Consider the following 243779-nt stretch of genomic DNA (forward strand, 5'->3'; position numbering starts at 1 on the left):
ACAGTGTTTTATGAAGCAGATCTAATGTGCAGGTTTTGTGACCTGCAGTGACTTTAACTTCTCAGTAAATCAAAAAGCTTAACAAATATTAAGATGGCAAAGATTACCTGTGTGTGCCAGATTTCATCTTTTATCCCTTATCATTTAGGAAATGAAAAGCTTGAGTCGGAAATCAGACAGGCAGACATGTGACACAGGCGGTCTGGCAGCCCCACAAGACAAGAACCTGCAGGAGACACAGAAACTACACATTCGCTGATTAGTTTTTAGTCCTTAAGAAATGGCTCTTTTCATTGTTATTATTATTAGTGACCAATGAGCTTTAGAATCAGAGCAATTCCTATCTAAATTCCAAGGCAATGAGAATTCATTATTGCAGGCTGGAGGAAGCAGCTGGGTGTGTAGCTCAGGCTTAGGGGCAGCTCCATACACAAGTGAGCTTTGGAGGTGTTGAGATTTGGTGGACAGCACCCATTTGACAACACAGAGTACAAAGAGTTCTTTTTCAGCCTTGACCCAAGTGGTAGGGAACTGGCTGCCAGATGAGATCTTGGATGAGCCACAGGTTAGAGATCTACAGCATGTAGGGAGACCCACTGCAGTTCAAGTAGAGCATGCCCTCTGTTTGGTAAGACTGTCTTACAGTTCCTTCCTGGGATGCAGGAGGTAGCTGTGTCTTTCCCAGCAGAAAGGCCTGCTCTTCATGTCTACAGCCCTCCAAATATGCCATGGGCCTTCACAGTGAAACAGATACTTGTATTCTGCTACAGCTCTAACATATTCCAAACTAAGGGCTGAGGCAGTCAACTTGAGATTGATATTTAATGCTTAAGTAGAGTCAGACTTTTACAAACATTTGCTGATGTATGAAATTAGCATCAGCTCTACTGATGGGATACTGAGGTGGAATGGATAAGGTCTGCTTCAAGGCCATAGAGTAACATAGAGACTGAATCACAACAAGAAACTGAGCCTAAGATCCAGCCACAAACCCAAACCAAATAACTCTGTTAGCCTGTCACACACACATGCAATACTTCTTTCTTCTCCATACAGAAATGAAGACAATCCCAAAGGCTAGGCAACCTCCATAACAAAATCAGACCTGTAACAACAGCATTATGGCCATCCTTTACTCTTCCATCTGACAGCTGTAGATGAATATAAGTTAAGCATATATTGAAGTGCAAGGAGAAAGAGAATGGAAATGGAAAGAGTTTCATAAAATGGAGGTTCCATTTTTTCCTCAGAATGGAGGATCTCAATTTAAAAATGGCATCACTTCAATTCTGAATTGATGCTATAGCTGTTTAATAAGCTGGAGGTAGATCTAAAGCACATAAAATAACAACCCAGTTCTCCTTTCATCTGATACAAAAAAAGAGGAAGAAAAGCATTCAGTGTTAGAATACAGAACTGGGTTTAAACTGTTATTTACTATACAACTGTCCCTCTGTCACAGCCTTTTAGACCAGAAGCTGACAAAGTCAAGCACACCATCACTTCTTGGTGTGCACTGATCATTAAAAAGCAACCATTCTGCTGGGAAGAGTCAGCTTCACTACAACAGCATAAGCAGTTCCCCACCAAGCAGTATTTGGCCCAGAATAACACCACATATCCAAATAAATTATGAAATTGATTGCAGGTAAATCAACAGGGAAGTTTATATATTATATATATATAATATATGTTATAGTCTAAATATAAAGTCTAAGTATTTATTAGTCCTCCATTCCATTAGATCCATGCTAAAACTCCAGTGGAAACAGCATTAATGATTAATAATTGTCCTGAAAGGAAGGCCATCTCCTGTGGAAAAGATGGAAATACAAGTCTCCAGGGTGTGCAGACAGACATTTCTATTATACCCTTGCATAGTGTATCATATAATAGACATATTTGATGTAAATAATAAATAAAATATTTATGGCAGCCTTGCCTTCTATTTTTAGACTTCTGGATTTATCATTAAAGGAAGTTGTGAGCTGGTGGCCCTGTACTGGAGTGTGAACAGAGCAAACTCTGTCAATGACTAGCAAAGGGCTCAAAGGTAGCTGTACAATCTGCTCTGAGGAAGGGATGCTGTGTACCTCTGTTCTGCTAAAAGCATATTGCAACTCAGTAAGTCCATCTTCTGCCATGCACTCTGTGACGTTGGGAAGTTATTTCAGTATGTCTCATGGCATGCAGGCACCCCTGCCACACACCCAGCCTGAGCCTCTGGCCAATGAAAGGTGTATGGGATGAGGGCAGCTTACTTTCTATGTCCTACTCAGTTCTGCATCACTCCTACACTCACTGCTCTGGGGTAAACCCTTGCTCTTCACACCAAAAACAGGGCCTCTTGCAACAAACAGTCTGAGCAAAGGAATTAACTGGCACCTCTCTGTCTTCACTTACCAGCCCTGGATTCCAAAGGAAAGGTATTGACAAAACCACACACACAGAGCCTCAAAACCAATGAAAACGCAACCTTACAGTGTATGGTTTCACCACCATGCTTGCCCACCTTACTCCAAGGCCTGAAATGACATGTAAAGACAGACTTACTGTTAAGACACAAGTGTTAGTGTGTGAAGAGAGCAGGATGGGGTGAAATTCTCTGTTTCACCAGAGTGTGGGACAGTATTCCTTAAAGAAGCACAGCTGGTTGCACTAGTACACATATCTGAGCCCTTATTTTCACAATCATTGTTTAAACTCATCTAAGAAAAGACACCACCATATTGCTCTCTGCTCCTACCCATTACCAGAACTGGTTTTAAATGGTGTCTGCACACCCACCACTTACGTCATAAAAGCTCATAAAGAAAGCATTGCTGAGCAGAATCAGAAGCTGTGGCACAAAAGCAGAGAACCTGCAGAAACAGAGGAGAAGAAAAGAAACTGTGTTGACAGATAAAAGTAGGAAGCTTCCATCTTCTATGTAGACAAGTCTGAGTAAGGAGTATGGCACGTCCATGAAGACTTTTACACAAACCACATGCAGTGGCACTGTGTTCTTGCTAGCTGCAGGGTGAGTCACTTTAATTATGGAAGTTCTGCTATTAAATGGGCTTTAATAAGTAAATGCACTGCTATTTCTTTAGCTCTTATTACGATTTAATTTACCTATTCATTTTTCTGTTCTTTGAGTTCTTACTAAAATGAATAGCTGGCATCTCCTAGGCCCGTTCCCTTTTGTATTCTTGCCAATAGAATAACATAACAACATTTTGTAGTAATGCTCTTTGGGCTGCTGAAGATAGAAAATGTCAAGTACCTTTTATATGCAATTCTAATATTTGCTTTACTCTCCATTGTTTCTAATATCCCCTGAGATCCTTGAAAGTAACATTATTTCCTTAACAAGTTTGGCCTTTCTTCCTTCTACTGAGCAAATCATTTTCTTGGGGCCTTATTACTTGCTAGTCTAGACTGCAAGCAACTGCCTCAAAACACTGCTGCTCATATATGTCTGGACTAGAGAAAACAGTCTAGAAACAAATAAGCATATCTCTTGTTTTTCCTCATTTGTTGGCACTCTGCAAAGAACAATGGAGAACATTTCCTCAGATCCTGAGCTGACTGCATCTCAGTTAAACTTCTATTACACTTGAACAACCCCTTAATACTTCTATTCTCCAGCTATAAAAACAGGCCTATGATGATAATCCTGTACTACCTTGTTATTTAAAATGAGAGGAGCAATAATACTTGTTGGAAAGTATTGTGGACACCTCTTTAACTTCTGAGAAATGCCCACACTTGGGAGCCCAACGTGCATGACAGCGTACTACAGAGAAGTCACAATAGCTACTTAGTTCTGAAACTCCCCTAGGTGTTTATGTATTAATTCATGGTCTAACGTAGTATCAAGCTGAGGCAAATCAAGATTAACATATTCTATTAGTCCCAATTGTCACAAGAATTTCATAGAATCATTCAGGTTGTAAAAGACCTTTAAGATCATTGAGTCCAACTGTTAACCTAACACTGCCAAATCTACCACTAAACCACATCCTGAAGTGCCATTTCTATATGTCTTTTCAGTAACTCCAGGGATAGTGACTCACCACTGCCTTGAACAGCCTGTTCCAGTGCTTGACAAACTTTTTGGTGGAGAAATTTTTCCTAATAACCAATCTAAACCTCTCCTGGTGCAACTTGAAGCAGTTTCCTCTCTGCCTATTGCTTGATACTTGGGAGCAGAGCCCAGCCCCTCCTGGCTCCATCCTCCTGTCAGGCAGCTGTAGGGAGCCATTCCCATCGTGAATGGGAAATGCTGTAAGAAGCCCATGTTGAGCAGCTACGGTAAACACATCACAAGATAACAAGATGAAAGAAACTAACTCTTAGCCACAACCACCAACATGAAACTCACCCTCTTGAGGTTCCCCTTCACCATAGCCCTGCTGCTGCAAGTGGCACGTCCTGCTCCCCCACCATTGTACCTACGGTTCCCTAACAGAGCCATACTGACCCAGGAGCACCCCACACAGCACCACCCTTTGCTGTCACACCAGGGCCACTTATATTCTTCATGACTTGGTTTTCTCCCTCTATATGACAGGGAAAAACCTGCAGTCTTGGCAGAGATCCGTGAACCTTAATTCACTAATGTCTCTAAACCCCTCTGAGGTTCTTATTTGGAAGGCACTGTAAAAACACAAAGTATTATCACTGATTCAAACTGACCTTCCCCTTGAAATATCACCATTTGAGCTATAATTCCAAATCCTGACTCTAACCAAGTGCTACGCTGTGGGATTAACCACATTAATGCTTAAAGCTGTTGCTCTTTTTTTTCCACCCCCAGTGTTCACAAGCTAATGCTTGTAGGGGTCTAATCTTGGACAATTCCTTAATGATACAGATTTTCAGCTGAAAATTACTGCTACATTTTCCTGACTTCTAACAGATTTTAGCCTCACAGCTCATACAAATGTTGGAAAGTCATTTAATTATAAATCTAACATTTTCTGGATAGTCCTTCCTAATTTGAGCGTCTCTATCTGTTGTCTGCACACAAACTGTAAATCATTGTATTAAGAGTGATTACACACCCACTGACACAGAAAATTCGTGATCGGGTTGTGAGACATAAGAGGTTTACCAGATTGAATGTGGCATGGCCACATATCCTACAGAATTTATTGTTATTTCTAATCAACCCTCCTCCCCTAAACCACGATCCCTTGGCTGTAGGACTGTTGCTATACTTAAGAAGGACATTTCAGATGGAGGTATTTTACAAGTACACTTACACAGCTGCAAGCAGGGATGCTGCGGTCACATTTTCAAACACAAGGTTGTAGGTAGAGAGCCCTAGGTAGGTAACCTACCTAACCTATAGGTAGGTTATAGAACCCTATCTGCCATAGGGCTCTACCCAGTGCTTCTGCTGTGGTCATTCAGGCTGCCTTCAGTGAGGGGACTCAAGCTCATGCAATTTAACACCTTTCCTCTCCCTTGCAATGCCAGGCTGCTGTGATTTTATTGGGCACCCATAAATTAGCATGGGGGATTATCATTATTACTATTAAAGCAATAAATAGTCTTCAATCTTATTAACCTGTGCATATCAATAAATAAGAATTCCAGACACCTGTGGCAAAGGACAAAATGCTGATTTTATCAATGGTGAATGTGGCCAAAGCACTATTTGTTGACCAGCCCCTGCTCTTGCAGGAGCCAGCAACGTACTTGCAAAAAGCAGGTATGCCAGTGCCATTATGTTAGCTCTAGTGTAGAAAAGGTCAGTCCTGGGGAGGGGGCAGGCCCAGGCAACAACACTCCCTCTTTGGGATGGGCAGCCATGTGGAGGGCAGGTCTATGTCCATCCCTACATCCTAGTGAATCTGTGGTGTGAAGTACTGTCTGCTCACCAGCTGTGAGTGATCAAGGATTGACTTCTAAGGGTCCTCAGGGATCCCTGTAGTGCACTACAGTGCTGCTGTGTGCAGCTCAGTGCAAGCCCATCCTACCTGAGATGTGGTTCAACATTTAGGGAATAGAAGGCAAAAAGGCCCCAGCAGCACAAGCAGTAAGGCAATCTCTACAGTGCACTGCATTATGCTTTGGGGCATGTCGTCAGGTTGCTCCAGAAATACCACATGAAGCAGAGTCTTCCCTTATGAGAAATAACTAAAGAGGATTGTTTTGTCACTCAGCCATTAAGCTCATTGGTTTTAGAGTGCCCAGAAACTTGGCATTTCAAGGAATATCCGAAGGACAAAGACATCTACATATTTTGTCCCAGAATCCTGGACTACAAAAGTCCAACAAAGGGACAGACAGAGGATGAGTGAGATTAATAGGCCAAGTAGGTCAGGACCAGTGGGATTCTCAGGCCAGTACAACACAGCACATTGAGAAAGCTTCCAAGAAGCGTAAACAGGAATGGATGTTTGAGACAATGAATGCCCTAATTGGATGCCCATTCTCACCGCTTCCCTCAATTAAGGAGAATCATAGCTAATTCTGCCAACATATTGATGGACAATGTAAGCATTGGCTTGAAAACTCTTGCAATTTAATGAACCAAACCCTACCCAATTGTGAATTACAAGCTAACCAAAAATGAATCCAGCAGAAAACAGTCCAGTGATGGTTAGGTCAAAAAGTTACAAAATTATTAATAACTGAATCTTAAGAACTTCTCATCAGAGGTACTGCAGTACACAGCTTTTGATATCATGTGTTGGCTTCATCAAGGTTTCTCAAAGCTTGGAAGACTGGTTATGTTCCAGATGATAGAATACTGCCTTATCCCTTTAAAATAAGAAAAAGAAGAGCCAACATTCACTCAGACTGGCGAAGTAATTCCACTGACAGTGTCACAAAATGGCTTACAACAGAAAGAGCCAACTGTAATCACATCTCAGCTCTGAAGTCAGAGGTAAATAATACAGCCTCTGGACCGACCAATCCACAGAGATAGTGCATACACATCAGGAAATAGCTGAAGGTCTATTGAAAGAACAGTATGAGATTAACATGGAAATGGACAAGTCGTAGATGTTTCAGTCTTTTCATCAAGAGACTCAGCTTGGTGAGGAAAACTTTGAAGCCAGATTTACTCATTGCCCAGGCAGTTTTAATCTGGAGTGCATTGAGAGATGCTCTTCCACTGGCATTACTCAGTATTACACATTCTAAGACCAAATTAAAAGGGAAAAAAAACTGTTTAAAGTACAAATATTCATGCTTAGAACTCAAACATGTGGACAAGAGGGAGGAGAAATTAGAGAGCTTCCAGTGTCAAAATTAACAGCACACTCTTAGTCAAAACCTTACTGCTCAGATTTCACTGCAGACCAGGCAGTATTTGGCTGTTCCCAATACAGAATGGTTTTATGATAGTTGAGAGTAGTCAAACCCCTTGCTTCATAAAAGAGAGGGGAAGATTGGCTCAGCAGCATCATTAAAACTTGCCCTCACACATTTACAGCTAGACCTTAAAAAAAAGGACATATAAACACATGACCTTGTATAATCCCATTCCTTTGGCTTCTCTGCACACAGGCTCACACATTTCATTTAACTCTATTCTACTAAATACATTTTTGCAAAGGTTCTTTTCAGTCTATTGCAGCCTTTCACTTGTGAAACTTGGTGCACAGGGCATCACTGTGAAGTCAAAATGGCAAGCAGCCGAAGAGAGGGTTTGAGTTTCCAGCAATCAACAGTAGCTCTCCAACACCTGGTACTCTCACTTACACTGTTGTTTTGTCTGATGTGCACATAGAAGCATTAAAAAATACTGGAAATTCACGACTGCTCTGGCTCCTGGGAAACCTGACTAATCATTGGATAGGATTGCAGACTGCTGACAGCAGCAATGAGAGATGTATTTTACTGAGTATGGGGTAAGCAGACCTATACAGTTAGAATAACTGACCAGAAATGTGGAAAGAAGACACAGCTGATGACCTAAGAAGTACTTGTCTAAACAAGAACATCCAGAGAGCACTAATTAATGAGTAAGAAGGAGCAAGCAAGAGAGGCTCTTGAAGGTGTGACATTGGTATCCACTACACATATGGTTTATATCTAGTTTGTTCCTGAGCTTTGTCCTGGCACTAAAGAAATTAGTTGCACCAAACCCTGGTACTGTGCTTGTATTATGCTTGTGGACTTCCTGCTGCAAGAGGAGATGGGATTTGCAGGCAATGCCAAGGCCTGGTCTGATTTTGTAAGGATGTCTTTCAAAGGACAGATCATAGTCATAGAGATGGGTTGGAAGGGACCTTAAAGGTCATCTAGTTCACCCCTGCTTTGACCCTTTCAACCAAAGCTGTATTCTCTGGGCAATATTTACTATATATCTGCTGCTCCTTCCCAACTACAATGGATTCTGTTGAATATTAACAACCTAATCCTACAACCCTTCTTCCGTGGGCAGATCTCCTTCAGCAGCACAGCAGTCAGAACAAATCGGAGAAGACAAAGACTCCCCAGGAAACCCAGCTCAGGCAGCTGGTCCAAGATCTAGGTCCATCTTTGCCCTGTGTGATGGAAAGAAGGAGATATCCCACTGAAAGCATCAGTGCTGGAGCAGGCACAGACTGCATAGTCTGTAAACAAAGAGGAGGACAAGACAAGGTGAGCAGCTTCACAAAAAGATGCTATGAGTTACCAAAAAAACCCAAAGAATGATAATGGGTTTGTACCTCTGATGCCATCAGCCTTGGTGTAAGCATAGTCTTTTGAAATGAAGGGCTATATTATTAATGTTTGAACTTTACTCATATATGAAAGACTTGAAATGTCTGTTATTGCTTACTATAGCCACATATTTAGACAGAATTGAACACCATCAAGCATTTTAAATCATAAAAAAACACCCATGTGGCTGTATGATTTAAAGAACCTGAAAGTGCTCAGAAACTAAGCCACTTCTGGAGTCACTTCACCCATATTTAACTCTGCTTGCCAGCACACTCCAGTGTTCATGGATTGGGAAGGGTAAAGTGTTGCAGATTTGGCTAATAGTTCATGCAAACTATTTCTTCCTGCCCGCAGTGCACTCAGCTAACTTTCCATACCCCATTGCTCATAGTGCATAAGGGTGTCCTAAAGCAGATGATGTCATTACTGTCCCAGATTGGATGATGTCCAACCCCACAAGACCAAATTCAGTCCGGTTCTTAAGCCCATGTCTAAACTAACCAAGTGAATAGCCCCTTGAGCCAAAGACTCACTTATTAGACAAATTACTAATAGGCTATGCAAAGATCTCTGAAGAAAATGCTAATGCAAAATTACCAATGTAAAGCAAAATACTTCAATTTATTCATATAAAGTGTTCACAAGTGACTGAGTGCAAGTATTTGTGTGTGCACATGTACACAGAGTCATCATTGTGATTGCTTTTTAAAAGGAAAAAAATGGTCTGGAAAAGGTTTCTAGACAACAAAAATGATTACAGGCAACAAAGGATATAGTCACATTTTTAATTCAAATTCCTCCTATCTATGCTTGCCTTGCCTAACTCTGATCCTGAGTGTCCTTATCGTATAATCACAGACATGTTCTTGTTACCCAACATTGCTTTAAATTGCTAGGTTTAGAGAGGGGTGGTTTTGGGTTTGTTTTAAGTCTTACAAATGTTACAAGGCTGCATACACTTTGCAGGGCTCCGTTTTCACACGTGTCTCTCTCCCATAAAAGCTGCTCACTTCTTTTAAATATAGCTCCAAGCCAAGAGAAAATGATCACAAAGAGCACTATCATTAGTTTAGCATCATCAAGACAATGTTTATAGGAGTTTATACTACAGAGGAGCTCATATTCAAATAACTCATGCGCATTGTCCTCAGACAAGGAAAAAAGTCCAACCAACCATGTAAGCCAAGTCACGAAATTTAATTAGGAAGATAAGAGATGGGGTTTTATTTCTTTGGGAGTTTTTTTTAGGTGACAAAAAAGATAATTTTAGGCAGAGAATTAGCATCTTCTAATAATCTTAGACAAAAATGGTTTTGTTTTGCTTTGCTTTGTAAATTAGCTCATGATTAAAGTGTCTCTCTAGTTGAGCTTCATTGTCTTTTTGCACCTATTTTCTGAATGCAACCCTGACCTAAATACTCTCCTAGCTCAAGTACAAGATTTGAAAGCATGAGAGGAACAATTATTATAAAGTGAAGTACTAACAGTTTTACTGCAAAATCAATGAACTTTCAAGTGATTTTTATCATATTTTGCAGCTGTTCTGTTTGCTTTGAATGATATTTATCACATCAAAAACTGTAGTACTTTTAAAGGATGCTTTCTCTAGAAACTTCCTCCACTTTAATTTCCTTGCAGAATCCAGGGTTGTAAATACTGCTTCCCAAGGGTATTTTTATCTCCTGATTTTCCCATGCTTCAGAAATCCTCTCTCAACACTTAGGCCAGTGATTTTGCTCAGTCACTGCCCTGTTTTCTCTCATGGATTCTTAAATAAGGAAAACCTTAAAGTTCCCAACTTCATCCACAGTTTTGCAGCAGTTCAGTTATATGTCACCATTCAAGGCTACTTTCTGACACTATTATTATCTAAAGGAACAGCCCAAGTGATCTAGGTGTGTAGGAGCTCAGACCATTTGCCAGGAACCATATGGTAAGAAGCAGTGAAGTGGCACTCCTCCCATGGGACCTGATCCATAAGATCATCCATGGATATTAGAGGTAAATATTCCACTGACTTCAGTGGTATAGGGTTTGAAGAACAGCTCATCTTACTCTCAGATACGTTTCCAAATCAATCCCCTACCTCAAGCAGAGCTGTCTCCTTCCCCAGATGGGATTGCAAAAGTTAGGACCTTTATGAAAAGACCTGCTTGGTTACCTTTCCCTACTTTGACCCTCTCAGCCAAAGCTGTATGCTCTGGGCAATAATTACTATATATCCACTGCTCCTTCCCAAATGCTGTGGATTCTGTTGAGTATTAACAACCTAATCCTACAAACTTTCCTCCCTGAGCAGGGCTCCTTTAGCAGTCCCTTGGGCTCCAACACAACTGATGTCATTATTCATAGCAAAACAGACAGGTTTGGGTGGGAAAGTGATACAGGGGTAACCAATGTACAGGGGGGTAATAGAGAGAAATTGTACAAGGGGGTTAAAGGAATTTCCTTTGCTTAAACAAAAGTATTGTCTGTCCTAAGTACCTGCCATTGCCACCTTGCCAAGGCATTGATTACTGCTGCAGGGGGAGAAGCAGATGCTAGTCCTACTGACAAAAGCAGATGATTGGTCCTGCTGATAAGCCAGGGAGAGGCAGACTGGGCGACCAAGCCCTAAGACCATGACAAAAGCACAGGAGTTTGGTCCTACTGAGAAGTGGGGGAGAAGCAGACTGGGCACTGACCAAACCCTAAGGCTGTATCAACCACTACACACACACTCACTGAACGGATGGCCTCTTACCTCAGGTAATTTACAGTCCTGGGTACAACCAGATGCAACAGGAGCAAATCAAACAAGAGGGGAGAGGAAAGTCACAAGAGAATGCAGTGACAATAAAAGGCAAACAAAATAAAGCCCAAATATATATCAACTGGCAAAGTCTTGTGGGCACTGCAGTGGAAGAGAGTTTATCCATGGTGCTATACCCAAAAGCATAGTATAATAAAATTATGTTTCGTACATTTACCAGTACATAAAATTAATGCAGCTATGTAATTCCTATTATACTTCCTTATGACATTCATATCACTCCCATCTCTTTTCTGTTTAAATCAATAGAAATTTAATTTTACTGAAATGCTTACTGATCACCAGCAAAGCCCTGAATTATTTGTTTTATCAGAGCTAATACAAAGAGGTACTTAGGCTGGTTCACAGCTCCAGTGACTGGCAGTCACACCTACTTTTAAATCACATTCACTGACCTTCTAGACAACATCCTCAGACTCTTCTGACCGAAGCACACATCATGGAAGTTTTACAATGCACTATTCCACTGCTCAAGTTAGCAGTAAATGTGCCTTAGTGTTGCTGCTCTGTGGTACCTGACCAGAAAGGTATCTCTGCTATGGTAAACAAGGTAAAAGCATATCAACTAAACCAAAGTAATCACAGCCCATCTAAAACATGGTAAACTGATCATACATGTGAGCCCAAAGAGAAGAATAGAGGGAGACTTTACATACAAACAAGTATGAAACCCCCATAAGTCACATAAATACTTCAAAGATGAAGCCCAGAGGAAATACTGCTTTGAGGATGTCTGTTGGCAGTTACACCAATACAGGGGTGTTTCATTTAATAGAGCAGAGCCTGGAATACTTAAACCATCTATTGGTTGTCTTCTGACCATCAAAATGATAACTGTCCCCTTAAGCCCCTCCCCTGGAGCTCTCTAGTTCACCTTTACTTAAAATCACCTGATTCTAGATGTGCAGTCCCAGTTTCCAGCCTTTGTCCTCTTTCATCCAGCATTTCATCATTCCTCTTCTCTTTTCCTCTTTTTCAAAACTGCTTTTAATTAAATTTAACAGCTGACAAACCTAAACAAGAATAAAAGTGGGGTTCTGTCTACAGTACAAGTGATTTCAAGCAGGACACAAAGATGTTTCAATCCTTGGAATGCAGATCTCACCATTCCAAATGCAAAGAAGTCACACTTAGAGCTGTTCCAAATTGTACTATTACATAGGTACTCCTAAAGATATACCCATCTTGATGCAAAAAGAACAAATATGTGGATTTTGGTGAAGATTTTATCCAACAAAAGAAGGCACAATAAAAATCTATTTGGGAATAGTTACATTTAGGAATTGCTTAATTTCAGAATTGTATTTTGAATTCTTTTTATGTTACCTTAAACTATTGGTGTTTTCTCCAGCATGTCTATCTTTATAGTGAGTATCAAATACAAATATACTGACATACAAATATATACACACATACTATATACAAATAAATATACATACATATGATATACAAATAAATATACATAAAAGTATATTACACATACAAATATTCTATATTTGTATGTGTAATATATTTGGTGGGCTTTGTACTTTGCTGTATAAAGATTGAGACATTTGCTACTTAAACCTCCTGGAATTAAATCCTCTCTCCAGTTTCAGTGCCTTGAAACTATTTGGCACTAAAACAGGTCAGCTCTTAAGTAACACAACTTCTTGAAAGAGAATTATTACAGATTATTAAAGACTTAAGAAAAACAAAATAAACCACGTAAAGATATAATAATAAAGGAAATTTTGTTTCTGACAATAATGTTAAAAGAAAAAATATATATTGTGCAAATCAGATCTGATAAAATCCATTGTTTTTAACAGTAGACAAGCACCAGTGTTATCACTTTCATCTCCTTCATACTATCTGAATCTCTATTATCTCCCATTTTGAATCCAAAAGCCATGATTAAACTGAAGCACATCTTGCAGCACAACATGCAATATTTTCCAGTGACAGAGAAACCACTTCAGTCCTTCAATTATTCCAGCAGTTCATTATCCTCTCTGATCAAAATGTACCTTGTATCCAGTTTGAATCAGTCAAGATTTGCCTTCCAGTTCTGGACTTCTATAACCTTTTGCTCGTGTTACTGCTTGTATTTCCCCCCCCACCCCGGAGACATTTTTATCACTGTTTAACCTTCTATTTGATGAACAGAATGCACGAGGATCCTTGACTCTCGCATTCCAAACCAGGTTTCCATTCAGGTAATTCATTATGTCACTCTTCCCTGAACTCTAACCTTTTTAACATCGTTGTGAAGTGTGGCCCCTTGGAGCAGATGCAGTAGCAGATGCTTCCCCTCAAAGCTTTTCCCCATTTCCAAGAACAGGGATTTGTTCTTCTGGCCACATTCAGCTATTTGCCTACCTGTAATCCTGAATATCTGTGCTGGGGCTTCAGCACATTCCCAGTATCAAGTAACGTGATTTTGGCTGCTAGAGGAGCCAGGTAAAAAGAAACAGAAGGAAAGGTGGAAAGAAAGGCAAGTCTGTGCATTTGATTTCTTCCCACTGCTGTCCAGAACTCAGCTGTGCAGTTTATAAGCAGTTTCTGCATCTTTGGGGCTTATTTCATTTGTATTGCTAATGTTACAGTGGAAGGAGCCACAGCAGACCTGCAAGCACCAAAACCTGAACATATGCAGCATCTCCTTTGGTAACCCCCCACCTCAATTGTTCCCCATTACTTTTTTGGATAAAAAGTATAAAAGAACCAAACCTGGAAGCAAATGTTCAATGTAGATAGTGTACAGAGCACTAAGTTTGGGAAACCTGTTATCTGGCACAAATTCTAGAGCAGAGTGCTTATTTGAGCTGGGTGCAGCAAGAAGCTTTAAAGAACATTAAGGAGGAAAATGACACTAAAACCAGTTCTGTCTGCAGCATTACCTGCTCTCAGCTGAGCTAATACCCTCTGTGGTTTTGCAAAGCATTAGTGAAAAAGGAAACAACAAACCAACATTAAAACAAAACTCTAACAGCAAGTAAAGAGCCCTGAGGGCCTGGGCCAGAAACTGAGACTAAACTAGCACCCGTAGTGACTGTCGGCCTCTCTACAGAAGCTTTCAGGAAACAGAAGTGGCCAAGATGCTTACAGTTTTTAATGGATTGTTTATCTTCCCTAAGAAAGAACTTGCAGGGATGAAAGCAAGCTGGAGTCGTAGGTCTTCCTGAGTGCTCTGTGTGCTGTCCCCATAGACTCCCTCGTTAGCTTGTGTGCAAATGCAGAACTGAACCAAAGCCTTTGTGCGGTGCCAGGGGATGCTGCAACACAATCTTCTGGAGGAGTTTTAAAGATTCACATGCCTTTCGAGCCATCTGTGTGTATTACACGATCATTGAGTCTTTTTTACAGAGATGTCCTTGTATTGATCAATGCTGTCATTCACAAACTTTCAGGTATCTGGATTTCGGCTCCCTAAAATCATTGGACTGCCTTAACATGCTCCTACGCTTGATATAGTTGATGCTGAAGTAATGTATTTGATGGACTTTCTATTTAGATGGTAAATACTCAGGTTCTGTAGGGTATCTTTAAAAAGTGTAGCTTGTAAGCCTGAACTGTTCTGAGTCATAGAAAGCACATATAAATGAGTGGGGTCTCCCCTATTCTGTGTAGCAGAGGGCAGTGGGCTACCTGGTGCATGCTTGAAACATTAGGGAAGACAGACTCTAGATGAGTAATAAATTGCTGTATGTATTGCCTTAGGAGCAGGTTAGAACTTTCCCTTGTTCACCAGCATTTAACACTCCCTCCAAAGGACAATGCTTCCAAAAGCTCAAAGTTTAACACAGTGATAAAAACACATCTTAAAAGCTCAACCCCCTGTTTTTCAGTGCTTTAAAAAGGTGGCAGCTTGGCAGACCTGGAGACTGACAGCAGCAGTGTCAGCTTTCCTCACACTGCTCTGCCAAAGCACCTCAACCTTGACCTGAGGAGAAAACCACAAAGGGTTTGAGTGGGATTTCATGCCCATTCACTCTGGCATCTCTGCTGAGATTGCCAACACGGGGGCCAATTAGTGTTTGCTTCTGAGGAGCAGTTTTCCCACCACATGGAAGTGACACCTGTCCACTGAAGCAAGGCAGAGACCCACCAATGCCCTGGGTGCCAGTGTTTGTGCAGCCACTGCAAGGGTTACTGCTCCTGGTGACACCCCTTGCACCGGGCATGCAGCAGCTCTGAGCTGTTGTCCAAGTGGGACCAAACCCACTTTTCTTTCCCAACAAGTAGTCCTTTCTGATTTAAAATAGCAGCCTTGTGTTAAAGATTGAGTTGTTGGAACAAGTCCAGAGGAGGCCACGAGGATGCTCAGGGGCTGCAGCACCTCCTGTATGAAGACAGGCTGAGAACATTGGGGCTGTTCAGCCTGGAGAAGAGAAGCTGTGTGGAGACCTCAGAGCAGCTTCCAGTGTCTGAAGGGGGCTACAAGGATGCTGGAGAGGGACTCTGCATCAGGGGCTGCAGCTACAGGACAAGGGGTGATGGGTTCAGAGTGAAACAGGGCAAGTTCAGGTTAGATCTAAGGCAGAAGCTGTTCCCTGTGAGGGTGCTGAGGCACTGGCACAGGGTGCCCAGAGAAGTGGTGAATGCTCCATCCCTTGTAGTGTTCAAGGCCAAGCTGTACAGAGCCTTGGGCAACGTGGTCTAGTGCGATGTGTCAGGGGATTGGAACTCAATGATCTTAAGGCCCTTTCCAACCAGACCCATTCTGTGATTCTATGTATTTTAAAAGTGATTCTTACTATTCAAGGTCCTGGGGCCTCACTGAAGATCAAAAGGCCAGTTTTGCCATTCAACCAAGTACAATCCCATCAAGGAATTACAGATGAAGAGAGAAGTCTTCAGCCCTTTTTGGTAAACAGAGAAAATGCAACTTTCCTGCTGGGCTCTCTCCCTCCTCACAAGACCTAATTGGTAATTTCTGGGGGGTGTTTGCATCCTGAAGAGATCAATTGGTCTGGTGGCCGAGAAGGGAGTAGCTGCCACTGTAACATGAGTAGACATAGGTCTCTTTAACTTAGCCACTATAAAACTCATCACACTTTAATTAATGTCCTTGCAACACAGTTTGAATAGGAGCCCATTTGCAGTGTAAACTGTGGAAATATTACTTAGTGGAAGAGGAAAATTCTTTGTGGATTAAACCAAATTTTATAAGAATATCTTTCATAAATTCCAGTTCATTCATCTTCATTTTGTCAAAGTGAAAAAGTCTTTCAAATCAGACATCACCCTCCAGTTCATCTGTCACCAGCATCATCTTACTAACCCCTCTAAGGATATCATCTGACTAGAGCTTTCTATCACTCTGTAATTCCAAGTGCACTTCTTGACAATTGTTTAGATCCCTATCCAGAGTCTCCTCCAGGAATCTAGAAGGACCATGAAGATTGCATCAAGGACTTGATTCAACAACAGATAAAATGCTTATCCAGCATCCTAACCTCATTTGCAAGCTTTCACACTGCATGATGGACAGCTGATGCCCCAAGCAAAACTGCTGTTTATAGAGTCCTTTTCAGTCCAGCCACATTAGTCTCTCCGCATAGCAGAAGTCAGTACACTGCTAGCAAAACCAAGTCTGTGACTGATAATATTGAACTCTTCACTACCCCAAGTGTTGCTGCAAGTAATACCATGGGTTTGGACACCACCATTCAATGATGGCTTATTATTATCAAGATTCAGCTTATGGCATGATGAGAACAAACAGCTTTGCAGCCAAGGTAAAAGATGTGAATTGCAAATAGGTCTAGGTTATGATAGAGACAGTGCCCTATTTTTATGAAGGAACTGGTACCCTGGCATATTCATGGAATATGCTGGATCCTTTATATTCAAACAAAACTGATGTGTTGTTAGCAGAAAATATAAACCAGGGAAGGAAGAGTTCCTGTCCATTGATGTAGAGAAGGATTATTCTGTTGTTTAAGCCTGATATTTCAAATACTTTCAAGAGGTTCAAATCTCAGCAAAGACTTTTTAATTGTTTATAGTTTCTTGAACTACATAGAACACCACAGACAAATTGTGTCTGGCATTACAGCTCATGTGATTTATAAGAATAGACACTTGTCCTGGCCTCCTCTCCTGCATTTACTTTCTCTCCCTCTTCACTCCAGAGGTGGCTGCATGCAGTGCTGGCTGTTCAGAACTGGCTACACACCAGAATCTCTCAGCAAGAGAGCTACTAATCTCTCCCTGGGAACAGCACCCAGTTTGCTCTGCCCGAAGTCACAACATATCCTTCTGGTTCTTTTGTCCACTCTGTATTTCAGCCTAATTAACCAACAGTTTCTAATGATAAAAATAATGAAAGAAAGAAATTACTTCCCAGAACGATGAATACATCGATTCACATGTGCTGGGCAGTTGCTCTGCCAGCTTTGCTGCAAGAGGAAAAAGAAATAATGGAAAAGACTTTCATTTGACTGAGTTCCTTATTGCACTAGTGTGCTGTGTGAGTCAAACTAAACAAGAACATCACTGGATCTGCTGATGGGTTGTTCCTTGAAAACCTGGGGATGGTAAGGGTGCTTGAGCATCTAAGATGGACTATGGCAGTGGTCCATATTTAAAAAACATGCTCAAATCCTGCAGGACCTCTAAAATGCAGCAGACATAAAGGGCTCCAGGAATACATATGCCATGCCCCCATCCCTCTCAGATTATGCCCTCTATTTATTACCTCCAAAAGCAGCCCATTTTCACCTGTTTTAGGCATATCTAGGGTCCCTCTTAGGCATATCTAGGGTGAAAACACCCCAACTACATGGAACATGTATACCATCCCCAAAAAGTAAAAGTATCAGGATGCTCCTAGAGTTAAGTGGGGACCCCAAGACAACACCTTAACACTGTGGTCAAACAGGGAACTGAACTATCCCATCAAGGCTGTAGCTTTGCAGAGCTGTAAGGAACAGGTCTTAGCTGTTATGCTAATGACAGCTGAAATACTGATGGCTAACAGATAGCTGAACTGATAGGGAACTCAGAACAAGAAGAGAGGAGGATGAACCAGTGCTTTGCCTCGCCTTGCTAAGAAACAATTCTAAAGGCCAGCCCACCTATCATTCATTCATAAAAGGAGAGAAAATCAGTTTCCAGGAGGCAGGAAAAAGAAATCACTTATTTTTAGGGAAAGGTAAACTCTTGCATGGGAGTACATAAATATCAAGTCAGAATTCAAGTACATGAATAACAAGTCAACCCCTCTCCAGCAAGAAAATCCCACTGACTGCAGACATCTGTCTGAGAAAGAAATTAAGACATGAAACTGAAATCTTGATTTTTCAGAGTTTATCTATGAAAATGAAGCCTCTTCATGCTCAAGAAGGAAGAAAAAGTTGTGCTGAGAGTTTTCCAGCCATCTTTTGAAAGATTAAATCCCTGGAATATTTTCTTTTCTACCTCATCAACCATTTCCCCATTACAGAACTGCAAAAAAAATGTCATTCTCCCTGACTGCCTCCCCCGGCAAAGTTCCTGATCTCATGTAAGACATTCAGGACAGGATGAGCATCACCCCTTAGCTGCTGAAATTTGATGTGGTACCTTTAATTACCTCTAATATTAGGCACTAATATGCTTAGTGTGGCAGATGAAGGATGGACACACATTTGCAGTGAGTTATGAGACAGGCATGGGGCTGAAGAATGAGTGCTGTAACATTTAACCTGGTGCAACAGATCGAGTCATGTTCAAAGTCAGCAGTCATTTAAAACTGATTGGTTTTCCTTTTATTTACCCTGACTAACATACAACTCCAGGTGAGTACAGAGGCTGGCCTACCAAGATGACTCTTTTGCTGTAAATTCTCTAAGCCAGAGGAGACCAAGAAGGAGAGAAGCATTCCTGTCAGGTTCTCAGTACAAACCAAGAGCTGTTTCCCCAACCTGATTCAGCGCAGCTTTTCAAGTCTTCAACAACCACTAAGTCACTATATGTTTGATCATCTCACACTGTCCTGCTTAGAGCTCTCTGATCTGATAGAAAATGTTAGAAGACATGGCATGTCCACTCCTGAAATGTCAGCTTCTCATTCATGTACATAGTTCACTTCCCTGCCAGCACAGGTAGTATCTGCTCAACCATAACACATGCCATTCATGCAGTTCAAGACACCTGAGACAGTTCCCATCATCAGCCTTCCCACAGCATCATATGTGCCAGTTAATGTGCATGTATATCTGAAGAGGGGAGTCATATTCAGCAGCAACATCTGAAGAGGGACTCAGAAGAAACTTTTTGTTACTCCAGCAGCATGGTTTTGCCGCCTATAATGTCATTCTCAGCTCAGCCTTTGGTCTTTCCAAACAACAAGCCTATTCATGGCCAGCATTAATCCCTGCTCACCACTGGCAAAGGCTTAACACAGCCATGCGTCAAGAAGCAGAGCAAGCTGAATTGTACTTGCTGACACATCAGCTGGATCAGAGTAGTGATTCCTGCCCCAGGATACCTGCCTGTCCCTCATCCCAGTGTTACACAATCTATGAGAATAATAACTTCGGAGGAGAGAAGAATCAGCTCTTGAACTGCTGCAATTTGCAGGGCAATCTATGAAAGAAAACTAGAGCCAATGCCAGTTTACTGTACTATGTTGGGCTATAAATGGTAACAGTTCAAGTGCTGCTGGGCCATGCCTGCTCTGGAGCCAGCAATCGCAGGAGAAGGAAGTGTAGGGGAGGGTGGGTGACACTTCAACCATACCAGTTTAATCTCAAGCCATAAGTGAGCCAACACCTCTGCTAAAGTGATGTGCCTCACCAAAGATTGCACAGCCTTTCCCTCAGAGAGGTCACTAGAGAGAAGGTGAAGATAAAACAGAGAAGACAGGCATTTGAAATAAGAGTCTCACAGTCCTTACACATACAGGCCATTCCCTGAAGAGCAGAATGCCACCTGAGAGAGGACAACATGCATAATAAGAGAGACAAAGATATTTAAGGCCCTGTACTCATTCTGATAAACTCAGGCAGCTAATAGAGTTAAATGACTACACTGCATTGCCCATGGCCTTCCCTCAGTTTTGCAGTTGATAAAACAGGGACACTGTTTTAGAGATGCAGTTGGGAATCCCTTGGTGCTATTCAGGGAAGGTTTTTGGAGTCTAAAACACCAGGTGCCTTTCAAACTATCATTTACCATGACAAAACCAGTGAGCAGCAAAAAACACGGGACCTCACAAAATAACCAGAGCTGCTTCTGTGCAAAGGCAAGGCAGGCAATTGTCTGTGGCAGCAGACTGCCAGGGTCAGTGAAACAGGCAAACAAGGGTAGCACAGACTTGGCTACATCAGATCTCCAGGAAGCCAGACCAGCTCTTTGTGTCCCCAAGGGGAATATCTCAGTGCCCAGGGAATTTGCTCCTGCTGAGGGGAGGAAGAGGGTTCCCCCAGGCAGAGCCAAAACTCCTCCCAAACCTGCTGTGAAGAGCTCCATGGCTGGAATCAACCCTGCATGGCTTTCTCCTGCCTCTCTCCCTCTGGGGACAAGGGTGGCCTCTCCTGGCTGCTCACACCATGGGCATTCAAATTCAGTGATGCCTATGCTGCTGGTGATCCTTGACCCAAGTCTGCATTTCCTATGTGAACATTACTCAGATAAGCCACTCATGAAACAAAATACTGTGATTTATGTGACAAAGAACTACTACCTTGAGTTAAGCTTTACAGAATCAGGCTCACACATCATCCATGATGGCCTAAGCAGCATTTATATGGTATCAGAAATAGACCTGAGAAGAATGCACAGTTTAGGGCCTCTATCCAACAATCCATGCTGGCAGGCCTGTGAAGGGGTTTGGACATCGTACAATGAGTGATAACAGCAAACAATGGGAGAGGAGCGAGTGGGGGTCATAGCTGCAAGACCATCTGGTTGTTTCCATTTGCTGTGTACACATCTTGCTGGTCCTGCCGCTAGAAAGTCAGAGAGGGTTGTTGGAGTACTGAGTTACTAATGAATAGTTGCCTTTGTGTCTTATACACCATTATTGACACCAGTGGTTGCGGCAGTGTTTCAGACACTGGTTTCTGAGGAAGGCCAAAATCTCATCATTTCTGACTGGTAATATATCAATATGCAAAATAATTTGATAAATGTGACAATTTCATGACAATTTTTAAGCATTATTTCATGCTTTTCCTTATCCTCTAAGGTTTTCAGTAAGAATTCTTAATTCCCTTGCTGGGATCATTAGCACTTGGATGGTCAAGCCCATAACTGGCATTCTAGATACCTGGACTAAAGCAAAAACTACAGTAAAATGAGGGATACTGTATGCTCTTTGGTAGGACACATGAAGGAGACTCGCTTATTTGCAATTAGTCAATATGGGTCAATATTGGATTTATCTTTACTGAATCTCCACTAAGCTTCCAAATCAATGAAAAAGAAACAGATCAGGCAGATGCATCTTGCTCTGTGCTCTACCTGAAACCAGATGTGGGCTTTACTAAACCACATGTGGGAGCGAAAACAGAGCCAAGGGCCCTTCTCAGAGAATCACCTGCCACTTGACCATATGGTTTCAACCTTGGAGTCGGGTAGCAAGGGCATTCCAGCCTTTTGCAGTCTGCGAGTTGACCGAGTGGGAGACATGCTCAGAGATACTGTGAGCTATCTAGGAGGGGCAGAACCAGGGCTGGAAGTAGAGAATGGCACCACTCTCTGCTGAAGAGGAAATCTTAGATTTGAGCATCTCCTCACTTAAATTAGTTCAGTTTGGCAAGAGCTCCATACAGGTCAAGAGTGTAAAACTGCAGGAAAATACAAGGTTCAAGCCAGAGGTTTGTTTGAACATCCTCCATTTGAATTCTGACTTCGCTATTCCCCAGCTTATATACCCAGAAAACTTCTTCTAATCCATAAAAAGAAGTGAGGGCAAACTTGGAGCTGCTCAGCAGATAAATCTCATTTTCCATACTACTATTTTAGCAGATAAGAGGATGTAAAGCAGACTGCCAGGGAGCTCAAGGGGCTTTCTTTCCTGCCGCTCATTTTTCATCACCAATCCTGAACAGACCCCAAAACTCAGACTAATTAAAGACAAATAATTAAGCACATTCAGACTGGGAAGGTTGGCAGACTCCCACTGTATTGTAAGACCACCTTGGCACTTAAATGGTTAGGGACTATATCCCACAACATCATGCTCATCTCATTGTGGTAGAGAGCTCTTGAGAATGTTATTAGCTGGGTGTTCGCCTTGCCGTTTTTCCACATGAGGCAGATGGGTAATTACGAAGCTAATAGTCTGATTGAGAGAAATCAGATGCAGTGGTTTGCCCAATTAGATGATACATTAGCTTCCTTCTTTGTAAGCAGCTAATGTGTGAAGCAAAGTGGTATTTTTGAGGGTCAGAATCCTTAAACAAGTGCCGAGTTGCAGATTATTGTGTCTCTCTTTTTTTTCTAATGGAGGAAAAGTGCTAAGTCTTCATTACTAAAAGCATAGAAAATGCAAATCAGGCTCTGAAACAAAAGAGTGAAGGGACAGGCGAGAATATTTGGTGTCCAATGTGTCAACCTACAACATCAATTACATTGAAATGCAATGCATGGGAGCCTAATCAAGGATAGTATAATTGTAATAATTGCATGCTTTTGTTGGAGAGCTGCTGCCATTGTTATTGTCAACCATTTGTTTTTCTCTATTGTTTAAGGGGAGAGCATTTAAAATATATATATGTGTGTGTGTGCATATATAACTGTGCATAAATGATTGAAGAGCAGCATAGGTAGAAGGTTGTGTTACTGCACATAGAATGTATTAAGTCTTTCTTATTTCTGTCCTTCAGATGGTGGAAAACCAAGAGCCTGAACTCTGTGAAGGCAGGTAATGCCAAGCACTGAGAAATGGACACTGACTTACAATCTGTGCCAAACAATGAGAGATACTTTTCCTTTTGCTGACGCATTCCATGGTCTGGGAAGGTGAGCAACTCCCGATGACTGGCAAGTCATGAAGTGAGCCAGTAGTAAATCATCCAAACAATCCCCAAGGCACCTCCAGTCTGCCTTCTTACTTTGGAATAAAAAGGAAAGAGGTCAAAATAAACAGCTTCTCTCTTGTTATATTTCCTCCAGAGCTGCAATCTGTTTCAGCCATTGAAAAAGGGGTTTTTAAATCTACAATCTTGACAAAGGCATTCAAGATAAATGAACACAAAGGAGAGCACTGCATGGAAGAAAATATGACAGCATGAGTTTACTCAAGATCTTATTAAGGGAAAGAGGGAGTAAGAGCCTCCTGTAAATAAACCAGTCATATTTCCTGTATCCTGAAGTTGGGCTGGAGTTCTTCTTACATAGCAAAGTGCTCAACATTCAGATCAAATGAGAGGTTTATTTTCTCTCTTCACTTGGGCTTGCCAATAGGTTGAAAGGAAGGCACAATAGAAATGGGCTAAAACATTTAACATAGCTGTTAAATCTCATTCTCCACAGCTAAAAAAGAACAATGCCGCACCGTCTTTACTGAGAATACACTCTCCTGCCATAGGAGGCTTTTCATGTATCTCTAACAATCCTGTACATACTCCAAAACTCACACTAATTAAAAGCAAATAATCAAATACATTCAATTTGAAAAGTTGGCAAACTCGCTTGTATTATTGTGTTAGCACCTTGGCATCAGAGCGATCACATCGTGCTAATCTCATTGTGCAGGAGAGCTCTTGAGCATGTTATTCAGTGGGTCTGCTCTGCTCCCTGCCCCCCACCTCCCAGACCCACTCCATCCTCCTCTACCACCAGCACTTTCTTTCTTTCTTTACCTAGATACAGAAATGAAAACATAAGCAAAGATAAGCAAACCCAATATAGTATTTTCATCACATTTCACTTAGAGACAAACAGAACTTCTGCTACCTTTTAGAGAGATTTCCTTTCATCCTGGTTTCAGTTCATTGCCACAGATACCTGTGGTAAACCTCAGAGATGCTTTAAAATAAGCTAAGCAGACTGCATTTGTTTCTCACTAGCTCTCAGGTAACATTATATTACTGTACAGAGTACTTGGCTACCATAGCAGTGTGAACACTATAAATGCAATAAATAAAAGCCTACAAAGTTAGCAGCTTATGACTGACTAGATGAAGAAACTAAGAAGAAAGCATCTTAGGATTTCTTCTCTTTATTTTAAAGGTAAAACTTCTTTCCATTTGCTGTGCAGTAAAAGCAAAGCTGGTTTTGCTAATACCAACATAATGCAAAGGAAAAAAAACAATGTTTTTTTATACTTCTTATGCAGAAGAAGGCTTCATTTTCTTGACAGGCTTAATTTGTACAGAGGAAAGCCTCTCTGCAGTGACACTTGCAAAAACAGGCTAGCCCTCTTGGTAAGAGGCCACCACTTTCTGAAGGACATGATATATTGTAAGCTTCAAACAGATAATATTACAGAAAGGCCACTAGTTCTATGGCTGAAAACAGGTTGTACATGACACCTTATACATATGGCATTATTGAAGCATTAGGTCTCTCTGGAGACTATGTTTTAAGATTTTGAAGCCTTTCACATGCCTGTGGCCTGTGCATCCACCTGAAGCTAAAACCGGACAACATAGAGATGCCCATTTGTGCGCTATGGAGAAGTATCAGTGTCATTTTCTGCCACTGTCTAGGAGGAATTTTCCCCAAACAGTCCAACAAATCCAGATCAAACAAATGGTCATGAATAAAAATGCTTCATTCCAGTGTTTCTAGCCATTGGATTTCTTACAACCCCGATGCACACCACAGGGGGTATGACCAAGGGCTGGGTACTACTGTTAGTAGGTACAACCATTCAGCACTAAATTTCTGCCTTGATGGAAAAGCAGGCCAAAATCTACATGTTTCTCCCAGCATTGTCCTGTTCTGGGCTAAGGACAGCACTAGCCTTCCCCATAAAATTTCTGACTGAGATGCTCTGTCTGTGCATAGGTATGTATTTGGTTATCAAAAATATGATCCCTATGGGTCCCTTGCCTTCTGTGATATGGCCTGGATCCTCCATCCAGCATTTGCAGTGCAGGCAGTGTGGTTTTGCTTGGGTTTCAGAACCTCTTCTGAGAAAGTGCTGCTTCTAAAGGACAGTACATTAGATGTTTGTGTGAGAAGAAATACATATTTTCTTCACTTCTTAGTATTTATTGGATAAAACCATATTAAAATCATGCAAAAAAAAGATGAAAAGGGGTCACCTTTCTGACAGGCCTGAAAGGGAACTGTTCAGCTTTTAGCACAAAGACACCCACAGGAGAAGATAACATGCTGATATACTCTGGGATGCTAACATAGTTTTTATATGGGGAGGGTGCTACATAAGAGTCCAGTTAATTTGTGACCTTTAAGAAAGCTCCTAATGGTCCATTTGCACTTCATGACCAAATAGTACAGGAAGTCCACATGGTTATAAAACTAAAACAAACACAAGAGTTGTTGGAGAGTCAGTCCCACTCAGTAGTCCCTGAACTTCATAGAGGTGAACAAATTGTCCCAAGGCAGAATGTGAAGAAACACAGCTTCCATATACACTGCTTTTCTAACTAGAGGCTTTAGGTAACTACAAACCTGACTTAAAGCACACATTAATCTGTTGACTTCAGCAGGTTTAAACAAGGTAAACAAGGTACCATGCTCAAGCAGGCCAAAAGACACATATTGATGTTATTTACATCGATTACTATTACATAAGTACAATGTTTTGTTCATAAAGTCTGCAGTTTAATCTTGCCAAAAGGAAAACTGTGATTCCCAACAAACAGTCATTTTACTAAGCAAGTTTTCCTTAGAATTGTTCCTGAGTTCCTGTCTGCCATGAGGAAAAGTTGATCAGCCAACACAAGAACTATCAACAGCACTGCCCAGGCTTGGAAAGCCTTCATACTCCACAGGGAGGGCTCCCATTGATACTACCAGGAGAAATGCTTGCAGACATCAGGATAGCATATGGCCTCTGAAATCAATATTGGTTTGCAGCTTGACATATGGATGGATAGATACCACAGCGAGATTGAAATAAATATGACAAACTAAGTCATACAAAGAAAAACATGTATACACAATCACACTCGAACAGATGCTTTGGCTGAAATAGGTGATTTTAGAGGAACATATTCTAGATTTGAGAAATGGGAAAATTAGTCTAAAACTTGCAGTAGCATAATGCACTTTTGCAAGCAAATCTGAAGGAGGATTCCGAGAAACTCCTCAGGGACAATGCTGAGAGAAGATACTGGTGAAGAAGCTGTTGATGAGCCTGCTGTAGATTTAACAGCAAATCTAACAGAACACCTCCCTCCCATCAATTGGAACTGAGAGATTTCAAAAGACAAACAGCTCTACAGCATGAAAGAGAAGGTGGATTTCTCCTAGGCATTAAGACAGGCTGGATGCAAACACCTCAGTCTTGTCTGTGGTTTAATGCATTACCCCAGAGATCTGACTGTGAAATCTGGACTTCAGGAAGAAAATCCTCATTTAGCAAAGAAAGCACTGCATTAGCTATGTGTGAAAGTTCTCCCAGCACTGTTTTCTGCTTGCCATATGGCCAACTTCACCCACATTAACAGCAAGTACTGAGCAAAGCCTCAGCATTTTTAAAGAGAGAAAAATGCAGAATTCTCATCAGCAAGCATGGCCTGAGGAACACCCAGTTACCTGTTTACACATTGTCTGATGTATTTGTATTTACTTACCTATTTATCTTTGTCTGATGCTGGTAAGTAATTTATATACTTCAGTGGTGCTGTAGCCACGCACTTGGTTTCAAACCATTTAAACTATTCTGATGTCTGTTGCTGAAGATCTAGTGACTGTTACAAGTCATAAGGTCTTTTTATGGATTCTAAGTTTCAGGAGCTAGCAGAAATGCTGTATTTCAGTTGCATATATATATATATATACATACAGACAGACACACCCCCATACATACATATATATACATACATACAGACACACCCCCATAGGGAAGAGAATTACCCCAAGCCTTCCATCCCATAAAATCACTCCTCACCTATGCTTAGCCCTGAAATACAAATGAAGAGAAGGTGTGTTGCTGCTTTCAGGGGAAATAGATATGTAGCATTTACTTAGAATGCTATGAACATACCCCAGTGGGAAAGAATATTGTACGTTCCTTGTTCCCAGAGATTCAGGGAACTGTTTGCTGTCAGCTAGGCCAGAAAACAGGTTACTGCATCCCTCTAAAATCCAAACGTTGTGTTTGCAATAGGTGATGCCATTTATCTGAAACAGGCTGCCTCACACTTTCCCCCACAGACTTCAGTAACACAGCACTTGGAGACCAGCCTTGGGCAACACAGGGAGGAGTGTGATCAGCACCCACAGCTGCATGGGCAAGGAGCTGCCCTGCTGCAGATTAAAGCCCCCAAACCTGTTGGTATCTGCTCAGCAGCACCTGAGACTAGCCAGGCTCTTATGTCCTGTTTACCTTACACACCCTTTTCTAGCTGGAAGACTCCTTGGCCAGAGCTTTCAAAGACTCAATTTTCACACTGCAACAAGCCCTGAAACAGAGAGAGTAAAAGACCTCACATATGATCTATTGTTTCATATGGCTTTCTCTTTATTGTTTACTAGTTACTGAAGCTGCTAATACTTGAGTATGTACTTTCTTCCTTTCAACTTCCTTCTCTCATTTAGATCTCACAGTGAGAGCCAGAGTCCTGCCCATGCCGCAGTGTAGCCTGTTGGCAAAGAGACACCTTGAACATCACAGCCAGAAAGCACTGGAATTTCATTGACACATCAGTAGGAAGAAGGGGCCTGCATCAGTTAATAAACAGCTTTATACTGTTTATAAATGAATGCTGTACTCATAAATGAACTCAGACCAAAGAAAATCAAAACCTGATTTAACCAGAGGATAGGTACTCCAGGAACAAAGTAATCATGTCTGAAATAGCCCTGCAGAAACACACCTGAGTCCTGAGCTACAAGAACCAACTTTAATACCTCTATATCTGAGATTTCCCTAAAAATTTCCCATTGCTCTTACTGCTGACAGGAGCTCTAGTGTGGACAAAACCTTCATCACTGCCAGCAGTTTTATGATCATGTCTTCCAGTCTTTCTGTTTTCCAGGTTGGATGACATTGCTTTGCTTATTCATCACTTTTATTTCTGGGAGCTGTGCTTGGGCTTATTTAGTAACAGCAGGAAATTTTAATGTAGAAAAAGGCTGCTCTGCTGCACTATCTGCTTAGCCCTTGGCCTCTCTGGTGAGAGCATCATCAAAGACAGCAGCTAAAGTAATGTGCAGATTAAAAATTGAACAGAGACTACCCATTCATTTGCCTGCCTCAATGAATAACCTTCATACACTAACATATTTCAGGCTTACAAGAAGACTAAACCAGCTGCAGTTCTAGAATCCATCCCTAATTATCCAGGTCCTGAGAAAAGTAAATAGAAGTTCTTTGCATAGGTGTGACTATTCCCTTTAAGAATGAAGCAGAAATAGTAAGCTCGTGTGTGAAAACCAACGAGAACCAGCACTGGTGCCATTCACATCCAGATTGTAGTTATACTTTGTGTGATATTTGGAGAACTTTTCAGTATTAAGCCAGGCAAATAAAAAAGTCAGATTACCAAGGTAAAGAACAGCACTGAACCCTGGTAAATATTCAGTTCTTAATGGCATCCACTTCTATTTTGTTCACTGAATTATTGGGCTGACCTTAAATTAGAGATCTGGATGGAGCTGAACTGCATATTGTGAAGATGAGTGTAATTACCTTGCTTCCCTTTATTCCAATTCATTTTTACTTTTTTTAATTCTTCATCTGTGTGACAAACTGAATGTCAGAGTGCTTGTGCATTTATACTCACAGTAACAGAGAGCAGAACTGATAGGCCACATAATGGCACAAAGAAAGACATATCTGCATCGCTATCAAGGGTGGAACTGCATGAAAGAATCATCGAATCACAGAGTAGTTTGGGTTGGAAAGGACCTTAAGATCATCTAGTTCCAACCCCTCCTGCCATGGGCACAGACACCTCACACTAAACCATGTCACCCAAGGCTCTGTTTAACCTGGCCTGAACACCATAGTGTTCAAGAGCTGTAGTTGTGTATATACTGTCCAGGCTTCAGCAGATGCCAAACAAGACTGCCAGGGTTCCAGCATTTGCAAATGAGGCTCCTGTCTTCCCAGCACTTTCATCCAAATCAGCTACACCGAAGTCTAACTCAAGTGTATCTGTCCACCTTAATCCACAGCACAGGCATGGCCTCTGGCTGCTTTTGGGCCAAGGTCCGTTCACTGTAGTGGTAACCCTTGCAAGCAAACATAGAGCCAACCCAGCCTACACCAGTTATAAGGATGAAACCACCTCTGCAGGAGTCATACCACAGGCCACCTTTAGTATACTACCAGTGTGGTAGCCCTGCCTTATGACTAATGGATCTAGAGATTTGGACAAACAAATCTGTATGAGACTCAAGTGTTCTCATCACCTTGTCCTTGTGCCTCAGTTTCACCACTCACAGTCATTATCTCTTTGGACCTTCTAATCTGCTTCCAAAACTTTCTAAGGTATTTTTCAGGTATATATTTAAACCTTCAACTATTTCCTGAGCACCTCTTACAATTAGTGCTCTTACAATTGGAGTCTATATATATATACATATATAGCTGCTAACACCTTCTCTCACAAATACCTCTCTTCAGCCCACCTCATTTTGTGGAAAGACAACTAGATATTCTCTGGTCAGTCATCATGTAACAATAGCCTTCTCTAGGTAGTTAGGGAAGCTCAGAGTCACAAGCATGTATGCAGATGCCTAGCAGAAGTAGATGTAGAAACAGAGACTCCAACTGGTTAATGAAAATCCATACAGCAGGCAAAAAGAAAGAAGGCCACCAGGAGGTCTTGATAGCCCTAAGAAAATGTGCAATGTCCCTAGCTGTATTTGATGGTAAATGTCACATCTCATGTCAGAGCCTGCCTGGATAAATTACCCCTGAAGACCATATTGCCTCAGAATTTAAGTATTAGCAGCTGCATGCATGTCATTAACCCCTCACCTGCCACACAACTTTGTACTTGCCCAAAGCCAAATACTTGAAAGATGGGTTGACTGATTTCAGGATGTGGGGGTAAGAAAGCTTCAGGACATGCAATGTACAGCAAAGAGAGCCCACGTACATGTGCCCTTTTGTAGGACATTTGGGATGACTGCACTGAGTATTCCAGCAGTTTCAGCTGATTTGAAGGATAACACTCCTATTGAGCTGTTCAGCTGAATAACAGATTGTATTCCATGTTCTCCCAACTATTTTGTAATTATATTTAAGTACATTGTTTTATGACAATACTTCAGGTTAGATCTAAGGCAGAAACTTCTCTGTGAGGGTGCTGAGGCGCTGGCACAGGGTGCCCAGAGAAGCTGTGGCTGCCCTATCCCTGGCAGTGTTCAAGGCCAGGTTGGATGGGAATTGGAGCAAGCTGCTCTAGTTTGAGGTGTCCCTGCCTATGGCAGGGGGTAGGAACTGAATGATCTTAAGGTCTCTTCCAGCCCAAACCAGTCTGGGATTCTATAATGATATGGGAAGATTTGTCTAAATTGTTTTAATGGTCCTTGGCTGAATATACATTATCTTTTATTAATTAAGTAGATTTGAGAAGCATACCTTGACCCCTAATGATGAAGTGTACAGTGTCAGTAGGAAGGCCCAAATACAAAACAAAGAGCAAGTCTGCAAAACAGTTGTGCTGTCCACAAAGAGCCGTTTGGAAAACAAAGGACTTCAGCATCCTAACCCTCAGCATGGACCCTGATTCAGTCCACAGACAGCAAATTCAATAGTGAAAGCAGCCTGGAGAAGGGCATTAGGCTTATAATGACTAATGTAAAACTGTAGAAACATCCATATGAACTCCAACAGGAGGAAATGGTCTCATATTTTAATGCCAGCATCATAGACTATGTCCAGGATTTTCTATTGTAGCCTCCCCATGATGTCTAAGACTTTACAATCCTATTTCTAAAAGCACAATATCCCCTGCTATTCTACAGAAACTTCTTAAAAATCGGCTAACTAGGGGCCATGGCCATAAACTTTGATCCACAAAGGAATTCACCATAAATGTGAAACAGTACGGGAGGGATTTATACTGTTTAACTTCAAAATCTAGCTTCAGGTGCTCACAATCAGACTCTATATAATCAAGAGAGAGGAATGAAACAGGTTCTTCTAGAAGACCATTCAAAGGAGTGAACTCCAATGTTCCACAATTACCTCTAATTCCTGTCGTTATTTTTCAATTTTGGTTCTAGTTTTCCTTTTGCAATTTTCAAATTGCATTTAAAAATCAAAAGTAAAGAAAATTTAAAACTATTAAAATTTACACTTTAAGTTTAAATTAAAATTTAAATTCCAATTAAGTCAAAGGAAAATAACCACAAATTCTGCCTAGTAATTAAATATATTTTCCTACGAGAAATGTTGGTATTCAGTAAATATATAAATACATATATAGAGAGATATGCATATGGCTGAAACTTTATTACTGCTTCAGGTAACACAGAAGACCAAGGAATTGATTGAAATACAGTGAAGTTCTAGTAACCACATGAAACAATGAGAACAACTGGTCTCATACCCCAACATGTAGAACTGCTAATTAAAAGCAGTGAAATAAGACAGAATTTTCAGACATGTTAAACAGAAGAATAATGGGAATTCAAGAATTCTGTAGTCATGGAATACTGAAAAGACAGTAAGGAAAAGCTCAATAAAGCTACGCAACAAAGCAGAAGTTATACACAACAGTGATTCCATGGTACCCGATTTCAGAAGTCATGCAAAAGCCACTTCTTCCACAAATCCTACTGAGGTTTCTAGATGTGAATGCAATGGCCCCATTACATGTTCTCCTGTATGTACCATCTAATAGATACCAAACCTTATGGGTAAGATTTGGATTGATACTTCAGAGTTCATGTTTTTAGAGCAGCATTCTTGGACTCCCTGGTTCACACTTGTACTTTTCTCTCATATTATCTCATACAAAGTCCGTGTCTACTTTCCCAAGTTAAATGACCTGTCATGGAACTGTTTTGGTGTAGTGAGACAGCATCATTAGATAAGGATGAATTCAGTGTGTTAATTTGTTTTATCTTTTCCTAATACTCTGCTTAAATAAAACCACTGCCTGATCTGAACAAGGGGATGTAAGTACTAGATGCAGAATAAATTCTACTGTCAGAGGAGAAAGAGAAAATAAGTGGACCTTCATTGACCTCAGAATACCCAAGACAATAGGAAGCTTCAGGACATTGTTGCAGACAGGAGATGGAGGAACTGTTTGCATAAACTCTAAGCATACTGTTGGTCCCTACTGCTACAGTCGACCACAAATCACCAAATCACACTGTCATTGCCCACAGTAGAAACAAACCTGCTGGCATAATGTCTAGAGAATATACTGTGTAAGATAGTACAGACAGCACAGACTGAGCTATGGAGGGAGGACAGCAGAGAAGAATGAAGAGAACTGGGAGGTAGTATTTTATCTAAGCCAGTCTTGTTTTGAAAACCCTTTACATACACAGCCCACAGAAACGTTATTAACAAAACCAGAGATCTGTATTCACATACAGTGCAGATATTGCCTCTCTAGGGACAGAGTCATGTATCTCCTGGACAAGGAGAGTTAGGGGTGTACTCTCACACAAGCTACCCACACTGCTTGTCTCTGCATGGAAACTAGGGCTGTGAGGAAGAGATGATGCTCCACTGTCTAGTCCCAAGGTAGGATCAGGATGTAGTCCAAGCTGCACATCATGATGAAAGTAGCTCCATGACCATTAAGAGAAATCTTGGCTACCACACTATATCCTACAACATAGCACACATTATCCTTCACTAAGCAGCTCCCTCCTTTGTTCCAGTGTTTTTAGCTTTGGAAGGATCCACCAGTGCCAACACACTTGTTGCACTTGTAACTCATCCAGGACATATGTACTTAGTAGAGTCTGACTGAAAGATTAAGATCCACATTTTTAATATCCTTCCTAGCTTAGCACAGAAAGAGGCACAGAGATGCTGCCTTACTCTATTCCCTTTCAAAGAAATAGCTGGGATCTGGAAAGTCTCCTTGGGTTAAAGCTCTGTTGCTTGGATCTTACAGAGGGTTCATGGAGGAGAAGGATCAAAGCAGACTTAAGTGATGCAGCAGTAAATGCTCAAAACCTGTGTGAGAATGTCAGAAGCAAATACAACTCAAAGAACACGCACAAATATTATGCATAAAACCGTGTCATTTTCCACCATTATTTCCCTTAAAATCTACTTCAAGCTTCTGAAATATAAGATTACTCCATTTAATATAATAAAACTGCTCCGTGCTCAAATCTATTAATGAATCTGAACATGCTCAGCTGTGTCAGATCTCTAAGCACTCGGTGGAGAAACACCCATTTCCAGCAAACCCCACAAACAAGAATATAGTGTCAGATCTAATTCTTCCAACTCAAAGAAGCAATTGCACAGTTCACTGCCTTTTCCCATGCCCATTTAGAAATTAATGGAGAGGCTTTTAATAGATTCTTTTGGGCTTTTTCTAGAGCAAAACAGGAAATGACTAATAAATTGGGATTTATTAACAAAAACATACAGGGAAATGTTAGAAGAGACGTATTTCATGTTCTTCATCCTCCTTGAATGGCAGACCTGGGTATGAGCAGCAGAACAACCCCTTTCCAGATGAACAGCATTTAATAAAACTAAGAAAATTATTATCTACTGTTTGACCACAAGATGACCTGCAAGTTTGCAGTCTTGTAGTGTTCAGGATCTCAAGGATCTACCTCAAGCACCCACACTAAAATGCATGTTCCATAATGCCAGATCCTATTTGAACACAGCATCTAGATCTTACGGAGAAAAATTCATTGGCTGACATTTGCACAGGGCTGAAGATGCAATCTGGGCTGAAAGGTCTTCCTTTCGAGTCCAAGACACAGCAGCTCTCTGCAGGATAGTGTGCTATTCATCTGAGCCCAGCACGTCTGGTCCATCAGTAGCTTCAACTAAAGATTTTTAGGAGCAGTTTTCTGTACTTGTGGGTTTAAATTACAAAACCCTGCATTCTCAATCACCAAGTCAGATTTATAAGGAACAGTAAGCAGAAACTGTAATTAAGCTTGTTCTGTAAGTCCCTATGAAAACGCAATCACAAATGCTTCAGTGTATGTATTGTTGCCCCCACAGTTTTCTGTGTTGCTAGTAAACTCAGGAAAGAGGAGATGATTGATTCTTCAAAGGATTTATGGCTTAGATCTACAGTGCCAACCATCAGTTTGTCTTACTAGCTTCAGGATTTCCCCCTGAGTATGACTAAGGCTTTATATTACCAAGCAGCAATCTTGTAAAAATAGCTATTAATATCTACTTTGCCAACAGATTTTAATCCCAATCACTAAAAGATGGTCAACTGCTGAGCAAATTGGGCAACCTAGAATGTATTTCTAATACTCCAGTACATACACCCATTCAGACCTCCATCACACACCTGAAGCCTGAGTTGTAACCATCCAAGCTATACTGTAGCCCCTGGAACATCCCAATACAGACAGTTTCAACAAGACCAGACCTATGATTGGCACTATGAAATTTGGGCATTTGCAAAGCTGGCTACAACCTTTATTTCCTCCTCTGCTATTCCAAGCCTCATTGAACATAAAGGAAGACAAGCTGAAGATTTGTAAGTAAAACTCACATTTGTCAGTGGGACAAGCTTTCTGCTGCAGCTACAGATTAAGGGGCATATTTTTGACTTCTTAAAACACAGCATGATAGAGTGAAATGCCTGTAAAGAACCTGCTATGGTCTAGTAGATTCACACAGTGACCTGAATTATTTTCAGCATTAACCTGTGTTATCACAGTGGAGTTATTGGGGTGAGAATGAGTTCACACTCCTGGTTGCCTTTGTTTCCAATGGTCATTGATATGAAAAGCCATCCTTCATCTGCTGTGAAAATAAATAGTGTGATGATTGTATTTGGCATTTTAAAGGTATCTAAATAGGTATTTTTCCTAATAGACAGGATCAAAGTCTAAATTCTAGACACTCCATTTCACTGACTTGGTCAAATAGCAAGTTTGGTGTGTCTGAAACCTTATCTATTATTTTTTATTGTATCAGCTCATCTAAGACAAATCTCCCTACAGATCTCTCAGTTCTCTCTAACATATTTAGACTATCACAGACACAACTCTATACTTCTTGTCTTTTCAACTAATATACTCCTCTCATTTAAAATAAACCTAAATAAATAATTGAAAAGAATCTCCTCTTGTTATGCTAATAGACCACATTCTGAGTTTGTCAACAACTTGGTATAAACTGAATTACAGAAAAGGTATGTCAAAGAGGGGTATCAAGTGTTCTAAACCAAGCTTGAGCCAGCAAAGCCAGTAAATGATGAAAACCTTATTAACAGCAAGGGTAGGTGAAAGGGTGGGCTTTAACTTCCTCATGTTAACTGGGAGATGTCTTTCATGTTTAGTGATGGCAACTCACACCATTAAAGTGATGGCAAGTAATGCATTAGATACCTTACCAGAGTCCATTGCTGTAGAGGGTAGGAAGCTGAGATTGACAAGCACATGTGTTATGTGAAAGCCAGGTATTTACATTAATGGATTTGCACTATCATAGATTTTCAAGTTTGGGAGTTACTTTTCCTACAGATATTCATTTGGCTTTTAATGCAGCCAGACATATTCTGCTTCTCTAATTTCCTAATCTGCATCCCATCATAAGAACCACAGCAAAACCTGGCTCTAAATAGAGATATTTAAGACATCATTGAATCTCTACTTCTGCTCAAAAAATGTCACTGAGTCTTCAGATGTTTGTTTCTGCAGCAAGTGGACATGGTTATACAAGGCAGAGCTCCCAAGTTCTCTCAATCACATCTATCTCCTTCTACATCAGATTATTTCTGCCAAGCTGGTTATATTTTTTCCCAAGCAAACCCTAACTATCAGGGAAGTCTAACACACTGCTCCTTCACCATCAGCTTTGTTTTCAGACATACAATGGTTTGGCATGACTCCAGTCACCACCAGGTGATTTTTGGCCCTTGCCCTTTTTATTATCTGGTATCTCTTAGGGAACCACAGATGAAACCAATAGAAAAGGAGAGAAAAAGAAAAAGCAGGAAAAAAGAGCAAGCTTCTCCTTCACTTTCCTGGTAAAGTGACATCCTGCCCTCTTGCATTGTATATTTTTGTCCAGCTGATGCTTTGTCCTACTGGAATCGCGGTTCTAGTATTAGCTCCAAATGGTAGGCAGGCATTTTCATTAAAAACAATTACTATTTCCAAACAGGAGCTGGTTCCTCAGTTCCAGCCATTCTTGCTGTAAAATGTTCAGCTGAGAGGAGCAGATTGTTCCTGCTGAAAATGAATGGAATCTGGCAGGAAAACCTCATGTTTTTCCAATCCTAGTTTTTTACAAAGAAAACACTGGGATCTTGTTGAAAAATTGCAATTGTTTTGGTGGGCACATTATTTTTCTCAGTTGAGCTCTTTCCAGCTACAGGAGACAACTTTTGTGTATACATATGTGTGCGTGTGAATATAGATCTATATGTCTACACATACACACAAGCTTTGGTATATAATTGCTATGCAGAAAAATTATTAATAAGTCAAGGAAGAGTAAACACATTTTTGTTATTAAAAAGCATTTATGCAAATTGATTTTTCGAAGCAGCTTCCACATTATGAACCTTCAAAAGAAAGTCAATGAGTAAAATACTATATCATAATACCAGCTAGCCTCACTTTTAATAGTAGGAGAAGAAAGAGGCCAAGGTGACTGAACTGTTTATCCTTTGGTTGTTCTCACTAACTTAAAAACATTGTCAGACTGAATTACCCTGATAAAAATATCAAAGGAGAGAAAACAGAAGATACTATTACACTCATGAAAGGAACAAGCTGCAGAGGTCCCCATATTGATCACCCATATGGATGCTGCCATTTGGTAATACGTGATTTTGCTTACCTCAGACAGAAATAGATAATAGGTCAGGCTGACCTTGCATCCATAGGGGATGGAACACCTCCTTCCACTAGTTCCTTTTTTCTCTTCCATATGAACCATTCATCCCAGATGGCAATTGAGGTGGGAGGCTGGTGTGTCTTGGACATGCTGCACCTTGAGACTTTAAGGGCACTCCCAAGGCATAGCTCAGCCCCCATGTTAGCAACAATGCCCTGCAGCCTTCAAGTCCACCTCCTCTGACCCTCTGCTCCAACAAACAAGCAGGATCCAGACACTTTAGCTGTGGCGTATCCACCCAACCTTCAAGACAACTCAACTGCCTTGACCTGCACCTAACAATCAAATTGGGCAGGAAGGAGACAGTAATAAAGCTTTCTTTACCAAAAACATGCAGCAACCTGGTATAGTAGCATAGACCAGCCCAAAAACTGATCACCTCAGAAGATGGGCTGCCCATCCCTCTGATGCATTTTGATCACAGCTGCACAACTGTAACAAGTAATGCAAGACAACCCCCTTGAATTACTCAAGAATTAGAAGCTGAGTCCCTAGTGAAGCCATCTGTAAGTCTCCTATTTTCACTAGCCTTTTGGGTCACCTTTTGACCCAGCAGCAATAGGGGAGAAAGGAAACTATAATGGAAAGGATGACAGTGTTACAGCAACTGCTCATTTTCAGAGTGATCACCTGACAGAAAAAGGAAAAATGGGAAGCATTTCCCTTTTCTGTTATTGCCCAGCTAATAGAATTTCTCATCTCCCTTTCAGTTGTTCTTGCCCTGAATTTCACCATTATAATAACAAAATTAGGTAAGTTTACAGCCAAAAGAACCTTAAGAGATCTGCTGGGCCAGCTGCTTGCAGCTAGGCAGGATCAACTACACCTAGATCTTCTCTGATGGTTAGCCATTCAACTTGGACTTAAAAACCATCGCTGAAGAGTCCAAAACATCCCTTGTGAGTTTGCTCTTTCAATTGTTTGTCTGGGAAATTAGCCTGCAGATCTACCCACTTTGCACAAAAGCTACAACAAAACAAAGTGTAGCATCACTCCTGCCCCTTCTGCCACCTTCTGGCCTCAGCAAATTGCTCTGTTGAAGCCCTAAGACTTTCCTGGGTACACAGGGGTCAGCAGCTTCACACTGTAGGACTATGGCACACTCACCATCATCCCAGCCCTAAGATTCCAGCTGCCTTGAATTGTACAAGGGCTGCAGTTTCATTGCTCTCATAGGATATGGGACTTCACAGTTGGAATCTGAATGGCACAAAGTAAGTTGAACAACTTGACTCTTCATTTCTAAACATAATTTAAAATCAGACCCTAAATATACTTAATAAGGTGTCAGCAGGCTTCCCACGAGGATCTAGCTGTTAAGTCTTTATTGTTGTGTCTGCTTTGAAGTCAAGAGGAAAAAAATTCTTGTTTGCCAACTTATAATTCAAAAAATGCCAGAAGAACCTTCTTGCAAACAAACAAGATGCAAAAGAAACGCTGGCACCAAAGTGGTGCAGTCTGTGAATTATGGAGCTATGGAATAATTTCAAAAGTAAACTGTAGGATACATAATTCTTTCTGTAAATAAGGTTAGAATTCTTCCATAGACAAGGAGACACAGATCAGAGGTACCCAATGGTGTTTATGGTCAGCAATCTAGGACTGTTCACTTTGTACATAGGTACGTGGCACACACCAAAAGATGCCATTCAAATGTGGAAGCACTATATAATAAAAACAAAGGGGAACTTTCTCTTGTTGTAAAACACAGCTGAGCACAAAGTCCTGCAGCTCATGCTGTATAACAAAACCACTTCCATCACTTGAAAATCAAGAAGCCTGCCTTTGTCATCCATTTGCACATGTAAGAGATGCAGAGCGTGTATTGCCCAAATGAGTCAGTTTCTTATGAAATAAATTAAAGCTCTGATCCCTGCTGAAGGAGTCCTTTGGTGTTATTCCAGCATCTTCTTTATACTTTCTGTTTCTTTTGGTTTTGTTTGATTTATACCATTCTCCAATGATTTAACCTAGCAGCATCCATTTTAGAGAAAAACAAAGTATGGCATTGACACTAAAATGGCAGACAGCAGATACCCACCTATCAGTTCAGTTAGAATCACCACCAGAGCATTCACCAGCACTGAAAGCCATACCTAAACCCAGCTATGCCCACTAGAGCCTTGCATGTACTTGTGGAAAACACCTCACCAACCACATTTTTCTGCAAGCATCTTGTAATTCTGAGGGTGGCTTTTAAATGTAAATGTGGAAAGCCTGCATCAAAGGTCTGAAATGTCATTTTGGAGCACTACCAAAACCAAGCAGACCATAAAAGCTACATTAAGATTAAAAGAGTGTGATATGGCCTTTGCTTGTGAGGTACCTCACATCCTCTGAAGGTGAACTAAGCCTAAGCACAAGAACATATCACTGCCTGACAACCCATCCCACAAGCAGACCTCAGTGCAACAGCCTGACAACCTCAGCCTGTGGCAGCGGTTCTGTGGGAACACCAGGACCATCAGAGAAGGAACACAAAGAGAAGCTTTTCCAACATGAATGTAAGACCCAGAGATCAAAGTTCTTCACTTATCCTTAGGAATAAGGCTTGGCTCAGGCAAGATGTTGCACCCCATATAGCACTTTCTCCTTTTGAGATTCTTCCTGAGAATAGGTCATTGTACCTTCACTTCATGGGCACACAGCTAAGGAAAGTAGTGCCCTTCAGCCACATCAAGCATATGAAGGAGCCACACTTCTAATGACCTAAACTATATGCACATGGCCTTTTCCTGACCCACAGTTTAACACTCACAACCAACTGTTTACCTCCTGCTTTTTGCTTTACCCTGATGAGAGCTACATAGCATCTGTGAGCACTCCCCAGTTCACTCCAGGTCAAGTATCCCATCTGAAAGCATAATTTCTAGTTGTATAAACTAACCTGGCTAATTTTCCCTTGATCAATTTAAAGAGTCAAGAAGAAGTAACCTTTGAAAAGAAGGGCAGTAATTTCTTCTATTGGCACATCTAGATTCAAAGGCAAATAAACCCTCTTAGGCCATAAAGGTGAAAAATCTGTGGCCATAAAGGAGAAAGATCTGCAGCCCATGGAGCTTTTCCATCCCGAGTGGAAGCCTATTTTTACTGCATATCTCCAATCCAGAGCTTGAATGGAAAACAGACATCACCAGTCCTGACCCCACAGAAGTCAAAGGCAGCTTTGTCATTGACTTTGATGAAACTAGGATTCACCCCAGGGTAAGGGGCATTGTGTTTTTCAGCAGCCACCCATGTGGAAAGTTTGCTTAAATGACTGCCTGCCTGGAAGGTAGCAGTGTTAGACCACAGAATACCAGAAACATTTGTGTTAACCCACATGCTCCAGCATTTGAAAGATATGGGAGTACACCCTTGTCCTCTAGAAGGTGTGTGTTCCTATACCCTTGGCTTCTTTACTCCACCTGACATTGGTGATGCACCTGATGTACCTAGCCTGTTGTTCAGCTGTGCTACTGGCTCTGACTGTTTATCAGGAAACATCAGAGAGGATTTTATGTTCTCACATTGTAAATAATGTGACAGACCTTGAAAATATAATATGTCTTTTTATAGCTACTGTACGCATTGTGAATGAAAACAGTTCCTGAAAATAGAGTTGAAAATAGGCTATTACATTCATGTTTCATGTTCACTCAAATTCTGATAAGAAAATCCAGTTACAATGTATGTTTCAGAGCATAGGGAAATGGATAAAAATACAGGAAGCAGGAATCTAAAAATGAATCCAAAAGCATATGTAGGAAATTCCTAAACTTATTTCAGGAATGTATCTGGTACTTACTGCAGCACAATAAAGCTTGGGCTTAGCAGGGCTGGATTTCCCTGCTTAATTAGAGAGGGCCTCAGCAAACAAAAACTGAGATACAGAAGCAAAGCATCAGAAAACTGAGAAGGGTTGTGGAAAAGCAGGAAAAACAGACAAATTTCAGGCTTTGCATCTTGGGCTTCTTTCTAGTTCAGAAGCATCCATGAGAACTTGAACTTGAAAGAAGTGTTGCTTCTTTCAGCTTCTTCAGTCTAGAAATTAGAGCAGGTATCTATCCACAAGAAAAAAGGTGCCTTATAAGATGTCCACCATTTTCTGCTTCTCCCATTTGCAGTGGGTTCCTCCAAAGCTCTCCTGTGCTTCCACTTTTGGGCCAAGCCACAATAAGGCAGCTCAGCCATCTGAAGAATTAAATCTATTGTAGCAGCTAGAGGTGAGCAGCCCACTCAACATAAGATGCTAAATTCTATGGTTCTGAAGTGAGCCAAAAAAAGAGTTTGGGGGTAGGAAATGAGTCAACCTCGTTTGCTGCATCTGCCTGCAGGCACTGATCTGAAGGGCTGAACTTATGGCTGTGGTTGCCCCTGTGCAAAGGAAGATAAACTTTCCTCAGCTATGCACAGACCATTCACAGGCTTACCCACTAGCACTATCACTGACACCAAGTATTCCAGCACCTTGCCCTCCTCCAGCATCATCCATCAGGGAGTCTCAGCGAAGGGATGGAGAACAACTTGATGCCTTTTCAAACAGCAAAATGTTATTCTCATTTTACAGATGGGAGGCTGAGGCTAAAGGAACCTGAGTGACTTTGGCCCACACAATAGGGCAGAAGTAACCTCAGGTTTCCTGAACACTATTCCTAAAGCACAGGAAGAGCCACTTGGCTCCTTCAACTTTCCTCACTCCCACAAAGAATTCTACTATCACTATGCAAATCAGGGAATCTATTCCCATAGATCCCTATGCCCACTTACAAACTGCCTCTCTTCGAGGTATTTCTTAATTCCATCCTCCTTCTTTAGCTGCCAAAAAGCTTTCTAGCTCAGTATTAGTGCCTTAAAGAGCAACCACAAAATCCTGCAGTACAGCAGAGCAGAGGTTATATAGCCAAGACAACTGCTATTTTCATCAATTCTTCAGCAAACCAGCTGATCATAAAAGCTATTCTTGACTAGCCTGCCTTTGTAACACCAGTCGCCAGGAGAACACAGCACATACTATTGGCTGTGGCCCTCACTAAAAATACACTGTGCTCTTGCACAACAACAAAAACTCCCACCAGGGCCAATGGACAGCAGACTAAAAACAGTAACCAAAGGCTTTAAATTGCACAAATTACAAAGGTAGAAGAACTGAAAGCAGCATGCCGCTAAAAGCCATCTGCCATCTTGGCCCGCCCATGTGTCCCTTCTCCCCAGCAGTGTTTTATATTAGTAATGATGTCTCTGTATTATGTATGACAGAGTCTCTGCTGCTTTGAGCAAGCAGTAATAGAGATGCTCCTTCAGTCTGGTGCTGTGCATATACACCCTAGCTGAGGGAGCAGAAGATCTGCCTTCTAGCCTCTCTTGCTGGATATAGTTCAGTTGGAAGGCAATATTCACATGCATATATTCTCCAAATCATGCTGCATTATCAGGGCTCCTGTGCACATCAATAATACACAAAAATACACAGAAATAAATACAGATTCAGTCGTGGTGTGGACTAGATAAGAGTGGGCAACATAGAAATACAGGAAGAAAATCAGTAGTTAGTCTGATTATGGGCTTGTTTCCAGGATATAAAACATGGTTTCATTTTTTATTGATCAATTTTATTAGTAGGTTAATGACTTTACCTGTCACTGAAACTGTCACTTATAAGGGTCTTTGAAGTGAAGTTTCAAAAGGCTATGGAAGGAGGAAGAGGAGGACAACTATTTGGATAGTTCTGTACAGATAACAGAGTAATACCTGAGAGAACTCTGTGATGAAGCACAGGGACAGGAAACAGTCTTCCCAGGTTAGCACACCCTGTGAAGAGTAAAAGGGAGAGAATTTGTTGGCCCAGGAAAGGCAACATCTCCATCCATGACATGTTCAAGGCCAGGTTGAACAGGGCTGAAAGGTGTCCCTGCCCATGGCAGGGGTTGGAACTGGATGACCTTAAGGTCTTTTCCAACTCTAACCATTCTATGATTCTCCCTGTAAAAACTGCTTTCACTACTTGAACTACCAGGCTAACTCAGGTGTCTTCATGCAGCTCTGCAAATAATACCCAAGCCAACAACCTGTCCTGAGAAAAGGCAGTGACCAGGGACCAGAGAAAAGACAGGGGAAAAGGTGAGAGCTACACATGTGAATAGGCAGACTGTATTATGAATCAGAAAAAACAGCTTATCAGGAGCAAGTTCAAGTGAAATGACTACTTTTGCAGCTAACCTAGGAAACCACTGGAGGGAAATGAAATGGGTTGTTGGAAAGGTGGTGGAAAAGTTTATTTGCTAATCATACAAGTTCATTTATTCAGAACATTCTGCAGAATACCCTGCATAACTCATTTTCAGCTGATGCACATCGAAAGTATGCAAACACAACATGTTTAACTAGGGTTCAGTGAGTGCTCTCACCATTTACAGTGTTTGCAGCACCCCATTACCGCATGAGTACAGAAGTTAGTTTGTTGACCCCCACCTATCTGCTCATAGAGATCTCCCCCTGCTCCAGTTACTTCCTAAGCTTTCCCAAGGGCATTTGAAGAGACCCTGTCAGGCATTTAAGTAACTGGGAGGCTGTGTAAAGGATGTCCCATCACCACAGTTCAGCCCTGCTCAGGAGACAGGTTGAAGGCACAGGATATAAGAGAGGATACCCAGGGTGAAGTCAGGAGGGACTGGAGAGGTGCATAGCACATAGAAGAGGTGGAAAAGTATAAAAGCAAAGGGAGGAGGAGACAGGGAAACCATGCAGAGAGGAAGATGGAGAGAGGGGAACTAGCAGAGAAGGAGAAAAACAGAAAACCAAAGACTGACAGGTAAGTTAGATGTAACTGTGGGTAATCAGCAGGTTATGGAAGAACAAAGCCTACAGATAACAAGAGGAAGAAATGGCCCCATGGAATCGTGGAGCCCATGAGGAACAGGAGAGTAGAATGAGCTGCTCATGTTCAGAAAGACAACAGCAAAGGATATGTAGTAAATGTCTTTTTCTTTCTCCCTGTTAGAGCCTTTGTCACTGTTAGAGCAGGCAGATGATAACACACAAGAATTGTTCCACAGCTGAGTCAGAGATCCCAAGCCAGTGCAATCTGTATTTCAGAGCAGGACATTATATCTCGGCATACATTCTGATTTCCAGAGGTCCTGAGATCCCAATCATAATCCTCACAGCTGTCAAAGGCACCTGCTTTCCATGGAAAAGTTGTCCTGCATCACTGTGTCTGAAAGAATAACTTACAGACTGGATTTTACTCATTAATTGGATGCATTAGGCCTCAGCTTGAAGGACTGCTAGACAAGAACAGCTCTTTGGCTAGCATACAGTATGGGAATAAGGAGCAGTGTATCTGTTCTTGGAGGTAATGTGCTTCAGGTATTTTCCCAAGCAAGATGCTCAACTTTGTGGTACCTCATACATGTGAGATGAGAACATCTAATTCCATAATTCTCAGGAATATTGGCCTGGGTGTATAAAGTGCCATGAGATCCTCAGAAGAAAGGACTGATTTTAAGTCCAGAGAGTTGACATTTACTTGTTTTTCCCCAATCTGCTGTTTCTTAGAACTCCAAATCTAAAGGGATGGGATGGTGCAGGCAACTGGCGATATCATTGTCATAACAGCGACATCATGGCACAGGCAGCCCCAGCTCATAAGGCAGTAGGAAGCACACGAGTTGGTATATAAAAAAGGACTGGCAGCACAATGCAGTGTGTGGATGCCAGATTCATTGCTCACTGAAAGCTGCATTTTCAAATCCAGCATTTGCCTCATGTCTGAGTTTAAGCTGGCTGTTACATGGGCAAAAAAATACTGCAAACTGAATTCTAAACCTGAGACTTTGTGTTGTTCTTGATTCTTGCAGCACAAGGAGGAAAGCAAGGTTTCCGCACTGAAATACCACTGGAGTGTTTGTCTCTTGGCATACTGGCTGCTCCTGCCTTTGTAAAAACTATTAGGCAAGGGGTTGTTGCTTTGTGAGAGATTTGATGAAGCTGCAGACATCCATGTTAGCCAAAGTGATTTCATCTGTTTTTCCTCCAAGGCTGCCCAGCTGAAGAGTTACCATCAGGGTTTTTCTCATTGCAATTGCTAATGTCACTGGTTGGTACCAACCTGTTATTCACTTCTTCCAGCACCTCCCCCAATTTGCAATCATCAAATGGTTTAGACATTGATCTGAAATAGTGTTATAACTAAAATCTAGTACAGAAAATAAAAACCCGAGCTACTCTTTAGAGATCTGAAGACATTCTGCATCACACTGATGCTATTTAAAAGAGAACCTGCATGCTACTTACTGACTTCTGGGGATGCTAAGATTCAGATTCATGGTTTGGCTTCATTTTCAGCTAGGATAGCACAACTACAGGACAGAAGAAGAATTGCCTAAGGATCCAGTTACAGGACTGAGAGCCAGGAAAGCATGAACATCAATACTATCACCAGAATTTTCCCTTGTAAATCACTTAATTTCAATGCCTCCTCATTCCTCTGTCTGTATGAAGACAGGCAGACTTGTGTAATCCTCAATAATTCCCAGAGTAATCCTTAGGCCAAAGTGCAAATTTGATTCTTGAGCACTCGTCAGGAATTCAGTATGTAAAGTACTGACATTAGAAAGAGGAATTTCAGGCAAAAAGAGATCTGTTCTCAGGCTCTGAAGATGTTTCACACTATTCTGGACAAGCTCAAGCTTGATCTTGTAGGCAGGGAAGCCCTTCTCTTGCTAGCTTGAGATTTTTGTTCTTGCGTGTATCACTGGACCAAAACTGGAAACATCTCCTTTCTGCCATTTGGATGTGCAAGAATAGTTTAATGGAAAATTGTTCACTCAACTGTCAAAACATTCTTTTGGCACTGAGAAATATAGGAAATGTTTAGTGGAAAAGTCTTAAGAAATTGAAATATTTCAGTTCTTTACATAGGGCTTTATTCCTAATCAGAAATACTAAACAAGGCTCAATGTCGGACAATACATGCTTATTCTTTAACTCTCGTGGGGTATGACAAGGAGTTAAAGCATGGCCTGTGACATTACAAGCTGTGCAAGCTTAATTTCAGATCAAAAGCTTGCAGAATAAAACAAAACCAAAGAAAAAGATCAATAAAAAAGCAAGCTTGTCAACCACTGTGTATTTTTACCTTGGAAAGACTGGCTGAAGAGATGTGAACTTTATCTGACATAGAGAACATCTGAACTGGTAATCAACGTACATAAAAAAGTAGTGGGTATCTATAGCACTTCATAATAACACTACATTATTTGGCAAGATTCATCACTCTTTTAAGGATATGTTACGAAGTGCTTTTGCTTGATGGAAGGTACAGTTATAGCAGATACTTGAACAATGTAAAGATGGACTGTCAATCCACCAGCATCAGACACATCATGACTTAAACCAGTTGCACTGCCAAAAGTTGTGCCTTCAAAACTCAGAATGATTAGGTGCTGTCCATATGTAAGAGGAGCAGCCAGCTGCATTTTCATTAAGATCCCTAAATGAAGCAGGAAGATCAAGATTATGAGCTAGAAATTGTGTACAGCTGATTTAAATCCTCATAGCATTTGCTCTAGGAGTGAAAATAACTGTAGAAGCCAATATGAAAGTAATGGAGAGTTTGCTTCAAAAATTGATGCTAAATATGCAAAGATACAGTCCAAGCATGAAATACTAGTGGGGTGTAAAAATACCCCTTGCACATCTTCCATCAATGCAGTGTATACAAATACAAAACACGTAACAGTGCAGACCTCTTGCTTATTTAAATGGGCTGCCTTAGAAATCACAGAGAGGTAGGTAGTAATTTTGCAAAGACAGCGTAGAGAAGCAATAGAATTAAACTCCAAAACAAGATGCACTCCCCACTTATTGGAGAAACGTTTGCTGAAAACAAGAGGCTGCTTTCTCCAGCAGTGTTGGAAAAACACACGGGCATTAAAATAAAAAGCAATACTCAACGTGATGAAAAATGTAAGCAAAAAGCAAGAGATTATGTTCTCGCCTGAGATGAAGTGTTCAGATAACAGACAAAATAGCACTTTGTGATACGCGTAATTGCTCCCAAAAAGCACAAGCAGAGTGTGAGGTTATGAAATCCCCCAGGAAATATGGAAAGGCTAACAGGAGACGTTGCTAAGCATAATAAAGTATTTGCAATAATCACTACTCTTAAAGCATAGATGTCTAGTAAAGGTCTAAAACATTCCCAACGTACCTCTTGTTTTCTAGGCCTGCAGAAGACCATCAGTAGCTGCTACTCAGCCAGACTCATGTGAAATGATTAAAGAAAGTCAAAAATTATTAAACTCAAAGTAAGTTGAAACGTCTTTAAAATACATCAATAAATTAATAGTAACCGGTCACTGTGTTTGGAAAATACATATTCAAGAGCTCTAAAACAAAGACATTACCGAGTTACTGATGGAGGCCTGTAACCAAGTCCTCAATTCTGTCTCAGTATCTTGAGAAAGAAAAAGTGGAAAATGGATGGAAACACTGGTTTTTCCTAAGGGCTCCATAGAAAACTGAGGGAATGGTGGCTCAGTAAACCTGATTCCTGTAACAGATAAGTTCCCAGAAACCAAAATAAAGAGTAAAATCGGAATACACATATAAATATGTTAAGCTGTGGAAGGATCCAACAGTTTCTGCAAAAGGTAGCCATGTGTCATAGATTTAAGGTATTCAGTGAGCATATAGCCTAGGACACTACTTAGTTAATACAGTGTGAGCATCCCTGCTTACAATGAAGCTATGCCTTCCCAGAATAAGAAGAAATTAATAGCAGGAAATAAAATGCACAATTAGTTTTCCCAGTGAAAAAAAGGCTTCAAATATGTTGTTCACCATCTTCATAACCAACCTGGGTAAGCAGGATGGGTGAGGGGACAAAGTTAGCTGATGATAAAGAATTGCTCTGAACAGTTAAAGCTGAAACGAATTGTGAAGAGCTGCAGAAGGATGTCGTGAACCAAGATGAAACTCAGTGGTAGTGAATGCCAACTAACGCATGTGGGGGAAAATAACACTAACTATATAAACACAATGATCAGCACTGCTCAGGAGAGAAATCTTGGAGTCACTTTGAATAATTAGGAAAGGTCACCTCAGTGTTCAGCTGCTGTCAGAAATACCCAGAGGGGCTTTTAGGAACTGCTAGGAAAGAAGATGAGAGACAAACAGAATGGGAAAAACCCTACCATCTTGCTGGATAAATCTACAATGCATCTGCACCTTGAACACTTCTCATCCCTTTCTCAGAGCACAGAATGCATAGAAAGATTATAAAGATGGGTGGAAAAAGCTGACCATAGACACAGAAGAGCTCTTTTGCAGTGAGGAACATGCCTGTAACTTGTCAAACTGGGAAAAGAAAACAGCAAAAGATGTGAGAGCATTTACAAAAGCAGGAATGCTGTTAAGAAGGTGAATGGGGAATGACTGTAATACAGAGTTGGAGGCACTCAATGAAAATATCGGGTGGCAAAATTAAAGTGAACAAAAGGAAATTCTTCCTCAGTTCTATCAAGCAGTGATACTTGTTGTCACATGATGGTGTGACATCCAGAGGTATAAAGGGGTTCAAAAAGGAATTAGGTAAATTAATGGAGAAATAAGGTTATTGAGGACTATTAAATACAATGCAGCTGGCAGTTCAGAAAGTTTCTAAAGTCCTGATTGTTGAAAGCCTGGAAGGTAAAACTTTGGGGTGCCTCTTTGGGATTTCAAAGGTGTTGCTGTTATTGCTTTCTATTATGGTTGCCCCTCAAAGGTCATAAGTAAATGCAGAGTATCTCTTATTCTAAGCATGTACTCATATAACAAAGAGTATATATTCTGCCCTGAAAAATGTATGCTCTCTGTGCTAATTACTGGGTCCAAAGCTCTAGAAGCTGGGATACTCAACCCCAACTTGCTGCTGAATCTGAGAAAGCATAACTTTGGATTTGCATCCACTTAGCACCTTGAATTTCTCCATTTACACTGAGGGAATTACAATGACTGAACACAAACCCCAAATTACTTGGAAGTTTAAAATGAACAGAGGCTAAAAAGGGAAGGGGCTTGTATTTTTAGCAACACTTTTTAAGGTCTGCTTTGAAAATATAAATAAAGCAGTACTCAGTGGGAACTTCTCATGCTAAGTCTTAACACCATCAGCCTTAACTCTAAATGGCAGGATCCGAGCAGATTAGCTTCCAGCAGGAACACTTCTACCCACCATTACCTGACACTGGCCTGGCTTCACTGAGCACAGGGGTTTTCTCTCACTGCCTTCACCTGAGTGAAAGTGCTGCTAAGGCTAGGAGCAGGCACTCTTTTCCTGAAGGGATACTGGAGCCAAGCTTGAGCATACCCCCAGGCTGTAGGACTGCAGGTGCTTGCTGACACAGTGCTGCAGGCATGATTTGATGCAAGGTGAATGGGGAAGCAGCATGACATTGGGACCACTCTTATTCACAGACTGCCATGGGAGGCAGGGCACTCACACAAGGTAATAGAATGACAATGTTAACTTTTCACTCAGCATTCACAGGTACAGTTGCTGTACATCCTGAGGGATGCCCTGTTCCCTGCTCCCAGGGAGGATTTCCTGGTTTTGTAGCCAGGAGTAAGACTATCAGCATGTTTCAAACAGACCACAGGTGATGCATGGAGAAATAAGCAACTTAGGAACTGATGCAAAAGGAATCTAAACAGTGTAAACTACCTAGTGACAGATGGGGAAGTAAAAGAAGGAGCCTCCTGCTTTATGTCACATCTTGTCACCTCTTGCCCTCTCCTATTAATCATTTCCCATGCACATCATCCTCTTACTTCCTTGCTCAGTATCTGATATCACTTCTTCCTTACTGACAGGTAAACATTCACCACCTTAGATTCCCCAGGGTGGATTCCAACTAATGACCTGGAGAAAAAGGTTTCTAAGCCTGTTAAAAACACCCTAAGCTACTTTGCCCTTCCTCTATTTAGTCTGTCTGCATTGCAAGGCAATGCTCTATTTCCAAACATGGGAATCATTAAAGTCAGCAAACAAATAAATCATATTAGGAAACCATGGAGAAATTAGAATGTTTTTTGAATCCCAGGACCCTTTACATTTGCAAGAGAAACTTGGGTTCTCACGGATAGAAGCAATGTATTGAGATAAACTGCATCTGAAACAGCATGATCAGTGAGCAGGAGAACTTGCATTGCCACGCTGCCTTTCATCCCCTGTCAGCAGGGACTGTCTCATAAACAAAATAAGTAAATAAATATGTAAATAAATGAAATATCAGTTTCTCTTCAACTGATGTGTTGCTGCTTCTGGGGCTGACCACCTGTGGGTCTCACATTTGCCTGCAACAGCACAGGAGAATGGTTTTAGTTCAAGACAAGAGAAGCATCCATTCAGCTCAAATTGCAACTGCCCTTCATTAACTTGGTCCAAAACATACCTGACATCTGTCAAAAATGCCACAGGGTGTGTAACAACTACCAATAGCACCTTGAGTCTTATTGAAAAAAGAGCCCCAGGTGTGTGGTGAGTAGGGAAACCAAAGAAGATGAGTTTCCTACATGGAAGGAATCTGTGTCCTGCATTACCTCCCACTCCATGATTTAGCCTAACAACCCCTGTACCTGCCCAACAGCTCCCTCTTTCACTCTGCTTCCTCATTTACCTCAAATCCCACATACCAGAGACCCCCTTTCCAACTCTCTCAATCATGGGTGAATGGAGAGTACATGTACATCTTTCTTGTGCTTAAACAGAGCATGCAAAAAATATTCATACAGGACCAATCTAAGAATATTCACAGTATAGATTTGAAGTATGGGCATAGGTATTATCATGCATTTTTCAAAAGCTTAATCTGGACAATCATTGCAAGCACCTGAAGGTTTTGGTTGGCAACTGCAGAGCTGTATAGTAGCATTTTGGAAGCATAAGCCAGATCACAGACACAGAACAACACAGCGACTGAATCCCAGCTGCAGCAGAAGAGCAAGTAGAGATGGATGAGAGAATACTTCTTACTACACACAGGGATGGTGTCCCCAAGCGAGCTGCCATAAATATTTCCACTGTAAGATTCTGACCCTTGTATTTTTGCACCTTTCAGGGTCAGCATCCCACAAAATGCATTGAAAAAAAAATGTCATTTTGGCAAAGAAAACAGAAGAAAGTCAGATTTAGAGTGTTGCTGTTCAAAATCACGCTTCATATCAGGATAGATCTGCTCTAATTAGGGAAAAGGAACCCATTTTAGAGAGAAAAGTTCACAAGCCATGCCAGTACCTGTGGCAGAGGAAAAGAAAAAGGCCTATTTTCAAGTTCAAAACACCACAGAAAAGCAAGGTCATGTTTCCAGCAGTTTTGTTGGGATTGGGTTACATCCAGTTCCAGCAATACTGTACAAGGCATATCAGACATTAAAATAATACCTCACTTGATCTTACTCAACAGAAAAGGCAAACCACATAAAACAGGTGCTAGACAGCGACGCAGCCTCCCCATAGTTATCTGGTTTACAAACAGCAAACTCTTTACCCCTATTATTGCTTTTCTCATTTGCCACATTCTAGCTCCAAAAGGCACTCTAGCTCTCTAAATTGTTAGCAGCTTTTATAGCCAAAGATAAGTATCCATCACTTTTAATTTTCATCGTTGCATCTGTTTTGTCATTTAGCTGCAGCAGGTTGTATTACAATGATTAATGAGGAAATGGATACAAACATTTTTATTTCAAATAGCAGCTCTCGGACAAGATCTGGAAAACAGAAGCAAGCCATATGATCGTAAAAAAAGTACATAAATACACGCACACCCCAACCTAAACAAGTGGGCATTCGGCCACTATCTGTGAACACCCAAGAAATACAAATATCCCTAGCAAGGAACAAAAAGGTACTTTCCACATTGCCTATGGGATGGTGTGATGCTGTGCTGCTGGGGTTTTGTTGTTGCAGGAGGGTGGAGGAGTGCTTTGTTTTGGTTTCAAATGAATTCATCCCTTTTTATTTCACATCAACGTCCAGCCCAAGTGTGGCACATCAACAAACAGGTTCATTGCACTTTCAGGGAAAAGCCAAGCAGTGCATTGCTATTCAGAAAAGGCAGCATATATAAAATGCACTGCTAGTAACAGAGGCCTTTAGAATGGAAAATAATCATTTTTTCTTGCTCTTTCTTTAGGACATCTGCTATAAACATGCTTCATCTGCAATTGCATCCAAAAAGGAGCAGTATTTAGTATTATAGTTACCTACAAACCTAGATGACCAAAAGAATATTTTACAGTTCCTGCTGGACAGGGAAAAGAGTGTGAGCTCTTCTTGCAGAAAGCAGAAAAGTCTTTTAGATTAACCCCCCTTCAGAACAACCCTTCCCTTCACAAAAATTAATGTCTTTAATACTGGTATTATATTCATTCAGTGATTTTTCCAGGAAAATTTATAAAGATATAAAGAATATTTATAAAAGCCCAGTCACACGAGACAACTGTTCATCTACCGAACAGCATGTGAAAATCACAGATGAAGACTATAATATTAGACTGAGATAAATAATCTAGCTGGAGACCTATTGGATTGCACACTTTCATGTCAATGAAGCATTTGGCCTACCGATGTAGTTTTGCCTCCTCTGCCAGGCAGGGCTCAGGCTCTGCAGGAGAATACAGCCGTGGATCTCTGCAGGAAGAGAAGACCTTTTTTTTCCAAGTAAAATGTTCCCTAACTCTGCAAGGGAGGTTGGCAGTAGATCTCAAACTCTGGCCTGTCTTTTTAATACCCCTACAATAGCTCAGTTGGATTGAGACCAGCTGTTGGTGCATTACCATTTGTAAATGCTTAAAGCAACTACTCCTTGTTTTCTTGGCAACATGTACTATGAAGGGGAAGGGGGGGGAAGCAAGCACTTTCATTCAGACATTAAGAATTGCTGGATGCCAGCTTTGGCTTGCACAAGCCATTGTTTGCACAGCTCTCTTCAACAAGTTTCCCCCCCCCAAAAAAAATCCTGTAGGGATAAACTGAGCCCCTAAAATTCTGATTTACACCATCCACTCGGCCTGCATTGGAAACAAGATTCCTTTTTTAATCCAACTATTTCAGGTCACAGGTCCTTCTGGGTTTCAGTTTCCACAACACCCCCACAGAATCACCCAGATTGTCTTAGGAAAGACAATTATAACTTACTCACTGTTTAAAAATAACAGTGATTTAGGGTTTTTTTTACCTGCTAATATAAGCATAAGAAAGAGACCTGAACTTCCATTACCATGTTCAAAAATCAGAGCTTCAGCATCAAATCTTGGGGGTGCAGGGAGGGAGTAATGAACAGGAAAACAAAATGAATTAGGATTTTATTTCAACGGTTGGGAAATACTAAGAGTCTTAAAATACCAGAAAGATCCTCAGTTGTCACACCGAAAAAATAAAGCTTGGTCATAATAGAAAACATACACCAACATTCTTTATCATTATTATTCTTCAGCTGAAAACAGCTCCAGTGACCTTTCACTGCCTCATCCTTTCCAATCACCCCTACTAGAGCTTGGTGTACTGGAAGTGTCTAAGCATGAATGCTAGCATCTTGGTGGTTGCAGCTGCTAGTACAATAGGATTAATTTGCCATCTACCAACTCTAATGCCCTTCTGTTTCATCTTCTTTCCCCACCAGGGGCAGTGGTGACAGCATCTGTTCCACTGTTATTTTAGTGGCGCCTTTCGTGCTGTTATAGTTAAGGGTCTGTCAGCATTTCCATTCCACACACAGACACACATATCTTGAGGGAAGGGACAGCTAAAGTCAACCTCCAGGAGAAAAAGAAAATAAAAGAGAATTCATTCATTGGGCCTGAAAATGGTATAAGAGACTTAGAAGAAAGCATTTCTATGTAACTTTATGGTATTATTTGAGAAAATGAAAAATAAGATACAAGCTGTTCCAAGTAACCTATTTTGCATTTCTTAATGGAAAGTAACAGTGAACATTGATTCAGATTGTTCTATGACCTTAGAAAATGCAACCATGCCAAAAAACCCCAAACAGGTAAACTAAGAAAACAGGGGAAAAAACTATACCAGGTAATTGTTCCCTACCAAACACCTTCTTTTATTAGTTTCTAGGTAACTAATTAAGATGCTAGGATATTGCTTTAAAAGCATCCCAGGTGAGATTTGATGAACAAGCTATTGATCGTGGGTGAGCAACTCTAAATACATAAGAGGAGCAATAGCAAGAAAAGGAACATGGTTTTCTGCAGGCAGTCAAACATGTTAAGAGGTAAAGAGCTTCTCTGCTGCCAGAAGTGGTTTGGGAGCCTATGGGTGCATGCTCCCAGCCCTGCTAACATGTGTGGGATACAACAAGTAACACCTGCTGCAGTCTGCATGACATAGGTGCATGCCACTGTTGCTCCGTGGGAGATGCTGCTCATGAGTACATCCGAGCATCATGTCCACAAAAGCAGATAACAAAAAAGCAAGTGCTGGAGCAACTAGAGAACAGGTCCACTTACTTCAGCAGTGAAAACCCTCTGGAAGATGACAGGTATCAGGCTGACCAACACTCGTCTGCTTCACAGACCCCACAGGGGATTTGTATCTTTAAGTTATTTCAGCCTTTCCACATTAACTTATTTTGCATGTGCAGGCTTCCACCTAGTCCAAGGGAACTTTGGGCTAGCATAACTCATCTGAATTCTCAAAGTACTCCCCTCTTGCTTGGTGTGCTTCACTACTGCAGGGAGGGATGACTTCTGCAACAGAAGGAAGGAATTACATTTTTCCAGCAATCTCTTCTTACAGAGAGAAATTCACAGACAATTTAGAGGGCCAAAACTCACATAGGGCCATAGGACTGACATAATCTGCAATACCAGATGTGAGCCTTATATGGGTGAATTCAAATTTGTCTCCAGTCCTACCAACACACTACCATGTACAGCACGATCTGTAAATCTCTTCAACATGCTGAAATAACAGCAATGTTTGTCTTCTTGAAAAATAGGCAGACAAAAGAGATTCAGAGGTAAATGGGGAATTTCAAACTCACAGCATACTAGAATAAAGAAATAAATAAAGGAATAAACCCACACAAAAAAGTTAAGCAAAAAGTTTGGAGGCAAGGCTCCAAAGCCACGCAAACTTCTTCAGTCCCATTGATGGTAAGCACATCAGTCCAGTCCAGTCATTGTGATGAGAAATGGATTAATAACACGCTGCTTCTTTTTCAAGTTACATGATCAAATACCTAGGTGTCCTTTGTCACATCACTTAACTGCTCTGCATTTCAGCATCCTCATCTGTGAAATGGAATAGGTAATTAAACACTCATGAATGCTTTGGGACTCTTTGGTGGAAAGAATTATTATGGTGTCTTATTACTATGAGACAACATGCAATTGTCTCAGGTCTCTGTAACAGCTGAGCCTAAACACTAAAGGAGAAAAATCTAAAAGCTCAAGTGAGATCTTCTGCCCTGTCCTCTGCAAGATGCAGCTCCTACTTCAGCCCATTTTCCATGCTGGAGGAGCTGTTCTGAGCCTGTATCACACAGCAAAATTGCTATCGTATTACAGTTCTCTCAAAACTAGTCTGGGTTAGAAATGAGGAAGGGAAAGGAGAAAAGACGAAACATATCTCCCAGAAATATTACATTCATGAACTGTAGGAATTATTGAAGAGACGACTGAAAAGAGGGAATTCAAAAGAAGAACACAGAACACAAAGCCTTCTCCTCACAAAAAAACCCACCCTAAAAGCAGCAGAAACCTGCCCCCAGCCCCCTCCCCAGCGCAGACACTCTCCCAAAAACCCATGGCAGTGGAAAACATTTTCTATTGCCCCACAACTTGCCAGCAGAGAGATCGAGGTGGCTGCTGCCCACCTCACAGCACTGAAAAAGCACGTGCCCAGTGGGTATCATTCTCCATTATCTCTCAAACCTTTGCCACCAGCGTACGGATAGAAGCGACGGAAAAATGAAAAGTGTGTATATTGTAAGCGTTGGTTAAACAACCCCACAGTAATTCTTATTTGCTGGAGGTTTTAGAGAGCAGATGTAGGATTGGCAGGGGCTGGGAGCTGGCTATATTGTTCTAGCATATTGAGAGCCAACACGGAAAGAACACGGAAAGCTGCATTTTTGTGTGTGTGTGCATGTGAATGTGTGTGTGTACGTGCGTGTGTGTTTGCCTTTTGCCATCGACTCAGCAAAGGTTTCTTGGATTCACGCTGACACATAACAAAAAAACCAACAACCCAAAACCACTAGGTTGGTTCTCTTCCAAAAGAAATATGACTTATATCAGCTGCTGCATGAGAGTCTCTCAATTGCCACTACTAAGCTGCCTATTTTGCAGTAGCAAGTGGCCATGTGCTGTAACACACTGATTGCCTGCTTTGGTGGTATCGGTTGCTAGAATAAGGGCAAACAAATGGGGAACCAAATATAAAAAGCAGCCAGCAGCACTGAAGAAGCATTACAGCTGCCAGGCAATAACTTAGATAGTTACAGCTGCCATCACCTAGTTCACGCAAGCTTTTTAATATCTTTTGGCAGCGCTTGGTGTCACAGCACAAAAGGAAAGTTGGCACTTCCTAGCATACTTTGTTTGACATAACTGTAGGCAGAACCCAGCTGATACCTTCATCAATGTGTATGTGTTTGCTCTTAAGGTACGTTTTAGCAGATCAAACATTGTTTTTCCCTTTCTGGTGCACACACCACTGTTAAATCACAGGTTGGGAATCACACCAGATAAATGGGAAAGAGCTCAGTGGGCTGGAGCACACGGCCAGTCCCAGCAGCACCTCAGATAAGGAACACACACAAAAAATATCCTTAAAAACAAAAAGAAAAAGATAGTACAGCAGGAGGGGCTGCAGAGGGAGGCTTAAAAAAATAAATATACTGCTTTGCCAAACTGTTCTCCTGCCTCGCCAGTAGCAGCAGCAGCCTCAGAGCCAGGCCAGATTCTCTTCTCCATTTACCGTCCTTATAAAAAACCCACAAGCACAAACACATAGACCATCACATACACATAATTAAAGCATCGACATCCCTTACTGTGATTTACAATCCACACCACCAGAAGTACACAGGCGCTCCCAGGATTTCATCAATGTCTCATCTGGTGCTCTTGGCAAACCCAAGCTCTTCCTTAGACACAGCGCATGCTGCACCTCGTTCTCTCAGAAATGGGGACGCAGAGCTCTTCCCCTTACGTGAACTGGGGAAGACGAGCACTAAATGTGTCAGCGCTGGGTGATTTGCTGCCCTGGGACCTCATTTTGCAGGAGATTAATAAAAGACTAGCCTGAAGCATCGACTCCTGAGACCGCTTTCTATCATCTCGAGCCTTCTATGCTGCCCACGGATTTGGGTTACAGTATTGTACAAGGAACTGGACAGCCTCTGCATAATGATATAATCGTACAGCTCTTAAAAGCAAATGTACAGAGAGAGAAGACTCTGCCCCCAGGAGCTTGCATTGGCTATGAACAAAGCAAGCCCATAAACCTCTACCTGAAGTCAGAGATGGTTCTAATAATGTACTGAGTTAGTTTATTTGCAAGTCATCCCATAAAATGAATGCACTTCTCTCTTAGGCCTCTAGCACTTTAACGGGCGTCAAAAAGTTATAGTATTGAGGTGAACACCTTTACGAGGTTTCTCAGGTGTAACAACACCAGGAAGAGCAGCAATTAAGCTAACAGAAAGCAAAAAGCAGACAGCAAATATCATTATCTGCATTTGGAAAATAGGAATCACGGGCATGTGGCGGTGAGGTGGCTGCTCCAAGCTTGACCCAGACAATGGGGACAGGGCCAGAAGTGAACGTCTGTCATCCTGGGTTCACATTCAACACCTCACTTCACAGGCCGATTGTACCCTTGACCCACGGGGTGCAGTGGGCTCCCCTGCAGGGAGCAGAAATGACTTTGTGACTCAACCTGCCTGCAGCTCCACAGGAGCCAAGGGCTTGAGCTGAACACAATGGGTTAAAATCCAACTCCAGAAGCACCAAAGGGACAATAGGGAGGTGCTTGCATGTTCTCCTGACACACAGTATCTATAATGAACATTCTTTAGGTACATCAGACATTGACAAATAAATGCAAAACATGTCAAGAGCCACATGAATCTGAATTATTTACTTGAAGCTGATCTGGGAGCAAACAGTTTTTAATGGCAGCATACAGTACAAGGGAACTGACTTCGGCATTATCTAGTCCCATGCATATATTGGGCCTAGATAAAAGATTCCACATGGGAAGGACAAGAAGATTTTGCTTTGGGACCCCAGGTGAGCCTTTTATGGTGGCAGAAAAGGAAAGCTCATCCACAAAATGCACATGTGTTGCCCCAGGATGGTCCAGGCTATGAATACATTTTGGAAGCTCCTAATACACTGTATAAAGAAACAGTCATTCATGTACATGCACACTAAAGGACAGCCCCAGATTTACAGCCACCCACCAAGGTAAAGCAGGTGGCTCTAACATAGTAAAAATGCATTGCAAGGAACTTGTAATGAATTTTAAAAACAAAGATGCCTACAGACATAATAAAATTGATGTGATATTCACTTATAAAAAGCTTTCCCTGTCTTAAAATGACAATGCAAGGGAATTCAAGGAAAGAGGCTGTCCCCATCATCACTCACACAATAAAGTGGTTCATTCAGTTTGGGCAAGTAATGTCATTGAGCTTGACAAACAATGGCACAGCTTACACCTGCCATGCAGGTAAGACGTCAGGACCAAAGACACACAACAAAATCATGCCCAGACAATTGCTGTAAAAAAGAAATGCTTCAAGGTCCTGGCAGAGAAAGCCAAGTGTTTTCCTTCCTCTAGCACGGGATATGACATTCCTTGATTATTTTAGACATTTCAGGGGAGCCAATTCCAACTGTTAGCCAAGAATTGCTTCCTCTTTCCTTCGTTATGTTTTTAGTGGCAGCATACAGATTTGGAAATACTAGAAATTCAAGTCACCTTTCAGTAATATGAACAGAATAAACTGACAGGCTCCTCTGCTAGCCCCCAGAACTAGAGGGAAAAGAAACAAAATCCAGATTTAAGCTTTGCAGGTGAGATATATCCATGTCTATTAAGATGTGGATCAGCAAGTTAACCAGTCTGACAGCAGTTTACTTTGTCTTTTAACTGGGAGGGAGAAAAAAGCTCAGGTTCAGTGGGATAGAAAATAGAAAGAACTGGGATAAAGAATGAAACAAGGATACAAGGATAAATAGTCAATTATGATAAACTGGTTTCCTTGGTAACTATATTTATAACTGTAATGACGTTGCTATTCTTTTAATGATGAACAGAAAGGTTTGATGCAAAGTTATATCATTCTGGTGTACAAACCAGCATCTGTTCTGTTGGTAAAGCTGAATCCATGTCGTAATGAAAGATGACAAGCCTCAGAAGACTTGTAAATGCTTTTAAACAGCTTCTAAATGGCTGTAAAGCTATTCCTAAGGACAGGTGAGCTCATAGCACTGCGTTTCTACCCTCCACATCTCTGCTTGGCTGTATGTAGTTGCCTCATAATCTCTGTGCCTGGAGTAACACTCCAGATTGGAGAGAGGATGGACACAGGAGCAAAGGAGAGGAGAAGACCAAATCAGAAAATCTTGGGGGTGATATTTGAGTTGTTGAGTGTATAAATGCATGTGACCTTTACCAAATGCATGTGCACAGCTGCCATAATTGCAGGTTGCATCCTGACTGCTTCCAAAAATCACGCTGGTTAACAGCCCCTTCTTTTTGAAAATTCACTTGAATTTCCACTACTAACACCTGAAAATGAGGACTACTGATACCTCTCTGCCATTGTAACTGGTCTGGGGAGCCCATTGATATCTACGTATAAGTTAGTTACACTCCACTGTATAAAAGGTCTCCAAGGGAATCACTCTGAAGAAGCAAGTGGGGGCAGCACCTGAATGAAAGGTGTGTACACTGTTGTCATGGATCTCTGATCCTAAAAGCAGGCCATGTACAAGACCTAGCTTCCTCTCGCCCCATGTTCCCAGTTTTTCCCCCAGTGAATACCAGGACTTGGGGATAAGGGAGGCAAAGAAACCCTCCAGGTTTCATCCAGACTTGCCATCAAGGTGCTGCTGGGCAACATCCATCAATTCCACAGTTTGGACACATTCACTAGCACCAGAGCTGGTCCTCAGCAGTGATGGTCCCTGCAGGAGCTCAGGAGGGTGACAGAGCTGCTTCAGCATCACTTCCCCACACCCCTTTAGTCTGTGTTTGTCACATATTCCTACACTGCAACACCCTTAATCAGGTTCTTGGGCAGTCAGTGTTATTGCTGCCCTCCATTCACATGAAAGGGGAATGGAAATGGAAACAGCAAAGCAAACCAAACCCCCGGCAAAACACAGTCAATGCTCAGTTTGCATTTGGAAGGAAATAATCCTCCTGATGAACTACGCTGAGATAGGGGCTGCCTCTGTGTGTGTGTGAAATACAAGCCTTCCTTGCATGACTGAAGCAGGCTTTTCAGTTAGATGCTCAGTGTTGATTAATGGAAGTACTACAGCTACAGCACTATAATACTCACAGATTTTACCCTCTGCTGTCTCTTTAGGCCATTGCCCCAACGGCTTTCATGTTCCTAAAGCTGTCATTTAAAACATTTGTGAATCAGGATGTGTGGACAATGGAAGAAGCTGGTAGAGCCAGGGAGTGCAGATGTGAAATAATTTAATCAACAGCAATTTTTCCATTTACTTCAATGGGCTTTGGATCACCCGCCTCATGAGTGGAACATGCATTGAGGAGGAAGCAACCCGAGCCAGATAAAGAGCCAAGATACCAAAGTAACAGAGTTCCACTGAACAAGAGGGTCCACAGCAGCTGCAGCTTGAGATGCATGATGTAAACACAGACCTAGACTCAGCTCACACACTGGGAAAAGGATGCAAGAGAAAACTGAATATAAACAAGGATTTAGCCATCAAAAGACAGTGCCACATGGGTTACTACTCAGAAGAATTTCTGTGGGAGGAAACATGTTAAAGTACTGATAATATTCAAAGAGGTTTGCAGAAGTTACCCAAGGAGGAAATGAAGGAGCAAAGAACACAGAATTTTTGGCTAAATGAGAGAAAAAAAAACCCTGAATGCTTTTTATTCCCTATATGGCTGAAGTATTAGGCTATGATGCTCACTGTAGTAGTTATATCACACTATGGTGTTGAGATCATTGTGTGGGAGTTGACAACAGTTGCCCTAATTGGTGTCATTAATATAATGATAATTGTTCCTCAACCCATTGGCGCTTCGGAAAAGGCCATTCCCAAGCACAAGCAGTGGTGTGTCCCTGGAGCACAGTTCAGTGCTGAAATGGTTAACACCATATATTACATGTCAGTAATGAAAACTAGCACTCGAGCAAGGAAATTCAAAGCTACGGCTGACACACCATCGTTAACGCAGCCCTTTGTGCTTAGCTACCACGGGAGTCTTGGAGCAGCACATGGTGTTGTACCCCATACAATATGTGCTACTACAATACCGCATTCACAACACAATGAATCAAGGTCAAGTGAGTGACCCTAAAAAGAGCTTTCTTTTAATTCTTTAAAGAAACACCCCATGATACGTAGGAGCCCATTAAACAAAGCTGCAAGAAGATACAGTAAACTTTAATTAGCAGTGAAGGCAATAACCTCACTTTATACTTCATAATTTCTCCCACCATGTTTTATTACATGGAACAGTCGTTTTAGTACCTTTGTACCTAAGGCAGCATCCATGTGGTGTGGAAAGGGATGTGTTGTTGGATATTTATTGTAATAGGGCTTCATGTGGTTGGAGGTCAAAGTGTAGGACTTTCATTTGTACATCACTGCTGTACTATCTGCTCATGTCTCTGGGTAACCTGATGTTTAAACCTTTTGTAAGGCAATTGCTGAGGAGGTTGTTCTTATTGTTAGGAGAACTTGGAGAAAGGATGCTGGGCCCTGGCTTCGGCACAAGCCTACTGTGTGACATAGGGTACTCCGCCAAAATCTTTCTCACACTGATCTCACATGCTTCCATTTTTAGGGGACTCAGGTGCAGCTCCTAGGGTCTGGTCTTAGAAAGCCTGGGAATGCTGGGAGCAGCCCCCATGGGCTTCTCAGGACCTCTCGGAACCAAGTTTGGAAAATTACAGCTTTGCCTTCCCACAAATTACCTGTGATTTTGAAAAGTTGCCCTTTTGCCTCTCTGCCCTTCAAAACATCCCCCATCGAGTTGGAATGGGATTTACCCACCAGCTTGCAGACTGAAAGGGACACCGTTAACTTTGTCCTTTTTATGCTAGATATTTATTTGACAATGGGGCTTAACACTTGAACTCCTTGTGAAGATAAGGACACTATCTGCATTTTACTGGTGGAAAACACCAATGCACAGAGGTTCTGGACCAGACCCACAGCAGGGCTTGGGCAGCTATAGCCAGCCTGCATGGAAATGATATAATCCTCAGAACACCCAGGAGTCTTCTGGCACATCAATCGTTTGCATTACATTTCCCCAGCGTCCTGGTTTCAGCTGGGATAGAGTTATTTTTCTTCCTAGTAGCTGGTGCAGTGCTGTGTTTTGGCTTTAGTCTGAGAATAATGTTGATAACACACTGATGTTTTAGTTGTTGCTAAGGAGCGCTTACTCTAAATCAAAGACTTCAGTTGCCCATGTTCTGCCAGTGAGCAAGTGCACAAGGAGCTGGGAAGGAACAGAGCCAGGACAGCTGACCCAAACCAGCCAAAGGGATATTCCATACCATAGACTGTCATACTTAGTATAGAAACTGGCTGAGAGCTGCTGACTGCTGTTCAGGGACAGGCTGAGCATTGGTCAGCAGGCAGTGAGCAACTGTATTGTGCATCACATGTGTTTCTTGGGGTTTATTCCTTCCTTTTTCCTATTATTAGTATTACTACTTTACTTTATTTCAATTATTAAACTGTTCTTATCTCAATCTGCAGACCTTACCTCTTCTGATTCTTCTCCCATCCCACCAGGTGGGAAGGGAGGAGGCAGTGAGTGCACAGCTACATAGTACTTAGTTAGAACATGCCTACTGGAAGGGGCTCCCTGCAAAACCATTATTGCTTTCCATTTCCTATATACCATGGCTCCAGGAGGAAGACATAGTTAACAGTAATAGCAGCATTCGATTTATACTTCCTGCTTCACAGTCTTTGCCACACAACCTTCCTTTTCCAAATGGGTGTGCTAACTACTGTGCTCCAGAGTCAGGCTATTCTTAAATCCCTTTTCTGTCCCCACTAATCCTGAATTTTACAAGTACTGTTATAAGAAGCATGAAGAGTAAGGGTCTTTTCCCCTCATCCTGCCTACAATTATCTAACAGTTTGATGTGTAGGATCTAATCCTGCCAAAAAAGAGATGCAGGAATCAAGGTAGGGGAAAAGGATAGTGAACTCAGATGTCCTGGATGAATGTGCTAAGCAGTAAAGTATCAGATAAAGTACTGCTGTCTTCTATTTGGCTCGTGAGAGAAAAGGCAGACATTGAGGTTCAAGGGAGTCTTTCAGGCTGCAAACCACAAGTACAGAGAGGCAAAAATAGTGCCTGGAGGGAAGCAGCTTGCAATGGTGTCTTGCTGGCCAGCTTCTGAACTTCGTATAGATTTTATGTATTTATGTACCTACCCCCTCGGGCTGCTAATTTCACTGCAGGCACTAGGCCACTGAAGATAGGTGTTGTGATGCTTTGGTGTTGTGGCACTCAGTGGTGTTGCATCAAAACAACAACTTTTTGTTGTTTTGTTGACAAAAGTAGTACAGAAAATGTTCTCAAGAGATGAGGGATCTGAACCTGAATTTCCCAGTGCATGGCTGAGACTTAAACACTGGATCAACCTTTCCTTCCTGGGATTTATTCCCTTTTCTTGTACACACAAATGCAAATTAAAGGTTGCTTACAAGTGTGTGAAGTAACTAACTCATTCTTCTCCAAATATGTGTCTACTTTATGCATTTGATGGACTAGCTCCTGGTCCACCTAATGCTTTCTCATTACAGAACTATATTTTCTGGGTTCTTTTCACACCACATGGAAAAGAAGATTACATAAAGACAAGAGGAGTTGGCAACCACAATACCCAAAAGTTACTGGAAGGCCTAAGAAGCAGGTCCAGGAACTGAATCCGGTTGAGTTCATTGATACTGACCAGATTTCAAGCTGATAGTGTCATTTGGCATTCATTTCTGGTTTTAAGAAAACTAAGACCACATTTAAGCACAAAATGTCAGCATTATTTCTGATTCTTCAAAATATACGTTTCATGTACCCTGTAGTAAAAGGTCTCCCCATTCCTTTAAGCCTGTCTGAAAATGTCTGAGAACAGCAACATATGAAGTATCAATGTCAAATAATATAGCATAAGGCCTGATTCCCTTCCCCAACCTTCATCCATGCTGTTTAGTACTTTAATCCCAGAGGATAACCTCAAAAAAAGAGTCATTTTCTGAGGGACTAAGAACCTCAAATATAGACAGCTACTTACCAATCCTCATTTGAGTTTGCTGAAGTTTTGCTCCTTGTCCTGTCCAGGTCCATAGCAGTCAGGCACAGCACCTCTTGTGAATCCAAGTCTACATTCACAGTCCTTTAGGAGGAGTTCAGAAGAGCATATGCCTCATGAAGTAACAGGAGATGGATCTACCTGTGTACCCTGTGCCATCCAGGATCATCTCTCCCAGTAGCTGTATTTACACCATCTGAAGGCCAGACTTTTCAGAGCTCAAGCATGAACATGTGCTTCCATACAGGAACAGGTCAGGAGCTTCAGACACACACACAGAGCCTGCAGAATATCCAGAGCTATGATGTAGATGGTTGGGAGCATGACACAGAGGCTTCTGGATTTAGAGCCCCTCTAAAGACTGTTTGCTCTTAGCAGGGCTGACACAATTACTGAACCCACTTGCAGGTCCACCCTGGTATAGAATTTTGAATGTTATCTTTCAGTCTCACACATATGCATGAGTTCAAAATAACATTTTTTGGACACTATTATGATGTGTAAGAAAATCAGAAAGGCACTTTTAACAATGTGCTGTCCATCACTCCGATTGGTGTTACTTAGCACAAATACAGAAACATACCTCAAACTGCAATATCTTCCCACCAGCCCTGCACTGAGAAGAAGAATGCCCCCCAGAGCATGACGATGAATTAAATGAAAGGTGCAAACCTTTCTGCTGCAAGTCATGCAAGAGTTAAAAGCAGTAAAGGGGAAAAGTATGGACATGCATATGATGCTCTTTTGCCTTTTTTCTTTCCTACTGACAAAATGTAGTTGAAATGCTCATTAATAACAATAGGTGAAATATTATCAGTCTCTCTTTTCAGCTCAGGCAATGTTAGGGCTGTGATGCTGTTTGGCTGCACTTGACAGAAACCTTACAAGCAACACCTAGCATAAAGCTGGAAGATTTAACCACAGACCTTCAAGATGAGAGATATTCTCACCTCCCTTTGACTTAGAAAAGCCAAACTCCTGAGCATCTGGAAGGCTACATACCTCAACTAGCACGTCAACAGCATGTAGGGCTGCATTAACAGCAAGTGCAGAACTCAGGTGCAGCATGCTCTCAGCAGCATGCCCTCAGTGAACGCTGGGCAGTATGCTCTGCTCCAGCACAGGTTTCTGAATTGCCTTTCAAAGTAGCTCTTGTTTGAGCATGTTACAGCAACCCAGCTACATGGTGACAAAAACATGGATAATTGTCACAGCTTTGTGTTAGAGGAAAGGGCAAAATCGAGACAGCTCAACAGAGGCACAAACAGGCGTGTTGATATGGAAGCAAATGAGAAAATTCAGCAGAATTAGCACCAGATGCATTAGCACTTCTTCCTTCATAGGTTAGGCAAAAAGGGGAGTAATGATTAATGCTAGTTTTATGTATACAATTTATTTTTTCCCACTTATGAAAGGCACTGCAGTGACTTGGCACAGTGACTAGGTGCCAAGCAAGAGCCCTGTCGTGAGAGTCTGTTTTGTGCCTTAATCTTTGCTGCAAACCCAGCAGGTCAAGTACCCAGAGAGCACTGTTACCCCCTGTACAAAAAGTATTTGTGGAACTTTGCAAGAGTTCCTCTAGAAGACAAGCTCATCTATAACTCCCTTTTACACACCACCTTAATGCCTAGAAATGATTAAAATATACTCATTTAGATGATATCAAATTTGGCTGTGGCAAGTTTATATCAGGAGTGATTTTGACTCTAGGAAATTTAGGAAATTTCTTTCCAAGAAAAATTACTCTTTGCAATTGAGGCTTAAATCCACCAAGAGGAGAAACAACCAATCAGCTTCAGAATACCAGGGATGCCTTCATCTCTGTGTTTTCCCTGTGGTTTTAGAGTATATTGTTGCATATGAGTTACAAATGTGTGAAAACATTAAAGTTGAGCCAACTACAGAATAAGCTAATATCTTGTGTTTTCTGAAAAATGCAAGCCTAATTAGAGTTTAGGTAATTAAAGCTTTCACAGTTATAAAAAATACAATACATTCATTTATGCAAATCTGACACTGAGTGCGATTTCAGTAAAATACCATGTAATGTGCATAACGTCACAATTTTGCTTACAATTGAAACGTCTGCAAAGCAAGTTCTCTTCCTAAATTTCAGGCCCATGCACTGTAATTCTCTTGCATTATGGATTTAAAACTCAGATTGCTTTGTCTTCAGTTAAAAATGATTAGCAGTTTACATCGGATTTATGTGCTGGCATAGCCTTTGTATCACTGAACAACTACAAGCTGATTTACAAAAGCCCCGATACACTATGTGTATATCTATGTAACTACAAAGTAATATGTGATGGCAGGCATAACCAGCACACATAATTTATAATTAAGTGATTAGCAATATAAGCCACTATTATTAATTAATGTGTAATGCTGACATTGTGCTTGGGGCTGTATAAACTACAAGCACAAGGCAATCTCTGCCTCGGAGTGGCAAGAGGCTACAATGACAGGCACCATCTCCCAGTCCCACAGCTTCTGTGCAGCCAGGGGGGAGAAAGCGCCCAGCAGGAGTCCTGAAGCTGGCTTGGCACAGCCAGGCACAGGCCACTGAAGGCTGCCACAGACACCAACACCTCTGAAACAACAGCAGTGGCAAAAGCAACGACTCCTTTTCTCTAGTCAGAAAGCAGCAGAGCAATATCAAATACACAAAGGTTCTCCAGCCTCTGTAACACTGAGCAAATCTTAATACAGAACAAGGAAGGCCTGGCTCCTCTGTCCCTGCCCACTGAGGAACAAGTGGGGACAAGTCTCTTTGGGGGCTGCATAGATGCTTTTGCTCCTCTGTTACTCTGCAGAGTTAAGACCAGCTTTTGGGAGCACAAACCCTGTGTTTCTGAAGGGAACAAGAGGGATTCACAGGATATGAGGTCCCCCAATACCACGACAGCCAGTTCTCATGAAAGAGCACCCAAAGCACATTCAGACAGAGAAACAGGAGTGAGTAAGGTGATTCCAGAAATGAGATGCCACAACCAGAGTAGTTAAATATCCAGGTTATGTAGATCACAAGAACAGCCAACTAAATGTTTGAGAGGAAGGGGACTTCCCAGAGAGAGCACACATTTAAGTTTGGTCATTTCTTTCTAACATAGACTGAGATTTTAACAGAACCAGCATATAAAGAGCTGGTTTTAGCTGATAGCACTCAGCATTGCTCTGTCAGTAGTCATGTTTCCTTGTGTACATAGAAGGACAAGAGGTATGAGACTTCCTGCCATGAAACCAGTATAGCTCCACCAATGGTTAACACCCAACAAGGGATAAATACCCACTTCCACCTAAAGAGGGTTAGGGAGAGTTTTTAATACCTTCCCTCTGAATTAGTCAGGAGATGTCTGCAGAAACTAAAACTGGGTTTTAAACTTCTGGGGGGGAATTAGACATTGAAAACCAGCTCTAACAGATACAGTCATTAGTTTTGAAAATCCTCTGCTTCTTTCACACTCAGCAGTGTAAATGGGAAAAAATCCAACCTGGAAGTGTCCTTCATTATTATTTACATAGAGCCTTACCTGCTCTTCTGTTGATAAATCGAAAAGCTGTATTTGCAGCAAAATAATGATAATATCCAGCTGCATGGGCAGATTACGAAAAGCAAAGCAACCAGACAATTATTTACTGGGCTGCTAGAAGACAGGTACTAACTTTCCTTACATCAACAAGTTTTAAAACTGTCACGCAGCTTTTAATTGCCATTAATAAGGTAGAGATAAAGCCCTCTGGGTCTTAATCCCATCATCATGGTGTTGCAAGTTAATGATATGTTAGCCAGTGCCTTATATCACTAGCTTACAGAAGGGTCAGAAGGAACATTTCATCCTAGGCCATCAAGGCTGTATTCCATGGGTAACCTCTAACCTGGTGGGACTGTCAATCAATGAGCAGCACGCATGAGCACCGTGCTCCTGGTATATCTCCTTTAACACCTATGAATTTTGTCAGTCATCATCCATTATTAACAGTTCTTTCAGTTGCTACAACCAGACTGAGTTGTAAGATCTTTTCAGGATAGTGGAGGGGGATTTGCTATTGATCTTGTCTTGGAGAATTAGGGATCTACTCATGGGTTTGGCTGCTGATGGCACCCTGAAAGGCAGAAGACTGTTTGGCTTGCTTTGAAGGACCTCAGAAGATTACATGAATACAAGAACTGTAAGAAACCTGCAAAATATTAAAGGGGTTATCAAGGAAACAGCTTCAGATGGATTTAGCTAAGAGATGAACCAGGATCATGAAAGTCAGGTCATGGGAAATAGCTGGGCCCCAGTAATGAGCAGGACCTCTGAGAGGTATTGTCATACAGATAATAGAGATCTGCATCCAACCTACCGCAAGATTCATTGGCACTTTGATCGGATCTATGTCTCCTGTATAGATAAGGGCAAAGAAAGAATCCAAAGGAAAAGCCATTTTCTCTAGCTTGCTATTGAAGTATTCTTACAGGAAAATACTCTGGAGACCAGGGGCTCTACTGAATAGTTTTACATAGGAAATAGGGCTGGAAGAGTCCTCCCAGGTCATCCCCTGCTACTTTTTGACACATCATATCTCGTTGATATCAGAGCATCACAATCTTATTGATAAATTCCTCAAGTTTTTTCTTGAAACCAGGTAGTTTTCTTGCCCCTGTGACTCCTATTGGAAAGCTGCTCCAAAACTTCACGATATTAAAAACCTTCAGCCCTTTTCCAAAGAACATTTTTCAGTTGGCTCCCGTCAATTGTTCATAAGGCATTCAGTTCACCCCTAATTTAATCAGTTCTCTCTCACCACTTACCCTGATGATATATTTATAGAGAGCAATATTCCCCTACTCAGTTTTAGTTTTGCTAAGCTTAAGACAGTCTTTTATTCCCCATTTCATATCTCAATGTAATATCCCTGTTTCTGGACTCTGTCTTTTTCTGGATCTCCCCAGTGCCTTGTACAAAAGTACTCAGGAATCCCATGTGCTTCCTGGATATGCTTCCCCTGATGCAACATCCAGGGGAACATCTCAGGGAATGCTTCCCTTCCCTGCTGTCGCTGAGCTCCAGCAGTTGTCAGTCATTGTGAGACTCAGCAAAACACTTCTGTGTTTCTTCCAGCTGATGAGCCTCCTGCTCAGAGCACAAAAAACATCTGCATGACCTTGTGGTTTATTAGTACTTAATTTTATCCATTTTCCATTCCTCCTCTTGTCAGGGTCAGTCCTTCTCTCAATTGTCAAGGCCTCACAGCTTTCTATCTCTTACAGACTTTGCATTTGCACACATTTTCTGCTGTGGCCACAAATAAAACTGTTCAGATGGGTCACAAGACTGATCATTAATATACTCTGCTCATTACTGTTCTTTTCCCTTGACAGTCCTTTCAGCTCAGTTCTCAGTAATCCTCCTATAGCCATTTCTTTACATTTATTGTGCCCTATGTTCCCCAGCCCGAATTCTTTCCTTTCACTTTTAAAACCACTGCAATAAACATTTTACAGAAATCTTGATGAATTAGAGCCACTATATTTCTCTTGGTCACTAACTCAGAGAAAGATACCCCTGCAATGTAACACAATTTATCTTTGGTAGCCTATCTACTGCTACAGTATTTCCTAATTAAACCTTCTTCCAGCAGATCTATGCAAAGTTCAGTGCCCATGTATTACACTGACAACAAAGGTCCGCTCCCCCCAGTCTCACTCTGCTAGAAAAGAAGAGCTTATAAAGGTAATGAAATTATTTCACTACAAGAAAAGTTCTAAGACCTTATCTGCCTTGGAACATGAGCCACAGTGTAAGCCCATACAGTACAATCATATAGAGATTCAAAGGATTAACCAGCTCAAAATTATGACACAATCTACCTAGAACCATAATAATTTGAAAGGTCCCACCAGACTTTTACATGTTGTTTGAAGTTTATGGCAGGAATCATCACTGGTCACTGTTGCTGAGCTAAGCAAATACGGTTCCATTGCACAGAGCTACTCACCTTGGAGTCTGCAATGACAGTCCAGCAAAATTTACTGTGTTGTCCTAAACCATCCTTACCTTTGCCTCAGCATTTACACCTTAGTGTAGATATTTTAACGTAAATAGGACATAGCAAGGAAACAAGTGCTTTCATTGTTTCTTTCGCATGCAGGGCATGCAAGTGTGCAGAACTCCCAGGCACCAGCTGAGACACAGATATGACCTTGTTCTGCAGGACAGGGACTTCAGTATTACAAACATTCACAGAACCCATGCTGCTGTGGGTCCTTTCAGAGAGCTAGTTGTGATGTCTGATGGAAACATAATAATATGGACAACAGGCTGCAAGTATCATTCCTTTGTGAACTTCACTGTCTCACCAGGTCAATTTAATTATTCAGAGAAGATTAACAAAGAGAGAAATAGTACCATCGTTAGACCCCCAAACATTGTGCCATGTCCCTCTGGCAGGAGAGAGGATGATTTTGTGACTAAAACAGAGCAGAAAGACTTACAGTGGTACTCTGCATGTTCCTCATGACATTGAACAAGTCACCTGAGCAATGTGTGCCTCAGTTTTTCTACCTGTAAATCTCCATCATCATAGTTTGCAGAATCACAGATTCATTTTGAGACCTTATCTATTAGAGCTTTTGAGACACTGTCAGATCTTTAGATGAGAATTGCTAGAAACTTTCATCAACTCAATAACTATATTTGCAAGCAACAATTCTGTATTTCGGCTGAGTCAGTAGGGCTGCTCCTCATAGAAAGCTCTTAGCTTAGTGGTTCTTATGGGTTTAGAGAGCCTGAGTTTCAGTTCTGATGATGTAGCATAAGAAAATGATAGCAACACGTACAGCATACTAGAAGTTGCCATACTTCATCATTGGAAGCTGTTAGATTTAGGTGAACATGAAGATCCTAGCAGACAAATACGCCTAAATCTGACAGAAATAAATGGTAAGAAATACTTTATCAAAGACCAGGCATTTGCCATAGGCCCAACACTATGAAATGCAGACCTCAGTTTCTATAAGAGCCATTCATCTAACATTCAACATCAACTCCATCAAAGCTGCCTGAGCAGTGTAAATCATTATCCTTACACTTATATCATTTCTTTGTTAACCTTCTCAGACCTGGGCTTGTGTGAAATCCAAGGACAGACACTAAAAGTTCTACATGTACCTTGCAGACATCTGCAATATGCTTAACTGCCTTCCTGCTAGGTATGCATAACTCCAGTTGTCCAGTCTTCTCTAGAGAAGGAGAACAAGAGGAAAGTTCATTGTTTCCCCAACAATTTGCAAGAATATCTGAATTAAAAATGGAAGTTTTGTCATTTGCATTGCAAAGGGAGCAGGGAAAGAGAGGAAGTATTGTTAGGTATTGGTAATGTAAAAACATAAGTATGCTGTTATTTATGTAATTAGTTATTGCTTTCATTATGGGTGCAGTCTTAATGGTTATAGTATTTATGTATAATTACCTTAATATTCACTGAAATTTCCAAGTAGCTCCCTAATTAACTGTCTCAAATATATAATTACATTGCATCTTTACGCAAGACTTGCCTAATTAATGTAGTTACACCACTTCTTTGTGAATGTGCATTATTAAATGCTCTTCGCATCATTCTTCTGACTTCTTGTAATTCACGCTTTACAAAAATTAAGACCCTGAATTAGAAACCTTCATGAGCAACCAGCTCCAAAAGCAAGCACCAGATGATCTTTTCTTAATAAAAAACAAATCTTACTAAGCCTCATTACCACTCCCTTTAACAAAAGCTTTCCATCTGGATCTGAAAGAAATCCCAGGTACCATTGTCTTTTAAGAGGGCAGAGAAAATACACTGTACATTTAAAGAGAAGAAGACTTTGCTGCCATCAAGGGTCCAAACTCCTGGACTTCCTAAATCATCTGCCAACAAGCCTGTCTGGTAAAAGAACCAGGTGAGTGCATGATAGCAACCCAATCACTTGGCAGTGTCAGGTGGCATTTTCAGAGTACAAGAAGGAACAAGGGAAGACTGTTACTGGTGAGACTACCCTTCAAAATCATGTGTGCCACTGTTTTAAACTAAGAGCTTTGAAATCCTTTTTGCCAAGGGTTTCACCTCTGTACTTGGCATACTAGCTGCCACTTTGAAGTGTCTTGCATGTCACAGGTTACCAGTGTATCACAATCTGGGAGCTCTTTTTTAGCACATAGCTCCTAGATCCATGGGCAAAGGACCGAACATCACCACCAGTGAGCAACACGTGTGAAGGGATTTTTTCTGCTCTGAAGAATTTAATTGCATTTATAGACTGAATTCCTCTGATCCTCAGCATCCTCTAGGTTGTTCAGCTAGTAACCTGAGAAGAAAGGGTGTAAGAAGAAATTCTGGGATCCTGTCTTGCAGGTTATTATATCCATCTTCTCCTCCCAGCGAGGACTACAGTGATAGAGAGGTTAGGTCAGAGGCAGCTTCTCTAAACAAAAGGAAATGCACTGAAAAGTAACAGAGTTCAAGAAAACTCATCAGAGCTCTCATATAACAGAACTAAATCTGAATCCACCAAAAGGTAAGGACAAGATTTGCCATTCCACAGCCAGACCAGATGCCAAGGAAGAGTTTCATTCTGATGGTTTCATAGGTCAAACTTCCCCTACTCTGGACCCACACAATGAATCCTGTTGGCCATATGGGCATGGCAAACCTAATGCGTTACAACAGCACTGAACTCACCATTTATTTGTCTGTGTTCAGCTTGCCCAAAGGCAGTATGTTTTTCACACCCTGTGAATTTTGAAACAATGGGGTATGCACCACAGACATTTCCCAAGCATTTGTGTACTGGTTAAATAGTTACCCCAATAGGTGGGACTTGGAGAATATCTTGCCAAGTGTACTTGTAGACTCTACAACTGCTTCACCTAGTGACACCCATTCATAAAGCAAGTGAAGTGGGGGAAGAAACATGCTTCAAGGGCATTTACTTCAACAATGTTCTCTTGCAGAACTGAGGTGAAGGCTGACAGAAGTATAATAAAGATGGTTTCTGTCTGTTCCAAATAATCTGGTCCATGCATTAGTTGTTCATTTCCAGTGTGAGATTTCTCAACACATATGCATGGCAGCTAAATCTCAGAGCTAAATGGGCAAAACCTCTGGAGCTTAGGGCCCAGGTTTCTCTGCATTTACCATTGCAAAGTTTGCAGCAACCAGCTGTCAAAGTCAGGCGTTACAGAGATGTAAAACTAAGGAGATCATCCCATTTCAGCCCCCACAGCAATCACTGTGTACTGGTACATGTATACTATGCCATACAGGAAAACTAACCCTGATAACTCTGCTTGAATATAGATATAACTACTTCAGTAAGCAAAGAGTGAGCTTCACAAGGGAGGCTGACATTTTCATGTGTAGAAACATGCAGTTAAGCACCTAAAAAAATAGCCTGGCTTTCAGAAGCACTGAATATCAGGAAGTCAGAATAAGAACTACTGTGTGCATCTTCAAATATCCTGCCCTATATGTCTGTGTATTTTGGCCATTTAATAAGTACATCATATTTTTCCATAGAAGTCCATAATCCTAAACTACCTATATTAAATCTGTGCTTAAACAGGTTCAAGCACTGAACAAATATCAAATCCATCACTACTAGCAAATCACTGCTATTTTAAAAGAGCATCTTGCTGTTTGAAATAGCAGATGCCAACTCATATACTAGATACAATAATTAAGCACTTTGTATTGCAATATTTTAGATAGATGTTTAACGTATCAGTTGAACATGTTTCAGCCAACGTGTGACGTGGATGGAAAATACACTGTCATTCCAAAGTGGGGTTTTTCCACTTGTATTTTTTTCTTTGGTTTTATAGTACGCAAAGAGGGACTGAAATAGCCGGTCATACAACATCTGGGAGACAAAAAACACACACAGGAAAATGCAGCAGAAGGGGAAGATTCATGAAAACAGGAAACATTAAGAGGAGAGTGAAAATATGTCAAAACAAAGGAGGCAATAGACTGTCAGAATAAATGAGTTCACCCATCAGCAGAAGTTCCTCAAGAGCCTTCAGAGACCAGCAAGGTGACGTATGCCACTCCTGACACAAAAGGACAGCAACCTTTTGAACCTCCACTCTGCACACATATGAAATATGGTAGTCTACCCATAGACATGCCAGCTCCACATGGAAAAAAACATTTTCCAAGCCTGTGCCTTGCTCTAATAGGAAACACCAGCATTTTAAGAACACTGCTAATAGCAAATACAGATGCTTATGGCCACAGGTGCCCAGTAGGTGCTTAGACCGAAGTAAAGCATCATTCACAAACATGAACATCACAGAGGACATTTTGCTCCATGTCCATAGCCTTTTCACCAGTGTTTGCACAAACAGCTTTTTATTTGCCCAAAGCTTTGCCAGTGCTCCTGTATTTCAGGCAGACAAGAGTATTCATCTGCATCCTTCCCCTTCCCTCAGGTTTCTATTCATAGCACTTTAGTCATTCATTTGGATGCTGTTAATATTATTGTGTGCATTGGGATAGTTTACCACCAGAGTAAAACATGATAAATACCCAAAGCAAGCAGCCCTCAGACTAAGCACTGCTCACCCAAGCTGGTCAGGCCATGTTTCAGTGACAAATGCAAGTGCAGAAATCAGGACATGGTGCAACATGAGAAGCTGTGAAAGCAAAGGCCATTCTGCAAGAGGTTACACAGACTTTAAAGCCTGTCAAAGCAAAGCTCCCCCCGCCTTTCTGAGAGGACCCTTAGATAGAGGGAGCCTTTGTAAGACACCATCAGCTCTTGAATCTCTATAACTTTAGACAGAAAAGCAGCCAGGTATCATCTGTACAAAGACAAGTTCCTTGTGTGGGATTTTCTCGGTCTTCTTATCACAAAGCCATCTAGGAGGATTTTGACTGAGGAGATGCGGTACCACAATGTTTTGGTAGCAAACTAAAGCCCAGCCTATAGAAAATGAAGGATGTGAGGGCAATTTTAAAATGAAAGAGCCAACAGGAAAAAAAGCAGTTCAGTGCAGCCTCACCCACTGGCTTCATCATACAGCAGATTCATGGGCTCTCCCCATTTCAGGCTGAATAGTTCCCTCAAACATAAAGGCCACTTAGCCACATCACTCCTGTTGACGTTGAAAAGAGAGGCAAGCACTTAAATGCATTTGTGCTTCAAAAATCTCCCCCTGTTGTAGTAAAACTAAGTCTCCAAGACTTGCAATAGGATGCATTCATTAGTGTCCTATGGAACACCCCAAAGAAAAATCACACTTGCTCCTGGTACAGGATTTGCCCCTCAGGGCAAGGACAGCCATTGGATGGGCCCTGCTGCTTTCCAGGGACATGATGCTCCTCCAATTCAGGGAGAGGAGCAGAGAAACCTTGGGACCAAAGGCACATGGACATCATGGAGAGGCTAATGGGAGGACAAAGGGGATGTGACAGCCACCAAAGGCCACGCAGCAGGGATTCTGACTCAAAATTTCCATCAGCTTCAGTCTCAAAAGCAAAGTTGCCACCTGAAGGGCACATGAACTTCATGAACCTGTGTCAACACATGGCCTTTAAAAATATACAGGAGGTATCTGAAGGTATTTGAATGGCTGCCTCCAAGGGCAGCAAACAGTTGTAGGACACTAGCCTCAGCAAGATGTGGGTCTCCAGCATGTCTCCTTGAAAACTGTGAGCTTGAGCATTCCCTCCAGCCTTGCAACTGTACTGCCATACACATGAGTGTTTCTTAACTTTGAAAACAGAGATTACGCCTTTTACAAGCTCCAGTTTGTACCCAAAAATCCTGCATTTTGCACTCAAGACCCAAACATGACCGCAGCATTAAGCAGCATTGCTGAGCATCCATCAGGCTGGATGGACTGAAAGAGAAAGGAACAGATCCTAAAAGTTCATTGTAATCCAGGACCACATTGTGTTGCGTAAAGACCTGCCCCTCTCTGACTGTAGATCTCCACAATAATCAGGCAATGAAGGAACACCCCAACTCCCCCAGCTGCCAAGGCTTTCCTACATATACACACACAGCAACATGCACTTCAGACCCAGGGATCAGAAAGCGTGTGTGACCCTGCTCCAGGCCCCGGGAGTGAGCAGTACTGTGGAGCAGCAATGGGATCAGCCGAACACTCAGAAAGGGAACCCCTAACCACATACCTCTGTTTGGAAAAGTTAATGTTAACCATTACCTGAAGGGCAGCTCTTCCACAAGGCGTTCATTATTCCCCACAGCAATGAAATTAGGAAATATAGAGGATTTCTGAAAAAAACCCAAAAAACATAAAAATGAAAAAAAATGCTCTTAATTACATACAGTACTGCATGACTTCACAGAGCAAAGCTTTTCTTTAAGATCTTAAGACCACCCACAAGCATAACACATGGCCTGGAACCTGAAGAGAATATCTGAACAGGGGTCTCAGCATAAGGATGGGAGGGGGGCAGTTTTGCTTGGGCATATGCAAATGTTTGCTTCTATGGGATCAAATAAAGATTAACTATTTGTTGTGCCTAGTTATCATTTGTTGGAGCTGGGGGCTGCTAGCTAAAACAGGGAGAAATAAACCTTTAAAACCTGTGACACAGGAGAGTTATTTGTCTGTGCAAGGCTTTAGTCACGGGTTTTGGTGCTTTATGTATGGATGTTGTGCGGGAATAGGACAACAAGAGCTTTGTTCAACTTGATCATCTCATCAAACAAGGCTAAAAGAATAAAAGTTGGGATGCAAGACTAAATGGATATGATCTGAATGCATATTTGTGTTACATCTAATACAACTAGCATCATAGATGAACAAGATCAAATAAATGGTAAAACCTGACAAAGAGAAGAATAGATGGTGTGTGGAGCCATCTGTTTTGGAGGACACCCAAATCTGTCTGAATCAGGAAGGCCAAACTACCAGCTATTCTAAGATCCTCCATTCCAAGAGTGGCCTAATACGCAACTACACAATCAGCTTCTCTCACCATCACTTTGGCTGCAACTTTTTTGTGCAATTAAGTAATTTATTCCTTTCTTCATCCTCCTGATTCTAATGAATCCAAGCCACAAACAAGCCCCAGTTGCTCCTATTCAAGGAGTCTGATTGCATCTGGCAGTAATTGCTGAAAATCCTGAAGAGGAAACAGGGAAGGAAAGCATATTGTTTGTGGGGGTAATAGGTGAAGACCTGCCTCTCTTGACCTATAATACATTAGTGTCAGTGAACATTTGGCAGCCTTCAGATGATTAGCAATGAAGATGAATCAAGCAAAAAAAGAGGTAGAAATCTGCCTCATCTGAATCGCCAGAACTGCATAAATTTGCATGTTGATTAGCTGTTCTTTTGTCTGTGTTCCTAATTATTATGACACATTATGTCTTCATCATGCAAGATTCTGATCTGTCTTGTTCAAAATGCATGTAGAAAAAAGTGCTGTTTATTGATTCAACATGTAACTTTAATTTTTATGTTTGCTTTAATTAAATACATATTTGATTGCCTTTGACTGGTGTCTCAGATTTTTTTAACTCTTATTTACTTCCTCCTGTTGACAAACAAACAGGTAACCTTTCTTTATTCTCGGATCACTTGCTGATGAAAATCCTCCCCACCCCCATCTTCGTCTTCACTCACAACCACCTTTGCTTCCTTGTTAGAGCCAAGATTGCCAAAACAAAAAGTCCTTAGGTGGTGAAGCGCCATAGCTACAGCACTGAGCAGGATTGCGAAGACCTTAATGATGTTAACGACAGCAAAGAAGTGCACGTACTACAGGGTCAAGGTAATTTTCTTATCCTGTAGATTCATTAGCAGTAAGAAAGTGCCTGGATAGGCAGAACTTCTGATTTGTGGGATTAGGTACAATGGGCTCAATCCTGCCCACATTGTCTATTGATTCTCACAGCAGCAGGATTAAACTCCAAAGTTCCGGACCCCAAAAGAAGTGAAATCCACAGCATCCCATTGACTCTTCTACTTAACTCAAACAATCAGGACATTTTAGCTGTTTCTGGGAATTGGGAATCTTGAAATTCACATTTCTTCCTATGAGATTTGTTCGGGTGGCTATAAGCAGCCAAATAAAAAAATATAGAACTTTAACAACCTAAAGAAGTTTCCAGAAGGTTTTCACTAAAAAAAGAGGCAAATTATGATGCTATTTCTGTATTGTAAAAACAACATAATTTAATTTATATTTTATACTTCTTATTACTATTATTTTATAAAAACTTGAAAATTAAACAATATTTTCAGTTGAGAATCAAAGTATTATTGCATTGTAGATGATGTTTAGAAATGATGAAAAGAAACAGTTTTTCGGCACTTTTTTACCTTTTCCCCTCAATGGAAACAATTCACTAAAAGCAGCAAAAATTCATGCCTCATTTTATTTGACAGAAAACTGCCTGTTTTAAGCAAAAACTTAGTTTGAGATTAAACATTTGACCTTTTCCTCTGCCTGCTAATATCAGTTTACCTTTATTACATGTATGCTTATCATTAACTCTGTCCTGTTTGTAGCGAGGGCAAACAATGCTCTGCTTGACTTTGTGTTTGTTAAATATGTTTGCATAACAATAAGCATCGTGTTGTAATTCAGTCAACTAAATAGCTCACAGAACTTTGCACATAATTCTTCAGGTTGTAGGTCAAATATGAGGATCACCAAGTTTGACTGCCTTCCTCTAAGGGTAAAAATGGAGTAATTCCTTATTGCTTTTAGTCTTCCGAAATCTATCCCCTCAAGGAAAAGAGTAAACAGCCTATTACATTTTCTCTGGGGGCAGCAGAACATGCCAGTCAATATACAGATAATAAACAAAACTGTGCTGCTAAAGATGCCTGAGGATGAAAAAGCCTGGATATTCAAGCCACCGATTTAGCTGTTCTTTTTTACCATTGTACCCTTGCCAAACCGAATGAGATTTGAAACAATAATGCCTGCCGTTCTTCACCGTTAATGGTACATGATTGGCTGCAAGTGTAATCAGTTGCTTGGTACCCACTAATCATCTTGAAACACAGGTAAATGTAAATCTATATTTTGAAGACTATAAACACGTAATTAACACGTAGCTACAGAAAAACTACTGGGATATAAAGACTTCAAGGCTTTGACATAAACCCACAGAGCAGGAAGGGAAAAGTTGTTGCATATTCAGGCTATTCATGTTTATTTTCCCTCAGTCCCAACCAAACCTCCTCCTTATCAACATCCAGGAGTAACCTAGGAATTAAAAGAGATCTCACAAGTAGACATAAATAATCATAGGGAGCCAAATAGAGGCAGCTAATAGACTTTCTCTTCTCTGTAATTCTCTTCCCAAGGCATTTCAGCACACACTGATCTGCACAGAGGCAAGAAGCTCTGGGCCCACCCAGCCTCCGCAGCACTGAACAGCCAGGGTTTGGCAGAGTGTGCCCCATGTCAGGCAAAGCACAATGGACAAGTGGGTCCCACAGGTGTGTGTGATGTGGTGCAAGCCAGCATTCCTCACCTCCACTCTGCAGCAATGGCCTGAGGATGGGGAAGCCAGCAGTTAACAGGATCACCAGGGACCAGGACCACCGCTGCATGCTGCCATCACCAATATCAGTACAGACATCTACTGCGATCATCAAAGGAGAAATCATAACCAAAGAATGGATGTGTTATTCACCCACTGTTCTTTCCCATAACTTAATTAACAGGAGGGACCAGTAACTTCTTCATAAGCGGAATTCAAGCCAGCTTCTTTGTGGGATCCAAATGATGTCCTAAAAACAGGATCCATCACCCAGTGCACAATAGCCAATTCTCATACACAGAGCCAAGGTTTTTGCTTCCAAGTCTGAGGAAAAAAAGGGATTCTAGGTGGTATCCCACAAAGCTAGCACACCACTCCATACAAAATTCCCATATTAATACAATTCAGTTGAGGTTAGTAACTCCCCATAACCCTCTCACCATTTACCAATTGGTCAGTTAATTTACAGAAGATTGGCTCATTCATGTCTTACTACATATGTTCAGGGGAAGGGTCTTTTAAGTTGGGTGAGGGTCTTTTGTCCTATAGGCATGATTTTTAATGTTATAATGAGGGTATAATGAGGACAGTTTGTTGAAAGGACACCCTAATCATGTCTTTTTGACGTATCAAAGTCATACATTGATGATGTCCATGTGTTTTCAGGATGCACCAGTCTTCAAGGATAATCTTTTCTGGTAAGAAATTAACCCTGTTTCTTAATCCACCTACACAAGGCCAAAGCCTCCTCCCTGGCTATCAATTCTCTTTTTCAGTGTTGTTCCCAGGTCATCCTGACCTTTTAGGAGGCCCTTGTATCTGTTTAGGCTTTTTCCCTAGCAACACATATTCCAATTTTTAACTAGATTCATAAAAGTTCCTTATTTTTTAACTGTATGCTTACAACACAAGTCCAAACAGCTCTATCTTCTGTAAATGCTTCCCCTCCCCTCCTATGAAAAACAAGAGCATTCTTTTACATCTGGCCAAACCTAGCTTCATTTAAAAATCCTAGAAAGTGCTTTCTCCCAGCTCATCAGAGGAGTATTTACCAATGTGCTGACAGGACAGGGCTTCTGGCTGCACTGGCTGCACCTCAGAACTCACTCTATTTTAGTATCTGTTTGTCCTGGATTTAACCCAGCGACAGTGTCTGGCTTCCTCACGCTGCCATCTGTCCAGGATTGCTCCAGAGCCCAACCCAGAAGGCTGAAGTCTTGAAAGAGGGAACCCAGGGGACACCAACCAAGAACTACTAACAGTTTGGGAATTAACTCTCACCCAGCCTTGAGCTAATCTACCCTGCAGACATGAGTTCTTCCTAACGAACATCCAAGAGGATTTGAAATTCCCAGGAAAGATCCTACAGCTGCTAGGGAAAAGGTAACTTGGGCTAAACCTGCTAGAAGGGAATCTTAGATCTGGCACAGTCTGGATTTAAGGCAGGCTGTGGAACTGGAGCTATCTGAGTGGCATTGATGGATGACGCCCTCCTGTCAGTGCAGAGAGAGCAGACATCCATCCTCATCCTCCTTGACTTCAGCATTAACTGTGAGATATTGCTGTCTTGCTTGATAGGTGGCAGAAGTCCAGGGTAATGCAGTAGAAGTGTTTTGAGTCATTCCTACTGGGACATACCCCATGACTTGTGAAAAAAGTGCTATCTCCAGCACTACACTCCTCTTTCCTGTGGGCTCCTGATCTGTATTCCTTATGGTGCTTTCCTGTGTCTACACAGAGCCAGTAGGTAACATGGAACAAACTGAATTACCAGAAATAGGCAGGGGAAATACAGGTAAACCTAAATTTCTGTGTACATAAACAGGCTGCTACTGCCAGCGTGGCAGTGGAAGAAAAACAGCTGGTTAACTCCAATCTAAACAGAGGTAAGACAGATGGGAGACAGGAAAGCATCTTTAAGAGCTTGTCACTTGAGTGCACTGTGCCTGGCATGATGGTGTATTTCCACAATTGGTGTGCTCGGTTTATAATTTAGGAGCGCTCTTGGATTTGCTACTGATGCTAAGTTTTCCCACAGCACCCTCTGCAAGTAACAGTCCTATTCTCTTCCATTGGCTAGGAGGCTTTCTGCCACCCTGGCAGGTGATGACCTTGTCTCTGTTATTCATGGCTGTGTCACTTCTCAGCTGGACTATAGTCATTTGAAATATGCAAGCACGCAGCATTCATGCTTAGAAAACTTCATTTGCTTCTGCAATGCATCTCTTCAGTGACAATGGCATATCAAACCTGGCATTGGGCCTGGCACCAGCTTCCCATGGAATTCCTAATTGAGTTCACGGTCTTCGTTCTTATCATCCTCGTCACATCTAACACTTTGTATAAAGCTGCAGCAAAGGAAACGTTTGACAGATTCGCTCCACTAGCCCGATGAGCTCTCTGCAGAAAGAATCACACACATCTGTCCGGAGCCCTCAGCCTGTGGATTTAACATCTTCAGGGAATGAAAACCTTTTCCAAACCTCCCCTCCATCATAAGGCATATTTCTCTGACTTGCATAAATAATAACATCAGAACCACAAAACCAAGGTGCTCTGTTACATCCACTTCTCCCTTGGCAGGAGGGTGAGAGAGGGAATCGGTGTGTGACTGATGCACTGGTACAATGTTCATCAATAGGGTGTGGGGAGCTGGTTATTATGTGGATGAGCCACATGAGCTTACTCCCAACCTCAGCCACCAATGACCCTTTCCTAGGCCTCTCCTCATGTAAAAATCTCCTTGTTTTGCCACATGATCTCATTAGAAGGCTCTGACAAATGATACAGGGTCCCTTCCTGGAGGAAGCTTTTTCCACAGTGCCTGTTCCCTATGGCAGACCCTCTCTCTGCAGTCCCAACAGTGAAGCTAAAGCCTGGTCAGCATGGTACAGTTGGCCTGGCATAGCCCTGGCACCAGGGCCAACATAGCTACCCAGGAGTGCCAACACAGCTACCCAGGGGTGCCAACATGCAGGGCACACACAGGTCAGCAGTCCATGTTGGACCTGTTATGCCTGGGAGTTACCTGGATCTGACCAGAAAGAAACCAAATGCTCACTCAGATACTAAAGTGCATTAACTGTCTATTTTTATTTTACATATTGTCCCTGTTCAAATAAGGAATGTGCATTAATTCTGTACATGGCCAGCTCCTCAGCATGGATATTACTATAATTGTTTAAACCAAGAGCTTGTACATCTGTCTCAGCATAGTAAATGTGGTTCTACAGGCTACTGTCAGGTCATTTGGCCTTTAAAATCACATGTTCTTCTCTAGAGTATGAACCTTCATCCAAATAAGACATTTTTAAATTCATTTTTCAAGTGCTGCAGTATTTTTAAAGCATTATTGTAAATCCCACCTTCAAAGAGCGAACTATCTCCAAGTCCTGCAGCCTTCAAAGATCACAGCAGATGATGGTAAGATGGTAGGTCACAGTACCAGGAAGCACATGGGAATTATTTACTGTATAAAACTAACAAAGATAATGAAGATCTGCATAAAGAATGAAAGCTCTTTGACTAAGAGCAGTGTTTGCTGAAATTCACACTGATTATTGTGGCAAGAGTCACTTGTTAAGAGGCTTCCTTCCCCATAGGTAACTTTCAAGTTGCTCATATTGCAGCTAGTCCTAAATATGTCTGTATCTGGGGGACTGACCATTGTATTGCATCTAATTTTTTGATATAAGTTCTCTCTATGTTCAAGACAGATTGATGCTTGTTCAGTACTCAGATTTCTACCAATATAATGGTCAATTAGAGGTATTTTTCCAGTGTATTCAACCTAGTAAAACTTTTCATGTTCACCACAATTGAAGTATTTACAGTACAGCTCTGCTTGCCTTCATTCTGCACTTGCAGTAAGAAATCACCAACATAAAGCAACTCCCTCTCAGCTGAATTGCACCCTCACAGTGGAGGCTGTGTTGATTTAATCAAGCCTGCGTGGTCTAAGATGAAGCAAAGCTTAGAGTGACTGCAGCTGCCTGCTTGGGATCATTCCTGAGGAGAGGGATCCACCACCAGTGCTTGTGGCACAGGTCCCTGCTGTGAAAAGTGAAGGAGAAGCAGGAATGCTTTGAACAGACCCAAAAGAAGAGAAGCTAAAAGCCACAACAGGCTGTGTTTGACCATGAATGTTTTCCAACCCTAACAGTTCACAGTTCAGGTCAGCTGGAGCTTTTTCAGCTGTTTTTGTTAGTGTGGCTGGCTGAGATTTCATCAAATGACAGGAAAAAAAGGACCTTTCCTTGCAAGGGGGATGAGATTCATGTTGAGACTTTGGAAAGCAGGTGTTAGCCATGAAGTTTGCCAGATAGGAGCTACCCGCTCAGCAGAAGAAAGCACAGGGTCTGGGGGGTATAGTGATTCCCAACCTTCCCGTATTCCTGCCTCAGCCAGCTTTACCCTCCATCAGTCTGTTGGGATAGCTCCACTTCCCACTCTTTTCCCAAAGCCTGGGAACAGGTCAGACAATACATGGCTGCTTCATTCCTGCTGGAATCCTTATCTGTTCCCTCCAAAAACGCCTGACGTAGGCCATGCCCTCCCACCGCTGGCCCTGAGGCGGCCACAGGGACCCTCGCTATGGCTGCGGGCCCACACTGGGACAAAACAATGTGTTCACCCGCACCCACCCTCCTTTCCTGAGGGTTTGGGAGGAAAGGAGGAAACACAAACCTGGAATTACCTCAGGAACACAAGTGCTGGGGGGGAGCTGCACAGATGTTCATCCCTGGTGGTGCTCACGGCCAGGCGGGACAGAGCCTTGGGCGCCATGGTTCAGCGTGAGGTGTCCCTGCCTGTGGCAGTTAAGGTCCTTTCCAACCAAACCATTCTACGACTCTACGTTGGCCATTATGTCCACAAACATGGATGCAGGAAAAGAGATGATAAAATGCTCTGTGGGTCAGAGTTACAGGCAGAAACATGCACCAGCAAGGGGATGCTAAATTCCTTGAAAACAGAGGATTTGGGGAGCGCTTCACCTCTACTCCTCTGCTAGGTCCTGGCCGGGCGGGCAGGAGGGAGCCGTGTGGCGATGGCGGCGGCATGGCTCCTGCCATCAGCAGTGCGCCTGTGTCTGAGGGCAACCCCGCTTTTGGGTCCGGATTATTGTTCCTTGTATCCCTTTGTTTGCCATTGTAATCTCCGTAGTCATTCTCCTTGGTAAACAAACAAGTGGAAAGATGCAATGAGCTGTAAGAATAGATTTGCACAGGGCAGACAACGGAACATTTAATTTATTTACCTCTCCTAACAGATACCTGGGGTGACATTTATTAATAAACGGCATTATCAGGTGTCTGATATGTAGCTCACAGAAATTAATTACCCAGCCCATGGTAAAACCATAACAAGCCTGCAGTGCTGTAACATTTGTGCTAATTGAAAATGAGATAAGTGCTGTGGGTGCAATTTGCATTCAATGCAGTGTATTAATTATCTTCAGTTCTCTTCATGATAAATATACCTGACTGAACCACTCTGCTAATTTACTGTGTAATAGAGTCATAAGTGGATTCCCTTAGGTGACCAACTACAGGCATTGGGCTCTTTGCAACATCAAGGCCTTCCTCTTTTCCCAGGCACTTAAATGGGTTAGCAAACACGGAATGCGTTTCTTGCAGGCTGTGTTGGGAGTACATAGAAGCTCAGGATGAAATTAGGAATCAAGACCCCCTCAACACAAGACTTCTGTGCTTTGTAAAGCTGAAGAGGAAGCACCTCCATGCATGGCAAGCTGTGAGGTCTGAGGAGAGGCCTTTCCCCGCCTTGCTCCTCATCCTCCCCCCTCCCCATTCATTTCACAGTCAGGTTATCCTGGGATTTAATTACATTTGGTGTGAGGTGTAAATTAATTGACTCTTGTAACACCCATAATGATCAGGAAAATTCAGATTTAAAGATACTGTGCAGTTCCAGTAGATTAAGGCACTAATTGTTCCGCTCTCACCGACTATGATTTATGTGGGGATCAGGTTACAAAACCAATATGTGCTCAAGTTAAAGCTCTGTGGTACCATACAATTAGGACTAAGGCTTTTTGTAAATGGGCCCAATAATGCAAAAAGCTCTCCGCTAATCCTGGTCTTTTTAATTCAGAGGTCACGCATTGTCTAAGGCAACCGCTTATACTATAGGCAACCACTGTCCTTTATTCACCCTCCTCCTATGCAGCTTGGGTATCTGAATTTGCCACTAACCTTGGACGTGCTGTTACTAATTTCAGGGTAGGTGATGGCAATGCAAGAAGATCAGGGCCAGCCCTTTGCTGCGCTGCCCCCGGAGCAGCCTGGGCACGCTGTGACGGAGAGGTGATATCTGCCTCCTCCGGCTCCCCTTCAGCTGCAGGCTGTGCATGGGGTCAGCTCGGGGGCTCCGCTGTCAAGCAAGCAGACATCCGGGGCAGCAGACGGATGGAGGTGACAGTCAGCATGGCAGCTGAAGGGGGCAGGAGGTGGTGCAGGCAGGGAGAAGGGGCAGCAGCAGAGGAGGGGGGACAGGCTCTGCACCCCTTCATCCCGCCTACCCCACAGCCAGAAGCACGTTGTTATCGTCATGCAGCCGGGTGCTTTCTCATCACTGTGTCCTTGTCTGTGGGGTGCTGCAATCCAGCATAGTTTTCCTTGCTGAGCACCACCAGGACAGCTTTCCACCATCCTCCATTCAGCACGGGATAGCCAGTGTTGTGAATGTGCTCTCACAGGGCAGGAGGAGGCAGTGGATGGGCATGCAGTCAGTGTGCCAGAGGAGCTAAGAGCTGAGAAAGATCAAGGTGAAAAGAAGGTAAGAAGTTGAGATTTCAGTGCCAGAAGTATTGGTTTGCTTTTTCAATAGAGTATCTAAGTACAAAAAAGCCGGAGAGAAGGTGCACATCTGCCAAAGACATGTCCACGTGTTCCTTTTGAAACAGAGAAGGCTCTCCAAGCTCTTATTCTTTTTCTAAACACATCAACTACAAATACAAGCCAGTTTCCCAAATAATTTTGTGTGGCTGCCCACACACTCTTTGCTTTTTGTGTTTGGTCAGTTTAATACCAAAGGCGCACTGTAACATTTTAGAGCTGTTTTTAATGTGCTGCTATGATCTGTGTCAGAGACCTCAGCAGTGACATCTACAAAGGCATCAATTATATCTCCTCAGCCCTTTCCTTGTTCTCTGGTAAGGAATTCTTTGGAAGGATAAAATCTGAGCTTTTCCTGAAACAGTTATATTGCTACAAGGACAGCAAGGGTCTGCCTGATGAAGCAGGACCTTGTCATGGTGGTTTATTGGGGTGTCCAGAGCAAGGGCAGGCTTATCCCACCCAAAGCAGGGCTGTCTGACATCACTGACTTCTGGAAACAAGCAGGCATGGGGCAATGTGCACTGCAGCCACCTTTGCTTTACCATTGACACCTTGTTATCACCCATGCCCAAGGTGGACTTCTGTCTCTGATGTAACTCCCCATCTGGGCTATGAATTCTTTCTCTGAAGAAGGAAAAAAGCCTCAGTGGGGCAGAGGAGCATCTTGTGGGGCCGAAGGACTCCCAGTGTGAATGACTGACCCAGCATCCCTAGCAAAAGGTACTGCGACATCTGCATCTCTCACTACCACATAGCCCAGATGCATCTCTTACCACTATGCTGCAACAGTGTCAGTATCCTCATCCCTTATGCAAACAGGACACAGCAGCTTGCCCAAGGGTGCCCAGCAGGCAGTGGCAGGGCTAAAGCACAACCCTGCTCTTCTGCATCCTTGTTTTGTGCTCAATATATACTGGGCTCCCACTGCTTTTACATAAGCTCAGTGGCTAAAACGCCTTCCTGCTCTTTCAGGAAATCCAGCACTGCACAGAATAGGACATGAGATGTGATGGAAAAAGCAGGAGGGAAACATGAACAAAAAAAGTCTTAACTTTGTGTGTGAAGCACACATTTGCTAAATAGAATCCTAATGGCATTATTGTAGCTAAAAACAGAGACTTGAAAATGCTGTATACATTATTATGCTCATTATCTACCAACTGCAAGAATGCTGTGCTAAAACTAACTCAAAACACCTCAGGTAAGGTAATTGCTACTAATGGATTTGAAGTGTGCAAAATTGAGCATTATTACACCGACATCACATTCTCGACTTGGTGAAGCTGTTGGATATTGTAGTTACCAGCTCACTCATCTCTCGATTGGGCAGAGATTTGAGGAAAAGGGCAAGCTCTCTGTCATTCAGCACTGGAAGGAAAATTCAACAACACAATATTACAGCAGCCTGTTTGCACCTCGTTGGTTAAGATGGGGTCAGAGCTCGCTTCCTAAACCACTGCTTCAGAAAAACATCCACACCGGTTTGCTCCAGAAGTAAATCTCCTGGGAAAGAGCTGAGAGTAAACTTTGCATTTGTGAGCTTTACAGCTTGTAGGCCTGAAGAAAAGAATGGGACAGAAGCCTGCACAGTTGTTCTAAATGAGGGAAGCCATGGGTCCAAGTGACATATTCTGATGCAAATTAAGGCCTGAGTCTTCAAGATATCCTAAGCCATTATAAAGCCCCACTGCCCAAAGACAGAAAATGATCTTTTTAGACCCCTCCTTATATAAGGAGATGATGTGAATGTGAACTTTGCCAAAGCCCAGGTGTGCTGGAAACAGGATACTTGATTCACCTGCTTGAAAAGTCCCATAGAACAGAATACATTCACTTCGCTTGTTTGGTACATCAGCAGCTTCCTCAAAACAAGTGGCTCCCAGGAGTTTTGCTCTGAAAACTAAACTCTACCAGAGCAAATGCTTTTCTAATCTGTGAGAAGTTAGGATAAGGCCAGCTCTTATTTTAGCTATAACATCAAAGCTAGAAATTAGCGTTTGGAAAAAATTAGGTTAACTATTGTCATTTCGGTTAGAAGAATAGGTGGCCAGTACCCAATAAGTTTCAGTTCCTTCTGATTATCTTGGGGGAAAGAAATTAAAGAGGCCATGTCTGAACAGGATTAAAGCAGTCTCTACCCGAGTACAGAAAGCACAAAGAAATGTGAACTCACAGCTGCAAGCGAAGGCAATGGGAGCTGTGCTTTGAACAGATAACAAGCTAAGTCCTCTGAAAAATCAGACCATGCATCTCAGATTGGGAACTTAAAATTAGTGAATACTTTTCTACTTAATCTCTTTCTGCCTCAGTTCTTCATCATGAAATGGGGATAATGCTACCACCCAATGCCTCACTGCAGTGCAGTGAAAGTAAGTTCATTAATGTTTATGAAACATTCAGTTACCATAGCGATGAGTTCTATAGAAAAGCCCATGTGGAAATTAATATTTCTGTCTTCAGAGCAGGGTTTGAATAGAATGCATTTAGTAAGGCCTGGGGCCACACAATGAGGAGAGAAGCAAACAGTAAATAACTCACCACAGAAAAATAAAAACAATCATCAAAGCAAAACGGCCTATTCAACAGGATTATTTTTAATAGAAATTCTTCATTTTGGTAAGTTTCTTGGTAAAAAAAAACCCATGAAATCTGTTTCTTTTGCTTTTAAGTTTCACTCCTCCAGTTTTCTGCACTTGTCTTCCTAGCATGGGGGAGAGAGCTCTATTAAAGAGCTTATCTGAAGTCTGGAAACCACCATAATCCAGTTTCCAAAAATCATCATTTTTACCAGTTTGCTGTGGCAAAAATCTGAACAATTAGTGACACCGGTGATCTCCAAATCGGGTTCCTGAACAATCCTGACCCATTCAATCCATCACTTCTCCTCATGATATGTTCTCAAGTCAGTTTACCTGTTGGAGCTGGGACAACAGCATGGCAATCCACACAGCTAACCCCTGGCTTCAAGTCATTAGCATCCTGGTGACAAGGAAATCACAGGCAAGCACAAACGCACACTGTGTAACCTGTGCAGATGGATATGAACATGGAAGGAAACCCCATTTAGGAAGAGAAATGGCTGTGGCAGGAGAAGAGTCTTAGCAACAAACTGTCCCTAGGACCAGCTGCAGGTTCCTATGGGTAGGTAGGTGCTGGGTGACTTACAGCAAGCATATGTCAGGGACAAACTTGCCCACAACTACACTTCCCACTATTTCAGGGGTCACTATCAAAACTATAACCCCCCTTCTTGATTTCCTTCATGTTGTTTGCAGTGAAAAACATGGTGTTTCCTGTAAGAGAGAACTTTTGCCATAAAGCATGGAAGAAAACTCTGAAATCACCATCTGAACACACCTACCTTCTGCTGAATGCAATTAATCAGATCTTCCTCCTTCTTCTCTGCTTTAGTTGTTGCTCTCTTACCCATTTCTGCCATTGTACCCAATGGAAATACCTCTATTTTCATTTGGCAACCATGGCCTTTTCTGAAAAAGGAAGTTTCAACATGGTACAGAATGACAAGATTGAGGCAGGGAGAATAAACTGCTGGAGTTATTTATTGTGTTCAGTTACTGGGTTTCATTCCAAGCTGGGTTGCTTACCCTTTTTTCTCTTTCTGATGAGTAACACTGTTGTCCTGTTAATTGCCAGTTATTTTAAAACTATGATTAATAGTTTTATAGTGCAGAATAATAGAATTAACAGACTACATTCCTAATGGTCTTCTAACAGGAAGAAGCAGAGGAACCTGTTCACCCATGCTGAACTTCCACACAACAGAAAACCCAAGGTGTGTGGCTACAGTTGCCACAAAGCCCTGCTCAGCCTTACTTGCCCTTATGGGGAGGTGCCTCTGCCCCCTTCACTGGCACAGGGTGGCTCCCCTGACACACATAAACCACTGTGGAGCTTAGCCTGGGAGCTCCAGGCAAAAGGTAGTATTTCTAGTTAAGCACAGTGTTAAATGGGCTTGTGCAATCCAGTCGGAAAATCCTGTCAGAAGCAAGACACTGACAGGATTTTTGGAACAATAAATTCATGTTTTAAACCCAATATGTTTTAACAACAGCTCAAGCAGATCTAGTTAAATCCATTCGACTAAACAAAGGTAAGATGGGCATCACCTTTTACATTTCAAAGCAAGCCTGAAATAAATTTGGCTCAGCAGGAAACTCCACCTACAAGTAAATTATTCCATGGCTCTTCACTATACAGATGCAATTCTTAGGCTGGTCTGATGCTGAAAAACAGGGAAGAATGGATGCTCCATTCAGTGACGACTGATTTTATTTCAGAGTACCCATGTTTCTGTATGGTGCCTCAAGCTAAGGTGCTGCGTGCTTGCTGGGACATGATGGAGAGTGCATGGAGCACATGGAGGAGCCTTCAGCATCTTATTCCAGGGGCTTGCCCTGCCTCAGAGGCAAGGACCAAACCAGCTTATGGCTCTAAACTCTCTGGTGCCCCTGTGCACCAGAAAATAAGTGGCCTTTTCCAGAGGCTTCAGGAAACTTCAACCAGGATTACAGAAGCTTTCAAGTCTTCCTTTAGGAAAAGCTCTTCTAAAGAGAGGAAACCTAATTACGAGCCCTGCATCCTGCTCACAAAGCCCTGGTACCCAGAAATGATGCGAGGGCCAATTGCCAGGACTAAACATTTAAGGCATCAACAGGTGTTACATGTTATGCATCAATGAGGTGTACATCACTGAAACATAAAGAGCCAGCAAGCCGGCAGCACAGCTATCAACCACAACAACACAGCCATAAAATCCTAATTAGCCTCATCCACTTGTTATGGACATTTTTATTTATTGACATGGTCAAATTAACAGGCAGCAGCGTTTTAATGTAACAAGAGCCTTGAAATCAGCCCAGGAAGAAAGTTAGCATTAACATTCAGCTCCTGCGTGCCATCCACATTTAGCCGCATGGATGTGGATTTTCAAATAAGAACTAAATATTGTCACTGTAATTAAGTTACCTTGAGCAGGTGAGAGAAAGCGAGTCCTTGATCAGTGTGTATTGATTGTATCAGTCTCTCACAAATGCCAGGAATAAAAAGTCATCCTTTGAACCTCACAGGCCACGAGGTATCTGAAAAGTGCTCACAAGTTGGGGAACAAGACTGGTTGCCCCAGAGGAACAGTGCACTTATTTATATACCTCCAAAAAGCAGGTGCCCTACTGAGTGATAAGCTGCAGCTAGAATCACAGATTCATAGTCTCAACCAGGTTGGGAAAGCTCATCCAGTCCAACCATTCCCAGCCCTGCCAAGGCCACCCCTGCCCCATGGCACTGAGGCCTCGTCTCCACGCTGTGTGAACACTTGCAGGGCCGGTGCCTGCAGCCCTGCCCTGGGCAGCCTGTTCCAATGCCTGAGCACCTGTGGGGCAGGAATTGTTCCTCAGCTCCATCTAAACCTGCCCTGGTGAGCTTGAGGCTGTTTCCTCAATGTTTGTGTCCATCACCACAGAAAGGCAGATTCCTGTAACACAGACAAGATGCAATGGCCATTAAATATTGTTCCTAGCTCAGTCACAGTTACAAAGCAGGAGTGAATATGTTGGTGTAGTTATTAGTGCAGTGGGAAACACACATGATGAGCCAAATTGCTCCTTGAGCCAGGTAAAGAGAAAGGAACTGAGCAGCAGTAGATTAAGAACTGGGTTAGAGAGAGCACTCAGAGTAAAGAAGAATTAAGAACACTTTACAAGGTGTTTTAAGCAAGTTTACATTTTGCTGAAGATAAAAGGTTTTTCTTTTTAAATGAGGCACTTTTGGAAATGAAATCATTGCTTCATGCATTTAAAATGTACTCAGCATAGGCACCTTCACAAACCCCATTTTAAAACTTCAGATTCATCCACCTTAAACAAGAATATTCCATCAATTGCAAAGAAAAACTGGGAAATGATCTGTGTAAGAGCTGAACCAGGCAAACTGCATATTTCCCATGAATTACTTATAATGTGCTTGGCTTGTTGGTAATTTCTGTTGTATACAAAGGATCTCAGTTGCAATAAGTACGAATATCTCACATTCAGAAGTGATTCGTGAGTCTAATTTCAGAGCCCAAAATGCTGAAACACTTAAAAAATACAGTTTGAAATCACGGTTTACTTCATCATACTGGAAAGTTTCACACTAAATCCTGCTCTGTGGCTTAGATTTAGGCTGAGAATGTGATGTGGGAGAAAGAGAAAAGTGCTTGTAGAGGTTCTTTGGTTCCTTCGACTTAGCACTTGGGGTGCTCTGAGAGGGGCTGAATCACTGTCCCCAGGGCACCTCCCCATCCTGGCCAAGGAGATATTGCCTTTCTTCAAGTGATGGAAGTATGGTGGAGGGAGAGGAGGGCAAAAACTGGGGGGAGGAAGGCAGTTTTCAGTATTTGCCGTTATTATAGGTTATATATACAGGAAGAAAGTTAATTAAGCTTTAAAAAATCCATCACACATCAATGGGTGCATTTTAATGAGTACAAAAAGTTGAGGTGTTTACTGCCAATTAAAGTGGTTTTTAAATAAGCATTAATTAAACACAGAAATCCAGAAGAAAGTTATACCTTGTCAAAGAAAGGCCAGTGCCGTCTATGCCCACTCCTGCTCCCATTCAGACTCAGATAGTAATTACCACCAACCCTATATTTTCCATAATAATGAGGAGAGGCTGTCATGGCTGTCAAACAAACACAAAACAAGGAAAAAAAGAAGGTAGTGCACAAAAATACCCTCAAACTGAAGTAAACTTTTCCTTTCGAGCTGAAGCCACAGGAGACGGCAGTGTGGAGCAAGCAGAGAGGGACAGCAGCTCCTTCCAGGCAGCACAACCTGGGAGGGAGTCTCCCCAGATGGCTTCTTTCTGGTTGAAGAAAGGGCAAGGACCAAGCGGCTTCATCCCCAGTGCTTCACCTCATAAGGGTTCTGTGAAAGCCAGAGAAGTTGGTTTGTAACACAAGCAAGTGCTGACTCATTCCCCGCTTCCCAAAGCAGGGAACTGGGTTTCTCATCATTCTGGAACAAGGAAAACTAGTGATAGAAGTAACCACTGAAAATCTGTTCAGTTTGCAATGTATCCTTCCAGCTGGTGCGACATGGAAAAAGGTATTGTTGTCACTTCTCTGCTCTTCTTCTGACGTTCCCTTTCAGCTCTGCTTTAGCTACTGTCTGTCCCTGAGTGGGGAACAGAGGAAGAGGATTCTCCCACCATTAACCAAGTCCACGTTTAAATTCCTTAGGAAAACCTTCCCTCCCACAAAGTGCATCTCAGGCCCCAGATGAGGTTTTTACACTGCTTTGTTGAGACTGCTTTCTTACCTCAGTTTCCCAGCTGCACAGAGACAAAAACCCCACCACCTTCCCAGCCAACAGCAGAGGCAGGTCCCACTCCCAGTCCCCTAACAAGTTTCAGACAACTCTTCAGCGTAGTGTGTTTTAAAGTTAAACACCATAGAAAAGCAGGATGTAGAGATACACAGACTCCTGTTCATAGAGTCCCTGTCCCGTAGCAGGTTGCTCATGTGAGTTGTTTCACTCAAACAAGCCTCTTTATAGAGTACAAATCTTGCATCTATCAAGGAGTACCTGAGTGCCTCTTTCCTATGCTGTGTCCTCAGGTGATATCTGCAGTGAAAGAGAAGGAGAGCATTAAAGCCCATGGAATTCAGCTGGACAGGCCTTCAGATCTTGTCCTAACCTTTCTAACATATCTGATGGAGCTAGAGAGGAATATTTTATTGCTAGAAATAGTTGAGCGATTACTTCAGAGAAAGGACGGACGTAACACAAAAGAGTTTCCAAGTGCCGACAGGAAGGAATGTTGCTCATGCGAAATTCCACATTAGGCACTACAATAATAATAAAACCCCCACCGGCCCTTGTGATGTCTGAACTCCCCGACACTGATGTATGGACAGGGCAGCAGAGGAGGAAAAAGACAGGGAGAGCAAAGCAAATACGCCGGGATGCTTACGAGCAGAATACAGGAGCCAAGTGTCACAAGTTGACCCTTTGTGTTTGCACTGAAACCTGACTGCTCCAGGCAGAATTCCTTTAGCCGTTCATACCTGGTTTGATTTCTGTTGTTAATGGCTATTTCTCACAGCATTGTGACATTTAATGCCTTTTAATCAAGACTTCAGAGAAGGAGATACGATTTTAATTACTACAAAAATCCATTGTAACACATTTATGTTTTCCTCAGATGGATTTGACCCAGCTCTGATGAAGGGCTGCAATAAATAAGTGCTGTGCATACAGGCACACAGCAGGAATACAGCTTGCTTCGGAACAAATGAGCTGTGCATCCAAGGAAAACGCTCGCTCCCTGATGGCTGCAGAAGAGCCCTGTCATGTCCTGTGCTGGAAAACCTCACACTTCCAGATGAGGAGAGGTGCACATGATGGCAATCCCGGTGTCTTTGTCTTGTGGTTGTGGTCACCCACTGCTCAGGGTAGACCTGGTGTACATCATCCTCTGGGACTGCTACGACACAGAGACACCTGGACACCAGCATAGGTGGTTTCTCATCCATCATTCAGGAACAAGTCAAACAAGGTATAGAATTGCAGGGAATATAAATCATTTACATCTTTCTTATTAAGGGTGAGCATGGCACTGGGCTGGGAAGCACCTGGTAACTATCAAGCACCTAAAGGAGAGACTGAAGTGCCCAACATTATCAATAGTACCAAACTCTGTGGCTTCAACTCACTTTTTCAGGCCCTCTGACATGAGGTTGGGGTGTTCTTCCCTTGAGGCTTGCACATGGGTTGTACAAGACCACAACATAAAGACAAATGCAGCATCTCTCTGAACACAGAACAGGATTCTTTCTGTCATCCACCAGCCTTTTGGCTTGGTGTCCTTCCCCAGCAGGTCCTTTTCATGCTTAGTTGGGATGGGGACCACACCAAGTGGCAGGAATTGTTGGTACTATCAGTTTTATACCAAAATAAGTTAGCCTACAAAACCTTGTCTGTTGTTCTTTGTGGCTGTCATATACTTAAAAGTCACTTAAGTGGCAAGTTAAATGAATTTCATGTAAAGATAGGCTGCTTTTCCTCCTATAAGGATTAAATTAGGGACAGAAAGAAATGTGTTTTAAAAGACCTCTAGCTGAAGGTTGGCTTATGCCCTGAGCCAAACCAGTTTGAATTTCAACCAAAGCTCCTGATTGTGTCCAGGGTGTTTTAATATTTCTCATTCATCTGGAAATACTTTCATATTTCATAGCCACACAAAGCTGTGCAGCTCTTGGGTCCCAACACAGCTATGGGGACGTGCTAAAAAGAAGGAAACATGCTTTTAAAATGCCTGAATGAAAGGAAAGACAACATTTGTGGCTGGGAGGCAAGTCAGAACAAAGTCCACTTGGAAAAAGGCTGAGAAACAACTGAGTCGAAATTGGCATCACATGGATAATAAAAACAACATTCAATGGATTACTTGGTTAATAACTGGAAAACCCCAAGGAGCATACAGTGAAAGGAGGAGGTAATTCCTTTGGAAGTAATGTAGGATTTTTCCAGGCTCCTGAGGCTTCAAGTGAGGCTGCCTAGCCATACTCATAAGACTGTATACTCACACTGGGGTTTTTTTGTGGTTAAGTCAGTGTATAAAGTACCTGTATGCTCTGAGATCAATGGGAACCTGATTTATTCTGCAGCCTCATCAGAGATGACAGACCAGGCTGAGTGTCCTGCCATAGGATACACAGGATTTTGCCCAAGGGTGCATCCCACAAGTGTAAACCTTCATTATAACTTGATGTCGTGTCCTGACATCAGTACTTAAGTCAGATAACACTGCTTTCCCCTGCACTAAGCAGGAGCCTGATAACAAGTCTCAAAAGCCAGCAGCACCCTCAGTAGTTACAGCCATAGGATAGACAGATTCTCAGCTGCCAGCGACTTCAACCACCCACAGCCTTACATGTGATGCCGAAAGAAATGTCCATCTCCTTCCCTGCCACATAAGCATGCAGTGACCCATCTCTCTAAATGCCCATTTGACACTTTAGTTTTGAGGGTTTGTGTGACTAAACAACAGGTTCCCATCTCAGTGGGACCTTCTCTCGAGTTACCTTTTGATTACTCAGAACCCTTCTGAAAGGACACTGCCCTTCAAGAGGGCCTGAAGAAGGCCTCAAAAGACATCCCTGTTATTTTCCCCATTGACTGTGTGGCAGGAGCCCTGCCTTACCCCACTCTCTCCCCGTTGAAGTGACAAAGGTCAATTCAGAACTTCCAAAACGGAAACAAACCTTTAATTTTAGGTACTATATTTCCAGAGACAAGGCCAACAACGTGACAAGACAGTGTGTTGGTATGAAGGGGGATATTATTGTGAAACAGGAGAGAGGTCAAAAAGCCACCCCATGAGCTATGGACAGGAGGTGACCGGTAGCACGGGTTCCATCCCCCTGTGCCAGAAAAGCCAAACCAAAACACACACATCCTCACGTGCCTCCATGCACGTGTTGTGAGCCGAGGTGTGGGACTCCTAAGGGGACTGTGCTTGTGCTGCTGGAATATCACAGACAGGAGCTAAGCTCTGCCAAGGGATCTGCTACCTGCATTGTAAAGCCAGCAAGCCAGGTTTGTGATTCAAAACCCCAAATTCAAGCCCTTTTTAATAGAAACATTGAATTGACCCTAATCAAATAATAGAACATGACACTGTTAAAAGGCTCTGGATGCAAAAAAGGCATCCTGAAAACCTCACCTGAAACAGCTGTGAGCGTTTCCAGGTTTCTCCTGCGTCGCTGTGTAAAGCAGCAGCTCGTTTCTCTCCGGAGCTGCAGAGGTAAGAGCACACGAATGATTAAACAAGCAGGTTTAACTACGAGGAATTTGTCAACACGGGCTGAGTATTTATGTGGCTCTGCAGCAAACACTGTGCGGCTGCAGGAGTCAAGCAGCTGCCTGTCAATAAAGCCATTCTCCTCGCTGGAACATAATAGCACAGACTCAACATGACCCTCAGAGGCCTCTTTAAGCTGCCTGGCTGTCTCCTCCTTCCCCATCCCTCCAGAGTCCTTCACCAGCAAGATCTGAATTGAAAGGGAGGGGAATAAATAACCCCCAAACACACGTATGAGAATCTTTGTGATCCATCTTCATATTAAAAGTGACTTAACCCTGGGCAACTCAGTCTATGTGCACAGGAGCCGGAGCTAAAGCAAAGTTAGGGAAAGACAGCTTTGATTCACAGCACGTGAAGGGCTACCGACAATCCCTTTTAATAGAGCTTGCAACATTAATGTAGCCGGAGCCACATGTGACACCCATTAGGGCCAGGGAGAGCTCCCATGCATATATTTCAAGGAAGCAGTAGATTCCCCGGTCCCAGAAGCTGTCTTCATTACAAAAGTCTAATGCATTTTTTATTATTCAGCCTTCAGTGGAAATGTCACCTTTCTAAAGCAAGCTGTTATCGTGTGTTTCCCATGCCAAACACATGGCCTCTGAGGAGAGGGGTTTATCTCTCCATTTTTAGTGATTTGTATTTCTCTTTCAAGGAGCTCCATGCCTTAAGGCACCTGAAACACAGCACAAGGAGGTGAGGTTACACAAGGTGCCGCTGAAGAGGACAATGAAAACCCAGGGCTGGAGCCGGAGCAGCTTCCGAGGGCAGCCCATAATTCAGCTCCTTTAGTGGATGTAATTACGGAGCTTTCCTTGGGTTGGGACCATATCCTCGCAGAAGCAGGCGCCCACCGAGCGCAGGCAGTGCCGCTGCCCCGGCGCCTGCCAACCAGCCAGATGCTGCCACATATTGGCATCTGGGGCCTGGAAAAGCAACTGCGGGCTCCGTTTGGCGGCGGATCCTGACCCCGGCAACTGAAGGAGACAAAAGGAGGAGAGACGGGAGAGGGGGGCGGAAATCTCTGCTGACAATTGCACTGGTAAAGATTGAGACAAAACCCTATTGTTGAACCGCTCTCCAAATGAATAAGTTTTGGAGCGGGGGGGAACCAACACACCCGGCATGTTCTAAATGCTGTCAGAGTCCAGGGTGAAGGACAAGGGATTATTTATGAAAAGGAATAATGAGGAAACCAGATGCCTGCCTTTTTCATCCCTCTGCGCTTCCAGTCAGCCTAACGGGGCATGTGCTGTGCTGCTCATCAAAGGCTCCTCTGCCTTAAAACGTAGGGCAAGCACTAGCGAGCTCTTCCCATCTCTGCCACTTAACTAAATGCCCTCCCTGTTTTACTGGGAGGTTCACAGTCAATCAGCAGCACAGCAAAGGCTGAGGGAGAAGAGGTGCAGACCTCAGCCCAGCCGGTACCTGGATGGCCACCTAACTGCAACCAACCAGAAAAGCAACTATTAGAAGAAACCCATCCTCATTTCTCTGAGGCCAAAGCTACATGGATATGCTTAAAGCAGGGAAGCAAACACACTTAACCCTAGAAAGCTCAGGACAGAGCCTTGGGTGACATCACCTAGTTTGAGGTGTCCCTGCCCACAGCAAGGGGCTGGGACTGGATAAGCTTAAGATGCTCTCCAACCTAAACCATTCTGGGACTCTATGACTGCAGTATCACATTGTTCCTGCAAAGAGCCAGAACAGCCAAGGTCCTTCCCACAAGAACTTACCTCTTGCTTCTCCTTACTGAGTCTCAGCTTTGCTAATCCTGGTGGGATCCAGGGGTTGGTTACAGGGAGCTTCTCCAAGCTCAAAGCAGGCATGAGGCTGGAAAGGAAGGAGCCCAGGGAAGCAGAACAGTGGGGAAGCATGAGGAAAAAGTAGTACTAAAATCTAGACAAAGGATATCAGCCGCTTGGCGCGTGGTCCACATTGTGAAGTATCTCTTCTTCATGCCTGCTTCATAAAGGAAGATTATGAGCTGGCAAATGTCAAGCCACAGCGCACGAGCAGGACCACAAGCGGTGCTCTAAATCACAGTGCAGCACCGGCCCCTCTCATGGAAGCTCCTTCCTGTTATCCCACCACTGCACGAGGCACCATAAAACTCCCGTTACTCACACACTGCCAGGGTAAGCAATTTCCCAACACTTTTACAACCCATAGCTTCCATTCTGTGGGAGCAATCCTCTGTTTTCAGCGGTACATGGGGATAACAGCTGCATCTACTAATCTGCTCCCAGGCCCTGGAGTTTTGGGGCAACACTTCAGAACCAAGGGCACAGAAAAGGCAAGAAAATCTGTGAAGGATGTAACACAAACCATGGATGGAGACAGCTGGGAAAACCTAGAAAAGAGCCTGGGGACAAATGGCTCAGCTCATAGAAGGGGATGAGAGAAAACTGGTAGAGGTGAGGTGGTTCCAAGGCAAAGCAAAAGGAGGTTAGCAAGGCTTTGCTAAGGAGGACCGCTGACCCTCGCCACATCTGCTCTTCCGCTGGCTGGCCCATCATTATCCAGCTCCATCACTTGCCAATTGGATTGTCTAGCTTATTGCCCCCAGAAGGAATAATCCCAAAGATGCCAACCTCAGGATCTCAGCAGCAAGGCATTGGCTGCCAGCAGCCTTCTCAAGGAGACACAAATTCCCTGCTGCCCAGCATCGCACACTTCCCCAGACCTCCTGCCCATCACGGTGCCACAGCAGCCCTCCAGCAGCAGCTCTAATCCCTCCTGATGGGTCCCTGGGCCAAGAAGTTGGAAACAGAACTGTCTTTGGAGAAGGGAAGCCTCTGTGCTGCCAAGAGGCACTGAGGTCCTGTTGGGGCAGCACTCCTAAGCTGTCACCAGCTGCACGGTGTCTGGAGCATCCTCTCTGCAGCACCCTGATTATCCCCCTCTGCCCAGCAGCAGGAGATCTCCCCACACAGCATTACTTCTGGGGGGGACCCAAAAGTCGGGATTTTTGGCTTTGCCACCCAAAAGTGAGGATTTTCTTGAGGATCCTGCACCTTTGGACCTGGGCTCCCCAGCTCAGCCCCTGCAGATGGCTTAAGCAGCCATCAGCCTGCACCGGCCCCGCGGCACAGGACACAGCCGTGTGCTGCCAGTCTGAACCACTGCTGCCAGCAGCAGCTGCTCGGCACCTTTTAAGCAAGTCCCATTCCCCCTCTGGGAGTTGGCTGTGCCACCCCTTCCCAGACTGCAGCTAGAGCCACACAAGGCACTGTCACACACACCCTGTGGCCTCACTGCTACTCGGCCAAGTCCCTTGTACTCCAGTGTCACCCTCAGACACAGGCACACACACAGGAGCTGCACCCCAGCCTTGTGCCCCTGATGAGGACAGTGCCGTGGTGCAACACTCTCACAGGGTCCAGCTCTGGACCTGGTGGGATCATATAAGAAAGCCCTGAAGCACTCAGGGTGGTTGTCACTGCACCCCTTTTGTTGGTGGGTAAATACTAAGCAACAACTGATAACACACATGGTGCCACTCATAGTGCAGTGAGAGCCTGCAGGAGCTCGGCCAGCCACGCTGTGGAAGAGCCCACTGGGCAGAATGAAACCAGAAACACTGGTCACACAATCTCGAGCAGCATCTCTAAGCACACCCCGAGGATGCTGTGCAATGAGGACAGGCAGTCCTGAGGCAATGAGCTGCTGAGGCGAGAGAAGGGGATGCAAGCAGACAGAAATCCTGACCACACAACTTCTTGGACCCTGCAAAAGCTATGGGGCTCTGATCTGAAAGCTATGAGTGGCTCAGCAGACAGAGAGCCAAGGGCCAGCTGACAGAGGTGCTCTTCAGCCACATCACTGCTGGCTGGCAGAGGACTTCAGCGGTGCCCAGCCATGGACCAGTCCTCACCGGTTTGATGGCACATGCTGGGGACCTCTTGTCCTCTTGTGCAGGGCACACGGCTGGGCAGCATCTGGGGACCACAGGGCCCAGCTCGGCACAAACCCTAAGAAATCAACAAATGTTCATTATCATTTTACTGCTAAGATCCTTACCATAAATCTCACCTGAGAGGAAGTTTTGTTTCTCCAGCTTCCTACTTTGTGTCCTTGAGAAAACAGATGACACCACGCTCACTAAAAGCCCTCCAACAAACCCAGACTGGTTCACTTCACACTTCCCTGTACCTTGTTATGCTGAGTGCTTCATTTAGAGGAGGCTGACCTCCCCAGCCTTCTTCATCCCAGTGCCCTTCACTGCGGGGACACACCAAGGAACAGGTTTAGCACCGGTGAGAGGAGCCGGGTGGATGCTGCGGCACAGGTAACCCTGTCGACTCAGCATCCCAAAGGTGTGCAGGGAGTCAGCGGGACAGTGACTGCTGTCTGAGAGGTGATTGTCACAGGAGATAGAGGAGCTGTGCTACAAGCACAGGAGCTGTGAATACAGCCACTGAAAGCAAAGTGATGCCCCTTGTATTTCATAAGATTCAGTTTCTTCCATAGGTGGGGGTTAATCTCACTCCTGGCTCAATTCTACCCAGTGCAAGCCTTCAAACATTCATCTCATGGTTTTTTCTTAGCAGGACAAAAATCATTACAGAACACAATGAATTACCATGAACTGAATTATTTGTCCTAAGGCTGTTACCTGCCTTACCTGAACATTCACAGGAGAATAGGAAAGTCTATAGGTTTATTTTCCTGTGTTTTACATAGATGCTCACTAATTCCTGTGAACAAAAACAGCACTGATTTGTTTTGCTATCAGCCATTAGGTGTAACAGAAGGAAGTTGGAGTGGACTTTGCACATGAGATGTGCACCACAGGGCTTCGTAAGAGGCACCAAAAAGAAGACATATAGAACATTTCAAGTCCTAAAAGCCACAGATAAAAAGCATTTATTAGGTAGGAAGGATTGACTTCAAGAACTAAAGTTCAAAACCAAGGTCTGAATTAGGCTTGAAAGGTTTTGTTTATTAAAGGAATACATGTAAACACCAATACAATATAATACATGTTTAAGGAAAATAATAAAGATAAAAGTAGGTTGGGTTTTTTTGTGCAATTAACTCCAGACTGTGATTCCTTAAGCAAAACCATCATCATCTGAGTCAGCTGTGAGGTTACAAAAACCAGGAAAGGCTCATTTCTGACAAGCCATCTTGTCAAGAGCCCCATTCCTCCTAGACTCCATCATCACGATTCCCTCACTACTAACGTACTCAAGAAAGAAACAGTTGTGTCATTACCTAAGCCAGATGTGAGTGACAGGTCCCCTTTCCTTCTGCTAGAAGAGCGTGCTCCTTCTGCTGCTCACAAAACCAGCTTGTGCTCCTGTGCTATCTTACCCTGCCTTTACTTCCAACCAGCACACGGGCACAACCTGACCAAGAAAAGCATTTTAAAGCAACATGGAAAATATTTGTTCTGCAATTATCACCAGGCAAACGCAACGGGACAGATCAACACGGGCAGTGACATTGTAATGGTTGGGCTAGAGAGCCCCAGGGATGGAGTCAGGCGGCTGAGGGAAGGGAGGCTTCCCTTGAGCAACGAGCCCTCTCCAAAGTGACAGCCAGGGCAGTGCTGGAAGGAAGCTCTGGATCACATTGGTCTCCGCATTAGAGATTTCCGACCCGCTCGGTGCAGGAAGTTGTTCCTGTGGCTCACCTGAGGGAGTTCCTGTTATGAAGCCAGAGGGTGGTAGGTTGAAACACAGTTTCTGAGTGATGTAATCTTGGACAGCGCTCCGTAGGCAGTGATACCGGTGACCTGGTTACAACCTGCAGTGTTGTCACAGCCCCTGCGCTGGGCTGGTGATCACAAGAAAGGGAAGAAAAGGGAAAAAAAAAGAAGGGAGTGGAATAATTTAAAGAGGGGGGGAAAAAAAGAAGAAAAAAAAAAGACTTTCCAGATTTCCTTTGTTTAAGTGAAGCATTTTCCTTTTCCACTTTATTTGAATACACAGACCCGGTGTCTAACAGATGGAGACTGTGCAGATGCACTTTTGGGAGTGCCCATAAAATCCACTGCTAAAATACAAATGGAGGGATAGTTTTTTTCCCTTTTTTGTTTTTTTTGGGGTTGTAAATTCAATAATCATTGCTGTCACCTCATTTTCCCAAAGGAATTTGCCCTTTGTTCTCCGGATAAAGCTGGGGAGAAGAAGAAAGAGAGTGAGAGCAAAGGAAACATTTGGGAAAACACCCCACAGATCCATAATCTGTACAAGCATTGCAGCATAGAGCATTTGTGTGTCAGGAGCCCATGCGAGCAGCGCTGCTCAGCAGCAACAACAGCACACAGCACAGTGTTCTGCATTTCTTATGTTCTTCTCCCATTCTCCAGGCCTCCCTAACAAACAAACAGGTCAGCTAATTGGCTCATGCCCAAGTCTTACCCACTAGGGTTTGCTCAGAGATGTCACTTAGTCATCTGGCATGAGCAAATCCCAGGCTTCTTCCTGTCCGAGCAGCGGAGTGGGTGAAGGCTTTCTTTGATTTATTAAGACTATTAACAACCAAGCAGGGAAGTTGAGAAGCTTCCTCAAGCAGAAGAGTACAAGCAGAAAGCGTTTTCTTTCCTGAAGTAGCAGCTAAAAATAGGACACTTAGAGGAAGTAAAGTTCATTACATGATAAAGTGGTGGCTGTGGTGATGAGAGAAGAGTTTCTCCTTTGTAATCTATACATTTATTTAGCGTTATGTGTTCTTGCTCCTTATTAGAGTGCTAAAGCAGTGTTTATCTGGCTGAGGAAAAGATGACTTCCCTTTCTGTAGTGACTTTAACATGTAGCTCATCAAATACAACAAAGTCAAGAGTTATAAACAGACGTTGCCAGCCAACAAAGTACAACATTTGACAGCATTATTTGCCTTTTATATGCTCTTTCCACAGTGGGAAATGATATGCCATTTTCAAGACACATTCCACAGTATTATGCAACAGCTTTCTTAATTTTTAATGGATATATTATTTTTAATGTGTCAACTTTTGCATAAAGCATCTTAGTATTTTATTCAGCATCTGCCATTAATAAATTATTTGCTCTTTCCTTCCTCTGCCCCCCCTCCCAGAGCTGCACTTAGCACAGGGAAATGGTCGACTGCCACTATAACAGATACTTTGAACTGGCACAGCCTATAGACACTTCCACCATTAGACAAAGCACCAGGAGCACACTCTTGTTTCCGCTTGGCCAACAAGCTGGCAGTGCTAAACATCACAAACCACCCTTTGGTGAAGACATACACACACGTAGCAACCAGTTGCCATAAGAACAAGCTAGCACCCTGTACAACCTGTGATCCCTGTTACAAGCTTTTGGTCTCATTGCTCCAGCGTCCTTTAGTCACCACGTCCAAACGGTTTGGGACATCCAGAGGAAGCAAGTCAGGGGGCTTCTGTGCCAGACAAACTTGTCCACTTGACCTGAGTTTGTTCAGAGGACACGCACCTCTCATCTCAGCAGATCTGCCCATTCTATAAGGGCAAAAAAGGGATGAGACTTGATGTCTTCAACACCAGCAACACCAGCACCAAGACGCTCCGCAGGATTAAACTGCAAAAGCTTGATATGAAAAGAAAAATATAGATATGATTCAGTGAGTGAGAACAAAAACAACTGCTTAAAAGTTGCAGAAAGGTCTAAGGTAAAGGACATCCTACCGTTTCCCTGCTCTGTGAATGACTCTCAAGAGTGCGAAAGCATGCTTGAAATACCTAAAATCTAGTAAATGGAAGAAGACTCTCCTTTCCTTGAGTCTCAGTGTCACAGTCTTCAGAGACTACTGATCACAGCATGCAATTCCCTGAAGCACTGCACACTGGGACTTCATTTTAACCTCGTTTTTCAACAAAAGAGAGCAGCAGCCAGAGCTGCATCAGGAGAACTCTGGCCACTGCCTTTGCTTCATGTTAACCTTTGCTCCCATCACTGCACTATGGCTACAGCAGGGACAGGGGTCTGTAACTTTCCATTGCATACACTGTGAGCTGATGCTGAAATACCAGGATTGCAGCCAGTTCTCTATTTCCTAAAAAAAACCCAACTTTTAGAGTCATATTAATGGACTGAAAGTGAAAAACCCAAACCCCAGTGAGGGAAACAAAACAGTGTTGTGGCTTCGTGGAAATTTCCTAAAATCCAGCACCTCGTTTGCCTTTTAGTTGTACATCACATGCTGAATTAATGTGAAAAGGAAATCACAATATTTACATCTGTTTAAAGATACCACTCCAAATAAAAGGGAATGCAAAGGTACTACTCCAAAGAGACTAATAAAGACACACACAAATATTTTGCTGGTTTAGAACTGCTTATACTCTATTCAATTACAGGCAGTACAAAGGCATGATTTCTTTCTTGCTTTTTCTGCAACAGCTAATAGGATAACTTCTCCCAGTTGTCACTTGGAACAATGTGTATTCATATCTTAATGCACTCAACATCTAAGTGAGTCCACATCCATAAACATAGGAATTCACACATTCTAAGATGGCTCTGCTGTTTGCAGTCATAGTGTCACATAGTAAAGGTAGCTCAGTGACAGTGAATAGTGCTGCTGTGATATCTTCCCCAAGCCACCAGAAAGAGATGCAGTTAGTGTGTTCCAGCCTTCTGCTGAAAGGCAACCAGCACTAGCAGAGGGAAAGTATGGACACTTATCTTCTGGAGTCTGCCCTTCTAGAAGAACTTTAAGCTCAGAGAGCAGATGCAACACGAGCTGCAGTATCTATTGGAAAGCCACATTGAATGTTTTGTGGGTGGTGAAGCCTGGAGGTGCCTGAATAATATACTGGGTGCAAAATGCCAAACCAACACAACAATAACAGCTTCCTCTGTCACCAGAAATAAAGAGATCACTGTTTTCCTAGAAGCTGGCTAAACGAAGGGGGTGTTTACAATGAAGTCACCTGCACTGGAAGCCACAGCAGGAGACAACACCTGGCAGCTTTCTGTAGAGCTGAACATTGATCCCAGAGAGTTATTCTGTGATGCTTTGACCTGTTTACCCTTGCCAGTGGGGGGAAGGAAAGTCACAATGACAAATTGCTATCCATGCCAAGAGAGCTTTCTTCCTTTTCCTGACAAGGCTTCCTCAACAATGAATGGCAGCTTCCTTGGATAGTCACACAACAAAAATGTGATTTACTACTTCATATAGCTGAACCTCCACCAGATAAGTCACCACCCTGCACTGGAAGGCTTAACCTCACAGGCAATGGGGTGACTGTTCTCTGAACAGATATGGCCTTGTAAATATATCTGCAAGTGGCAGAGATGTATTTTTCACCTAAAGCCCAGATGGTAAAAGAGCCATTCTTTGGCATATGGGAAAACAGGCACTAGGTTAGTCTGCAGTGAAGAACACTCCTACGTTGGCAGGGAGAAGAGGACTGAATGACTTCACTTGTCTTCCCATCTAGTCTTAATGGCAGGAATTCCCTAAATCAGGTGTGGGTTTGCTGTTCCTTAGACATTTAAGTCCTGCAGCAGCTGTGGGTGAGGGTAGCAATTTGCTACCATCTAACAATATAGATTATACAAAAACATGGTTTTTCTTTAGTCACTTTCCATTCTATCTTTGCCAGAAACACAGAGATACATGCTTTCACCTTCAGTGACTTCATGTTACCTAGTCAGAATAGGAGGTCCAAACACCTAGTTCCATTTCCATTCATTGTTTCACAGTAACAGCACAGAAATCAGTCACTGGGTCTTTTGACTCACTGCATTTTCAACATTTCTCTCCTCCTTCTTCTTCAAAACCTATTTTTTTCCACTCGGCTCTGTTCAAATCTGCATCTAAGTCATGTCATTAATTATGCATTCACTCAGAAGATACTCTTCAAAGCCAAACAACACAGTTCACATATTCCACTTGTGCAGAACAAGTGATACAGGTCACATCCAGGCTCCACTCCTTCAGTTATGTCAAAACTCACTCGAAGGAAGATGGCATTACCTGAAATTCAAGACCCTGTACTGCAAGTTTATTCTCTCAAGCATGAGCACCTAAAGCTAAGAGTAAACTAAAAACAGCATTCAATACTACTCCTATTGAGTTTGAAAATGATGTATCAGTCTGGAAGGTTGTCTGTGTTTTAAAGTTTGCATTTTGCCTTTTGTCCAACCTATCAGTTATGTTCTTATTACAAAAGTCACTGTATTCACAGTCTAAAGTACCTTCCTTAACAAATGGCATACAGGTTTCCAGGAGAACAGCTACAGATTTTCAACCACAGCAAGGTCATAGCTTCTAAACAGTGTGTTACTGGTTCCACAGCACTTGGCATTAACACTTTTCAGTTTAATTCAATGTATTACAAATGTTTCCATGATCATTTAGGGCAGGATCCTTAAAACATCCTTGCATCATCAGCAAGTGCTTCCAAAGCACTCAGCCTTGACCAAACCTGTTCTCTGAAGGAATGGCAAAGCATTCCAGTTTTCTACAGAGACTCCTGGCAGCAGAACTCAGAGTCTCCAGATGCAACAAGAGAGCTGAGGAAATTCACCAGTGCTGATGAAAGAGCCATCAACTTTCCTGTCAGCAGCTTTCTGCTTCTACATTTACTTCACCAGAAGAGCTTAGGTCCAGTCTGTATGTGTACCTACAGAGAACGAATTTCCCCCTCAATTACCTGCTGGATCAGTGATCTGGCTTCCTTTGATACATGGTCTGGTATACTCAAAGAAGTGTGAGTGTTTATTCCTGATGGATGGCACTCAATCAGGGTCTGCAGAAAGAAAGAGAAGAAAATCCAACACTATAATTGATTAATAAATCGATCTGCCTACTTGGATTCTTCTCCTAATATACATGCAAATCAACACACACAGTTGAAATCTCAGAGCTCTCTAGCACAAAGTACTGATTCCGGGAGGATGTCTGCAGGCACTAAAGCCCCTGGAGATACACAACATTTATGTCTTAGTGCTTGTGCTCTATTGCTCAAACTTGAAGAGCCTGGGAATTTGGTGGACTTTGCTTTCTTCATGCAGAACGGCCTAATCACCTATTTGATTTGGCTGAGCACTGTCTCCAAATACCTAACTAACGTGTAACAGCAACACATGGCTTACACATTGTCCCAGGAAATAATACTGAAATTAGGGCAAACTTTTATAAATGTACAGACAGAATGTTTGGGAGCTCAGATTTCACTGCAGTTAAGAGGGCAGCATGGTTATTGGTTATTGTTTCAGCCCCGAGTTTTACACAGCTTTATCAAGCTGTTCTGCTGAAGCCTGAACATGTTTCATTGCTCTGGTCCCATGCAGACCAAACCAATTGAGGGTACTCTGGTCAGCAAAGCACAACTGAGACAGACAAGCAAGAAAACCACAACCAGGCACACCACTTGTGAGAAACCACAGGCCAAGAGGTCAGTTTTACCTAGTCAGTTGCCCCCAGTCCTACCTTCCCAGTGAGGAGCTCAAAAAGAATTGCACCCAGACTCCACCAGTCACAGGCTTCTGTCTCTTCTAGGATAGCGCCAACCTCTAAACACAAGACATTGCAATTAATATTAAAAGGGTCAGTTACACCTTCAAAATTAACATATATTTACAAGGTGACTGTTTAATGCTGACAGAACATATACTAAATACCACAGAGCTTTCATTATGCCTGCAATTTAGTTAGCCCTTTAGCCACCTACAGTTTGCATTGTTCAAACAGAGCAACGCTATCTATTTTGTGCATAATTTGCTTTTCCCATGCATACACAGGCATTTTCAAGACTTATGGGCACCACAGCTAGGATTTTTCTATACTGGACTAAAACTGGACAGTGACAGAGACCAGAGTGGCCTGAAGCATCCCTAGATGCAGCACAAGGGAGGTTACAGTAGCCTACTGCATGTTTTAGAGGGCAGGATTTGTCTCATGGCTAACCCATGCCCTTTGCTGGGATCACCATAGGAGGCTTTTCACAATAGCCTCTCTTGTCTGTTGGGAAACAGATGGAGATGCTAAATCTGCTTCCCATGGCCTAACCACAGCCAGCAACTGTCTATTGCTATAGCTCAGCCCAAATTCTACCTAGGTACAAATAGTTGTTGTTCTTAGCATCCAGCCAGTACCAACACTCTTACTGCTGTCCAAGAGACAGCGGAGATGTGAGATGGGAGTTAGAGCCCCTCGCCATACACATTCACACATTCAATAGCATGATGCATGCAGAAAACTTGGCCTTCCCTGACTCAGGCTTTAAGCTACAAAAATGATGAAACACAAACACACCACGCTGTCTGCTCTCAAACAGGCAGGAAAACAGATTGCAGCGAAGATGAAATCTTCATTTAGACTGTCAAAAAAATGCAGAAGCTGCACTAAAATAGCTTTGGTGGCAAAAGCCACACCAGCTTCCCAGCAGAGGACAACAATTAGCATACAGTTACATAGTGGTTGCCATGAAAAGCACTGTAGCATGTGTAAAACAAAAGATCTTGCTCATCATTTTATGGAGCTTTGCATGAGCATGGCCAAGGAGAACTACAGGTAAGTCAGAGTCCAGGGTCAGGGAAAGAAAGGCAGCAGACCCAGCCCTCCCCAGATGGAGCATGGGAATACGCAGGGGGATCCAACCCTTGGGCATATGGGCTGCAAGACACTGGGCACCTCTAGGACTAGGCTGAGGTTGCTGCTACAAGAGTAACAAGGAAGGATGGCTCATTGTTTCTTTAGGTAGGACATCCCTCACATTGAGAAGCTGATTACAGTTAATGGCGTTTGAATGCCCAATACATCACTATAAGGGTGTCACACATTAGAATTTATTCCATTCCTTACAGATTAATTCCTCTATCAGCATTGAGAAACTTCTACAAAGATCTAATGGCATCCATGTGAGGAACTGCAGCAGCACGATTACATGCATTTTTAAATGGCTTTAAGATCCCAGGCAAGCATCCAAATGAAGCTGAAATTAGGGTAAATTGAGAGAATTTGTGTAAAAATCAAAATCTGTTCTTGCAATTTAATTTCACAGACCTTCTAGGTAACTGTCCTGTAAAAAAAGAGAAACAAAACTAAACCAAACTCAGGCCTTAACACATGAACCAGCTGCTAAAGGGTTTTCACATCACCTCTCAGTGAAACCTCCTGACTGGAAAGGGCTTTCCAGTCCAACTGGGATATCCTAGAGCTGTGTGTTCCAATAATGTACACTCAAAACCAAGATAACACAAATTGAAAGTGAAGTCTAAAACCAAATACTTTAGGCTTCTTTAGAGCAGAGTTTTCCTTCCCATGTGGTTTTTACTCTGTGGATAGTCCAGACCAAAGGCTCTTTCTTCCAAACAAATAATGGGGTTTATTTGTTAGATTAAATTCCACACTTACTCCAGAATAAGTTCCTATACTGCCATTAATTCCCCATATTGACACATCCTACATTTCAGAATAATGCCACAAAGGAGATAATCCATTCTCCCCCATAGGTGTTCAGTGGGAATGGGCCTCTGGAGTTACAGCTAATTATAAAACAATATTCTAAAGGTGAAAACGACATAATTCTGAGCACAGGGGAAAGAAATACTACCAAAAAAAATCATTTCTGAGTGTTGGAATAATTTCCTTTTCTGTTGGCAATCACAGATGCTGATTCAGTTCTTTGAAGCATCCAAGTTACGCTGCCTTCTTTCATAGAACCACGCGCAGTTACTGACATAACCTCACTCATCCTTCACCCACTTTTGACCATGACCAAAATGACACAAGTAGGATAAATTGAGACCAGTCAAATAACACAGATTTCTATCTGTGCTGAAGGGCTCTGGCTGGGTTCTCATGCACCCATCAGAAACTGCATGACAAGTCATCTGGACCAATGCAGAACAGAAATGGTTTCCTCAGCTAAGGGAAACATCTGAGCATCCTTTTTTACATAAGCTAAATTTTAGCTCAGCTTTTCTCCTGTTACCCCATGTCTGCTTCCCTAGGTTCTAGAGTTTCCTTGCTTCAGATTAAGATACCTTAAAGAAAACCCCCAAATCATTGTGAATGCTAAAAATAAACGTGTTGTTTACATTTCTTTACTTTCAAACAGGTCACAATAGGCTGATCATAATAAGTTCAGTATATCACATCAATGTTACTGCATTTTATCTTGACTACACATCATGGGAAAATTCAGAAACTATAGATTATGAAGTGCTTTCAAGTGATACAGAGTAGCTAGCTAATGTAATGTACCACACAGGGCATATGCTCTTTTTAAAGCTTTAATATTGCAATAAATCTGAACTACAATATCTGCCTTCACTAAAAAAACATTTTCATCTCAATCCATCAGCAAAGCAATTTAGACTATAAATGCGAGCAACCCATAAGCTTAAGTGAATAACACGGGGATATTTGTGCCAATTCTTTACTTCATGAACCTTGAAATCAAGGACCTTATCCCCATTTATACAAACACAAACGTGGACACACGTGTGGTATTTCTAGGACTAGTAGTAGGATATTTGCAGGAAAAAGAACTCATATTCTGCAGTTAAAAACCCATTTCTAATACAAAAGTAGGGTGAAAAAAATACTAGCAGCTCTTCCTATTTCTTCACTGCAACTTCAGAGGGAGAGCTTTCTTCTTCCTCCCTTCCCGATGCCTGTACAACATCTAGCACCAAGTACAACATGTCAACAGCAATGCTAAATTCCTGCACAGAAGCAATGTGAACAGCAGCCGAAGGGAAGGAGATTTGTAAAAGGCTATTGGGTTCAGCTAGAGACAGATGGTGCAGGTAAACACCTTCACTACCCAGCACCATCCTCCTTCCAGAGCAGCTGCTCTCAACTGAAAGGCCATTTCTTTATGGTTTCCATACTTATCTCAATATTTGCATTATACACAGTGATACCTTACTTCCTGATAAGGGATATGTTGCTGACAACGCTCTGTATTTTTAAACAGAAGTGCCAGTTCTAAAGTAAGAAAGCAGAACTTCACCTCTCTTTAATACACATCCTCGATAAAGTCATTAACCCTAACAGCAAGGCTGATTTTCTCATTCTATCTACAGCATTGTAACATGAAATATACTGTGCATGCTGAAGGATTTCAAAGGCTTTTATTACCACACCTCAAACATTTCCTCCTAAATACAGGTTCCTCCAGGGCCCACAATAGGGCCTCCCAACCAGCACTCACAAACACTAGCTTAACACAAAAGAAGCTCAGATTAAGGATAAACTCAGACATTCACAGTCAACTCAGGCCAGATGGGTTGCAAATCACCAAGAACAAAAACTCCAAAGAACAAAAAGACCAATAGCTTTGCAGGATAAATTATAACAACCCCCCAAAAAACCTGCATCTGAAGCCAGCTCACAAGGAAACAGGCTCTAGGTGGAAGTGCTGCTTCTCCATACAAACACCTAATAGTCAGGAAGGGATGTGCACTGAGGTGGTTTGCCTGAGTTAAGAAGGGAACATTTGACTCTTGGTGAGTTGATAAGAATTCTAAAACCCGAGGAGCCCTTTTCCCATGTTTCAAGCAGAAACAGGTACCTTCTAGAATCATTCTGCACTAAGAAAACACAGAGACCCATCTGAACTACTATCAGGCACCTGAAACCATTCCGGAGGAAATGGACGTGTCCAACATCCTGCAAACATCAGACACAATGTTCTCCCCTTCTGTGGCCATTAAGATAAACAGCATTGCACGAAACACCATTAGAGTCGCTTCAGAAATTCTATTTACCTTACACTCGTTTGACTTTAAAAGCTTATATTTTATCATATTTTAATATCGATAGATGTAAAGAAGCATTTGCAGAGAACCAAGTAAAATGAGTCCAAGCTAATTTACTCTAGGCAGATTCAGTCAGCCAAGATACCGTAAGACGCAGTCACTAAATAACACATCACACAAGCAATCTGGCCATAATGCTTTGCCTAAAATGCTTTAGCAATTTATAAACCACAGTATTGAACCATCTATAGTTAAGTAAAAAAAAGTTTATCATGGTCTTTAAACAATAAAGTAGTGAGGCAAGTCCAATGAACATCTGCTAAGATCAAATGGAGTATGAAAAATAGGAGGTTTCATCTTAAAGGTATTCAAAACATATGAGCATTTATGTTCCTCTTTGGAAGAAATTTCCTCATGTCACTAAGAGAATTAAAACTAACAGAGGGAATTTGTTCTTTCTGCCTTTAAGCAACCCAAGATGGAATTAAAACTTCTTCTAAAATGTGTAGGTGACAAAACAGACACAGAAACCTTTTACTGCTCTGTTACCAAAACAAAGCAAACACGAAGTAACCTTTCAGTTAGCTCCATTTATGTTCACAAGGCACCTTCTACACTGTCTCCAAGTTTTAGCCCCATCTGTAATAATATTAAAATAAATAAATAAATAAAGAAAACCCAACCACACCACACAGGTAAATCACAGCTCCTTCCACAGGTATTAACTACCCACAAGCACATGTACTTCACCTGAAACACGCTGTGTACTTATAACAAGCCTGAGTGCCAAACCACATCAGATTCCTTTCAGAACACACCCGATTCTCTCCCCAGACCTATGCTTTCAATTACCTACTCCAGGTTCATGGCATCTCCCTATTTTGGGAGCAATCAGTTGCCACCGTTTTCTGCGGGACACTGTTGTCTTTGGAGAGCTGCAGCACTCCAAGCAGTTGCTGCAAAGCTGTTACTCCCAGCTCCACAATAATCAATACTTCTTCTACAGCTCCAGACCTGTTATTCACAACAACCAGATATTTTTCATGTTAATGTTTAGTCCTGTTTCCTACTGCCAGGGCTTTTCAAATCAAGCTAGCCCATCCTGCTGTCTTTGCTGCTCAACACTCATTCACCTGCCCTGTTTGTTCCTTCCCTTTTTAGGATTACCCTGAGACATTCATGTCACACACAAAGCTAGGACAGAGGCAGAGAGAAAATCTAGGAAGTCCAGTCTTACACTATAAGCAGGAGACCAGCCCTCCCCTCGACACCTCGCAGGGTCAATGGCACTTTAATCTACCACAGTTATTTCGCTTCTTAAACAATCTACTCAAATTAAATTACTATAATACAGAACAGCAGATTTAATGAGTGCCTGCAAGCTCCTACTGAAAAACACATACACAAATAATATGCAGATTTTCCAGCATCAAATATCTATTTGGTAAACAGAGGCAAACCATTTTTTCCTTATTCAGTAAATAAAAATTATAGCATACAGGCTAATAATAGCAACCTAGCAATTTTTAGTTTCATGCCATATGTTTTAGGTTATCAGCTGCACTTTGCATCTGTATTTTCAATTGTCTAAGAGCAGAAGTGACATCTTCATTTGGGAGTACAAAAATCAGGTTGCACATTGAAACAGTTTGGTGGGTTTGGGGTCTTTTTGGGAACAAAATCCTCTACCCACAAAGTCTTATTTTAACGTAGGCTTTGCATTCTGTACAATTAGTAGCAGGTTAGATAAAACTAAATATACCATATATTTATGTGCAAGCTTCTGTGAAGGCTACTTTGTGTAAATAAGGCTTGATTATAGCACACAGCTTATGAAAGCATCAGAATAATATGATGCACTACTGATGGCCAGTTTCCTACTTACATTTTCTACGAAGCTAAGCTCTCTTTGGCTTTACGATCTCAACAAGCACATCTTCAGTTTTTAGTGAACACAGTCTGGTGAAAACTCATTGTTTGGAGAAGAAAGAAAGGAAAAAAGACTCCAGAGGCTGCCCAGTTCTGAAATCTCATCCTTTGAAAACACTACAGGGACGCGACAGAATGCATCCCTGCTGCTGGAATGAGAACTCGGTGAGTGTAAATAGAACATCTCATTCGCACGTCGTATTTGCACAAGATGTTAGACCAGAAAGCTGCTTCTACAACATGACACTTCACTGGTTAGATGGGAAAGAACCTAGAGGATTTCTTCTTTATGAGTAAATGCTCAACTTAATGTTTTACTTGAAGGCAGACCTGACTAGGCTGCAGACAATTCTCTCTTTCTCCCAGGCATTAAGCATGCCATGAAGGGACTTTGTTAACAAAGTTAACTATGTGATTTTAAACCCCTGACTATCAAGACCAGAACACAATTATTACTCCATTTAAAAGGTAACAACTCTTTATATTTAAGATCACAAAGTTGGCAAACCCGACACTTCAATAACAGAAGGTGATCATTTGCATTTCAAAATTCATCTATCTTGCTTTTCCCTCAATTAGACCAAAACATGTTGATTCACAGGTTTGTGTGTGTGTTAGTTTCTTTTTTAAACTTATTTATAGAGCAGAATAATGGCCCCCCTGCTAGGCTGGCATTTGCTCAAGTTTCTGTCCGTGTAAATTGAAGCTGTTACTGGAATTTTCCCCCCTTCAGAATACCAAGGCACATTAACCAAGAGATAAAGAGATAGGTTGCTGATACTATCAGCCACCGGGCAGGTGGATAATGCGAGGGAATTTCTGTTAGTTTTTGTGGGGTTTTTTTGGACAAATATGTGATAAGAGTTCTCAGGGGGCATGGAGAGCAAAGGGCTGTTTAAACAGAAGTGAATCATTCTCATCTGATCTGCTAATAACTTAGTGTTCAGCCATCAGCTGCTCAGCACTCTTTAAAGCATTTAGCAAACAAAATTGCTATAAAGAGGAGGAAAGTTAAAGAAACGAACCACAGAAACCTCACATTAGTCACCCGAACTGTATGCACGCAGCAGAAATTCACAGTTACAAGTGCTTAATTCTTCTTTAAAAGCAAATAGGTTATTCTTGGCCAAACCCCCCACAGTTTTACTTGAAGTGGTGTTGAGTTTATAGGGGATGATTTATAATCCATCATTTCCCTTGTGGGTTAGAGAAACAACATTTGACTTATCATAGGTGAACAGCAAAGATTTAGTTTGGCCATTAATCAAAGTATAGCACGGGCGCTACTTTTAAGCATCTGCAGATAGCTTTGTTGTTGCAGTGGTTGGTTCAGCATGAAGTTTATTTTTAATTGAGTACAACTATGCAGGAGTAAAGAGAGTTCTCCAGCTTTACCAACAGCTTCAACAGCACTATAACACACCACGACTCAGAGCTTGTGAGTACCATTGTCGATATGCAAATCGTTACAAATAAATCACATCTTCCCTCTCCAGTTCTTAGATGAAGTTAGGCAAATTAGAGCCAGCAAGTGCAACAGCAAAATCCATTAATGGTACAATGCCATCTGCCGTCTGTAGTGGAAAAGTGCCACCTCCTGCCACAGATTTAGCCCTGCTTTTAATTTATGCACGATATAAAATGACAATAGCTATTTCATACAAAATTAATTACATTGCTAGCAGGGAACGGTATGCAGCTTTCTAAACTATCTCTTCCCTCATCTTTTTGACACTTCTCCATTTACAATGTTTGCATTTGTGCCATTATTTTATATATACACACCAAATAATCTCTTTTCTACACATGCAGTCCCATTGCTTCTCTGCTTCTCGTACGATACCAAGCGCTGAGCAAGCCCTTGCTATTCACCACGGCAAGGATCTGATCACTGTTTCTGTTTCAATACTACCTCATTTTGCATTAATACAAGGTTACAACCTGGGGTACTAAAAGCCTCAAATACAAAATCCTAGATGCTGCAAGCAAGCTCCACACAGGTGGACCTCTATTCTCCCCTGGGTGTGAAAAGCTTCAACATTAATACATTACTATCCCTACACCCCTCCAGGAATTAGATTCTGATACATAAATTGTAGAATTGAGATTCCATGTTTACATGCAACCAATGAAGCAACTTAATATTTAAATATGTCCTGAGGCAATTCACTGCTAAGCACTTTATAACTTGTGCTGTAAAGAATTAACACCTGAAACCTTCTCAATTAAAAAGATCACATTGTTTCAAATACATTTTTACAACATTCACGTAATTCAGCAATTTTAAATGGAGCATCTCCTGCAATCTGTTGAAATTTCACACTCATCCTCTTCTTTTTTCTGCCTCCAAAATTCACTCCTCAAAAATCGATGCAGAAAAAGAACTGCATCCCAGCGCTTGTCATCTGTTCCCAGTCTCAAACACCAGCTAAGCATCTTTCCTTTCTTACAGCCTCTTGACAAGTGCACTTAAATAACAAAACAGTGCAATCACATAACATGTAAATTACTATGTCTAAATCCTGCTCTATCCCAAACTCTGATAAAAAACACCCAGCTATACACAGAGACAACATCTCACAAGCCAAGTTCCACTGCATCCTTCAGTTAGGAGGGAAAAGGAGAAGAAAGGCTCAGCACCTGAGTTAGGGCAATACAGCACACAATACTGGAAACACCAGGAAAATTGGAGCAAGGTACAGACTCACTTTGAGTCACTTTATGTTGTCACTGTGTTGTATTATAAGATATCTGATGAAATTTTGCAAAGATTACTTCTTCACCTCTACAAAACTACAACCCACTTGCCCATTTGTCTTAATGCACCAAACTGAAGCTAAGCATCATTCCAAACTCCTTATTCCAAGCAGCAGCTTGAGAAGCGACACTATCAGGATAATGGGGACACATGGGTTTCCAGGGACATGGTACACTCCTTAAAATGAAAAATGATCATCCAAATAAGGGGGTTTTCTGTAATACCAGAAAGCAGAAAGACCACTAACATGATTGTATTTTTAAGTTCTAGAGCAAGTTTACCAGCAGCAGTGGCACTAGGAAAGTGCTTTGGACTCTACCACACATCCTAATTGAAGGTACAGGTATTAAATCACTGCTCACAATAGAATGACACTTGGCTCCAAAATACATTTTATATTGCTAAATTACACCAAGTATGACTCTCCTATGCAAAAATCAGCATGAAACAGCTCTACTAAAAGTACACTTTGCAGAGATGATGTAAAGAAATATGAAAGATAAGAACCCCAAAGCAGCATCAATTCAGCCATCTTGCATGTATCTAATACTTGCATCTGCAAATCTTAACCTTGCAGCTCACCAGTGACAGCCACACAAAGCAAAGCGCAGCTTGGAACAGGACAGGGTGAGAAGGCAGCTTAAGCAAGAGAAGCCTGGATGGATACCGCATCCGTACTGTGAGGTGGAAATAAGGATGGAGCAGAAAACTTTGTTCTTGCATATGGGGACTTTTAATATTATTTCAATTGTTCCCTATGCACTTAATTACTGCAGGAGTTGGCGTGTGGGGGTTTAAAGGGGCAAAAAATGCATCTCTTTGGATCCTCATTAACACACAGAAAAATGAAGCTTTGACTTTCCCAGCTCATTAATGATGACAGGGTGGGAGAAGGCTGCACTTCCATCTTTGCTACTATTCAACTAGGGAGCACTGTGTTCAAGGCTGGGTTAGGGAGGCAGCAAACGCCACTTTCTAACAGGACATCATGCATGTTGGCAACCAGGACACATCTCTATCCAGCCACCACAAGAATTACTGAGATTCCCCTGATTTTCTTGCTCTTGAATTAAAGTGGGGTGAGGTGGAACACAAGAGTTGGGTTTGCTTTGATAGGTAAAAGAATTGTTTTATGTAATATCTGCCCTTCCGACTGGCACCTGAAAATACTTTATTTACTATTTATCTCAAGAACATTCAAGTTCTTTGTTGAGATCCTACCACCTTTATTCACAGAGGGCAGTTCCTTACTGTGCTTCAGTTACAGGACTAAGCCACAAACACCTGATGCCAGACTCGGTACAGAACTTCCATTGCTGATATCAACTTGGATTCTGACCTCTCCTGAAACCATTTGGAGACTCTGAGCTTGAGGACTCCTTGCACACCACTCTCAGAGTGCTCAGCACAAAGGGTATGTTGGCCGTTCAAATTCAGAATAAAGGAGAGAAACTGAAAAATAGCCACCCAGTACTCATTTGAAGTCAAAGGGTAGGGGTTTAAGCTAGCTATAAAACTACTTACAGCTTTATATGTAAAAAAACCACCTGGTTTTTGTCTTTCGCTGTCATTTGATCGCTGCATTAGCACAAAATAAATTGGGAAAATGAAAAGAGGGAAGGCTCAGTTTCAAGTGCCATCCTTGCTATAAAAACCCAAGAGATATTGATTTTATCACCCTCCTGATTGATGAAAGTAAAGAGCTCTCTAAACTATTTTAAAGCCCACTGTAGCTCAGGGGAAATGTCAGAGGCGTCTCGGAGTATAGCAAGGTGTTTTCAAACTGCTGTGTTGGGGGGTTTTCCCCCCATGTTCTTTGCATGTATAAATGTTTGCATTTTTAAGGCTCTTGGTATCATCTTTTCAACCTGTCCTTTCCCTTCTTTGCTCTTCTCAGTTATGGAGATGCACCCACATGTAGCAAGTAAGCGCAAGCAAACAAAACATTCCTTAAATTTGCTTAAACAAGACATTCAGTACAATGACTCTTTATGGCAATGAGCTAACAAACACCACCACAGTTCAACAATAAAGCAGTTATGAGCCCTCCAGCTTTTCAAGACATTCAGGCAAAGAAAATTCAGATGTTGCACGATCTCAAGCTCTATGCTATAGAGGCTCTGTGAGAAAATGAAAGCTGCTCATCTACTTTCCAAGTGAAACATTGTAGGTGATTGCTCTAACCTGGGGCACAGTACATTCTCTCTATGGCATCGTTGTCACAGGAATCTTCAACCTCCCTCCACCTGCTAAAATACGTTAGCTGAATGTGTCCTAAAAACAAAACGACAGGAGAAATCAAAACATTTTTCCCTTCCATTTTCTGCAGAAGTGAACTGTAATTACTCCTTTTGTAGCTAAAAACAGTATCATTAAGAATAATGGCATCATTAAGTACTAGAAGCTATTACTGGGGGTGAATTTGCTGCACTGATAATGAAGCTCTAGACAGGAAATGAAGATACTAATTACAAGATAAAACGCCTACTCAGTTAATTGGAAGCAACAGCGAATAAAAAGAAATGCATTTGCAAAAGTTCCTGACCTCTATCATTCAATAAGATGTTGTTTGGGTTCAAATCACGGCACACAATTCCTTCTCTATGTAAAGCATCAAGGGCTACAACCATTTCAGCTGCCCATCTTTGAATACAATCCTCTGGGATAAAAAACCTGGAGGTTATCGCTAATCTTTCGTCGAGGTCCTGAAAAATCTGATGTATTTCCTTCTCCCCTGTTACTGACATTTTGTCTTCCCCCTTTGGTGCTGTCTTTTGACTCTCAGGTGCTGGTAACAAAGCTGAGTCTGTTTCCTCTTTCCCAAAGTCTTCAGTTTGGTCAGAAAACAGCAACACTGCTTCACTTTTTAATACGTCTCCATCCAAGCTCACATCTTGAGCACCTGAGAGATGGTTGGAAACAAATGAACTTTCTTCTTCACATGTCACATTCATGGAGCAGGCTCCAAGCCCTAGAAACAGATCCCCATCTTCTGAACTACCTACGTCTTGGTCAGATGTAAAGAGAGTCCCAAGAGCTCCCTGAGTGACACCACTTTGTCCATCTGCTTCCTTGCAGGAAGCATCACCCACTTCTGGTGCCACATGATTTGGCTCTTGATCAAATGCTCTGCATGGCTCTGAAGAATTATTTAGCTGTAAGACATCAGGGGTTTCTAATAACTTCACTTCCAACATGTCCCTATCAGTTTTTGTAAACTTTGTTGGCCTTGACACAGCTGCCTCTTCTGTTTCATCAGACAAACCAGGTAAGTTTATTAGGAGATCCGGCCTTCCTTCATCAGCACTATTTACATCATCAAAAGCAGCATCCTTAAAGGAGATAACTGGCACAGAATCATTTGAACCCCTGCTTACAGTGTCATGAGCTTTCACACCCATTTTGCTTTCCAGGGCATCCAAGCTTCTGTCATGATCTGGGACAGAAAACAATGGCTTCAAGGGCTCTGACTTCAGGTTATAGAACTTTTCTCCAAAATCAAGCCCCAGAAGCTCACTTGTGCTGTCTTTGCTGTCTATCCTGAAGAGTTCCATGGGGCTGTTCTTTGATTTAGTTAATGAGTCCAATATCCTAGTAGGGCTAGTTATTTCTGACTCACTATCCTCAATGAAAAGCTTTCGTTCCTGAGATGCAATCTGAGAGGTGAAACTGTCGCTGCCAACGACACTGCGTTTCGGTAAGCAACTTCTCTCTTTGGGATTTAGACCTTCGCTCTCCAGTTTAACCACTGGTTCCTCATTTAGAGAGCCAGAATCAATTTTTTCTTGCCCATATTCATTGCATAACGTTAAATAACTAGTAGTGCACTCTTCCTCTGAGCTGGATCCCGAGTCCATCCACTTGGAACTCTCTTGGCCATCTTCCTGGTTGCTGCTGTCATCCTGAGAGCTCGGCGTTAGGCTGCTCTTCAGTGGGACCACCTTTAGCATGCTCTCCCCACAGCTTTCTCTGGAATCAGTGCTGCTGCCAATTTCTTTAGGACTAGGTGTTGGCTGCTCCAGGTGGATTTTAGTCACCCTGGATGTTCTGGCTTCAGGGATTTCAAAGCTTTCCTCAGGACTTCTGTTTAAGAACTTACTGATGTAAGACCACAGTTTTCCTCCTGCAAGAGAAGAGGGAGAGGAGAGAAAAATCTCTTAGTTTCACTCACAACAGGATCAGTTTCATTATGGAACAGGAAAATACTCTCCTTGTCACAACACACTGCATCCTTATGCCCACAGAGCACGCTGGATCCGACACCTCAGGAGGAAGTACTTACAGGGACCACAACTTGCTTTTCAAGCAGATCTGTATTATTACATAAATATTTAAAGAGCTGCATCTGAGATGAAGCTGCCTTTTGTTCTTAACTTCAGTCAAGTCTCCTTTTAGAGTCTGCCTCAAGTTGCACGGCGGTCACTACTCTCCATCTGCTGTCTCAAAAGAAAGGAAAAACTCGGGAACATCAAATGGTTTAGGTCCATTGCCAGTTCTGCCTGTACTGAATACTTCTGTATCACAGCTCCAAGCTCCTGAGCAACATTAACACAGGTGGATTAAAAACTAATTCACAAGTTTGGTGAGAATAAGAGAATTACCTCATATTAGCAGGATATTGTCTCTCTGAAGAGGTGGTTTTGCTAGTTAAGTATGGGTGTATTTCTCCCTTTAACTTCAGAACTCAAGCTTTTACGCCTTGCTGCACTACACAAGGATTTATCAATATCAAAAGTTACACTGGCAAACCAGTTCCTTCACATCAAATACTCTAAGAAAGCTACAGCTTCAAAAGCAATAGTTGTATTTTAAAGCTACAAAATAGAACTCTCTCTGTTTCCAAATACTGTACAAATAAAAAAAGCTTACAGATTAAAAAGCATAACTTGCACAAAACAAATTGAGATGTTACTGCATATCCTGCACACGCCAAAGCGTTTGGCCTAAAGGTAAAACACCACCCTGGACAATCTATGGAAAAATGCAAAGTCAAGACATTTCCATTTAAAAAATTGTCCAGAATTCTGGGGAAATGCAGGAGTTCTAACAAAATATTTGTAAAATAATACTAAAAACAAGTATCCACCCAAAGAGCAGCTGCAAAATTTTGATTTATTTTCTTTTTTTTCCTTATTTGAATAAAACAGAGTTTTCTATTTTCCCAAAATACAGCCTTTAAGAGTTATTTTTAGACACCCTCCGTATCAGGAAAATACCCCTAAAAAGTACAATAAAAGTATTTTGCATTGCCTAGGAACAGGTTTTTGTATATTCCCAGGTATTTCAAGACTCACTTATCAAAGGCACAAAAACCTTGATACTTAAAAAATGTATTTGAATAATTGAATGTGGAGTTTTCTTGCCCTCCATCCCCCTGGCTAACACAAGACTTGGTTTTAAAGGGAGATAAAAAACCCCAATCCTGCTGCCTGTGATAAAACCAAGTATATTAAAAATAAGAGGGAATTCTAAGAGGCCAAGGGCCAGAAGAGCCCAAGGAGCAGGACCTTGCAGACTCTTAAACCAGGGCTTCTTGCCTTGAATACAACACGTTACACAGCACTACAGCAGCGCAAAGGCAAAGCTGGAGCACTGTGGTGCCTTCTGAGCCCTGCAGCTTGCATAGGAGTTCAGAATTCCTGGGTTTCAACTGATCTGGTAAAAATAAAAGCTGTTCGTTCCACAATTACCAACAATTCTTTTTCTAATATTACATTTGTACATTTATTCATGCTTTTGCTATGGAATGGCAAGGGCAGCAAACAACAGAAAAGAGAATGAGGAAGAGCAACAACATATGTGTTTTTATAGATGTGTGACAGATTGTCTTCTCTTTTCCACACTTTCATCTGTGACCAACTGAAAGTTTGATTCAATCATATTAGTTTTAGTAAACACTATAATTACTTTAAGCAAACTGGAAACTGGGCAAAACCAACTTTGCCCAGTTTATTAACTGGGTATTGAATTATTCAGGCTCTTTTCAAACAATAAAATCTCATTTGACCACCATAAACCACTGCGTTTCATAAAACAGTCTTCCCATCCCACCTGCATTATATTAATTAGTACAAGCAGATGCTAAATAATTCCATCTTCATATTACTAGTGGTTATTATTTTTGCTTCACTAATATCTTGTGAAGACATAAATCTCAGGTTTCAAAGGGTGTTCATAGAACATGACCCACATAACTGCAGCTTCGGGCAGGGCCTGGCACAACAGCACCTCAGCCTCCAGGCACAACTTTAATGCAAGTATTAGCCCTATCACTTCCTCAGATGCAACCAGTAAGAAAGCATCTTTCTAATGGAAAGCTGGGTTGAGCTTTGATTCAGGGATGCAGAAAGCTCAAAATCTTATTTCTGTGATCTACTGGCACGTTTTCTTCCTGTCATTACTGGTGTGCTTTTACATGTGACACCTGAATGGCTTTCACTGACCTACATGTTTTATACCCCTATATTAAGGTAAGACATGGCTGGGCTGCCTGTCAGTATGAAAAGTGCAAGAGTCATCCTTGCACAACTTAGCTTTTCACCTATCAAGAGGTCAAGCTGCTCTCAGGACACCTCCTGCCTTCTGCTCCATTCGTCTCACATCATCCAAGATTTCATGCAACCTTCACTAGTGTAGCTTAAGAAAGAAGAACAGCCAAGAAGGATTAAGGAATGAAAACAGATGTGTTGAGATCAGCCCTCCAAAACCCCATAGAAAAATGACTGGAAGAGTCAAGGGGCTCTGTGTTTTAATATGTTCAATGTTTTCAGCCAGCCTGAAATATGCAAGAGACAAAATCTCTGTATCCTTACAGTATTCAGGCATTCACCACGGACACCTCTGAAAACAGGCAGAACTTGCAACAGGGACTCATTTGCTATTTGTAAATGTATCATCTTACCTTCTTATTAAAAGAAATTGCCTTTCTAATCACTTGGACTTAAAAATCACAGTGGAAATTACAACTTCCTGCAACTCCAATTTGGAGTTAAATGCAAGTAAAAGCAAACAAAAAGCATTATTGCATCCAAATTTGTTTACGTACAAACATTTCAAGTCTGGCCTCCTGGTCAAGTAGAAATACGTAAATAAATGCTACTCAATAATTGTGTTCTATAGTGAAAAACAACAATTTCATTCCTTTCTGAAAATCCAGGGTCAAACAAGAGTGATATTTGTATCTGGGTATATAATTATGCCTTTATGAATGACATACTAATAATCTTTCCCCCTCTCCCCATGTGCTGTGTAAGATCAAGAAAACCCATTAGCAAGCCATGCTAATATAGTATCAGGAATCTGTAAAAAGTAAAATTGCAGAAATCAATCCACACAAGTAAGCTTCAGTCATTGTCAGATAGCCTAACATAACAAATAACTATAAAAGCTACCGCTTTGAGCTAAAGTTTATTAGGGTTTAATATGACTTCAGAAGTACAGTATTAACTAAGTATTACTTTCTTCGACCACGAACTACAACCAACCTAGCTCACACTGTCTGGCACAGGAAACCCACCAAGTTCTACATTCTTCTGCAGTTATTCAATGTAAAATTACTTATTAGAATTGCCTTCACCAGAGCATTTCCAGAGAAGAAAATACAAAGACTACATAGCACATATCATAGGATAAAATGAAACCTAACAGATCAGCACATTTAGTCTCCTAAACATGCTTTTGTTCTAGCTGACAAGGAAAATTCGTGACCTGTTGGACTGTTCCTCAGCCAGTGCTCAGACACTTACTGTTGCAGCTTCACATCCTGAAAGGCTGGCTGGCTAAGGAGACATACTCCAAATTAAATCAACAACTTTTGCTACCTTGGCCCATGAGTTGACTCTGAAGAACAATATACTCCAACTCCTGCAGAACTGGAATGCAGCTAAGAATGCAGTAATCACCGCATGTAGGAAACTCCAGTCAAAGTGAACAAGTCAGTCTTCCCAATAATGTGATTGGATAGGGAAGAAAATCAGAGTACTGAAAAACAACTGCTTGAATTATTCAGGGCAAACTTCATCATGCTATTATATAATGACTACACTAAATTATGCTTGTACAGTTCCTAGACCAGAAGGGAACCACACACACAGGGCACTACCATGATACAAGAGCATTTCACAGCATCCTAATGGCAGCCACAGTGGGGTCACAGTGTGCACATGAATTTGAAGCTCATCTCCAACCAAATCTCTGACCTGACAGTAGTTACAAACACCAGAGTCTTACATCCATGGCTGCTGGTGAATCTCTGCAATAAAGTTTGCTAGTTTAGGCAAAGCTCCCACTTTACAGTGTATATTGACAAAAAGCCATTATATCAAAGCAGCCTCCTGAAAAAGACCCTTGCCAAGGACTGTATCACCTTCCCCAAGTTTCCTGATTGCTGTCAAAAACCTACAGCTAGTACCATCTCCTCCCCTAAGGACAAAGGCCCAGCTCTGCAAGCCAGAACACTAACGTGGTGTTATCTCTCATTTCCTGCATGCAGCAAGCCTCTTCAGCATGAAGTTTCTTGAGTGCTCTCCAGATTGATAGGAACTCCAGCTTGTTCATGCTTAAAGAGATTTGACAGCTTCTAACAGCCACTTAAACTTTGATGTCCCGTGGAAGCCCCCGAGCCTATTTTTGAAGCATCTGTTTCTAAAATTTGTGGAGTTAGTAGTGCCAAGAAGAAGTGAGGCCTTATTAACATCAGACTGGCTCTCTACCACACTGGAATTTGCCAAGTGTTTTCCAACAAAGCTATAAGATAACTTTATGGACTTCTGTGCCTCTGTGACACTGCTGAAGCCTCCATCTATGGCCATGAGAAAAGCATGTAAGAGAATCCAAGGCCTTACTCACCCATTCCAAGCATGCAGTGACAAAGAATCATAGAATGGTTTGGGTTGGAAAAGACCTTAAGATCATCCAGTTACAACCCCCTGCCACATGCACCCTAGCTATCCTTCTGTAGAACAGAATATATCACTCCTTTTCCCTTCCCTCTGCCTGTTCGGAGCCCTGACAGCAAATTCATGACAGCAGGGAACTATCCTTAAATAAATTAACCTTATTAATTCCCTAATCATCAGGGAAAAGTCCTTATAGCACATCATCATTTATGAATAGCTTAAAAACAAGGATAGAGGTGAATCCATTTCCAAACTGCTTGCTGTTTTATCAGAAAATGAGGGAAAACCCTATGCAGTTTGTAACTTGTAGATGGAAGTGTCCAAGTCAAGTGAACCCTTGTATCATGCATTACCAACAACAGCCCTCACCCACATCAAAATCCCTCCTAGTCCCTGCAGCTCTCATTTTCCTCCCCAGTACAGTCCTGCATCCTCTCTGCACTGCTTCCCAGTTCTTCCCACAATCCCTACCCCCTATTCTGCTTCAGAGCTCTCTCTGTAGAAAGCATTCATACCTCATCACACCTCCTCTCTCAACCCCAGCTCAAAATAACCCATGTCCCTCCCATGTCTTCTCTTACATGGCTTTGACCAACAGCCGGGAGAAAGACAGCATGAGCTGTAGCTGCCTCTAAGTAAGTGCTTGCTGCCTGGACAGCCAAAATGAGGATGTTTGACAGACACCACCTTCACTGTTGGCAAAACAAACCAGTGGCCTGGGGTGCTGCACAAGGTCAGTGTTGCACTAACCTGATTTAGAAGGCACTCAGTAAACTACAAATCCTTCTTCCATAGAACTCAAAACATGTTACAGCTGATACTGGTAAGAGCGAGCCATTCAGGCAAAGCACATTTCACTGGATTTGTGACCGTGATGGCTAGGAGAGAGTCATTCCTTTTAAGCGCAACACTCCATCCATCCCAAATGTTAAGGTGAGGTTTCAGTTCTTAAATGAAAGAGCTCTCATCATGCAGTGTCTCATTTTTTCTCACTATTGTCACAATTATCACTTCCAGGAGAGCACCTCTGTCACTGGTCACATTAAAGCCTTCCTTAAAACTTCTGTTCTCTCCATTTGACCACCACTCTGCCCGGATTCCACTACTTCTTTACTCAGTTTTCCATCTGTCATGAGAAGGAATGTTCTTCCTGAAGAGCAAAACTGTAGATCTTCAGAAACTGCAGAAATACTAGGAATTATCATTTTATCCTGTCTCTTATCCTTTGGCTATGCTAGCCTTAAGCAACTGGTATTAACGTTTTGTAACCCATGGTTAAGCATGGGTTGAGAGGGGTGTTTTTTATTTGGCTTGGGGTTTGTTCGGGACTTCTTGAAACCTTATTTCTCTGAACAAAATGCACCATCTTATGTAGAGATTACAGTTCAGGTGAGAGCCTCCAAGTTATTCTGCTGAATTACACACACCTCAAGGAGAGCAGCATTGTACAGAGCAGCACAGTACACCCTCGAGATCACCATCAGGCAGTACTGTAATGTGAGGCTTTTCTTCATGCGTCACTGGTCATGGCAAAATGAAGTCACACTTAGCAGGAACAGTTATTCATGTTGCAAAGTGTACTTTAACTGGCCTCATGTGACAAATTGCTCAGGAAAAAGCCAAAATCTAAGTTATTAGGGAAAAAAAAAAAGAAATAATATTCAATATAATAAAATTACCTTATCAGTTAGCTTAGCTCCTTCACATCATCCATTCTGAGCTACTAACATCTCCTAAAAAGAGAACTATTAGCAGTCCCCAAATTTATATTCTGCACTCATTCTAAACAAGTACAGATAATTACATTTAGGGAATATTTAAATCCAGGTGTTAGACCAAAAAATCAAAATGCAATTATTTTGTGCCACCTGTTCCCTGTACATTTAACAGGAATTTTAGGAATGGTTTGAAGGCACAACTCCGTGGCTCTGCTTTGAACTCCCATGTGATGCCAGTAGCTATTTTCTTAGCAATCCGGACCAGAATAGCTATGTGATATTAACCAACAGGCAAATGTTCATGGTTTTTTACCAGAGAGTTATTAAATTCATGTGTAAATACTTGTCATTTTAACTAGAAGATGCTGAAAAGATTTACTAGCCAAAGTTCACAAGAGTAGCCAAAGACTCTAGTTTTGAGAGATGACTGTAAATACTGCAGATAGCTGTTGCAGTCAAAGCACTCTGTCTCCTGCAGAAAATAAACAGTTGGAAGCTTTCAATATTGCTACAATTCAAGTAACCCATCAGGATTTGAGGCCATTTGAAAGAGGAATCAGATCCACTGCAGAATGAGGGGGAAACAGGGAGAGAGACAGAGGATGGGAGTGGGGTGTCCTACACGACATCTCCCAAGCACACTAAATATGTTTTAATTGGATGCACAAGAGATTAATTTGATAATGAAATGTTCCATTGATTAAAACTTAAACCTTTGACTCTTTCCAACAATATACTTAAACGAGAGACAAACCTTCTGCATGCTGTAACACGAGGAAGACAGACTCCTCGGAGATGATGTACTTGTGCAGACACACCATGTTGGGCACGCAGCGGGGGATGATGGTCGTTCTGCTCCTGCTGTACTCACTACTTTTCCTTAGACCCTGACAGAGAACAAAAAGGTCAGTTGTACCCTCAGTTGCCTTTGGAGCCTGCTGTGCTCTGTGTTTATCAACCAAACTAATCTATCCGAGTTACTCTGGGCTTCAGAGAAACCACTCATCTGCTGCTCTATGCCCCTCGGTCCCCCGAGGCTGTGCTGATGGCATCTGGCGCGTTTCCAGAGAACAGAAGATGGCACAAAGCTGCCATTAAAATCAATTACATGGGTCAATGTTTTTATTAGAATCTCTCTCAAACTAAGTCATCAGGATGACACTCAGTTATTTCCCTGTGACCTTTCTTTAAAATTTGATTTTTGTGTGTGACCAAAAGACACTATGACCAAAAAATAAATCCCAGTTCTAAAGACAAAAGAGTGCCTCAGCCTTACAGGTAACCCTCACGTTTCCATTGCAGCACCGCAACAAAAAGGAAAGGAAGGATTAGTCTCCTTGAGAGGTAATGATTTTTGGGAGGTAGCACAGAGATGAAGTTGCCAGAAGTGAAAAAATTGATGTGGGAGGGAGAAAGGGAGGGGAGAGAGAAAGAGGGGGGGAAAAATTATGTCAATAGTGTGACCTATTACAATATTGATAAACATAAGCAGTTAAATGGGAAATTCAATGTTACCCTATCTGCCAGTAGACAGAGTGAGCTTCTAATACACGATATTCACTAATAATCCTCTCTGAGGAACAAACAGGTTTTCCTGTACCCTGCACATACTTAAGACAAACAATTTCAAAGGCCAGATGCACAATGTTAAGGCAGGGTCGTAAGCCAGACCTGAAGTTACAAAACATTAATATCCAATTAGAGTGCTGTGTTTGGGACACTGCTTTTCAGCCCTTCCTCCCATCAGCAGTGGAATTCCTGTCAAGGGGAGCCTGAAATAATGGCCACGGTAACAATGCTCCTACTAAACTAATGCCCAGCATCACAGCTGCTCTGAGCATATTGTGATCTTGATCTGAGAGCTTTCTGAAACACAAGAGTAATGTGAAAAAATTCATCCTGACCAATAAAATATTCATTAATTCAATCGTTCAGTAACATTAAACTCTGTTTTCACAGCCCATTGATGTAAAACATAGGAAAGTAATTCTGAATAAGACTAGTCACCCATTTCATCCAGAATCTACTTCAGCCACTCTCATATTCTTCAGCTGAGAGAAGAACAAACATAAAGTGTTGTGGGTAGACTTGGGCTAAGGAGAATTTTCACCTTCAGCAGCAGCCTGCACATGTCCTGAGACACAGGGCTTTAGAGATGCAAGCCCTGCAGCACAGTGATTCTTTACTGAAGCCTGCTAAGGTGTTGGCCTCAATAACCAGTGGCAACTCAAGTGACTAAACAGCACATCTGGGCACTAGAGACATTAGAAAGAAAGGAAGGAAAGCAACTGAATGCCAAATAGAAAAATACCAATGAGCTTAATAGGGACACATGTATTAACATCATATAACACAGGGATAACACTATACCTTAGATGCAAATTGATCTCTGTTTCATTTAGGAGGCCAAACTGTTTAGAGGAGCAATAAAAGACTTTACCCACCTTCAGTATAAAAGTCTGCTGCGTTCTAGTGTCCATCACAAGCAAAACCTAAGCAAAAAGTATTCAGAGAAATATTTAAGATTCACATAAGTTAACAAAACACAGTTCTTCAAGTAAGAATATTCAACATTAGAAAGGAAGCTATAAGTAATCATTAAAACACACAAAAAAATCTAAAGCCCTGTGGCATATATATGTTAACCAGCCTTTTGTTAGAAGAGAAATATGATTGAGGATATAGATCCCTAGAAAGCTACCAGAATGTGCCCCAATTTCCAACCAGCTAACTTACAGAATGAATGCTAACTTGGTAACAGAAAGAATGAGCACTTCATAATTACAGCAATAGTCTAGCAGAGCCCCATTTATAGAAATGCAATGGTAGCAATACAGTGAAGCACAAACAGTGACCTTCACATAGTAGTACCTATGTCACTACACTGAAGTCCTCACTGTACCAGTACTTTTCTAGTGCATCACTCTTTCCCATCAGGCTTCTCCTGAATCAAAAGGGTGTGGGTTACCAGAGGGGGCTTTTGTGGGTTGTTTCTTTGGGGGGTTGGTTGGCTGTCTTGGGGAGTTTTGGGGTTTTTTTTCCCCCAGGGTGGTTACATACCTGCTTTCCAGGAAGCTAAGCTAGAAGCTGGCCACACACATGCACAGGACACAAAAGAATGCTTTTATCACCTGTGTAGTCACTGCTGCCTCATTCCTCCACTGCCGTTTTCATTTTGCAGCACTCATAAGCCATAACAGAAATGGCTGCAAGGAAGTCCCTTTGTGCTACTGTAAACCAGTATTAATGTAACAACACCATCAACAAAATAAAGGGGATTTATTTAGGGAGAAAAGAGTGGATGGGCTAGCTGCAGAGAGGAGAACACCTACAGCTGCAGAGAGCACACGTTTCTGTTCACAGTGCATCACTTCTACTGAAAACACTTTAAACACAGCACAGTAATGAGAGAAATACTAAATAAAAACAACGCTCTTAGCAAGCTCTATTTATTTATGTGTTGAAGACAAAAATATACGTATTTGGGAAACAGCATCTTTAGGGAGCTGGAACCCTCAGCATCTCCTTCTTGGAATCACCCTGCTCAGGAATTGTTTTCAAACTCCAAGAACACAGATGCATTTGAAAAGCACCAGCTGCAGGACAGCCACAGCAGCAGCACAAGCACAACCCTCCTCCAGCAGCAAGGACAGTGAGTGTGCACTCACTGTTTACAATAGATGTTATAAAGTTCCAGTCTAAAAACTCACAGTCAAACCAAAATATTTAGGCTTCAAAAGATCAAATACCTAAAGGGCTGCAAATGCCAGCACTGGGGTTAAAAGACTTTGAGTTCAGTATACAAGATGCAGCAACTCCAAGTCAATAGGATGCAGTGAAGACCAAATCAGCTTGCATCAAAAAGCTTTCTTGCAGAGGAACATGTCTGGAGTAACAAAGTGCTGGATTCATCAGGAGAGGAGGTCTCAGACATGGAACTGTTGGAACAAGTCCAGAGGAGGCCATGAGGATGATCAGGGGCCTGGAGCACCTCCCATATGAAGACAGGGTGAGAAAGTTGGGGCTGTTCAGCCTGGAGAAGAGAAGCTGCGTGGAGACCTCAGAGCTGCTTCCAGTGTCTGAAGGGGGCCTAGAAGGATGCTGGAGAGGGACTCTTTGTTAGGGACTGTAGTGACAGGACAAGGGGTAACGGGTTCAAACTTAAATAGGGGAGGTTTAGATTGGATATAAGGAAGAAATTCTTTACTGTTAGGGTGGTGAGGCATTGGAATGGGTTGCCCAGGGAAGCTGTGAATGCTCCATCTCTGGTAGTGTTCAAGGCCAGGCTGGATGAAGCCTTGGGTGATATGGTTTAGTGTGAGGTGTCCCTGCCCATGGCAGGGGGGTTGGAACTGGATGATTTTAAGGTCCTTTCCAACCCTAACTATGCTATGATTCTATCTCACTTCCTTTTTTACTAGGGTTGAACCCACATTTAAAAGCTGCTCTATCTCTTCTGAAAAAAAAATAAATAAATCAATAGAAGTTGGTGTTTGAGATTTTTTTGACAATGACACAGAATTTACAGTCAAGGATATGGTAAAACAAAAGGCAAATGTCCCCAGGCCACTAAGTTTGCTGAGCAATTTCTCAGGGCTCTTACCTGGGACTTCCAGACACACTGGAAACCAGGTGAATACACAACAACTGTAAAACTGGTTTTGTTATCCTTAACCAAAAGGTGTTATAATTAAAACCAAACCCAACCAACCAAAAAAGAAAACCAAAATAACAAGAGGAAAAAGAAAAGCCACTTCGCAGGAGGTGCCAAAAGAAGATCAAAAGGGTTTGGAAAGGACTATGTGCTTACAGTCACTTTCCTTCTCCTCCCAAGTTTGTTTGTAACTAGCCACTGTTCACATTGAGGCAATAAATACGAGAACATATGTGATTTTTTTTCTCCAAATGTGCCCTTTGACTGTCAATATCTCCCAAACAGGTGTTGGCTAAATGATTATAAATTGGCCTCTGGATACACCTCTTCAACTGAGCCGTACAGGACTGGCGATAATATAATTAGACCTAAAAACATCAGGCTGGTGAATGCTTTCCATCTGTTTGGCAATAATGTTTAGTTAACAATAGTCTTTAAAAGAAGCACCTTCAACTTCAGTTCTTAAAGTTATTTATAGGGCCATTCTTAACACACCAGCACTCTTGCTAACAAGAGCTTTAGCCACTTGGAAATTATTAGCCATACGGCTGTATATGAAAAGGAATGGCAGCATTTAACATCTGTATCTCTCCAGATTTACAAGCACCAACCTCATTTAAAGTCATTTCTTAATGAACAGCTCCATGGTTTGTATTAATATTATAGTTGCATGCACAAAGATCATAAGGAGCCAAACATTTTTTAATACCAACAGTAGGCCAATCAGTAATGAAGCTGTCAGCATAAAGGACAGAGTAATAGCTTCTTTAACCCTCAAACAGGATTTGTTCATTTGTAGAGTAGAAGACACCAATTTAAAAACTGCTCATGGGTTTGCTCACCTTTATAAAGACAAAAATCTAATTTGGTCCTAATTTGATACAATTGTCTTCCCAATAAAAGGCTCCTAAAGCCATCTTTTATTCCATGATAAAACAACTGCTAGAACTAAAACTGTCATGAAATAATTACCTTTGATAGCATACCTTATTGCACAAATACAATTAATGTATTCCTCCCTTTCATTTTTCACACTTGCTTATCAGCACTGTATTAGCATATGGTGTACAGAACAGATTACTGAGCCCTCGCCCTATAAGACAACATATAGGATGACTACCACTAACGCGACTAAAGCAGACAACAGGTCCCTTTAGGGCTAGCTTCATCTGTCGCTCTATTACAACATCAAAATGAAAGCAGCAGCTACAGTTTTATAACTGTAATAACAACAAATAATATTGGTGTGCCTTTGAGGTTAACTGCCAACGTGGACGAAGCAGTCTCACTAACCAGCTTCTTCCTTTTACCTTCCCATCAAGCAGTGAGGATCATCTCCAGCTCCATTTCATTCCATGGAAAACTATTTCTTTGCTGATTCTATAGTGACCTCTCTGCAAGACTCTCTGCCTCAAAAGGCTCTCCAAGAAGCCCAGGAAGAGCCATAAATGTAACTTCAGAAATTCACCAAGCAATGCTCCATTTGGCTCTGACAGACTGCAGACATGGGCCCACCTAAGCAAAAACCTGCTTCAAGGGGAGGCAGCCTGCATGCGTAGCACAAAAAGGTGGTTTAGCCAGGTTCACCACATCATTAAAGGAAGAATGAACAAATCACTAGCAGAAAACTGACAGTTGAGGAAGCAGTAAGAGCAGGAACAAGATGGTCACAAGTATATTCGCCTGACGCTTTATCACACATCCAGAGCAGAGAAAGGTGAGCAGCTCTTGGATGCACCACCAGGCTCCTGCAGAAATGCAGTAACAGTAAACCTGCCATTGACCCAAATGTCAGCTTACTCCTCTCACCTCATGCTTTACAGCCAATTTCTAGATAGTAGAGCTATCCCAACAAGCCCTCCCTCTTTGCATTCCTTCACACTTCTCCCCCATTGCAAAACGAGGGTGCTTCAGTAACTCTGTTTCTAAGGGTTCTTTTTAAACTGCAAAGTGACAATTCTCCACCCCAATAGGGCAAAACAGGATTCCAGGTAGCATTCCCTGTGGCATAACACTGTTCTTCTCTGAAGCAGATCACAGAGATGCTCACATTAGAGTAGGCTGCTTCTAGTTCACATAAGCTGATGGAGCCTGTTTCACTGATTATGACCACTGCAATATTTAATACCTCCTAACAGTGAGCTGTTGGCTATGACATCCAGCATCCTACCTTGGAGGGGAGGGAAAAGCATGCACAGCAGGGCATTCCTAGGCACTGAGCAACTAGGCTGTGACACAAAAGGAGACAAAGCAGAATCCTATTTGCAATACTAATGTAGAGTCAAGGTCTACATACCATGGCTAGCTTCTAGGGCATTTTTGCCTATTCATCCTTGCCCTGTTTTCCTGCATTGATGACAACCTCAACATGGCCAAATCACCAGCAGCCAAATAGCAATTGCAACAGATAAATATGTAATGTAAATAAGTGTCTACAGTAGTGCAGACATCCCTATCCTGCAGAAGCACTTGAGCTCTCAGGCATACCCCAAAATACAAGCCAACACAGCAGTGATGCATGGCAGCATCTCAGTATAGTGGCAGAAAGCAATACCTCCCCCACCCCATGAAGCCAAAGAGGATTTTCTACTTGTGATTTTTAGGGTTCTTTTCTAAGTCAAGGGTTAATTCTGATGCTGACAGCAGCTACTTAAAAAAATTAGCTTCTTAGATTTGATTTACAGTGTATCCAAGGGCTTCATGGTAAATAAATTAAACTCAATTCAATATAGGAGGTACAATTAATTGGAGAAGAATAAAATAAAACCTGCCTGGTAAATAAGCCTAGTCTAGCTTTAAGAAAACAGTTCATTTTAGGATCCTTTAAATGCACAGAAATTAGCAAATGTTTCGGTATGCTAATTTTTCTTAATTAAAAGATATTTCTGCAGTAAAAGCTCTTTCATATGCACTACTGATTCTTCATCAAACGTTAAGTTTCCAACTTAACACCACTATAGCCGGTGGCAGCCTGAAGGTTTACCATCTGCTGCCACCCAAAGTCACGGTGGCCACCTTCAGAACATATGCATCAAAGCCCTGAGATAAGAGACCGAAGGAATACTGCAGAAGTCAGCATAAGGGGAATCACAAACCCAGAGGCAGGCAACAGGCAAGTCACCAGGAAAAAAGGACGTGCTGAACCATTAGTCACCCCACCAAGCACCCAACCAAGGTCGCAGGGGACAGCACTGGAAGAACTAAGGACTGCTCTAAATGCACTGCTCTCCTGCGGGGTGGCTTTGACATAAATGCAGTCCTCTGTCACACTGCAGGCATTTGCTCCCCCAGTTCCCCTTTCTTTTCTTTTTCCCATCTCTACCTCCCCCCCACAGCATCTAATCCTGACTCTTTTCTAGTCCTCACACTATCAGGACGTGCCACAGAACATACCTGGGCTTCTCATTTACTTGAGAAGGTTTTAACAGTGATCAAAATAAGCACCTTAAAACATGTTTGCTTACAAGAATGTGACTCTAAAGTCACTAACACAGGTTGAAGAATAGCTCGTGCCTGATCAAAGAAAATGGAATAGGATCTCTTACTGCAGTACCAGATACCAAAAAGGTTCTGAAGACACACCAGAGCTAAGGAATTACTTTAAACACAGCTCCATTCTCTTATTAAAATACTATTCTACACTGAAAACACATCAGGTAATAATGTCACCAGTGGCCCATCTAGTAATTCTGGTCCTTAGCTCCTAAAACAAAGCATCCTTATCATACAACTATAGAATGGTTTGGCTTGAAATGGACCTTAAGATCACACAGTTCCAACCCCTGTCACCAGCAGGGACACCTCACACAAGACCATGTCACCCAAGGCTCTGTAAAACCTGGCCTTGAACACTGCCAGGGATGGGGCAGCCACAGCTTCTCTGAGCACCCTGTGCCAGCGCCTCAGCACCCTCACAGGGAACAGCTTCTGCCTTAGATCTAACCTGAACTTGCCCTGTTTCACTTTGAACCCATCACCCCTTGTCCTATGGCTCCAGTCCCTGATGAAGAGTCCCTCTCCAGCATCCCTGTAGCCCCCTTCAGACACTGGAAGCTGCTCTGAGGTCTCCACACAGCTTCTCTGCTCCAGGCTGTATGGCCCCAATTTGATCAGCCTGTTTTCATAGGATATATTCTCTAGCACAAGTCCTACAAACTCAAAGATGTATCAGATGATCACACAGGATTTTTCTCCTTGCATATACACCTGGAAAATCCCATTGAAGGTAGTGACAAGACAAGCTGGTCACCTGAGTCTAGCATGAGTACTTTGGACTGCAAGGAAACCTTAGCAGGGGCTGGCACAGAGCAGGATGCCACACTCAGGGTATGGCTGTGGTGACGAGGCAGAAGCAGGGGTGCAGTCCCCCCCACTCTCCTCAGCTGTGTCCTGTCAAGGCCTCCAGGATTAAAAGATCCATTTAACACAGATTTACTCTTGTCACTTTTCAGATTACACCACCCGGACTCTCGCTCGTCTCCCTCTGTTGTTATATAAAGATTACATTTGCCTAATATGTATGAGAAATGTGATTATCACTTATCCTTGTACCTGTGCAATACGAATTATCTTCAGTTTGCAATTATTCCTCCTTTCAAGCCATTATTCTAAGGAACTTAGAGCTTGTATATTCTATGACTTGCAATAATAGTGTACTTAAAAGACCAACAGTGCAGCTTTAAATAATGCAAATGCTAAGAAAGTAGCATAGAGTCAAACTTTTAAATACTTTTAGTTGGTTGGTAACAGAGAGGAAAGTCCACTTTCTTAGAGCAAACTAAAAACTGGCCAGTGAATGACAAATGGTGAAATATTAACCTAGGAAATATATGTGGCAGGTTTTACTAGAGAATACAGATTACAGTGTGAAATGCCACTCAGCATCTCCAACTAATCGCCTGGCACAAGGAGGCAGTGAATGCTCCATCCCTGGCAGTGTTCAAGACCAGGTTGGATGAAGCCTTGGGTGATATGGTTTAGTGTGAGGTGTCCCTGCCCATGGCAGGGGGGTTGGAACTAGATGATCTTGAGGTCCTTTCCAACCCTAACTATTCTATGATTCTATGACTTAGTTAAGAAGGCAAACTTAAATATTTAAAGATTTAAAAGAAACTATCTCTAGAAATTATTTCTTTCTGGAGGCCTGCACTGAAATAGTCAATAATTTAGTTTCTATTTTATAAAGGGAAGGGCAGAATCTGTGTTATTTTACCCAATCTTAGGACTCACATCAGATGAAACAAATCATTCACTGAAGTGAAAAGAAATAGTGAGATAGAGAAGCTAAAGAGAGACTAAGGGTTATGACAACAGACTGGTAAAAATGGAAAGACTTCAGGAAAACAAGTGGCAGGGGTTTGGGGACAGGGAAGAAGAGACAGAAGTCTAAGTTAGGATAGAGAATGCGCTTTGAAGTTGAGCAAGTTTTGTTACTTGGGGCTTGAAACGTGACTGTAGCTTACAAATAATCCCACAGCAACAGGGAAAGGAAGGTAGTGAGCCAAGAAATCAGTTTTGACAATGACCCTGTAGCTGATTTGATTTTGTAAAACTTGGCAAGTCACTTAAGAAACTAAAGGGTTATCAAAACAGAGACCAAGCTCTTAAAAGCTTATTTATTTGCATTAACAGTTACTGCTATTACTCAGTTTCAGATTTGCAACCATTTTTGCCACTGCTATTTTCCATTATGCCCTGTTTGGATGAGGAAGTCTTGCTAGTCAGTTGAATTCACTATACCATGTTTACAGCCAGTTTCCATGTCAAAGCATCATAATGAAACAAGAATGAATGTCTGTACTGGATTGTGTTGTTGATTACAGCTCCCTTTTCCCCATTCCTCTTACATACACACAGCCACTCACTCGAATCCATAAGATGATCTCAAGAAACTTGGCAGTGTGCACCTGAGAGCCAGGAGAGAGAAAACATCTGCTGTGGTCAGCTCAGTTTTACAACTGCAGCAGTCCTTATGTCACCTCAAAATACAGTGTTGGACATTTAAGTTTTTAAGTGTTATTCACGCACCACACACACACTGCCATAAAATGAGCCCATTTCTCCTATCCTCTGATTAAACTTCATTAAAACTAACCATAACCTGATTTGAATTCAACTATGGGGCTGCAGATTATGCATGTGAACTCTACATATATTCTGCATACTTCTGCTTTTTGGCACTTTCACTCATCATGTAGGCAAGTAGCAATCACCCTTTCTAAATAATTAATAACACTGATTTGGTGGTACTGCCTATTTCTAAGGTCAATTCATCCAAATGTATTACCATCAGACTTCTCACAGTAGCACAACAGCCACAAAACATAACCATGGCAGGGGGTTGGAGCTAAATGATCTTAAGGTCCTTTCCAACCCTAACTATCCTATGGTTCTATATTCAAGATGAACAGAATTACTCCCAGATCTTGAGAGAAGTTATTTATTTCTCAAATCCTCTCCAGAAACTCAAGAAAATCTTAGCAAAGAGAGTATTTTATTTTCTAAGGTTTCAGATTGTGTAACAGAGCTTAACAAACAGCGTATTGAACAACAAGCCCAAATGTACAGACATCTGCGGAAGGACTGATCACAGACACACCAGTGCCAACGCAGACAATGTGGCTTGATGGGGGACCAAGGGAGGGGATAGAAAAGACATAAAAGACACTCATTGGTTACAGCGGCATAGTTATTACTTAATGCACTCTGCTTTCAAGATGAATCTTTAAATTGAATGAATCTAAATAACAGAGGGTTCTAAGGAATAAGAAATTGGGGTTGAAACAGCATTGTGAAGGTATCCAGCAGCACCATAACAAAGTCGTTTCTTTAGGGGCCAGTTATAGCTTCAAAGCAAAGATTTGCCTAGGGCAGAAACTCAGCACAGAATCTGCAACCTTGATTTTTAATTAGGCAAATTTTGAAAGCAAAATCTATTATTCCAAAAAGAAGTTTCCTACTTCAAGCTACAGGAACTGATAAAATAATTGACCATTCTACATTGGTGATAACAGTAGGTAAAATATTTAGTTATTAGCTTGTTTTCAAGGTGGTACCTGTGGTAACACTAACAAGAGCTTTGCTGCCCAATCAGCAGCACCTCAGAGTCCACATTTGCAGGACAAAAACCACCCTGATGATTACATTAAACCTCTATGTTCAGGAACCTACCCATAACAAACACATAAAATACCTGCAAACACCACCTAGTTAACCTTTGACACCACAAAGTGAGCAAGCATAGCAGCAGTAGGAGTCAAACGTGGTTTCCTCAAGTAAAGTGTAAGTCCTCTTGGGTCTAGTAAAATAGCTGGATTTACAGCACATCCTTTGCATGAGAGCAGAAGGATGGGAGGCAAGGCACAGATGTGGTCATCATTCTGTGACTCTTCACATTTAATGCTAAAATCTCTAACTCAGATTCAGCAGAAAAGGGGCACCACAGCAAAAATTGTGAAGGTGACAAGGAAGGTGGAAAGGCAGAAAAAGAGGGAAAGATGGCACACTGGGAATAAGCTAGGCTAAAATTAAATGCCTAATCATTCTGCCTAGCCTAAAATAGTTTGAAAAACCCTGAATTTCAGGTAGCAACAAGCATTTCATGTGTGAAAATGAAGCCAATTCAAAACACTTCAAGAGGCTTCAAATGAAGAAAGACTGACATTACTCTGAGGGAAGGCACTGAACCTTTCAGTATTTGATGGAGAGCAGGTTAACAGCTGGTTTTCTCGAGGCAGCACTGTGGCAGACAGACACCACTCCGGGCTTCAAGCAGCAGCAAGAGAACAAGTCTGCAAAGCAACCACCACCATTTTTAAGACAGTGTGTTTAAGCCAGTCTTGCACAGGAATAGGCAAGACAGCAGTTAAAATATGCCAGTTACCTTCCACACATCCATTTTCTGCTGAAACTGAAGCAGCTACCACAGGGTTAGAACAGGAGTTCAGGCAAAACTCTGTGATGCTGAATCTGCTACAGACTTGTGACCAAAAGCACAGCATCTTCAACACTGGCCTTGAAACTCAGAATCCACTTTCAAAAGCAAACACCCTCTGTCATCTGCTTGGCTCCAGTGGGGATACTCCCATATTTATTCAGATTTCTCCATGATGTGAGCTTCAGGGCATACATAAGCAGAGAAGGAGGCAAAGAACAGTGATGGTGAGGAAGGAGGTGAGATGCTGCTTTAAACCAAAGGCAGGGGCATTGTCTTCAGCACATAGATACACATGCATACTCCTGCTTCATATTCACATGCATTTTGTGTATGCATTATAAACCCAAGTAAAAGATGCTGTGAACATCTGGGCTTAAGGCAGTTTTTCATTCACTTCACAACTTTATGAACACCTTAAAACAGATGAAAACAAAAGGCAGCATACTCAGAATAAGACGAAGTTCATAATAAGGAGAATCTGGAAGCATGGATGAAGAGCACAAAGACACCTGAAAGAATAATGCCCCCTTTTTCATACAATAATTAAATATCAACTCTGCCCCTTATGATACTGCTTACACATGAGCATACCAGCTGTACACATGGGCCTGTTATTCCTCACACACATCTCCAACACTAAGATCTTTAATTTTTGTCATCACTACAGCCCTGATTCTTCCCAACTCTGCCTGAAAGGTCTGGACACGTTCAGCTCACACCTGCAACACTTACTGGAGCTGTGTGCTCAGAGAGATCGAGGAGACCTGATCCCACCAAGGACTCCAAAAGCTTCACTCTGATCAAGCATCTTTTCCAGTTGCTGTTTATTATTCTTATGTGAAAATGAAGATACTGAAAAGGTTCATTTCCAACACTTCTGCAGCCTCACACTGCCAGGCTAATTCACAAAGGGCTTGCCTACTGCAACTGTTTGGTGGTTACTAATATAGTTAGTGCCTAATTCAACAGGTAGGTGTTCTTTCCAACCTGTCTCCCTGATACATCTACTAAGTGGAACACGGGCTAAATTCTGTACTTATAACTGAGGAAAGAAGACATAATGCCTGTGAAGTCAGAGCTGGGAAAACCCTGTGTACTATAAAAACAACTATAATACCTAATGTATACAGCCCTCTGAGGAGAAGTTATCAACTTAGGCACATAATTACAACAAAACAGGCAAAGAAAGGCAAAAAAATCACTCCCCATAACTAGCATCAGTCCAACAAGAGAAAGAAACCAAGCAATCCAGACCTTAAGAGACCAGCCACAGGTTTTCTGATGTATGATACAAGTGCATTAATTGACCATACATCAGTACATCACACACAAACCAAAGACGATATAAGGAACCATCAAAAGGCACCAGGGAATTGGCATGGCAAAAAGGAAATGAGCCCTTACAGTCTGCATTAGCCACTGCCATATTGCTGAATAATGCATCATCTTAGAAGTACGTGGTAGGGTGATAACTAATCAGCATTATCAAAACAATGCAGCAATTCTTCTGGTCTCTTCATTAGGCTTGCAAAAATATCCATATGGTGCTTTCCTGTCTAAAGAAGGGAATCACCCTGGGAATTTAGAAGCCATGATTTGCATGAGTCAAAACCAAACTTGGCTTCATTGCTGTATGTCTGTCTTGGTGGGGGATTTAAAGTCCAGACTACCAGGGAAGGAGAAGAACCATGTGTCCCCAAGCCCCCACTTCAAGTAACAGTTCTAAAGTAGGAATCTCTACCCCTCTGTGTTTCACGTATTCAGCAGATTATTCAACCGAAAACACATCAAATCGTCCTTACCCCAGCACTGTAACCATGACTTCACTTTTGAAAAACAGGCCTCAGCCTATTGAATGCCACCAAACATGTACCTTATCCTTTAGCTCAAATACATTTTGCATGACCTTACATGAATTGCTTAGATAAAAGCCTTTTTTCTTCTACTTTTGTTATTTTAAAGTGCAGATGCATTTGAGTCATTTTCCCCTTTTGTTTCATATCCTTAAGATCCACAGCTTCAAAGACAAAATGTCAGCATGCAGTCGATTTATGACTGAATTCTTGAAGAGCCACTGAAGAATTACCTTGTCAATCACCCCAAGGACTCTGAAGGCCTTCAGTTCCTCGGCAGGGCTCCTTAGGTTCCAAGAGGGCCTTGAACTTAGTGATCCTGGAGGCTAATGGAAGATATCAAAGATGATACATCAATCAGGGTGGTACTTGAAGGAAGACTGCCTGCTGAAGCAAATGCCAGGCCGAAGGAAACTAAATTTATCATAAATCAGAGGGAGTGAAGATGAAAGGAGAAGTTTTCTGTTTGTCCTTAGTGGAAGGGATTGGAAAAAAAAAAGCCCAAAACAACACAACCAACTTGCAAGTAAATAAAAATCATTGAGACAACATTGAAAACCAAAATTCTAAAAGAAAATATCATGGTTTTTTTCTATTTTCTATGCTTAATGGAACCTGGCAATTGATTACTCAGTTCTTACCCATCACAATAATCAATCAAAGCCTTACAGGTAATCTGGATACAAAATAATTCAGAGATCACTGAAGGGAAAGCAAATTAGAGGCTTTTTAAGCCTGAAGAACATAAAATACAGAATTAAAACAGGGGTCTCATGCTCTCTGGCGAGCTTTATGGAATCCTTTTAATAACAAGGTGCACAACAGAAACAAATCCTCAAATGGCCTAGAAAAAGGATCTAGCCATGTATCGTTCATCTAGAAATTAACACCATAGCAAGAGAATTGGCAGGAGCTAACTATTCAAGCAGTTCACATGCAGAGATTCTTGTCTGTGCTGTGTTTTGTGGCTACTCAGGGCAAACTCAAAGCTTGCATGTCAGAGGGAGGAACAACATTGCAACTGGAAGTCTCCTGAGAAAGAGATTAGCCCCTTAAGCATCACATATACCTCTGGTACATTAACAAACACTTTCAGGAGAATTCATTAGATCTTTCTCTAACCACCCAACATGCAGCTTCTACCAGAACCACAGACCTGGGTCTCTTCCTCAGATATAAGGTAAATTCATTAGCAGAGTTGTTGAATACCAAACTCCTTTTAAACATAACCTGGCCTTCCCAGTACACTGCTGTTGCACAAAGGTAAAGGAAGGGGAAAGGCTTCTAAGAAGTAAAAGCTGTTTAATTTGTCAGCATCCTGAAGTAATATTTAACAAATACATCACAAAGGAAACTTGCTGGTAAGCAATTATGCTGTGGATGGAATGTTTGAGTATCAAAGAGCAAGAAATTTTTCCATATGATCAGAAACTCTCAGAAAAACTGAAGATCCTGAACTAGGACAATTCCCTTTGCTTCCCCACAAGTGTTTCTCCTCTAGCATCCTTACTGTGCTATCTCCAAAGGCCAGAGCACCTCTTCAAATCCCACCCCAAAACTGCTTCTGCTTCATGTTGCCAGTCAGCCACCTTTTCTCCTTCCAAATTCTTCCCCCAAATCAACATTTATTTAAGCATTGGCCACAAATCCAAAGAAAAGGTCATGAACACATGTTCAAAAAGCATGGAGGAAAGTGTGCTTTTGTGTTCACCTATTGGGCTCAATGTTTAAAAGAGATTATTATGTATCTCAATTTGTTTGGTTTGTCACATAAACACTGCCAAGCAAGACTACCAGCAGCAGTTATGACAAAACCACCCAGATTCTACATAGATAAAGGTTTTGGTATGAAGAAGAAAATAAAGCCTCTAACTGTACTTCTTCCTCCAAGCCTACTCTAGGCTCCACATCCTAGTAAGCTGCTGGAAGGTCGAGGGAGTTCTTGTGTTGGATTGTATTTCGAGTGTGTGCAATTCTGTAATAATGAGATATTTGCTTTGAAACAAGAAGTTGTGCTAACACAGAGCTTATCCATGACAAGATTTCAAAAGCATTCCAAGGAATATACTTAATGAAAGCGACATTTCCAACTCCTCCTGACTGCTATACAATATTTCCACTTCTGTATGCATGTTATCTTTTAGAACCATTCCTCAATAATCAAGCTTTTAAAGTTTTCTCTTATGCATATTTCAACCAGGAATGCAGTCCCTATATTTCTATAGAAGTTAACTAACAGTTAACTATTAAGCTAACTAATTAACTAGTCTAATAATGCTACAGAATCAGATTTCTTCACCCATAATATCTGAAGAGCCCCCAGCAAAACCCAGTATGTACTTTTGGGCCCTCCTCTAGAACATCACCAATGGTGGCACAATCAGCAATACTGTGTACACACACTGCACTATACAGACACTCCTTACCTTAAAACACTTTACAGTCGCATCCACAGCTCCCAGTGGCTTCTCCATTTTTATCAGTTTCAGGTTACTTTTTGCTCTTTACAGTATTTTGGTTTCACTGTTGCAAAGTCTAATAGCAGAGGCCAGTGCTGGGGAGGCATCATATTCTGTCATGAAGCAAGCACACTCTAAATACCCAATTCCCAGAACTATAGCAGTTAAGTACTCTATGAAGCCTCCTGCTCCTCTGAATAGAGTGAAAATCCAAGCTCAGCATCCAGCCATCAGTAATAAAATAAAACTAGCTCTCTCATCAAAAATAGAGGAACAGAATCAAATAGTACAGGAAGGAGTAACAAAGTCAAAAGCTTCCTTTGCCTTTAAAAATAAGGCATTTATATTCTAAAGAAAGTGGCAGGCCACCTTTGCTGGCCGTTGGCCATCAGCAGCTTATCCAAATGCTCAGCATGCTGCTCAGGTACCCCAGCATCTTATCTCTTGTGCCTAAACCCTCTGTGTTTTGAAACCATTTCCAGACTACGTTGTGAGCAGCACAGCTGGAGTTGCCCGACTTGAGACTGGCATCACCAGTTCCTTTCCTATCACCACCTTTTGGCTAGTGTGTGCTGATTTCAAGTAGAAAGGGATGATGCTGATTAGGATACTGGCCTTTGCAAAGACTGAGCAGCTTGTGGCCTCCACTTGCCTTTGGAAGGCTCTAGTTTTGCAAGCTACACAATGAAACACAGCAATAGCTCCTGTCTCAGCTGTGGCATCACCGCCAGCAGTTGTAAGAGCAGGAGGAGAAAGAGAAGTACACCATGAGCCAAGCAAGAGGAAAAGCCCCTGATGTTAAACACATTGAAGGCAAGAGCACTATCCCTAGCTCAGTGACACAAGCACCATTTGATAGAAAATGATGCTACTGCTGATGGTGCCACCTTTGACAGCAGCTACCACAGAAGCTCAGGATACAAAAAGGGCACTTTCACAAACACCAGTGCAGAGCTACACACCAAAATGTGATCTCCCCTCACCATTCAGAGACCTGTGTCTGATGACTTCAGTAACTGTAGCATGACCAGGCCTTTATATATATATAAAATATATATAATATATATATATATATATATATATATATATATATATATATATATAAAATGGTGCACAAAGAACCAATTCTCAATATAAAAAGCTTGGCATAAGTAGCATTATAAATAATTTCAAAGAGTGAAAAAAACCCGTGCATTATAAAAATACCAGAGTCAAAACAGACCCAAAGCTTGTACATGCAGCCGTGCTGGGCCTTGCAGTTGACAGCTTTGTGAGACTGCAGCTTTCCAGCTGTCAATCCAGTGAGATGCAAAGGCTGTGCTGTAGCTCACACTCAGGCATGGAGGTGGCTCCCCAGAGCTGCTACTAAAGGGGCAGAGGAGAAAATACACCTTCAGTGTCTGCAAAATGGCCTGTTACTGCTGCTACACAGCATCCTTGAATGCTTGTTGTTGAGAAAGCCCTTGAGGCTGCCGTGCTGTGCCAAAGGAGGAAGAGGAGGACAGCATTTGCTGCAGCTTGTTTCTCCAGGAGGCCTACATGCCTGTTTACAACCTCCAGAAGCTGCCTCCACATCTCCTATGGGTCACAGCAAGGCTTTTCTCAATGCTTACAAGACCCTGTCAAGTGAATTCCCAGTTCATGGTCAGTCATAGTTGCATCAACATCCCATGTTTCTCTTCAGCCTTAAGAAATCCTCTATCCATCCGTAAGCCCTCTGCCCATAACCTCTTTTCAACAGTGCCAAGAGTTCTTCAAACACCTCCTCTTGTGCTCCTCTCTTCAGCACTCAGACTTGCCAGCAGCAGGCTGGTTACTAAGGATGCTATCCTTGAGGACTACACTGTTGGCTTTTGTTGAGGGAAGGCAAGTAACAAACTACTATTGTTCTTTGTATGGTTTCCATGGCATCAAAGAAAATCTTTGCTTCTCAGCTCTGAAATGCCAGGCCTTTGCCTCTAGGGAAATCTGCTTTTCAAAGCAAAGGGCCTGGCATTTCAAGCTGGGGGGGGGGGGGGGGGGGGGGATGGCTTGCTTCCTTCTGCCCCAGGCCCCTAGAGAAAATCCACCATGCTTTACCTTCATGTGGTGTTCAGATGGCAGATGGGTGGCTTGGGGTGCATTCAGCAGGAACAGACTTTCGAGACTGCTGCACATGGCTCAGCACCCAACTGGTAGCCCAAGACTTTGGGATATGTGAGAGACTGAAGGGTGCAGGATGATAACTGAACCTGCATTTCTGAGCTTACCTCCTCCCTTGCCAGGCATCTCTCATTCTGGTGCATGAGAAAGGAGTAAAATGTCATGTCTAGAAGAACAGGTAAGCCTAGTTCTGATGCTGAACACTGTGATTGCTCCTTGGAAGGGCACAATAGGAAGCACACAGCTATGTACACGAGGCATGGTTGACAAAGCACTTCTGCCTTGTAACATCAGGTCATGAACAAGAACACATTGCTTGCAAGTCAGACCTCCTCCTCCAAGGTGCAAAGTCGCAGCATCCCCACAGCCCATGATGTTCCCTGCACTGAACCACGCTTCCCATAACAAAACCACGCTCTGCCAGTGCAATACTGCCACAGGTACTGCTAAAGAACAGGATTTGTCCTTCATTCTCTCACAAACCAATTTCAGTTGTATGGTTCAAACTGTGCTGACTTGGCCCTGCTTCTAGGACAGGCATCCTCTGCATGCAGTGGCTCTTCTCAGAGACTTCAGTATGTCTCCAGAAACATTGATGAGAGACCTCGTTACAGATCCATGTGGGCAAAGAAGGTATTGTACAGTGTTATTTAAAACATTGGCACACATATCCTGCCCAAGCACTAGCATTTGAAGAGATGGCATCAGTCAACAGGACCTACAGCAGTGCCACAGGAGCTGGCAACAGACAAGCCTTGCCCCAGCATGACCAATGGTATGTAAATGGCTGTCAGAGAAACATCAAGCTGGTGTGAAGTGACAGTGAAAAGAGGTATACACACCTGTACACTATAGACTTGATTCCTTTAGGAGGAGGACATGCTATATATAGATGCAGATCATTTCAGCTCACTTATCCCTGTCTGCAAAGGGGTGGAATAACTCATGCAAACTCCAATCTAAACTATCTGGAGCAGTAAGATGCAAGAATTCAGGTCTGCTCAGGAACCAGCATGCAGAAGAGTCACACTCCCCACTTGCCTCAAGACACTAAACCAAAGCACAGAGCATGCCAATCCTTAGTGGTTCCTACCACCACCCTTACAACAACTTTGGGGGTAGAGTCCTTTCCCCAATGCACTTTCAGCTATCAACTTGAAAACAAGCTGTTCCTCACCACCACTATCATGACCCAGAAGCACCATCTGCCCTTGATGCCAGCAAATTCCAAAGTTCTACAATAAAAGTCAAATGTATGCATTATGAAGAGCAAGAAAAGGATATTAAAATACACAAACAGACTTAGGAGAGAAAAGCCAAATGTGGGAACATGGTGGGGTTTTGTGAAAAGAATAAGCTAGGTGCACCATTTTGTTTGTGCCAAGTCAGGTTTGCCCTAACTTGTCAGTTTTGAGGTTTAACACAGAAGGAGAAAGGTTTTGTATTCTCATCACCTTTTTTTTCCTTGTCTTATCTCGATTAGTCCTGCTTTCCTTTGGGTCTGCAAAGAAGGCATGTGCCTTATTCTGTCCAGCATAAAAGAGGAAATACTTTACCTCTCAAGTTCACATACAAAAATACAACCTATTTCTTCCTCCTTCCCAACCACAATTCACTTTTAAACTTATAAAAAGGCAAAAATAGGTTGTTCACTTTTTTTATCTTGTTCTGCAGTTTCCAAACACACTGAGGTTTCCATTCAATACAGATCCTTCCCCATTTTCAGGGGTGTTTGACCCAAAGAAAGACTACCTAGTAGGAGTTCGTATCAGTCCAAAACACTAAATTGTTCAAAGTACACTTCATAGCAGCAGCAAGACTCCAAATGTCACAAAATATATCCCATTTGGAACATCCTCAAAACTGTACTTGTGGGCTCGCAACATTAAAAAGCTACCCTTCAAAATCACTGCCTTTTGCTTTTTTCATTTACTTATTAGGGAGCTGGGTTTTAGAAGGCTTCCCATTTCTGCAGCAGTGGTCTCCTTAAAGCATTTTTAGATCTGTGCAAAATAAGAAGTAATAATCTTGTGCCCCTTTTGTCCTCAACTTGATATAAACGTAGAGAGACAGGGAATTGGTGACTTTTATATTTACTACAATAGGGCGGTCACTGACAAGCACACACTGGTTAGCATGACTGCAGTAAAAGTCTAAAGTTAAGAACAGATAAGTCCCAAAGGAACTGTTTGGGGAAGGGCAAAGTAGAAATTTATTGAGGGTATCTTGGAACAAGTTTTGTTTGTCTTTTGCACAAGTACAGATAAGGTGTTTCTGCTTAAGAAGGTAGGAATTACTACAGGACCTCCTCAAAAAGCAAGGAGCAGTTGATCACTTCGGGATATCCAAGAGATACATTTGAAGGGACCTAGAAGAAGCTTTGTTCAATTAAGTACTTATTTTGAGGGAAATTCATTTCATCTCCCCTTGCCGTGTGCTTGACTCAGTTCTGACATACACTGTTAGACGCTAGGCTAAAGAAGCCAACAGCCTTCTTGCTCCCTATAGAACTGAGCAATAGCCAGGGAAAGTCAAAAGCAATGTGATGTTCTAGCATAGATTTTTGCTTTAAATTCTTTAGCATGATTAAGAGAGTTTACATCATCACATGCTTACATCATTTACATTACATAAGCTGTGAGTAGAGGAAAGCATGCAAAAAACCTGTCCTGTATTAAAATGAAGCATTCAAGGCTATGAAATGCAAATCAGAAGAATCAGAGAAGAATGACAACAGAATAACATCAAAACACTCCTCAGGTGCCCTGAAAGAGAAATCCTAGGCAGTTTGTGAACCTCAAGCTCATATTTGTTTTGCTAAATGACAGGACAATTTCATTAATGAAATTCTGGTCAGAAGGAAAAGAAACTGAAGCCTACCATAGAAACAGATGAATCTTCCGAGGGTTTATGGCAGAAGCTGGAAATCTGTTCAGCACGCATAAGGTATTCTGCAGTCTTCCTTTTCACTGCTTCCCGACGAGTTGGACTTGACTCACCTCAATGGGGGAAAAGAGAGAGGCACTAAGTAATCAAAGCACACGACTGCTTTGATTCTACCTTTTTGGTTTGCTTTGGGTTATGCCTAATCAAACCTACAGACAGGTTTTCTTATGATATCAGAGTTCTACAGAACTAACAGTTTAAATCTTGCTATAGACCAAGGTAAACAGAGTCTTAGTTTTCTGTGTATACGCACTATGGTAACATAAGAAATGAGACCTCTGATCCGAACACCATACTCCAAAAAACCTCAATTAGAGAAGACATAAGACATTTGCAAGAAAACAATAAAGAAACTGGTTTTTTTTCCTCTTGTTTCTAATACAGGCTTTCTTAAATACAAAGGAAAGACAGAACTGCTGTTAATAGGCATAAGACAACGTGAGAGACATCTAGAAATCTTGCTCACAGCTTTCCAATGCTAGCTCTTTGCCTGTTGGCCTGCGACAGCACAGGAAGAAGCACTTACACCAACTACTTCACTTCCCAGGTGGCTGAACCACCACTGTGGTATGTCCACTCTACCAGCCTCTTGCAAGAAGAGAGAACCCCTTGATCCTGCACAAACTCCATCTTCACTCCAAAACTTAGAGTTTACCATGAGCAGTATATTATAATAGACTCAATTTGTGATGACAACAGAACAGTCAACCGCCAAGCAAAGATAAGACTGTGAGTCACAACTGTTGTAACAGGGAATTGACATTACTATGCTGAAAAATAGTCAGACAACTGGCCCAGAAGAAGGCTGAATGATAGCAGAGACTTCATGTGACCCTGACAACCTCTTCCAGCCCTGAGGCCATCCAAGACTTCAGAAACACAGCCTTGGCCATGATGGGCTTCTGCACCAACAAGCCATCACCTCTCACAAACCAATGCTCTAACAGGGCAAGGAACTGCAAGGATATCTGCCTAACAGATACTCAACATGAAAGCCAAGGCAAGGAACAGGAGAGGTAATAAATTAAGCACACAAATAGACAAACCCTAACCAAGAGCAGATAACAGAGACAATAACAAAGACCAGAACTCATAAGATACTGATCAATGGGCCATGAAAGGAACCTCTGAGTGTAACCTTGAAGAAGTTCAACCAGAAACTTGGTAACTGATAAGGAAAAAAACAGGACTATTGTAAGCTATCAAGAATGAGTCCCATAAAAAAAGAGCAAATTTATTATGGGATGTCTGAGGGAGACCTTACTGTGTAAATGTTTGCATGCAAAAGTTATTGTGGAAGGTCTGGGGGGATGGGGGGATTGTGGCAATGTGTAAGGCTTTGTGAGATGTTTAAGAGAAGGATTAAAGGTAAGGAAAAGGAGAGGGTCAAGGTGGAGCATGAGCATGGGAAAGCAGAGGTGAGAATTTCATGGGTTGTGTATAAGCAGGCTGCTGATTGCCTGTCTGACTGATCCCCATACCTGAGCACCACTGTCTTACCTTATGAAACTCTGTTCCACACTATTGTGTGCTTATTATTCTTTGTGCATAAGATACACCAACAAAATTCAAGCTAGGTAAGCAAGTAAGTCAGAGAAAACTGTCTGAGAGCTGGGCCATGGAGCTCTGGCCTAGCCACCAGAGAGACCTGAACAGAGGATCTTTCCTTGACCAGCAACAGGTCGAAAGAAGTTGGTCATTCATGCAGCCCGTGGTTATGAATGTGTCTTCAAAGGCAAGATGCTTCTGCCTGTGTCAATGTGTGGTCAGCCATGGCCATACAGAGTATATATGTGCACAGGCAAGCCTGTCTTACAGATTTGCATTCAGCTTCACTACTGGTAGGACCCAAAGGGTTAGGAATAAGCTGCAGCCACATCGCTCCAGCAACTCAGGGCAGGAGCCACAGCTCTGATCAGCCAGATCTGGCTAGTTCTAACACCAGCTGCTTAATAAAGGAGAAGGAACAGGTTGTCTGGTTGTTCCATTTGCTAGATGGCAAAGAACAATGAAAAACTAAGTGCAAGGTCTCTTCACAAAGTTCAGCACAGTTGTTCTGCTGTAGGCTCTAGGAGCTGCTATTTTCCCCCTGCCCCATGCAAGTGAAAATGAATCATTGCTCTTGCTTTATACAGTCCTTAGACTCAGACTATGAAGAAGGCAAAGGCTCTTTTTCACTTTATGTTGTCACCATCTACTACCAGTCATTTTGACCCTGTAAAGACTCCCCCTCCCTTTCATACTGTGACTATGAATTACCTAAACACACAGAATCATCACACAGACTCCACCAAGAATTAATAGAAGAGACTTACAATCTCTTCCAGTAAGTGACCTATTGTAAATCTTATTACCCACCTCACAGCAGGAGGGAAAACTGGTTGTCACTTCCTTGGACAGAGACATCATGCAAAAACCTTTGGTTTGGGGAAAACAGCTGGACAGCCATAAATTCAGTGCACTTGCAGCATACATTATTATGGGTATTTCTCAATAATTTCTCTCATTCTAAAGAGAGAGGGGACTTTGTACCAGGTCTAGCACCTCTAATAGCAGTCTCCACTTGGTAGGACTCTCCAGGTGAAACTCCCCTAGATAAGACTACCAGTTTTATTCCCATCTAGGAGAAAACAACTCAACAACACTCCATTGTTTGAACGTGGATGTCGCTTGATCAGAAGACAAGAAACACACAGTGTTTCATAAGCATTGCAATTTCTTAAACCATGACTAACACTCTTGCTTTCATCTCTTCACTTAATCCTGCAGCACCATAAAACTCCCTTGTGCCAACCCACTGGTGGTCACCCACGTTCTCTTAGGCACACGAAGCAGCAGCTGCTCAAGGAAACCAAGTCACCTGCACAACAACAATAAACTATTGAGCCAGCATTTCCTTCAAGCAGACTGGTAGAAAACTGCTAGGTTAGTGTCTAAGGCTGTCATAAAAGTCAAGCTTACTGCTTAATTGTTAGTTATGTGTATTTAGTTTGGATGTTTATTGCTCTTTTTCAATGCTTCAGTAATTTTACAGTGATTAATGCAAACAAGCCAAGATGCCCCCTTAGAGCTGTCTTTATTCTCCCTACTTCCACATCCACCTCAGCTTCCCTTCTACTTTTCCCTCCTCATTTGTTAACTAACATTTGCAAACTGTTCACTTGTTAACATCTTCAGCCATAAAAGAGGGTATGGATTCACAAAGCAACATTTATCAGCAAGTTCTTGCTGATAAAAAGATCATTGACGGTTCAGTCTCTGAATGCTTTAACTGGTGGGTGTTGGAGAACTGGATTTATGGAAGGAAGATTTTTGCTTCCTATTCTTTGTGTTAGTTTGACCAAGAAAATGTAAAAAGCTACATTCCAATACAAATTCCCATTTAAGCAGCCAATATCTCACAAAAATCTGTGATACAGGATATGATTTCGAACATAAATGTTACTTAAAAAGCCTTAAACACAGAGGGATGAGTAATAATAAAGGCCCATTAAACTAAAAATAATCTTTAGCATTTATGCCAAATTTCAGGTCACGGAACTCTTCGCTTCAAATAAATCAGTGAAACGCAGCACTAGAACAAATCCTTCTATTTGACAGATGTTAATGCTCTGACACAGACTTTATGCCTTTTTTTAATGCTATATTACATTTTGCTCCAGGATAATGTTTTTAGTTACACAAAATGTGTACTTAGAAGAATCAACTCATTTATTCCTAGTTAAGGACTTTTGATTTAAGCATTGCGTGAGCATATTGAGCTCCTCTTTCTATTCTGTGGTTAGCCCACGACAATCTAAAGAGGTATCTCTAATTACAATTTAAACTTGAAAGGCATTTTTCTTTAAATGGCAGCAAACAGGAAATGTTTAAACTATGTCAAAGCCTTTGATGAATCTTTACAACGACTCATAAAAGATCATCCTGCTTAGAATAATATTGATTTTTCATTTCTTTGCTCAGATACTACAAGATTTACGTTTCATCTGATCAGGATCAAAGCTTCTCCCCTCTCCTGATCACTGGGATTAAATCAGCAATGTCATTTTACACGTTTAAAAACTACGCTGCTAAAGCAAGATATGAAAGTGTAGCGAGGCTGATCATAGAGACCTTAGCATAAAACCCCCTTAAGATTCCCTGTCTCTCTCCCTCTGCATTTGCTAGGAAGCAGCTGTGCCTCACACAGCTTCACATGAATGAAAATATGAAGGCGAGAAACCACCCACTTAGTTTATTTTCCATATGACTTTCCTGTAATTATTTTGTAAACTGTTCACACAACAATATATAAAAACATCTGCAAAAACAGGTAATTAATGTGTCAAGCCAAACTAATGCATTTTTTATGGTGTCCATGCTTCGTCAACTGTAATTATAACTCTTTTTAAGCAAATGATGATGTGTTTGTTGCAACGTGCAAGTGGTTATTTTAGATGCTCTGTTTACTATAACTGCAAACAGAGTATAAAAAAACCTCTACAGCTACTTTGTCACACAGAGCATCCTTCATCTACACAAGCACAAGCAGGCTGCTCCCTCATTGTCCAAAGGTTTTTGCTTATTTCAAAGTAATAGAAGTATCTTTAAATGAAAGTTGGCTTTGGAAAGGCTGACCAGGCCACCCGCTGACCAAAGTAACAGTAGCCAGGACATCAGGACAGCAGCCAACAACCTAAAATTTGTTCTTTAAATTTCATTTCTAAGGATGGCTCAGCTACAATGTATGTACAAAACCAGACACTCCTAACAACATTCAAATGGTCTTGAGGCTTTGATAGAGGAAAACCACAAATATCAGAATGATTGTGCCAAGGAGTTCATCTGTGACTTGTTCTCCATCATCCACTGATTTGAAGGAGAACTGCAGAGAAGCATCAGAGGGGGCTTCTGCTCCCACCTCAGAGCATCTCAGAGGAGCACATATCTTTGAGAGATTAGCTTACTCAGTGCTGAAGTGTTCAGCTCAGTTAAGTGTTTATTGAGGCATCAAATCTTCTGTAATGCTATCCTATAGGAAAATTACTTATGTTCAGATATTCACAGCAAAAAACTATTGAAAGAGGGCCATAACCAATAAACTCAAACAAAATCTGGGCAGTAAGGACCATAGAATAAAATCTGTCCTTCTCCCCCAATTAACCTGGGGCTCTGCTAACACAAAACATCTGAGGACTGCTGTCAAACTCAAGCTTGCTCTGGTCCTAACTATCTTCCTCCACAGGTCCAGGATGAAGTCACATAGAAGAGATGTATCTTACTGGGTGGTAACAAAGACAGCTCTGGTCTCCATTTGCCACTAACACACAAAGCATCCCCCATTCAATAAATCCCAGTATATAGCACCCACCCAGGAATTCTAGATATTCATTCCTTTGTTTCTCATCACATCCAAGTCATTCCTCACTGGGTATCAGAGCCTCAGGAAGAGCCAATCTGCCAGGAGAACATTAGTGCACTCCTTATCTAACTCCCTCCATCACCAGGATGTGGATCTTCCCACAGGGAAGATGAGGCTAAAAAGTTAGCATTAACTGTCCCAATCCTCTGTAACCTTCATGCTCCAAATCTTCCTGCTTTTCTCTTAGACTTACTAAAAATATATGTGGGCTGCCTTTATTTAAAGAAGATATTAGAAGAGATATGCTTCAGGAAGGAATGTCCTCGTGCAGAACAGGCTACAAGGAACTTGTGGGAGACTGCCTGTTGTGCTAACCCCAAACTCCATGTTCTTAACAATTTAAACAGTCAAACTTTTCTCTAAATACCGAAATCTTCAATGAAACGTTTATAATTGTCAAATCTAACAGCTATAATACCATTTTTTATTTTTAAAAGTTTCTTTATCTTCTTCACAGTCTTCCTGCACGTATCACCCAGCTGGATTGCTGGATTTTTCAAAGCCTTGCTCTCTATAAAAATGCAAGGGAGTAAGCCTTAAAAGATTTATTTCTTCTCACAATGAAAAGAGGTTTAGCAGCACCTTCCTTATTAGTGGGTAGCCCAGCTGTTATTTTTGCCTAATTGGTTCAAGAGGACCTCTGTTCTTCTTAGGGCAAACACTTCTTACATCATGTGAAGCAGACTCCTTTGTCCATATTAGCCAAACAAAAGCTCAGGCACCCCGTAAGTGACAATGCGGCTCATCATCCAGCACAGGTTTGTGACCACTTTGGACACACTTTTATAACCCCTGAATTTATGGCAGGAAGAGCTGCTGATTTTGGAACGAGTCTCCACCAACTTTCCCAGGGTAACCTTGGATTTTAAACACTTACTTAAGTGAGATGTGGCAGGTGCTGGGGCAAATGGGCACTTCAGCATCAAGGGAAGATGCTCTAGATTTTAGCAGCAGGTGGCAGTTTGGGATTGGGAAATAAGCCTGCTAGTTCTTCACCTCCAGTATGCTATATATTATATTAATGATGAGTTCCTTTGAGGTGGTGGCCAAATTCTGCAGCTGAAAAATATGTAATTATTAAAAACTAACACCAAGGTTAAGCTCACAATGGTAAAACAATGTGAAGGGATCTTTTTTCCTCCCTCCCTCTTTCCCTCTTTTTCTCTTACATTTTGAAGGAGTCACATCTTTTTAAGATGCACCACATTTATCAGAACCATTCCTTCTTACTGTTTGAAAATACAGCACTGTACTCTAGCAACCAGGAAGAAAAATCCTCTCATGCTGAAGCACAAATGAATGACAGTGAGTGAACACCCAAGAAGTCTTCTTCCATATTTCTGTGTGCTTATAACTATTATATCTATATTCTATACATCACTGGAGGTTGAGCCACACACTTACAGATCTACACTTCCTGGGAAGGTACCAATTTGCATCCTGTAGAAAACCCAAAGTTACACACCAGTGGTGTAAAGTTCTAGGTAAACTCTTCTCTGGAGAAAAGATCTTGGTGTGTTTGCCAAAGCTAAGATTGCACCGAAGAATGGTGTGGGTGAAATGTGAGTGATCAATAAAGGAGTCAGTAACACTCAATATCAAAAAACCATAGACTAACAGAATGGTTTGGGTTGGAAAGGACCTGAAGACCATCCAGTTCCATCCCCCTACCATGGGCAGGGACACCTCACACTAGACCAGGTTGCTCCAAGCCCTATCCAGCCTTGCCTTCAACACTGACAGGGATGGAGCATTTACCATTTCTCTGGGCACCCTGTGCCAGTGCCCCAGCACCCTCACAGGGAACAGCTTCTGCCTTAGATCTAACCTGAACTTGCCCTGTTTCACTTTGAAACCATCACCCCTTGTCCTATGGCTGCAGTCCCTGATGAAGAGTCCCTCTCCAGCATCCCTGTAGCCCCCTTCAGACACTGGAAGCTGCTCTGAGGTCTCCACACGGCTTCTCTTCTCCAGGCTAAAGACACTTAGATAATATCAACTTTCCAGCAGCACTGATCAATGAACATCTATTTCTAGAGCAAGTCATGTTACACCCACAAGGTTGTGGTGGATTTTCACACGTGTGGAATTATCTGGAAAAAGCTAAAATGAATGGTCACACCACAAGGGAGAAAAACTTCCCATCCACCTGCTGAACATGTAGTCCTCAACTGCAAAGGTGTTTCACCAAAGATCTCACCCTGTGAGAAATACCCTTGAACACTTTGTTATATAACTACATAAGGGAAAACGATGGACACTGTGAGACAGAAGGACAAGCAGTGGCATCCCAACATCGATGAGGACACTAAACATGAAAGCAGCAGCAGGTTCTGCATCAGGAGGAGAGAACTGACAGTCAGAGCAAGGAAAGAAGTTACAGAGGGCACCACCACCACCACAGAAGAGAGGAAAATATTTTGCAAGTCCTGTGCACTCTTCCTTCCTAACAAAAAGGCCAAATCCAGACCCAGCAACCACAAACCCTCCTGTTTTCAGAGCAGAGGCAACCCAGACACACAGACACCAACCCCTTCAAGTAAGAACAAGTTACTGCAGTTTGAAGAAGAATTAAAGACAAAAGACACATGAAAAAAGCCCACAATTATAAGATTCATCAATCCTGACAGTCTAATAGTACTCATATCTATGTATTAAACACAATTCATGTATGATTCTATACAGTACTATGGGAAATTGTATCTTCCCATAAGCAACCCCTAAATTCCCTAAAACAGAAGGGCAAGCAGCAGACATTATAGATACCAAACCTATGCTAGTCCTTCCACACAGCTTGGAAGCTGGAAAGGCTATTTTAAGATAATGGAAGGGAAAAGAGAAAGAAGACAGAAAAAGAGAGAAGCTGTATATGCATAACCTGCTTGCAGGCAGGGGGTGGTAGTGTAGAAATCAGAGCACTGATTATCACACAGCATCACGCCCTTAAACATATCTATGCCATTTTTCTATTCCAGCTCATAATTTACCTCAATTCACCTACACTGCCCAAAGTATTTAATTCTGCAGCCACAGACTTCAGTTTTGTCACCTAAGTGGCACTGTAACCTAGGTCTGTTCTGTCTATACCATATGCTGGAAGAAGTGTGGCAACCCTACTAGGTCCTCTGATGGGTGGCAGAAACCCCACATAGCAACAGTCAAAAACAAGATGAATGCACTTAGCTGCAGCTAAATGCTGGCTAACAGCAGCTGAGATAAAAGGCTGTGCAGGGAGGATGAGATGTCTGTCAAAGAGGCTGGGCACAAGCAGCAACCTGGCAAGGAGCTGCTATGAGGACAGACTTGGAAGTCTTGGAAAGGTCAGAGCAAGCTCAAGCCAATGCAGCTAGCTGTGTCCCCCAGAAGAGGGAAGAAAGAACTGATTTTTAAAGCCCCTTGGTCACATATTTATTCATTCTTTAACAGCCACATGCTAAGCATCTGCATTCAGAGCCATCTCTATCATGAGCTACAGGTTGGCTTATCGGTATTGCTGATATTACCCTTTACATGTATCATAAGGCTGTGAACAGGGCTGCAGCTATGAAACCCCAGACCTTTATCAGCCTCTTGGTGCAGAGAAGTCTTGAGCTGTGCCCTAAGCATGCCCTTACATAGCTGAATCTGGCTGTATTTACACATTAAATTCACCACACTTTACAGGCACTTGCTATATTTTACTGCTTTGCCACAATGAACTCTAAATCTGAATGGCATCTTGGAGCTGAGGCTGAGGTCGCCAGCATCATGAGTGGCCCAGATAAGAAAGATGTGGCAGAAGCAATGTTGGTGCAGTGCCATGCTCCCCTCGGCATGCTTTCTGAATATGTAAAGACATCACCCAGAGTGACCCATCCAGCATCTACTGCACAGTGATGGATCATATAGCACTAACCTGGTCTGAAGGTTTGTATGGGCTACAATGGGCATAGAAACCAACATATTTCAATTATTAACAGCTCGTAGCCCATAATAGCATGGGTTTCAGTACCACTGGCAGCACAGGAGGATTAGATGACTTTATAAAGCAAATCATAGCATTTCCAACATCCCTTCTTAATCAAGCTGCTTGCCAACAGAGAAGTCCTCTCACAACCATCGGACCTTCCAAAACAGCAGCTGTGATTTCAAGGTTATATGAAGCACTCAGAATCAGGGAGCACTTGCATGCTGGCTTGGAAAGCCCGACCCAAACAGTTCTATAGCACCCTTACAATCCAATAGCAGGAAACAGTTTTCAGCTCCTTTGCAAGGAACCAGGGCAGGAAGTTTGTCTTGACTGGTTCCAGTCCCAGAATAAGTGTAAAGCTGTAACAGCAAATAAGGTGAGCGATGATACACCATAGGAACACAGGTCTGAGATCAGGCAGGGGAGACTTACGGTTCCATCAGTCACCCTGTCATTAACCTTTCCCTGTGGGACCCAGCACAGCTTTAAGGGTCTCCCTGCAGACATCCAATGCATCTTAGCAAACAGGTCTGTTGTTTCCTCAAGAGCTGCTCTCAAAGAGAAACTACTCTGAGGAATCATCAAGTGAAAGAAATCTAAAAGAGCTCCTGTGTTGGAACAGAAGTTGTGGTAGTTAAGTGCCAATCCACAAACAAGCAAAGGTGCTTTTCACTCTGGAAGCCCTCATGGAACATCCATGGCTGATCGCCTTTTCACAAAGTACTGTCTTCTTGGCATTCTGTCAAGCGTGCTCCTGTTTGCATCCCTGGCTCCATCACAAGTTCAAATCATAGCCCATCATAATCCCAGTAATTAGACACAAGTTGGTTTGTTTTCAGTATATCCAAAAATATCATCTAGTCATCCAAAGTATTCCCAGCATTTCATTGTATATGCATTTCTGGGTTAAAAGGCAAAGTCATTTCAGCAAGGTTCCAGTAATTTGTGTAATTTTTGTTCCAGCTCTGTTTACTGGATAAACATTAAAATAGCATGGTGCAGTGCAAAACTGACATTCACAGCCTGCTTTCAAAGACATCAGCCACTTATCTACAAGTTGTCAATACCTAAAGCAAAATGCAGATACCTGGAATCGGCCTGTGGGTGCTGTGACTTAAGAGGCATCACATACTTCATGCAACAAGGTCCATGCTCCCCAGCAAACCAGCCCCCTAAAACAAATAAACACTCATTGTGTGCAGTCACATCTGCTACGCAGATGAAAAACACCCCACATCTCTGAGTAAATGGATCATCTCCCTTCAGATGTTAATGTGTCATATGGAGCCTTGTATGTAACAGACCAGCAATAAACATGTTTGCTTTCTAAACCTCATGGAACACATACATATTTTTCTACAGGAATTAGACTGACCATACTGCAAAGGGACTCTTCATCAGGTACTATAGCAACAGGACAAAGGGCAATGAGTTTAAACTGAAACAGGGCAAGTTCAGGTTAGATCTAAGGCAGAAGCTCTTCCCTGTGAGGGTGCTGAGGGAAAGCCAGGGAAAGCACTACTTCACATAAAACACAGTTAACTTCCACCCTACAAGTTGGTGGCTTGCTACCAATCAGTGCATTTTTTTTCCATCACAAGGCCTGAACCAATGCATTGACCTCAAAGTACTCTGACATGCAAACAAAACAAAGGAACAGCTATAATTATAAGCCAAAGTTTTCTACCATTTAGTGTACTTAGATGCTTCAAAAGGCAGAAAAAATGAATTCCTGAAGGTTTCAGCTCCTGGAGAACTGTTTAAAACCATCATACGCAACCTTGGAGACCTGCCTTCCAAAACCTTGGAATTCCTGCATGCAGCAATACCCACAAAACACAAGAGGGGCAGCAGGATTAGGACATACTCCGAAAAAAGGCAATGATGGCAGCTATTCCCTCCCACCACATGTGAAGGAGCTCTGGTACAAGCTGAACATGCAGGTACAGGTAGTTCAATGGCAGTTCAAGGGCTCTAGTGCCAGCCCAAGAATTCGTGCTCCTTCTTACTGACAAGCATGTTTAATATTAAATGCATGTACAGAGCAGAAACAGGCTGAAGATGTATAAAGAGCAGATGCCCAGCCTCTCAGAGCACAGACGGTGTTCATTCCCCAAGTGACATGTGTATTAGCCCTTTTGGCAGGAGTATGAATAGGACATTTAAAGATTTAGTACTAAAACTGTGCAAGGGACGATAAGAGAAAACATGTCCACCTTGCACAGTATAATTAACAGCACCACACTTCTGAGAGCATGCACACACAGCTGAAAACCAAGTCAGGGGGACATCTCTTTGCATAGGCAACACCTGCCTCATCCAGCATTAGTGCCATCAGCACAGAGACCTGCAAAGTCATCAGAAGCTTAACAGATTCAAGTGCACTCCAACTGCCCTTATGGAAGCCAGCTACTTCAAACTGAACAACACAAGTTTATTACTGTCAGTTTATAGACTTGCTTGGACATGATTTTGATGAGGAAGCCTTAAGGAGAACTTGTACCAAGCTTAAAGGAAGGGCTGACAACAGAGACACCCTTATCTTTCAGATACACCTCACCAACTTAGAGGCACTACAGTTCAGAGGTTATTCAGACAGAAGTTTCAAGCACAGAGAACTGGGGATATTTCTTTTCTTTCCCAGGGCATTTCCCTGTTACACTTCCCAATTCCCATTTTTAGGTCTCAATTTCTATTTTCTTGGTGCCACCATGTGGCAAAAACATGTATTACCATTTTCCATGCAAAAGGCCAGTCCGTTCTAGAGTCCACACAATCTGCAAGGGCTGTATACTGAAAGGCAATGTCACTTTTTATGTGTGTAAGTATACATGAACGCTGTGTTCCACTTCTAGATACCACAAAGGCTTATTTAGGCTGAAAATAATCAATGGCAAAAGACCAGAGGCTTTTTGTAACAATTGCACCATCCTTATCTTTGAAAGAAACACATTATTATCCATGTGAAATACGTAACTAGAGGCATTTACATAGCTGAAATGATTAAGGGGGGGATTTATTGCAACGTACACTGAATATTCACATATCAATGCTAGACATAGCACCTTCACAAAGCAGCTAGAATTTGAAGTGCAATACAGATAGTTATTCATGGGGTTTTGTTGGTTTGGGTGGGGGTTTGCTGTCCTCATAGATCCTGAGAAGGCATGTATTTTAGGAAGGCATTTGAATCAGCCCTGTCATTATAAAGAAGGCATCGCAGCCTCCCTGCCAGCTTCCAGAAGCTCCAAAGAGAACAGGACACAAAATGAGCTGATCTACCCAAATCTAGTGTAAGTACCCAGCAGAGGATGAACATTCATTTGCTTTCCACCTTCACAGCCATGCAGGGTAACACAGAGAAAGGAGTAAAAACGAGCTGACTGCTAGGAACTAGCCTGTGTATATTTATGTTCCAAAAGGATAAGATGTCAGTTAAAAAGCAACGCATTCCCATTATTTCCAATCCTGTACAGTACAGACGCAATGTTGGTGACCGCACTGAAGTTGCAGGTGTTGGCTATACAGCTCTACATCCATCCAGAACACATATACACACACAGAGAGGTACCATCATTTATTAATACATTTATCAGTAACCTCCACTGTACTAGCCGAGTGGAATCAGGGAAACAGCACAGAATACCACACTTTTCTAGGACTCCTTGGTATTTTCATATCCTGACAAGCATGGATGCCAGTGGGCAAGAGTGAAGGATTAGCAGTTGTCTGAGGTAGCTGGATGACTGTCTAGTCGACAGTGAAGAAGTCCTTGGAAGAAGTGTTAGCAAATTAAGCAAAAAGCCCAACTCAATCTAGTTTAACAAGTTAGTGTGCAGCAGCTGAACAAATCTTCTACAACACATGCAAGAAAAACCTTTCACAACTTCAAGGTAAACCTATTACCAAAAGGATTACCATGGATTCAAAGCCAACAGGTTTAACCACTGCCACAACTCAACTATGCATGCACAGTTACCACAGCTCAACTGATTTATGACAGCCTTCCCTGTGTTCATGCCCTAACAGTTCAATAAAGAGAGCTTTTTGAAGCTGAAACTTGAACTGTCAGTTTAAACCTGCATCACGCAGCCTTGCATCATGGTAAGAAGATGTGTTTATGATGAAACTGGATATTCAGAAGACCATACCTGAATGGCACACAGGTCTATGAAGAAGTGTGTTAGACAAGAAAGAATAGCTGAGCTCTCCAACAGAAGGTTTGCCAGCACATTCAGCATCAGGAATGAAAAGCATTTTGACAACATGGGCAAAGAAAGATAGGATGCTATTGAAAAGCCACAACAAACAGCAAAGCAGCCACCCTACTGACATCACCGGGACTTCAAAAGGAAGAGTGGATTTACTTCTGCCAAACATACAAGACCATTTAAGCAAAGGCTGTGCACATATCTTGGACCACACTTCTAATTTTCATCAGTAACCTATCCATTATTTTCTGCTAGGCCCCATTACAGCAGCTCAGCAGGTAACTTCCATTCCTAGAACTGCTCAGAGGGTCTAGACCACTGCTGTGCATCATACTGAGATGCAGCAAAGGCTTCTGCTTGTGTGTGCTTTGGTACATTAGCATTTGAGTTCAGATCTGGAGCAGCATAATGCATCTGTGCTGTATACTGTCAAACAAAGGCACAATTCTAATCTCACTCATTTGATCTGTGTGGGACAGACAATACAATACACAGGCGCTGAAATCACTCCAGGAAAGAACAAATCTTTTCCTGTGCTTTATAGTTTTAAGCCATTGTTGGACAAAATGCAAATATATGAGATTATCACCAGATTCTCAAGAACTAGAAATGGAAGGGGGGGGAAATTGTTCCCTGGCTGACAAGGTGCAAGGACACACCACAGAAACCTGCATGTAGTTGCATCTGGTGCATTAACAGTAGCTTTGGCAGAGATATACTGACACACCAAAAGCTTTGGAAAAAAGAATATAGAATCCTGTTCTCTTCTAGCAGTGCAGGAATGTAAGTTGGTAGTTTGCATGCATTCTTCAGCTACAAAAGGAGAACAGTTTAGTGGAAGACGCTAAGAGGCTGTGAGCCAAGAATAGTGCTAATCCTGTTGTGATTGGGAAGTTAACCTGAGTCTGCCTCTCCCCATGCGTAAAATGGGGATAATTAATCCTCACTTAAGCATGTAAATTAAATAATGTTTCAACAGTGCTGCAAGTGCCACATATTAATAAATGACTAGCTAATAAAAAGGAAAGAGGCAAAAGTGAAGCACTTTGTTACTTACCTGCAAGTCGAAGGTTGTGCTGCAATTTCCAAAGAGGAGATAGCTGACACTTGGAAGAAGAGACCCTAAATTATCATTCAGTCTTACAGAGAAAGATTTCTCTCTTGTATGCACAGCAGCTATCAGGCACATGAAAGCTACACAAACCATTCTGCATTTCACTTCACCTCTTCGTAACACAGTAAGTTGATGTTAACTAAGGAAACACCATAAACAAATACAAGTAACCAAAGGTAAGGCAAAGATAATGGGGAGATCCATACCTTGAACACCTTCCAGAAGCAGATCAACCCCCTTTCTGTAAAAGCTGAAGGCAGTTTCATAATCTTCTTCCTCCTCCTTCTTCAAGGCCAGTTTTATCAGCTCTCCTGCTTTTTCCAGGTAATCTTGTTTGCCAGGTTTGGGTTTTAAGCTTCCAGAAAACAAACCATGACTTTCCCTTTCTCCTTCGGGTTTGCTCCACTCCTGCTCAGGTGCCAGTGTGCTTTGTACTGGGTGTTCAGAAGAAAGGCAAAGGCCAGCAGCTCTACTGGGAGAACTTTGGTTGGATGCCATTCCATCATCTAACTCAGCAAGAGAGTCTACATCAACTGTTAGAGAGATCAGGTCGCTGTCACTGGAGAAGCCTGAAAACACAGTTAGAAAGACATCCATTACTCTAGATCTCTCATATACCTTAGGAACCTCCAGAATTCTTTATCCCATCCAAAGACTTTAGCTTTATTCTCACTTATGCAACTTCCTGAGACTTTATGCACACAAGTTCCCTGCATGTAAAACAGTCTTAACAGTTACTTTTTTTAGTACCCACAGAAACAGTTCTGAAGACCAGAACAACTGGTCTTCATTATAATATTGGTAACAAAAAGACCAACATCTAATACCCAATTAAAACTTCCAAATCCTGCTCACTGTGGGCTCCAGGATATTACCAAAACTAACCTTTTCTGCATAATTGCTATTAGAAAAGTCAATCTGTAGGAACCAAATTACTGTTGTAGGAAATCCCAACATACTGTCTTAAATCACTAAGATGAAGCATTCCAAAACCAGTAAATCAGGAGTTAGACTTACAACAGAGTTACCCTCAGCTTATGCATCACAGTTGGAAAGGACCTTAAGATCATCCAGTTCCAAACCTTCAGCCATGGGCAGGGACACCTCACACTAGACCAGGCTGCTCCCAAGCCCCATCCAGCCTGGCCTTCAACACTGACAGGGATGGAGCATTCACCATTTCTCTGGGCACCCTGTGCCAGCACCTCAGCACCCTCACAGGGAACAGCTTCTGCCTTAGATCTAACCTGAACTTGCCCTGTTTCACTTTGAACCCATCACCCCTTGTCCTATGGCTGCAGTCCCTGATGAAGAGCCCCTCTCCAGCATCCTTGTAGCCCCCTTCAGACACTGGAAGCTGCTCTGAGGTCTCCACGCAGCCTTTTCTTCTCCAGGCTGAACAGCCCCAATGTTCTCAGCCTGTTTCCATACAGGAGGTGCTGCAGCCCCTGAGCATCCTCATGGCCTCCTCTGGACTTGCTCCAAGAGCTCCATGTCCTTCTTATGCTGAGGACACCAGAACTGCAAGTGGGGTCTCACCAGAGCAAAGTAGAGGGGCAGGATCATGCAGCATTCTAACTCACATCTACCTTGTATAGCCTTCTTTACTGCTACCATGTGGTAAAATGAATTAGCTTACACCTCTTTCACTGAAATTTGAGCAAACACATTTTATTCTGCATTTGCTATAAGCTAGAAGTACATATACTTACTGCAAGCTGACCTCCAGTAACTGAACCACTAGCAACTTCACAGGCTTATTTGAATATAAATGGCAACAAAGACATTTTACACATACACCATTTCATTCTGTAGAGATTATTATCCACAAAAAGCATTCACTCATAATTACGACTTTCTAATAATTTAAAGGCCACAAATGCAATGGAAACAACTTCTAGATCTCACCTCCACATTCCGACTGGCTCGTAAGCGTCACGTCATCCAGCCCACTTAAATCCTTTCGAACTGAAAAGGACAAGAAGGACAAAAATGTTTCTGACATTCTTTTGTACAACAGATTAGATGTCCACTTGCCATCAAAATGAAAGGGCACAACCGTACTACAGGTAAAAGTACGTAATATGAAACTAATCTCTGATAGCTGGTCAAAGAGATCCACTTGGTAACACACCATTAAAACAGTGACACTGGTATTAGATTTGCCATTTCTCATTGCCTCTGTGGTTAAAAACCAAAACACAGGTGCTTGCTCAGGGGGAGCTAATTCAAACCTCAGCCCTCCAACTCACCTAATTTCAATAGCAGCAGCACTTTAATCCCTATCTCTCACTGCTCTGATGGTTTACAGCTGAGGAGACTTAAAACAGGAGAGCCTTCAAAGCTAGGACCTATACATCAAGGCAGGGGAAAAAAAGCCAGCCTTCAGTCTCAAAACTGTCATTCCAGAATAGTACCCTGCATGAGACATATGGAGCAAGCCATGAATTTGGCAGTGCCACCTGGATATCAAGTAACAGTTTGTTTTATCACCTTGGCACAGGTAGCCACTGAGGCAATAAAACAGGCAACAAGGTCAAGACACTTAGCAGGGTGTACACACGGAGAAAGTAAATTCTGAGCTAACAACTGGTATCCGTTTCCTTCTGTATTATCAAGAGAGTTTAACCCCCATTATCAGATAAAGTGTCCTGACTTATCTTCATAAAGTATGTGGCAGAAGCAAGGAGCTGACTCAAGGGCAGGTAATGCAACTTTCTTCTGGATTTTGCAACCTCAGAGCTTACAATTTATGGAAGAGGGACACAAGGAGCAAAGCGCTGCTTTTCCTTTAACATGAGTGAGAGGGAAAAGACACGATGGAGAGCAGATTACCAGCCAGTCTTTGAAAAGGAATGGCCAGTGATGGTGCCTCAAGACTGCTTGAGAGCAGGGGACAGGGTGCACAGAAGACAGTGCTCCTGATGTTTTAAGGGATGGACATAAAGTGTCTACACAGAGAAGAAAAGTGCTGGTGTAGCTCCAAGCCCTGCAAGAAAGAAGGCAACTTCACAACAGAACAGTTGGAGGAAGATAGGAGATTCATTAAGTAGGGTATTAAAAATGGGCCATTCACCTGCCCGTTTTAGGGACGGCAGTGTCAAATATGGGTGCAGAGGACTGAGTATTTATAACATTTAAAGGAGACAAGTTATTTTGCTCAGTGAACAGAAACTGCTAGCCAGAGAACGTATAGGTGGAAGCAGAACTGGTGGACAAAGAGGACAGGCAGAATGAATGGGAAAGCTGGGAGTTCATGGGAAGTGTGTGCTGCTCATCCAGACTAGATGAATTAGAGCAAATCCACACAGACCCAAGCTCTCCTCCCTCCATTCCAAACAAAATCATGTTTGCTCTTCTCTTGCAGCCAACTTGACCAGAAGCTGTATGAACACAGCTAGCATGGCACAGAGCCTGAGCTAATAAACTTTGCTTAGGGCCAGGTCTGGCACCACGCAACCACAGCCATGGGGCTTCCAGTCAGCCCAAGGGGTAGGAACAGTCTGAACTGCATACGCTTGTTTCTGGGAAGACAATGTGAACACAGTAAAACAGAAGGAGGCAGGGAAACGGGCAGTGAGGAAAAAAAAAGATGAGGCTCTCAACTGAACTCTAACGAATCTGGCTATTTGCATAGAAAGGCTTTTGGAGAGGATATTGCACCTTTGACCATTATAGCATGCACCCAGAGAAGAAGACAGTGACTGTCAGGAATATTGGATGAGTACAATGATGCTGAAATCAAACATAAATCCCTGTACTTGTCTGTGCCTTGTGCAATTTCACGTATGGGGAGCAAACAGAGTTTCCAGGAATGAGAGGAAAGCCTGGGTAACCCAGCCTCTTGAAAAGCAGATTCCTCTGAAAGCATGAGGTGCCAAGCTCCTTTTACAAGCAAGATACTTCTCGCTTATCTAGGTACAAAAACATTTCTACCCCCATCAGTTTGCACCTTCCACCATTAATGCGGGAGAGGACACAGAGCTGAGTATTGCCACTGCCATCTAGAGGCCCTGAAAACAAAGGTTTCCTTCTGTCCCTGGTCTAACCCCGGCTCAAAATTTGGTGTCAAACATGAGAAAATTGGAGCTGGAAGACACATGGGGTTTTAGGAAATATAATTCCACAAGTCCCCTTCGGCATCAGGAAACCCTGTGCTCACAGCTGTGGCAAGCATCCCCTAAGCTGTGGCAAGCATCCCCTAAAAGCACTCCAGCAGACTCAGAATAAGGGTATTAAAGAGGGGTTTTTTTTCCACTTTACAGCATTTTTTTTCCTTTCATTATTTTATCTCACCTAAAGGAAATGTTTTTCTCCTCAAAATGAGGCCCTTGTGAATAAAGAAGAGAAACATTCACATGAAGCATTTTCTGAAGCACTCTTATAAAGCACAGTGTAAAGCGAGGGCATTGTCAGAACCTGCAATGTTCATTTCACAGAAACAGTGCTCCTGTAAAACTAGTTACCAGCATTTACCATTACTACCCCATGTAATTAAACAGCTCTATACCTTTCCCTTCACAGAACAACACACTGTGGGTGCATTATTTTATTAACCTCATAGAAGATAACTACAAAACAAAACACAGAACTCGCTGCCCAAGTAGGATGCATTCTATAGCTAAGCACAAAGTTACTGACAGAAAGAGATCCAAGTGGCGTATAACCTCAAACCAAAAATAAACCAACCCCTATTAGAAAACACAAGCAGTTCCTGTTATTCAACCAGAGTTTTGCTAAAGCAAGTTCTACTCCAGAAAGACCAGAGGAACTGAAGTAGTTAAGACCAAACCCCCTCCCAACTAAGCATGTTTGTATAATAATGTGTATTTGTACAAGAGTATAAAATAGTTCCAAATAATAATCTGAAGAGTTGGAAAAGAATTTTTTGGAAGACACAAGGACCAAAACATAACTCAGAAATAAATACAGAATCAGAGAATCAACTGGGCTGGAAAAGACCTTTAAGGTCATGAAGTCCAGCCTTTACCCCTGCACTATCTGTAAAGCTGCATGGTGCTTTGCAGAGATCACACACAGAGATGCTTTAGCTAGCTCAGCTCCAGAAGCAGGTAAGAAGCCCCAGCACAGCATTTATTTGGGCTGACTGACCCTACCTTCTAGGTATACTATCATTTACTGCAAGTGAAGTGCCACTTCACTCTACACATGGTATCCAAGTCAGCGCATCCATCTTCACACTGTGCTAAGGAAATGCAATCACAGCACCCTCACAGGGAAGAGCTTCTGCCTGAGAGCTCAGCTCAGTCTCCCCTGTTCTGGCAGGTTAAAGCCATTCCCCTTGTCCTGTCCCTACAGGCCCTTGGCCAAGCCCCTCTCCAGGTTTGCTGCAGCCCCATTAGGCACTGGAGCTACTCTAAGGTCTCCCCTTAAGGAGCCTTCTCTTCTCCAGGCTGACCAAGCCCCGGTCTCTCAGCCCATCTCCATTGCAGAGGATATACCACCCTTGGAGCATCTCCATGGCCTACTCTGGACTCGCTGCTTTAAAACAGATCACATTATAGGGTTATGTGGGAAAAGCAAGCAAACCTTCGGAGCTGCAGTCAGACAGGTTGTCAGTCAGAGAGTCAGCCAGAGGCTCAACAGGACCGATCAGTTCAGAGCCATCATGCACCTCTCCACCCTGCAAAGAAAGAAGGAAAGGGATTATTTAGCTACTGTGCTCTATGAAAAGTCTCACTACATAGAAGTAATAGTCAAAATTAACTTTCCTAACCAGTGAATGCTCCATTACTCAAAAGTTAATGTTTTTAGTTAAACTCTGTAAGACTGCAAAATTAAATACAGGCTTTTGGTTAGGCCATGTCTGGTTGCCACAGACTGTCCAGGTATCTGAACAGTCAGCCTACTGCAGCTTCAGATTCCCGAGCCATAACAGGCTGCAGCAGGTCTGCCTGAAATCCCATAGTTTAACAGGGAGAAAACATAGATGTTCCTCCTTTCTTGTGGTACATACACTCTGTGCTCTTCAATGGTGTTCCCAAGCTCAGCAGGTCTCCCACACCAGAGTGTTTGCACATCAGACTAATGTCCCACCCATGACCCACTATCTTGAGTCCCGTCCTAGTCAAAACTGGACACAGAGGGAAGATAAGGCCATCCCAGCCTAGGAGGTGGACATTATTCCCTCCCAAGCCTGAAAGGAATCAAAGGTAACTGAAGTAACAACAGGAACAACTGATTGCACAAGAAAGCACCTAAATATTTCTTTTATAAACTTCTGCTTCACATGTCAGGTGCATACTTCCCATACAACTTCAATAGAAACTGCACCATTTCCAAGGCACTATCACAAATGGGCATTGCTAATATATCTTCAACTAGCCCAGGACATCTTCATACTAGCCAGACAGTTTTTCTGGAGTCTATACTACACAGATACACACAGCACTCCACTCAGTTGTTTCTAAGACTTCATTGTCCAAATCTCTCTCTCCATGGCTATTTGCACAGCGATCTGAAAAGGCACAAAACCACCCCTGGGCAGAGCTAAAGGACACAGCTGTGCTGGTGACAGATCAAAACCTAAGGCTTTCCTACAGGAAAATGATACAACTGCAGCTGACAAATAAGCCTAAATTATTACACTTGCATAATTCCCCTTGTTAGCACAGTCGCTCCTGTAAAAACTGATGTCTTGCTAGTTTTATTCATTCCCTTGCAAAGCCCAAGAAGATCCATTGGAAGGCTAAACCGAATACTTTGGTTGAGCAAAGGAGAGGAAGAGAGCTCTGAAAACACGGAGGTATTTCCTAAGAACTGAAAAGTGCAAATACAAATGAAGTGAAAAGCAAAATATCCTAACTCAGACTCTCAATCTCTGTTGCCACCAAAGCTTTAAGAACTTTAGATAGTTTAAAGAACTCTGCATCATGAAAACAAGTAGATTTGTAAGCTTTGCTCTCATTTTGCTTTAGCATATGTATCATTTAAACATACTTACACACGAATACACTTAGTCCCATCCCAGCCAGATGAGCATGCCCTTAATTCCAGGGAATTACTATCATGTTTACATGTAAATTTATGTTTATGTGCTTGCAGAATGTTGGAGTAAGCTACCAAAAATAAAGAGGTTTGAAAGAACTATTGAAAACAAACTGCTTCAGATGTAATGAGGAGGAAATCCAGATCAACTTATGGTTGTTTTGGAGAGTGGTTTTTACAACACTGTACAAGCAGCACATTTACAACACCGTACAAGCAACAAAATGACCAGATTTCCTGTCATGGAACTTAATCCATAATAGGTCATACGAAATCTAGAGAGTCTTCCTTCTTTTGGTTTGAAACTATGAATGCTTAAATAAAACATAGAAAACAGTGACAATATTTGTGTAACTTCCCACTGAACACCTGGATTTAACATCCTGGATTTTGCTCATCATTCAATAAACAAGAATTCCAAATCCTTTCACCTGAAGCTCCTGTAAAGCTTTCCACCTTGTAGAGATGTAGCATGAGGAGGGTTTTAAGCCTCATTTCCAGAGTGAACGGAAAACTTGCAGTCCCTTCTCAAATCATGTCACATCAGCTCACTGTCACACCGCGGTTTATGAAGTAAAGCAGAATCAGCACTGTATTTTATTCAGATCAGCAAGAAGCAAATACGTCTGCAAATACTAACAAACCTTAAAAAAGTCTTCAAGCTGTTTGCTGTTGTAGAGAGCAGGGATGTTGGCTGAAAACTGCAACAGATCTTCAGCACATTGCCTTCTTTCTTCAATCACGGTTTCATCAAATCGCCCTGGAACAGACACATAGCTTGACAGTTTTACAAGTACACAGTTATTTGCTGTAATAACTACAATAAAGAAAACACAAGGCAAAAGCAACCTTCTGGAGACAATGCCCTGAGTCTATGAAAGACATTCCAATGCGTCAGGAGAACATAGCGCATCTTCAAACTTCCTATTCTCAATTGTCCCTAGAGTCCCGTCTTCTGCAATCCACTCGGATGATGAAAGCTGGCAGCTACAACAAGAATCCTTCGCCCTCTCATCATAAGAATATGGGAGGCAACAGTCTTCATTAGCCAAGAGACACTAACGGATGTCCAATGTTATCTAACAATAAATGAGACGCGCACAATTTGACAATATGCCAGTCAGTGTCAGCCTTGATTACGGCCCGAATCCTGGAAGGAGCTGAGCAATCTTCACATAGTCTCAAGAACAACGCACAATATGAGCGGATAGTAAACAAAGTATTGCTAAAAGCCCCCAAACAGATCATCATTTCCAAGGTGCCAGTTATGGAGGAGACAAAGTGAAGGGGAGATGGTGAAGCCCTGCTACCAGGCACTGAAGCTTTCCTCTGAAGTAGCTCCATGCAGACAAGGACTCATCTCCTCCTGGATTCAAGAGGTAAACAGAGCTGGAAAGCAGCTCATTTACTAACAACATATGATCCTTCCCTTTTTCCTACCCTGCACCCAAGACATTCCAATTAGGAAAAAAAACCCATCTTTAACAAACAATCCCATGGTTCACCTGAAGAGATTTGTTTCTCAGGAGAAAACCCTTGGATCACTACCTTAAATTCACATTCTTCACAATCGCACACAACTTATTTTAGCTTTTCATATCAACATCACTTTGTTGTTGAAATAGTTACAAGTTTACAAAAGAAAAAGGGCAGAGGTTAACAGTCATAATTGGAGGAGGACAGAACAGATACTGGAACAGCTATACAGAGGGGAAAAAAGGACTGGGAAGACAAGTTCAAGAAACAGTATTGCTGTAACAGCATGACGGGAAAAATAAGAACCACCTGTGACAGCTCTGTGGCATTAACCTTTGAAGAGGACAAAAGAAGGATTGAATACAAAAAGCAAAATTCATTTATACTTGGAGCAAGCAAGCAAAAAAAAAACTAATCCCAGAAGAAAGTATCAAAGCAGGATTCTTTCCAGAAATTCTCCAAGTAAATAGCTCCTGCCCATGTGGTACCAGAAAAAAGGAAAATAACACTAGAAAGACACACACATCCAAGATCACAAACAAAGCTTTTGGGGGTTATTTTTCTGGGAAAGAAAAGATATCATTGGACTAATTTGCAGCTGGATCAGCTCTGTGACTTGTTCACCCTGCCCTTTCAGCTGCACAAACATTAGCAAGCCATACAAAAGAGCAAGCAACAAGCAAGCAAAAAAGCAGCAAAGGCAATGCTACCATGTTGAGTGGCAACACTGAAATCAGGCTCATTAAACTGCTCAAACTTCCTGTGTCTTCAGAGCAACACTGGGGTGCCTTAAAACTTTTGTTTCATCCCATGCAAAACAGGACATCAGCTCCCCTCAGTACAGCACAGCAACATGGGCCAGTTAAATGAATCTACAAAATGACATGAATGCTGTTATAATGCAACAGTAAAGTAGCAAACACCTAACAAGGCCAGAAACAGGAAGCATCCACAATGAAGTAATTCTGTCAGAGATTTTTCCTGATTTCCCAGGGACCTTTCCCCATCCTACTTCATCAAACCCAAGAAAAACTCATTTTCCTCATCCACATCATGCCAGTACTTCCAGTGGGCACCAGATGGACATGCCAGGACCAGCCTGGCAGGGCTCACCAAGTGCCCAGGCAGCTGCAGACCTCATGGGGATGAGCCTGCCTGGCCCTTGGTAGCCCCACCAAGCTTCTCACTCAGTTGGTGTTCCTCAGACTTTAGAGAAATAGAATTACATTTGCACCTGCACCCCCACTCATAATTAGCTGATATTAGCCACATGAGTAAGAGGTTTGACTTTGACAGCACAATTACATAAGGTTATTTTCTTAGGAAGCTGAGCTGAAAACAAAACACGTTTGAACAGAGCCATTGAAACATTAGTCACTGTCACATTTTCCAGCTCATCAGCATCATGATACACTATCAGGATAACTACTTACAGAAGTAGAGGACTTCTGGGGGAAAGAAGAACATAATTCATACTGTTCACAGACTATCTGGCATCCTGCTGGCAGCTTCATTTCCAGCCAGCCCTGCCTAAGTCCTTCCTCCTCTCCCTTTTTTTGTACTTTCATGGAATCTTGGATAGCTCAATGCTTTCATTATCACCCTTCTCAATCAGATGTTCAAAGGTGCTTAGATACCCAGCTGCCTCTTCAAACATTAGGAGGTGTTGCTGCATATAAATCAACATCTCTCAGACACATGGTGACTTCATCGCAGTGATGGTGTCTTTCCAGGGCTTTAGGAAGTGCTAACTACAATCTTGGCATATAACAAATGCATTTGTACAGTTCTGGTGTTTCTCCAGCATGATCCATTCAAAACTTGTTCTGTACATAAAACCCAAATGTAAATCCCTGTGAAGAGAATGCACAATTCATTTTGTGAAGCAGATACAAACAAAACACCAGCAAGGTTTGTGTTTACGTTTCAGTTTCTCAAAGGGCTTCCAACTATATTTAAGTTGGAATCTTAAATATGCTATTTCATTTGGTATTTTCAAATGCACAAAGCATCCTTATCTAAGCTATATAATGTGAATCATCTTTCTGACTCACTGCTAAAAACATCACCTGGGGGTTTTGGCTTCTTTTTGCCCTGGGGGTGGGGAGAGTACTTTTCATACTAGAGTACATTTCTACAGTTGTTAGATACAAGACATGCTGAGTATAGGTTTACCAGCAGTCTGGTAAAGTACTATGTATAGCAAACATACAGGAATGCTTAAAATGTCCAGCAAAAAATAAAGTAGTTGAAAATACTGAAGAAATTATGTTGATGCATATTAGGGTGAGAGGGTAATCACTCCCCAGAAACAGGTATCATAATCATAGAATCATAGAATGGTTTGGGTTGGAAAGGACCTTAAGCTCATCCAGTTCCAACTCCCCTGCCATGGGCAGGGACACCTTACACTGAACCATGGCACCCAAGGCTCTGTCCAACCTGGCCTTGAACACTGCACTTAGCACTTCCTTGGGCACCCTGTGCCAGCACCTCAACACCCTCACAGGGAAGAACTTCTGCCTTAGATCTAACCTGAACTTCCCCTGTTTAATTGCTGTATAACAACTCAGGTTTTAGCAGTTGGATCTATGAGGACATTGTATATGCCCGTGCTTGTGTTCATTATGTTTCCTCTCTAAGACGGGTGGGAAAGGTTCAAGTGAACTAAAAAAGAGTAAGAGTATTTCTTTTTCCCACCCCTAACAAGTTCCATGCTTTGATGCGAGCAGCTCTATTGTAACAGCATGAAAATACATACACTTGCACATTATAATTATCAAAAGCTGTGGTATCAAACATGAGACGCGGTTGAGTTCTGCAGATGTGGCAAGTCTTTGTTGACATGAAATATGGAAGCACAGCATGACCCAGTTGTTTCTAAATAAATCACAGTTCTCCACACCATCTCATAGCACTCTGAATGCTCAACTTGAGATTCTGCTCAGGTTTAATACTTCTAATACAAGCGAATTTCGCTGTCAGAACCACCAATGCTCACTGTGTAAAGTGTACATTCTACAGAGCACTGTATGTAGGTTATTTAGAGCACACATCTTAATAAAACTTGAAAATAAAAGCCCTTCTAGCACAAAAGATACTCAAATAAAATAAAAATTAAAGGATCTGAAGGTAAATGCTTTAAATGAAAATAAACCACGCAGCAGTTATTATACATAGAAGTGAGATGGGAGAATATGCAATAAAGTTTCATGCTTTAAACAGACAAAATTCTTAAATCAAGGAGCAGAGCCAGATATTTCTGTTCCTTTCAGCTACGGAGCAATCATTTCAGATTTGTTTTTACATTACCTCCTCTTATCCTGTATTCTTCTGTGGCTCAGCTTCAATCACACGTAGTGGGGTTTGGTTTGGTTTAGTTTTAATTTCAAAGAGCCTTCTTATAAATAACTACCTTGAATATTCCTGTACATTTCCTTCTCTTACAATGTGCATAGCAGCCACTTTTGTTCACCAAATACAATAGAAGAACGATGTCTTTCGGAAGGGATTTCACTTAATTCTTTCCTTGCTTACAGGGCTAGTGTAAAACCATTTAATTTGCATTTCTGGCAATTTAAAATGATTTCAGATAATAGAAGCCCATACTCTCTTTCCATCCTGATTCTTTTTACCTCTCTCTTTGCTCCTCTATGAATAGCTACCACATCTTCTACCTGAAATGCAATTATGCTTTGCAAATACTAGCTTTGTAAATAATTTCTCCAGTGAGCAATCTAACTCTGTAGATCAGATATAAAAGCATCTCAGGATGAAACTAATACTACATTCTCTAACCATTAACGCACAACTTCTGACACAGCACCAAAATTTACCCCACTTCCAAATTCATTAATAACTAAAAACAAGATTACATAAAAGTTGGATACAATTTAGCTGATGGGAAAGACAATTTACACTAGGAACTTTACCCAGCTCTGCACAGACAGCCAGGAAACCTGCATCAGAGTTCAGCTCCCTTGTCTCTCCCTTTGCTGCTCTACACAGAAAGGAGTTGTTCCCAGCTTCCCCAAAAGCTCTAGGGGGAGACTGGACTTGGCTTATAAACTAACTTCAAGTTGTTGAAAGTTCTTTATGTTAGTTTATTCTTTAAGGCATCTCAGTGCCATGCCTACATGCAGCAGCCATCAAAACCAAAAAGTAAGTACCTAAACTTCCAAGCCTGTCGCAATATTTGATCCCAAAACTTTAAAGGGAAAATTCGTTCTTTCCGGGCTGAGGTTTTACCTCCAGAGGAGTTTCATACAGTTTCTCTGGCACTCAAGGCAAAGGAGGATCAGCAAATACGGCTGCAGCACCATAACCCCAGACAGCACCATTATACTGGTGGAAAAAAGGCTGACTAAACATCCCCAGTTTTGGCAGCTCCCAGTCCAATAGGATTAATTATCCCAAAGCAATAGTAAACACATACATACACAAAGGAAACAAAAAATATATACAAAAAGCATAATACACTAAGGAAACATATTATCTTCATAGAATCATAGACTGCTTTGGATTGGGAAGGACCTTAAGATCATCCAGTTCCAACCCCCTGCCATGGGCAGGGATGCCTCACACTGAACCATGGCACCCAATGCTCTGTCCAGCCCGGCCTTGAACGCTACCAGGGATGGAACATTTACCACTAAATTGGGCAACCTGAATAAACCAATAAATAGATGCAAACCAAACACAACAACAACAAAAGACAACCAACCTAAAAATGCAGGGAAAAAAACACACAAAAATACCAGGGTGCACAAAATGGCATAAAAGCTTATGCTAAAAACATGATAAAATGTTAAAAATCTTATTGCACATTTTTCCATGTGACCTATGTATGTAGGAGATGCGTGCCAAAAGCATACTAGACTCTAAAACATACTACAATCATGACAAAGACAGGTAAAAGTATGCAATACATGCATGCCAAAAATGCTAAACATGCTAATGTGAGACAGAGCAAAAATATAGAATCATAGAATGGTTTGGGTTGGAAAGGATCTTGAGATCATCCAGTTCCAGCCCCCTGCCATGGGCAAGATATGAGGAAAAATGCTCTAGATACATATCGAACACTGCTAAAACTGCTACACACACAAAAAACCTTCACAAATCGGTGCTAAATGCATGCCAAAACACAGCAAACAATGGCTGGATGCTAAAACACACAAGACATGGGGAAAATGTGTTTGACAAACACAGAAGACAGGCACAGTGCATGAGAAACAGGTAAATACACACAAAGCCATGCACTGTATGCATGCCAAAAACCCACCAAATATGCTGGACACTAAAAATGGTAGAGCTATACAGAAGAAACACATAAAAGCAGGTGGTAGCAAGATGGAATAAAAAGCCAAATTCATGCTGGATGCTAAAAGCTCTTAACAGCATATTATAAATGTATCAAAAAGAAATGCCCTAAGTGTGCTGTGTGTTTAAAAACACACCAAGACATATTAGGAATAACATAGCAATGGAAAACACCACAAGAGCAATGCCTGAAAAACAAAAAAGGAAAGGAAAACCATACCAAGAAAGGGTGCAACAACCTTGGCTGGACACTAAAGACCACACAAGGTGCATACAAAAGCCATAAACACAGTCTGAATGCTTCAACAAACCAAAAACTAACCCAGGAAATCAACCTGTAAACACCACAGAGACCTTAACCCCAAAACACCTTAAACACTGAAGCCTGCCCGTAAACACCTTGAGACTAAAAATCCATTCATAAACTCCATCAAAAACAGGGCACATGGTAAACTCACACTAAGAAAAAATGGCAAACATGTTGGAAGCTTAAAAACCTGTTCAAATGGGCAATAATGGCATGCAGGAGATGCATGCTACAAAAGCATCAAGTATAGTGGACACACAAAAAAGTGCTGAATAACTTAAAAACCCACTGAAAATCATGCAGTGTATATGTGCAATCCTCCCCTACCCCCAAAAACCTATACACAACAAAGAAATCTTGGTCTTCTTCAAGGCCAAGTTGTACAGAGCTCTGGGGGACATGTTCTAACGCAAGACATCCCTGCCCATGGCAGGGGGTTGGAACTGGATGATCTTCAGTTCCTTTCCAACCCAAACCATTCTGAGGCCAAGATCTATGAAGTAACATCATAGTCATTCCCTAGGGAACAAAAGCACACATACAAATGCCCCAAATCCACATCAAAAAGAAAGAGCACATGGTAAATACATGCCAAAAAACACCAAACATGCTGGTCACTAAAGCAAAAGCCATATAAAAAAACGTAACACAGGCTGGATAGTTTAAAAAGAAAAGACCCAAAACCAACTTGTAAACTCCATGGAAATGTCTTTGTAACCCAAAGAACACCTCACAAACCAAAATGCCCACCAAAAACCCCATGAAAAGGAGCATGGTAGATTCATGCCAAAAAAAAAACCCACCAGACACATTAGATGCCTAAAAACCTGTTAAAACACCCAATAATAGCATGTGGAAGATGCAAAGAAATGCCACAGATACTGGACACTTAAAAAAAGAACACTAAAAAGCAGCATCATTCTGTACAGCTAGCAACACCTTGGAAATGCCTCAGAAACACTCACAAAGCATGCAGTAAATGCATGCCCAAAACAAACACCAAATATGCTGGACACATTAAAGAATGCTGAAAAATGCTCAAACAAAGGCTGAACATCATTCAACGTATGCATGAAGAAAAGTTACATCTCTGAAATGCTGGACACTGAAAAATAATTGCCACAGCAGTGCCTCAACAACCAAAAACACACACACAAAACAAGCCCTGACTTCACACCAGAAGCCTTGACAAAGGAAAGAGCATGAAGAGGATGCTCACCAATACATGCCAAACATGCTGGATGCTCAAACACATGAAAGGTACATGAAAAGACAACACCAAATACCAAAAAACACAGGCTAGATGCTTAAAAAAAGCCCTCAAAATGTATTAAAGCAACTTGGAAACACACTGGAAATGTCTTAGCAACCCCCAGAGAAGTGTTGGAAACTGAAAAGCCTGCCAAAAACCACAGCAAAAAAAAGAGCACATGGTAGATGCACACTAAAAAGCAGCAAACACATTTGGGGCTGTCAGCAATGCCTTCAAAACACTCATGAGTGGTAGATGCATGGCAAATGAAGTCAAACATGATGGACACTTAAAATCCACAGAAAACTGTGTAATATATGCACAGCAAAAAGAACAAACCACCAAAGAAATCCTGGACACAAAGAACACCACAGCCCTGCCTTAGGAACAAAACCCACATACAACAAAAATGCCTTAGTAACACCAAAAGCACTTTAGAAACTAAAAAGCTCACCTAAAACCAAACCCAACCAAAAACATGGGGTAGATACATGCAAAGAAATGCCAAACACTTTGTTGGACACCTGAAAACACCCAATATTAAAACACCTGGGGAAAAAGGCTCAAAAGCACATGGTGATGTGCACCAAAAAGCTTTTTTGTCATGTATTTCTCATGCAGAGCCATGATTCTCTTACAGGTTACTTTGGTGAAATAGGTAACTGCTACATGGAAAACTGATCCCAAAAGCCTATCTAGATAAAGTTGATAACTGCACTGAAATATCCAAAATAAACCCCACCACTTTCTGTAGGCATCACTTGCTACTACTTCACTACAACTCATCAGTAAATAGCAGACAGCTCATACATGAACATCCTTGGTCTTTGTTCAAGTGCTGTCCACAAAGCTAATATAGACCTCATTCTCTTGAAAACACAGAATGTATGTTGTAAAGATACAGAACATCCACATCAATACATATTCGAGCTATCATCTCTAACATGGAAGCAAGGGCTCAACTACACCTGCTTAAAAAGGTGAAGTATCAATCTACAGTAGACCTGCAGTAAGACACACTTGCAAGTAAGATATAACAGACCTAAAAGCAGATTAGTAAAAGCACGCAGAAAAGAGCTGTAGGCAGCCACAAAACAAGACTTATTTACAGATACTGAGTTATCAAAGGATTTCAGCACATCAGGAAGAAATTATGCTTACCAAATAGTATCGCTTTGGCAAAAGGTGGGAAGAGTTCTGTATGTCTGCATAGGTTTTTGTGAATTTGCCAGAGATCTTTGTGCAGCTTCTTAAAGTCACTGTATCTCTTCCAAACGACTATCTGAAGCAGAGAAAGGGGAGAGAAGTATTAGTGAGGCTCATATTGGGTTTGTATGCAATATTTATCTAATGTATATAATATATATAGAATCATAGAATCATGGAAGAGTTAGGGTTGGAAAGGACCTCAAGATCATCTAGTTCCAACCCCCCTGCCATGGGCAGGGACACCTCATACTAAACCATATATATATATGTATAATACAAATATATACGTATTGATGTTTAGCAAATCAGACCACTACCTTCAGCAAATATGTTTAACAAAAATATACAATCCGAAGTGTCAACTCTAACAACCGCAACAAAAATGGTCATTATCTGTCCCCAGCCCCATTTTGGCTATCAAGACTTTAGTGCAGAGAAAAAAATCACAAGTAAATGCTGAAGGAAACAAAGAGAGCAAAGGCAGCACTGTTTCCATCACACTGAGATCCAGACCTACACAGAGAACTAGTAAGAGAGGAGAAAATGGCAAATGGTAGCACTGCACTATCCAACACTCTATAACATGCTGTGCTCAACGCAGCTGCAGGTATGGCGAAGTGACACAACAGCAGAAGAGAAAAGGAGGCAAGAGAAATCAATACAAGACAGGGATTCTTAAGGACAGAACATTAAGCACCCAGGACAACAAACCTGCTTGCAATCTGTTTCTGCAAAATGCTGATCAGGAGTAAATGCAAGCCTACATTTGAAATGGTTTATTAGTAATAACCTTGATCCAAAAATCGAATATGCTCCTTTTGTAATCCAGGCAAAATCTCCAACTTCAGCTATGCAAAGACAGCACTGGGTCATTATCCCAGCTTTTTCTGATCCATCCCTTCCAGAAAGGAATAGTCATCTCCCAGCCAATTCCTACCTTGTCATTCCTCCATTCCTCCATCCCATTCTTTTTATTCTTTCCATTCAAGGGAGGAAGGAGAACCCAACAGGAAAATCAGGTTAGGGAAAGAACTGGGCAACTAAATTTGCATTCCATCAATTGCTAATGGGTTTGCTATCGGGATGAAAAAAATTAACACAGACATTTTATATCTTGGCCTCAGTTTTGGTCAGAGTCACAAAGCCATCATAATAAACCTTAAAACTAATGTGAAGTGACTAAAGTAGAACAGGGGAAGAAAGAAAAAGAGATGGAGACTGCAGTGTGTTCAGGAGTGGATTCCAATGTTCCATCAGTCAAATGGCACAATTAGCTTACAATTAACCATAAAGATTCCAAATACTTCTGACTGGTTTAATAGGTTGCCTCAGGAGTAACTGTAACTGAAAAACAACTTTTTCTCAAGCAAACCAGACCTAAAACCAACTAAAAGGTTTCATTTTAGAGGGGTCTTTTTTGTTGTTGTTCTTTTGTTGGAGTTTTCTAAGTTTTTTGTTAGTTTTAACACTAAGTTCTCGGGCCTTCTAAGCTGCAGCAGATACAAGTTCTACTTACAGAACAAGACAGATATATGGTAACAGGACTATTAACAGTAGATATGCAAAGCTTCAATGTGGCAACACTCTCTCCACCTTATAAACTCAGCTATGATATAACTGACTGCTATCATATATGATAAAATAGCAGCCCTGATTCAGCTTCACCTATCGTGCACACATTTCCAGGACTCCACTACCACTAGTACTTAGTGGAGTTCAACAGATAAGGGAAGATAAATCATAACCTCTGAAGAAGGCAAACTAGTCATTTTGCTATCAGAAACAATATTTTTTCAATGCTACACTTCAATCTAATCCCATATCTTGGAAGTGGATGATGAGCACTTCTTCAGCATGCATATAGAAAAGAAAATTGCTTATGATGGGGAGGTATTGAAGCATTAAGTTATTGTATTGACAGTACTTGGAGACAACATGAAAAGCTGCCAGAAAAATAAAAGCATGAGATTCTGCTCCACTTAAAAAATAGCAATTTTTACTGCTGCAAGTGATCTCTTAATAGCCAAGAGGCAAAATTAACTTGTTTGTAAGTAGCCTGCATAGCAAAAACAGTCAATGTCATCCCAAAACCTTTCACAAGCTCACAGAAATCATGCCTTTGCATGCATGTGGCTCAGTAAAGTTCCCACTCTAACATAGCTCATTAGAAATCAGATTTGGAGGAAGGACACATTGTACTTTGAGGCCCAACAAAGCACAGCAAGTGTATCACAAAACATATGTTAGACTTGTAATGCAGTAAGGTGCTTGTCATGGCTGGAGCCAGCAGATTTCTGTTAACTCATGTGATTCATCTGTTCCACAATGAACAACCCTTTCTCCTCCATGAATAAGAGAAGAAACCCACAAGACTACCCTAGCTACAACTGCCTCATACACCATGTTGCCACTATCAGTCCCCGGAAGCAAGGAAATTAAAGTCCCCTGGCTTTTCTGTATCAACTCTTCCATTCAACTTGAACTTCCTTTTTTCTTTTGAGAAGAAAGCCCTTATAAGGTTATCTTCCTCCCTGTCCCAGCAACAACAGCTGGAATTATTTCAAAGTGTAATTGGCTGCAGTGGGAGAGATGTTGTATTAGAGGCTTGTATCCCAAAGGACAGTTAAAGGAGGTGAGAGAAAACTGGCAAGCAGAGCTGAAGTCACAACACATAGCCTTATGTGCAGTTGTATATACATAATGTACGTACTAACATCACAGAAGTGGTATTGAAAGAGAACTCTGAGTAGGGAGACACAGCTAAGTGGTGCTATATAGAATCGGTTGGGTTGGAAAGGACCTTAAGCTCATCCAGTTCCAAACCTCTGCCATGGGCAGGGGCACCTCGCACTAGACCATGTCACCAAAGGCTCTGTCCAGCCTGGCCTTGAACCCTGCCAGGGATGGGGCAGCCACAGCTTCTCTGCCAGCGCCTCAGCACCCTCACAGGGAACAGCTTCTACCTTAGATCTAACCTGAACTTGCCCTGTTTCACTCTGAACCCATCACCCCTTGTCCTATCGCTACATATATGGGTGCAGGAAGGGGGTTGCATGGGACAGATCATAAAGTAACAGGGTGGTTGTGTGCACAAAATTTTGTCTACAGAATTTCTAACTGAGAATTCTGGAAAGCTGGGGGACATTTATTTTCATGGGAACGGGTTAGGAGCATATTCTTTTGCTTTCAAAGGCTGCCCACAATCTTTATTTAACATAAGCAACCAATATAAAACAGAAAAGCTCCCAACGTGTGTGGTTTTCTGACTACAATTCAGTGTTATGGCAACTACCATCTAGGATATTCCTTTTAACAACTAGGTACTTTGAGATGCTCGCTTATAACAGAATCACAGCACACCTAACATGCTACCACATGCAAAATACTTAATTTGGTACAACGAAGGGTGGAAAAGGGCAATCATCAATAAGTTCATAGCACATTCATCCTCCTTATTGTCTAGAGTATGTGGAACTCTACACTGCTAATCTAAAGCCACCAATCAAAGCTACAACCAAAGCAATGTCAAAAAGATAGTGTTTTGCTATTGTTTCAAACCTACTTAACATATATTCATGCAATACTCTAGCTGAAAGACACTTACAATATATTTTTCTGATGAATGGCTCATCAACAGCTTGCTATAAAGTGGTTTTCCCACAAATGAAGATTAAGGCAATGGCAGAATGTGCTCATGGGAAAGTTCAATTCAGAAGTCTTCCTGGAAGAGGTGAACATCAAGCTAGACTACAGTAATGCAGTTCTAAACCCAGATCCATTATTCTCTCTGATTCTGATAGGCTATTTTAATCTCCTAGAGATTAAAAAAGATAAATAAATACAAAAAGCATGAATGCTCATGTTTGTCTGATTCACAGGATTTCAAAGGATGCAACAAAAGGGTGTTAGGTGTATTAGCCAATTCTCACCTCTGCCAAGCCACTAATCAGTAACTCATGCTTGACCACACAGAGATGCAATGAATTCATTTATGGGCTCTTCTTTCATCAACTATCCAGGTTCTCCTCAACTGTAGTAAGAGACTGCACCAGAAATTGAACAGATGCGTATGTTACACAATGTCTGAAAAGCCATAAGGTTGTGCTTTTGAAGGAAGATTTTGCATGTACATCATACAACAGTACCAGTGTCCATTAGGCCAGAAGAAATCAAGGGGGGTGGGAAAAAAAGGGGTGTAATCTAAGAAACAAAACCCCACAAACCACACACACGTGATGTACTTTTTTGTCTCAATGATAATGATTCCTGCCAGCCTTTTGAGGTATTAAAAAGGCACAAGAATACAGCAGACTCTCATTCAGAGCCTTTTCAGAAGGGGCAAAGAGTAAGCAGTTTTAAAGTTTTAGTATTTTCCAGTTCTATGCTTTGCTACAGAGATACAGGCATAATCCATGACTTGCAGTCTAATCTCTCTCAAGTACTCTACATTCCTCCATTTTCCCTAATACACAGTAATGGTGTAGGCTTTTCAGTGAAGTATTGGTTAAAGCAGAAGAGTATCTACAGCTGAGACCTAAGACTTGGATTGTGGACTGATCTCTAATTTTACCAGTAGGACTCAATTTGCCAATTCCATCCCTAAGAAAAGAGCTTGAAAAGTTATCAAAGCAGTTTTGTCATCAAAAGACACTACTCCCTAAGACTTTGTTTCAAGTCAGGATTCATCACTGAGGAATGAACTGCAACATGTCACACTAGCTACTGTTGTCAACTGAAAGTTAAAGACAAATGGAAACATAAAAGAATTACAATGACAAAACACACAAATTGCTAAATTATATCACAGATGCTTCAAAAGGCATAGTGAGATTCACACAAAGACATCTGCACAAGTTTAAACTGTTACCTCCTGGACATCCTCTGGATTTTTCCTTGAAACGATCTGAAAAGCAAAACAAAAACCCATGTAAGTGCTTGGATTTCCAGTTTGGAAGATAGAGGAAGATACAATGATTTGTTGCTGTAGAGAAAAGTCTTGAAAGGGGCAAATATTTGCATGTTCCTCTGCACCCAGAAGTGTTTTCATTTAGTCTGAGAGAAGTCTAATATCCAAATATAATATGATGAAGTATTTTAGCAGCAGAGTCAATCCCTCCGATTAGAAATAGACATCCCTTATAGGCAAAATGGCACAGAAGGCATCTCAAAGCAAAGAGCACATCCCCCATCACCTTCCCAGTCTCTTCCTATTGAATTCATATTAGGGCCACATTACTCCCAATAAGCAGAGCTAATTGAAGCTACTTGGCTTAATAAAAGCCGCACACAACCTCACTGTGAATGTGAGGCTTTGCATTTACTAAGGCACTATTTCCACTTTACTTACAGCCATCAATGCGCGCACACGTCTGGCTCGATCCTTGTGTATTTGTTTCTCCTTAAGCACTCTTTGCCTAATCAATTATAAATGACTTTGTCCAAAGGAAAACTGCAGTGAAAACAAGGTTTGGCTCCATGCCATAAGGAAGCCTGTCTTTTGTCAGGATTTCTTTTCTTTAAGTAAATATTGATTGCAAAAGCCTTTGTAATCCGAGTTCTGCATTGGGCTTATAAACAGCACTAAGAGCATATCCACACAAACAAATCAGGTCAAAACATCTTTAATTCATAACTGCAATTATTTTGTGCAAGTCAGTATAGCCTTCATTATAACAGCCAAAGCTGTTTAACAAAGTAATTAGCTTCTTGTTAGCTAAAGCAAGACAGGGCATTCTCAATGCAACTGAGAGTCTCCACAGTGGCACACCCCAGAATAATCACTGCTGTAAGTGATGTAAGTAGGCAAGCCCAAGGAGTCTACACTGCCTGCACCCCAGAGACTACAACACAATCCCACTGAACCACAAACACCATGCTTAGAGCTGCTGCTCTAAGATGGAAGACAATCTATGTTTCCCCTCTTGCTAAGTGACAGCAACAAACCCCTCATATTTAGACCCCACAAATTAGCTCCCTTCCTCCCTTTCATTTTTCAGGAAGCCTCACCAAAGCCTCCCAGATTTCTATATACTGTACAGCCCAGCCACTCTCCTCTTCCACACATTCTGGAGGAGACAAGGCAGAAAGGAGAAGTGTTACCTCCTCTAGCAAGTTCTCGAAAGACCTAAAACATTCTTCTTCACAAGTCTTTCTCTCACCTTGCACACCAAAGTCCTCTTCCTCCAGCCTAGTCTGCATTAGTAAAACCTTCCTCAACTTCTCCTCACTCTGCAGTAACCTAACATTTGGCAACTTTACCTAATTTTAACCTTGGCAGCCCTTGCTCCTTCCTTCATTACCTGGCAGTTGATAGCTACAATTGGTGAAATATTACTAACCTTCTTTTCTAATAGCTGGTGTACTTGATGTAAGGAGCCTGCAGAGCTGGGGGAAGAAGGTATCACAGGCATGGCTACACATCACAGAATACCAAAGGGCACACTCCAACTGCTTTGCTTTGCAGTTCACCTTTAGTTAAAGCCTTGCAACAGTTTTGGCAGCTAGGTAAGTTACCAGATGGGCAGAAGGAGACCCAGAGAGATGAGTAATTACCCAGCCAGTTAGTAAGAATCTGGAATAAAACCCACAGACCCTGTTTCATACTTGTTCTAATGTTACATCGCCTTCCATATCTACCAGCCATGCCAACTTTAAGTCAGTACGTAATAATTTATGTGTTGTCCTACTTTGTTCTTCATATCTTTTTCTGAAGGTCAACCTGAGAAGAGGTCTGCCCCTTTAATCCAACCTAGAGACTTGGCAAAGATTATCCAATCCCCCCCACCCCCCCAAATTTCCAGTGCATGTTTTTAATCCTCCCACAAGGATCAATGCAGTCAACTCTTATAAATCTGTAATGCAAGCAGCTTTAATCTATCTTTAAAATTATCATGAGGATACCCAGCGACGAGCTAAGCAATGCATAATTACTGTGTTAGGATCTGAAAATAGATCCTACAAGGATCCTCGCTAGCAAACAAAGCATTTCAGACTATCCTGTTCTTTGTCTGACCAGCAGATATCCCACATAACTCATCAGAATTTTAATTCTCTAATCTTCAGAGTTAACTGAACTTTTATTTGTGGCCTATATTTTCAGATGCCATTAAGGACACTCCTCACAGTGTAACCCGCTTTAGGTTATTGTATCTTTAGAAATGCATATAATAAGAGACAATATTAATCTAATCTTGTCTGCATTTACTATTATTCCACAGTCTACAAGGAAATAATATATATATTCTCTGCTATACAGACAAAGCCTTTAAGAAAAAGATAGACCACCTAGTAAAGATAGACCACCTTAGCACTCAGAAGAGACTGCATGGGTAGTTGTGCCTTTCAGTCAGATGTTTAGGACATAATGAAGAAGTGCTTTCACATACATAATTATATGATATTAATATATTAATATTAATTATATCTTTCTGTTGCAATCCATTATGTTGCAACAGAAAGTTCCTTGATCTTCCTTTCACGAAGGATTCACAGACCATTGAAATGAACCCAAAATCTCCACTTGCACATACTGAGTATGCTAAATCTCAGCCAGAAGGGTACTCAACACAACTGGAAGATCCACCTCACTTTTTTCCTGGCAGTCCCTCAAAGCTGCTGAGCATCAGATCAGCAAATACAGCTGTAGTGCTGTGATACCAACCATGGAGCCAGATCACTGCAGGAACAGGAGGGAGGAATGACAGGAAAGAGAAAGGGAGGGTAACAGATTTTTTATTTCGAATCATTTTGTTCAGCATCTAACTCCTCATTTCAAGTATCAAGTACTCCATAACAACAGATTACCAGACAGGGCCTTACTGAAACAAAGGTTATTTATAGAAGTATTCAGAATCATAGCCTCATGAAATGGTTTGGGTTGGAAAGGACCATCCAGTTCCAATCCCCTGCCATGGGCAGGGATGTCTCATACTAGACCATGTTTCCCAAGCCCCATCCAACCTGGCCCTGGGATGGGGCATTTACCACATTTGTAAATCCAAAGCATCTTTTGCTGCAAAGAAGTCAAATATTTTCTCCTTTTAGAGGATTTAGGTATCAAAACACGCTGAAGAACTAACAATCTCTGGTTAGCTCAGTTTCATTCGGACAGCTCACAAACTGGTCAGCTCCATCCTCTACCCAAAATTATGCCTGATTCTCACTACCTCACTTGGAAAAGCATCAGAGCATCTACAACTTGTGGGGCAGGGAGAAAGCGCAACACTGCTCACTAGGCAGCCGTAACTTGCTCTTGAATAGTTCTGCAGAAACAAAAGCACCACAGAGCCTTTTAACAGGCTTTAGCCAGTAATAACAAAGTCACCAGACTAAAATAAGCAAAGTCTTGGCTCATTTCTGTTACTCTCCATTGCACAGACACAACTTTTTAGAACACACTAGTGCAGCCCCTCATAACTAGTGCAGAAAGAGATGATGGCACTGTTCTGTATCTCAGGAAAGGCTTTTTAGATTAGAACATCAGAGAGAAAACCACCTCTTTTCCTCTTTTTCCTTTAACAAATACTGCAGTTTACTGGACTAAAAAGAACGTTTTAAACACATCCCACATTTACAGTGGGTGGATTTGTACATATATGTTTGATTAATAAAAAAGAATTTAAAACAATATCTTAATTTCACAAGTCACACAAAGTGATCATAGCTGAACAACGCCAGAGCTACAATACACACATACATACGGAACATTGTATTCTTTGAATTTAGGGAAGGTACATAAAAAAGCACACTGTTCACAGGCAGAATGTCTACAGCTGCAATAGCTACAAGACCACAGGTCATTTAAATAAACTCTGCCCCTCCATGACACTTTCTGATGCTCTGAACATCTCCCACCACACCTGTGACCTGAACTCCTCCTGCACCTATCTCCACACTTACTCCCCTCCCTTTCTGGCTTAAATAGGAAAGCAGAGGAGAAAAGAAAGCAGGATATTTCCTTAAGTGAACAGAAGGAGCTTTCACTAAAACTAGTACCACGCCAGCTCTCCGCTTCTGTTTTCCTTCTCTTCCTGCTAGGCCTCTCTTACGCACTCAAACCCTCTTCTCCCCAATGGGGTTGAACGCTGGGCATGTGCAGCCCTTCAGAAAGGGGCTAAATATTATCCAGCTGAGCTCTGTGCTTCAGTGCAGCCATGCTGTACCTCCATACCCTGCTCCCTTGGCTTTTCCCATAGCTAACTGTACTGTGGGGCAGGTGGGAAGACAACACAATTGGGCTAAATGGGAGACTGGGAGGAGAACCACAGAATCAACCAGGTTGGAAAAGACCTGTAAGAGCATCAAGCCCAACTGCTCCCCCAGCACTGCCAAGTTTACAATCAAACCAGGGAAATAGACAAATAAGTAAACAGCTGATGTTTGTAAGCTATTCATTCACAACCCGCAACAAACAGGAAAGAAACTGACACTGCGAAGCGCCTCTGCGACCATCACGTTATGTGAAGCCACAAGTTCGCAGGAGGCGACCGAGGTTCAGCTCGGGGGACCCGCCGTGCCCGAGCCCTCCTTCCTCCCTTCCCACCCGTGCTCAATGAGGGGGGCTCCACACCGCCACCGGCCCGATGAGCACAGTGCACGCCAGGATGCCCATGGCTGTGTGCGGCTCTATTCCGCACACACAGCGGCGGCTTTACAGACCGCATCGGAGGCCGGTCGGGCCCCGGGGACGAGGGGCAGAGCTGCAGCCGGCACAGAGGAGGCCGGGGCCGGGCGCTGACTCACCCGCGCCGTGACCTTGTAGACGGTGTGCCCGCGGGGATGCCGCCGCGGCTCCGTCACCGTGTAGAAGCGGGCCAGGTCCCCGCCGCGCTCCCGCGGGCTCAGCATGCTGAACCCCCCACCGCCGACACCGCCGCCGGGCCCACACCGAAGCGGAAGCGGCGCCCCGGAACGCTCCGCTCCGCTCCGCCCCACCCGGGCGGTGCTCAGGGCCCGGCCGGGCCCGCCCCGCCGCGGGGAGCTGCGACTGTGGAGGGGTGGGCACGGGCACTTATGGATGCTTCAGCGGCTGGGCGAGGCTGGAGGCACCGCTTCCAGCTGCCGGGTATGGGGATCCCCGGTTCCTAACGGGCAGCTTGGATGTGGCCTTTTCCGGAGTCTGAAAGCCTGCCTAGCATGGGGGAGGACAAGGTGTCGTGGTCATCTAATGCGTTGGGTTGGAAAGGACCTTAAAGCTCCTCCACGGGCAGGGACCCCTTGCACTGGAGCAGCTGCTCCAAGCCCCTGTGTCCAACCTGGCCTTGAGCACTGCCAGGGATGGGGCAGCCACAGCTTCTCTGGGCACCCTGTGCCAGCGCCTCAGCACCCTCACAGGGAACAGCTTCTGCTTTAGATCTAACCTGAACTTGCCCTGTTTCAGTCTGAAACATCACCCCTTGTCCTATGTCTCCAGTCCCTGATGAAGAGTCCCTCTCCAGCATCCTTGTAGCCCCCTTCAGACACTGGAAGCTGCTCTGAGGTCTCCACGCAGCTTCTCTTCTCCAGGCTGAACAGCCCCAATGTTCACTTGACAATGATCACCAAGCCCCTTTCACATACAGGCACCCACATGGTGTGTACAGATCTTTAACAAGACCTTCCACTGACAGAGCTGGTCTGCCAATTCCAGCGTTGCCATGAGCTGTTTTCAGATATGCTGCCTTAAATGTAAAGGCTTGTAACACAGAAATGACTAATGGATTTCAAAGAGGAATGTTCACAGTTCAATGGTTACTGCATTTCCATGTTTTGTGTTTAGTATCTGTTCCAGATTCTTTAAGCTGTACCTGGACCCCTTCCTGCAGATGGGCCCTCGCATGCACATAGGTCTGCAAAACACTTTGGGGTGAGGGAACTCTCCAGGGTTTGGCATGGCTTCAGTCAGAGGAGCACAACTTTGTGCTGCAAGACGTTCTCCTGTAAGATTATAGGTATCTTCAATTAATTGGCTGTAGTGGGATCTATACAAAGGTAGATGTATGCAAATAGAGATTACACTTTAGATCATAAACTGTTAGGATTATTTTCTCTTTTTTTATCATTGTGTATCATTTAATAGCAGACAATAAAAAATCATCTTTTCATTACCAGGTCTCTCTGGTCTCATGCAGGTCTTTGACATGAAGAAAAATAACTGCATTTCTTTTTAAAAGATCAGAGGCTCTTGTACTGAAGCTCACAGTAAGCAAGTGTTTCTCCCTTGAGGACAACTGAAATGCACTGTGAATGATTATACATCAGATCTCATTCAAATTTCGATAGCCAACTGATGAATTTCATCATTCAAAAGCTAGCAATTTGGTGGGAGGAGGAAGGGAGAAGAAGCAGCAGGAGTAGAGAAGAAGACAGAGGAGAGTATATTGCAACTGCAAAACTCCATGGCTGAAATAAGGACAATAAAAATGATCAAGTGTATAGAATAGTTTCCTCATGCAGCACAATGCAGTAGTCCGAGATTTTTCAGTGTGGAAGAAGGAATAATATGAGGAGACATGATAGTGGTCCATGAAAATCATGAGTGGCATGGAGAAGATGGACAGGGATGGACTGTTCAGTCTGTTTTACCAGCAGAACCAAAGGCCAGTGAAGCTGGTACGAATGAAGTCATAAAACTAATGATAATGTAAGAGTCCTTTATATGATGAGTGCTAGACCTGCAGGACTCTTGTCAGAGGATGTTGCTGATGCAGAACATTTGCAAAGTCAGGTGCTTGGGAGAGAGAGTCACTGAGGTAACTAAAGAGACAAACACACCAGGCTTAGGATATCTGCTGAGCTGGAAGCAGCTGGAGGCAGGGAAGTGTTCATTTGAAGTTTGCCCAGCCCCTGCACACCTCTAGGCATCTGCTGCTAACCGCTTTTAGAAAGCAGGAAACCGAGCTCACTGGCCCATTGATCTGAACCACCGTGGCTGTTCTGATGTGCAGGATAATCAATCAAAACAGCCCTCGGTGAGCCTCCATTCATTAGGGAGTTTGAAAGCTCAAATGACTCATAAAGTAATTTGGCTTCTAGTTACACACCAGAATTTGGAGATACCATGTTGAAGAGTATCTCTGAACATGGTGCAAACAACCTAGATGCACAAAATAATAATTAGAGGAGACTAAATAATCCACAATTGAGGGTTACTGGCTTATTAAGACTTTCCTAGATCAAGGCAAGAAATAACAGCAACTTTGAGATGAGAAACAACTTGCATTGTATTCATAGGTTAATCTTTTCCTTATCTTCTATTTTGCTTCTTACACAATTCATTTTTATGCTTAGCAGCATATTGTCCTTTTCATTAGGGCTTACCTTAAACAAAGCTTTACCCTTTTCCTTTTTCCAGCATCACTGCTGAGATTGCTATTATGGAAAAACCTTTGAAGCAACATGGGTGTCTTACGGAGGTCAAAATAAAGAAACAAGCTGCATTCCATAGGAAGATTCCCTTTGCTCCTAAAAATGACAGCATTGTTATTGCTATAGCTATGGCTTACTGTATTCTATCTTAAAAACATACCTAATACATAAGAATGCTTCAAAAATCACCAATATAGGTCTGGAAAACATAGCTGGGAAGTCTTGTACTACCCGTGTATTCTGAAGCTAAGAGCTTGGCTCTCTTATTACAATGTGAAGAAACTGACAGAAAATGGATGGGTGTTTTTGTCTTTTGCCAGTAAGTATCTTGCATCCAAGAAGTGGAAAACCCAAGGCAGATTTGACATCTTGCCTAACTAGTGCTCCCCTCACCTAACTCATTATTCTAGTGCAGTCTTCCCTATCACCCCTAGGAAAACCTTACCATTATTGTTGATTAAAGTCACTTCCATGACACTAGTGAAAGGAATGCAGAGCCAGTGTTGGATGTGATTGCAGTGCTTGCACAGCATCCGCTCTGTTTGGCACTATTGTATTCCTGTACCACGTTTCCTTACCGTAAACAGAGACAGCATTTACCCTGTCCTTAGACGACCTCAAGAACGCATGTTAACTGCCTCAACATCGACAGAGATAGGGAGGGCCCTTTATGCAGCTGGTAAGCAGCAGTGGGTCTGTCTGCAGGGCAAGCAGCTCTTCCACCCATCCCTCAGCAGAGCATATAACCATAGAATCCCAGACCACTTTGGGCTGGAAAGGACCTTAAGAGCATCCGATTCCAACCCCTGCGGTTTAACCTGGGAATGTTAAAACACTGTCTCAGGTGAGTGAGTTTTGGTTTGTGCAAGGAATAAATACAGTGCTGCTGCCCTGACATAGGTACCTTACACAACAGGGCAGCTCTCCCTTGACCCCACGGGGACACAGCAACCGCAGGAACATGACGGTGTATGGAAACTACTACATTAGCACAGCGTTGATCCCATTTAAAAGACTAAAAAGCCTGAAATCCGACAAACTGCACGCTGCTCCTGTGCCTCGACGGGTACCACTTCACACCCCGCCTTGAGGGGGTTCCGGCCCCAAGATGGCGGCCGGGCTCTAGCACCGCCCTCTCGGCCCCAATATGGCCGCGGGGTGCGCTGTGGGCCTCGGACTACAGGTCCCAGGAGCGAGCGGGCGGCCGCGGGGCGGGCTCGGGTGCCGCTGGTGCGGGGTAAGCGGCTCGGCGGGCGGAGCTGGCGCTGTCCTGGAATGACCCCCTTTGGGGGCAGCGGGGGTGCGCGGAGCCCATAGCGGGTCTGCCCTGGGCTGGTCCCGCACCGGGGCCCGCAGGAAGGTAACCGGGATCGAGGGGTGGGCGCTGGGCTTCGGCCGGGCCTTGCGGCCGCCTCGGCACCCCAGGGCACGGTGCGGGGCTGCGGGTGGCGGCCGGTCCTCATGCCCCTTCTCCAAGCCCCGGAGGCCAGGGCGGTCCGTGTGGGGCTCCCTGTAGCCGGCGTGGGGCCGGCGGCATTGGAACAGCCCGATCGGGTGCAGGGGCCGGGGAGCGGCCTGGCCGCGGCGGAGCGGCCCTACCGGGCCGGTTCACACTTCCAAGTGCCCGTAGAGCAGAGCGGGGCCGCGGTGCGGGGCTCGCCCAAGGAAGGGACCCCGCTTCGGGGCTTCTCAGGCGGCTCCGGAGCCTTCCCAAAGGAGCGGCGGCTCTTCCCTGCCTGCTCCATGCTATGGCCGAGGTGCCCGGCGCTGTGCTGTGCTTCTGTGTCTCTCGAGCCGGGTGTTTGCGGGCAAGCCGGGTTTTGCGGAACGCTGTATTTAGGCTGACCGGCAGGGAGGAGGTTCTCGCTTTGGTTTAACTTCAGGCGCACCAAGCTTCCGTGTCTTTTGTTTGTAAGCTCAAAATACGCCTTCCTTTTTAGACAATGAGGAAGCCAGGGCAGAGCGATGCCACTCAGACATCCTTCCTGCTTCTGGTTTTGACACAGGCGTTCTTCTGGAAAGCAACCAACCAACCTCCCCCTTATTTTCATGGCTTTAATCGCTAAGCTGTAGCCTTCCCACCTGGAAATGAAATAAGAATCCAAATCTAGTCTTTAAGCTGTTGCCAAAGATTCCATGAGAGTTAGCATCTCTGTTTCCCTGTCCTATTGGCATTGTGTTTTGATCCAAGTCAACAGCTTTTTAAACAACGTAAAGGAAAGTGGTTTCTGATTCCTTTGAAGTAGCTTTATCATCAAGTTAATGCTGCATGAAGGAATGACTTGTAAAGTTCGTTCCACTGAGCACCTGAAAGATCTGAGTGTGGAATTCACTAAGGCAGAAAATAAGCTGTAAGTAGTTATTCAGTTGGGCAGAGTTTGGAAATGAAATGGTATTTGTAAATCTGAAGGGGACAAACACACGATTGCTTCATCAAATCCTACTTTGAGTATCATTTAGCTAAAAGTTTAGACGTCTTGCATGTATCTGGAAAGGTCTGAATATCTTGTATGTGTCAACCTGTGGAAAAGGAGTACTTTATATAAGCCATGCCCAGGATGACTTGAGTGTAGGTAATTCAATCTGTGCTTTCTTTGGCAGACCCCCCATGCTGGCCCGTCATGTGCAGAGGCTGGGCAGCGGCTGCATCGCCCACTGGAATGGTTCTCATGTACTCACCGTGAGCAACCTGGCTTACAGCTGTATGAGATGGGCCGGACACTGTCCTTGGGCCTCATTTCCACTTCCCGTTCCAGCTGATTCCTCAGCAAACTGGAGAGTCCCTCCGTTTTTTTGGACCTTGGAGACACTTTCAGAACTGTAACTGGCAGCTTGATAACTTCATGCAAAGTTCTTGCTTTCACCTACCCAATCCCAGTATGAAATCTGAGGGAGAAGAACCATTGACAAAGAAGAAAAGAGTCAGTGGCCAGCATGATACTTCAGCTCCTGAAAAAACCCCAAACTTGTCTGATCAGAAGGAAGCGTGTCTTTCTGTAGCACAGAATGAAGAAAAACGTAGCAGCAAGAAAGGTAAAAGGTGCAATTTGCTCGTTTTCCTTCTTTATCTGTGCAGCTAAACCCATCTAACAAGCTCTAAGCAATCTTGCCTGCACCTTTTCAGTTACTGTTTTTCTTGGCTCCTTGGTCAAGAAAGCATCTGTCTTAAAAGCCTTACAGTTTGTAATGCTGTTTGGTGTGTCACACTTGCCTTCTGTGCTGCTACACAGCCTGTCAGTGCTAGGTCCACTGTGGTTGGAAGTAGAACACAGTCAAGGATTGCCCTCCTGGGGAGTCCTGAGTTTGGTTTAGACAACTCTCTCAGGTGTCTTTTGCCAGATCCTGTCTGTGAACTAGGGAATCTTACAGCAAAAAGATGTAGATAACTTGCTGCGGGGCTGAACTGCGCTGGCAGTTGTATAGCTTCATTCCTGGTACTGTAGCTGAGCCTGTAAGCCCTGCTGGACCTCAGCTGGCTTCTTTCCAAGCCACTTGGTTCATGAATTATGTAAGTGGAGAAATACATATCTGAAAAATAATTGGATACTTAATGATGGGCAAATATACTCTTAAAAACTTTCATATAATAACTATGAAACTAGGAATGGCAGAAAGGCAAAACAAGCCTTTTTAGAAGTTGTTGGTAATTCTGAGGCTTATTAATGTTTTTAATTTCTCAGTCTCAAGTCAGTTTCATTATCTGGTTTGGGACCCAGTTGCAGCTTATGTCTTGAGTTTTTCAGATTGTACACAGGCTAGAGGTGAACACGTTCCTTGATTTCTAACCCCTTCTTAGTCATGTATAGGCAGATCAAGGTGCCCATGCCCTGTTCTAAGGGTGTATTGCAGACTGACATACCCCATCTCCACTGAGGAGGTAGTGGCAGAAGGCAGCGTAACACTGTGCCAGCAGGCTGGATTTGGCTTACCAGTTTGACAGCATTTCTACAGGGTAGACCACAACTATTTCCGTAGGACATACCAAAGCAGTTTGAAATCCAGGGCATCTAACGATTGTGTGCTGTTTTTTGGGCTTGGGTTGGTTTGGTTTTTACTGGTGCTTATATAAAGTTCATCTTTAACCACAGTCTAAATCACTGTCTGTCTAAATCAAATAAGCTTTTAGAATTGATTAAGCAAAGACAAACAGTTGTCAGCAGAATGATTTCTAAGAGCAGCAAGAACTCATAGGGTGTATTACATCATTTTTTCTGCTTCATGCTCTTTTAACAGGAACCATCAAAAGACACTGGGAATACTTCTGCCAGCACAGCAGAACAATGAAAATCGTTGAACGTAAAGAAACTGACCAAAGCAGTACAGAAAGTGAGGCAAAATTTGATTTTACAGTCATGTCCTACAATATCCTCTCACAGAATCTGTTGGAAGATAACTCCCACCTGTACAGACACTGCAGGCAACGACTGTTAATCTGGACATACAGATTTCCCAACATTCTACAGGAAATCAAACAGCTGGATGCAGATGTGAGTAGACAGTGAGTACGTGGACGTTTCTTTAGGACTGATAAACTGCAGGAACAGCACTCTGTACTTAAGGAAAAGTGTGCCCTTGGCCTCTTCATCCCACTGCTGTGGCTCTTAGCCCTCCCTTAAACTGCTGGGAATGTATTAGCAGGTGACTACTTGGATTAAATTGAATTTCACATCTGAAAATGTGCAGCTGGATGAGAGAGGGTGGGAGGAATTGGGGCCCTCTTCCCAATCCTAACAAGCACTTTCTATAGGAGACTGAATCCTTTTGTGGAATTATGACAGCAAAAAGCCCTTGAATTATTATTTTTATAGTATACCCATACAGAGTGTCCAACAGAGGTGATGTGGTAATATTTTGGTAGATTTACTAACCTTTTAATTGTGAACTTTTGCTTCAGGTACTCTGTTTACAAGAAGTCCAAGAAGACCACTATAGAACAGAGATCAAGTCAAGTCTGGAATCCCTGGGTATGATGAAACCTTTATGACCAGTATGTTGTCTTCTCCCCTGTCCCAGTAACTATTTTCCTCAAAAACCTTAGTTTAATAGAATCAAGTTTGCCTCCATCACATGTAACAATGCTGTGCACCCCCTTTATAAATTCACTAAGTGTTCTCTTGAAGCTACCTTAGTGTTTTCTATCAGAATTCCTGTTGGATAGGGCTTTTTCCTAGGGTATGGGTTTTATGGCTTGAAATTTTCCAATCAGCACTAAACCATGGTCAGTTTATAGTAACTTGTTTATATACAGTACTGTCAGTCAGCCTAAATAGCACTGTCTTACCACTCTCCTGTGTGAGTTTATGTAAGAAACATGTTGCTAGGGATGTCATTCCATGGTGGTTTAAAGGGATCTAAATCTTTTGTGCTCTACATCTCCTTCCAGTCCCAGGCCCCCCTTGCTTCCTGGCACAGGTTCTTGTCTGATGCCAGGAGTAGCTAGCTCAAGGAGCAGCACTGGATTGATGCCTGGTATCCTAAATAGATGCTGACACATCATAAAAGATATTAGAACAGGTTTCCTGTAGTATCTAAATTGAAGATAGATAGGGCAAAAAGGTTTTTATTATTTCTTGAGATAATCTCTATTTATACAATGATATGTTTGTCATTGCCTCTCTTGCAGGGTATCACTGTGAGTATAAAATGAGGACAGGGAGGAAACCTGACGGCTGTGCTATTTGCTTCAAAACTTCCAAATTTAGCCTGATTTCATCAAACCCCGTGGAATTCTTTCGCCATGATATTCCACTCTTGGACAGGGACAATGTGGGATTGGTGTTGCTTTTGCAGCCTAGATTTCACTGTAAAAGTAATGCTGCAATCTGTATAGCCAACACACATCTGCTGTATAACCCAAGGCGCGGGGACATCAAGCTGACCCAACTTGCAATCCTCCTGGCAGAGATTGCTAGTGTTGCTCCTCAGAAGGATGGTACCTTCTGTCCAATTATCATCTGTGGTGACTTCAATTCTGTTCCTGGTTCTCCGTTGTACAGATTTATAAAGGAAGGGAAGTTAAATTATGAAGGCCTTGCCATAGGAAAGGTAGGCTATGCTTTTCACTTCTCACAAGTAAAGGTTGATGCTGATTATAAGTATTACAGGATGTTTGTATCGCTTTGTTTATGCATGCCAGTCTTTAAATAGGATAAAATAAGTACTTAAGCAAACACCTACTGTGTACTCCATTGAAAGATGACTCTTGTGTTAGATAAACTTTGAATTACAGTAGCTAAAATAATTGTAAAAGCAACAATGCAATTAGATGCTGAATCTAAACTGTTTCAGGTTAGATGGGTTTTGTTGTAACCTCTTGTTACGTAGCTGTTGGATGTGTCAAATGCTATTTAATAAAAAGTAACTGGAGTACATACAATGAGAAAACATGGGGAAAAATAGCCCTACTGATGTTTGTTGCTAGTGAGTAGTTGTTTCAAGCCCTGCTTCAACTTGACTTGCTCATAGAAGAATAAGCATTGTGAAGATGAAGTATCTGCTGGGGAGCTGTGCATACTCAGTCCTGTTATGTTGATAAGTGTTCTTGGTAGTATCACAAGAACTGGCTTGAAAAATCAGGTAGCTGCAAAAACAAAGGGGGTGTACATAAGGGATGTTGTTACTTTGACAGAGATTTGACAAGCCATGATAAAAGACTTATTCTAAGAGGCTGTAGGTTTTCTTTGCTTTAAACTTTAAATAAAAAGTCTACTCATTTCATGTTGTTTTTCTTAGGTCTCTGGACAAGAAGAGTTTCCAAGGGGCCAAAGAATTTTATCTATTCCAATCTGGCCCCAAAAATTGGGTATTTCACAAAACTGTGTCTATGAAATAAAACAGCAACAAAAAGAAGAGAATGCAGGTCAGTTGCTGGGTTGATGAATTTTGTGGACCTTTGGAAACATCATTTGGGTGGCACTGAAAAACATGTTCTGCTCTAGTGGAGGGGCAAGGCAGCAGGTCTTTAGTTTGCCACACTTCCCTGTTGGGCTCATTTGAGTGTGAAGTTATGGCTCACGTAAGCATTTGCAAATTTGAATCTTTAGGAGGTAATAGAAATTGCCATTCAGGAGCTGGTGCGTATTCTTTAAACTGCTGTGATTGAATCATGAGAGTCAGTTGTGCTATGACTGGGAAAAGAGAGATGGAAGAATGCAGCACACGTATGTAGTGTGAACCCACATTCTGCTTAAGTGGTTATGTATCACAGTGAAGGCAATTTATGGAACAAGTGGGAAGAGCAAGTGATTCCTTCCTTACTACATCTTTCATCCACCAATTTTAAATGAATGGGACATAATTTGGAAGACTTTGAAGGGCATATCACAAATGGAACAGAAGAATTCAATCCAGTTTATATCTTGCCTGCTGCAAAGATACTTGTCTCTAGCTTTTCTATAGCTCTGCAATATTGGTCTTGCTTACATCCTATTTTTAAATGCAAATTGAATGTATTTTTGTTTTACAGGAGAAAAATTGGAAGCAGGAGAACTGGACAATGCTCAGGAGATTGTCATAGCATCTGAAAAGTATGTTTTGGGGGATAAAAAAATGGAATTCCTAGTCTGGGGAGTTTGTGCTTAGACCAAACTTGTTTCTGATTCCAGATGTGGATAGAAGATGCTCACCCAACCCAGTCTGCCAGTCTGGGTTAATCATCGTCCATTTAAACATGCAAAGGCCTAGAACTGGAATTAATGGAGTGTGGGTTCTTGCAGGAACCTGCAGATGCTATTTCAGAATGCAGAGGCAAGGTGTCAGTGCTGTTTAGGGGGCACTGTCTGTCTGCTTATTAGAAAATGCCTTTGACATTTTTGGTTACTTCTTGACATAAAGCGAACATTTGCTCTGTAGTGACATTGTAGGAAAGCTGAAAATAAGGTTCTCTTCTTTGATTCCTGTTTAGGGTGTCTTCAAAACTGCAGCACCATTTTAAGCTGTCTTCTGTCTATTCTCATTACTTTCCTGAAACTGGGATCCCAGAAGTAACAACTTGTCACTCCCGAAGTGCTGTCACCGTGGATTACATTTTCTATTCTGCAGCAAACGATGATGCTGCTGCTGCCCAGCCAGGTAAAGAAACAACTTTCTAATTGTTTTCACCAGGTGCTAAATGGGAGCATTTGGATGCTCTTCCAAGGGAAATGCAGTGATAATTCAATCCATATGAGCTACCTCAGAGGTTTGTGTTAGTGCTTTGAATGTCAACTGCTATCTGAGAAATGAGGCTGGGCTTGTGATCACACTTGGGCTTGTAGTGCCACGCAGGGCAGTTTATGTGCATTAAAAGGGTTTCTTAGTTACTTCCCAGTAATGGTCAGTTACGTCTGTTAAGTAGTTGCTTGCCCGTGCCCAGTTGTCACTCTTGTAGTTGGCTGTAGTTGCAGCTAGAACTCACCAGATGGTGCAAGAAAGACACGGTACGTCTGCTGGTGTATTTCTTGATGGATAACACATCCATCCTTCACTGCTTTGTGCTCTTAGCGTAGATAACTTCCCGGCAGCGTGCTTTCCATGTCATCAGTAGTTCTGTGTTTTATACTATCATCAAAGGTCACTGCACAGTGTGGTGCTATCAGATTAATGGCTCTGCAGAACTTGGAACAAAGAAACCTAGATTCTGCTCCTGCTCCCACTGTAGGTTGCAGCTGATTTTTAGAAATTAACATTGTTTCTAATATGTGAAATAAAAATACCCCTTTCATTTTTCATGCATTGAGACTAGATTGTTAGAATTCAGTGAGTCAATGCACAAAAGTCTCATTTGTCATAACATGCATAGTAAGTACTACCTTAATGTAAAATACCACATCCAAAAGCTTCACAATACAGAAATAAGCGCTTTGGCTGAAAAAACAGGATATGAGAAGTACCTAAATGACTTCTGAATCCTGTGTGATTTCAGAGTGCATCCTGTGCACAATTTAATCTTAATTCTCTTGCTTCTCTATTTTTGTTGCACCACCATTGCACCAGCAGAGCTATAGCACTTCTTCCTTTCTGGGCTTGCTTTTCAAACAGATTCTTCACCCCACATCACAGTACAGAGTGGGACAAACTTGGAATTCTCAAACTAGGTTAAACTGGTGTAGTTTTTATTCATTAGTTCTTCGAAACTAAGTAATAGTGGTTGCAGAGTGCTCTGAGCTGACATTAATCACTGCATGGGGGCCAGGCTCTTTGCAGCAACAAACTGCTCCTTTGTAGACATGCAGGTGCTGAGCCAGATGATAAATTTGGCTCAAGGATGTGTGTGCTCTAAAGCTACCAAGGCATCTTCACAGTGGAAAAGCTTTTCTTCAGAGCAGCAGTAAACAGCTGCTGGGTTGTTAGAGGGCTGCAAAGCTGGCAGGTGCCAAAGGAGTGAAGCTGTTGAACTGTGTGAGGAGTTGAACAGTTGCTGGATAATCCTTTAAAATGTGCCTGCTGGTAAGTACCAGCTTGAGCCAGGAAGTCCTGGAATTGCTGATCACTTCCATACAGAAAGTATTTTTGTCAGAGTTACAGCTGCTGTTTGTGCAGGCCCTGAAAGCACTCAACTTGCTCAGCATCATCCCTGTGCTCTGCAGGCAACAGCTAGGGTTGCTGACTAGTTGGCTCACGCAAGTAGATAGATCAAGAAGTCTAAAATTTGATGCATCATGGGAAGATCTTGTTCTCAATGGAATTTCTTGAGTTGGAGAAAACGTACGATGGTTTTCTGCTTGGTTGTTGGTTGGTTTTTAGAATCACAGAATCAACCAGGTTAGAAAAGACCTTTAAGATCAAGTCCAACTGTGCCCCAGCTCTGCCAAGTTTCCTCTTTAATGAGGGCACAAATATTTTAAGTATGGTGTGTAATAACAAAGGTTGGGCAGGGATAGGTGCCTTTCGAGTAGGGGTCTGCTACAGTCCTGCTGACCAGGAAGACTGAGCAAATGAGGTCCTCTATAGACAGGAGCAGCCTCATATTCAAAAGCCCTGGTCCTCAGGGAGGGACAACACACCAGCAATAAGTAATCCAGGTGGTTCCTAGAATGTGTCGATGATAAATGCCTTCTCCAAGTGATGGAGGAGCCAGTGGAAAGACTGGTTGCTTGCTGGACCTTGTTCTTGCCAACAAGGAAGGGCTGGTGGGGAATGGAAGGCTCAACATGTCTTTAGGCAATTAGGTTTAGGTAATAGCAGGAAATAATGGAGGAAGATCCCTTTCTTATGATGAACAGTTAGGAAGGGAAATGCCAGAAGGCTTTCACCCTTAATGAGGAGGAGTTCCTGCTTGGTGGAGAACTGTTCTTGAGGATACACAAATAAAAGGTTATGTGAACCAGTAACTATCAAAAGATGCTTAATTTTGCAAGTGTCAGCTCTGTTGGGCACTGCTGTACTGCTAAAGTACAGGCCTGGATTGAGGCTTTTTCAGAGGTACAATGAACAACTCAATCCCCTTCTACCTCTGCAAAGCGGAGGGGTAGTGTCCTGAGTGCTTTGAGCTGTACTGATTGTAAGCTCTGCTGGGAGAGCCATCATAAACCAGAGGAATTTCTGAACTCCTTATTGGTGCTGTTACATGGAACAGAAATGACTTTCAGATTGTTTGTGCCCTAGGCTTTTCCTCTTTCTGCAGGTGTGTGAATGTGCAACTCTCAGCCCACACTGATGAATGTTCCCATCTTTTGTTCTGTTTGTGTTTTAACCAGGAGCAGAAGATTCTTGTCGTGGAGGTCTGAAACTCCTTGGCAGGCTGGCACTTCTAACAGAGAAAGATCTTTGGACTGTTAATGGTCTTCCCAATGAAAATAACTCTTCTGACCACCTGCCCTTGCTAGCAGAGTTCAGGCTTAGTGAACGGTAATACCCAAAGGACTTTCTGTGTAGATGAAGTTACCTTCACCTTCTTGCTTCATGTGATGATCACTGTCTCTTTGAAGGTTAATTAAGGCACTGCTGGTCCAGTTTCAGTCAGTTTTATGCATGCTGCGTTGCTAGTGTTGTGTAAAGTAGACTTCTTAAAGAGACTTTTTTTTTCTTAAGGTTGAAATTACTTGATGAAGCTTTTAAGGCCAAAAGAAAAGATTTTTACACTTGCTTCTTCCTCTTTGATAATGGAAAACAGCTGTGCCAGCCTCACAGTGGCATTATTTTTCACGGAGATGCTATAAATGGTTTTTATTGTAAATCAGTAAAAATGATTATTCTGAGACTCGTGTGCTGCTTCATAGAATCGTGGAATGGTTTGGGTTGGAAAGGACCTTCGAAATTCGATATTGGATGCTGCTTGATTTAAATATGAGTCTTCTCAAAGCTGGAGCTGATAAATGCAAACATACTTGAATAAATGCACCAGATTTCTGCATATGTACAGGTTACAGCTTAAAAAGCTGTTGTAGCAACTCCTGTAGCCTAAGGAGCTTTGATAGTCCGGGGGACTGTTGTGTTATCTCCACAGCAGACAAATGTGAGCTCCTGTGTGTCTGTACCCTTGGCAGCACACAGGCAGCTGGAACAGGGGAAGGCAGGAAACAGAAAAGTGCTGCTCTTTGCAATAAGCTTTGTCACTCCTTGAATCTAGAAACAACAAATAGCTTTTCTGGAATAGAAACAGAATGGGACAAAAATTAACCTTAAGTCTTAAAGAGAAAAAAAAAACCCTCAAACTACCATGATCCTTTTATTGAAGTTTCATGCTGTGCATAAACATACAAGTGATGTAAAAAAAACCCCAGCCCAAAGTCATGCATCTTTCCTACATCATTTGACCACATTGCAGTCACTAGAACCACACTTAAGACAAATGCCATCATCGTGAAGAGTATTTCAGCTGAACTGCAAAACAGGAACCAAAAGCAATTTGTCACACGCCTCTACAGCATTCAAAAGTTTCAGTGCTAAGTTAGAGGTTAAAATAACTCAAGTGTAGTGGACAGTGGTAAAAACTATACACAACCACCATTACTTGAGCTGAAGTAAACCATGGTTTCACAGGAAAAGCTTGCAACGTATCAGGTAACTTTGTGCTATAGGCTCCAGCTGATCCAAGTAAGTTTTTCACGTCATTTTATCCAAGGGATACATGAAAAAAACCTGTGTAGGTCACAAGATACTAAACAGCACAAAGTTTAACAGTGAAACGCTGCCGCTGGTGTAAATAGTACAGGAATTCCTACCAAAAGAGTATTTCCCTCTTTTCAACTTCGCTCCTGAACCACAAAAATCCCAATGGTGAACACAGGAGTGGGAAAGTTGACAGAAGGAGGAATGGGAAAGGCCTCCCTGTAACTGATATGGTAATTTGTATAAAAAAGGGTATGTAATACATTAGACAAGTCTTTCTAGACTTTCTGCAGGCTCATTAGTGGAAAGCCTTCCACTGGTTGTAGAAGGTTGCTGGGTCTTGGTATTGTCCTCCTGTCCTAGGTAGGGGAGATTCATTGACTTTTTTGGGCAATGAGGTCTGTGTACAAGCAATCATCTCCTGTATTCATTCAATTGCTGACTGACAGAAGTGTGCTAGGAGCTTAAATCCTTCAGTTTGAGTAAGCATTATTGTCACTGTCTTACAATGTCTTGTCTTCACCGAGATCCCAAAAAAGCCAGTGCCCAGGAGGGGATATACACAAGGCCTATGGCAGTATCATCTACAAGCACAGCACAAAGGGTAAAGGCTGGACTTGTACAATAATCCAGTTTCTATTTAGGCACCTAATGAAATAGTTTCAGGAATGCAGCACTCAGAGTATTTCACTAATGCGAATGGCAGACCCCAGTGAAAGTCTTACCGCATCACTTGAGAAGGCCGGTGTCCATCACAGGTCCTCAGCTAAGTCTTAGAACAAAAGGATTGAGTAGGCAGGAAGCAGACAAGCTTGACTTTCAGCCATTAAAGCTTCCTTATTCAGGTCTAAGCTTTTGTTATTACTACAACACATACAGGAAAAACTCCCTACAGCAGCACGGCAGAAGGTTAACTTCAGCCTGCAGTGTCTGATCTTAATATAAATGTCAAGGCATCACCATTTGAGACTGCTCAGCCTTTCGAAGACAAGGTTCAAAGCTACACCAGCTGCTGAAAGAGAAGCACGTGGGCTCAGGTTAGCATTATTCCAGGAACATGTACAAGAAACAGACAGACTGAGAGGTGAACACTCTTGTCTACAACAGCAATCTCTATGTTTTGTGCTTCAGCAGAATAGTTCGGAGAGACAAAAAGCTTGTGACAAAGTATAAAAAACTTATGAAAGTTTAAAAATTCATTATTATCATCAGTTAAAAACCCAAACCCTCCTATCTTGCCTAATAAGATATCAGTGTTTAAGAATACACTTTGCATATTACTATTACTTAACAGATTTCAGCAACATGCACAAAACAGTAATAGAGGTGGCAGTAAAAGATCCAGTGCTGGTTTAATACTACCAGAAATGCTGGGAAACAGTACAAATTAGTTACAAAACAACAATACTGACAGTTTTGCATATCTATTAAGTTTAGTGAGGTAATTTTGAGACTTTAAAAACTCATGCCACTTCTGCACTGCTTGTTCTTATTGCTGAATTGAATATTAATACTGACTAGGATTTGTTTTAACTGCACTGCACCCCAGCACATCTTAACACTAAGAATATTGATTTCTTAGTTTTCCCAATGCTACTACCCAGCAAAATGCCCAAGTTTAATACTTGTAGAGGCAAATTGTATTTGAAGAAACTCTCACACCACTGGAGTCATCTGCTACATGATGAAGGGGAAAAAAACGTCACATCCTGGCGAACCTCATTGTAGGTTCCTCTGCACCGATGCCTTCTCTGCAAATTGAAATAGAATAAATACTGCCACCAAAACGAAATTCCTTCCCCTTGTATTTTCTAGGTAAAACTTGCACCATAGGAGTCCACAAGTTCATAAATGTCCCATTCCTTTTTTCCTTCCAATGGAGTGCAGGTAAAGTGCAGCGGGAAGCACCAGGAAGCCCTCTGTCCAGCATATGGCTTTGTTAGATGCGGAGCTGGTAGCCGACCTCGTTGAGCGTAGCCAGGTCTCCTTTCTTGTCCACCACCGCAGGCCTGCAGGCAAAGGAGAGAAGAGGGTTCTGCTCACCAGTAATCCCACACAGCCATGCAGGAGCACAGAGAGCAGTGACCACCTCTGACTTCAAAACAGGGCTGACTAGATCCAGTTTCCTCATCATAAGCATGATCCTGCTGGATCTGTCAGGTGAATCGGTGTGACTGTGCTACTCCTGTGAGCTTCCCCTGAAGCCAAGCACCTGTGAGGAACAAGCTGTCCCATATTGGGGTCCTGGGAGTGCCCCTCTCCTTCGGAGTTGAGAGAGGGCCTAAATTAGTAGTTAAGAGCAGGCACATCCTGCCCAGGATCTACCCCAGGGCATAACTCCAGGTTTTAGAATGAAGTGAAAGCAGCCGAGAGCAAACAGGCAAAGCCTCTCACATGGCCACAGCATGTTGTTGCTCTGAATCCACCCTTTCCTCTGGGCTAGGTCCATGTGAAGGGCTGCAGCCCACCAAACAGAATCATAGAGCAGTTTGAGTTGTAAGGGACCTGCAAAGCTCATCCAGTCCAACCCTCTGCAATGAGCAGGGACATTTTCAACTTGACCCAGAACCACATCCAGCCTGGCCTGCAATGTCTCCAGGGATGAGACATCCAGCACCTCTCTGGGCAGCCTGTGCCACTGTTTCACCATCCTTATTGTAAAGATTTCCTCACATCCAGCCTGAATCTCCCTCTTTTAGTTTAAACCCATCACCCCTCATCCTGTCACAACAGGCTCTGCTCAAAAGTCTCTCCCACCTTTCTTATGACCCCCCTTTAAGGACTGAAAGGTGCAATAAGGTCTCCAGACAGAAGACACAAGAGGAACTCCTTGCAGTCTCCAGGCATCTTGTGTTCTGATGCAATCCAGCCATTCACTGCAGTAATCCCATGCACATGCAGAACGCTGTTAGGTCATTAAAGTATGTCAACAACTGGTCCACGTGAAACCTGGAGATTGAGCCATCAGTCTCTCCCTATTTAGCAGGCAATGGAAAAGCTCCTGCAAAGCTGTCAAACCGAAACAATCCTACTGATGTATAGTCTATGGAAGTGTCTAATCCAGGACCTTACTCCAGGCTCTCAGCTATTTTCACACTAAGCTGTATGTTTGCTTTCCTAAAGAAAGGCATGGTTTAAAATACATTTCTCCTCATAGACTCTATAGCACGTGCACTCCACTGCAGAAACATGGCTTAAAGCCTGAGTCGTACACTGTGAAGCTGGTGATGGCTCCAGTGTGTTCCTACAGCTCTTCAGATCTGGCTTCCAGCTCTTGAGCTTTGCTCGTCATGCAGATGAGTTTGCACACACGAGGCTGACAGTGCTGCAGCCCTAAGAGGGGGGATGTATAGCTCACGTACATACACATACATACATGTGTGTGGCAGAGCCTCAGAAATAGTTCTGAATTCTTTCATTCAATTAGTTTTTATTTCTTATTAAGAGCAGAGCTGCTAACACCACATCTCTGTGAGAATCTGCACAGCATCTGAGAGCTGGAGCCACTGCTGTGGACAGCTTCTGCCTAGTCACACACTGAGTGCAACCTGGGTTTCTCTTTGCAGTACCGCCCTGCACCCTATCTTGTGTTTGTAGGTACTTCATAGCAGTGAGGGAGCCCTCTGTGGTCTCTGTCACTGCAGGAAGGGATTACACCTGAAGAAATCACTGTAAGTTTGGATTTTTCCCACTTTATTCCTTCAGAGCAGATGGGATTTGACTAGCCAGAAAACAAATTATAACCTGCATCCCTCAGAGCTTGTGTAGGAGTCTGAGACCAGCAAGAGATGCACTATGAAGTTTCCAGTGTCTTTTCTTCCTCCCTCATATTTAGGGATCCTCTTCCCACCCCTTCTCCCTCCCTTTAATTAAAGCCAGAATGTAGTTTTAATTAAAGCACAGCTTGCCTGGATGGTTCTACCTTCTCTGATTATCCAAGAGGGATGGGGAGTCACTGCACACCCATGGCGCCATGCCTGCTTTCATTCCATGACAACTCTCTACCTTGTAGCTACAAGCAGACTGTCCTCCATGAGGTTTTAGGATTAGGCAAGGATCTGTTGGAGCAGAAGCATGGTAGCCCCTGTTCTCCTGGGATGGCACATGACCTGATGCCAAACATCTCTTCTGAAGCAAGGGGCCTCTGCTGTACTAGCCCATCAGATCACATCTCCTGAAGTGAATAAGCTGTGCATAGCTGCTGGGTACACAGCACTCATGAGCTGCCTGATCTTGCATGCATCCTAATATAATATAACCCCAACATATTCCTGCCCCATTGCACATCCTAATAAAATGGACCAACACATTTTTCCTGTCAACAGCTAAATTAGGCCAGAAGCACACAGGGCCAGTGTTGCTATGACACTCATGCATCTGTTAAGCCTCAGTATGAAATTAAAGGGAGATAGACCTGGTGAGCTGACATTTAGGAGCAGAGATTGCTTCAGGCTGCTGCATGATGCTGCCTTCCAAACTCCCAAACTTCCTCTCCCAAACCCCTCCAGCTCCAAGCGCTTCTGTTGAGGATGAAACACTGTTCCAGCACAGCCACTTGCAATTTACTGCACCCTCCTGCTTTGGGACTTCAGAGGACGGACAAGGGGACACAATAAGGCTTCAGACTCACCAGATTGACACCACCCTATATGCTCTGTATTCATCCTGCCTGGTGGCCACCCCAGCAGGGTCACACCAGCTGTGGGCTAAGAGCACATGGACTGTTGCATAGCTCAGTCAACGAGCTGCCATTTGACTACACACCAGTCTTATAGACAGGCACCTACTGCTTATTGCATTGCCACCTATGTCCTGCTACATACCCTGTCTGCCTTGTAGCTGTATTTCCAGGCTTAAAAAATGGAAGTTACAGGGTTGAGGCTGTAAAATCCACTTCTATCCTTAACCTTCAGAAACAATCCAGCAAAGACATCATTCCAGTTCACCATTCCAGTTCACCATTCCAGTTCACCATTCCAGTTCACACCTTTTTCACTGGGAGATTTCTCCCAGCAGGCCCATGTGATTTGATTGTTGACAAACCCCAGGCTGTAATAACAGCTTGTCATCAGCAGGTGAAGCCTCTCAAACGAATGTGTTATACAGCCCCTGCTAGCTCCTGTTAAAGCAAAACACTTCTCTCCCCCTCCCTTGCAAGCTCTGAAAAGCTGTAATTACAGCTTGTGAGTAAGAGACACACAAAGAAACAACACACAATGCTGATAAGCACGGCCATTCTTTAGCTAGGATTTCAGCCCAAAGCCTAGCAAGCCTGAAAGTCTTTCCTCTTCTGTAACACAAAGGCCTCTCACTGCAACTCAGTTTTGGGAAATCTATCAGGATGTGGAAGAAAATACCTGTTTTCCCCTCCTATATTTCCCACCCTGTGTCAACCGCTGTATGTGCTGGTACATGCCATCCAGCTCATCCCTGAAGAGGGGATGCTGTTTCTCCCTTCAGGTCTTAGAGATTTCCCATTGCAGAAAGCAGCAGATCTCAGTTTTGGAAAGGAAAGGGCTTTATCACCAGCAGGGAGCTCCTCACAGCAGCACACTCCTCTGCAGCACCCCTCCCGCTGGGGCAAAAGGCACAGTGAGCATTCAGGCCACCCACACCACTGCACAGAGGCATCATTTTAACAGCAGGAACCCAGTTCTTCTCCCTGGCACAGCTTTTCTAACAGAGAACAGCCTCTTGGCTCTGCTTAGAGGCTCAAAAGCTCCTTTACTCCCCTGTTGTTTCAGAGTGTACTGGCCAGGCCCGTGAGAGGCTGTGCATGACCCACAGGGCTGCCACACAGTCACAAAGCACGTGCTATAGGAGCTCCCACCTGCTCAGAGATGCTGCAATGCCTTCTGCCCAAGCAGAGATGAAGGTCTTGTGTGTGGAGCCTGCTCTCAGTCTCCTGTTCCCCACATCATGATCCACTTCAGCCACTGCAGAAGCACTACCAGAAACCCAAAGATGAAACCATCCCTCAACGCACATCTAGGAGAGGAAGAAGCCAGGAGCAGCCGAGCCCATTACAACTATAATTATCCATGCACTAAACAAGGAGCTCTCAGTGAAGCCCAAGGTGCAGCAGCATGGACCGAGTGTGAATTCACATGTAAAAATAAAAGGCTGCTGTAAAATGCCAAAGTATCTTCAAGTTATCTTTAGAAGATGAGTCTAATGTCTTTGTTGGCTGCTTGAAAATAAATAAACAAGTGCTGAGACAGTCGTCTAGGAGCCTATTTAAAAAGCAATGATCATAAATATGTGACTAATCTGGGTTATGCATAGGCTTGCACAGTTGTCAGCTTCCTGGCATGAAGCTGGACAGCTAAAACTTGACTCTTCCACGTCTAAGGTATGGAAGTCAGAATTGCCAGTGCCTGTAAAAGGCCTGTGATCTGGAAGCACAGTTTTATCCATTTAGAGGCAGTGCGTGCAGTTGGTCCATCCCTCCCCACACAGTTAAACCATTAGCTGTGGCACATGAGGGAAGTGGTCTTGGGTATTTTAAGCTGATTAAAACCAAAGAACACAATGTAAGTAATGTTTATGCTTTGGCAAGAAGAGGAAAGATCTACTTCTTCACTATTCCTGTATCAGACAGTCCACAGTGAAAACCACTCCATCAGAACAGCTCTGTACAAAGACTCCTCACAAAGAATCCCAATTTCTGTCCCAGGGACCATGACAGGCAGGCACCACACCACAATTAGTAGATCCATCCTCCTGTTTCTAATACCTATGTCTGAACACCCTTAGATGTGACCAAACTGCTTTCCCTTCTCTACAAGTCCCCCAGGCTACATTCATTTTTGCAGGAAGCACACAGTAAAAGGCTGGAGAAGGCAAACTCCACACTTGCACTTCCCCAGCCATCCAACCCCTGTAGAACTGAACCAAGCAAAGGCCATTGGGGCCTCCATAGACACCACAGAGAGAGGCCACTGGGGAGCAGTAAGCACAGTAATGCCAGGACATAGAATCATAAATGGGCTGGGTTGGAAAGGAGCTTAAGATCATCCAGCTTCAACCCCTGCCACGGGCAGGGACCCCTTCCACTGGAGCAGCTGCTCCAAGCCCCTGTGTCCAACCTGGCCTTGAGCACTGCCAGGGATGGGGCAGCCACAGCTCCTCTGGGCACCCTGTGCCAGCGCCTCAGCACCCTCACAGGGAACAGCTTCTGCCTTAGATCTAACCTGAACTTGCCCTGGTTCAGTCTGAACCCATCACCCCTTGTCCTATGGCTACAGTCCCTGATGAAGAGTCCCTCTCCAGCATCCCTGTAGCCCCCTTCAGACACTGGAAGCTGCTCTGAGGTCTCCACACAGCTTCTCCAGGCTGAACAGCCCCAGTTTCTCACCAGCAGTATCAGCAGCTTCTGGAGCCTCTCTGGTGACCAAGACACCAGCCATGTGCCATTGAGCTCAGTTGGTTTTGTACAGCAAAGTAACAGGCTATGACCCTCCATTCCCACCCATCAGCGACGGGAGAGGGATACTCACGACTTGTCTCTCCTGCAGGCCCGTCTCTGAGGGCTGGCTTGCCTTCGGCGCGGGGACAACGACTTACCCCGTGATCTCTCTTTCATTGGAGAATGGGCACTTGAGGGTTTCAGGATCTGCAAGAGATGGGGGAGGGAAGGAAGAAGCCTTCAATAAAGGCCACGATTCACTGAAAATAAAGATAAAGGGCCTCATACAGTGGCAGGGATGGCACACAAAGAGCCTTCAGTCCCTGGGGCTCCGTCAAACCCTGCCCAGGTTGAGAGGAACCCAAAGCTGTTATCATGTGATAGCCGTTCAGGGGCCCCCCCAAATATCAGTTGGTGTCACCAGTTCAGTTTCCAGCTAAATACTGAATTAAAACCTCTCAAACACAGTTTTCTTCAGAGCTGGAGACCACAATGGAATCAGCTCAAATTCTGGATTAACTCAAGGGAAGAGTCAGATACAGGGTCTTCAAGGGTTCAGGGTTGTGGTTCTGGCCTTGAGACACTTACAAGGACTGGGCCCAGTGTCACAGCTCAGCCCACACTATCAAAAGCAAGTACTAAGTTCAGCAGGTCATCTGCCCACATGGGCTTCTTCAGCTTGAGCCTGCTTCAGCTGTTTGCTCTCTAGATGGTACTAAAAGTACATGAAAAAGGGGAAAAAAGCCCTCGTTCATTAAGCCTGTAACCAAGCACATGTGCTTCAGGTGACAGCATGGTACGAGCTGGCCCTCAGGAGAGGTGGCAGCAGGACATAGGGACGATGCCACTGGCAATGCTCACTGTAAGGTCAGGGCAAGGGGGCCTGAGCCAGAAAGGCAGAGGGCTGCTGCGTCAGAGCCATTCCTCAGGAGGGCAGGGAACCTGGAATAACTTGGACACGATGCCACATACCTCTTCACAAGAGCCAGCCCCATACTTAGCAACACACCTGCTCTGCTCCCGCTGCCAGCAGAGGGCTGGAAAGGCACCAAATCCCCTTCACCATGGCCACAACCAGCTCTTCATCCATGCCAGCATGGTCAGGGACACCCCTCATCCTCAAGGGCAGCCAATGCCTCTGGCAGCCTGCCCTGTGTGCCTGTCATTTCCCTCTGGGCTCTTCAGTCTGACCAACCAGCCTGTGAGGGACTCTCTTCCCTGGCCATTCCCATGTAACCTGCTTTGTGATTTAAGTGTGGTGGTGGACGTCAGGCAGTGCAGCCCATCAGCATGCCCTGCAAGGAAAGGCAACCACCAATACGCCTCTGCCACAGCATCCCTTGCAGCTCAGGTGTAAAGAGCAGAGATCCCTACCTGAAACCAGGCCACCCATCCCACCAGCACCAGCCATGGTTTTGGAGTCAGTGAAAGAAGCAAACTGGGCAACACCTTGATGGCCAGTGACAACAATGGGTTCAAGTGTTTCCCAGGCTGAAGGGGAGATCCTTGAACTAACAAATAGCCATAGGAGCTTGAAAACATGCTAAACCCTGGTGGGAGAATCACTAAGGCCACTCCACCAAGGATGCTGAGAGGGACTATTCTTCAGGGACTAGCAATAGGAAAGGAGTGATGGGTTCAGAGTGAAACAGGGCAAGTTCAGGTTAGATCTAAGGCAGAAGCTGTTCCCTGTGAGGGTGTTGAGGCGCTGGCACAGGGTGCCCAGAGAAGCTGTGGCTGCCCCATCCCTGGCAGTGCTCAAGGCCAGGTTGGACACAGGTGCTTGGAGCAACCTGCTTTAGTGTGAAGTGTCCCTGCCCATGGGAGGGGGTTGGAGCTGGATGATCTTAAGGTCCTTTCCAACCCAAACCATTCGGCAATTCTATAAGACAGATCTAAGCAAACCCACAGCCACCTGATACCACCTTTAACTCAACCTGCGGTCAGCCTGCTGACACGGAGCAAAACCAATCCGTGCAGGCTGGCACAAGGTGCACAGACCTACCTTCATCCTCATATCCCTGGCAAACTTCTCCAGCTCCTTCCTGACTTCCGTGCGCATCATTTTGGACACGTTGAGGACGAGCTGTTTCCACTCGATGGGCTGGAAGCTGTGTGGTTCATGTGGGACGTATAAGCCGATTTTCACCTTTTTGACTGAATGCAAGTACTTTTTATAGGAGTCTTCAAACTCAAAGATGAGGTCGCTCAGAGTCCGGTAAGTCAGAGGTTTGTCCATCAGGTCCGATCGCCTGCTCATGCCCAGCGAGCCATACCGGCCATTGCAGTAAATCCCGAGCACCACATGATGAAAGTAGTTCCCTGAGAAGTGGGTTTTAAAGCTGATGGGGAATCGTTCCACAGAGGGCTGCCCGTTGGTTAAGTAGCTGGTGTGTGCTGTGTCAAGGCAACAACAAGGAGCGCACACAGTTACACCTCTACACATCTTTAGCAGCTTTTATTTAAGTGCCAGGGCAAAAGCTTTCTTGCAGACACCATTTTATTGCTACTGTGGCCCAGTAACAGCCAACGCTGCCAAAACCCTGCTTGGAGAATAAGATGCAATGGTTCAGGCAGGGAAAGGACTGGCTCTTAAGCATGCTTGGAGGGGAAAAGCAAAAACCACAAGCGTTGGGGTCAACAAGCCAGGAGAGAGACCACCCTCCCCAGCTCTGTGGGAGCTCCCCCATTTGAGCCCAACATCAAAATCCCATGGCCCCCAAAGGGAAGAGCGCTGCCCTTCATTTCATGCTGGAGCTTGGTATGAGTCACCTTATTTTCCCACATTTCAACCAGCACAAAAGACTCTGAATGTATTCCTATCCAGGGCAAGTCAGCCTTTCCATCATTAACAGGCCCTCAGCATGGCCACACTCATACAAGAGTGTTTCTGCATGTTGCCCTTGTACCATCATGCTGAGACAGACAAAGTGAAGCTCCCAGGCAGATAATTCATTACATAAGCACAGAGACATGGTCAGGACCAAGCACTTTTAGAGAGTGAATCACTGCCTGGCCTTTCCAAATGCACCACGTGCAGAGGCCAGGGCCAAGCTCCATAACAGTGTGGTAGGTGATCTCAGCAGGGAGCTACATGCAGGCCTGGGGCATCTCCTTAGGAAGCTGCTGGCCTGTGCCAGGGGAGGAGGAACCTCAAGCAGGGGGGTTTAAAGGCGTCAGTGCTTATGCTGCATGCGGCTTCCTGATGCTAATCCCTGGACAGCTGAAGTCCATCCTGGCTCCACATGCTGGCACCAGCCCCTGGGAGAGCAGGTTCCTTTGCCTGCAGCCAACGGAATGGAGGAGGGATGCTCCAGCCTGGGGTTACTCCAGCCAGAGGTACCTGCTTTAACCCCAGAGGCAGACACAGTCAAGGCAGCCAGTCAGGGTGGTGCCACTATGAAATACACTGGCTGGAGGGGCAGCACTGCCTGCGTAGCATCATAGAATGGCTTGGGTTGGAAAGGACACTAACATCTTGTTCCAACCCCCTGCCATGGGCAGGGACACCCCACACTACACCATGTCAAGATCCCTGAAGAACAGAGTGGGGTCAGTTCCTGCTGGAGCTGCAGGATACAGCCCAGAGGAGGGTCCTGCTCTGAGGACCATCCCCTCCTCCCCTGCCCTGTGCTCAAAGAGATGGTCCTTAACAGCAGCAGAGCAAGAGCCACCGCACAGCTGAGGCACCTGGGATGTTAGTGCAGACAGCCTTCCCCTCTGCCTCCACAGCACGGCTGCTGGGAAGCTGAGAACACAAAGAGCCTTTGCACCAATACCCTAAAGCACAACTTGGGCTTGGTTCTAGTCCTGCCCAGCCTGAAGCCCCACCTCACCAGCAGAGCAGCTCCCTGGGATGCTGACCCACAGCCTGAACCCCGCAGTTCACCTCTTCTCTCTACAGGGGTGCAGGAAAAGCAGCCAGTGGCTCTCATCTGTCTCCAACACATTTTCACACCCACCTCACACTTGTTGAATTTCACATATTCAAACTTTAGCCCTCCAGGTGAGCACAAAAAGCAGCTATAAAGAGATTCAGGAGCTGCCCAGACTCTGAGGTCAAGGAGTTAAACCTCTGCGCAGAAAAAACCCCAAAGTGCAAGATAAAAATAATCTCTCAGAACAGCCACAGGGAAGCTTTTCAGCTCAACGTCAAACACATTTCATTGTGCTCAGTGCTACATGTCATCAGTGTTAGCAGTCAGAAGAACACGTATTAGAGGATATAGGAATGGACAACACTATGAACCCAGCCCATGCTACACTTCACTATCTATATGGCAGCAAGTCTGGACAAGCGTGAAGCGCAGAGTGCAGACCTCCACGCATGCACACAGCTCCTCGCCCAGCCATGGCCACGTGTGCCCACCTCTGCCCATCTGCTGCCCCACCACACCAACACAAACACCCTGCAGCGACCATCAAACCTCACCCTGATACAGAATCACTGGTTTGGGTTGGAAAGGAGCTTAAAGCTCACCCAGTTCCAGCCCCTGCCATGGGCAGGGACACTTCACACTAAAGCAGGTTGCTCCAAGCCCCTGTGTCCAACCTGACCTTGAGCACTGCCAGGGATGGGGCAGCCACAGCTTCTCTGGGCACCCTGTGCCAGCGCCTCAGCACCCTCACAGGGAACAGCTTCTGCCTTAGATCTAACCTGAACTTGCCCTGTTTCAGTCTGAACCCATCACCCCTTGTCCTATGGCTGCAGTCCCTGATGAAGAGTCCCTCTCCAGCATCCTTGTAGCCCCCTTCAGACACTGGAAGCTGCTCTGAGGTCTCCACGCAGCTTCTCTTCTCCAGGCTGAGCAGCACCAGTATTCTCAGCCTGTCTTCATACAGGGGGTCTACATCAACTACACTGACACAGAAGTAGCTCTTTTGCCCTCAGTGGTCTTGCTGGGTCACTGCTGCATTAGGACTAGCTTCCCCAAGAGAAAAACACCAGTGGAATGAAAGATTATAAATACACTGCAAGGTCAGAATGGGGCCCAGCACCATTATATCAACTGGAGAACTCAGCCCACAGTCACCCTATTTAAAAGGTCACCTTGCTCCAGGGCTTAAAGGACCATCCCACGTACATCAAAGTCATGTTACAATAATTTGTGCCCTATAGGCAGCTTCTTGCAGAAGCCCATTGTATTTATCATTCTGTGCAACTGAAAAAGCAGTATCTTTTATTAACACCTATGAAGCTTTCAAACATCACCACTATTTTTCTCCCTCATTATGAAAGGGTTTTCTCTCTGCTCCCTGAGTGCCTTTCTATTAAGTCCACACACAAAGCTTTGGTGGCCACCTGCCACACATACACACATCTGCCACCAGGTCTCGGAGAAGTTGCAATTTAATCTCATTAAATACTAAGTAGGAGTAAAAGAATCTTTTGAGGGCAGAAATTGCCCAATATCAAATAACCCAGCAACAACCACTGTGGAAATTAACCTTTAGGTACAGGTTGCTTCTGCTGAGTGACTAGTTAATGAGAGTCCCCACCCGAGATGAAATACACAGCAAATGGGCTGGAAAGGGATGTCAGATCTTCCTCTCCATCCATGCATCATTATTATTTCTTCTCCTTTCTGCTCTGCCCAAGGAGAGCTGTATTGTGGCAAACAAAAGGCAGCGACACAGCAACACCGCAGCTGTAATCACACTTTTGAGCTGGGACTATGACCCCAGGATGGAGAGTCAGGGAGTAAATTACATGTCACAATAGAGAAGCAGCACAGAGCAGGAGAGGGCAAAAGCAGCTGCAAACAGAAGCTCTGTGGCCTCCTGATCCTGGGTCTTCCTGTACATCAAAGCAGCAGAAAAACAGCACTGAGAGATGCTGATCGCCTTGGAGATCACACAAGAGGGACACCAACCTTTGGGCTGGCCACGTCTTGCCCAGGTATCCCTCCTCTTCCCCCACAACCAGGCAACATAGAAGGACAATACCTGGAGCTCCAGCAGGGTCTCCCAGGAATGGACTGGTACAGCATGTCCTCATCCCTTGCAGGTTCTAAACCCTGCTCTTCTGCAGCCTCATACTAGCCCTTCAACCTCAGTTCTCTCACCCCACAGAGACATTAACACATGCCAACCAGGGATCTGTGTATTAGGCAATGAATTCTGTCCCCTTAACCCCAGGAGACTGATTTTGAAAGTGACAGGTTCAGGTCAAAGGAATGTGAGAAGAAATGGACCCAAAACATCCAACATGTTTGGAGATAGCAGCCCTTTGGGTGAACCAGCGTGGCTCTGTTAACCAGCAGGCTTCCTTTAGCACACCAGTACTGCTGACAGCCTGCAGAAAGGGACACACTTCCCATTGCCAGCATGCAGCTCCTACAGACCTGCAAGTCAACAGAAGCATCCTCTGAGCCACAGGTTGAACTTCTCACAGTTGCCTTCAGCAGCCAGGCCCATGAAGCTTGGATACCTGGAGAGATTCAGATCCCAGATGCAAATACAAGCAAGACTTGGAGATCTAAATCTGATCTAAGGCAGGAGTTCTTCCCTGTGGGGGTGCTGAGGGTGCCCAGAGAAGCTGTGGCTGCCCCATCCCTGGCAGTGCTCAAGGCCAGGTTGGACACAGGGGCTTGGAGCAGCTGCTCCAGTGGAAGGAGTCCCTGCCTTTGGCAAAAGGCTTGAAGATCTTAAGTTATTTCCAAACTCAAACCATTCTGTGATCTGAATGGGTTCCCTTTGAAGCTGTGCACTCACACAACAACTCAATCAATGCCTTTCTGTGGTGTGGGGTTGGGTTTTTTAACTCTCCCATCTCCTAGTGAGCTCTAAAATCAAAAAGATCCCACAAAGAAGTCTCAGCATCTTCCTCCCACAGTGCATACCTTTCCCTACACAGGTGCCCCCACTGCAGAGCATGGAGCAGCTCCCAGCCAGGAGAGAGGCCTGAAGCCCTTCACCTTATTTATTTGCCAGCAGCAACTTTCAGAACAAGTGCTCTCTCCTGCCTTTGTTCTTTCTTATTAATAGATAACCAGAGGAGGATCTTTCCATGCAGCAGCTGTGTGGCTCCAGGCTTCAAACAGTTCTGGCACTAGGTCTTAGCAGCTGACAGCACCCACCAGGCAGCCTCTGGCTCCCCATGGCTAAAGAGCTCAGGTAACTCACCACCAGCAGCTTTCCCACCATCACTAGGAACTGCAGCAGCTGAACCAGGAGGTGAGGGACACGCTGCAAGGACCTCAGCCCATCTGTGTCTACACCAGCTTCAACAGTTCAGCTGGGGGAAAGCAACCTGGTGCCTTGGCCAAGCTGACAGGCAGTGCTAGCATTGGTGAGGAGAGCCATACCTGCAGTGCCAACAGGGACCCCAAGGGCAGGGGACATGGGCTCCTCTGAGCCCCATAGCAGAAAAGCCCAAAGGTAAGACTGCTGCCAGGCCCTGCAGAGCTCACAGCAGCTTGAAACACACCAGCTCCTCCCAGCTACCAGAGGGGCTGCAGATATTCAGCAGGATCCTCCTTGCCAGTAATGCAGTTAGCAAGTGGCTCGAGCTGTGGACAAGCCTGCAGGAGGCCGAGGGGCACTGTGGGGACCACAGTATCCTGCAGTGACTGCAAGAAACTCCTCTTTACCAAAAACACTAGTGCTGAGCCCAGAGATGTACCTGCTAGGCAGGAGGAGCAGGACGGGCCCAGGTCTCCAGTGGTGATAGACATCATCCTCTGATTAAATGCACAGAAGTGATAGTGCAGAACCTATTAAACAACTTCTCCCTCCTGCAGCACTTCTCTGCCTCATTTAATGGTATTATTGGACAGGCGGTGGTCTAATACACTGCACTACCTCATATGAACTGGGAGAAGCATGCTGAAGGCAACAGGAGTGAGTTGTGCTCACCCAACAGACATGCTCTGTGAAACTCCCTAAGGGATGGATGCACTGTGCCTCTTCCCTCTCCCCCTCTGCTATTTTGTCCTCCCCACTTTAAGGAAGTGAACAGAGCATGGATAAAATTCCCTTGGCATGTTTTGGTTCACTATTCCCTTTCCTGAGCACAACCCTTTGCATCCTTGCTCAGAAAGAACGGGCTGCACACACCATTACTCAGCTGATTTACAACTGAACTGGGAAATGCCCTTAGGGAGAACAGCAGGATTGCCTTGGGTTAGGCACTGACAGCAGACACACATCAAGCCAGTTCAGACAGCTACACAGAGCAGACTGCTGCAAAATAACACTGCAAGATCTGTACCAGCTTTCAGTCATCTGGTTCAGCTGCTTCCTTGGTGTGTGCAGAGGGTGCTGCAGGTATTTTAAGTCATTGCCCTATAAAAATGCCTTAAGATCTAGTGCAAAGGCAATTATGCAAAACTGAATTCTGCACCAAGAGGGATTACAGAGGTGCTCTACAAGAAGTCACTCAGCAAAAGGCAATTGCATGAACCAGCAAGCAGCTCAATTAAAATGACATCTTGCTAAGCTGCTCTGCACCAGTCAGTCTGTGAATGCAGGCTCACACCAAGGGTCTGCTGTAGCAGGCTGTGCTCTTTCCAGTATCCAAGCAACACAGCAAAGCCTGCCAGCACACAGATTATAAGCACCTTATCTCCAGGGAGGGAGAAGGGAACCAGAGGTTAACATACATGCACACAGGGATGCTCAGCTCAGGCGTATGTGAAGACATTGGTTTGACACTCAGGAGATGGTAAGCGCACCTCTCATCTGGCACTGCCTGAGCTTGGGAAGCAAGTCACAGTGCTGGCCTCACCGTGCCTGCATCCAGAGGGCAATGTGGAAGATCAGAATCTCACAGCTTGAGAAAAACCAGCAAACTTGCCCACGGGAAGTTACAAAGATGCCTTCCAAATACCCATATGAGAACACCAGGATGTTCTGCACAGGCTTTATACCAACCACTTCCAAAGCACACGTATTCAGAAGGCACCTTCAGTCACCACTGCTACACTCTGTGTACCCAAAGCTCAAGTACAGTATTTAGGTTTTATACTGCATGGGTCTTCTAAACTTCTACACATCCGTTACTGGACCAGCATCCCAGCAGACAGTCCCTGTTCTCACACAGGAGACAGCAAGTAGAAGGTATAGCAAGGCAGGGAAAGGTATGGGACAGGTCTAAGCCTTCTCAATTTACAAAGCAAACAACCCACTTTTAGCCCCTAGAGACAGATTCATCCAAATCCTGAAAGTCTGAAGAAACTCCAGATGACACCAAAGAGCATAAACCATAACTTTCAACTACTGCTCTTCCCCTCAAAGAAAATGAACAAAAGTCAGGTTTGAGGCAAGCTGAACAAATCCCTTTCCAAATGAAGATAAAACAGTCAAAACTTTCAGGTCAGAATGAATACTTTCATCTGTACACCATGTACGTGGAATAACCAGGCCATTGCTAGAAATACAGCCCCAGAAGCCACACTGCATGCAGAGCAGCATCAACTCTACCCAGGGATTATTTCCTCCATCCCTTCCGCCCCCATATAGTTTGGGAAACAGTCCTGACACAAGTGTATGCACCACACATCAACTGACATCATTTCTGCTTCTGAAGGGCACTGGTTTAAGTCTCTTGCTGAGGCAAGCCCCAGGACCCACACCCCTGTAGCTGCATGCAGACCCTGTCAACCAAAGCCACCTTTCAGACTCAGACCTGAAGCTTATCCCTGGTGTACTTGAAGCATAGCTGCAAAGCAGCACCCAGTGCACCCTGAAGACCTTCTAGTGCAGCAGGGATTACATCTGGCCCCAAGTCTCAGACAGGACACTCTTGCTTAGCCTATGTCCCTTTCCCACCCCACAGCAGCCACCCCTTCTCATGAAGTCAGTCCCTGGCAGTATCCAAGGCCAGGTTAGACAGAGCCTTGTGTGACACGGTCTGGTGTGAGGCATCCTTGCCCATGGCAGGGAGTTGGAATGGGATGATCTTAAGGTCCCTTCCAACCCAAACCATTCTGTGATTCTATGACTGAATCCACACTGGGCACTACCTGTGAGGCTCTGCCAGGTCTTTCACCCACGAGAGGGGGCAGCAGCAGCAAGCAAAACGCCACAGGGATATATGCCAGAAGCTGATTTGCTTTGGGGTTTATTTTGGGATGGTTTTTGGTTTAAGTCACACTGAATCACTTGTGGCATGACATATCCAGCATACAATTATTCCTGTAACCCTGCCTTGCCCTCCTGTAGAGCTTTAGGATGATGCAGGTTGATTTATCAGTGACAGCACAAACGGGTCAGGAAGCAAGTTAGTCTCTAAAGGAAAATATTCTTGGGTTTTTTTCTGAGACTGAATAGGAAGCAAGTATTACTTTAAGGTAAAGCTTAAATGTTTAACTGAATGGCTTCAAACTAGAAGAGGATTGATTTAAGCTAGATCTAAGGCAGAAGCTGTTCTCTGTGAGGGTGCTGAGGCGCTGGCACAGGGTGCCCAGAGAAGCTGTGGCTGCCCCATCCCTGGCAGTGTTCAAGGCCAGGTTGGACACAGGGGCTTGGAGCAGCTGCTCCAGTGGAAGGGGTCCCTGCCCGTGGCAGGGGTTGGAGCTGGATGAGCTTTAAGGTCCTTTCCAACCCAAACCAGTCTGTGATAATACACATACGTTTCTGCACAAAATACAGGGCTGAAAGACAAAGACTAACATGGCTTTGCTGTGTAAACACCAGACAGGACAGAACCTGTGAACCTCAGGTATTACCAAGCTCCAACCATAAACAGCAGCAATATACTAACAAAGAAAATAGGGATTGTGTAGACAGATACTTATCTGGGCACCTTGGGTCAGATCCTGACATCACACAGATTACCAGGGCAGGAGGCCAGGTTGGCACAGGCAGAGCATGACACTCGTGGGCTGGGCACAGGACATCCAAGCTCCTACCAGTAAGCCCAGCCAATGTGGCCACTTGTTGATCAGTACCACAGCAGTTCCCCGAGCTGCTGGCACTCACCTTTGGCTTGCAACCATCTCAAATACCATCTGACAAGGACATACATTAAACAGCACTGCGGTGGGAAAAGTCACAGGCATATGAAAGGATACATCCCCAGGATAACTGCTTCAAGGCATTTGATAGGTAAAGACTCCCTGGTCATTTCTTTTGCTGTCTCCATTAACCTAGGACAGAAACAAAAGCAGTTTTCAGTCCTTCCAGTTAGAGCAGTTGGCAGGAATCAAAGGGTCCACAGAGATAAGAACACAGGTGAACTTGATTCTCCTCTTCAGCAACTTGCCAGAGCCCTGTTGACTTCTGTAGGGGGACTGGAAAAAAAGAGGTATTAAAAGAAAAGGGTGTTTGGCCTCCCAGTGTATTGTGGCCCCTGGAGATGGGTTGGAAGAATGCAGTCCCCGCTGCCTCTCCCAGCCACTCCATGAGCATCACTACAGACTGTAACAAAAGCTCTGCTGATGCCCAAGATCTCACAAATTCACAAGGTTCAGTTACAATCCAGACTCTGCCTTTGGAGTAGAGTTATGTGACAAGAACAACACTGTGACAAGAAACAAGTGATCTAATCTCAGCTCAGCTGTGAAAGCTGTCACGCCAGACTAACAACCGATCAGGTACCCTATCCCCTTCCACAAGGGCATCCTGATATCCTGGACAGTATAAAGAAATACTGGAAGGAGACTGAGAAATATTCAATCACACAAACAAAAAAGCAGCTAAAAATCCAAGCAAAGGATGACTTCTAGTTTGAAGTCCTCCCTAACCATGTATTTTCCATGAGAAGAGCTTTGTAAACAGATCCCTACTCTAACGAAACATCACATTAAATGATAAAAATATTTGTATTAGACAATGATGGAAATATGTATCCAAAACCATTAAGATCTGTTTTTTTCCCACTTTCTAATTTACCTACCTCATGCATTTTAAGCCTCGCACCGAGTGTAGTGGCAATACAGCTTTCACTGCTATTACAGCCTGTCACAGCTATTCCGTGTCCCATTTTTCCAAGTTGGAAATTACCTTTTCATTTGCAAACAACTGCCTTTACACTCTGCCTGCAGCACAGGAGACAGATTAGTGCAAGCCTGCATCCTCCACACTCACCACCAGCCACAGAAACCCCACTGCAGGAGCACGGAACAGCTCCAGACAGGGTGCACAACAGGGGCCTTCATCCCCCACAGCAGCTCCTCAGTGCTGGTCGCAGCAGTCACCACTGCAAAGCCCTGTCTTCAACCAGAGAAGTATCACATGCAAGAGTCCCTCTCCAGCATCCCTGTAGCCCCCTTCAGACACTGGAAGCTGCTCTGAGGTCTCCACGCAGCTCCTCCTCTTGTCACCTTGTCCAGCCTGGACCACAAAGCACATCTATTAGCAAACAGTACCACTGCCCATACCACTAATGGAAAAACATTGACCTGGGACAGAGATTGCAAGACCTCAACAGACAAACTCTGCTAGGCAAGAGTAAGCTATTGCTTAAGTACCACCTGCTAGGTGCTGCTTCTCACCTTATGGCCGTATGTTCAACAGTTTTATTTAGACTCAAGGACCCTGCCTTGCCTGGAGGCTGCCCAAAGCCATACTATAGCAATGAATTACCACATCCACATCTTCTTCCTGGATTGACAAAAGCTCTTATATCGTCACAGAAGGGAAGTATCAGAAACAAGCTGTGCCAAATTAAATCCACAATGCCTATCACTTACCCTGACACTGCAAATGAACTCAGAAAGCCCCTAGATTTATCCTTTCCCTTTTTTGAGAGTGGTATCTTTGCCTTCCCCAGTCTCCAACAAGAGCACCCATCCTCACCACAGTCTCTAAGGGAAGTATTAATGGTTAGGAGGTTTCTTGTCAGCTCTCAAGGTGATCTAGGACAGATGACAGAGCATCCAGCTCACCTGAAAATAACTCCTTACAATTACCCTTTGACTTGTCCTGTCCCTGCTTTGTTTCACTCCTACCTCTGTCTCAGCTGGTAATCATGACCAGAAGGTCTGCATGGTTAAACTTGTGAATGAAGACTGAAGGGGAGGAGAGAGAAGAATTAATACCCAGGCTCCGATAAAATTCCTGTTAGTGAGATCCTCTAGCACGTTTTCAACAACCTTCCCCTTCCCCAGCCCCCTGCACTCACATGAGGTCCATGAAATCCTCCTCTCCCAAGTTTTTCTAAGGCTCATAGCAGTTTTCTTCTTCCCAATGAAGGCAAGAGAGAAGTGAAAAGGCACCAACAGGAGATAAAACAAGAGAGCAGCTACTGCTCTTGTGATTCTTCCCAAAACCTGATTGTTTCAGTGTTAAAAGCACTTCTCCCACATGCTGAACATAGCACCATATCTGTTACGTTCTCCCTCTGTGCGAGAGAGCAGCAGATGTTCAAATGCTTTCTGCAGTCTATTGTCTGCAAATGGTACGAGCCCATTTTCCTTTAGAGCCCCATTAGGGTTCCTTAATAACATGGTGTGTTGAAACAGGGTTATTTTCTGTCCCCCCTTTACTGTTCTTTGGTTGCATCGTTCCCACGTGACTGCTTCTATCACACTCTTATTACAATTGATTACCCATTATATCTGCAGTCACTGAATGTGTCTCCATCTTCACAGAGCAGCTTCTGAGCTGCGTTACAGCTCCTCAAAGCCCCCAAACATCAGGTTTTGCTTCAGAGGTCCCACTGATAGCTGGCACAGGAGGGAGCAGCACAACACTGCATCTATCTACACCCTCCCCAGATACCCTGTGGGGGACAACGGTATTTGTTCCTTGTGGTTCACGCCTGCATGCTAGAACAGAAGCTTGCAGAGGGCTTATTGCTCCTTGTAAAGCCAGTAATGAAAGCTTGTTGGTATTGAATTCACACTCATTAGTGAAATACATTTTTTTTCCTCTTAAAGCTCTTACATGATCCAAGCTTGGAAGTTTTCAAGAATGCCCATTTCAATTAAAGGTACCATTTCTTTATCAAGCCACTTGTACTGTAATACAGGTTTTGCCAGCAGAATCCTGTATGGGAAAAGGAAAACCAGCCCTATCAGGGTCTGAAACACTTAAATGCGGAGCTGAACTCCACAGAGTGCCCTTTACCTACCTACAGCAAAAGGGCACATTACTAAGCCTGTGTGAAGGACACCATCCTGGGTCAGGATACCTGTATTCTCTATTAGCAAAGCACTCCTATGATGGATGTCACTACACCTGTAAACCTGGGGTGTGTGCAAATACAACAAACTCGGCCAAGGTTAAACACGGACACGTTTTCAGACACAGTTTGCCAGTACAACAGGAACACCACACACAGTTTGCAGGATCCCATCTCTACCACCCTGCCTCACACTGCTACAACCAACACAAGCATCGTGCTTTCAAAAGCATTATCTGTAGCCTAGACAAACCCACAAGGTGCCTGGCAGCCTAGAAGCAGGTTGGCAGCTAACAGTGACTTCTCCTTAAGAGAGACTGTAAATACTGAATTAAAGCAAGCCTGTGTCTCTTAACATTGTAAGTTCCTATAGATAACTTAGGCTCTTCCTTCCAAGCCCAGCCAAGCATTTTGATTTTCTCATGCATCACAGCAATGCTGACAGTAAATCTCTAATATCCAGACCTCACTCCATAATAGAAAACCTCATTAATATGCCCCAGCTGCTTTAAGACACTTTTGCATGGATTTATGAATATTCAATTTCCATCTAGTGCTCAGTTTCTTTGTGTCCGGCCACTGCTCTTGAAGAGAGGCTGCCAAAGATCCTGCAATACTGTCATTAGCTTTGAGCTGTTGTATTATAAGCAATAGGTTTAATACCAATAAATCACAGCTCTGGGAACAGCCTCAGCTTTGAGAGCAACTGGAGGCGCTCAGCATCTTGCCTGATTAACTTGCAAATACAAACTGTGTCTTGGAGCAAGCGAGACCTTTCACGTCACAGAAGCAGCGCCTGTCACCTCGCACAAGGCGCCTGTTGTCACCACGCTGGAAGCAGATTCCTTATAAGTGAACACCCCTCCCAGAAAAACACACTTGCAGGTATGGATGATTTTCCAGCTCTGATGGAAACCAGCCTGGCAGCAGGAGAACAAATGGCCAAGGACAACTGCAAGAGAAGGGATGCTCAGCTGGTATGAACACCAGCAAGCAAGAAGTGGGTTTGGCCTCTCATGCCATGGTGCTGAGCTGGAGTGAGGTGGGACAAGGGCACAGACACTTACCCACTCAGAGGTCTGGTTTTTCTAATCTCGAAGAACTGTGTTCCTGTGTGATTGTATCTGAGTTTTGTCTGTTAAAGGAAAGTAACTTGCATGGTTAAACAATGACACAGCAGTGCTCATGAGGGGAGCTGCAGGTCTGATTTCCTGTTGAAACGTGAAACAAGCACTAAAAGACACTGACTCTAAGAACCGAAAACCTCACATGTGAAATAAAGCAATTATTCACTTGTCTTTTCATATGACATTAACTGGTATTAGGTGGAGTCAAGCAAAAAGGTTGTTTCTCTGAGACAACACATTTGGCACTTCAGGGTCCCACCAAATATTAGGTTACAAGTTTGACACATACAATCTCACATTTAGGTGAGAGAAAGCTTTTATAGTCTACTCAAACCAACCAATATAACTTATGGTCTGAAAGAACCTATTTCCTTCATAAGATTTTATAACTCCATCAGCCACACAGCTCCTGCATGACCTGTAAACCAAAAGCACAGCAGGTACATCCATTTACCCCTAGGAATTATAAATCATTGTCTATACAATGCACTTGAAATGGAAATAACCAGCTAAGTGCACCTCAAGAACACTAGTTAACACTACGAGGGTAGGAGAAAAGTTCATTAGAGAGGATGCCAGCAGTCACCCATGAACCAAACCTCAGCACCACTTGATTAGGAGTGCAAGCTACCATGCAGTGTAGCATCACCAAAAGCAGCCACTTCCCAGCTCCTTGAGCAGAGCTGTTCAAGTGGTAACAGAATCATGGAATGGTTTGGGTTGGAAGGGACCTTAAAGCTCATCCAGCTCCAGCCCCTGCCACGGGCAGGGACCCCTTCCACTGGAGCAGCTGCTCCAAGCCCCTGTGTCCAACCTGGCCTTGAGCACTGCCAGGGATGGGGCAGCCACAGCTTCTCTGGGCACCCTGTGCCAGCGCCTCAGCACCCTCACAGGGAACAGCTTCTGCCTTAGATCTAACCTGAACTTGCCCTGTTTCAGTATATCAGATCAGGAAACTGATCTGGCCAGTAAAAACATGACCAAAGCACCATCTCCACCTCAAAAAGATATAATTACAAATAAATTAAAAGCCCATCACCCAGGCACTTTTGCAAGGTTATTTTTCCAGTGAATCTGTTCCCAGCCTGTTTCCCAACATCCCCACAAGAATATCCCCACCAGTAAAATAGTGCTGGTGATACCAGGCCAGAAACAGGCGACCTCATGGAGGCAAAGGGTACCCTGTGAGGCATAAATAGCCCAGCTGCTGGCTGTATAACCATGGTCTGAATAAAAACCACAGCTCACACCAGGATGCTCTGAAGTGATTACAATTATAGTTCAGGTCTCCAGAAAGGTTTTCCCTTCAAACCCTAGTTCATGAGGTCCTTTCAGAGTGCACTGAACAAAGCATACAGCTTCTTTTAGCCCGCAAAGGAAGCCCAGACCCTGTTTCTGCAGCCCACTCTGAATCTCTTCTGAACACTGATGCAAACCCCATGCCTAAGGTCTGCTCCTGCTACGTGGCAGAGTGAAGGATTCCAAAACCATTCCCTAGGCAGCTGCTGCGGCTCCAGCCCCTGCTGTTGCCTTGATCCCAACCACTATTCCCCAGCAGGCTGCTATTTTTGGATGCTCTTCCAGCTGCCACCCATATCCCTTCTTAATCCTTACCAGGACTTGACATTCATTCCTCATCCCCCTGCTTCCCCACACACACACATGGATACACATAAAACAGCAGTTTAGGAAAAAGGGAAACAAGGACAAGAGGAAACGGCCTCAAGCTGCACCAGGGCAGGTTTAGATGGAGCTGAGGAACAATTCCTGCCCCACAGGGTGCTCAGGCATTGGAACAGGCTGCCCAGGGCAGGGCTGCAGGCACCGGCCATGCAAGTGTTCACACCCCGTGGAGACGAGGCCTCAGTGCCATGGGGCAGGGGTGGCCTTGGCAGGGCTGGGAATGGTTGGACTGGGTGAGCTTAAAGGGCTTTTCCAACCCATTTGATCCTGTGAATCTGTGAAAACAGAGGGAAGAGCAGCATCTGGGGCAGCAACTGCCTCCTCCAGTATTACCTATCAGCAATGGAAACAGTCAGGTTTTAGGCATGGGGCAGACAGATGAGTACACCTCTGATGAACCCCCAAGCAAAGCTCGATATTGGGAAGGGGGGATTGCTTTGGTCAGTTCCTGTGTCACAGGCAAGCCTGCCCACCTCATGGTTAGGGCTTGTGCCCCCACCCCAATGACAAGCATCCCCTGCAAGCTGAGCACGCAGGCAGTACTCAGGGAGCCCGCAGGGGCTGCCAGGGCAGAGGCAGGAAGGGTTTGTCACAACACCACCTCTCCTTTAGCTGCTTTACGACAAGATGCCACATTGCTTTTCCAGGCATCACAATCCGATCATAACATCCTCATAAACCAGCTTCACAAAGCATTTCTACTCCCACCAACGTCACTTAAGATTCTTCAGCATCATTTAAAGTTAATTACATCTCCCAAAGAATTGTGGTGACAAGTTCACTGCTTCAGGTGCTAAAACAAATCCTGAGGCATCCTCTCACCCCTAAATGATCCCCAAGCTCTCCTGACCAGCAAAGTCCCTGTTAATTCATGCTGGACACAAGCCAGCCTTATCTCTGGAGACGGCATGCTGGAGAAGGATACTGCAGCATCTTCATGTAGGTCTGTATTGCCTGGAGCCATTCTGGGATTGACATGGAGAGCTTGTAGTTTGGCACGGGAGGCACTGAGGGCTGGACACAAAAGAGAAGATAAAGAGGTTAGACAGTAGCTGCTCCCCGCAGAGCAGGTAAGTGATTTACTTGGGCAGTGGCATGTGCTTCATGAGACGCAATGCAGCAGCACAGATGGCTTAAACCCCGTGTGAACTCCGGCATCCTGCTGACAACAGGGGCTGCCCATGCACACAGACAGCCCCATCCCTGCCACCATGGAGAGACATCGGCAGGTCCCAACCACATCCCTCCAACACCACCCTACATGGGCAGGCCAATGCTTCCCATGTCCCCCCTCCAGCACAGGGCAATGGGGGTGAGCAGAGTCTCCAGCGCTGGCTCTGCTGTCCTCCCTCCCCCAAGACCTTTCAAGTCTAATTCCTGCCTTCCTCGATCAAGATAAAAGGAGACACGGATCCCGGGCTGCATAATTCCCCATCTGCTCCGTGTCAGCAGCACGCTTGCTGGGCAGGAGCGTGTCAGACCCAGAGCATCGCCTGGGACCCAGATATTTAATGATATTAAGACACTTAAAGATATAGACTGGCAACGTAATGGGATTTTTCCCAAATCCCATCAGACATCTGCTTGTGCCTAAGCACTTTAAGAAGCCCTCAACCCATGTTTAATCCCCACAGTTACGTGGCTCCTGAGCCTGTAACCATGCAGAAAAGGGGCACAGCCTTGTCACAAGTCCCCTGAATTTTAGGGGTAAGACTGTGAAACATTGGGGCTGTTCAGCCTGGAGAAGAGAAGCTGTGTGGAGACCTCATAGCAGCTTCCAGTGTCTGAAGGGGGCTACAAGGATGCTGGAGAGGGACTCTTCATCAGGGACTGCAGCCATAGGACAAGGGGTGATGGGTTCAGAGTGAACCAGGGCAAGTTCAGGTTAGATCTAAGGCAGAAGCTGTTCCCTGTGAGGGTGCTGAGGCGCTGGCACAGGGTGCCCAGAGAATCTGTGGCTGCCCCATCCCTGGCAGTGTTCAAGGCCAGGTTGGACACAGGGGCTTGGAGCAACCTGCTCCAGTGGAAGGGGTCCCTGCCTGTGGCAGGGGTTAGAGCTGAATGAGCTTTAAGGTCCTTTCCAACACAAACCAATCTGTGATTCTATGATTAACCATGGTTTCCCTACAGCTGATGCATATCCCATCACCTGTCTGTTAAGACAGGTGGTCCAAGCCCCTCCAGATCTCAGGCAATGGGGCAGAAGCAGCCATCACTCCTCTCCCATGCACTGCCCTCCTCTTTCCAGGCCAGCCAGGCAGTACACAGCACGGTCCCACCACCAAGGACAGGCCACCCACTACTCCCACCGCCTCCAAACACAAACCCCATTTCCTCCCCCCCACATTCCTCATCCTGGCTGCAGGAGCAGCAACCCTGGGCACCCAGCACAGAGCAGAAGCCTGGGCACCCACAAGCAAACGAGAGCACAATGTTGCTGCTGCCACCGGCTGCAGATACCCGTGTGCATCCCAGCACAGCAGCCAGGAGCCGCCAAGAGGAAACGCAGACACAGCACTACAGAACAAGTGAGATCCAGAGACCAGGCAGACAGGAGACCTTGAACCTGTATCAGGATTTCAAGCAGCAGCTCCAGAGACAGCAGAGCTGCTGCAGTGCAAAACCTCGTGGCAGAGCTGGAGGCTGTTGTCCTACAGCCAGAAACCCCTTGGTCCCAGCTCACCGCAGACATCCTGTGTCAAAGTCATCCTGCTCAAGCCCGCTCTGTCTCATTTTATGACCAGAAAGTCATTTTCTGCCAGCTCACCCTCCAAGCACACTGCTACCCAGCAAGGATAAAGCTGGCAGGTTAGACCTGCTCTGAGCTTCATTAAGATCCACAACCATCTCCAAGATCGCAAACCATGTAAAGGATTGAACAGCCCTTCCAAACACAAGTTTGCACCCTTCCCAGAGCTTAAGCCAAAAGTCAGAGGTGGAGGGTGCAACCAAAGGACCCCACAGGTCCAAAACTTGCAGACAAGCAAGCATCCCAAGAGAGATGCACCCTGCAGTTTGCATTTGTTCCAGTAAGGACAGCCCCACCAATGCACTAAGCAGCCACTTATCATCCTGTGTGTACGATCACAGAGGCTAATACCAAGATGATTAGAGCTTCCTGGGGAGGGGATGAAAACTCTCTCCCATCACCAGGGATTAAGAACAGATCAGAAGCAAAAATGGAGCAGTTGCATGCACCACTCAGCCTCCACCAACTACCAGTGCAAGCGGATTACAACCATCTCCTGGCAGGCTCAAGCTCCTCTCCTCACTCCCAGTCAGTGCTTTTCAGGTCTTCTGCAGAGTGCCACATACCCAGTTAAAAAAGGCTGTACCATCATTTAAGGAACAACTCCCCCCTCACATTCCTACTCTGACCCAGAAGTTACCATCACATTAGGAACCCACTGCCCTTTAGTAGCAAACAAACCTGCTCCCAGCCTTAATTTGCTCACCTGAGCTGTGTTAGCTCATAATAAGGCCAAACTACCCTCCAACCCCAGAGGTCTCAGCCTATTCCAGCAAGAGCTCATCAATCAGAGGGGACACCAGGTCCTTTTGCCCTTGAAGGAGTTAATCACTGTGAAGAAGTCAATCACAGGATGCCGGCCCACTGGAGCCACTGGTATGTCTCTCACCAGATGCTTTGTCACTCACTAGGGGTACCACCAGTAAAAGTTACATGCTTTGGAGCTGGGAAGGAAGGCAAGGAAGTCAAGTCCAGTATATTCTTTACTGTCTCTTAAAACCAAACAGATCTACAGGCCATTTGGTATAGTGTAAGCTGGTCATGCTGCTGAAATAAGAAATTCTGCCCTCTCCCTACCCCTTCATTTCTACCCCAAGCACTTGTGCAAGCATGAGATAAACCACATCAAGGAACTGCAAACAAACCCAGTGTAAACAGATTATTCTTTAGCTGGCTATGTTCCCCCATCCAAACAAAGGCTTGTGCCAGCAGGAGGGAAGCAGGGGAACAGAGAGAGAGCGTTTGCACTTAGGCAGAACTAAAACATTGCAGAAGAGAGATGAAAGGCCTTTTCAGCTTGCATCTTCTTTAACAAGCGCCCTCACAACACAGCCCTACTCAGCACACTTCCAGCTTATCTGTGCACAGACTATTTCCCTTCTGCCCCACGTAAAGAACAAGCACACACAGCATCGACAACCTGGACCACAACAACACCAGCGCAAACACCTCACCCCAGCATGCAGAGAGAGTGGGGTATGAATCAAAGTCCACTTCAGTGGTCAGCTCCTCTTGGTGGGAGGAGTGAATCGAGCTCAAAGTCTGCCAAAGCCAACAGCCTTAAAGGCATTGTGAGGTGTGATGTGGCACAGCGGTGGGAAGCCTTGGAACACCAGCAGGCAACGTTTTATTTGCTAGCTTGGGTCAGGCAGAGCTGTTTGGAGCTTGTACAGAAGAACACACAAGACAAAAAGCGCTTGGAATTTTTCCACGTACTGGAAATAAAACGCCTGAGTTTTAAATCCACTATTACATTTCAGGCGCAAAGCTGTGTTTTAGGGAATGCCCGTGTCCTAAATGAGCAAAGGTGCTTTAAATTGCACAAAACGCTTCATTCAATCCTTGAAGATTTAACTCGTTTTCTGCCTTCTCCAAGACAAAAACAGATAGTAATTCTTTCCTCCTAGTTTCCCAAGACACCAACTCCAGCTCTGAAGCATCCCGCAGCACACGTCCCCGTGCCCTACATGCTCCTCAACAGCTGATGCTCCAGCTTTCCCCTTGCTGCCGCTTGAAGCGGGCAGGGGACGTGAGGCCTCACCCCCTCCCTCCCGGCCCCTCGGCACCCCCAGACCGCTGCGCTATGCTCGGCTTTGGGCTCGCTCTTTGAGCAGGGGACCAGGGGCTTCTCCTTACCCGAGCCAGGTGGGCGGCGCTCCGGATGGCCGCTGCCACGGCACTGCCGTCGGGGTGCACCCGCTCCACGTGGCCCCACATCCGCTCCCAGGTCTGCCCATCCATGGGGAAGCCGCTCTTGTTCACCAGGAAGAGGGATCCGCCGTCCCGCTGCTGCTCCTGCTCCTCCTCCTCCGAGCCGCCGCCGCCGCCCGCCGCCCGCGGCTGGGCGCTCCGCGACCGGCCCCCGTCCTTGCCGCCCGCCGCCCGGCGGGTCCTCCCGGGACCACCGCCGACGGCCGCCGCGCCCGTCATGGCCACACCGCCATGCCCGAGCCCGGGGACCGCTGTCGGGAGGCGCTCAGCGGCCTCGCCGCCGCCCGAGCCCTCTATATATTACCTATGTATATATATATATATATGTGTGTTATGTGCGTGCAGAGGACGCTGGGCTCTGCGCCGGCCTGTCCCTAACAGTGGGCTCCCTCCCACCCAGCCTCACTGCTGCTGCCTCTCCCCGGGAGCCCCAGCCCGGCTCCGCTCGTCCCGGTCCCGGCCGTGCCGGGGACGCGCCCCGCGCCGCGGTCCATGCCACCGCGTTACCACGCTACCGGCCGTCCGCCCGCCCTCGGCGCGCTCCTATTGGCTGCGGCAACAAAGAGGGGCGGGGCTCCGGGAGCGGGATGAGCCGTGACTGGCGGAGGCGCTGGCTGGAGGCGCCCCCTGCTGGGCGGCGCAGAATGAGTCCTTCAGCCGCCGCCGCCCCAAGGCTTGATAAGGTCTTCATCATGTTCTTAATGAGGGAGAGCTGGTTCCGTTCTCCCGAACCGGGCTGGGACAGTCACTGTTAACCACTGGGAGGTACGGTGAAAGCAGCCAGATCGCAGCTTGAAGGCGAGGGCCGGTAGAGGACAGCCCACCCCAGGGATGAGTGGCTGCCCACAGCCTCCCTTCGCGGTTCACAGCATGGTGCTTGTCCTCCAAGGGAATCCTTTGCACTCTAGTAGTAGGAGCATCACATGCCCAGCCCCTAGGTAGGAGCTGAGGCAGTCTCAATATGGCCTTTCTCCGAGTGTTTGCTGCCATACAGACTGCTAGAGGCTGAGCTGATGGGTCCGTGACCAATATTCAGGGGTACACACAGCAGCCATGTTCTCCTGCTTCAATCCCTGCAGCAGCAAGAGGCATCGGCCTCACACATCCACATGCACTGCTAACAGCACAGAAACAACAGCGTCTGGTCCTCCCATACCCTGTGTGAAGGAGCTGTGGATGAGAGCACCGGGGATCCCATCTCTCCTCCAGGGTACCGCTGGCATCGCAGCTCCTCCTGGGCAGTGACAGGTTGCTGCTGCCATCTCCACCTGTCAGCTCCATCCCCGATGCTTATTTCCATGCTTGGCAGGGATTTTTTAGCTCTTTCTATCACACACAACAGTATCAGCCTCGTACAGCTCCTAGAGCTGGAGGTGACTCCCCAGCAGAAATAATAGCCTGGAAAATGTCATTCTCATCCCCTGCCCATGCGTTCAGATCCCGCTGCCACTCTGAATCTCTTCTGATCCCAGCCAGGCTGGATGCGTACCTGTGCACTTCCTCTGCACCTGCAAGTGCTGATTTTCATCTCTTGCTGTAAATAGATCACTCCAGTGCCCTAATCAGCTTCCTGAAGGCTCTCAGGAGCAGTGTATGTTGAGTTGCTAATCATCCTCTGCAGGAGCTGATGTCTCTGTGAGTCCCACCAGTAATCTCTTCCCTGCCACATCCTGGCCACATGGCTTGAGTGAATCTCATCAGGTTTAATGTAAGGGAGGCCACTGAGTTCCATCAGCTAACACAAACGGAAGGCTTTGCCTTACACAGCTTGCCCAGTCTCAGCTTCCAGCCCCTGAGTTGAACATAGGGGCTCAGTGTGTAAATGGCAATGAAGTCTGGGGGAAAGGAGGAAAGGTCAGAGTGGAATTAGAGCTGCTGTGAAGCCTTCACCCTCTCCTCTATGTCCTGCATTTCCTCAATGATCAGCCAAACACTGCAGCTGGAGAGCAAATGTGTCCCCATGCTGGCCAGAGATGATCCACATGCCCTCGCTGGGTTTTGGAGCAGGATCCCAAGGGAAGAGCAGTCCCTCTCCCCTTCTGGAGTGCAGATGAGGCTTCACATCAGCAAGATGTGAGAGCACCAAGATGAGCTCCAGATGGGAGCTGATGAAGCACAGAGACCCAGAGAGGCTGCAGATGGCTGCAGCCACGGAGCAGAAGGCTCTCGAGGAGCAGAGGGAGGCTCAGGCAAGGCAGTGCAAGGAAAGGGAGGCTGGCAAAGTCTGCAAGTTCTCTGGTGCAGAGCTGGGGGAAAGCCTGGGAATCATTCAGACCTGGATCTCAGGGCTAATGGCCAGACAGGTAAGGGCATGGCAAGGCTGGAACACCACAGCCTGTCCCTAGCAGCTATGAAGCATACAGACCCTTTCTGATCAGGACTGAAAGAAAACTGACATCTCACCAGCTCCTCCTTCATGCTCAGGCTGAAGAGGATCAAGTTACCTCCCAGAGCCCAGCCAGTACATCCAAGGACAACTGTAGACTGGACAGGAAGGCCAGAAGGTAACTGAGGTCCGGAAGGCCTGTTGAAACAACAGCTTGAAGGGATAAAAGCAGATTCCCAAGTCCCTATAGGTAAGTGAAAGCCTTCATTGGCCTCTTCCCAACTACAGATTCAGTGAAAATAGAAGAATGTTCCCTTGGTTTAGCTGATCCTCTCCTCAATATTAGTTATGAGGAGACACTCAAGATGAGCAAGAGCAGGGTGAGATGTGCAGGATGCTCCCTCACATCCCCCCAGTATCCAATGGCTTTCACCTTGTGGTACCACCTGAGTTTGATATCAGAACTCTCAGCAAAGCCACCTTGTTCCCTGTCCTGCCCCTCACACCTCCCAGCCTCTGCTCCAGCCGCTCTGCATGGAGGGACCTTTCTAAAGCTAGCTCTGAATAACACCTTGAACCTACGGTCTTGTTCCTCATGCAGCTACCACAGCTGCTTTCTGGGTCAAAGGAACTAATTTGAACATAAAATCACGTAAGAGAGTTTTAACCTTCATTATTTCCAATTGCAGACTGATTTAAATGCAGCATTCAAAAGGGCCTGCAGCGCAATTACACAACCAACTGCATGAAAATTAATAGCTCCTAATTGTACCATGGCAGCAAGGTGATATTGGCATTGGCACTTTACCCAAGAAGGTTCCTCCTCCTGAAGTGTCACCTCTGCATCCCCCTCAAAGAGTCCTACCAGCCCCTTCCCCAGCAAGCAAGCACAGGAAGCAAACCCTCTCTGCCCTGTGATGTTCCACACACACATACGCAGTTCATTTATGTATTTACTTGGGCTTATTTGGGGAAAGACTTCCTGTATTACCCACTGTTTCTCAGCAGCCCTTCTTGCTGGCTTGGTGCAGGTGCCAGGAGCAAGCAGGCAGCTTCCCTGGCCTCAGGGCAGGAGCCTGCTGGCTTTGCTGGGGCATGGACCACTGGTGTGATGAGTGCCTGTGAGGTCTCATGTGCTGCTCATGCTCCTTGCTGGTTCTCTGCAGCATGACTCCAGCCTCTTGTAAGATCTAAGGCCTTTCCCCACCTCAGCTATCAACAGACCTGTGTTAAATACATCCCACCGTGAATGGGAATGCTGCTGTGTGCTGCCAGGGCATGGAAGTGAAGCATCAAACCCAGAGGTGGAGCAAGACCAGCAGCAGCAGTGCAGCAAAAGATGGGCTGGTTGTCAGATGCCATCCCTGCCTCCCAGCCTCTCCTGGGCAAACCATCTGGCAATTCCCCTGGTCCCAGCTGCCATCCAAGGATGGGCTGTGAAGCAGTAGCCAAGGAATGGTCTTACAGCACCTGAGTGAAATCTCAATAGTTGATCTTTTCCTCTTTCCTTCCACCAGATAGGTGCAAATTGGTGGCATGATACATCTGGGCCAGTGCAGATCAGCAAAGGTGGGCACTAAGTGCTCTGTGCTCACTGAAGGCCCTTGTACCAGCACCGAGCATACAAGAGGCAGGTTGGTTCCTGGTGGAGCAGGAAATATGCTCAGTAGTCAGTGTGAAAACCCAAAGCCTGGGTACAAGTGTCCCCAGTGTGGGCACACTATTCTGCTAAAGCCAGGCCAAGTGTTCCTAATGGCCTTTTCTGCCTTAAAGAACCACTACATGTCCAGAAAAGCAGGAGCAACCCGAAATGGTTAATCCTCTAAAGGTGCTTCAGCTTTGCACGTGGGAAAACACAGGTCAAGAAAGTTTGCCTGCCCCAAGTGAATTGCATTAGTGCTGTGCAAACATGAGCCCATTTCCTGAAGAGACCACAGTGACCTTGTTTGATCTTTGAAGAAACTTGTTAGTTTAGGGCTTTTTCCTAACCTGGAAATTATGCTGGAATGGGATTTGGTTGGTAATGAAATGCAAGGTTAAACTGGGGTAAGAATGTAACCATGGTAATATGGGAGTAGTTGTTGATGCAACTTTGCGGGAGTGATTTGTGTGAGCACCAAGAACAACAACTTCATGTATTCAGCAATGTGATCACTGGGAAAATAAGCATGTAAAGCAGACCTAGAGCTCCAAAGGTGATGCTTGAGTGTGTGTTTCCTTGGAGCTTTCCCCAGGGTAGCCCTTTCTGCAAACCCTTACCACACTATTTACTTTGCAATGATCTAGCAGAGAAAACCAGTCACCAGCTGCTTTGGCAATGGAGAACATCAGCATTATCTTTTCATTTCTGCCTGAGCAAGTCCAGGACCTCCTGCGATAATTCTACTGCAGCAAAGCACTGCAGTGGTTGTTTTAGATGGGTTTGTTTCACAGGGCTCCTGTTGATCTCAAAAGGCAAGATTTCCAGCATTAAACAATACATAAAATAAACCAAGTGGCAGGAAAATCCTATCCACCAGCCTCCCCCAAAACTGGTTCGCAGGTTTGCTCTGTCCACCCCCACTGCAGGTCTGTCCTTGGCTTGAGCTTTTGTTGACAGTGAAATGGCCCTTCTTCTGCCGTACTTACTATAGTCACCTCACCTCATCAGATACAGATGAGACTGTTATTTCTGGGTGTAACATCAGTGTTCCTGTTAGCCTGATTTACTCTTTGGGTCTGGTTCCAAAGCTTCAGATCCTGCCCCTCTGCTCTGCTCTGGTGAGACCCCACTTGCAGCACTGTGTGCAGTGCTGGTGTCCTCAGCATAAGGACATGGAGCTGTTGGAGCAAGTGCAGAGGAGGCCATGAGGATGCTCAGGGGCTGCAGCACCTCCTGTATGGAGACAGGCTGAGAACATTGGTGCTGTTCAGCCTGGAGAAGAGAAGCTGCATGGAGACCTCAGAGCAGCTTCCAGTGTCTGAAGGGGGCTACAAGGATGCTGGAGAGGGACTCTTCATCAAGGACTGCAGCCACAGGACAAGGGGTGATGGGTTCAGACTGAAACAGGGCAAGTTCAGGTTAGATCTAAGGCAGAAGTTCTTCCCTGTGAGGGTGCTGAGGCGCTGGCACAGGGTGCCCAGAGAAGCTGTGGCTGCCCCATCCCTGGCAGTGCTCAAGGCCAGGTTGGACACAGGGGCTTGGAGCAAGCTGCTCTAGTGGAAGGTGTCCCTACTCATGGCAGGGGGTTGGAACTGGATGATCTTAAAGACCTTTCCAACCCAAACCATTCTATGATTCTATGTTTGCTGTAGCTTGGGAAAATATGTCAATAGAGTTTGCTGCAAGGGTCTTGCTGGCATATCACATGATTTGGTCTCCACAACAGACAATAAAAACACTAATGTAACCTTCCATATAAGCCAGCAATCATGTTTGGACTACTTACTACTTCTTTAACCTTTAATCAGAGGGCAAACTACCTGACACAAGCACTAGAAAGTGCAGGGAACTGCATATTAAAAGTATAGGTAGTAAAAGGCAGTGGCTAAAAACCTGTTCTACTAGAAAGGAGATTTCTTCAGCAGTCATCAGCACTTGCAGCCCTTGTCACAGCGGAGCTGCCAGTGATGGCACCAAAGGTCAGCCAGGACTCTCCTTCACTGCCAAGCTGGCACCTGAGACATCCCCACCTGCATGGAGAGAGAAGAGTACTGCAATAAACCCCCTGCTTCCTTAGGATTAAAAGCACAGCTGTTGGTGCTGTACATACTTAATAAAGTCATGGATACGTGAGGCCTCCTCCTAACTACAGACATTACTATCTGACTAATCACAGAATCATTGAATGGTTTGGGTTGGAAAGGACCTTAAGATCATCCATTTCCAAGCATTAAGATGGCTTCACATCTCCCATTTACCTGATGAGGTTTCTGGTGTTTTCCGTCGTCAAAAACCAACAACAACAAAAATCAAATGCCAAAAAGAACTTCAAGGCAATAATAATTTGCTGTGATTGTTCCCTTCTAGCTGTGGGCATGTTTGACAGTGTTAAATGGGGATATAGCCTGCAGCTTTCAGAGGGATACTCTAAGAATACAACCCTATGTAGCGCTGGTTGTAAAACAAAGAGCCCATCTCAAAGTTCAATGGGTGTGTTTTATGACATCCTCTACCCTGCAGCACCTGCACCCTCCTTCTGTGAAGGACCTCAGATATACAAATAGCTCAGAGGTAATCCCAGGTTTGGGGAGAAGTGAGAGACAAAACCTAACCAAAACCCTTGAACACAACACCCAAACCTTGACTATCTCTGAAGCAGGTTCCTCAGACTCCCCAACCCATGATCACAACCCATGTACTGGGCTAAATGCCTGAGGGTAAGTGCCAGAACCCTTGCAGTGTGTTCACAAGGTTCCCCCTGGGCTCCCACTGAGGGCCAGACTTGAATGTAATGAATGTAAAGGGCAGAAATGAATGTAATGTCTTGCTCTATCCTCCCTAAGTTCTCCTTCCCTCTCTCCCCAGATAATCCCTCTATGGCTGTGTGCCTTATTAGAATCATATTTGTACTACCCTTAAGGAGCTGCCTAAGATCACTTTGCTTTAGCAGTTAACTGCACTTTCTTTTGCTCACAGACCTTTTCCAAAGCAGGGAAATCACTGTGCTAGAGCAGTGCACCTCAACTACTAATGCTAATCCATTCATTCTGTTCCCTGAGAAAACATCCCTGTAAGCCCAACACTCGTGTAGAATACATTTCTATACCCTGCAGACATGCACTTTACATATACATGTGTATACACGTTTATAAATGACACAGTGTAACATTCACTTACTAATTTTTCCTACATTAAATGGCAGGTTCTAAGGAAAAAAACAGGTATCATTTTTACACCATCAGCTGTATCAGCAGCTGCCAATAATGGTAATCTTGGCTTCAATCAAGTTGCACATCATACACTTTATTAGTAACCTATAATGGTAAGGAATGATGTCACCCACATATACACATACATACAATATTGCAATCAGATTACCCATAAGGAACTTTACATTTCCTCTGGAAACAAAGGATAGGACACTACCAAAATCGGAATAGTACAACAAAAATATCTGCTATCTTCATGAGATAGATAGATCTTCATGAGATACATAGACATGTACAGCAAATAACATGGGTCTTGCATGGAAATACATTGCTCTTGGGAATAAGTTTTGCTCAAAGTGGGGAGAAAATCACGTGGGATACAATAACTGAGCTTGTGGTCGATGAATCAGTAGTAGCCTGTAACAACTG

At 43.3% G+C, this 243779-nt stretch overlaps 3 protein-coding genes across 7 annotated transcripts; 1 reads left to right on the top strand and 2 right to left on the bottom strand.

The window, feature by feature from the left end:
- Nucleotides 1-103258: 103258 nt before the first annotated feature.
- Nucleotides 103259-192428, bottom strand: RPS6KC1 (ribosomal protein S6 kinase C1). Of its 5 annotated transcripts, XM_034060894.1 has the most exons (17): nt 192294-192400; nt 187420-187455; nt 186482-186595; nt 182505-182625; nt 173631-173746; nt 171529-171622; nt 167887-167946; nt 166185-166547; nt 151238-151356; nt 143990-144082; nt 131758-131805; nt 130068-130200; nt 121244-122821; nt 120883-120972; nt 109732-109814; nt 108953-109048; nt 103259-105875 (listed from the first exon to the last, which is right to left on the bottom strand). In XM_034060894.1, the coding sequence occupies exons 3-17, from the start codon at nt 186539-186541 to the stop codon at nt 105765-105767; spliced, it is 3165 nt and encodes a 1054-aa protein (XP_033916785.1). In that variant the 5' UTR covers nt 186542-186595; nt 187420-187455; nt 192294-192400; the 3' UTR covers nt 103259-105764. The 5 variants fall into 5 exon arrangements, with proteins under 5 accessions (XP_033916785.1, XP_033916783.1, XP_033916784.1 ...); XM_034060892.1 differs by lacking the exon at nt 186482-186595 and having other exon boundaries at nt 192294-192428; XM_034060893.1 differs by lacking the exons at nt 186482-186595; nt 187420-187455 and having other exon boundaries at nt 192294-192428.
- A 3638-nt stretch (nt 192429-196066) lies between these two features.
- ANGEL2 (angel homolog 2) lies at nt 196067-205728 on the top strand. The gene is given in 10 exon segments (XM_034061102.1): nt 196067-196134; nt 197499-197685; nt 197687-197930; nt 199131-199384; nt 199792-199861; nt 200521-200942; nt 201630-201756; nt 202363-202423; nt 202801-202967; nt 205574-205728. Coding segments are annotated over 9 exon segments (1680 nt in total). The 5' UTR covers nt 196067-196134; nt 197499-197505.
- A 3040-nt stretch (nt 205729-208768) lies between these two features.
- Nucleotides 208769-236670, bottom strand: VASH2 (vasohibin 2). Its single transcript, XM_034061196.1, has 7 exons — nt 236099-236670; nt 232139-232227; nt 229471-229527; nt 225351-225425; nt 216341-216722; nt 214427-214542; nt 208769-208936 (listed from the first exon to the last, which is right to left on the bottom strand). Exons 1-7 carry the CDS (start codon nt 236390-236392, stop codon nt 208867-208869), a joined length of 1083 nt encoding a protein of 360 aa, XP_033917087.1. The 5' UTR covers nt 236393-236670; the 3' UTR covers nt 208769-208866.
- Between the last annotated feature and the right edge of the window lie 7109 nt (nt 236671-243779).

Source organism: Melopsittacus undulatus, chromosome 3, assembly GCF_012275295.1.
Source record: "Melopsittacus undulatus isolate bMelUnd1 chromosome 3, bMelUnd1.mat.Z, whole genome shotgun sequence".
Classification (NCBI taxonomy): domain Eukaryota; kingdom Metazoa; phylum Chordata; class Aves; order Psittaciformes; family Psittaculidae; genus Melopsittacus; species Melopsittacus undulatus.

What these genes read in the sequence shown, in the direction of transcription:
- RPS6KC1 (XM_034060892.1), bottom strand. Translation starts at nt 192,398, where the DNA reads ATGCTGAGCCCGCGGGAGCGCGGCGGGGACCTGGCCCGCTTCTACACG. An exon ending in CGTGTTACAGCATGCAGAAG is followed by an intron (nt 122,822 to 130,067) that starts GTTTGTCTCTCG and finishes CTTCTCTTGCAG; the next exon opens with GAGGAAAACTGTGGTCTTAC. An exon ending in GAGAATGTACTGTGCCCCAG is followed by an intron (nt 109,815 to 120,882) that starts GTTAGAGCAATC and finishes TCTTGTGTTTAG; the next exon opens with AGGTTGGCGCTATCCTAGAA.
- VASH2 (XM_034061196.1), bottom strand. Translation starts at nt 236,392, where the DNA reads ATGACGGGCGCGGCGGCCGTCGGCGGTGGTCCCGGGAGGACCCGCCGG. An exon ending in GCGCCGCCCACCTGGCTCGG is followed by an intron (nt 232,228 to 236,098) that starts GTAAGGAGAAGC and finishes TTTTGTGTCCAG; the next exon opens with CCCTCAGTGCCTCCCGTGCC. An exon ending in GCCTGCAGGAGAGACAAGTC is followed by an intron (nt 208,937 to 214,426) that starts GTGAGTATCCCT and finishes CTTTGCCTGCAG; the next exon opens with GCCTGCGGTGGTGGACAAGA.